The 219,871-nt window shown below is 39.7% G+C and overlaps 24 protein-coding genes across 45 annotated transcripts; 14 read left to right on the plus strand and 10 right to left on the minus strand.

Moving 5' to 3' along the window:
* The first annotated feature begins 13,123 nt into the window (after positions 1 to 13,123).
* On the plus strand, positions 13,124 to 15,497 carry gpr25 (G protein-coupled receptor 25). Its single transcript, XM_029502557.1, has one exon. The coding sequence runs from the start codon at positions 13,188 to 13,190 to the stop codon at positions 14,301 to 14,303; it is 1,116 nt and encodes a 371-aa protein (XP_029358417.1). The 5' UTR covers positions 13,124 to 13,187; the 3' UTR covers positions 14,304 to 15,497.
* Positions 15,498 to 19,276: 3,779 nt separating this feature from the next.
* Positions 19,277 to 34,911, plus strand: inavab (innate immunity activator b). Of its 4 annotated transcripts, none has more exons than XM_029501818.1 (11): positions 19,277 to 19,471; positions 25,160 to 25,329; positions 25,764 to 25,878; positions 28,462 to 28,595; positions 29,980 to 30,102; positions 30,213 to 30,444; positions 30,632 to 30,685; positions 30,919 to 31,216; positions 31,820 to 31,972; positions 32,178 to 32,880; positions 33,380 to 34,911. In XM_029501818.1, exons 3-11 carry the CDS (start codon positions 25,824 to 25,826, stop codon positions 33,470 to 33,472), a joined length of 1,845 nt encoding a protein of 614 aa, XP_029357678.1. In that variant the 5' UTR covers positions 19,277 to 19,471; positions 25,160 to 25,329; positions 25,764 to 25,823; the 3' UTR covers positions 33,473 to 34,911. The 4 variants fall into 4 exon arrangements, with proteins under 4 accessions (XP_029357678.1, XP_029357680.1, XP_029357677.1 ...); XM_029501817.1 differs by lacking the exon at positions 19,277 to 19,471 and adding an exon at positions 23,470 to 23,594; XM_029501820.1 differs by lacking the exon at positions 25,160 to 25,329.
* A 500-nt stretch (positions 34,912 to 35,411) lies between these two features.
* adipor1a (adiponectin receptor 1a) lies at positions 35,412 to 44,455 on the plus strand. 2 transcript variants are annotated; one of them, XM_029501841.1, is made up of 8 exons: positions 35,412 to 35,496; positions 36,846 to 37,059; positions 37,143 to 37,256; positions 38,179 to 38,350; positions 38,526 to 38,712; positions 39,870 to 40,057; positions 40,313 to 40,506; positions 41,088 to 44,455. In XM_029501841.1, exons 2-8 carry the CDS (start codon positions 36,913 to 36,915, stop codon positions 41,214 to 41,216), a joined length of 1,131 nt encoding a protein of 376 aa, XP_029357701.1. In that variant the 5' UTR covers positions 35,412 to 35,496; positions 36,846 to 36,912; the 3' UTR covers positions 41,217 to 44,455. The 2 variants fall into 2 exon arrangements, with proteins under 2 accessions (XP_029357701.1, XP_029357702.1); XM_029501842.1 differs by lacking the exon at positions 35,412 to 35,496 and adding an exon at positions 35,521 to 35,642.
* Positions 44,456 to 45,031: 576 nt separating this feature from the next.
* Positions 45,032 to 47,806, plus strand: rabif (RAB interacting factor). Of its 2 annotated transcripts, none has more exons than XM_029501857.1 (3): positions 45,032 to 45,153; positions 45,401 to 45,631; positions 46,553 to 47,806. In XM_029501857.1, the coding sequence occupies exons 2-3, from the start codon at positions 45,488 to 45,490 to the stop codon at positions 46,799 to 46,801; spliced, it is 393 nt and encodes a 130-aa protein (XP_029357717.1). In that variant the 5' UTR covers positions 45,032 to 45,153; positions 45,401 to 45,487; the 3' UTR covers positions 46,802 to 47,806. The 2 variants fall into 2 exon arrangements, with proteins under 2 accessions (XP_029357717.1, XP_029357718.1); XM_029501858.1 differs by having other exon boundaries at positions 45,138 to 45,153; positions 45,342 to 45,631.
* Positions 47,807 to 48,548: 742 nt separating this feature from the next.
* Positions 48,549 to 66,015, plus strand: kdm5ba (lysine demethylase 5Ba). 2 transcript variants are annotated; one of them, XM_029501803.1, is made up of 27 exons: positions 48,549 to 48,842; positions 52,983 to 53,060; positions 53,198 to 53,320; positions 53,476 to 53,646; positions 54,185 to 54,310; positions 54,532 to 54,625; positions 54,727 to 54,833; positions 55,016 to 55,174; positions 55,328 to 55,447; positions 56,981 to 57,139; positions 57,529 to 57,710; positions 57,942 to 58,104; positions 58,487 to 58,606; positions 58,847 to 59,041; positions 59,399 to 59,580; positions 60,099 to 60,223; positions 60,497 to 60,647; positions 61,141 to 61,261; positions 61,446 to 61,801; positions 62,385 to 62,523; positions 62,631 to 62,810; positions 62,903 to 63,061; positions 63,421 to 63,840; positions 63,988 to 64,078; positions 64,174 to 64,361; positions 64,443 to 64,706; positions 64,876 to 66,015. In XM_029501803.1, exons 1-27 carry the CDS (start codon positions 48,690 to 48,692, stop codon positions 65,011 to 65,013), a joined length of 4,464 nt encoding a protein of 1,487 aa, XP_029357663.1. In that variant the 5' UTR covers positions 48,549 to 48,689; the 3' UTR covers positions 65,014 to 66,015. The 2 variants fall into 2 exon arrangements, with proteins under 2 accessions (XP_029357663.1, XP_029357664.1); XM_029501804.1 differs by having other exon boundaries at positions 54,188 to 54,310.
* Positions 66,016 to 74,807: 8,792 nt separating this feature from the next.
* nelfcd (negative elongation factor complex member C/D) lies at positions 74,808 to 80,782 on the plus strand. Of its 3 annotated transcripts, none has more exons than XM_029501824.1 (15): positions 74,808 to 75,010; positions 75,540 to 75,652; positions 75,802 to 75,911; positions 76,035 to 76,144; positions 76,271 to 76,378; positions 77,129 to 77,281; positions 77,542 to 77,672; positions 77,928 to 78,093; positions 78,179 to 78,313; positions 79,131 to 79,270; positions 79,405 to 79,519; positions 79,601 to 79,696; positions 79,795 to 79,935; positions 80,093 to 80,222; positions 80,466 to 80,782. In XM_029501824.1, the coding sequence occupies exons 1-15, from the start codon at positions 74,954 to 74,956 to the stop codon at positions 80,498 to 80,500; spliced, it is 1,740 nt and encodes a 579-aa protein (XP_029357684.1). In that variant the 5' UTR covers positions 74,808 to 74,953; the 3' UTR covers positions 80,501 to 80,782. The 3 variants fall into 3 exon arrangements, with proteins under 3 accessions (XP_029357684.1, XP_029357685.1, XP_029357686.1); XM_029501825.1 differs by having other exon boundaries at positions 75,543 to 75,652; XM_029501826.1 differs by having other exon boundaries at positions 74,911 to 75,394.
* Positions 80,783 to 80,951: 169 nt separating this feature from the next.
* On the minus strand, positions 80,952 to 85,209 carry ctsz (cathepsin Z). Its single transcript, XM_029501847.1, has 6 exons — positions 84,948 to 85,209; positions 84,133 to 84,296; positions 83,662 to 83,841; positions 83,425 to 83,575; positions 82,673 to 82,835; positions 80,952 to 81,715 (listed from the first exon to the last, which is right to left on the minus strand). The coding sequence occupies exons 1-6, from the start codon at positions 85,073 to 85,075 to the stop codon at positions 81,590 to 81,592; spliced, it is 912 nt and encodes a 303-aa protein (XP_029357707.1). The 5' UTR covers positions 85,076 to 85,209; the 3' UTR covers positions 80,952 to 81,589.
* An 838-nt stretch (positions 85,210 to 86,047) lies between these two features.
* On the minus strand, positions 86,048 to 93,354 carry npepl1 (aminopeptidase like 1). The gene is made up of 12 exons (XM_029501832.1): positions 93,149 to 93,354; positions 91,427 to 91,612; positions 91,038 to 91,208; positions 90,840 to 90,929; positions 90,673 to 90,754; positions 90,201 to 90,343; positions 89,450 to 89,527; positions 89,236 to 89,336; positions 88,981 to 89,104; positions 88,616 to 88,792; positions 88,323 to 88,433; positions 86,048 to 86,963 (listed from the first exon to the last, which is right to left on the minus strand). The coding sequence occupies exons 1-12, from the start codon at positions 93,296 to 93,298 to the stop codon at positions 86,805 to 86,807; spliced, it is 1,572 nt and encodes a 523-aa protein (XP_029357692.1). The 5' UTR covers positions 93,299 to 93,354; the 3' UTR covers positions 86,048 to 86,804.
* Positions 93,355 to 93,708: 354 nt separating this feature from the next.
* ankrd52b (ankyrin repeat domain 52b) lies at positions 93,709 to 106,024 on the minus strand. 2 transcript variants are annotated; one of them, XM_029501807.1, is made up of 28 exons: positions 105,889 to 106,024; positions 105,028 to 105,111; positions 104,687 to 104,765; positions 104,477 to 104,547; positions 104,160 to 104,360; positions 103,827 to 103,914; positions 103,024 to 103,166; positions 102,721 to 102,933; positions 102,480 to 102,558; positions 102,232 to 102,346; positions 101,823 to 101,905; positions 101,603 to 101,708; positions 101,061 to 101,129; positions 100,834 to 100,974; positions 100,670 to 100,726; positions 100,217 to 100,328; positions 100,027 to 100,098; positions 99,693 to 99,894; positions 99,386 to 99,473; positions 98,724 to 98,841; positions 98,377 to 98,596; positions 98,003 to 98,090; positions 97,823 to 97,906; positions 97,240 to 97,385; positions 96,825 to 96,907; positions 96,464 to 96,546; positions 96,071 to 96,162; positions 93,709 to 95,976 (listed from the first exon to the last, which is right to left on the minus strand). In XM_029501807.1, exons 1-28 carry the CDS (start codon positions 105,913 to 105,915, stop codon positions 95,786 to 95,788), a joined length of 3,135 nt encoding a protein of 1,044 aa, XP_029357667.1. In that variant the 5' UTR covers positions 105,916 to 106,024; the 3' UTR covers positions 93,709 to 95,785. The 2 variants fall into 2 exon arrangements, with proteins under 2 accessions (XP_029357667.1, XP_029357665.1); XM_029501805.1 differs by having other exon boundaries at positions 100,670 to 100,729.
* Positions 106,025 to 106,584: 560 nt separating this feature from the next.
* Positions 106,585 to 121,512, plus strand: LOC115043401 (natural resistance-associated macrophage protein 2-like). 4 transcript variants are annotated; one of them, XM_029501827.1, is made up of 17 exons: positions 106,585 to 106,699; positions 109,586 to 109,671; positions 111,213 to 111,349; positions 111,445 to 111,564; positions 111,721 to 111,840; positions 112,032 to 112,138; positions 112,220 to 112,290; positions 112,373 to 112,440; positions 112,534 to 112,689; positions 112,793 to 112,951; positions 113,100 to 113,186; positions 113,599 to 113,718; positions 113,855 to 114,004; positions 114,171 to 114,244; positions 114,943 to 115,096; positions 115,527 to 115,580; positions 118,914 to 121,512. In XM_029501827.1, exons 2-17 carry the CDS (start codon positions 109,638 to 109,640, stop codon positions 119,019 to 119,021), a joined length of 1,719 nt encoding a protein of 572 aa, XP_029357687.1. In that variant the 5' UTR covers positions 106,585 to 106,699; positions 109,586 to 109,637; the 3' UTR covers positions 119,022 to 121,512. The 4 variants fall into 4 exon arrangements, with proteins under 4 accessions (XP_029357687.1, XP_029357688.1, XP_029357690.1 ...); XM_029501828.1 differs by lacking the exons at positions 106,585 to 106,699; positions 109,586 to 109,671 and adding an exon at positions 110,273 to 110,317; XM_029501830.1 differs by lacking the exons at positions 106,585 to 106,699; positions 109,586 to 109,671 and adding an exon at positions 110,273 to 110,317 and having other exon boundaries at positions 118,920 to 121,512.
* A 1,070-nt stretch (positions 121,513 to 122,582) lies between these two features.
* cnpy2 (canopy FGF signaling regulator 2) lies at positions 122,583 to 125,516 on the plus strand. The gene is made up of 6 exons (XM_029501854.1): positions 122,583 to 122,685; positions 122,764 to 122,867; positions 122,958 to 123,073; positions 123,631 to 123,828; positions 123,973 to 124,069; positions 124,223 to 125,516. The coding sequence occupies exons 2-6, from the start codon at positions 122,771 to 122,773 to the stop codon at positions 124,264 to 124,266; spliced, it is 552 nt and encodes a 183-aa protein (XP_029357714.1). The 5' UTR covers positions 122,583 to 122,685; positions 122,764 to 122,770; the 3' UTR covers positions 124,267 to 125,516.
* A 6,207-nt stretch (positions 125,517 to 131,723) lies between these two features.
* LOC115043412 (EEF1A lysine methyltransferase 3) lies at positions 131,724 to 134,449 on the minus strand. 2 transcript variants are annotated; one of them, XM_029501851.1, is made up of 3 exons: positions 133,989 to 134,449; positions 133,808 to 133,919; positions 131,724 to 133,657 (listed from the first exon to the last, which is right to left on the minus strand). In XM_029501851.1, exons 1-3 carry the CDS (start codon positions 134,148 to 134,150, stop codon positions 133,227 to 133,229), a joined length of 705 nt encoding a protein of 234 aa, XP_029357711.1. In that variant the 5' UTR covers positions 134,151 to 134,449; the 3' UTR covers positions 131,724 to 133,226. The 2 variants fall into 2 exon arrangements, with proteins under 2 accessions (XP_029357711.1, XP_029357710.1); XM_029501850.1 differs by having other exon boundaries at positions 133,808 to 134,449.
* A 640-nt stretch (positions 134,450 to 135,089) lies between these two features.
* stx16 (syntaxin 16) lies at positions 135,090 to 140,964 on the minus strand. Of its 4 annotated transcripts, none has more exons than XM_029501845.1 (9): positions 140,557 to 140,964; positions 138,563 to 138,574; positions 138,349 to 138,456; positions 138,104 to 138,244; positions 137,741 to 137,903; positions 137,504 to 137,592; positions 137,227 to 137,370; positions 136,886 to 136,966; positions 135,090 to 136,612 (listed from the first exon to the last, which is right to left on the minus strand). In XM_029501845.1, the coding sequence occupies exons 1-9, from the start codon at positions 140,635 to 140,637 to the stop codon at positions 136,511 to 136,513; spliced, it is 921 nt and encodes a 306-aa protein (XP_029357705.1). In that variant the 5' UTR covers positions 140,638 to 140,964; the 3' UTR covers positions 135,090 to 136,510. The 4 variants fall into 4 exon arrangements, with proteins under 4 accessions (XP_029357705.1, XP_029357703.1, XP_029357706.1 ...); XM_029501843.1 differs by having other exon boundaries at positions 140,512 to 140,964; XM_029501846.1 differs by lacking the exon at positions 138,563 to 138,574.
* An 831-nt stretch (positions 140,965 to 141,795) lies between these two features.
* On the plus strand, positions 141,796 to 151,556 carry dgkab (diacylglycerol kinase, alpha b). 3 transcript variants are annotated; one of them, XM_029501809.1, is made up of 24 exons: positions 141,796 to 141,895; positions 142,576 to 142,657; positions 143,725 to 143,801; positions 144,179 to 144,323; positions 144,693 to 144,767; positions 144,925 to 144,974; positions 145,463 to 145,537; positions 145,712 to 145,828; positions 145,936 to 146,053; positions 146,260 to 146,348; positions 146,995 to 147,105; positions 147,183 to 147,278; positions 147,446 to 147,496; positions 148,073 to 148,146; positions 148,353 to 148,427; positions 148,522 to 148,607; positions 148,701 to 148,790; positions 148,897 to 149,057; positions 149,196 to 149,260; positions 149,377 to 149,467; positions 149,596 to 149,776; positions 149,928 to 150,048; positions 150,176 to 150,236; positions 150,513 to 151,556. In XM_029501809.1, the coding sequence occupies exons 2-24, from the start codon at positions 142,585 to 142,587 to the stop codon at positions 150,591 to 150,593; spliced, it is 2,163 nt and encodes a 720-aa protein (XP_029357669.1). In that variant the 5' UTR covers positions 141,796 to 141,895; positions 142,576 to 142,584; the 3' UTR covers positions 150,594 to 151,556. The 3 variants fall into 3 exon arrangements, with proteins under 3 accessions (XP_029357669.1, XP_029357670.1, XP_029357672.1); XM_029501810.1 differs by having other exon boundaries at positions 141,810 to 141,895; positions 142,518 to 142,657; XM_029501812.1 differs by having other exon boundaries at positions 141,840 to 141,895; positions 142,522 to 142,657.
* Positions 151,557 to 153,259: 1,703 nt separating this feature from the next.
* Positions 153,260 to 159,084, plus strand: LOC115043397 (probable nuclear hormone receptor HR38). Its single transcript, XM_029501821.1, has 7 exons — positions 153,260 to 153,393; positions 154,814 to 155,646; positions 156,024 to 156,153; positions 156,409 to 156,572; positions 156,694 to 156,896; positions 156,995 to 157,173; positions 157,277 to 159,084. The coding sequence occupies exons 2-7, from the start codon at positions 154,816 to 154,818 to the stop codon at positions 157,537 to 157,539; spliced, it is 1,770 nt and encodes a 589-aa protein (XP_029357681.1). The 5' UTR covers positions 153,260 to 153,393; positions 154,814 to 154,815; the 3' UTR covers positions 157,540 to 159,084.
* A 6,143-nt stretch (positions 159,085 to 165,227) lies between these two features.
* LOC115043413 (uncharacterized) lies at positions 165,228 to 170,483 on the plus strand. The gene is made up of 4 exons (XM_029501852.1): positions 165,228 to 166,940; positions 167,378 to 167,515; positions 167,595 to 167,944; positions 168,036 to 170,483. The coding sequence occupies exons 2-4, from the start codon at positions 167,404 to 167,406 to the stop codon at positions 168,195 to 168,197; spliced, it is 624 nt and encodes a 207-aa protein (XP_029357712.1). The 5' UTR covers positions 165,228 to 166,940; positions 167,378 to 167,403; the 3' UTR covers positions 168,198 to 170,483.
* nab2 (NGFI-A binding protein 2 (EGR1 binding protein 2)) lies at positions 170,200 to 177,926 on the minus strand. 2 transcript variants are annotated; one of them, XM_029501822.1, is made up of 8 exons: positions 177,646 to 177,926; positions 177,361 to 177,430; positions 176,238 to 177,154; positions 175,915 to 176,048; positions 175,143 to 175,194; positions 174,846 to 174,960; positions 174,502 to 174,687; positions 170,200 to 172,065 (listed from the first exon to the last, which is right to left on the minus strand). In XM_029501822.1, exons 1-8 carry the CDS (start codon positions 177,826 to 177,828, stop codon positions 171,968 to 171,970), a joined length of 1,755 nt encoding a protein of 584 aa, XP_029357682.1. In that variant the 5' UTR covers positions 177,829 to 177,926; the 3' UTR covers positions 170,200 to 171,967. The 2 variants fall into 2 exon arrangements, with proteins under 2 accessions (XP_029357682.1, XP_029357683.1); XM_029501823.1 differs by lacking the exon at positions 177,646 to 177,926 and adding an exon at positions 177,523 to 177,611.
* Positions 177,927 to 179,076: 1,150 nt separating this feature from the next.
* Positions 179,077 to 186,948, plus strand: dnajc14 (DnaJ (Hsp40) homolog, subfamily C, member 14). The gene is made up of 7 exons (XM_029501814.1): positions 179,077 to 179,209; positions 180,512 to 181,947; positions 182,093 to 182,199; positions 182,416 to 182,535; positions 182,687 to 182,847; positions 183,021 to 183,123; positions 183,627 to 186,948. Exons 2-7 carry the CDS (start codon positions 180,733 to 180,735, stop codon positions 183,919 to 183,921), a joined length of 2,001 nt encoding a protein of 666 aa, XP_029357674.1. The 5' UTR covers positions 179,077 to 179,209; positions 180,512 to 180,732; the 3' UTR covers positions 183,922 to 186,948.
* A 15-nt stretch (positions 186,949 to 186,963) lies between these two features.
* On the minus strand, positions 186,964 to 191,996 carry inpp1 (inositol polyphosphate-1-phosphatase). Of its 3 annotated transcripts, XR_003840730.1 has the most exons (7): positions 191,760 to 191,996; positions 190,978 to 191,239; positions 190,819 to 190,879; positions 189,526 to 189,726; positions 189,227 to 189,401; positions 188,156 to 188,751; positions 186,964 to 188,119 (listed from the first exon to the last, which is right to left on the minus strand). XR_003840730.1 is itself a non-coding variant. In XM_029501839.1 (6 exons), exons 2-6 carry the CDS (start codon positions 191,179 to 191,181, stop codon positions 188,253 to 188,255), a joined length of 1,140 nt encoding a protein of 379 aa, XP_029357699.1. In that variant the 5' UTR covers positions 191,182 to 191,193; positions 191,760 to 191,996; the 3' UTR covers positions 186,964 to 188,252. The 3 variants fall into 3 exon arrangements, 2 of the variants coding, with proteins under 2 accessions (XP_029357699.1, XP_029357698.1); XM_029501839.1 differs by having other exon boundaries at positions 186,964 to 188,751; positions 190,978 to 191,193; XM_029501838.1 differs by having other exon boundaries at positions 186,964 to 188,751.
* A 1,180-nt stretch (positions 191,997 to 193,176) lies between these two features.
* On the minus strand, positions 193,177 to 196,249 carry LOC115044185 (uncharacterized). The gene is made up of 7 exons (XM_029503093.1): positions 196,168 to 196,249; positions 195,488 to 195,701; positions 195,281 to 195,411; positions 195,034 to 195,095; positions 194,858 to 194,974; positions 194,682 to 194,742; positions 193,177 to 194,583 (listed from the first exon to the last, which is right to left on the minus strand). The coding sequence occupies exons 1-7, from the start codon at positions 196,247 to 196,249 to the stop codon at positions 194,486 to 194,488; spliced, it is 765 nt and encodes a 254-aa protein (XP_029358953.1). The 3' UTR covers positions 193,177 to 194,485.
* LOC115044178 (protein S100-B-like) lies at positions 193,247 to 194,092 on the plus strand. Its single transcript, XM_029503057.1, has 2 exons — positions 193,247 to 193,390; positions 193,940 to 194,092. Exons 1-2 carry the CDS (start codon positions 193,262 to 193,264, stop codon positions 194,090 to 194,092), a joined length of 282 nt encoding a protein of 93 aa, XP_029358917.1. The 5' UTR covers positions 193,247 to 193,261.
* An 818-nt stretch (positions 196,250 to 197,067) lies between the features above and the next one.
* sys1 (SYS1 golgi trafficking protein) lies at positions 197,068 to 201,616 on the plus strand. The gene is made up of 4 exons (XM_029501855.1): positions 197,068 to 197,188; positions 197,927 to 198,191; positions 198,284 to 198,351; positions 198,664 to 201,616. Exons 2-4 carry the CDS (start codon positions 198,030 to 198,032, stop codon positions 198,902 to 198,904), a joined length of 471 nt encoding a protein of 156 aa, XP_029357715.1. The 5' UTR covers positions 197,068 to 197,188; positions 197,927 to 198,029; the 3' UTR covers positions 198,905 to 201,616.
* A 3,010-nt stretch (positions 201,617 to 204,626) lies between these two features.
* On the minus strand, positions 204,627 to 206,754 carry LOC115043416 (neuritin-like). Its single transcript, XM_029501856.1, has 3 exons — positions 206,517 to 206,754; positions 205,544 to 205,697; positions 204,627 to 204,855 (listed from the first exon to the last, which is right to left on the minus strand). The coding sequence occupies exons 1-3, from the start codon at positions 206,566 to 206,568 to the stop codon at positions 204,627 to 204,629; spliced, it is 435 nt and encodes a 144-aa protein (XP_029357716.1). The 5' UTR covers positions 206,569 to 206,754.
* Positions 206,755 to 207,391: 637 nt separating this feature from the next.
* On the minus strand, positions 207,392 to 212,149 carry LOC115043411 (translocon-associated protein subunit alpha-like). The gene is made up of 9 exons (XM_029501848.1): positions 212,014 to 212,149; positions 210,805 to 210,926; positions 210,626 to 210,719; positions 210,315 to 210,442; positions 209,729 to 209,863; positions 209,420 to 209,496; positions 208,636 to 208,714; positions 208,283 to 208,376; positions 207,392 to 208,172 (listed from the first exon to the last, which is right to left on the minus strand). Exons 1-9 carry the CDS (start codon positions 212,120 to 212,122, stop codon positions 208,108 to 208,110), a joined length of 903 nt encoding a protein of 300 aa, XP_029357708.1. The 5' UTR covers positions 212,123 to 212,149; the 3' UTR covers positions 207,392 to 208,107.
* Positions 212,150 to 219,871: the final 7,722 nt, after the last annotated feature.

A 219,871-nucleotide genomic window follows, 5' to 3' on the forward strand; every position in this document is an offset into this window, starting at 1 on the left:
TAAAGCAATCAAAATGCAAAGCGACAATGCAAGTGTTCATCGGAGTGAATTATTCTATTCTAGTTATTATTTTCAAATCAAATAACTGTAGTTGCACGGCATTATATTTGCGTTTAGTCATTTAAAAGATACTTTTAACCAGAGTGAGACGTCACCGAACCTTCAGTGCTATCAAACCATAATGTATGGTGAGGCATCGTTTGGCACGTCTTTGTGTTAAGGTTGTTCTGAGAAGAAATGATTCTTCAGGACAGGAGCGTTGAATTGTGTTGTACAGATGGCATTCAATAGCGTTTCCTTCTTAACACCAGTATCATGGTGAATGCATCAATAAAAAACAAGCTCAACATCAACTCGGGATTGTATGATCGGTTCTTTTAGTCTTGTTTGTGACATGATTTTGTTCATTGTTTTGGGGTGGCTGCAACTGCAAATTTGCTTGTAAACATTTTGTGACTGATTTATTTTCTTAAAACCACTGAAACTATTTTGTCCAGAACTAAAAACCAACATAAAACCAACAAAACCAAGCATGTTCTAAAAATCCAAGTGAATTTACAATTTTTAATCATCAATTGCTCGACTCTTTTGTATTTTGTGAATCACAGTCCATCAACATGAAAGCTTCTCCACATTGGGAGCATTACATTTCGGGGGATGATTACTTTTATCTAGCCACTGTTTGCTGAAAAATAGTCTAATCTAAGAAGATTCTTGGAAAACTGTAACCAGCAGCAGAGGTGGCAGGAAGCAGCTACACCGCGAGGCTAATTGGTGAAAGAGAGTGTTCAGAGGACAAAGGTTTAGTGTTAAGGTTCGGGTCGCCATTATTTGAATTTCATGTGAGATCCAGCCTGACCCAATTAATATGCCACCTGATAGGAGGGCCTCTCATCAACCTAATTTAGAGAATCAATAGGGGACAAATGAGAGTGAGAACGAAGCTCTTTACGGATCCAAACAGACAAAGACCACCCAGTACAAGCTTGAGCAGATTGATGCCAGCAATGACATAAACCTTTTGACAAATCCTCACTCGACATAAACAAACATTCACACAGTCCCCTGCCCCTCAAGTGCATCAATGTGCCATACACATCATCAGTCATACCCGCCCTATATTGACAAGCAGGGACATTGATTGATGTTTTTATTGTTTTAGCACACAAGGAGTAGTTGTACAAGTTGGACATGAAGTGTTAAAGGCTGAATGCTGCACCCAAAGCCTTAAGACTACTAACATGGTGAACTCTGACCCGGCATCATTAAATAAAGACTTAACTATGCCATGGAGGTGCTTGTGGAAAGCAAAAAAAAAGTACAGTACAATGGGAATATTGAACACATTACAAAGCCCTCAAGAAAGGCCAGTGGGGGCTGGGAGGTTTGGGGAGGAGCTTTATGGCAATTAAAGCCATAAAGTTAAGAAAGAAGGTGAATTGGGGGCAGCTCTTAATAGCTTAAATTGCTGGACACAGTCATCATTGACACCTTTTTGTCTGGCTCCGTGACTGGCCTGTGTTGAGAGATGGGAACTGTTCAACAAAGATCACACACACTCTTATGGGAAGAAAGAATCTCACGTGACAATAAAATAAACTGCAAACATGTGTTTTGAGTCAAAATGAGTCAAGGCAAACACACAGTGCTGATTACATGTTCAAATCATCGACCCCACCATAAAGTTATCTTTTTATTGCTCAAGTATTTTTTTTTTTTTACACTGTGTTGTGCCACAAAATTAAAAGAAATAATGTGTTTAATTATTAATTTATTTTATAAATTGCAAATCTTCTCCATGCAAAGTGCCTACATGGATTTACATGTAGGCACACTGCACACAAATGTTTTCACACAAGTGATGAACTCTCAACAAGCATGTTTAGATGTTGTGCAATAGCACTTCTTTATATAAACGGCATAAGATGGGTTTTTTTATAGAATTGGACAACAAAAAATTCAAATTTCAACAACAATTTGAGGAAATCTGTGTATCCACCATATCCTGTCACCTCTTGTCCAACTAACAGTCATTAAAATCATAGTTCACTGCGGTGCTTGCACCCCTCAGCTCCCATGTCTTGTGAATGACAGCTGTCACTCTATTGTGCTGCCAGAGCACCATCTGGTTCAAAGACGACGATTGCTGGCTGTGTTAGAGTCGTTGCTGAGGTGAACTCCTGCCTGGCCTGCCGGGGCTTGTTGCTGTGCTGTCCCACGGAGCTGGACGTATCCGTGGGGACAAGATGACTGCCCATACCCTGGAGGATTTCCTTCATAACAGCTAGGCTCCAACAGGAAGTAGCCAAGGTTTTAATTATACTAATCATCATATGTTTTATTTTTACGATGTGGAGATGAAAATTATTAAAAATAATCCATACTGAATTTGAGATTCATCTTGAAGTGAAGTTTTTTGAACCTCTGAAAATAATTAGAAGGCTGCATTACAACTAGCAATTACAGAGAATTTTTAATTATTCAAACCAAGGCATCAAAGTTATTTTGCTTATATGTAAAGGTGATGTAGAGATATTCTTACTGTAGAAGGACATTTAATGAAGAAAATATGAAATATAAAACTTAATATAGGTATCGGTACATATTCCAAATGATCATTGAAAACATTTCTCCTCTGCCCACACACAGCAGTCTGCACATTCCTTCCACTTACATAGCAGTGTGTGATTCCTTGAAAGTCAGTCGGATATCTCTATTTTGGCAACAACAGGACTCAGCCCAACAGCGAAAAACAAAACCTTTTGTTATCCAGCAGTCCTGGTAATAAACCTCAACTGTGCCTTGAACAAAATCTTCAATCAACGACTATGATTGTATAGTAAAACACAGGAATGTAAATATACAATTATTAATACTTATGACGTTTAAGGTAAAAACCTTGAGGGGAGAAAATGTATGAAAACACAACTAAAACATCATTATCATACTATTCTGCTTTTATATTGCAATTAATTATTAGTAGCAGTTTGTGCTGCTCTTCTTCTCTTCTCATGTCTCGCATAAAAATTTGTTGTAATGATATAATAAAAAAACAGGAAGGTTATACGAGGACGCAGCTGCACTCCCTCTCCAATGTGGTAGGGTTGAAGACACTCAAATATTCCAGGTCACTGATCAAACCTCCAAAAACACAACCCTTTAACTCAGCCCTGACCCTTCTTCAAACATGTCTGTGTTTGATATTCAAGAAAATCACAATAAAAAAGGGGGAAAAAATCTTGCTTTTGGGATTATATAGCATGTAAAATTAAATGTATTGAATACACACCCACACACACACACATACATATATATGTGTGATACCCTGACATTCCACTACAAAGTTTATGTTACTATAAATTGCTCTCTATTTGCCTTCTATATAATACATCAGTGAATAACTTGCATGTTGTGGCGCTTGTAATATTTACATTTTCTCATTTGGTTGATATATACTGTGAGATGAATTGCATAGCCAACACAAAAGCTTTGGTGTGTTAAATCCATGAATTGTGCTATATAGCTTGAAGAGCCTTTGACTCACAATGTCAGGAGTTCACACACATTGTATGGGTGAAATGAGTAACTAAGTAATAATATTAGTCACAAATAAAGTGTAAATATTTAGTTGTATTTCAGAGGAGGTGCAGATTAAGGATTTAATGAGACGCGGCGGCAATAAATAGTCAGCGATATATAGAACTGTGGGCAGAGATGTCGTTGGGTACAGTGCAGACCAATAAAAAGGGGTTGTGGGTTTCTTTGAGGCCTGAGCAGTCAGTGAAAGGCACTGTGGGGTCTCCATAGTTCACATGGCAAACTCTCAAACACCCATGGGGGGAGTGCCCTCCCTCCCTCCCTTGTCATGCCTTAACTGAGTCTAGTGTTGACACAGTGCTGGCCAATCTAATTTTGATTGTCAGGAGCAAGGAATGGTGATCCTCCTCCTCCTCCCTCCCACCCTCCTGAGATCATCAAGTTCATTTCTCTGGCTGCATAGGGATTTTTTTTTCTCGACCAAACCCCCCCACACACACCCCCACCGCCCCCACCCCACCCCACCCCTCCCCGCAGCCCCCCCCCCCTCCATCTCCCCACCACTAGAACAATATTCAGCCGTTCCTGGGCCTCTCAGAGTGAGCTCACTGGAGTTAATCTCTCAGGCCTCTCTCCTCTCTATTGCTGCCTCTCTCTCACTCGCACTCTCTCCCTCTCTTTCTATTCAAAAAGCCATTCGAGAACAGCTTGAATTAGTGACAGTTATTATTCAGACTAATGAGTAAAATCTCAAAGGCAACAAAAGTGGACTGTGACATCGACTATAACAGCATTCATAAATCATTCATCCTTGGCAAGAGGGATTTATTAATAAGTTGCTGACAAATATCATTTTCTACAACTTGAATTAACACACACAACAAAACAGCAGCTTTCTGTTGTGGTTGTGTGTTTGGAAGAGAATCTGAGAAATGACACGACGCCGTCATTGTTTCCCCAGATCTGTACCATCAGAAAAGACAGATGGTCCTCTACACTTTTGTTAGAGGCTGTGTGTGTGTGTGTGTGTGTGTGTGTGTGTGTGTGTGTGTGTGTGTGTGTGTGTGTGTGTGTGTGTGTGTGTGTGTGTGTGCGTGTGTGTGTGTGCGTGCGTGTGCGTGCGTGTATACACATGTGCCTGCTCTTCTCAGAATCAAAGTGAAGAAGGTCAGGTTTATTGATTTATTTCACTCAAATGCTTATTATACATTAAGCAATACTTAACAGAAACACACAAAAAAAAAATGCCAACGCAAGTATTTGCCAAAATGAAATGACCACTTTGACTTATTGAATGATAAATGACCATATCTGTGAAAGAAGATTCATTCATTATTCATGCATTCTCTCATACACACATTTAGTTCCATGCTTTCCATCATTTTAGATTTAGGTATGCATGATGAGTTAATGCAAAAAAAAGGGGTTACTTGTCTTTTGTGTGTCGTAGAAAGAGGGGGAAATGGCACTGTGACAATGCAGTGACATTTGGTGGACGCCCCCGAAGAGCCAATGTAATCAAATTTAAGCAGTTGCAGACATTAAGACAGACGCTAATTTTCTTCAATGAATCCCCAGCCAATGAGATGCAACGACAGTCCAGCATCCTGTGGCTTTGTGGTGTAATTAAAGCTTGGACGTAATAACAAAGAAGAAATTAAGTCAAGCTGTCTGAATAAGAACGTATAATGAAGATGATTGATCATGCCACTTTGTCAACATTTGCTGTCATTAATTAAATGCTGCATTTTAAAATGTGTCCAAATTGATGATCAATGAAACCCTTTGACATTTGGAGTAAACAGTATTAAATGATATTCCTATAATTCAACATAATGTCCAGTGATGTTGTATGAGTGGCTGAAAAAACTCTTGCAACATGCAGGAATTGCCTTGGCACAACTTTGAATGCAGTGTAAAAAATGGGCCAGGTGGGGGCACTACAACTAAAGGTCAGAATTAAGATTAGTCTCAATTTCTCCCCAGTCTTCACATTTGCTTAATCCTGTCATTGCTCGGCCACCGTTATTAACAAAAGAGTAGCAGATGTGATTTAGTGACAGAGGCTATAAAACTCTGTCATCAAACATCCCAAAAGAATGCATTGGTCTAACAATGAAACTTATATGGATGATTGATGGTAGATTTACACTTGTTGTATGGCTCACTGGTCAACTCATTACTGCTTTGTGAAGCAACTAGAATCAAATTTTGTTCAGATCCAGAATTTGAGAAAAAAAAAAGTTGCTCTTTGTGCTTTTCAGCATTAACAGTTTATAGATTTTGATGTAGTGTGGATAAAATTCCTATTATTAAACAATTTGGTACTGTGATCCCTGAAACCCCTTGAATCATTACACAGACATCTCACATTGGAGTTTTTGTCAATTTTCTACTTTTAAAACTTTATTGAGAAGAGTAAATGTGTAATTACAGTACTGCCTGAGGTTTTGACAACCACATCCTGTTTGAGTAACTAACCAATTTTTAAGAAACAACAAAAATGCACAATAATTGGGTGCTTGGTTTGTTCAATGTAATAGATTAGTTGTCTTTTAAAACGCTAATACCTAAAAAAAAAAAAAAAGCCCAAAGAAAATTTAAATGAGACATCTGCAAGAACACGTTGCTTTTAGATGAAAATCTTTGGTTCGTTCGTTGCACTTGAGCTGAGACACAATTGCTGAATGTCAGAAGTAATCTTGACATTACAGAAAACAATTTTGAATCGAAAGATCAAAGGGGAAAGGTCAGCGTTATTCTGTCAGGGGTGTCGGGTTCACTGAGGGGGGAAACTGACCAGACAAGCTCTGCCACCTTTCAAAAACAATGCATTTAGAAACTCAAAAACAATCACCCAAGGCCTCTTTGTGTTTAAAGAAATGCATGTTTAAAAACTAGCGACATGGTGAAAATGAAAAAAAAAAAAAGGAGGGGGGGGGCATGGGGGTGTTTAGTGTAGGTGCATAATTTGCACACTGACGGCCGTGTGGATGAAGAGCAGTAGGCCCCCACTCTCTGTCCAGTGTTTGGTGCTCCCCACCCCCTCACTGAAACGCCTCTCCATACCCCAAGGGAGGAGGTCTGTTGCGCTGTGGCCACACTAAATCAACATCGTCCTAATGAGGTGTCACACTTGACCCCCAGCAGCCTCAGCCCCTCACATGGGTGTCAGAGCCACAATGAGCAGCCCTCCATCTCCAGCGCCTGGCTGACACATTTTGATTCATGAGAGAGCCTGGGCCCTGTCAGGTCAAAATTACCCCTATCAAAATGCCACCATCAACACATTTATCAACCCACCTCTGAATCCACCAGTTTTCTTTCTATTCAAAGAAATAATCCCTCTCCAAAATCAACAACACTTCCTTGCTTGTTCTGTGCATGCGTCCGCCCACTGGGCTGCCCCCGACTCACTCTCAGGCGCGTGCGTGCACACACACACACACACACACGTTTGCACATGATCATAGCACTAAATACCTTACACACAAATGCATGTTCTCACTGATCACCTCCCTTTTGGTGTGAGAAGTGGTCTGCCTGTCTGTCATTGGTCAGGGGCCAGCCTTCTGCTCCTAATGGCTCTCTGAGTGATGAACTCTGTGTCCCCCAGGTGTTGGAGAGCCTGTCCTTTGACCTACTGACCTAAAACACTCCCTATGTGAACAGGTCTGCACAGCTAATAACAAGAGCGTACTTACTCACACATAGGAGTTGAGACTCATTATGCTCAAGTGCAGGCAGTTTAATCAGCTCATTGTGGCCAAGACACAGACTGACAGGTAACACTGTGGTCACACTGATATTAATCATGTCATGACAAACACAGCAAACTACAGAGATGTGGATTAACTTCAGTGTGAACATGCCTGCTCTCCTTTCCCCCAGAGATCAGTCCCTTCATTGTGAACACAGCTGAGACTCTCACCTTCCCGGGAAAAGATCGTCTCCTGCCTATAATCAGCTGAGCCCAGCAGCAGGAGCAGCAGCAGATGCTCGAGACCTGTCAAACAAAAAGGATCAACATCACCAGCCGATCATCGACCACTTTGTAGCTCAATAAACATCCTCTGTTACTGTATGGTGACCTACAACATTGCTCTTAGCCTTGCAAGGACGAGCTACAACATGTTGGCCGTTCGCTGAGATGAATATTCACCGTCATCTTGAACTCAACTCTGCTCTGAGGAGAAACCATCTGCTCCAAAAACCTCCCTCAGGAGACGAAAGCAGTACACCCAACCTTCACCCACATTATAATCCCATCACAGTTATCATCCAAAATGTTGTGTCACAATTTGTTGTTTAAAGCTTATCAGGCATACAGGTATACTCATCCATAATCCATAACTTTGTGGTCGTTGATATTCTTGTTGTTGGATGAATAATCTAATCATAGATGTTTTCATTGGTAAAACATAAGAGAAGGAGAAAATTAACTGTCACATCGTAAAAGCGCAGTCAAAGACAAAGTAACAATAATACATTTTATCTGAGTGATAATCTGCCTCCAGTGAAGCCTAAGCAGTATGAGTGGGTCATCAATTGGAGTGATGAAAGGGCTAATGCTAAGTAATAAAACTGTAAGACGTTACGACCCAACATCAACATTAATGCAGCAAAGCAAAGGTCTCTAGTGCCTCCTTTGTGTCGAGATTTAAGTGGGTAATTGCAACGACATGATCATTAAGCCAATATAGCCTTTATTACATCATTACATGTGTTGTTTGACAAATAGATACGTTAGATTCAGTATTACATGTCATGCATGTCATGTGTGTTGCATGTGTCTAATAGTACCTGTTGCTAGCTAAGTGATCAACAAACAACATGCATCAAGAACAGTTTTGGCCTTTTGAGAGGTCTGTAATATGTTTCCATTCAATAGATGATGGATTTAATGAATAATTGTAATAGTTATGACTTCAGAGAAGGATAACTCTGAGAGTTAATATATGCTGAACAAAATCAAATGTATTCATTAGAATTGACTACTATCTTGTATTTTCTTTCAAAGCTGTGTGTGTGTGTCCAATTGCAACCATGTATTATATTTGCAAGAGCAGAGATCAAAGAAAAGTGCATCATCAACTATGAAACAAAAATTTAGGGCATGCTTGTTGTTGTTTCCATTCCAAAACGAATGAAAGACTGCTGCTAATGACAAAAAAGCTCACGTGTCACAGTGTTTATAGACAAACTCTAAAACTTGTCCCTTATAGAAGCTTCTGTATGCCGATCTTCGACACTCCTGCCACCAGCTGCCAGCAGAGCATGAACAATAATGATTTTCCTGCTTAACCATTTAACCATCATGGTTTCCTGAACACAAACCAGTTCTGGCCACAGGGTAACTGGCCAACAGGCCTCCTCTGACCTCCCTCAAAGCTGCTCATTAAGGTCTCATGCAGAGTGAGACCAGATGAAACATGACTCTGCTCTGAGTGGTTAAGCTGCGTGTTTACTAAATTCTGTGAGAGGAGAAGATGGCCTGCACTCAGAGAGAAACATTTTGACAGAAATAATTCTGTCATGTTCTGTCATGTCACTTATTCATCTGCAAATCATGAATCAGAAATTTTACTATTTAAAAAATACGCCAAGTGCAATTTATGGTCAGTGTATGCTGCATCAACACATTAAATAAAGGAGCACTGGATCCTGTTATTCTGCCATTCAGTCTGTTTATACATCTTTTTAGTTTAAGTTTAATTTGGTTTACAGAGATGATGCTGTTGTTCAATGTTTAGGACTATATACCTTTTTTAGATTCAATAGAGACAGCAAATATGAAATACCCTTGATGTATTTAAGTTCTGAAAATGTTGTACAGCAATAATGTAATTTTTTAATGTCTCGGTATTTACAGCTAAAGTGTGTCCCAATTATTCATTCTAAAGAAACAATCAGGAGTATTTTTTGTCAGATCATTGAGATATAAAGGCTGTTGTTGCTGTTGTTTTTGGAACAACAAAAATGTAAATGTAGCGTTCTCTTCCACAGTTTCATCAAAGTCAATACGTACACACACATTCCCTTTATAATGTCCTCTTGGGCAGCTGTGGCTCAAGAGGTTTTACTGAGCGTATCTGTGAAAGAAACAATATATGAGTACTAGTGTTAGAAGAAAGCACTGTATGAATGAACTCAAATTTTCAAAATCTTGCCAATTATAAATTCTACCTTTTGAGTCATGAGCATTTTTATAAAATAAAAATAAGACTTCTGGTTCTTGCTCATTGTTATTATCACAGTTACTAAAAGACTACTGCTGTGAAAACATACTACACCCTAACGATCACAGCAAAACCATCTTTGCCACAAACCTCAACGATCACGCAGCAACACCCTCGCTGCTACCATCAAAACAACTGACAATAACAACAAACTTTGTGGCTTTTGTCACCTGTTATTTAGTGTACTGACATTCCCTGTTATATATGCCACATGCTGAATAATAGCGATCCATGCAAAGCAATGCACCACATTTTATGCATAAGTAGCCATGATTTGACAAAGTGCCTGTAATATCAAACTGAGTAAACTGTGTTATTTAGGTAGTGGTGACAGTGAATGAATATTTTTGTCACCTGTCATGGTTTCACCAGAACCCTGGCAACCGCGCCTAAGCAGCAATGTAACATATCTACTCGAGCCTCAGCCACACAACAACTAATTCTCATTTTGTTTCTGTATAGGCTGAGTTAACTATAATAAAGCAGGACCAAAGAAGCTTAACTTTGGAGTTAAGAAACATAACTGAGGATTTATTCATCAGATCAAATAATAAACAGCTATGATGAGATTTGTTGTCATAAATGAATATTGATTGAATTGAAATGATTATTTCTAATTACGTAGTTTTTATGTTAATCAATGTGACATAAGGCCATAATCAGGCATGGAGCAAGAAGAAAGTGGGTTACAATGGTGAAGTTTAGTTTTTGGTTTTTTTTTTTTTAACAAAAAGGAACAGCCATAAGCCCCTAACCACTTAAAATGACAGAATGGAGGACTGAGGCTGTGCAATCCTTTGTGTTAGAGGAACTTTTGATTTAGTTAAACAGCTAAAACAAGAACCTTTCACACCCAAACAATAGACTCCTTTTCTGAAATTTAGCACTTGACAAGATGGGAGCAAATTGTACATGTGTGTGTGTGTGCACACACCCGCATGTGCATACGAGTGCGCACGTGTGTGCATGTGACCTGCCCCATGTCTAACAATCAGCTTGACGCATACCACCCTTTCTCTCCTCATATAAAAACAGTGTAAAGGGAAAAGAGAAATCATCCACTGCTCAAGTACTTTACGAGATCCTCTTCTAAACAGAAAAAGGACTAAGTATCCATGGGAATCTTAGCACGTTAGGGAGGCCTTTCTCCCTTCCTCTCATCCGCTCTCCCCCGCTGCACCCATGGACCAATGCAATTGTTTATTTTCTTCTATTGAAACTGCTCCATTCACTGGCTCTAACATTTACTCTGCTCAATTGGAGTGAGACAGCACTTATTCGAAGAGAGGAATGTAGCGCTCCACTGACAGAGCAGCAAGAATGTAGAAGAAATCATTTAAATTTTTTTAAAGGAAAAGGTACGGCTGAGTGTGTGGGAGAACACTGTCAAACGGCTCCATGTGGACTGACAGGATTTTCTCCTGTGATGAGTATATTCTCACCTTGAAACTACAAAGTAAGAGCGTTTGAATAAGGCTCAATGCTCAAAAGTGGAGCAGGGATCCTATAAGGAGGTCATTCATTCACTATGCTTTCTTAACTGAAACTCCCTGCAGAACAATGAAGCGTTCTCCAGCCTCTTGTAAGACGTGGCCTGTCCTCCAACCTCACTGTTCCCGGCCCCAGCACAATAGCTGCGAGTTGGACCACGGAGTTCATGTCTCCTGAGGTCTATTATGTCTTGGGGTAGTCATGATGACAGTTTCCTTCTCTGTAACAATGGCCATGGCTTCCAAAGCCTTCTCTGTCCTGTCAGTCTCTATTATCCTTCTCTAAAGCTCAATGAGAACTCCTAGCTGTTAAGGGAAAGAGAAAAATCATATGATGCAAGCAGTATTTGTAATGCTGACATGAGATATAAGATATGCTGATAGACAGAATAACAGCCATGCCATGGTGTTGTGGTTGTGTGTTTTTACAGTGCAAACCAGGTGTCTGATGAAGAAAAACAGTTTTATCTCTGCATCACTCTGTCAGGACAGAAGGCAGACAAGTTGCCCCACCGCTGCAGAAATGTGTTCGCTCGGCACTCTAATCGGAGGTTTTCAAATGTGGCAGCGAGGTGGCAGATATTAATTTCTTTCATTTTCACTCTGTGGACAGGGTCTGTTTCAATTCACCAAAAAAACTCTTTCTGGAAGGAAAGAGAAAGAACAACTGAGGGGATAAATATCTCTTACAAGACAGACAAGCATGCAGTAGACATCGTGTGTACTCATCAGAAATAACAATAATAAAGGACAGAAAGCAATGTGCTATTTTATTGTTGGCTGAGTTACTTTACTGAGACAATGCTGAGCTTGGCCTCTACGAATAGTCAGCAATAAACTGAACTTGTAACACAAATCCTGAATCTTATGAGCGAAAGTGAGTTAACCTCCTGACGAATGTGTTTATATCCAGTCAGTGTCCAAAAGGAAAGAAGCCTGCGGTGGTCTGGGTCCATCTTTTGCCCTCATCACATTAGTGAGACATAAAAGACGTAGACGCATGTCCATTTTATATGGGATCAAATGCTTTCAGATACTTTCATCAATGGTCTCTTTGTCAATGTATTTTAGGTCAGCTATGATTTACTTGAATTGTTGCATAGAAATATTTTTCAATCACTATTTTCACTGTGAATCTGACGAATGGTGGCATTTATTATGGCGAGATGAACATCGTTGTTTGTATTAAATTGTAGTCTGAAAGTCCTACAGCAAGAACGAATCATTGAGGGCATAACCTATTTACACCTCACTGTGCAATGTACACAATCTCGTGTTTTTGCAAGATGAAAGGGGACTTGTCAGTGGCACAAACTCTTCTGCAGAAGCAAAGTGCCATTTTCAAGCAAGGAACCAGTCAGCTTAAATTTAGGCAGGAGGTCACCACATGTAAAAACAGAAGTAAATCATACCTGCCCCCTCCTGGTAAGATCCATCTAATGCACAACACAAACGCTGGAAGGACAGCCGCAAATTATGCAAAAGAATCTTTGGTAGCAAAGTGTCTCAATACAGCTGCAAGCAAAAGAGGTCTTTGAAGTGTTTCCAAGCATGGGTTTCGGTTGTATGAAAGATTTTAACACCCGATGCACTCTGATGTGTAACCTTCAAAGTTAATAAGTTACATATTGCAGGATTGTACTTCCCATCAGGCATTTGCAACCTGTTGCTCATTAAAGTGTGATTGGTTTTTTTTTCTAATCATTCAAGAAATATTCAATTTCTCTCCCGTTAAATTGTAAGGCTATAAAGCGCTTTGGTAGTGAGATGGTGTTTTAAGAGGTGAGAGGAAGAGGCCTGACAGATGTTGTGTAGATTGGTTGTACTCTGTGGTTTGTACTTACCTAAAAACAAGTAGAAGCATGAAGACACAGGCAGATGAACTGCTGGGCCACATTAAAACATTGCTCTGCAGACCAGAATGGATACCTACTCTGATGACCCAAGTTATGAGTACTACAACGACAGCGAGAGTTTTGAAGATGACTTTTTTAATATGAGCATCTCTCTGAATTGCCCCAGCTCAAACTTTACCGGCTCCAGCACCCTCCTGCCCATAGCCTATTACCTCATATTTTTGACGGGATTTTTGGGAAACCTCTTTGTCATCTCGGTCATGGCAAGCAAAGGTGGGAGAGGCGGCCGACTGGTGGACACGTTTATCGTCAACCTTGCCCTGGCCGACTTCATCTTCGTCCTCACCCTGCCGCTGTGGGCCATCTCTGCGAGCAGGAACGGCAGCTGGGACTTTGGGCCGGCCGGGAACCTGCTGTGCAAGCTGAGCAGCTACATCATTGCCGTGAACCGCTTCTCCAACATCTTCTTTCTCACCTGCATGAGCGTCGATCGCTATTTGGCTGTGGTGAAGCTGATGGATTCAAAGTACATGAGGAGTAGCAGGTGCATACGGGCCACCTGTGCTGCAGTCTGGCTGAGCTCCCTGGTGCTGGGCATCCCATCTTTGGTCTACCGAGGAGTGGATGATGGGCAAGAATGTATGGAAAAGGAAGACTCGGTTGTTTTTCTGGGCCTGAGTCTGACCATGGTGTTACTCACTTTTGTCTTTCCAGTGGTAATCATTGGGTTCTGCTACGGCATCATCGTCATGCATCTCAGCAACAACTGCGTTGCTGCAGTAAATCCCCGAGCTCAAGCCCGGCGCAGACACTCCTTCAAAATGGTCCTCTCCATTATAGTGGCCTTTGTGGTGTCCTGGCTGCCCTTCAACATTTTCAAAACCATCATCATCGGTTCACAGCTCTCGAGCGTGGATCTGAGCTGTGAAACTCTGTCGTGGCAGAGAAATGGGCTCCTTATCTCATGCTGCCTCGCCTTCCTCAACAGTTGCGTGAATCCAGCCATATACTTATTCCTAGACCATCACTTCAGACGACGCGCCCTGCTCCTGCTCAAGATGTGCGTAGGAAAGCCAAAGTCAGCTTATGGCCACCACTCTTCAGCTTCCCTCAGCAACCTGGGCACCTCAGAGAGCCTTGGAACAAGTGGAGGGAGAATTCAGCTTCAGGGGATTGACTAGGAGAAGAAGACAGACTCTGATCTCAAGTGTTAAGGTACTAAAGATATTGTTGTTTTGTGGCGCTGGGATCTGAGTGGCAGTGTTGACACTCTTGTGTTTCATCATTAGATGAAACAGGAGGAGACTTATGAAATGCAGAGATTTGTAAATGCACTGCTTTCCAGTTATTTTGTGTGTGTTTTTCTTTAGAATAGATTGAGATTACAGTTGTGTGTGTATGAAACAATATATAAATATTGCTTTCTATCATTTTCTACATTTTTCTTATCTTTCGTTGAGTTTAATTTCACATGAACATACATCGAACATGCTCTCCAGTAACTACTCTCCAGATTCTCAATTTTTTGTGTTCAAAACTAATATTGCACACAATAAATTTGGTATACTGTTGATGCAAGTATTCAGCAATGTATTTTGGATATAGATATGTTTGCATGGAAAAATCATCTTCATTTGTTCAGCATTTGTAGTTTACTTATGTTAGTTGGTGTGTGTAAAAAATGTATATATACCTGTGGTAAATTAGAACAAACATGATAAAAAAAAAAGTTGCTTCGCTAAAATGAAAACGTGATAAACATGAGTTTAATTGCAGAAACTGCTGTGTTTTCTTGGTGCTTTGCCTGTGTTAACAATGCTTAGCTGAATCAAAAACAAGATAATTATTTGATTGTATCATATAAAAGAAAATATAAATGTTGTAAAAAAATAAATAAAAAAAAAGCCATCAAATTACTCAAACAAGAGACTATATAGATAAGTACTTAGCTTTCACATTCAGAAGCTGAATTTTACCTGAACCTTTGGGCTAAAATGAAACTTCCAGTTCAACATAAAGGGAATACATTCATGTCATACAAGAATTGAAGCAAATGCAATTATTCTCTTACGTGAAGGCTCATATAATCTGAACAGATCAGAGGATTTTAATACAGTTTAATGTCTGAGAAGAATTATAGTAATAAATCAAACTTTATGTAAAATGTTGAATATGAGAGTGACACGGTCCAGTGTGGGCACAGTGATATGATAATGTGTTGAAATAAATATTAATACTGGCTATTCATAAAGTCTTTGAAATGTGATCAAGAACAGGATAGATCATTTGACGTTGATTTTGTGCTGATGAGGCAGAATTAGTTTGGACATGTTTGTTATTTATGTTGTTTCTTACCCTACTGTAGCACGCTCAAACATAGCACAGCATAAGAAAGGTCTGTGTGGTCTTTTTTTTTTTTTTTTGTCATTGAGCCATTTTTTCCTGTTGATTTTTTTACCAACTATGGGCAATGTTGATATTCTCAACATCATCACAGACAGAGAATAATTAGAAAAACGTGCAGTCATGTAGTCTTCCGGCAAACTGGAGGTGTTAAGTATACAAAGCAGGAGACGATGAGACATTAATCTGGCAACTTAAAAGCAACACAGACAGAAATCTATAACAGGAAACAGGGGCAAGACAAGTGCTAGACAGTAGAGATTGTCATGTGAATACCCGTAAGTACCAAAACAAAAAGGGCCCCATTGACAGTATATTTCAATAAAAATCCATCAAAAGTTCCTGAGCTACAAGTTGCCACATAGAACAAGGCAAAAACCCTAAATACTGGCAGTTCAGAACCAACATCAGTCTTCTGTGAGGGAGATGGCATGTAAAAAAGTTTTAATGCGCATTAGTATTCATTTGAGCACTAAAGGCAAGTCTGGTATTTGAAAGTTCAGATGTTCATGTATGCCCATTTGTTTTTCACTTCTGTATGTGATATGAATATTTTGGTTTCATAACTTCGATAACTTAGATTTAGTTCCCATGTGAGTACAGGAAATCCCCTATCTAGCAAGTCACAATTTTCTTCCAACTGTTTAGACTAAGAAGAAATAATGTCATGGTCCTAAAAAGTAAAAGGTTTTAGGAGAAGGGCACATGTCCATTTTGATGCAAAAACTAGTACTGGCTCAAAGCAAAAAAAAAACAAAAAAAAAAAAACAACAACAAACAAACAAAGCTATCACAACTCTGATGTACTTATTTAAATTGGTGGAGATCAGAGTTTGACAAAAGAGCCCTTGTTGTGGTCAAAGAAAAGTTTATTTTACTGATAAAAAAATCTATAAGAAATTATGCATGTCTTTCCCCAACTTCATTTTATAATAATTACAGAAGTCTTCTTCTATTTTTGGGTTAAATGCAGAGTTTCTCATTCAAATGGGCTCACAAGCTTAACACAGGTGCTGTTTGCTTTTAGCCTTGTCGAATTGTTCAAGGGCACTAACTTTGAGAACAAGAGCAGCCAACCAACCGTTCACTGTTTGTAACACACAAAATGAAAGGTGAGACCTTGGCACTTGGCATCATCACACCTACGGGTGAGTCAGTTTGTTCATGTTGAGACTACAAACTTATAATGTTCCCACAGCGCTGTCTTCAGTTCTTCTGTAGATGTAAGGCTCTCCTAACATAACCCAGATTTTCAGCGCTAAAACATTTAATCTTCAAAGTGGGTATTCCCAACTCTTTGATGGCACAACCTGCTGTAGGTGTAGATACTTTGATGGCATTCTCTGACATAGAGATGTTTTTCTTTTTGTGCACTGATTTGTTACAACCACCACTGATTTGTTACTACCATTAAATTACAAAATTCAAATACAGACATAACCAATTCAGCAGATGAATTGTGCTTCTAAAAACATAACACCTGGTTTAGTCCAAAGACATAAGTTGGTCAAAATAACTTTACTGTCCTGGAACTTTTGTTCCATTGCATTTCATTTTATTTATGTTCTTATAATTATCCTGTAATTGTAATTTCATTCAAAATGGTGGCACTACAGGTGGCACTAAAACAAAGCAAAACATATTTTTACTGAATCTAGTAAGTGTTAAAGTAAAAAGCAACAAGTGATTTGGGAAAGCTTTTCTTTTCCCTATTTGTATTATTTTAATTTTTACCAGCACTCCTCAGTCCTAGAAATTCCTTAAATATAACCATGAATTACACTGTGATTTGGTTGGCAATAATGTTAACTCCTTGCAAATTCACTAAAACTACTGACATGCTGCTTGTTCACAAACCAAATGCCAACACTGCAATGTCTAGATCAAATGATTGGCTGTGGCTTCTTTGTGGCTTAGGCTTTCTGTCGAAGGCAACATGTTCTAAACTCAATCTACACTTAGTCATCTTATATTAAAAAAAAAAAAAAAAAGCCATGCGACGTGCCTGTTTTCAAACTCATAATCTGCTGCCCTTGATGATTTTTTCGCCCAAAGTTCAGTATCAGTGTCCAACAAAGACTTCTCCCTCGAAAAGTCCTTTTGTCTTCTTGGTAAACCACTGTATTATTTTCTCTGCAACTAAAAGTGCTGTTAAATGTAACAGATTTTTTTGTTCTGCTATATCTATTGCTTTTTCTTTTATAAACAGAACATAAAATGTTTCCACATTCAACAGTCTCAACCAAAAGAAAGCTTCGATGTACATTATGATGAATAAGACTAAGTAAGTTATTCTAAGTCAGTTACTTAGTCAGTATGCATATTCATAGATACATATCAGCAAGCATATATATGCTAATATACACCCACCTCAGTAAAAATATCGGGGCTTTCACATTAGAATTCAATCCAATTCAATTCATTTCAAATCACAAATTCTCTTTGAATCCCTGGAGGGAGATTCTACTTTGTGGTATCATATCTAATGAATGATCTTTTGTATATTTCAGTCCTGCATTGTAGATGAATTATTATTAGTGTCAGGGTTGGCTGTTGTGACAAAAAAAGTTCAGTTATTTATAACTTCTCCCTCTGTGAATCTAAAATTTAAAAGAGATGTTAAATAAAGAACTATAATAAAGAACAGTCTCTCAGTTGAGAACACAATGTGCCTCTCATGAAATTATTTCATATATGTTCTGTATGTTGTTGCTCACTTTTTAAAATTACAACTCATTTGTTATATTAACAAACATTTTATTCACGTTCAGGTAGTAGGGACTATTTATTGGATGTGTTTCTAGCTGTGCATATATATTTTGGACTTAAATGATTTGAAATGTGCAAAAGAAAAACAAATTTAATAGGGCAATAGGGCAAATGCTGGAAATATTGTGTGCATTACAGCTGTTCGGAGAAGTTTTAATATCAGATTTGTTTTGACCCTGACCTGATGGATAGAAGGTGTGATGTTTTATTTCCTGATGTGTGTGATCAGGGGACATGTTACGTGGTTTACCGACTATTGGAGGCTATGTAACACACTGCTGATCTCTAGTGGCTGAAAATATACATGGCATAGTCATAAAGGTTTACTGCAAAAAATCGTGTGCTCTCAAATTATTTGAAGTATTTCTTAATTGATTTAAATGGCCAGTAACAGTCAAGCATTTGACGTCAGATTTCCTGAAGTAAGCAGAAGCGGATAGTCCAGATGTACCCGCATCACCTCTGCTCGTGAACCGCTCACACAGCAGCGAAGTGGATGGTCTCTGCGGCCTTCAGGAGCCCACACCAAGCCCGTAACTCCTGCAACTTCAATGGTTAACATCTTTTGAGAGGCTTTCGAGTGTCACTCAAAAGCAAAGTCAGAAAAACAACCCTGCTGCGGCCTGTTGTACAACCTGACTGTTGTGCTGCTTTGTACGTTACGTAATATGTGTCTCCAATTTTCCAACAACACGAGGGCAGATTGGAGAAATACAACTAATGCATAAATCTAAAACAACGCATTGGCGGATTCCTGAATTTGCCAAATGAAATTGTGTTTACTACTTTTGATGTTGTTGACTTTGATCACTCGACTTTACAAACCTGCCCATTTATACTGGGCGTGTGTGTGAAACGCTGTTACCATGGTGAACTCTTGATGTTGTCGGGAAGTGGACGTTTTCGACGGCACGTCAACGCAGCACAGCATTGCTTTACTTCAGTGCGCTGCAGATACAGCTTGTCCAGAAAAAGTTCATTCTGCGCTTTAAAGTAGACTGTTCGTCTTTGCGCTTCCTCTGAATCACTCTTTCAGACCACAGAGTGGCAGATCAGGGCATCGTTTTTTTTTAATGTAAGTAGAAATAAACCTCCAGCCTAAACCTGGGAGAGCCCATGGAGCCCAGAGTGTGGATGCAGATGAGACACGATGCTAACTGGCTAACTAGCTGCTGAGGTAAGAGCAAAAAGACATGGATCTATTAGTTTGGCTTCACTAACTTTGTGTGCATGTACAGAGTGGAGTTGGTTTGGTGCTGCTGGACTTATTGTTATCTGAAAATGAGGAGCTACAGCCCGAGGGTGGAGGTTTTGGTGAAGACTTGGCAGTAAAACGAGTTTTAAAAGTCAGCTAAACTCCTGTAAGCTGAGGCCCAGCAGCTCTGGAGCTGACCGAGCGGGTGGAGCAAAGGGATCAATAAGCGCAATTTTATTTATTTATTTACTTTCCTAGTTTTGCCCCCGGGACGTGCTGGCTGCCATTTGGGTCAGCCCTCAAGATTTTGGCGATCTGGCGATTATAGCTACAGTATCAAGTCTCCCGTACAGGTATATCTGCGTTTTACGTCATTATTATTACATGTCGTCCGATAAATACCTCCCAATCATTTTCAACTTGAAAAAGTTTTGTTTTGTTTTGTTTTTTTTTTTACCTTGGAGACTGAAATCAGGACAACCTGTGTCTGTGGGGTTGTTGTTTGTTTGTTTTTGTTTAGTTTAAATGTGTGTGTGTGTGTGTGTGTCAAACACAAGTGTAAAGGTGTACAATAAACTATATAAAGATACTTGCTGTCACTGACCATCAGAGAAGTAAAATGCTTGAAACATCCTCTTTCAAAAGACGAGCACAGCAATAAAAATAAAAAAGTATCTGAGAGGAAGTATGATGAAGCTGTGGGGGTTTTTGATGCTGTCTTACGTGCATTCAATCTCCAGCATTGTGATATGATCTTTGATGAACAATGTGGCAGTGTGGTCTTATACACTTCAATCTTAATTTACAAAATGGCTGTAAGGAGACGTATGGTAAACCTTGTGATTAGGTTTATTTTATGTGATATATCCTATCACTTCCCTCTCTTGACCTGTTGTTCGTTATCATTTTGTTTAAACCTGATCCAAAGGTTTTGTAAGATAACTAGTATTAATTTATGAGTACGTTTTATTAACTGATTCGCAACCTTTGTAGCTCAATTTTTTTCGAATTGGTGAGGGTCTGGATTTGAAAAAGTTTTTCAAGTTGCTCACCCTAACCCTAACAGCTTATAGCTCTCCTCTTTAAATGAGGAGCCTAAACAACTAAAATAGACTGTAGATGTATATAGTCAGGAACAATTAGATTTTAAATATACTGAAGAGGAACTCTATCTATACAGCAATTGTGTGTCTATGAAAAGTTTTTGATGTGTTTAAGCCTGTTCACTTTCAGCCACAGTCTAGGGCTTGGTCACAGTTTAGAGTAGGCCATCATTTCCATGGTAGTGCACAAACATATAATTCAGTAGTCCACATCAGACTCACCACCGCTGCATGCTCGCTCATTTGAGATACACACAGTATTCATTTCACATCTTTATTATTCTCAATTAAAGCCCTGAGGCAGCACAAAGATTAAAGTTGGCTGCAGGCAGAGAGAGGTGGGAGGCAGTCCAACAGCTCTATGAGGTGCTTTGTTTTCCTTTTTAAGCCTCAGGATCTCTACAGCATTAATGTGACTTTACAGCACTTCTTAACGACACCACTTTAATTTAAGCATCATTCATGACAAGATTATCCATTAACACCTGGTTGAAGGGGCAACTTTTGAAATATTGAGAAGAAAATGTGGCATCCCCTAGCAGCTGATGGTTCCTTATGCTGGCAGTCATACTTTTGTCGTGCGCTTATAAAAGGACTCAAGAATATTTGAAGAATTTGTTATGCCAGCTGCTGGGTCGCCAGACAAAGTCCTCTCTCTGTCTCTGAGGGACTTCTGGTTTATATAAACTACCCATGACATCCACCAACTGGCTTCTTTTACAATGGACGGGTGTTTGTGTTGGACAGGAGTGAGGTCGGAAGTTGCTTAACTAGTCCTCATATCAAGCATGACAAAACTCACTCACAGTATTGATGGATTAAAGTGGTGATGTGTCTGACGTCAACCTTCTGTGTCTTAATAGACTGTAAAATGTGTCTGAGAGCATTTGTAATTTTACAGTTCTCTTTTAATGTTGACTTTACTGCCAGTGTAACCTCAACCTCAAGTACTCTCCCATAATTTGAAGAGATTGCTAATCAGTATTATTACTGTTCTCTTAAATCTGATTCCAGGTTATCAAGCTGTTTGGTATACAGCCTGTTTACACAAGGCACTACTGGTACTGCTCTTTTATTAACTATACAGGCGCCAGTTGGTGGAATGTATTATCCCTCCCTTCAGAGTTTTGTTAAACCTCCACTCAGTTGGCAGTTTTGCTTTTTTTTTTTCTCATAACTGAAATATATTCGCTCTAACCTATGAGATCTGCAATAAATTCTTGCATGCAATGCCTCATGGTTAGTAGTTCCCAAAGCAGTGTGCAGAAATCTGCCATGAAACCTTCCGGTCGAACATATATATGGCTGCACCGTGACTGGTATTTTGCTGTAGGCTTTTACGATCTGATAATGCAAGGTGATGCTTGAGGGTGAAATCAACTTGGCATTGTGTCCTATTTGTTATCTGTCATTACTTAATAGGTTGAAGAATTATAAAGCATATATATCATAAATTATGATATTTTTGGGGTATTTTTGATTAATCAGTTTATTCGAAAATGTAAGAAAATAGTGACGTGTCCTTCACAAGAGCTCATAGAGTTGATATCTTCCTAATATCTTCTTTAATTTAAGGATTTGAAACCAAGTGTATTCATATTTAAGAAACTAAAGATACCTAAAGGTGGACCTAAAGTATTCATTCATCATCAAAGTGGTAACAGATTAGTTTAATATAGCTCAAAAAATCTTAACATTTCACTGATCTTTGCTGGTCTGCTGTGAGAATGTTTCTTCTTGTACTTGCTTTTTTCTCAGCGGCATGCCATCTGAGATCTGATTCTTGAGTGTCTGGGAATTGTGGGTTTTTTTCCAGAGTGTCTGCACACCAGCATTCCTGAAAAGCCAAAATGAATATTGAAATAGAGAATGAATGTGAGCCACGCAATCACAGAGCAGGTGCTGCCTTTGGGTGTCAGTAAATCATGAGGACTATCCCATTACCATGTGTTTCTTCCTTCCCAGTGGAAACAAAAAGGGGGTCACAGCAGTCTCATTCTGGACATAGGTGAAGAAATGTTGAAATTTCTGATGCAATATGAAAATCTGTGGAAGTTCATTTGTGGCTTCTTAATTGGTGATCCTTTTTTTCAGACCTTTTAAACAGCCAGGAGATGGCAGTATTCATGCACCATTTCTTTGATCTTTGAACATGCAGATCTGATTTATCATGGTTATTGAGAAGAAGTAGTGCTTCGGGACCGTGACAGTCATCCAGTAAGTTATAAAGTCATAGAGTTGTCTGTGATCAGTGAAGAAATCTTAGCTGATCACAGTCAGAAGTCAGAATTTTGACTTAAACCTTCATTTTGCAAAATTTCCCATAAACTTGGCCCCAGTCCTTTTATAATTTAAAAATAAACTAGACTGTTTGGGCAGAGGTTTGTGGGTTACTGGCATCATGTAGGTAAAATAATTAGGGCAGTTTTCGTTTTTAATTTATCAGTAATATACTCGACAAATTCATTTATTGTTTGGGTCTAAAAAAATCTTCTAAAATATAGATAGAAAACAGCAGAGAATAATAATTCAAAATATCCAATTTGGTCCAAAACAAACTTCAGCTTAACAGCCAACAAAGAAAAAGAGGCATTTTTCAAAAGTTTAAACAAATGTTTGGCATTTTTGTTTGAAAATGGATCATTGACCATAATTGTTGTCATATAAGGGTACAGTGGTTTAAGTCAGCTTGCTATCAGGCTTTTAATAGTTTCGTGATAATGATTTAAAAGGAAGCAATATTTCCCAGTGTGCTGGCCATTGTTGTTGACACAGTTTCAAGCTGGACGGGAGGGCTGGGTTATATGATACTGACTCAAGTGTTCAACCTCTGTGCGAGGCCACTCCTCTGTGGCAGGCAGTACTGTTTTAGTGGGCGAGTCTCTCATTCCTGCCTGGACTCCACACATCTTGGACTTAGTGCATTTACATTCAAGTTGGAAATTCAAAGGGACAATTTAGAATCTTCAGATATTGACAATTATTCCTGAGCCTCTCATAAAGTAAGTAGATTTTTCATATGTTGCCCATCTGACAATGTTTTGTGTTTCTGTAAAACTTTTTTTTAATTCAGTTTCTAACTGGATTACTGTGGATTAATGCAGATTGACTCTATTCTGTTAATTGTATGTTTTTTAATTTATAATTTGCGTTGGGATATTCTTGTTTTTACACAAAGCCAGTGTGGTGAAGCTGTTTATCTGTGGTACTTCAACACTTGACTTAAAATTGGGGGTGGCAGTGGAGGGATGCTTTCAGGTTTGGTTGTCCAGAACTGTTTTTACTTAGTATTTTTAAAATATTTTTAAAATAGAGGCAACTAGAGTCTTAGCAAATGTCTGCACTTAGGGATTTCCTCCACTGGATGTGATTGACTAATTGATGAGTTGGTTAAACTAGTTAGTTGGTATGACTATGAAAGGAAAAAAGAAATGAAATCTTCAATCAATGAAAGAGTGCATATTGCCACCTATCGTAGTGGAGGCGACATGATTTCAACAAATAAATCTATTTCACTCCCATGCCTGTATACTGTGACAAGGACAGAAGTCCAGTTAGATTGCTTTGTCAAGCTATAACCATAGCTCGACTTAACTGTGCATGTAAACATACTGACTGTCCAACTGACCACCATTGTGATCCTCACAACAAAAACTATATAGCTCTAGTTTTTAGAGTGCTGATATACAATAAAATATCCTGATTGTTGGCTCACTGGCCAGCATGCTTGACTTAAGTATATTTTTAACTCATAATTGTTTGGTTCCTGAGGATGTCAGAGAGAAGATCATACAACTAACATTTCTGCAAAATGTAGATCGTTGTCTTCATTTTCATTCATTCGATTTGAGTTGCCAGTTTTGTACAGTCTTTTTGATTATGTTTGCCATAGACTGACTGCTCGCTCTTAATTTTGTGAAGTCAGTTGTCTGTGGGAGGTGGGAAACTCCCAGTCACCGTCATCTGAGATGTGTTCTGGATGTTTCAAGCACATGTGATTAACAACTGCCAAAGATCCTGGATGTCACCCTGTAGCTCCAACATTATTGTAGAATCACTTCTTGTATGTTGCTGCATATGACTTGTTGATATTCAATACAATGACTAGTGACAAGCTTCCAACCTCCAGCTCAGGCAGATTACCCTCTGTGTTGGAATGCAACCACCACCACATTCCTGTATATTCATAGTTAATAATCCAACAATCCTCACAGTTTTTATTTGACACAAGCTGTATATATGGCTCACACGTCCTGAGCCACTTATCAGACGGAGATAACAGGAATCGTATCACGTCAGAGATTAATAAACATGGCTACACAGGAAACACCCTAGACTTGGTAACATGTATTTCTACACATCATGTGGGAGACTATGACTACACCTGACTGTGGTGTCGAGAGGGAATGTCACACTTGACTCACTGAATCAACGGATCACAAGACGTCGTCATTGGCAGCTATTTGCTTGGATTTAGACTTGGTCTTGTAGTGTAATGACTAGTTGTTGTAATCATACTTAATCACTGAGCCCTTTTTTTTTGTTTGTTTGTTTGTTTGTTTTTTAGGCTACCGACTTTAACACTGTGTTGCTCACTGTGAACCAAGACGACTCGGAGCTTCGCTGACCAGGAAGACATTGGTTTCTGTGTCAGAACTATATAAATCCTGGAATGTACCTTCATGGTTTAGAGTGTTAGTTTCTGTGTGCAGACTAACAATAAACAGCCAAAGCTTGGTGAGCGGTATAACCTCCCTATATTGCTGTGTCAATCTGATAAAAAAAATAGATGATTTACCCCTTTGAGCAAAGCAGAGTTCCTGAACGTTGAGTAAATACATTTAGCTGATATTAGCTTACCTACATAGCCTTTTAAAATGTTGGTTGATGAGTAGTGGGTGGTTGGCAATTGTGTGTAACTGGGACAAGAAAAGTGCAAATTAAAGTCCACGTTTTACTTCTTAATGCCTTTTAGAGAAGTGTTTCATAGACATAAATGAATGGTACAGATATGGTGCTAGTATTAAAGTGACCGGTTATCATTATCACTGTTATAGTAGGATTTTTTTTTTCTTCATTGAATTAGTTGACATGAGTAAGACTCTTGTTACCGTAACACTTGAAAAAGCATGAAAGCCATGATGGCTGAAAACAAAAATCATACTTTACAGGACATGGTGAGCATCAACATTATCCACTAAAGAACAGCTCCAAGAAGTTGACCTACAGTTATGGAAGGCAACGGTGAGATCAGCGACACAGACAGTGGCATCATTCTGCATTCAGGTAAGGGTTTAATGAAACAAGGTCATCACTGCTATCCAAATCATACACATTTTTTTGTTTCGGAGATAAATGTACACTCATTCCTTCTTTTTTTTTTTTTTTTTTTTTTGCTGCTTGCGTCTTCTTCTTTGCCATGGATTAAAATGACACTAATGACACTGCAACATAACAGACGTGACCATATCAACTTGCATTTCAAGTTATTCCTCCACTCGTTACAGAATAACTTAATGCAGCAATGATGTACTACAAAAGAGGCATAGTAATGTAAAAATCTGAGGTTTTCATCCCTGCAGAAAGGTTTGCTGTTTGGCTGCTTTAAATCGTGACATTAACATCACAATAGCAAGCATCAAGGAACCTAGTCAGATTTAAAAAAAAAAAAAAAAAAAACAGCTGTGGATTTTCTTTGGTTGGTTGCCCAAATGTGCCTGAGGAACATTGGGTGATTTTGGTGTCTTGCTGTAATCCATGTGAGACTCGATACAGGAGTCTAAACAGTTGCTTATCAAAATGTTCTTTGACTCTTTAAAAGAGTTCCAATTTGTGTAAGACCAACACCTCTGATTTAAGTACATATTTGTTTAAAAACAGAATGCTGAGCTGGTAGATTTTTGCTGGAAGGCTAAATCAGTGTTAAAGCTTGTGTTAATCTTATTACAACACCTGCTTTTCAAATGACCTCAAACAGGAGACAAATAAGAAACCCTGTGTTTATTCAAAACAGAGATGTAATTATAAATGTAGCATATAATTAAGATTATTGACTATTTTAGGTTTAGTCACTGGTCACATGAAAGAGCTTTGATTTTCCTCTAACCAACACTTACTGTTTCAAATATATCTCTTACATCTGAAGTAAATATGTTGAAGTCTTCCTGCCAGCAGCAGCCTTTTTTATTTACTTGAGAAAGAAAGCAGGTAACTCTAAGCCTTGTCCTAAACAAAAACCTTCCACTAATCCATTTCACCTCTTTTTCTGGCTGCAGTGAGATCACACTTGTGACAATATTTGGGAAAGTAAGATCCTTTCAACCAAAGGATTAACCGGGGGAAGAGCTGAGATCGTAATCATGTCAATAAAATCATAAGCTTTGTCAAGTCCCCTTCAGCACAAAGCAAATTTAACTTCTTTTAGGTTGTAATTCCAGCCAGCTGAGAGCAAGCAAGTCCTCTACTTTGTTCTAGAAAACAAGTTGCCCATGTGAAAACTCAGGGTGTAATGCATGTGGTCCACTGTGACATCATGGCAGATTAATCACTGCATCCTGCAACCACATGAGGATGATTGGACTAAACATTTACACTTTTACCTGTTAAATGTTTAGCAGTAACCTTTACACGATTTATTGATTGTTTGATTTACAGAGAATAAATCTGTTTAAATCAATTAATCAACAGTCTTGAGAACCAGTCAAGCTTTTTAAGGCAAAGCATGAAGATATGATGCATACAATCTAAGTGTTTAATGGCTTACGCGTTCTGCACTGTTAATAAGCTAAAATGTTTGGTCTGTGAAAGATGGTTTGACCAAAGCAAATATCACCTTGGCTTCTGGAAAATATTGAGTGGCACTTTTTCTGACATTTTAAACTAAGGGGTGAGTCAGTTAAATAAGAAAATAACTTTTTTTGTTTGTTTTTTTAAAAAGGGAATTGCAACCTTACTGAATATGTTGCTCTTTGTATTTTGGTCAGCATTAACAGCTGTAGTCCCACAGAGGAAATACTCAGTGTATAAACTCCTTGGCAGTGGTAATAATGCAATATAATCAACAGAAAATCTTCTCTCGTCATGCTACAGCTAGTCATGTTTCCTTATTAGTTAGGGCCTTTGTAACATTCCTTGCATCCTAATTGAGCCACGTGACATCTTCCCTATACAATGAGAAAGTGTCCATCTACTAAGAATAGGGGATTGTCTTGTAGGAAGAGGAATTCTTTACTCCATTGTTGTGGCGTTACACTTCTTTCCTGTCGCACCTCAGATGTTTGTCAGTACCTGCAGGGATTCTGTTAATAATCTCTGAAGGTATGTGGCATTCAGTGCATTTCTCCTGAAGCCACTCCCACTGCTCTGAGACTAATCTAATGCCATCAGTATCCAAGGCTACAGAGACTACCAATCAAAAACTCACATACTGATTAGAATTGCAAAGATTCTGATTTTCACTCCAGAGTGTCAGTGTCAGTGATGGAGAAACAATGAAAGCCAAATTTGACCATTGTGTGGCCTTAAGAATTGATCTGAATATAATGAAGGTATTCTCAAAACTGGGGATTCATGATGTATGCATATGTAATTGGAAAAAGTATGGCTAATATAAAGTAACAAAACAGTAATTTTGTACTCCAAACCCTTAACTGCACAGTGTTCAGGAGTTGTATTTGTTTTTAACTTTTCTCATCTGAACAATATGTTGGTCAAGCAGGGATGGGACAACTAACTAAACGCTTGGACATTTCTAACTTTAACTTCCACTGACTTATAGCTTTGCATGTTTTTTGGTGAATCATAACAGCCACACCTCAGTCACTTTGACTCAAACGAGTGTATTTTCTTCTTCCCTGTTGCATGACACAGGCTCTGACAGCCCAACTACACATACGAAGGATGTGACCACACACACGCGGGCCATGAAACTCAAACACCAGGATCTCCAAAAGCGACTGGACCGCTGTTTGTCTGACCTGAAGAAACTCTGCATCCGTGAAGCTGTAAGTAATAGTAATCTACAGAACAAGAGTTCCATAGACTGAACCTAATGCGTGAGTGATAAAGCTGTGTCAGAGAAAAAATTAGTCACATAATCACAAAAGTCTACGATCATTAAAGCTTTATAAAGATTTCCATTTGACCAGGTCAAAGTGAAACTTAAGATAAACAAGGCAACCTACAAGGAACATTTCAAATTTTTTTTTTTTTTTTTTTAAGTTTTTTGTCATTCATCTTTATTTTCAGATCATTTTCAGTTTCTTTTTAAGCGTGCACAGGTCCTAGCAAATGAACTGGATAGGACAACAATAGGTTGCAGTTTCTCATCATCCCATTTTTTTTAACCAATATAAGAAAATTTCCACTGAAAGCTGCCAAAAGTGGTCCATCTTTGCATGAAGGACCTGAAAAAGACCAGAAATTGATGCATTTATGAAGTTCTACAGTAACATTAAAATGTGTCCAATATCACATTGGTTATATCCAGTCAGCTGGTTTCAGCTATAGTCTTTAGTGAAAGAGAGCTATTTTTATGCATCATGCTTGTAAAGCAATTTTAATGTTCCCAGAAAACAGTCTTTTGGACTGAGTTTTGAATTCAGTATGAAACCTTTGTCACATGTCATGTCTTTCATTTTCAGTCCTTTATGCCAATCTATTTCTCTCTCTCTTTCTATACTGTGAACTATCGAAAGAAAAGCTCAGCAAGTTATTTCGAAACTGGACATGCACTCATGTTTTTAGTCTTGCTGCCATGGGTAGTTGCTCCAGGGTGAAATCTCAGGACTGCTGGTTCTTTCCTGTTGACACTTGGGCTGGGCACTCCTGTTGGGACATGCTTAGGTGAACTAATGGGAAGGATGATGCCTCTCCCTTTAGTGACAAAAGAACAAGTAAGCTCACGGGCTGTTATTACATTTTTGGCTGTCTGTAAAGGTGGCTGATCAGGAGTGACTCAAAATGACAGTGGTTTTATGTCTGTTCTGTTCTTAAATTAAATCAGTAACAGTGCGTTGTCATGCCCTGGGTTTGAATTGGACATGGATATGTCTTGGGAGTAAGAAAATGTGACTGAAAGAATGCGCTGTGAAAGGAAATCTCACAGAATTGTGCAACAGATTCCCTTAACCTGTTTGCCTCAACATGTAAGGAGAGCAAAGATACTTTTACATTATTTCAAAAGAGCCACAGATATGGTTGAATTGAAATGTGCTTGTCTTTATTTTAACAACTAAACTAAAAGGAGTTATCAGTGTTGCTTTATAAGATGTTTGTTTTGATTAACTGTGTCATCAAGATTTTGTCTGCAATTAGAAAAATAAGCCGGTCATTATATGCAAATGTTGCTTTGTGTGTGACTTGTCGATTGTTGTGTGCGTTGTCTAGGAGTTGACAGGACAGCTGTCAGATGATTACCCTCTACTACCTGGAGAGAGGCCTCCACAGATTCGCAGGCGTATTGGAGCTGCCTTTCAACTGGATCCGCAAAGCATCCCTGAGGCAGCAGAGGTACAAACAGCATTTAAATGTACTATATCTAGAGCTAGAGGATATACATTTTTCTCCAGTGTCACATTGTTGTATCTCTTCTGTCTGGCTGTCACAACTTTTCTTTCCAGAATTCTGAACTGAGTATAGCAGATGCTGAGTTGGCTCTTCAGATGAAAATATACGAGGCAGCACGCAAGCTCTGCGAGGAAAGTGACCTAAGCAAGGCTGTTAAAAAGAGCCGTTTACAGCAGTTTAAGAGAGAGGAGAAGAAACTGAAACAGCTACAAGAGACGGCCTTTCAGATGCGACTAGAGCACGGCCTGTCATCGCCACTCCCTGCTTTCAATATTACACAACACGGTGAGAGATGCCCAGTCACAGTAAAAGATTGGTAGAAACTTTGATGTTAAATCAATTTTGCAATCATCTGTGCAGGGTACAAATTCCTTTTCACATCCTATATAAATATATCTTAATAGAGCAGGCCTTTTGTGTCATTTCATACTTATTTAAACATAAAACATTTTGTTTATATTTCACTTTTCAGATCTAGGTACATCTGATGACAGCTCACTGTCTGATTCTGTGGTGCAAGATGAAGGTAAGACTCCTGTCTAGCCTAAATTGCTCTTCGACTTAGCTTTTCATTGAAAATTCATGAAGTTTGAAAAATGTTTGTCATGTGACCAGTTAACCATAAAACATGTGGCAATGTGAACAAAGTCCAGGAAGCATTTATCTTGAAAATCTAATTGCTGACAGTTTCCCCCGATACCTGCATGATGCAGACAGTGTTTTTGCACCACAGTGTGTCATTTCTTTTTTCTTTTCCAGAAGTAACAAGTCAGGCATCGCAGCCATCCTCAGGGCTCCCCTATCCAGTAGAGACAGATTCTTCCCAGCCTCCTTCTGTGTCCTTCTCAAACGGCTGCTACATGTCTCCATCTGTGGTTGGAATTTCCTCACGGCTCACCTCATGTCAGTCTCCACAACCGAGCCTTGACTCTTCACTGAGTGTAACCTCAAGCCCCATACATGATGCTCCCCCTATACAACACTCCCCATGGACAGAGTCTAGTCTGGACCAGCCTTACCAGAAGAGCAAAAAGTCACGCTCTTCCATCAAGATGAGGTAACGCAGGTCATCCATCACAATGCCTTTCCTGTTCATCAACATTTTTAGTATTGGAGATGTAAAGTGTGACCAGTAGTACCTAGTGGAATGGAATTGACAGGTTTTAGTGACAAGATACTGTTTTATATAAAGAGATAGTAGATGGGAAAAAGTAAGTAGTTGCTGTTGTTTTTCCTGCCCTGTTTCGTGATTTAGATGTGTTCATGAATGTGCAACATCGCCATCTGGTTTTGTGATCATGCTATAACAGTCATTGTATAGAGAGCACAAAATCAATCCTAGTTATTTATAATGTAAACTTCAAACATAAGTGTAATTCAAGCTTTAACATCCAGTGGCAAAACTTTTCTTTGATAGTGTAATAGATCAGTAACAAGTAGATTTACACACTCTTTCAGAGGCAATACAACAATAACCAAAGTTAATTTTCTTGGGCTTGCTTAATTGTTTCATCATTAAAATTTCTGTAATTTATGTTTGTCATCAGAAGAAATTACAACAATTAGTTGATTTTGTATTTCAGGGTTTTGAGCACAGGTAAACTCATACTGAGGAAGAAACTATAACATTCTTTGTTCTGCCATTCTGTGTGTTCAACAGTCCAGCAAAAACTGAGCTGTTGCCGCCGTTGGAAGCTTGCTTAAAACAATCTGGTCTGCCACTGCAACTTTCCCATCTGAAGCTCAGCCGCACCCAGTCTAACAGCACACCCTCCACACCAGAGATGCGTGTGCACAGACAACTCTCCCTCAGGTAGCCGCACCTACTGTCCACAGTGTTGTGTATAGAGACAGCACACCTTTGTTGTACATGTTATTGAGTTCAAATCTCAGGGATAGCATTTAGTTTCACACATGCAATTATTTTAAGAAATCACAGGTCGCAAGATGGATATTTAGAGTTTGTTCAGTTTCTTTGATAATGTAGTTAACACATAAAATTGCTATGATTTTCACAGGTTGTCCAACCCTGAATCTTCATTTGAAAAGGAACGCGGACGCCCCAGAGGCCCACGGCGGCGACTGACAGAATACGCAGTAACATTACCAGATACCTCTATTCCCACTTTGAACTATGGAAGCCATGCTAGCTCTGAGGATGGCAACTCTGAACATTCATTTAGATCTTACAATAGCTCCCCATGTCAGGAGTCACCCCATGATTTGCCCAGACATTATCATTCTGCATTCCCACACCCCAGCCCAGTTGGCAGCTACGGACCTCAAGCATACACACGCACTGGCTTTTCACACAATCCCAGGCACCAGTCCAGCCCCAGCACTCAGAAAGGCTATTACAATGAAATGTATTGCCCACCTGATATGGAAATGGCACAGAGCTATTATGCTCCGCAGCCACCCTGTTCTTCCAGCAGGTATGACTATTGGTATAGGGATCCTACTGTGTCCCATCAGAGAGCACAGAGGCCTTTACCACCAGATATCAGACTATCCCCCATCCCTTCTATGTGGGACCATCCCCACTACGGCTCCACCGTTGTCCCACGACAAGTGGTGAATGAACAGCTCAAGTCCTGGCATCGACGCAGTCAGATGAAATCCCCCAGGTCTCGGTCTCTTGACCGTCAGGGAGCAGTCAGAGTGAAAAACATTCCAGCTCGGGAGTCACCCTGCTTCCACAATCAAAAGTACCATGAACAGGTAGGTACACAAAACTATTTTTATCCCTTATGACAGTCCTGCAGCAGACACAAAAAAAAGAAAAGTTAATTCATCTATTGTCCTGTTGGTGATCAACTTTTCACAACACAAGTTTAAAACTGATTATACCTGGAGAACTATTTATTGAAGGAATGAAGATAGAACATGAAAATTATAAGTTGTTCAGTGCAAAGGCTGCTGGATGTTTTGTGTGCAATTAAGTAGTCCATGTTATTTTAATTTTCTTGAGAGACCATGATAGATGTATGTTTCCTTCACCTGTGAAAAGGAGACTGATATTAAATAGATAATTAAATAGATAATAGATAAGATTGCATTCTGCATTATTTGTAGTTTAGATTTAGGACAAAGATAGCCGATTTTGCATGTCATTACTGTCTGGATATAAATGATCTAGGCACACATAATATTTCTTTTCGCTGATGATTGAGCCATGTTTCTGAAAGTTTTGTTGCTTTTTTCTATTGCTGACAATTAGATTATCGGACGAAGGGCTCACCAAAGAACTGCAGAGGACACTCAAGGACACTGGGTTGTAGATGATGGCTCTCACTTTGTAAGTCAAGTCTGAAGAGATAAAACTCAGACACTAAACTGAACATGCTATCTCAACGGTTGCAGGCAGATAAAATTCCAACAAACCAAAAGCAAAGTGGTGAGAAAATCAAGTTGGATCAATGTGTTTACACACTCAACACTTTTTTCCTGAGAGTTCACATCATCCTTTTTACCTGCTGACTTGTGTCTGGACATATAGCAATTAAGGGAGGATCAACTTCCGTCCAGTACAAAAACAAGGCAAAGTTACTATAAAGTGAAATCAACAACTCTTTGTCACACTGTGAATACAGATGATATTTGAGCAGCTGTGTTGGATTTGGATTAGGACATCTGGCTGTTTTTTGTTTGTTTGTTTGTTTGTTTTGTGTTTTGTTTCAAACTGTTAAAAGATATCTGCAGGTCTTAAATAATAACATTAGCCTATTCTAGATAGATTAAGAGAAATGTGAATGTTTTAATTGCTGAAGCTAATCTCAGATGGATTCTGATTCTTTTCAAACAAATGTCTTCTCACGTGCAGCATTATAGATGTTATCAGTGTCCTTAATGGTGAAGGTGGGAACATCAGTGCAGTTTGTTAGTTTGAGAACAAAATGCAGATAACAAAGAAATTGTAAAATAATGTAAATGACCACCATATTCCCATTTTTAAATGACTTTTTGTTTGTTATGTTACTTTGGTTGAGTCACCATGTTAATGAACTTGAACCGCTTAAATGTAAATTCCAGGTTTGCTCGCCTTTTCACCAAATGTGTACATTTTTGTACTTACATGTATCTGTGGCTATGCCAATTAACTTGAATTTCTAAATGATTTTAATCAACTAGTTCAAACTACATATTAATTTACTCACATAAGATATAAAGTAGCTAATTAAGAGGAGAGCAGATTCTTGATGGTTGGCAGCTATCACTGTATCAAATATACATTTTAATTAGCTTTAACTGAATCTTCTAGGTGTTTGGGACAGGTTAGTACACACCAACCTTTTTGTTATCACCAAATGTATTTCCCTGCGAAGTGTAACTCTAAGGTTCAAAACACTATTAATGAATGAAACACAAATGGGACCTTCTGTCTCTCAACAAACAGACTATAATGTTGACAGTTAATTAATCACTATGAATTTAGCTACATGTCCACACTGACTGGCCTCTCACAGTGATCTATTTATGTGTTAATTTATTGTTATTTGTACCATTGGACCCATGGAAAGTCAAACTTGAAATGAAAGAACACATGGACCATTCAGCAGCAGTAAAGACTGTCACGTTACCACAAACATGTTACCTTGTGTGCTGTGTGTCGCTTTTTTTTTTCTTTTTTACTGTCATCTATTTATCAGTTACAATATTTTAAGTGGATCTAATAATTTGTTACATTGTTTAAAAAAAACCCTGTGAAAATGTTTTCCTGTGGAAGTAAATAAAGAGTAATGTTGCATATTGTTGTATGTCCCTCAAAGTTTCTGACTTTCACTGAATTATTTGAGCGTATGAGGCCTTACTTGTTACTCACTGTAATAATGTGCAGTCAGGGCTCAGAGGCATTTAATCTAGTTCTATACATAAGATCATCTGATAACGAGTAGATAGCATATTTATATGGTCCTAAGCAGATGTAAGCAGAAAAAGCTGCATTAAATGTATGACATGTATTTGAAATGAGCTGGCTATATATTTGCAATTTGCTGTTTCCTAAAATATTTAGTTTTATTGGGATTTGCACCTCAGGTCCTTTGTAATTTTCATAAAAGTAAGTAATGTATCTATACTTTTTTTTTTTTTTTTTAAGATGAACTAATCCCTTTTTGACATGTGTAAAATACTTCAAAACACATCAATTAAACTAAACTAATTTGGGGAAAAAATCGTTGGGCAGTTTTGAGACGTCTGCTTGTCTGACGAAGGGAGGCTTTTATTTTGAAAAGATTATGGATTAGTGTTGCGGAAAAGGTCTCGTCTTCCGGAAAGAACTGTGTTTCCTACGTTGGTAAATAATTCACCTTCCTGGTTTGAAGGCTACCTTGTCAGGTAAGCCATGTTCATTTAATGAAGTCAGAATCTGTCAGTACAGTTGGGTGCTGAAAAGCATTACGGGCTGGTGATCCGGCACCGACTTTAGTTTTTACTCGATTCAAACAGCGTCGCCTGTCTGGCTGCTCAGCGCTAGCTAAAAGGTAACGTTAGCCAGATGAAATATCAGCGATGATAGGACCAGCCGAGAAATATCTATCGGTGCTGGGCAATTGTTAACTCAGCCATTTGATGTAAAGTGTGACAACCGCGCAGAGACGATTGATTTGCTATAAATCTGCTGTATCTGGTGTTGTTTACGTAGTAATGTCCATGTTCCGTCTGACGCTGCTAATCAACATCCGTCTGGAAGGTGCAGGAGATCAGTCCGGTTTGGTTTGTGTTGTCAGCAGCAGCTCTGGAGCATTTATCCACATCTCGTCTTCATTTCTGAGATTATAGTCCGATTAGAAGTGACTGCCGATCACCCTAAACACAGACCTCAATAAACTGAGACACGTCTTTGTTCCTTTGTAGTGAGTGTGGTTTCTAATGAGACCCAGATTCATTCATCAGCCATTTTAAACCAGGACTCTCACTCTAAAGGCGATTTAAGCTGTGATCCCAGGCTGTGTGGTGAGATCAAAGTTTTTACTGATGCTTTTGGGATCAGTTATCTACAAGAGCAACTTTTGGGTTGCCCAGGGATTGGAAACCCACCTCCAGCATGACTGCATGTGGTTTAATCGATGAGACCACAGGTTCAGGGCATCTGGAGCACATTTTTGATGGCTTATTGCTTAACCCTCCTGTAGACAAACATTTAAAGGTGACTGGCAATTTTTTTCTGATGGCTTATAAGACCCAGTATTCTGTTAATGACTTAATATTTGCTACTGTTTTGCAGACAGTAAGAAACATTGCCTTCAGTTTATTGTTGTATTATCTGTTTGTCGTGCCCAGTAACAATGCAGTAACAAACGATATTACTCTGCAAGACATCACTAAAGTCGCACGTTTATTTTTCTCAGAAGAAGCAACCCTTTCAGTTTTCAGTATTTATTAAGTCCATCTTTTACGCATGTTAGTTGAAAATCGGTCATATAGATATAAGTACCAATATAACTTTAGGAGGACTTGCCTTGGAAATACTTGAATTATTTAATATTTTTATCTTATGATAATAAGAATCATAACAGTATTTGAATTTTTTGAATATGTTCTTGGCATTTATACAACTTTTTTTCAGCTTTTTAGTTATTTGTACAGAACACAGGCTCACATGAATATCAATTGTGTTTGATATGATGATTACAATGATTAATAAAGTCAATGAATCAATTAAAATTGTGATTCTGATTGTTAAGGAGGAAATTGAAGTATACAGTCTGAAGCAAAATACAGACTGTGAGAGGATCATCAGGCAGTCTCCCTATGTCAGGCCGAAACGGGTCTGCAAGTGATGCAGACTGCCGGATCTCTGAGGACTGCCATGTCCCAGATGTGGAGCTGATGGAGCTGGGGCCGCTGTTGGAGGAGGGAGGGGGGCGACAGGCAGCATCTAAAGGTGCCCATAAAGAGGTAGGATGGTTTCAGAATATCCACAGAGAAAAGTTGTTTCTGCCCTGTCGTGTACTTTTGAATGTGTTTTGTTGTTGTTGAAGGGAGCTGCCATGCTTGCTGATGAGGAGGAGGATGATGATGAGGTGGGAGAGGTTCTGACCTTACCACTTCAGGCTCACCATGCCATGGAGAAGATGGAGGAATTTGTACACAAAGTACGTTGAAATAGAGGAACCACTTTGGATCACAGCTCAAGTCCAGATTTAATGAACGTCAAGAAACCTTTACCCATGTTTGATGTCAATGTTAACAGGTCAACACATATTATCCAAACTACCTCCTTAGTCCAAACCTGGGCATTAAAACAATTCAAAACTGCTATTCGTTCATTGCCTTTGACAGCATTGTTTGAAACCTCTAGTCAATATTGACTGATGAGGAGAGAAAAGGGATCCAATGACATTGCTCAATTTGGCTTGCGTCCTGAAATTCAACCAGCATTAATATTGCAGTGACCATGTAGAAAGAGCAGACATGCAACACCACAGTGATCTCATAGGTATGCAGGTTTTGCAGGAGGGTAAATAGACATACAGTTACAGATGTGGATAAACAGCAACAACTTGAAATTAACCTGTGATCGCTATGCAGTTTGAGCGAGTCAATCAATCAATCAATCAATCCATGCCTACCTGGCAGAGTACAAACAAATACACAGGTTATATACACAGCATACAAACAAACAGATACTATGCACATAGCACAAAAATTAACATGATACACCACTTAATAAATAATGGGTAAACTACCTTTTTCCCCTGGCGTTTAAACGAGAGATAGCAGTCATGTGAGTTTTGTTTTTAAAATCCAGGTCACAGGTTTTGTGCGATATGTAAGACTCTCAACATTCAAAGTTGGAGACAAATGTCATCTTATGTCCAACAAATAGCTGGAAATGTGAGAAATTAAGAAAAAAAGTAACATTAAGTTTTATTGTGTTTGAACAATGTCTGTTTTTAATCTCTACACTAATCTAACAATACTAATTGGTCCATAACGAAATCCTGTATAGCTTTTTAGATATACATTAATTGTGAATTTGGATACCTGTGCGTAACAGCTATTCATATTTTTCAGGTTTGGGAGGGACGCTGGAGGGTCATCCCTTTTCATGTACTGCCAGAGTGGCTAAAGGACAACGATTACCTTCTGCATGGTCATCGACCCCCAATGCCCTCTTTCAGGGCCTGTTTTGGAAGCATCTTCAGAATTCACACTGAAACGGGAAACATCTGGACTCACCTGTTAGGTGAGAAATAGTCAACATTCATAAAATATTGAGCATAGGCTTTTAGCTCCATATTCTAATTTGGTTGACAACCAACCATGTTCAGCTGATAACATACTTTTATCAAGAAAACTATGAATGGTTTGGCCTCATGTCATGTCAGCTTCTCATGAAACTGGTCTGTTTTCGTTCTCAGGGCTAATCTTATTCCTTTGTCTGGGCACGTTAACCATGTTGCGGCCCAACATGTATTTTATGGCCCCTCTGCAAGAGAAAGTGGTGTTTGGGATGTTCTTCCTGGGAGCTGTGCTCTGCCTCAGCTTTTCCTGGCTTTTCCATACAGTCTACTGCCACTCTGAAAAAGTATCTCGCACCTTCTCCAAGTAAGACCTTAAATTTAAGCTGTCTTGAAGGGATTTATAATTGTCAGTCTTTCCCTATTTTAGACTCACCTGTAGTTGCTGGGTTTTTCATTTTAAGTTATGTAAAGTAAACTAAATTATCCCCTAGGGGCAATTTGTTGTGCAGCCAGCACAAAATCAAATAGTCATCCACATGTGTCATCATTCTTACCATGCAGCTCAAGCTTGCCACCTAGAGTACAGTGTAATAAATGAGGAATAAACCTTACAAACATTTTTTGTTCTCCTATTTCGGCGTTTCCCTATTTGGGGTTGCCACAGCAAGTCAGCTCTGTGATTACATGATTGATTTGGCTACATTTTTACGTCAGATGCCGCTTCTGCTGTAACCCTCTATGTCTATCTGGGACCAGCACAAGCCTGCCATTAGTTTGCCTTGTGGCTGGGGTTTGAACCCACAGCGTCTGCATGCAAAGCATGCATTTTACCACTGAGCTCTGTCCCTGGGCAAACCCAACTAACATTAATGACAGTAAATCTCACCCACACAACATTAATGTTTCATCCGGTGATTTTTACATTGTCATTTCAGTTCCCCAACAACAGTTTGGTTTCCAGTGTCTTGAAAAGGGGGTTAGGGTTAGGGTTAGCACCAACATGAAATGGGTGCAGTTTTGAAAATACACAAAAGACTACATGAATCAAGGTTCCATCAAGCTTTTTCTATTAGCCAGGATTAGTGATTTGACCCTTCATCTTTCCTCTTTATATGTCTAATGAGCAATAACGTGACAACCCTGAACTTCTCCTGCTGAGTCAGCACTTTGTGCTGGCCAAGTTTATCATTGTTGTTTGAATGATGTGGCTAAGTAAGGGTGAATTTGAGCCATTGTGAAGCACACCATACTTTTCAAAAGTTAAACCTTCAAAATAAGAGTTTACCAGGTATCATCCAGGTTTCTTTTTGGCTGAGTCGACATTTTTCATTGGACAAACTTTGGTTTCTTATAGTAGACAAATGAAAAATAATTGTATGTTTTTGTGTGCAGTTTGTCTTACATGATCAGTGAGTATAACAGTAAGATAGACTTAGATATTGAATGGATTTGCTTTTTCTGCCTCCAGCTGATCTTCCAGCTGAAGCAGCTGTTGATTCTTTGCTCTCTCCCTTTCCTCAGACTTGACTACTCGGGCATTGCCCTCCTGATCATGGGCTCTTTCGTGCCCTGGTTGTACTACTCGTTCTATTGCTCCCCTCAGCCACGACTGATCTACCTCACCATTGTATGTGTCCTGGGCATTGCTGCCATCATAGTGGCCCAATGGGACCGCTTCTCTACACCTCGTCATAGACCTACAAGAGCAGGTGGGTTAGGGTTAGGGTTGTTTTTGTGTAGCTTTTGCTTAAGGGTATAGCTGTGTTTTTGTGCATATCTGTTTTGCTTTACTGAGTAATGGCTACACATTTCTTATTGTTTCAACACTGATAGCAGATGGGTATAAATGACAAAAGACGAAATGATGGTGATTGATGAGTTTATAATAGTTATGTGTCTAGTCTTTTAATGTAGATTTCTTTTTTGCAATGACACCAAATAACTTATGTTGATGTTTTTTGTAGGTGTGTTCATGGGTCTGGGACTCAGTGGCATAGTCCCCACCATGCACTTCACTATTGAGGAGGGTTTTGTTAAGGCCACTACTGTTGGCCAGATGGGTTGGTTCTACCTGATGGGGGCCATGTACATCACTGGGGCTGGTTTGTATGCAGCAAGGATCCCTGAACGCTATTTCCCTGGCAAGTGTGACATTTGGGTAAGTATTTGATGTGTTTATGTATCAAAACATAATAGAGTCAGGTGGTTGATTACAGAGAAAGAACATTTGGTCTTTTTTTTTCTCAAAAATCTAATTAATCAATTAAAGTTACAGCACAAATAATAGGCAAGTTCCATTGGTAGGAAAAACTAACTACCTTTGACTGGAAAATGTCAGTAGAAAAACTTTTTTCCCAGATCATTTGTTGCCACCAAAACAAACATAATTGCTGAACTAACCAAGTGAGTAGAAAATAATAGTTCAGTGCAGGAAGCGATGTTCAATGCTGACTGTGCGAAGGTGAAACTTTGGATGCTGCACACACAACACCCATTATTACAGGGTCTTACTGAATTTAGATCCACAATGACAACATAAAGCAAATAATTCAAATCAACTAAGTTTTAATTTAAGAAGTCTACACAAAATGCAGAAAGTATCATTCCAACTGAAATCTTGATTCAATCACAATATTTGCTAAAACAATCAAAATCTACATATTATTATTGTTTTACTTTTGCACAGTAATGAAACTTACTAATGCACATATATGACATCTATTTATTTCCCGTCTCTAGTTCCATTCTCATCAGATTTTTCATGTTCTGGTCGTGGCGGCAGCATTCATCCATTTCTATGGCGTTTCCAACCTGCAAGAGTTTCGCTACGGCCTCGAGGGAGGATGCACAGATGACTCTCTACTCTGAGAGCCCTGACTGTGACTCATTCATACTTTTCTTTACAGCCCCAAACACAGCACACACACACACACACACACACACACACACACACACACACACATACTTAAAATGCTGCTGGAATTCAATAATCACTTATCGCTCCTTCTGTGCTTCTGATTTGCTCACATCCATTCTGTTTGGGTTTTGATGATCTTTCTGCCCTGGGTCCCTTTTGCTTAAATAAAGTAGCCAATGAACTATGGAGGGAGTCTTCAACAGGCACTACTTCAATAAATATGATTCTTAAATTATAATATGGATTTCAACCAAAATCTTATAATCTCTGATGTTCACTTCTGAGCTCACTAGTAGCCCAACATAGTCTGTTACCACTGCACAGGGGATGCACATAGAGTATTATTTGTACTGTAGCAGAGAGCACATACTTTAAACCATTCCCTCCCAGTCTCCATGCAGGTTAGAGGATGAATGTACAGCCGGAAGCTTATTTTAGACAAGTCCTGGGCTATTTAGGTGCTTGAGAGCCTGCACACATCTCCTTGAGGGGGATAAAAGTTGAAAGTATAGACATAGAGTGTATAGAACCTCCATGAGTCCACCCATACTATCTTGGCAATAAAACATGAACTGTACTCTGAAAGCATTTACATAAAGATTGAATCCTATTGACACAAAAAGAAATATTTTGAAAGGAGCATAAGGCTCAAATCCTATTACTATGATTTACAGAGTAACAGTAGGGGTGATGGTAATCAAACCCCTGACCAAAATAATCAGAGAGGTGGATCTTTATAACTTTTTTTTTTTTTTTTTTTTTTTTCATTTTTTATTTTAAATTAAAATTGGCAGAACTTCATTTGTATTTCATTTTAATCGTCTCAAACAACGATTTTTCAAATTGTATATTGATATAGAGAAGAATATGCGGAAATATTTGGACAGTGACACAGTTTCCATGATTTAGGCTCTGCATGCCACCACATTGAATTTGAAATTAAACAACTGAGATGCAATTGAAGTGCAGGCTTTCAGGTTTAATTCAAGGGGTTGAACAAAAATATCCTATGATACGTTTAGGAATCGCAACCACTTTTATACAAAATCTCCTTATTTCAGGGGTTCCAAAGTAAGTGGACAAATTAACATTACCATAAATTAAATGTTCATTTTTAATTCTTTCTTGAGAATTCTTTGAAGGCCATGACTGCCTGAAGTCTGGAACCTATGGACATCACTAAACGCTGGGTTTCCTCCTTTGTGATGCTTTGCCAGGCCTTTACTGCAGCTGTCTTGAGTTGTTGCCTGTTTGTGGGAATTTCTGCATCGAGTTTTGTCTTAAGCAAGTGAAATGCATGCTTGATCTAGTGACTGGCTCGGCCAATTTTAGAATATTCCAATTCTTTGTCTTAAAAAACTCCTGGGTCACTTTCACAGAATGTTTTGGGTCATTGTCCACTTGTACTGTGAAGTGCCGTCCAATCAGCTTTGCTGCATTTGGCTGAATGAGCAGAAAGTGTATCCCTATACACTTCAGAATTCATTCGACTGCTTCTGTCTTCCGTCACATCATCAATAAACACTAATGACCCAGTGCCATTGGAAGCCATGCATGCCGATTGCATAACACTGCCTCCACCATGTTTTACAGAAGATGCTTTGGATGTGTGTGCTTCGGATCATGAGCTGTTCCAAGCCTTCTCCATACTTTCTTCTTTCCATCATTCTGGCGCAGGCTGATCTTAGTTTCATCTGTCCAAAGAATGCAGTTCCAGAACTGGGCTGGCTTCTTGAAATGTTTTGTGGCAGTCTAATCAGGCCTTTCTATTTTTGAGGCTGATTAATGATTTGCACCTTGTGGTGAACCCTCTGTCTTTGCTCTCATGAAGTCTTCTCTTTGTGGTAGACTTAGATATTGATACATCTACTTCCTGGAGAGTGTTCTTCACTTGGGTGGATGTTGTGAAGGGGTTTTTCTTCACCATTTAGGACCCTGTAACCATCCACCACTGTTGTCTTCCGTGAACGTCCAGGCCTTTTTGAGTTCCCAAGCTCACCAGTGCGCTTTTTTTTTTCTCAGAATGTACCAAACTGTTTATTTGGTCACTCATAACATTTCCGCTATCCCTCCAATGGATTTCTTCTTTTTTTTTTTTTTTTTGGCTTAGAGATGGTCTGTTTCACTTCCATTGAGAGCTCCTGTGACCGCATGTAGTGGGTTCACAGCAACAGCTTCCAAATGCAAATACTACACCTGGACTCAACTCCAGGTTGTACCTGCTTAATTGATGATGGCACAACAAAGTAACTTATAACTGTCCATGAAACAGCTTTTGAGTCAATTGTCCAATTACTTCTGGTTCCTTGAAAAAGAGGCGACTACATATTAAAGAGCTGTATTTCCTAAATCCTTCTTCCAATTTGGATGTGAATACCCTCAAATAAAGGGATTCTGCACTTTAAGCCCATATTGAACTATATCTTGAATATGTTATGGTAAACAGCTAAAATAACAAAACTTGTGTCACTGTCCAAATATTTATTGGCCTAACTGTAAATTGGCTCAGTTCAGGCTAAGCTAAGATGCTTCAAATGCTGAAGTTAAAGGAGCTGGACCTGGCATCCTTTTTCACTCAGACAACACATGATTTCTACAGTACTAGTTTGTGGGCTACGCACAATGTACAGATGTAGGTCAGTTTAATTGTGTTTCTGTCAGCTAGATATATTTCTTTTGTGCTAGAGTTTAAATGCAATGAGAGGTGTAAATATCAAATGCACCTTAGTGTATGCTATAAAATTCTAAACTTTAAATCACCATGTGGGGTTTAAAATGTGTTATGTATGATTGATATAAACTTTTAGTATTTTGTGCCTTAGGCCACCAGAAATGTTTTTAAATAAAACGGCCTATCTTAACAGTCAAGGGAGCGTCAAGAATTTCCAGATGTTGATTTTTCTTGTTTTTCTTGCCATAGATTTACACAATCAAATCATTAGTGAATTTACAACTCCATTGATAGGTTGTATCAACTGCTGTTTCAGACTCCTTTTTCTAGATCAACTTATTCAAGCTTTATTACAAAGACTAAAATGATGTGTATTCTTGACTTTGTGTAATGTCCTGTGTAGAAAGTGATAAATCATACATTTCACTGAAATGTAAACATAAATATTTATTAATGGTTATCTTGGAAAATTATTGTAATACATTTTTTTCCACATGTATAAACATGGTGTCCAGTTGTCTCCAGTGCATTTTTGAAGATTCAAGCCATACCAGCTGGTATATGAGTAGATTTCTGACTAATGTAAGGCAATGATGTTTGCCTGTTCAAAACCCAGCTAAATCAACAGCTGCTCATCATTTCCAGGTCATTTAATACAATTCTTGCTGGTTTGAACACAGAAGATGTAGAAAATAATGCACTATTGTATCATGAGATTATCATGACATTATGAGATTATCATGAATATAAGGTCTATAAGGGAGATGAAGGCCCAGGTTGAGATTCTTCACAATCATCTACGTATTTCCACTTTACAAAGGTTAATTCAATCTTATCTTAATACAGATCTCAAGATTAAATGCATGCAGTAAGAGGCAATCATTGATTTTTTTTCCCGTTTTGCTACATTTTAAATGATTTGCCACCACTGCTTAATAATTACGAAATTACTTTAAAAAAAACGTTGAAACTCTCGTAGAAAACGTATCTAGGAAAGACTAAAAGAAGATTATGTTCCATAATTTATCTTGTAAACCTCTTAATCCACTGACAAACTGTATGCTTTTTAACCAGGAAACTATTTTAGAAACGTGTTTCTGACCGGGACCATTTAGGAGCCGGAAACGCATCCAGCCCATGCTAGCCTAGCGACTGAAAACCTGTGTGTTTTACTGTTTTGTTGGCGTGTTCGGCGTTTGTTTTCCTTCAACCTTTCGGTACGTCCTGTTTGAGTTTCTCAAATATACATCTATATCTGCTGTCTATTAGTAAAATAATAATTTGTCGTATTATTGTGGCATTAAGTGTTAGCATAAACGCAAGGGGCGGGGCTTACATTTGCAGAGACCGTATCTAGCTAATAGGGGGAAAAAAACAAAGTCAAACTTCAGATTCACATTTCTAGATCATTTTCTTCACCGTCTGCGATGTCTCTGAGATAACAGACAGTTACTGTCCCTCCAGACAGTCGGTTTGGGCTGGTGAGGGACACCCTGTCTCCAGCCTGTTGTGCACCAACTTCAGGACATTTGCTGTTTGTGGGAGCCCGTGATGGACGACAGCTGGCAGTCCAAAGACGGCCCGGACCGGACCGACCTGGTCTCTAAGGACGGCAAGAACAACAAGTCTGTCCTGTGTCAGCGCTGCGGGTCCAAGGTGCTCGGCCCGGGAATGGCTCTGTTTGCAGAGAAAGAGGTACGCTTGGCCCTGACGCTCTGAATGCTTAATAACTGTGCAGCAACACTTCACGTACTGCCAAGTATTTTCTACCCAAGTTCTTACTAAAGGTGTTTTTTCTTTACCTGGACTGTTTCCATTGTAATTTAGTTTAATACTAGTTATATAATTCTTAGATTGTAGTTTTGTTAGACTTACTGAAGTAAAAGCTCTGAAACACCTCCTATGCGGCTGAGTAAAGCATGAACCAGGAAGGCATGACATTATGGCCAGCAGAAGGGGAAGTGAGTAACAACGACAGACTCAATACAATGACATCCGTGTAACGTGAGCATTTAAATTGGGCCATTAGAGGAAAGGGGCCTGATCTGATGAATCAGGTTTTCTTTTACGTCATGTGGCTGGTCGGGAATGTGCATGTTATATGGGGAGGGCCGACAGCCCTTAGGAAGAAAGGAAAACCCTAACCCTGGAGTCCTCCCATTCATAGGGAATTTACTTTGACACTTATCACTAACCCTTCATGGAAACCGATATTCCCCAAAGGCAAGGACTTCATTGATGAATGAATGATATCTCACTGAGACGTGAAGAAGATGAGAAAAAGAACGTAAAAGTGGCATGCTCTCCTCATTCCTGTGTGGTTTCTCTCTGGGTACTCTGGCTTATTTCCACAGACCAAAGACAGGCAGGTTACGATAACTGGTGACTCTAAATTGCATGACGAACAGTTAGCCAGTTGGGGTCTGACCAAACCGGGGATGTAGTCTCATATTTCTAATCCCAAACCCTAACCCCTTTATCCTTGTCAAGTCTGATCACATCCAAAGAAAGAGAGTCAAATTAAACTTATCTCGAAACATAATTACTAAAACTATTTCAGGACTGATTTTGAGTTATGTCAAATGTTTTTATATTGTTATTGTTTCCTCCCACCAGCTCTTCCTACCCTCCATGCGGAAAAAGACCAGTCTCAAAACCACAGAGGGCTCAGTGGACGGGGACACACTGAATGCCCACTGGTTAGTGGACGACATGTTCTCTTTTGAGAATGTGGGCTTCACTAAAGACGTCGGCAACATTAAGTATCTCATCTGCGCAGATTGTGAGATTGGACCAATCGGCTGGCACTGTTTGGATGACAAGAGAAGTTTCTACGTTGCTTTGGAGAGGGTGAATCATGCATAGTGTCAATTCAAATAAGGGCCAACAAAAACTTTAAAAAAATGTGTTGGCAGTCCGTGCATCTTTTCGTGGATTTACTGCCAGAGTTAGCCCCAAGCCTATCAAATACAAATGCATACACATATACTGTACACAAAGATCTGTTTGTTATATGCCTACAGATATATTCATAATAACGGCATTATGTCTCTACCAAACACCTTGATCACATTGACCATTCTGTTTGAATAAATGTGTTTTTTGGGGAAGTTGTCAAATGACATCCTGTAGCTACTTCCTGAATAATATGTAAACACAATTTAAATATCAGTGTCTTTTAATCCATGAAAAAAAATTGCTCCCATTCAAAGTTAGTTCTTCATAATGAATGATATTGTTTAGCGCTGAAACACAATCAGCAGTGAATGAGACAGAATATTGACTAGCTAGTTCCAGCATTTTAACAAACTGGAGAAAAAGTGTATTACAGTGATCTTGAGTATTGTTTTACATACATGCTGTTGATCTCTCCCGAGCGTGGACAACACCTGCTGTGTGTTCGTCATAGTCTGCTGTCCAATATCCACCAACAGGAACTTGAAACGAAACAGAGAAGGGAGACATTCAAATCGGGCTCAGAGGGAAACTGGCCAAGGTGTACACCATACTTCTCGTAGCTGCTGCTTCTGTTTTGCATGTAACTCATGAAATCTCTGAGAAAAATGAACTCTGTCTCACCAAGCAAACTTGCATATATGGTATGGCAATGCTGTGTTGTACCTTTATGCTTTTCCCTAATACTTTGACTGATATAGATATGGAAGTAGTATTAAATTCATTGTGGTTCCTAAGATTTGAAACTTTTAAATTAATCCAAAAGAATGCTGCAGAAACCACGTGTAGCTGTATTTGACTAAATTCTTTCTGGTGTTCTCTTAATAAAGGGATCTTCCCTATCAAATGGGAAACAAAACAAACATGAAGTTAAGTATTTTGAAACATTGACTAAATTAAAAATATTGACTTTCATCTAGTGATGTACGTGTTTCCCTTTATCTTCTCTGATGTCTGATTCGTCCATGGGTTGGTAAAGCATAGATGAATGAATTAAAATGTTTATAATGAAAACATAAACAGTCCAAGTACCCCCATATGACTGTCGTTTCCACCAATCAGCGAGCTCCACTAGACCATTTAAAAACGAAGTCCCGGTCGGCGCGTAGCGATCTCGTGGATGTGTTCGATTAGAAAACTTAACAAGCGCGTCTATTCTTTGGTCACAGCCAGGCGGGGTTTAGAAAAACGGACCTTGCTGAACACCAGGGGGAGCTCAGCGTGCCGGCGGGTCAAAGGCTGACACATCAAACTCACCCCACAGGGAAGCGATCATCTGTAAGGAAACCTAATACAAATATAATCCCTGACGAAAGAGTATTGTAGTCACAAGTGTGTGCAATGTCAGCGCTAATATCATCTTTAATGACAATCAATGTGACTGCAGATGAGGCCGAAGGCCTTTTTGTTTTGCTCCGTCTCTGTTTGTCGGGCACTTGATTCCTTCAAACATTATAATGCGCAGCACGGGAGCTGTGGGTTTGGTCAAATATGAATTACTTGCACAATCACTATTGGAGTAAAGATTAAAAGTGTGTGTGTCACACATGGCGCAGCCAACACTGAGACTGTGTGTATAACAAACTGCAAATCTAAATAATTAGCGGGGCTCTACTTTCTGAGGCGGATGGGCACCTTCCCTGACTGTCACCCTCTCGTCTCCAACTAGATAATTCGTCTTTGAGTTCAATGAGTGGGGAAATGGACGTGAACTGAGAGGCACAAACCTGCATTTTCGGCGCGAGGAAACCCGTCAAAAAGAAATATATTCGGCCGGAGTCGTGGGGAAGATGCAACGATGAGTCAACCTCAGCTAAATGAGTTCATTCCTCCCCCGGAGTGCCCTGTTTTTGAGCCCAGCTGGGAGGAATTTGCCGACCCTTTTGCGTACATCAACAAAATACGACCCATTGCAGAGAAAACTGGCATCTGCAAAGTCCGCCCGCCGCCGGTGAGTGTTTCCTCGTCCCGGCAGTGTTTCTACTTGTTGTTTTGTACGGTGTGTCGGCCTGCGAGGCTGTTGTTAATTTAGCAGGCAAAGTTGTGTTTGTAGACAGGTTTCAACATGGCGGATTGCGGCTCCGAGTTGAATTGTCAGCGAGCTGTGATCCCGGAGTGTGTTGTGTTTTCAGCAGAGAAACCTCCCCAACCCAGCCCGAAAACCCCCAAGAACCGGACAAGTTTTTTCACCTCCGTGTGCCGTCTCCATCTAACAGCCGGCTTCACGGGGAGACGGTTTCTAAAAATAATTCAAACGTTAAAGTTTTGCCTGAATGCAAATCTCAACAGAAATTGTTTACGTTAGCACAGAGCGAAACGCTTCCTGTACACAGCGCACGGAAATAAACCAAGAAATCTGAAGTAGTCTTCAGGTTTCTGCCTTTTTTGCTCAGCTGGTTAGATGAGGGCCAACTTTCCCAGCTGGGTTTGACGGGTTTAGCTGCCGTGTCTGTTATCTGGGCCCGTTTAAAGCTGCAGTTGTCTGACATTAACGCTGGCTAACGTTACCTACGTGCTCGGTGACCAAGTGTTTATGGAGAGATGGGGTCGCTTGAACACGGACACTGTTTCTGCCACACTTTCATCTTTTATATATATATATATATGTAAATGCAAGAAAAGCCTCAATCGACGCTATTATACCTGGTGGTTAACAGTGTCCTTTTACTTTAAGTTTGCTGTGTAGTAATATAAGATTATTATGATAATAACTGGGGCGATTGGCTGTCTTTTATAACATTTGCTCTGTCCAACTGGAGGATTACAAAGCACTAATCCGCACACCTCAAACGTCAGAGGAGTTTAATAGAAAATGTTTTTGACACATTAAGAGGATGAAATAATAATAATAATAATAATAATAATAATAATAATAATAATAAAGCCAGTCCTCCTCAAATAGACAGAATTTGAAAGTACCTCACATTGACCTTATTTCTGATACACTGTGGGAGAGGAGGGCAGTCAAGGGTGTGTCCAAGCTTCCAGGCAAATTAGATAAAAGGCAAATTCATCTTAAATTAATTATTTTGCCATGATTAGTGACCAACATGAGTTGTCACATATGCATGTTTCATTCAAAAACACCAAGTTCCTGGATGGGAATAGTTTTTCTGTGATCTGTGTGTTTCATATAAAGTGAGACTCATCTGTAGTAGAAATTAAGAAGCTGTAAAAAGGTTAGGTTTTGTTTTTTTTTTGTTTTTTTGTTTTTTTTTTTTGGGTACAGTTTAACAGAAAGGATATGGGGTGAGGGGGACTGGGTGGTTATTTAAAAAAAAAAAAAAAAAAAGGGGATGGGAGAGAGACTGCTTTTAGTGTCTGCTGATGTTCTGGCTGAAAATGCACTGCTCTTGTAAACAAAAGAAGGCAATGGCAAAAGCTCTGAGCAAAGATAGTGGATGCTGCTTGTGTTGGTTTTTCATGACATGAATTAGTCAGAGAGGGCAGCATATTGTACTGCCCTTTCTTGACCAGGCTTAAACTTCACTTTACTCTACAGTGCCTATGATTTGTTGTGTTTTTTCCTCCCTAAAGGAGACTTGTTGTTTCATGTGATTATTTAGAAATATATTGTGAAACTTGTGGTCTATGTCACTTTTTTGCCTGAACAAATTCAGGGTTTCATCAGAGGTCGTTGTAAATTAGATATCTTTATGACTACAATGGCAGGTTGTAAAATAATTCCTTTAATTACATACCATATAGAGAAGATACAGTGATATTAGGACAAAAAAGAGGGGAAAGTTGCATGTTTAAATTGATTATTTACCCTAAGTTGTGTGAGGGTTTATCGTTGTTACTCACTTCCCCTGCTGCTGGACAAATTGTGCCAAAATTTGGCCCATGTGTGTCAAATAAACCAATAAACAACCTTAAATCCTTCAGCAATGTGACTGAGCTCTTGAGTGAAAATACAAGGCAGCCGTGGATATCCTGGAGGCTTGTATGGTTAAGGCACACATTGTGTGCATGTAGCATCCTGTGTTTCTTTGTTTCCATTTCTCTACTTTTCGCTCATTTTAAGGATTCATAAAGAGAGCATTTTAGAAAGGAAGAAGACATTGCACCACAACTTGTTTCTGATCACTGATTTCTGGGTGCTCAGTTTGTGGTCAGTATTTCTTCCGCCTTTGCACCGGTTAGATTTGACTGAAGATGTTATTAGCACATATGCAAATGATTGTCGTTGATTATGTTATGTTTTGTTGGTGGTTAACTTCTCACCACTAGTATTTGTCATTGTGTGCGAGAGGGAAAGCTGGTTAGGTTTGAACCAAAAATGCTTGTAACTGAATTGGCGTCATCAGACCTAGTATTGAAGAACCCAGTGCTGTCTGTGTTTTCAAAGCATTTCTTTCACCTTTTGTGACCACTTATTTGTGTGTCTAATCCAGCTTTGTCTACAGATGATAAGATGATGTTATGGCACCTATTGTTGTCCCTCTTGACTAGCTTTTTTTCAGACCAGGAAGAAAAACAGCCTGCCCAGACCCAGTAAAAAGTGTAGGCAACATTTAAAATTTTTTTTTGCTGCTAACAGCACAGTCATAAGAGGCGATTTATAAAGTGAATGCTAGCCATTTTATTTAGGAAATGTTCATTTAATTGTTGTCTGATTTAGATCCTGAGCAGTAGCCTAATCTCTAGGTTTGGCTTACTCATCACATGACCAGTTTTCACATTTTTATTTCTTGCATGCAAATATTTCATGTAACATTTTTGTTACATGTTTTTAGTTTTACAGTTTCAGGAGGAGTTTAGTTCCAGGATGTGGACAGTGTTTTTAGGGCAGAACTAATAATTTGTTTTGGTGTTGATAGGTTAACTTTGTTATGATACAAATGCAATGACAAGTCACTCCACTGAGCTAATCAGATTTTTATTTTTTTTTTAATTGTTTATAATGTGATTTGTGGTTTTTTGTTTTTTGTTTTTTTTTTGTCTGAAAGCCTAAAGAGTCGAGGACACGTGGTTAAATGCATAGTTGGTAGAAATTCTGACTTGAGCTCACCAAAAACAGTGTAGTGAAGATTTAATATGTATAGTCTTTTATGAAAATACTTTTTTCAAGCCTAATGAAGGGCAGATATGAAAACTAAAACTCATTCAGAAATAGCACTTTTCTCTGCTCCTCATGACATAACAATTTTGTGCTTCTGATGAAATTTAAGTATTTATTTCAGCTATATACATTTGAACTGTTTTCATACTAACATTCAATATTTCCTTAGCCAAAATAACAATGCGTCTCAAGTTGGTCAAACGAGCAGTCTCAGTCTAGTTGCGCAGGAGGTTGTGTGTACTAGCATCACCACGTTCTCTTTTAATCTAGTCTGCAAGTGCCTTTCAAAAGTATATTAAATGTAGAGCATTAATTACTTTTTTTGTTGTTTGTTTGGTTTTTTTGGTGCAGGCTGCTTAAATTGATTTATTTTTCATAAGAACATTTGATTTTAACTTTGTCATTTTATTGAATGCAGTAATAAGGCAATTCATTCACATCCAAAACAAACATAATTTTTCAGTGTGCATTAATGTGTGTATGTCGATTTTCACCAAAAAATTGATTGATTGACTGACTTTTACTGTCCCCCTCAGTGGAAATTTGAACAGATTTCCAACACTGACCAATCATATTGCCCAACCCAAAACATTGCTCTCAGCATATTCGCATGTTTACAAACAGTACATTCCTCTTGGTTTGCATCCAATAACAACCTTTTGTTTATGTGGAGAACTGCATCCAATTTGATTTCTTGGACTGTATTTGTAAATGAGAACAGTTCTAACACTTATCTCTGTTGGCTCAAACTTTGCCAGGTATAGGAATTAAAACCAGCCTTATTGATGAGAAACAACAACAAGGAACTTTATTTCCTTAAATTTTCCTGAAATATTTGGGTAATTTGTGTATCACGCCCTGCTGCCACACAGTCATTATTACACCAAACCTGCAGCTGAAAATAATCCTTTTATAAATCAGCTTCTTACAGATTGACAAATCTGTAATCAAATTTTATTTTGTGAGCTTTCTCTGTCAGCATAACCATCATTTTGTTTAATTAATTCTGTTTCATAATCCCCTCAGGAATGGCAACCACCCTTTGCCTGTGATGTGGACAGACTGAAGTTCACACCACGAATACAAAGGCTTAATGAATTGGAGGTACAGTCATATGTTATGTTATATATTTGATGTCTTAAATGTTACTGGGGAAATGTAACTTGTCCTATTTCTGGATAATGCCACTTTAAACAATGAAATGATTATTCTAACTAACCATTTGTTCATTATGTTTTTAGGCTCAGACCAGAGTCAAGCTTAACTTCCTGGATCAAATAGCAAAATTCTGGGAGCTTCAAGGATGCACTCTGAAAATTCCTCATGTGGAAAGAAAGATTTTGGATCTTTACCAGCTGAATAAAGTATGTACAAATTCTAATTTTATAACCAAGAGCATAGGAAAAGACTGGTGGACATTTTGTGTGGTGAATTACATATGACCACTTTCTTCACATAAATGGAAAATAAGAGTACACCCTCTAAAATAAAGAACATATGATTTTGTCTCTCTCCTAAGCTGGTGAATGAAGAGGGAGGTTTTGATGCAGTCTGCAGAGAGAGACGTTGGACTAAGATATCTGTTAAGATGGGCTTTGCTCCAGGCAAAGCAATTGGCTCTCATCTGCGGACACACTATGAGAGGATCCTCTATCCATATAACCTGTTTCAGACTGGAGCCAATCTGCCAGTACGTCACATCACTTGTTTTCTTTGCTTGGTAAAGCAACAGTAGCTACACTCGCTTCAATGAATGTTTAATGGTTGAATTAACAGTCCATTACAGTGTTTTTCAACATATTCAGTTTTGTAGTACCAAATGACTGAGTCAAACAACAATGAAAATATACCAGTTACTGAACAGTGCTGAGGCTTCACAAATGCATTTGTTTGCTGTGGTGGTGAAGTGCAAGTTTTCAGTTTTCAAAGATAGTGAATTTCCCCTTTTGGGGCTGGTAAGGCCAGTTGTACTAGTATTTAAAATAAGCCCCAAGCTGTTGTCTATTTGAAGAGCAAGAGCTCATAAAACATTTAAATCCTCAATTTAGAAATTTCAGTATTTATTTTAAACATTTGCTAATGCCAAGATTTTTAGTTCTGTATCATCTTTATTGTCTGAGACAATTTTGTCAATTTGGTCAAAATTCTAATAATTTTTACTTCACTTGGTTTTTAACTAGATTAGTCTAATATTAAATATTTGAAGATTTCATGTCTTCATTCTGCAGAAGGCCACCTTGACCAATGACACAAAAGACAAGGAGTACACCCCTCATGACCTCCCACAGCGCCAGTCTGTCCAGCCCCAGGAGACCTGTAGCATCGCTCGCAGAGCCAAACGAATGAGATCTGAAGTAAGTCAAATCTTTGGTGTTCACTGTTGTCTTATGTTACCACTTGGGACATCAAACAAATGTATATCCTTAAACATTTGAGACGCATTCAACAAAAATTCTCTATGGAGCCGTTGAACAGAGGCAGAAATGTCTTAATGCCATAAATGCCAATAGTCCCCTGAATTAAGTTTCTACACCTGATGTCTTGCTGTCTTTCTATTTTTCCCTGATTTTGACAGAGAGGCTGTGTCAAAATCGAACCTGGGGAAGTTTGTGAGAATCGTCCTAATCTCAGGAGGAGGATGGGAACATATGTTGCCAAACAAGAGCCTGGTAAGACAAGTGCTGATTGGTTTATATGGGCAATGAGATCAGTTGAACAAAATTAGCAAGAATATTAAAGCAATCATTGAGCCATTCTCCATGACTTTCAGTAAGAATGGCTGTGACTGAGGTGAAAAACGAGCCAATTAAACATGAGGATCCTACAGAATATGAAGAAATGCTATTAAATAGCATAAACAAACCCCCCCAGAGTAAAGTAAGTGTATTCTGTTGTTTTCAGTTGATGTTTTAGATCGTTACAATTCCAATATTGTACAAATAAAAAATATTTATCCATTTTGGAGGATGCTTACATGCTGCTGTCAGATACACATACGGAAGAGGAAAATTGCACATCCAAGAACAAAGGCAGCTTTCACAATTGTTCTGTGTACTCAGGTGGACCAGTACATGTGTCTGGTATGCGGTAGTGGGAGTGCTGAAGACCGCCTGCTGTTATGCGATGGCTGTGATGACAGCTATCACATCTTCTGTCTAATCCCTCCCCTCCATGATGTCCCTAAAGGCGACTGGAGATGTCCCAAGTGCCTGGCTCAGGTGAGCTGCCAGCCCCCACCCCCCCAGGGACCTGGATCCTGACAGACATTTATAATTGGGAACAAGAGAATAATTTCCTGCCTAAGATCAACAGACATCGTAAAGATGCAAGGGATTGGCTTTTAACTTCATCTTCAATCTTTATTCTCACAGGAATGTGGCAAACCTGCTGTCGCTTTTGGTTTTGAGCAGGCCAGCAGGAGCTACACCCTTCAAGCTTTTGGAGACATGGCTGACTCCTTCAAGTCTGATTATTTCAACATGCCAGTTCATGTGAGTTGACATCACTTCTTACTTGATATAGTTTCCATTCTACGAATTCAGTTTTTGTTGGCAATTACACTTAATTTCAGTTCCTGGTTAAAGTGTAATGAGTTCTAATATGCTAAGTTACAGGAACTTTGTGAACAACCAACAGTATCAGCTTTCATTTATTTTTATGCATTTCCTACAAACGCATTAGCAACCTCATGTGTTCATGAGGTGCTGAGTGAGAATGAATAATGATTTTTAATAACTGTATGATTGAGCGGTCGGATAACAATATGTGAACAAAATAGATTATTTTAAGGGAAAGTGTTTATTGGTATCAGGCTGACAACATGAGCATTGCTGGTGGTTTAGGAATGCTCCAATTTATAAAGGGATGAAGATTAGATTATAATCAACAGGACATTGGAAAACTGTGAATAAGTTGCTCATAGAGTATATGTATGTCAGTGTGCTTGGGTAATGGCTAATGTCCAGGGATTTCTCCCTCAGACCTATGTTCACTTGGCAGTCCTCTGAAGCTCTCAGTCTGCCGCAAAACCCTTCAATACAAGTTTAAACAAAGCCAAAGTTGTGGCAGCATTGGCAGGTTCAGCAAAAAAACAGTACGGCTAATGTGCAGAATGAAAAAGGCAGAGATAGGAGTTCAGGGTGAGGCTACTAAAGATGTCTGTACCAGTAACAGTTTTTGGGTGTGGCATTCAATGAAGGTGGACCATCTCAACAACCATGTCCCATGTCTATTACAGGAGGTATGCCTTTGGACAAACCTTGTACACCTTTCCAGATGTCATATTAAAAGCTGTTTTCCCAACACCAGTATTATTTATGCTCTTACATAATCTGAAATATGCAGTGTGTCAGAGGAAATGCAAGTTTTACTGACAAGCTATTACTGACATTTATGCCAAATCCTAATAATGTGAGCTCTATTTTTATTTTGAAGAAAGGTCTTCTGAGACTAGAGGCAGATTTTGGCAAATTTTATAGGGAAACTCTTTGGATGCTGTTATTTCGTTTTATGACTTTGGTGTGGGACAAAGGAATGCTTTGATAATACACCAGAGAAAGTCTTGTTTGTCTTATCTAAAGCCTAGGGGAGGGGCACGGGGGGGGGGGGGGGGTCGGCGTCAGTGCCTATCCTATCATGCCTGCGTTTCCTTTTACACAGGCGTCGATCCAGCTCTGACTGCCAGTGCTGCCAGGTTATTGCCACAACAACAATATGCCATCAGTCCATGTTTGTATTCATTATTCAGAACTGCGGGGCAGAATAAAAGTGCAGCATTCCCGTCTTGAACAGGCTGCACAAAGAGCCTGTAAATAGAGCATCTGATTAAACTTACTCTGGGGGGAGGGGGAAAAAAAATACTCATATGAACTTATACTGTCCAAACAATTCAAGCGCCAAGTCAGACATATGCACCAGGGCTTGGAGAAAAGTATCATTGTTTATCTAGTATTATTGTTCGAGATGTGCAATTTTTGGTTATTTAATGGAGTGTTTTTTGTTTTGTTTTGTTTTTTTTTTATTAGATGGTTCCTACAGAATTGGTAGAGAAGGAGTTCTGGCGTCTAGTCAGCACCATTGAAGAGGATGTCACTGTGGAGTACGGAGCAGACATTGCCTCCAAGGAGTTTGGGAGTGGTTTTCCTGTGAGGAACAGCCATTTTGAAGTCTCTTCTGAGGATGAGGTACAAATAGTCTTTCATGGAAATGATTCAATACTGTCAAAATTCATTCTTCATCATTATTTAGTGTTGTTTTTTTTTATTTAAATTAAGCATTACTGAAAAATATTATGATATAACAATTTAAAGTTAACTGTCATTTCTCTAGAATATAATGAAAATATATTGATTACTAGCATACAAACAATAATGACTAAAGTTTGGCAATTGTGAATACTTGATAAACATTTATCATTTATGCAAAAGTGAAATCTTTGTCAAACCTTCTGATATTATAAATCTGTGGAGGCCACAAACTAAGAGACATGAAAATTGCTAAAATGGATTTGTTCTGTTTATAAGGTTATATTTGAGTGAAAAGTTAAGTGTTGTGACCTGTCTCTGACCGGCAGCATTACCTGAGCAGCGGGTGGAATCTGAACAACATGCCAGTGCTGGATGCCTCGGTGCTGACTCACGTTACGGCCGACATCTGTGGGATGAAGGTACCCTGGCTCTATGTGGGCATGTGCTTCTCATCCTTTTGCTGGCATATTGAGGACCACTGGAGCTACTCAATAAACTATCTACACTGGTAAAGTGCATTCACCAAACTCTGTTGTGTTTCTGTAATAGTGATTCTTGATGATTGCTTTCTTAGGCTTAGAACACTTTAAATAAATAAGTTGCCATTTGCTGTCATGGTTTCAGTCAATCTATACCTCGAATATTACAGTATATCCAATATTAGTCTTCCAAAACCTTAATAGAAAAGTAAGGTATAATTTGCCTGGTAAAAGAAGTGCCTCTTTGACCATATGTATAGGGGGGAGCCAAAGACTTGGTATGGGGCTCCAGGTTATGCTGCAGAGCACCTTGAGTCTGTCATGAAGAAACTGGCCCCTGAGCTGTTTGAGTCCCAGCCAGACCTTCTTCACCAGCTGGTTACCATCATGAATCCCAATACACTGATGAACAACGGTGTGCCGGTAACAAGCTCACTTTGATGTTCAATGATGAATAATTGTGTTTAAATGTCTGAAACAAAACCAGATCTTTATTCAGTAAGTTTGATGACAAATCACGCGACACCAAATCATATGACGCTAAGTTTTTGATGCATGATTTAAACAAGGAAACATCAACAAATTCATGCTTTCCCTGTCCTGTGATTTATTTTTTTATTTTTTACTTTTTACTCTAGCTAATAGATAATAAATAAATAATAGATATTGAAAATTATGTTAATTAAAAAAAGATCTAGTACAGGCGAAATCTAGAATAGACCAGTTAAGTGTTCTTGTCATTGATTTGAAGTAACTGCAGCTTGTAATTCTTTCTTTCTTACTTTCTTTACCTGCTCTTAATTAGATCTACCGCACTAATCAGTGTGCAGGTGAGTTTGTCATCACATTTCCCAGAGCGTACCACAGTGGATTCAACCAGGGGTTCAACTTTGCTGAAGCTGTTAACTTCTGCACAATGGACTGGGTAAGAAATTGGTTGATCCCTCTGTTTGCATAGCATGAGCCAAGTGCTTTCTAAAAGAAATTCATCTTTCCTCAAATGTAGTAGCTTTGCAAGATCATTCAGTAAATGTTTTGCTGTATGCAGAGATCAGAGAAAAAAAATTCCTTTAACATCAAAATAATTGAATAATCTCAACAATATTTACCACTAATGTCGATGCTTTCTGCCACATAAGTGACTTATCTTCATGTTTTCTGGTAGATGTCCATTGGCCGGAACTGCGTGGCGCACTATCGCCAGCTGAGCAGGTACTGTGTCTTCTCTCATGACGAGATGATTTGTAATATGGCCACAAAAGCAGACGTGATGGATGTTGAACTGGCATCAGCAGTGCAAAAGGAGATGACCATTATGATCCAAGAAGAAGAGGAATTGCGAGCAAAGATTAATAAAATGGTGAGCAGTTCTTATATTTATTGTGTATCAAATGAAATTATTAAAATGAAGGCAACGTGTACTTTCTGTCTTTGAGTGCAAACCACAGTCTGAAAATTAGAGTAAATGGTTGGAATTTAAGGTCTTATCATTCATTCTTCACTTATGTTTACTGGTGTGTGGTGGTTACAGCAAAAGTGGTATATCTTTTCATGATGTGGAATCTGGGATACGTTATAGAAAATTAATTATCGTTAATTTTAAAAAGATTAAGATTAGAATTTTTTTTTTTTTCTGGATTAGATTTTTTTTTTTTTTTTTTCTGCACAGCTGTCTCTTCTCTTTATAATTTTTTTTTTATATATATATAATCCCTAGGGGGTGGTGCAATCACGGCAAGTTGATTATGAAGTGCTCCCAGATGAGGAGCGACAGTGCTCCAAGTGTCGGACCACCTGCTACCTGTCTGGTATCACCTGTGCCTGCAGTCCTGGCAAGATGGTTTGTCTGTACCACACCCAGGACCTCTGCTCATGTCCTCACAGCAACCTCACACTCCAGTGAGTCAATCACATCAAGTGAACACACTGGCTTGTGAATTCCACTTGTTGTTTTTGTTTTTTGTTTGTTTGTTTGTTTTGTCTTTTATTACCACTACAATAAAGTATAGTATCATCACATAAAAAAATCTGTAAGTCACTTCATCATTTACATACAGGAAACTATCAAATATTTTAAACAAACAATCCCTTAAAGAGAATTATTTTAGCTCTTCACCAAAAAAATGTCCTACTTTAAGTTTTTGTAAACATAACACCTTTCTGTCACAGGGCAAAGAGACCAAATTAGACTAGCAAAAATAAATTAACTTTTCATTAAGCTTGAATCAATTCACAACATTCTACTGATGATAGTTGTGACAGGTTTTTGTGTACCACAAATGATGAGTTTTTTGTTTGTTTGGTTGGTTTTTTTTCCCCATATAAAGTTTGAGATTATAACTAATTATTTTGGTATTGTACTAATAGTTTTGATTCAGATTTAACAGTCAGCTGTCTTGCTTTGTCTTTTCCATCAGTTACAAGTTTACACTGGATGCATTGTACCCCATGATGTCATCAGTGAAGCTGCGTGCAGAATCGTATAAAGACTGGCTCCGTAGTGTTCAGGAGATCCTAGAGAACAAAGGAAACAAGAAAAGAGGTTTGAAGAAAATACAATAAATATCCATGTCACTAAATCCTGTTCCCCAAAAAGTATACCCCACCCCTAGTTAGAAGGAGACCCTCATAAATCCTGTTGGAACACTGTCTTGTATTCTTGTACATTTTAAGACAGTTGCTGTTGGCACATATACCATGTCTGTCTTTTTTTTTTTTTTTTTTTCCTCCTCTCTTTTATTTTAGAGACGTGAACTTGGACTGTGAGTCTGTGAATGTGTTTCTTGAGAATTTAAGAGTTCCATTTTCTGATTAGGTTTGGAGGAGCTTCACAGCCTGTTGGAGCAGGCAGAAACAAAGGCATTCCCACAAACTGCACTCCTGGATCAGCTGCGCAAAGTCACCTCAGAGGCAGATAAAGTTGCTGTGATGGCACAACAGCTTCTCAATGGAAAGAGGCAGACGAGGTAGGACAAAAACAGATGTGCATGCTTGGTTGCTTGGCTATGATTATTTCAAAAAACTACAGAACAGACACAATTTAACTGATTGAGACTAAGGTCCACCCATCGGTGATAAGATATTATCAGATACAACAACTGATGGTTGTAAAAATAAAAAATTAATAAAGTGAAGTTACCAAGTTAAACTGAAAGATAAGATGGGGCATAAAAAACATTTTAAATTTGGTTTTCAGAGCCTGAATAAAGTCAGACAGGGAGGTTGTAAAATATTCAAAATTATTATTATTATTATTATTATTATTATTATTATTATTGGAGGTTGTGGATGACGCAGGTAATGTTTTCCAGTCAACTTGCTGGAAAATGTGGCAAAATGCAATTTTTATTTTTAGTTTGGACACAAAAATGACAAAGCATAATAATTAAGAATAATAAATTCAAATTTTTTTCTCTATCTATTATCGGTGTGTGATGGAGTTTTAAATCTGTGTTGCAGGTATCGCTCTGGAGGAGGAAAGTCTCAAAACCAGAATGAATTGACTGTGGAGGAGCTGAGGTCTTTTGTCCGACAGTTAGACAACCTGCCATGTACTATCCGACAGGCTCCTTTACTGAAGGTCATTGAGCTTAGATTATACTGATTATCATGTTTGAGCATTTTGTATGTTCCATTTTATCATTTTAATTAGTACATTTGAACTAGTTTCGGCCTTATAGTATTGGATTTCTGAACTCTGCCTTGTCTATAGTGTCTAAGTATTCAAATATTGGTACTGAATGTCTGTTCAATGTGACCTCCAGGACCTTTTGACCAGAGTGGATGACTTCCAGCAGTGCAGTGAACGTCTCCTTGCTGATGAGTCCCCCAGCCCACTGGAGTTGCAGGACCTGCTGGATGTGAGTCTGGGCTTGGACGTGGAGCTGCCACAGCTGCCTCTGCTCAGGGAAAGACTGGAGCAGGCTCGCTGGCTGGAGGCTGTTCACCAGGCCAGCAGCTGGCCAGACAGCCTCTGCCTGGACACCATGAGGAGGCTGATAGACCAGGGCGTCGGCCTCGCCCCTCACAACTCTGTGGAGAGAGCCATGGCTCGTCTGCAGGAACTGCTGACAGTGTCAGAGCAGTGGGAGGAGAGGGTGCTCAGCCTCATAGAGGCAAGGTGAGGCCACACAGCTGCACCTGCTGTGTATGCATTTTCTATCCCTCTGTCTCTGTAGCTTTTTTTTTTTTTTTTTTTTTTTTTTAAATCATATTGAACAGACAATCAGTACCAAGACTGAACAAGGTCAAGTCAGATGCTGCAGCATTTTTCTTTTATGGAAATTGTTCATATCTGTTGTTTTGATAAAATCATCAATGCACCCTGTAAATAAAAAGTATGCTGAACTAAAAAAAAAAAAAAATTCTAAATTGTTGGTTACATATTCTTCATCCTGCCTGCTCCATCTCTGTCTTGACTTTCTCATCCCCTCAGCACTGTGTCTTTCATTAATATTGTGTATATCCACAATGTATTGAATGAATTGAAAACACGAAACAAGCTAAAAATTTAGATGGTATAGAATGAATAAGATATAAATGTCTGCTGAAGGATGGTATTTTGACCATGGGTTCCACATAGACCAGAGCATCAATCTTTGCCTTAGCAAGTGAATAGTTGTATCATTTACATTAATACTGGCATTTCATTTCAGTCATGCATTTTATCTTCTTGAACTATTCAACTTTATGTCCTTAAACAGGCCATGTCACAGCTTAGAAACACTAGACGCTGCTCTACAGGAAGTTGAAAACATCCCTGCTTACCTGCCCAACTGTCTACAGCTAAAGGACGTTGTCACCAAGGCCAAAAAATGGCTGCATGAAGCTGAAACACTCCAGGTAAAAAGAAAAAAAAAAGTGCTATATGTAAAATGTTGCTGATATTTGACAAGGCTACATGTGGTGGTGCCAGATGGACTGTAAATACTTTGGGACTATGCTTGTAGCTCGGTGGACGTATTCCAGTGCTAGACAGCCTCTCTGAGCTGGTTCTCAGAGCAGAGGGCATTCCAGCAAGGCTTGAGCCGCTGAGCCGATTGGAGGCCCTCATCTGTGATATTCAGGCCTGGAAGGAGAGTGCAGCAAAGACATTCCTACTGAAAAACTCCCCCTTCTCTCTCCTCGAGGTAAACTGTGATAATATATCGTTTGAGTCCTTTCAAAGCTGCTGTATGTGTCAGCATCAATAGCTGATGTGAGCTTGCTCTGATGTTTTCAGGTACTTTGTCCAAGATGTGATTTAGGGACTGGCCATCAGAAGTCACGGTCTAAAAAAACAAGAGAAACTCCACAGATCAGTAAAAAAGCTTTAACAAAACTGGAGTCTCTGAGTGATGTTGAGAGAGCGCTCTCTGAGAGCAAAGATTCTGCTTCTGCTGTGAGTTTGGCTGCATTTATTTATTTTTCTTTATTGTTTTTTGATCATCTCCCCAACAAGTATAACTGTGTAACATAATGTAAAAGTATAACAGAACAGCATTAGCATTGTATAAAGCTTGTATCATAACAGTTTGTTTTAATCTAGAAAGCTGCATGTTTATTTTTTTCTATAATAGAGCAGATATCGTGTGTGTGTGTGTGTGTGTGTGTGTGTGTGTGTGTGTGTGTACTAATGAGGCAACAGAGGATAGAATGGATGACTCACAGTGAGCAGTAAAACATTATTACTGATTACTACTGAGATGAGTTAGAATTTGCTAAAAATTAATCAATAAATTGAATCTTCTCTCGTCACAGATGAGCACTCTAGCGGAAGTCCACCAGAGGGAGATGGAAATCTTGTTGGCTCTAAGGGCTTCAAATGAATCGAAGCTTATTCCTGCTGAAAACTGTTGCACAGTTAATTCTTGCCTTTGCCAAAAGGCTCCTTCAGGTCCCATGGTTCAGTGTGAGCTCTGTCGAGAAGTTTTCCACTGTGGCTGTGTGGACACCACCTCAGACCTCAAGTACGGTCAGCCCTGGCTTTGCCCTCTTTGTCAGCGGTCAAGAAAGCCCCCTCTGGACAAAGTCTTGCCCCTGCTAGCTTCGTTGCAGAGGATTCGGGTTCGACTTCCAGAGGGTGACGCCCTGCGCTTCCTCATTGAAAGGACTGTGCGATGGCAGCACAAGGTACAACAGGCCTGCACAGAGGGAATACTGGAGAAACTGTCAAAGATGGTAAGTGGAAACGAGGGTATAATATTGTTGAAAGGCGAAGACTTTTGACTACTACTTTGTTTATATCCTCTATCAGAGGGTGCCTTTGTTATTAGTGGCATTAGCTGGATGGCATTATACACTGTTGATTGAGGTGTATATTTTTAGGGGAAAACTGGACCCAGAATATCGTCACATCTGACTCAGGAAAAAAATGATTCATCTTTTCATACAGAGCATCAATGTGTTCCACTCCAGGGTAAGTGTTAAATTATTTTTGCTCCCTCCATCTATGCATACTTTGTATTTCTTCTTTTTAACTTTAGCCTCTGCCCTCCATCATATTTGTCATAGGACTTAGTCCTGAGTTGGATGAGTTGATGGTGGAGGGATTCCTGCTGCAGGTCACTCTGCCTGAGACTGAACAGCTGTACAGATACCTGCTGTACAAACTAGCCCCCCTGCCGTCACCTAGCACCCCCTGTGGGAACGATGCAGAACAGGACCAACAGTCTCAGAAAGGAAGCCCCCACCACAACAAGGTAACGATTACAGCAAAGAGAATTGTTTAGGGATTGCTATCCTTCAGTATATTAATTATAACATGAATGTCTGTAATGCAGAATGGAGTGTCCAGTCTTAAAAAGGAGGCAGTAAATGGTCAGAGCAAAAGGACCAAGCGGCGGAAGGAAAGCTCAGACTCTCAGCACAGTGACAGCGCCAAGAAGTGCCGAAAGAAGAAGTCCAAGAAAAACAAAGAGAGGAGTGAGGAGTCCAAGAGGATTAGTTCTCCAACACACACCCTCTCTGATCCTGCTCCGTCAGACTCGGAGGAGGACTACTCATTGTGTGCAGCTCCATGGTGTAGAGAGCCAGAGGGGGATGAGGTGAGCCATATATCATTTCATTATATAGACTGTATGCAGCATGTACATGACGGACTCTTGAATGTTTACTGACTTCTGTCATTGTTGTCATCAACATTTATGCTACACAAAAGGATTGTGCTATAAGATAGAAGAAAAAAACATACATAAATGTTTTCCTGCTTTTCAGGTAAACTGGGTCCAGTGTGACGGCAGCTGTAACCAGTGGTTCCACCAGGTCTGTGTGGGACTGTCTGCCGAGCGAGCGGAGAGGGAGGACTATATTTGCATAAGCTGCACACAGCCAGACTACAAAAAAGGAGAGTGAAGACCAAATTGTGACTTTGAAGGATCAGCAGTTTTGTTGCAAGCCGCAGCACTGAAGTGCACACCTGAACTCTGCGTGCCCTTGTGCCCCCCAGCCCCATTCCCCTTCGGCTTGCCCTTAGTGAACATGGTGCTATTTACTTTTTTCCCCAGAGTTACAAAAGACTTCTGTCACTGTTTTCATCACATGGCTCATTTTTCAGCCAATCAACTAATCCTTTTCCGAAACTTTCCAAGACTTGATGCAGATGTAAAAAAAATAGCAAAACATTTCAAAAACCAACAGCGCAGGGATTTTTCAACCAAAAAAAGTCAATTTGACATTACATTTTAGAACAGTTCTTTTTTTTTCTTTCTTTTTTTTTTTACAGGCGTCTGAACAATGTGAAACTTATCTTTCTCTCGTAGAATTATTATTTATCCAAGCAATAACTGAACTGATTAACTGAAGTTCACTTTTCACCTGAACTATATTTGTGCTTACACATTCTTTGATAGGATGCCTGAAACAGGCAAGAAACTAAGAATTCACTTTATGAATCCTATGATATTTCAAGGTTCAGTTAAAATTGATGAACTCAAATCAGAAACAAGAGAGGCAATGACTGTCTGAGCTTGTTGATCCAAAATATTCAGAAGGTTGCTCCTGAATATTTGTCCACATCCCTCAATAAATCAGTGACTTGTACGAAGTCAAGTTTCCCTTTTTGCGCTGTCTACAGAAGGAAAACATGAGCCCTGGCTCTGTAGTCCTCAGTTCTTGGTGAGACTTGATGTTCACAAAGTTAGAATGAACTGTCCGACATCAAAGGAATGTACATTTTGTTTTAGGATGGCTTTTCCCTTTATTGTTTAGGATGAAAATATTGTGTTGGACTTAGATTTAACACAGACTGTGTGATTTATTTGCCACGGGTATATGACCTTTTTCTGCTCCTTTGGGTAAATAATATAATTCATATGTTGCAGTTTGCATTATAAAATAAAAATGTTTGTTCCCATGTGTCTGGATGGGTTATTTGAAAATGAAGGCCATACATGGAAGATGTATTCAGATTATTCTTTGGTAGTGTGAGAAAAGTCTGAAATGTAATGTTATACAGCAGGTATAGCAAAAACAAATGAAAAGGAAGAAGAAAAATCTAACGAAGCTGCAGAGTTGGTTCTTACGTGTATTGCAGCCCTTTGCAGATGTCATCTGTCTCAAGAAAAGCTGTGAAGACACTTATGGTCTCATACTCACCCTTTCCACCGTGGCAGTTCATGTAACCAAAGTCAGAAAGGTAGGATGAGCTGAGGGAATATCAATGCATACATACAAATAATCACAGACTATCCCTTAAGTTTTAAACATCAAAATTTCAGGACTTGCATTTTTCCCTGAAACTCACAATTTTTTTTTTTAAGCTAATTTATTATAACACAAAGAACACCACTTGGCATTACGGTTAGCGCTGTTGCCCCACAACAACAGGGTCATGTGTTCGATTCCTGGGCCTGGGTCATTTCTGTGTGGAGTTAACATGTCCCAGTGTGGGTTTCCTCCCAACGCCCAAAGACATCATGTTTGGGTCAACTGGTGACTCTAAATTGTCTGTAGGTCTGAGTGGGAGTGTGAGTGGTTGTCGGTCTCTGTCGGTCTCTGTGTGGACTCTGTGATGGACTGGTGATCAGGGTGATCAGCTCCAGCACCCCCTGCGACATGGATGAGTGGTCGAAGGTGAATGAATGAATGAGCCAGTTGAACAGATCTACACAATCTGGTTCCACAGGCTAAACAGAATTCAAAGACACAGATTTTTTTTTTATTATTATTATGATTATTTTTTATTAGTGATTATATTTAAAGATTATTATTATGATTACTTAAGAGTGAAAAAGGAAAAGTTAAAGAGTGCTATCTGTTATGAAAGAAAAAAGGATTAGAGATTCTTAAGATTATTTAGATTATTTAGATTAGAGAGTATATAATCTGGTCCAAGTCAGTCAGTGATCTGTCCCCTGCCATGTTATTTGTTTGCATTAGTTGATCTTCCTCCATTTCTTCATGCTCTCTCCTTTGTGGATGGGGATTTTACTGGGGCAGAATCTTATGTTATTTTATGTTATGTTGTCCACAATATTTTTTCATTCAGGACTGTTGACGTTTAGTTTTGAAAATCGCCGAAAAGAAATTGCAAACTCGCTTTTTAAACTTCCGCAGTCCTTTCATTTTACCGCATATTCCTCTAGAGGAGCCAGCAACCTTTGCTTTGGTATTAACAGTTTTAAAGGTAGGTAAAGTTTCCTCACCCACTCCAGGCAACATCTCATGGCCATCAGTGTTAGCAGAGAGATCTGAGTCAGCTGTCTCTGAAGATCCTTCCGTCTCTAAAGATCCATCCGTCTCTGAAGATCCATCCGTCTCTGAAGATCCATCCGTCTCTGAAGATTCATCCGTCTCTGAAGATCCTTCCGTCTCTGAATATTCATCCGTCTCTGAATATTCATCCGTCTCTGAAGATCCAGTCTTCTTTGAAGATCCAGTCTTCTCTGAAGATTCAGTCTTCTCTGAAGATCCAGTCTTCTCTGAAGATCCAGTCTTCTTTGAAGATCCAGTCTTCTCTGAAGATTCAGTCTTCTCTGAAGATCCAGTCTTCTCTGAAGATCCAGTCTTCTTTGAAGATCCAGTCTTCTCTGAAGATCCAGTCTTCTTTGAAGATCCAGTCTTCTCTGAAGATCCAGTCTTCTCTGAAGATCCAGCCTTCTTTGAAGATCCAGCCGTCTCTGAAGATCCAGTCTTGTTATCTCCCCTTGTGCCAGCTGTTCCACCATCTAAATTAGTGATTTCATCCAACTCAGGTGTTGGCTTTGACTTATGGCTGGAGCAAGAAGTAATTTCTTTTTTGGCTGAAACTAAGTCATCTGAGCTCGACAGTGATTGTCTTAAATTACCAGGTCGTTCACTAGGTGTTACAAAGGGCTTGACTTTAACTCTCTTCGGCAGGTTTTCTTTTACTTTTGAAAGGGCTGCTGCCTCATAAAGGGAGAGTTGAGGGTGACTAAAATGCCTCATGGTAATAAACCGATGCCCCAGAGCTTGCTCAGGGGTAATTCTTTTCTCAGGATCTATGCACAGCATTCTTTTGAGAAGGCTTAAAAAAGCCTTTGCATCTTCACACTCAGAATAAGTCCTTATCCCTTGATAACATTTCACTAAATCATCCAGGGAGTCGTAATAATCAAAAATGCCTGAATAATGTTGGGCCACAGAGTTTGTGAAATTATTGTATTCTTCCTCTGTAGTCAGCCTCCAGGGAGAAAACATGGGTTCTATAGGTCTTGTGAAATACCGGTGAGAATGAAATCCATTCTTCAGCATGTCCAAAGTGGGCACACCCACCAGCTTCACAATGATTTTCATGTACTGATATGGACAACTGATTGGAAACAGGTTCTGGCCAAGGTACATGAAGGCCAGAAGGCAGCCCAGCGACCACATATCTACAGCCACAGTCAGCGGAATGCCCATAATGACTTCAGGGGCCCTGTATCCAATGGCCTGAATCTTTTGGCCGAGGCGCATTGTGGAGACGTGAGCCGCCAAACCAAAATCTATCAATTTCACCCTGAGGTGCTCTTGCCTGTAATCAGTGAACATTATGTTGTCTGGCTTGATATCTGTGTGCGACAGGTCTATGCTGTTGAGAGCCCTTAAAGCCACCAACATTTGCTGTGTGATTACTCGAATCTCAGGCAGTTTTAGTGGCCTAAAATTTCTGACAAAATAATCCACCGTTACATCCAGCTTTTCAAATACCAGACATACATGCTGTTTGTGCTGAAAATGCTCAATAAACCTGACCAGGTTGTTTTTATCTTGGTCAAGTTCCCTCAGTTTTTCAAGCATCCTGATCTCTCTTTTACCAGCCCAGGACATCTCCAAAATCTTCACAGCGACCTCCTCTCCGGTGTCTAACTTAGTGCACTTGGCCACCTGCCCATAAACTCCTTTGCCCAAGGATTTGTGTATTTCATACACACCTGTTTCACCCTTTAGAAGTGTGTTACTTTCTATCTCAAACTTGTCTGGTTGTTTATTTGCCAATGTCAACCTTGCTCCCATCTTCAAAAGTTCAATGCTTTCCAATCACTTCCGCGGTACTGTAACCAATCTCAGCCAATGTTCAGCGCAACTCAAACTGCTTCCAAATGTACGAATCCTGTTCAGCAATCTGTCCAAGTCTTGGAAAGAGTGGAGGTGTTAGGAAACTCTGTCTTATTTCCTGACATAAACTGCTAAGCTCCGTTCATTGAGATCAAAGGCATCAAAGGCGTGACATGATGTCATCACGTTCTGTGTGACATCATCACCTATGTTCTTCTCTATTGGCGTTGAAACGACGTTGATTACTCGCGAAAGTGACGTCACGTCAGGCAGCCAGGCTCCAGGAGCGGGAGCAGCGACTCACCGGAACAAATGGCTGACTTATTATCTTAAGATAACTCATCACAGATTTTACAAGTTAAATAGACATCGCAGCTAACGTCACGTCACCGAGCCAACTCAGTGAGGCTAACGTGGGTAAACTAACAGATAGCATTAAGCTAATGTCTACACGCCATGATGTATTAGCTGCTGACCGCGTTGTCAGATGAGCTTGTTCAAATATTTCTGTAAGAAGAGAAAGACAGCTGATGAAGATGATGGTCCGGTATCAGTAGCCTTTTACTGACTAGGTAAGTTCACATTATGGATGGATGGCTGGATGTTCACACTTAGAGTCAGATGTGATCTAATGTTACTCAGATTTGTTTATGTAATCGTATCAGACAATTAACACTGGGCTGTTTATATCTTATTTCAATTAATTTCATTTTATTGTTTGATTTATTTACTTTTTCCATTCAGCCCTTATCTGACACTGCATATGGCATATATGGCCTATATGTATAGGTTGTAGTGGTTGTAAGGGAAAGGCCTTTTTCAACTGGCCAGCCAAAAAGTAGGTTGTAAAAGTTAAATCTGCAGTCAAGGGTCATTTGTTTACGCCGCCACGGCCCGCCGTAGAGCCTGCCCCTGTTGCTGACAAACCCTGTAGAGGCTACAAACTCGATCAGGTCTTCAGCAGATTTAACACATTTGACACATTTATTCACGATTTAATATTCTCAAACACTTTCAAATAAAGTCATTCCCCTAAAGTTTCTGCTGAGAAAAATTTTATTTTACAGATTTTACTCAATAAGAAAATAAAGTGTTGGTCTGTAAACATATCAAAACGTGTTCAGTGTTGGAAAGGAAACCTTTTGTTTCGGAAAAAAAAAAAAAACTGCTGAAAAGTCATCTCAAACAAGCTCAAGTGGAATGCTAAATCAAGAAAATATTTAGGGGTAAATGTCACAAAAGGATTAGACAGGCTTTATGATGCGAATTACACAAATCTAAATCAAGAAATTAGGAAGGTCTCAGAGAGATGGTCAGTAACTTAGCTCAAGAATAGAAATAATTACGATAAATATCCTACCAAGGCTCTTACATTTGTTCCAATCATTGCCAGTGATGATACTACAAAAACAATTCATTGAATGGGATAAGTGGATATCGAGGTTTATATGGAGAGGATAGAAACCCAGGATCAGATTCAAAACTCTGCAGCTCCCAAAAGACAAAGGAGGTCTGGCTTTACCTTAGGGAATACCTTTACGCTGCACAAATAAGACCTCTGATATATGAGTATGTTGCAAGATAAAAGTATAGAAATAGGGCAGGAAGACATTGAAATATGAAATTTAATTGCACTCAAAGGAGTATTCCACAAGTTAGGTAACCAATTGAACTCAATAACCAAAACTACAGTAGAAATATGGAACAATGTGATTGAAAGACAGAAATTGGAGAAAGAAACAAAGATTTTGAGATGGTTTGCATTTGATTCAAGGTTTGTACCTGGTACGAATGATAAGAGGTTTAAGCATTGGATGAAAAAAGGCATTGCAGCGATATGTAACATGGTCAAACGGGGGAAGCTGCAGAGTTTTGAAAAGTTAAGGGAAACATTTGGATTAGATGAACATAATATCGATACAGACAAATAAAGTATTATTATGAGGAGGAGATACAAACTGACACTGATAACAAAGTTATTGATGTGTTTTTGAAAGCTTATGAGGGGAAAAAATGTAAAGCAATCTCAGCCCTTTGTTGTCATGTAGGAAGACTTCCTCTCTTTATATAAAATAAAAATGGAAAAAAGAGTTGAAGGAGCAGATAACTGATGAGGAATGGTTTAATATCTGTAAAATGCAGTGCACTGTCACTAGCTCCAGGATCTGGAGAGAATTTCATTGTAAAAATGTAGTCAGATTTTTTATAAAACGCAGATGAATATCTTGTTAAAGTTCTGCTATCAGCAAGTAAAAAAGCAATAACAAGGTTATGGTATAGAGCAGAACCACCGGCAGTGGAGCAGTGGGTGTGCACTGTGGAAAAATTACACATAAACTGCGATTACAAGAGACACAATTTCAGGAGAAATGGGAGAAATGAACAGACTATAGAACACAGCAAGAGGACACCACTATCACTACTGGACAATAAGGACACTGATGTGAGAATAATTGTGTTGTGAGAAAATTTAAATACAAACAAAATACACACCACTATTGGTGTATCCCCTTTATTTAATTTTTTCAGATGTAAAACTACAAGATCAACAAATTAATCAAAAACTGTTTTTCAGAGCCTTCCAGGATTATTTGAAAACTAAAACAGGCAAACTCCATTGGTTCATCTTGCCTTTGGGTTACTATAATGAGTACGTCATGATGTCAACTTTTAAAGGGGGGTGTTGTCGAGCTGAAAGGGTTGTGCTCAGTTTTTTTCACCTGCATTTCAAATTCTTTTGTATCTTGTTTTACACAATATTCTCCATATGGGTATGTTAATGTATGGAGACAAACTTTATGCTCTTCTTAATATCAGAATCCCAATTATGAAGTGTATTAAATAAGTAAAATAAAAAAATACCTTTAGGTTATGTATTGTTCTTTTTCCATTTAGTTCTGTACTTCCTGTTTTATTTTGGTAGTTAACTCTCCTCTCGTTGCAGATCCACTTCCTGCCCTTGTGTGTTTCCCGCTCCTCTCTTTGTCATCATCCCCTAATGTCATCCGCCTGTGTCTCCTTATCCTCACTCCCCTTGTGTATTTAGTCTGTGTGATCCCTGCGTCAGTTTGTCTTCGCCTTTTTTGTAAGCGTTCCAGCAGTATTTTCCTAGTTGTGTCTTCTAGTAGGCCCTTTTGTCCTTTTATCTTCTCTGACTGCTTGCCTGTGTATAGAACCTGCCTAAATAAAGACCTTGTTTTTCTGGAAACTGACTGTGAGTTGTGCCTTTGGGTCTTACTCTGGTGTATCAGACAACCTCGTCAAATCAACCTAGATATTGTTGGTAATGAGCTGTATCCTTTACACCTGGAGTAAAAAATATATAAAATGAGACACCATGAGTCACTGTAAAATCCATAAAAACTATGCTTTAAATGTTTTCTTACCATTATTTTAATAAGCTTAAATAAATTTTATTCAAATTATCTGTATCAACAAAGAATGTCCTGATCTTCTAAGGCTGCGTTCTAATCTTCCCTCTGATTAAATATCAAACATCTGAAGGTCATTTACACAACACTGTGCAACATTACTGTCTAGAAATTTGCCCTTAAAGTTATTGAGAATTTTTTGCCAATGGCAAAAATTACAGTACAAGTGTTTTTTAAATCAACGTGTGCACTTAATGGAAAAAAGACAACTGCATCAGGCAGAAAACCAGCAAAGACACTTGAATTGTGTTTTACGCCTGGTGAAAGATAATGCTCGTGCTCTCCATAGTCAGCAGTTTGCAAATGTACTACTTGATGACAGAAACCATTCAGATGAACAGGGAGTAAACAGCAACAGAGGCCCTCCTTGGCTACTTGTTGTTTTGAGAATACAATTTAAACAGTAGTCTTTGTCCAAAAGGCGCCTTCTGGTCTGGCTCACAGTACATCTCAGACATGCTGTAACTTTACAATCCCGGCAGATCACAAGTTGCAAATCTCCACGTGCCCAGAGCATTGTCAAAATTTAGTGAGATGGCTTTGAGCAACTGTGCATCTTAAAAAAGTTTACCTGCTGATGTTAGAAGACAAGACAGGACAGTTATTCAGCCACTTCACTCATTTTCTGTGTTGTGCTGTGCCACATTATGCTCTGTAAAAATTAAACGAACCCTCGAGGCAGAGGAAATCCTCTGGATTCGTTTCAGTCCTACACAAGATGCAGTGAACCGAATATTTCTCCTTTTTCTACATCTAGTTTGTTGAAAAAGGTTCCCTGAGCTGATGGAATTATGAATTGGTTATCAAATTCATTGCTGTTGAGGGTGTTCAGAACCACCATCATCTGTTGTGGGGCTATTTGAATCTCACACAGATTCAGTGGATTAGTCGCTGAGACACTGATATGCACTGATGGCTCAGTAATTGGACCAAGTTCTATTTCTTTTCATAAAGCATTTTAAGTTTTGCTGTTGTTTTGTTGACCCGTCCTTTTCCAGCCCAGTACACGTCTTATATTATTTACACCTCCTTTCTCCTCGGTTTCTGCCCTTGAGCATTTAATTTTCCCATAAACAGTTTTGCTCAAGTACTTCTCTAAAATGTTTTCATTGGATTTACTAAGCACTTCATTGTGTCTTTCGAACTGATAGGCCCTGGTGTCCACACTTGGACATCAGATTTTACGTTGACTAGACCACAATATAAAATTTTTCTCTACAAGGGTCTGCTGTCCACACGAGGCCATGATATTTGCACTTAGTGGAGGCAGAAGTCTTGAGACAAACAGGCTCCACTGCTTGAGAGACTGAGATGTGAAAGACGCTGATTAACATCCCGAGCACAGTCTTTCAAAACCTGTTCTGGGATGCTGACCAGGCCTGCTGCTTTTCAGGGGTTGATCCTCCAAAGTGTCCCCCTTCACATCCACTGAGAGCAGCTCACCTGAGGGAAGTTCTAGTCTACTGCTGGGGGAGAACTTGGATGACTCGAAACAGGCATAGAATGTGTTGAGAGAGTTGGGAAGAAATGGGTCTTCGGCCTTCAGCACCTCTCCTTTAATCGTCAGTAATGCTTCTCATGCCCTTCCACATGCTGTTTGATGCCAGCCTCCAGGTCCCACCTCAGGTGACGCAGTGGAAACTAGATCACGGAATATTGATTTTCCAGAGAACTGCTCACCTGAAAAATGTGGACTAACTCAGGAATTGGCACCAGAAAAGCTTAAAACCATGAGTGGCTGTGATGGATCACGTAAGAAGGAATTTTAGGTGTTAACTGTTAAATATGATTAATGATGTGTCAAATGTGATGTGCAATTATATGGTACTGCTTTAGTTTGAAAGCTTATTATTGTTATAATTATAGAAATATAATATGAACCAATCGGAACATTACATCCCCACTTCCAAAATAGCTGAGATGCTGTGTAAAATATAAATTCAAGCAGAAATGATTTTGCAAAACTCATAAACTCATTATTTCCACAATAGAAAATAGACAACAATTATTTAAAATAAGAAAACGTATCATTTTAAGGGGAAAAGGGCTAATCTAAGAATTTGTTCACTGGATAAATTCTGAATGGTTTTCCTCTGTCTGTGTCCGTCCCCACATGTCCCCTCTGTCCTGGGTGTGCTCCTGACAGTCTGAACTCAGGGGAAACAGCGGCCCACTCAGGGGGCGTCAAACGACGTCTCGCCATTTTCGGATGATGATTCCTCGTCTGTTGTTATTAGCTCGTTAGCTAAACCGGTTGGCCGCCTCCGGTTGTTACCCACTGCGAGAAAAAACTAAACACACACACACACACACGAAAAGGTTTGGAAACCCACAGCTTTGTTTTTGCAGCTCTGCCCGTCGGCATGGACGAAGAGTACTACAGCGGCGGAGGAGACTGGGAGGGGACGGAGGGAAACACGGTGAGAGGGCGACTTGTTGCTGTTAGCCAGCGTTAGCCAGCGTTAGCTTACCCGCCGTCACACCAGCTGCTCATTTGTCCCGACGCTTGTACATTACTGTCCAGATGAGGCTGGACAAATGTGCGGGGACAGACAGACCGGCTACCAAAATGTGTGCGTTTGCGTTTCCCTGTGGATGTTGGACATCAAATGGAGACGCTGCTGTGAAAAAGACTTCCTCAAAGGGATGATAAAGTGTGAGTCTGAGTGGACGTGCTAACTGCTAGTGAGCTCACTTTACGGCAGCTGCCGCTTCACTTCGCTTTGATTTCTGCGTTTCTATCTCCGAAGAAGACTGAAGGCTTTCAGTCACAGCCCTGACAGGACATGAAGCAGTGAACATCTGTGAATATTTTTGAGTTTTCAAGCAAATAACAGGAAATTATAATAGCACGGATTCCATTTGAAGCCAGTTATCACAGTGTGATTGACTGTTTAGTTTTGTTGTTTTAAGACATAATTACAGTAGAATAAATAAACAATCTTTCAGGAGGATGGTTATGGTGAAGGAGAAAATGATGGGAAAATCCAGGAAGATTGTCTGCAGAAGTTCTCTAGCAGGGACTACATCATGGAGCCCGCAATCTTCAACACCCTCAAAACGTAGGTACCCCTCTCCTGGTACAAACCCCCAATCATGACAGGATGAAAACAAACAAATTAGAAAGCTTTAACCAAAAAGAGATGATGCTTGAATCTTAATCCTCTGGGTGACTAAATGCTCATCAAAATGTTCTCTGTATTTTTCTAAGGTATTTCCAAGCAGGTGGCTCTCCAGAACATGTCATCCAGCTGCTCTCTGAAAACTACTCTGCTGTGGCTCAGACTGTTAACCTTCTGGCAGAATGGCTCATCCAGATGGGTAGGTGATAGACTTCAAGATTTGTGATCATGTTTTTCTGGCTTTAAGTCTCTGGCAATAAAATTTCCCTCATCATCACTTGGTTGTGGCTTTACTGACGACTTCTCTGTCTTTTGATTGCAGGTGTTGAGCCTGCTCAGGTCCAAGAACGAGTTGAAAATCACCTCAAGAGTCTCTTAATAAAGCACTTTGACCCTCAGAAAGCAGATTCAATTTTCACCGTAGAGGGAGAGGTGAGATTTATGAACAACTAGCAGTGAAACAATTTCTACAAACCCAGATAATCTTTTATATGTATATATATATATGTAAAGGCCAGATATGCACATTAAACAAATTCAGCCTGCTGTGTTTTTTAGACTCCTGCCTGGCTCGAGCAGATGATAGCACACACTACGTGGAGAGATCTCTTCTACAAGCTGGCGGAGGCTCACCCAGACTGCCTGATGCTTAACTTCACTGTAAAGGTAAACTTACACAAACAAAAATATAATTTTCACTAGTTCTACCTTTTTGAATGTGAGGATCTGGTTGTTTTCTACTTGGTTTAATTTTAAACTGAATATTTATGGCTCTTGAATGATGTTGAATTTGTAATTTGAGACAATTAGACAACAATTTGAGATCCACATTGGTACTTTGCATGGGCATTCATACTGAACACATTGATGAATTGATAAGTGTTTCCCCTAGGATTGCAGCCTTGGGGCGGGGGTGACTGGTGTTGCCATCATCGCCCTGTGAGCGTTTGAAAAATGCTGATATTTTGCTTTGCTTTTCTTGTGACATTTCCTGTGTGTATGCGTGCATCGACATGACATTCTGTTGCGTAAATAAGATAAATAACATATTACTATGTTGTTTAATAAAAGCACAAGGTAGCTATAGACATGTTCTATATGAACATTAACCTTAAATGACGTCTGTTGTGATCTGGCGCTATATAGAAAATTTGATTATATTAAATTAAATTGACCTTCTGGGGGGATGGGGCGCCCCCCCTAATATAATAGTAGGGGAAACACTGGATAATAGAAAAAAAATCTGTAGTCAGCAGTTGCAGCTCATAGACAGCTTAATGTTTTGTATCATCGCTTTATACCGGAAAAGGGGATAATTAAACTTTGGAATTTAATGTCCAAAGTATATTCTAAATTCAAACACTTCAAACACACGCTTTGCAGCTGTTCATTTAGACACATGTCCACTGTGTTAAGCTCATTTCAGATGCTGGATATCAGGGTGAGATCACCAGTGTGTCTACAGCGTGTCAGCAGCTCGAGGTTTTCTCTCGAGTACTAAGGACATCTTTGGCCACACTGCTGGATGGAGGAGAGGAAAACCTGGAGAAGAACCTGCCGGAATTTGCTGTGGGTCATTTTAAGCTTACTCTCTGTACACTGTGATTCTCTGAAAAATATGCTGACCAGTTACCATCAGACCCCCCTGATGAGGAATTTAGTTCTTTTTTTTGTTAAATCTGTATTGATGTTTTCAAATATCAGATCCTTATACTGGACCTTGGTGTCTTTGAGTTCTTTTTTTTTTTTTTTGTTTTTTAAATATGACATTCACATCTTTAAACTACGATTGTAGTGCTGTGCTTGATTTGCTCTCCTCTATCCTGTAGAAAATGGTGTGTCATGGCGAGCATACATACCTCTTCGCCCAGGCAATGATGTCCATCCTGGCTCAGGAGGAACAAGGTGGTTCGGCTGTTCGTAGAATTGGCCAGGAGGTGCAGAAGTCTGCACACGAGAGGTACTGTTGTCTCTCTCTCAGCAGAAATCTACTGGCTTGAAAAGGTCCTTTCAGAGATTAACTGATCAAGAGGATGCAATTAACTGATGCTGTATAAAAGCAAGGTTCCATCAAATCTGGTGCATGATTTGTACGCCCTGCAGTACACTGCTGTTCACAACCAAACAGACAGAAACTGATGGGGTTGAGTGAGTGTGAGTGACATGCCAAATTTTCCTGTTGACATGAATGATGTGGCTTTGTTTTTTATCTCAGAGGTCATGATGCCAGTCAGATAACCCTTGCACTTGCTACAGCAGCAGCGTACCCTCGAGCCTGCCAAGCACTAGGTGCAATGTTGTCTAAAGGAGCCCTGAATCCTGCAGATATCACAGTCCTGTTTAAGATGTTCAGCAGCATGGACCCTCCTCCCGTGGAGCTGGTGAGAACAGATCATCTTTTTTTCATGTTGGAAACTTAACTTATTCAATGCTGATTACTGAAGTATTTACTGCTCCCTGCTTTAGATCAGGGTGCCAGCCTTTCTGGACCTATTCATGCAGTCGCTGTTTAAACCTGGATCGAAGATCAACCAAGACCATAAACACAAATACATCCATATTCTGGCCTACGCTGCCAGTGTGGTTGAGACATGGAAAAAGGTACAAAGAACTGATACTGCATTCAAAATCAGCTGAATGATGCAAAGTGTGGTGCTCTTAGCAAAAAGACATGGATGTATGTGCAGACCTGTTAACAATAGTTTCATGGTAGTTACACTAAGATTTAAGAAAGTGGGTTTAGTGAAGACTCTTGAGTTTCAACCCTGAGATGAGACATATTTGTAAAGACAGCTGACTGTACGAAAATGACCTCCTTTGTGATCAATGAGACAGATCATTCTGATATTATACATACATCTACATGGAAGCTTCATCCTCAACTGCACTTAAATCTGCATTGTCCATTTTTGTCTTTTGACAGTAAAACAACTGTTGCAGTGTGTATCATAGATACATGTATTAAAACATTTAATTGAATCCGGGACGAGATCCACCACAGAAGTAAAAAAGATAAATAATAAATAAAATGTAGAAGCTTTAGTTCAGACTTCTTGGCTGCTGCTGTTGTTTAAATAGAATTGCTTCAATGTCACATCAATCTTTGTCTCCATAAGATTGAAATGGAGGCTCTGATGTTTATTTACCTGTTTCCATGGTAAATTGTTAAATTGGAGCCCAGTTGATTGGCTTTTTATATTTTTATATTAAAAAAAACTCATTTTTTTGCATCTCATCTGCTGGGAATGGGGAAGTAGGATTATATGCCATGAACTGTGCAAGAGTGAATTTATTTGGCCAAGGCAAATGTAAACATCTAAATTAAGCTGCACACACTCATTTCTCTCTTTCCAACTTCCTCATTCAATACCTGCTTCTTAAACGCTCATTTTAAAATGTATCATGTATTCAATCCTAGAACAAACGAGTAAACATAAATAAAGACGAGCTGAAGTCGACATCTAAGGCCATAGAAACTGTACACAACCTGTGCTGCAATGAAAACAAAGGAGCAACAGAGCTGGTGGCTGAACTTGGCACTCTGTACCAGTGCATCCGGTGAGTAGTTACCACAATAGATGAATGAACATACTTCTTTGAGATGGTACTGTCTGTTAAAGTGAACAAACAATTCTTATTTACATTACTCTGTCAGCTGACCTGACTTCATGTCTGGATTTGTTCATGTTCAGGTTTCCAGTAGTGGCTATGGGGGTTTTAAAGTGGGTGGACTGGACCGTGTCTGAGCCGCGGTACTTTCAGCTCCAGACAGATCACACCCCAGTGCATTTAGCTCTCCTGGATGAGGTATGAGATTTCCAAAAGATGAAAGGTTAGTTTTCAGTCTTGCAGAAAGTTGAGTTGAAACCATTTTTTTCCTCTGCACAGATCTGTACGTGTCACCAGCTGCTGCACCCGCAGGTCCTCCAGCTTCTCATCAAACTGTTTGAGACAGAGCACTCTCAGCTGGACGTCATGGAGCAGGTGTGTGTTCAATGTATGCCTCTCATTTCACTTACCAGCAGAGGTATGTATGTTGTGACCTGACAACTGACAAAATATTGGTTTTACTTCTCCTTTAGCTGGAGTTGAAGAAGACTCTGTTGGACCGAATGGTTCATCTACTCAGTCGTGGCTACGTCCTGCCTGTAGTTGGTTATATACGAAAGTGTCTGGAGAAACTCAACACGGATATTTCTCTTATAAGATATTTTGTCACTGAGGTAACAGCAGCTTATGATCTCATTACTATTATTATTCCAAATTAAGCTATATATATATATATATATATATACATATATATATATATATATATATATAATTTGTGTGTTAAAAACACTTTTTGAATAAAGTATATAACACTGTTAATCTCTTCAAAAGGTGCTAGATGTGATTGCACCCCCATACACATCAGACTTTGTCCAACTCTTCCTGCCCATCCTGGAGAACGAAAGCATCGCAGGGACGATCCGCACAGAGGGAGAACATGATCCTGTTGCTGAGTTCATTGGTTAGTGTTGTGTTAGCAGCCAAGCTACTTGTTCAGAGAGAATAAGGCCCGTTGTACGATGATTAAATCCATGTACAGCAATATGAGAGCTTTATAAGTTCTCATTTAGTAGGGAAGGATTTTTCAAACATGGACACGGTAATCTGAAATTAGAACATAAAATGTTTGTTTTCAGACCTGCTGTGTAACTTTGAAAACACCCTCTTGAAGCACTAACATTGATTATTTCCTTGTTTTTTTCAGCTCATTGCAAGTCAAACTTCATCATGATTAACTGATATGTCAAAGAAGACTGAAAACATTCTTGCTGGTTGAGACTACACTGAGAGGACCTAACAGACAAAGGATTTGTGATCTTGATAACACATAGCTTGGACACACAATGGACGAGGATGATGCTTCTCTTAAGAGAATGAAAAGGCAACTAAGAAGCTGATAGTGATGGAAATATGACAGGAAGGAAGCTTGATGAAGATAAAACTAAATATTTTTCTTTTTCACTTGCATATTTTATTTTTATGTTGGTTCAAGATGTTTTAAAATAAAAACTTGAATTAATAGTTTTGTGCATTGTCAAAATTTATGCTGCCATAACAATAAAAATATCTCTTAGGTCTCACATAAAGAAAGCCACTAAAGTCTATTCAGTCAGTCTATGTGGCACCTGTGCTCCTGTCTGATAGGGTCGACTAACCCACTTCAGATGAAATGACTGATTTTGTGAGAAACTGTTTTTAGGGGCAGTGTTTATTGGTATAGTTTTAAGGAAAAATTGACAGTTTTGATCGGTTTCTCGTGTAGATTGTTCAGCGTGAAAACAAACGAATACAAAAATCTTTACTTGACACCAAGTACACATAAGGCACACTTAGAATGGATTTTTTGGGTAGAAATCCTGCTTCAGGTTGTAGTGCAATCCTGTCAATACATTAACACCAGATGCTGAAAACATTCAGCGTCAGCATTGCAGGAAAAATAAACACTGGTTTCTTTGGCTGAGCCACTTTACAGCTGAGTGGTAAAAATGAAAATCTGATAAAAGCATTTATATTTGACTATGTAAAACCAATCTATTTAAAATTTATGGACTACATGCAGTGCCAAAATTGTTCTACAATAAAAGCCTGCAAACCTTCCTGTGATCTAAAACAGGAAAAAAAAAATGCACTGATTAAAGTGCTAATCTAAAATCCATCTGAATTATATCAGTGGTAAAATTTGAGCCATGATCGCAACTTAAAAAAAATAACTGCAAATAAAATCTGCAGTAAAATCTGAATTTCCCTTGTCAAGCTTTTACATCTAAAATCTTTCCCTCTTCCTCAGATCATGCAGTAATGACCTCTGACCCTGAATCCTGGTCTCCTCTAAAGATAGGCTTTGGGGACAGTTGGGTCTCCATACATGCAGTCTTCCTCCAACGCCAGGTTGTATGTGCTACCACTTCCCCCCTTGTAGGCACTGGTCACAATCCTGAGCCAGCCCTTCTCACCCTGACAAGAGAGGAGAAATAAATATACTTAAAAAAATTTTAATAAATAAATAAGCGTTTTCACCATTTTCCAACCAATATTCATTCCTTGCACATAAATCTGATGGGCATTTTTCCACACATTAATGAGCAAACTAATTCTAGAATAAACAATTCATTGCTTGAATGAGGAAACAATTGGCAATGAAAATGATGAAAATAGTCAATAATTACAGGCCTATTCTGGACGTTTATACATTAAACTAAATTCAATGGCTGCTCACAAGTTATTTACAAGTAAGTCAAGCTTCACACTTTAAGATCACCAAAGTGCAATAAATAATGAAATCAATGAATAAAAAAGTAAAACAAGTAAATATACTGTGTGATGAAATGAACAGATATACAATACAGAGGAAGGAACTAAATGCCTAGCAAGATGAAATGGACAGTGAATAAAGATGTGTCCATTTAATGTTTAATGTTTTAGTCTTAAAAATGGCTGTGCACCATGTAGGAGGGATGAGCTTTTGGATATGAGAGCTCTTTAGGTTCCGTGCAGGTTGATTATATATTTTAATTGAAGGGCTGGTCACTGAAAGCTTGTAAGAGGATTAGCTTTGATTTCTGAGGTGATCAATATTCTCAGACATTTCCTAACAAATGCATGGTGACCTTTTTGACGTTAGCAGTGGATTCACAGGATTCTCAACAAAAAAATTTAACCGGTTTTCCCTTTCATTAATTAACTGGTAAATTTATTCATTTGCTTATGTTGATAGCACTTTCTATTCAATCTTGTTTGTAAAAGTATGAATTAATTCATTCATCTTCAACCACTTATCTGTTGTCATGGTTGTAAAAGTGTAATATTTCATAAATAAGAAAATCAGGATATTTTAAATTAACAACTTGTAAAAAAAATCTCCCTGAAACAATCTGCATGCAGGTCATCTTATATTTTCAGCCCTTTACTTACCCAGGGCTCTCCCCATGAGTTGCGCACAATCCAGTATTCAATGCCGTCCTCCACTCCCCATCCTGCCACTGACACAATGTGGTTGATGAAAGGCTCCGTCTGATACTCAGAGTAGAGGCCTCCGGTGTAAGCATCCAGTTTATCGGTGGCCATTATCCCACAGCTGGAGAAAGCAAACATCACACATCACATCCTCACTCTGGTTAGTGCAAAACAACAACTGACATGTGATAAATGAAGACAATTAAGAAGTGCATATTTAATTATGCAGCAATACAAGTAGGAGCGTGCCCATTGAATATTTTCAGGTGATTCCTGCTACATAGAAAAGCTCCTAAAGAAATAAATGCAGCCAATAATTGTCCTCTTTTTCATACACACTTTGCCAAAGGTTATTGTGATCAGGTTACAGTGTGCTCTTCATGCTGAGATGGGGCATGTTTATGAGCACATTGATCAACTCAAACCATCAAATCATGTTTTTCGACAGTCAAAATGAGAGATAGGACTGCAATCACCTTTTACCCTTTCCCCTTTGTCCTGGCACCAGCACCTTAATAGCCTGAGACTGTTTCAACTTTCAAAAGCAAAGTCACATATAATTGTTTATTTGTTTCTCTCTGTCTGAGAAAGGTGTGTGGGTTCTTTGCAGCATTATAAAATAAAACAATCTGATATACGCATACAAAAGGCTTTCATTGTGTGATAAATGAAGCAGTAAATGGACCGTTGGACAAAAGTAGGAACAGAACCTGATGGGTCCTTTTGCGTAGATCTCTGCCATCATCTTCTCTCTCCCACTGACTTCTCCGTGATCTCCCACCTTCCACAGGGTGTAGTTCTTAACAATGTTGCAAACTCCAAAGGTGGTGCAGGTGCCACATTCGTTGAAGGGCTTGCACTCTTGGAGAGGCACAAACAACATTTCCGGCTCAGCCTCATACTTTGTAAGTCATTCTAACCACTACTTTGGAAGGAAGGAAACTCACTCTGGTCTTTAGCCTGGTAGTTATTACAGGTCTCATCTGGAATCCCATGTTGGTTAGCGTATTCCCAAACCCCACTGTGATCTCCTCCATGGCAACTGCCGGCATCGGCGCAGTCGATCACATGCTGGACTGAGAGATATGCTGATGGCCACGCTCCTTTACGAATAATGTTGATGCGATCTAATAAGAGAGAACACAACACTTTTAATGCAGATGAGCTAAAGGAAGTATCACAACCTGTTTTTCTAAAGTTACTTGAGAGCGTAAAGAGGAAGTGGCTCTATCATATGTATAAAAATACACCTGAAACTTTTTTGGATCTGCTGTCTTCCAATGAAAGAGAGAAGAAAGAGAAGAAAAGAGAGAAAATAAAAAAGATAGATATGGATGGATCGTCAGTTATTCAGTTAGTTAGTCAAGCATTTTTAACATTTTTTGAGAGCCCAGTGGAAAAAGTATTATGGGTCATACCTGCCATGGCACTGGTGCTGCCATGGGCCCAACAGGAGCCACAGTACTGGGGAATGTGTTGGTTGCGGGTTGTGCTAACATAGTTCGTGCCGTTGATGTTCCTCCAGTCCCAGGACTTGGGAAGATCAGAAATGTTTAAATATTCATGAGGACGAGGAGCAGTCCTGTGAGTGGACATGTCATTACATACATTAGTTATACAGTGATGTGATCATTTGTTGCTTTCTTCTGTTTTTAGAACACCGTCAACCAAATGCATTTGAGTTTTGGCCTGAGTTCCAATGGTTGATCAGTCGTGATGCTGAAGAAATAATGGTCTGATTAATCCACAGTGTAACATATCAGCAGTAGGAGCCCTAAACATGAAATGAATTTTTCTACTCCAAGCATGCGACTATTAATATTCAAGCTACAGTAAATTAGGACAGTGTAAATATATTTTCTCACTTTTCTGTTTCATGTCCTTTCCTGAAATAGATACAGTGGATTTATGGCAGCAGTAAACCTACTTACCATCCTAAAGATACGGACAGACAGGCATGACATTTTTAATTTACTCAGTTTTCAAGCTTTTCCTGTCATCACTTCAGAGCTAACAACATCGACACCAACGACGAAAGGACGTTTCCAGCTTCCGCGTGGCGGACCGAACCTCGTGATTTGTACAAACAGCCAGTGGAAACTAATCCAGACATGTAAACAAGATTTTACTGCAGACCTGAAACCAAAGAGGACCCCCTTCCTCCCCACAGACCAAAGCAGACGCAGTGAGCTCAGGTGGGCCGGCTGTCTGAGGGGACAGGAGCGTCACTCACTTGAGCCCCGGGTGCTTCCGGTTGGCTGAGCGGACATAACAGGGCTGTTTCTGGTTGAAGTACAGTCCGGCCGAGACGGCGGAAATCGCAACCGACAGCAGGACGATGAACCCGGCTAATCCAGACATCACTACCGGCGAGCAGGAGGCTGGTGGAGAGCTGGAGGCGGGCTGGAGGAGAGCTGGGGCCGGGCTGGTCCGTCCGGCTCTGTCCGTAAACTTTTGGAAGTGGTACCGGCTCGGTCATATGACCGCGATAACGGCGCACGCGCAGACAGGAGGTCACGAGGCTTTACGTGCCGGTTAAATGTAGTGACGTTTAAATCCAACTATGAGCGGAGATATTTATGAAAAGAACAATTAAAAACAACGATTAACTGTGTTGAAGGCTCCTAGAAGGTCCATATTTAGCACTGTATGAATGTGTGTGAGATCATTTTTATCAGTTCCTGACGGTGGCGCTGACACCAGCCCCCTCTAAGAGAATCTGGATCTTATTATTTTATTGTGATGTCCACATGTCTTCGTGTTTCTCACAGTCCTCATTAAAGCTCATGATATTAGGCAAACCTCGGGCCCCATACAGGGCCCTTTGGAGCCACAAAAAATGCCCTCTCTTTATTTAGATAGATGCAGGGGCCCGCAAATGTCTAAGTCCGCCTCTGACTGGAGGGAGCTGTCGCTTTGACTGTTGATGGTTGCTGAAGTTTTAGCACCTGATGGACCAGGGAAAATGTGGGGTATTATGTGCTGGATGACAGCCCAATCAAGACAAAACACATCTGTGGAACAGCTTACCTGGAGACTTGAGGGCAGTAGAAAGTGTTGATAGTTTGATTTATTTGAAATCACCCTATTTTTCGCCCCTTTTCTTTTTGCTTTCTAGTTTTTGGTTTTTCTACCGTCCAAATTGAAATTCATACGAGTTACGATGGAGTTTCCTCAGCTCCTGTTGTCAGTGTCTATGTTGGAAGCACATTATGGTATGCCAACAAATAAATAAAATCTAGTACAGCAGAAGCTTCCATTGCTATTTTTTCCATGAGGTTTTTTAAACTAGATTGCAACAACTAGAGAATTCTGAGTCATGGAACTAAAATATACACAGAGGTCAGGTGACGCTACCTTTATTGAGGAACAACACAACTGTCACAAGGGCAGAAATACTGTCATATACTTCCAGTCAACAGCTTGTATGGGTTTTTGTGCTGACAAAGCACATGATAATGCTTGTTATGGCTAATTAGATACTATTTTGAAACTGCAGTAAGGATTTCCTCATTTGATCAAGAAATCACATGAACCATCTTTTCACAGGAGAAATAGAAAACAAAGTGGTTACTAGAAATAAATGTTTAACTTCACTGATCCAGAGCCAGTACTGTATGACATAATCCTCGATTTGCAATATGTATCAACACATAAAAAGCACCTGTTAATGAGGCGGACATCTTAAAAGAAGCCTAATGTTTTCAGGAGGTAAAAATCTGTAAACTGTACATCAACAACAAAGAAACACTGCAGGGAAAAATTGTCAACTATGAAAAACTGAATGAAGTGGTCATGAATCTTAACTGTCTGCTTTTTCAGATTTTATAATAGTTATTATAGTGAACAGCTGGGAACCTAGAGAGGAGATCAGTGCATTACGTGCCAATCAGGGGATCAAAGGTCAGGGGGCAGTGTTTTACTGATGATTAACTGTTTTATTCAGAAAATGGAAATTTCATCAAACAGAAAATTCAATCACAGCTTAAAATGTTTTATCTCTAACTGGATGAGCACTTGCTTTAACAAATTGGGTGAGTGTGTGGTGACAGTGGAGCAGTCACGGTGAGGGAGCAACCTGCTCTACCTTCTACACCAGTCTTCGTCTTTTGCAGTCACGCTCCATGTGGTCTTCAGACATGTTGGTGGCTGCACCCAGAGGGGACACTAAGTTCAGCATGGAGTCATCTGATGCCTGACCAAACAGGGCCATAAGCATGGCAACACCAAACCCTGTGGCACGCTCCCCCTGAACAGGCAAAACAACACACAAAAAAAGGATCAGGTCACAATATCCAGTGTCATTACTGTAAAGCTAACCTGTAATTAACTCTTGTATGCGAAACCTAATGCCTTATTTATTCTAAATTCCAATGATCTTGATAAAGGTAAGGTAACTACTGTGAAGTTGACCTTATCAAAGACAGCAGATGATAAAAGAAAATATTCATTACAGGGCTGTAAAAGGTTCTAATAATAATAAAATAATAAAGATCACAAGACCAAGACAGAAGAGCCATTGTTTATTATATCCTGAAATGACAAGCTGGTCCAGGTCTGGAATTTAAAATAATCCATGACACAGTTAGTTTAATAAGGAATGAAATGCCAACAGAAACCAGCTTCTCAAAGAGGAAGTCAGAAATACTGACATTGGATGAGGGCGTGGTACAGCCTAGACAGGTTGCCAGTCTTTCATCGGTTAAGCACCCAGTCACACCAAAAGGATGTTTTGGCATTGGCAGTTAACTTGCTAATACACAGGGGCATGTGAATGTCTATGGGCTGTAGGAGGAAGTAGAATTCTTAGCTGCAAAGAAAATACCTTTTTAGATGTTTCCAAAGGTAGTTAATTCTAAATAGGGTACCAGCATTTATTCCACTTTGGTGCATAAAATCTGTTTAATGTCGTAGCCCTTAAGAAACATGCCTACACTATTTGTACCGATTCCTTGTCACATGTTATAGAGTGTTGAGTTATTACCATAACTCTCAGTGACCTAATCTTTCAACCTTATGTGTCTCAGAATACGGTTAAAGAAAAAGAGGGTCAAGAAAAAAAAATTATTAATTCAATTCAAAGTAATATTTAATCAAACCAGGAGAAAATTGGGCTTCATAACAGTGTTGCTGCCAGCTTCCTTAAACATTCTGCTGACTTTTTCAAGCTACTGAGTCTCTAATAATGATCAATACCGACATGACATTGTTTTTATATAAAACACATATAAAACATTTTTCACATCTGCAGATGTAGATTGAAAAGGTGAAATCCACATGCATATATAAATAAATCTAGACAACTAAGTTTTCAAGAGCACAAAAAGCCAGCAGCTGTTGTAATACATGGCCTGAACAAGTTTAAATCCTGATGGCAAAGTTACATTGTTACATTTTTAATGACACAGCAGCTCTGCTCATTTTAGCTTCAAACATATTTTGACAAGCCAGCTGGCTCCAGGAAACAGCATGTGCATAAACCAAATAAACTGCCATTTAAAGAAGTTATGATTATTACCAGATTGGCTCTTGGGCAAAAAAGTGAACACACTGAGCACACAGCAATTTAGCAAGTGTTTGTATGAAAATCAAAGTCTTAATCACTCACTGCATGAACAGGAGAGGCGATATCCACATGGACCCAGACACCAGGCCAATCAAAGCCCAAGTGGGAACCAATAAAGAGGCCTGCACAGGAGCTCTGGGCATTCTCCCGATCCTGCCCAAATAAAAGAGAAGGATGAAAAACCACAGAAAAAACGTAAACCATCAATCTCTGAGCATTGCCTTATATTTGTAAGTTTGAAAGCCTTTCAAACTCTCTCCTGTCTGATTTTTGTGCCTTTTTCTCACATCTTGTTTAACCATCTAGTTTTGATGGTTGTGTAATTCGTCACTTACAGCCACAGAGTTCTTCATGTCAGCCATGGCAGAGGTGAACTCGCTGAAGTGCAGCTCAGGGCAGTAAACCAGGGGGTGAGCGAGATCTCCACTGCTGCGGCCTGCACGCACACAGGCAACCTCCCACTGCTCACTGTTAGTCATCACAGCGGCATGGTACTTCCCCGTGGAGATCCCCTGGATGGCAACAACAAGAGTTTGTGATACAAAGACAATACCTCTTAGAAGGCGAGGCTCGTTGTTGGTTCTAGTCATTTTCATTACATTAAAAAATTCAACCATTAAGTTTGTTATCTAAGATTTTCTAACCCTATGTCTAATATTGCTGAGGACATTCCTTTGAAAAGGAAAAAGTTGTCACCCACCTGTGCTCCTGTCAAAGTGGCCATATCCAAAATAATATCTGCTGACAGGTCTTTGCTGGCATACACCACACCATCAGCCAGCACCAGCCTACCCTCTGCATCAGTGTTGTTGATCTCCACTGTCCTTTAAAGAGAAAGAGACAAATAACAGATTCAAGTTTTTATACAATATCCATGTGCATTCCTGTTATTTGGCTTATAAATTGGTATCGTGTGCAGTTATACAACAGTACAATATATTAGGTTTAGCCTCACTTTCCGGAGTAGAGAGTGTGGATATCATCAGGTCTTGTGGCTGTTGGCCCAACTGCATTTTCTGCGAGGCAAAACACTGCATGGAGGTTATCCTTAAAGCCCTGAAGCAAACCAGTGAGAGAGTTTGATTCTACAACAATTGTGATGCACAGTAGAATAAAGAGAAATACCACCTATGGTAACTTCTGTGGCATAATCCAAAAGGTCAACCTACCTGTTTAATAGTAGCTCTGAAAGCACCCAAAATAGCTGCAGCTCCACCACAGTCTCTCTTCATCCCTGGCATTGTGGTCTACAAAGAAGGTTTTGGTTTAATGCTGTACTTTTTCATGAATTTGTGCTGGCCATTGCCAAATGGTCTGTAGATTTAAAATCAGAAACCCTTTAATGGCTGGTTTTTAAAAATGTTACTTGCAGAATAATTTACCACTTTTGTATACAACCCGTTTCTGCCTCTTAAAGGAAATGTTTCTTTGCAACTGTGACCAAGTGCTTGCTCATGTTGGTTTGGTCTCTTCAAGAGTTTGGGTTGGACTAGCTGTATATGTAAAGATCCTCGATGTAACTCTCCTATCATTAGGTGCTATATAAATGAATTTGATTTGATTTGTATAGAAACTTGTGCATGCAGCGGCAACTGCATATGAGTATTAACTAAAAGACATGTGGAGATGCATGATGTCTGCGGTCTGAATAGATGTGGTTAGGGGTTAGAAATTCTGCTGGAGAGAAGGGACCTTGGCTGCTTTCTTAACCACTGTAGCCCAACTTCAAATAAGCGACAGAAAATAGATGGATCGGATTTGATATTCTTAGACTCTTATCCTGCGGGAGTTAAAACAGCTCCTGGGACAATAACATTCATATTCAAACGTTTTATGTAGATCACTTCTTCCCAAATATTCTGAGGGAATATTCATTATGAATATGAACAGTTGGCCTACTATTAAAAAAAATAAGAATACCTTTCCCTTGATGCTGAGTCCACCAGTGTCATATACAATGCCCTTTCCAACCCATGCAATGGTTTGGGTTGCACCCTCTGGTGTGTGGCTCAAGACTGCTAATGCAGGAGGATGCTCTGCTGCCTTCCCAACTCCATAGATACCTTGACAGTCAAAGAAAAAGAAAACACACAAAATACTAACTACCAAGAATCAAGATGAGAATTTGACATCCCTCTGACATAAAGGTATCATGACAAAATTAAACAAAATTACAGCAAATTAAGATTACTGGCTGCACAAATGCAAAGAAAATACCATTATATTTGTCAATTACTTGCTGAAAAATAATTTCCCTGTATGTCCATTAAGTAAATAGATAGCTATAAAATATGATCTGCATGTTGAGTCCCTTAGGAGCAAGATGAAAAATGCTGATGCTGAAAAATCCACAAACAGACAGGGCAGAAAGTTGCTTTAATGCACATTGTACCTCCAAATCCTTTTTGTTTCAATTCTTCTCCACGGATGATGACAGGAGTGATTCCAAGTTCAGTTCCAACAGCTTTGATCTCCTACAACAGAAATGAATGTAATTCACAGCAAAAATTTGTCAGGAAATGTCAACAAAAGTTGCTCAAGTTCAATTGTTTCACTTACATCTAAGAAGTGATCTGTATTCATCTCGTTGCATGGTGTGTCCACAATACGAGCTGCCAGCCGCACTCCATCAGCTGCGTTAGAAAGACACTGCACACAAGAAAAGCCTTGAGGCATGGCAGACTGTATGGCTTAAAGGATTTGAACTGTTGTCCAGAATTAAAAGATAATTATTAAAAAAAAATATCTGTGCAATACCTCCAGTTCTGCAACTTCAAGAGGGCTGTTTTCTGGCCCAACGACCACAAACTCCACAGCAACGTGCTTCTTCTCGGCCCTTCGTAAGGATGTAGAGCGGCGAGAAAAGATGGGAAAGGCCCGGGCAATGGCACAGGAGGAAGCAAACACATCTGAACGCTCACACACCATCTGGAGAGGAAAGAAGATGTTTTAAACATTTATTTACACCGAATGACTAAGATCCATGTATGTCAGGGTTTGCAGAGATGCGATCACAGGAGAAAAACACACACAGATATATCAATTAATAAACAAACAGCACACCCCCCAAAAGACCCCAAAACAAAAAAAAAAAACAAACAAACAAACAAACAAACAACAAAACAGATCAAATGAAGTCAAAATACCACAATGCAGCGGTTGTTCCCTCCAGGCAGACAGGAACGGACCAGACGGGACAAAAAGTGGGCAGAAGATGGGCTGTTGTGCCTGCTGACCCGTGAGGGAAGCGCAGCCACCACAGCATGGTTGAGGTACAGCGGGCAGCTGTCTGTGGGGTTTGGATTCAAAGCACTTAGAGCCGCCTGCCAGATCTGACAAAACATGCAACAAAATAGATATTTTAGATTTACTGTAAGGCAATATGTTAAATACGCACTGACTTAAGAGTCCTGCAATGTCAAGATCTATGCTCATTTTATTTTGTTTCCATCGTCAGAGAAAAGTCTGAGGCTTCATTTGCTCCTGGCATTAGTCTCAGATGAAATGATCACCAGTCAATAACTCTACAACAGTGAAATCCAATATGCATTGAGATCAATCATTCAGGCAACCCCAGTAGCTCTCTCTACTTTTTGCTTTTCCGACATACTGGAACAAAAATCCTGTCTGTGAAAAGTGGTCTGAACAAAACAGAACTAGTACGAGTTTACTTGCATATACAGCAAGAACTTCAATCTTAACCAACTGATCACTCAGGGTGAGGATTCATTTCAATGCCAGGTGTGCACTTGTGTATGTACACAAGCTATCCAACTGTGATCTGATCACAAAAGACATACGTTAACCCATCTAAATCACTTTGTGCAGTGCAAGTCTTTGAAGTAATCAACATTCAAGAGAAGAGAACAAACCTCCATCTACTTCACTCCTTATGATAGACAGTTTATCAAACAAAGATACTATCCCTTATAAGATTTTATGTTTCTGACATTGTAAAGCCAACAATGGACTTTACAGCAGCTTGTGTGTGTGGACAGACCACAAATAGATCAACCATCAAAATGCAGCTGGAAATGTAAAAGTGAAGTCCTTTTACCACACAGCAGAACTTAACACACTGATCAGTGGTGTCATAATCATATTGACTAATCATTGTCAGAGAGTCCTGAACAGCTCCTACTGACTGTATGGAAACCTATCCTTCCCCCCACAGACTTATTGTCTTAAGTCTCTCCTTATAGACTGCTGACTGTCGTGCAAAGTCCTCAGGCCTTGTTGTGCAACAGGAGCAGCTCATGAGGAGAGTCTGTCTAGGTCTGATCCAGGACCTCTGACTGGTCTGATCCAGGACCTCTGACTGGTCTGACCACTGAACCTGTCACTGGTCTGATCCAGGACCTCTGACTGGTCTGACCACTGAACCTGTCACTGGTCTGATCCAGGACCTCTGACTGGTCTGACCTCTGAACCTGTCACTGGTCTGATCCAGGACCTCTGACCGGTCTTACCCACTGACCTTGGTCTCAAGCTTCAAACTTTCCTCTAATTACTTTCACTTGTGCCATAACTCTCAAAACAAAGACAGTTTAATCTCTGCTGTCACACAGCAGACTGAGGAATGAATCTACTCCTGTTGATGAAGAAACAGCCTCTAAAAACGTGTATTATTTAAAAGTCATGTATCACTGTAGGACACGTGGTTTCAGGAAGCCTTATCTATAATAGCTGTTGGTGTTGGAGCTCCTTGGCTAACTACCTGCTTATCCCGGAGCTAGTTAACCTCAGCTAACCGGGCTCCGTTCAGGTTACACACATTTAGCCGACCTAGCTTCCGATAGCTTGCGTAAACTTGTTAGCGTTAGCTCCCCGCAGCGGACACCGACTCTCCCCTCCGTCCCCGCTGTTACCTCTTTGCTGACGACCGGCTGCAGTTTCCCCTTCACCTGGCTCCAGCTGACCTGCTGCAGGTTGGCCTGCTGCCCGACGATCAGCACCGGCCGGCTCTGCGGCTCGGAGTCGCCGGCGGTAGCCTTGAACTCCAGCACCACGTTCGCCATTTTCGTCAGCTGCTGCGGAGACGGCTGCAGCTCACTGGAAACTGCCAGCGCCGGCGACGGAGGCCGGGCGGGACCAAAGCGATTTTATTTTATTTTGTCAAACAAAGTCAACCTCTGCCGGCGGCCAGGGGACCTACAGGTGGACATTTAAGGACTGCAGACTGCACCTCCAAGGGAAGTGTACATCTGTAGTTGACATATAGTCTAGGGAATGGAAGAATTACCAATTCATGAGACAAATGTGGAGGTGGATATGATTTGGTAGGGAAACAAACAAAACAATTACCGTCTGTTGTCTGTTTGGCATCATCTTATTGTCATACAGACACATAACTGACCATAGGACACAGATGACTAGTCAAAGGAACCTCCAGCAGAAGGAAGAGGGGAAAAATATCAAAAACTCTTCAGACTGTAGCAGTTTATTTATTTTCATGAATGCCACCCACAACTAAACCCCAAATTGTGAGTATTCAAGTTGTTGCACTCTGAAATCTTAATAGGATGTTGAGGAAGACTATTTCTCACATGAAAAGCCTAAAAAACCCCCAAACATTATTCAGGACATTTAATGACAACTAAAAGTAGCAAAACCAATATTTTCAATTCAAACAACAACAGGACGGACACACTAGGATAGGAAAGTGTTTTGCTGTTACATTAATGTTTAATTTGTAAAACACTCTTGTACATTTTATAGAATATTTGGAGAGTTCATGACTGTAAAATGTAAATTTGTAATTCAGAGTGCAAATAGTTTAAAGCCATTTTATGATAATACAGTTGGTAATACAAGACAAAGAGAAAATGTATAAAAAGGGGAATAAAACCAAAGGCTGTGTTCTTACTTTGAAATTATAAAAAGGTTCACATTAATTGCACAACTCCATTTATAAATCCTTGATCTTTAAAGAGAGAGGCAGTGATGTTTCTGTACCGATACCTTTTGTACTGTGCCACTTTATCAAACAAAAGAGGAAAAAAAAACACCCCAGAACCAAAAACAAACCTGCCTATTTTTCTTATTTCAATTCCAAAATATCAGTAATATTTTTTATGCATCAATGTATTCAATATCAATAAAAGCTGAACATTTAACTGTACAGCTTTGGGTCATTTTGGATGAATTGTGGCTACAGGAGGTTTTGGCACCAAGAGTAGTGACTACGACAGGAAATCACATGTCAAAAACCATGATTTCAGTTTTTAGAAAAGAATAGTAGTATTACATGTAAGCAGTTTATTCAGTTTGCTTTCATTATAGTGAAAACAAATTTTGAAATGCGGTGCTCAAACATCTGATTGATAACACAATCAAATGAAAATGAAATTTTGATTATTATTGATGACTGACTAATTCATCAAGAAAAATGAAAAACATTTGCTAATCACAGTCTTCAAATGTGACAGGTTTACTGTTTCTTCTTTGTCATAATAGTATAAATTAAATATCAATTGGTTCTTAAGGTTTGTTCAGAAAACAAAACCAATGACAAGACATTCCTGCTCAAAGTCTGAGGCTATTATTTCCTTTGTTTGATTTATTTGCTGGCTTATTTTACTGAAACACACCTTGATATTTCTGTCACATTTTCCCCTTCTTATGTAACATCCAGCTTAAGTTGTGCTTTTTATTGCACCTGCTATACAGTACACGCTGACCTGAGGTTCATTCTTAATAATTTGGGATTTTCAAGATAGTACAAGTAAAAGGTTACTTTCATTTAAAGAACTATATATACACATGACTCAGTAAAGTGTATCATTAAAACTACTTTTGTTACTGTTAACTTTACTAAAATGAAATCTAAATTATGATACTATTCAAATAATATAGTGATTTATATCATTGTAGTGTGTGGTACACTCTGGACAGAATAGGAAAATAGAGCCTTATAAATTGCATAAAAGGTTTACAGCACCAATTCAATATAAAAACACAAACAAAAAGACTATATTAATAGGCAACATCTTATGTAAAATAGCATTTGCAGACACAGACGCACACACACGCAAACAGAGAAATCAAACAATCATCCAAGTGTTCTTCCACATCTACCAGCTGGGGACGAACATGGAGATTTCAGGCTTTGGTGGTTAATGTGCTTAGAAGCTAAGCCAGTACTGAGGGTGGATGGGGTTCAATGGGAGAAGCTTGTGTAGTGACTTCATGTTAAAACTTCAACTTGTTTCTAATGGTTAGTGCTTCATTAAAATAACATACTCATTCGAAATTTCTAAACTAAACACAGAAAAAAAGATCATTTAAGAGCTCTGCTAATAGTTATGTGCAGGACTCCATTTTAGAGAAGCAGTTGACTGGTTCATGGGCACGAGTACAAATGTCATGACATGCAAGAGATGCTATGCATAACCAGCCAGGCGTGTTCAGGGAGGCTTGTCTGTGCGTGTGGAGACTTCAGGCTAAATGTGAATGAAATTAGACTCTGTCACACACATGTGTAGGCCAGCAGTGCCAGTGTGGATTTAGGCATGACACAGGTTCCCACTGGAGCCACAAGAGGCTGCAATGCCACAGTTTTTAAGGATGGAGTTAAAGTGGGAGGCTGTACCTCCACTGAGCTCTCTGGGAGGGAAAGGCTTCATTGTGGAGAGGATCAAGGCCAGACAGTCTGCCACGTTCTTGTTTGGGGCACAGGCCAGAGCTGGTGTGTGGCCTGCAGCAGGTCAACAGCAAAATATTTATCACTAAATCACATAAAAAGGGGGCTGCTGTTAAAATGAAATTTAAACATAAATATTCTTACTCACCTTCCTCATCTACAGCCATGACTGCTGCTCCTCTGCTCAGTAACACCTGCACTACAGTCGCCAGGCCTTTCCTCGCTGCAATATGAAGAGGCCTGCAGTAGAGACAGGTGGACAAATGCTTAGGAGGAACACAAATATCTTAAAGGTCCTTCAACACTGTTAGGCCCAAAGGCATAAAAAGTCAAATAGTAAATGTACACCCCTTACTGCCAACACTCCAACTAAAGTGAACTAAAATTGCTGCCTTGTGAAATATGGACATTATTTCCCCTTCTGTTCCTGAGTTATAGTGACATCAATGGCCAGAAAAGTAATTTTGCAAAACATTACGATAAAGACAAAATCTTGAGTTTTTGCCACAACCACAGCAGACAAAGATTCAAGCCAACTCACATTTGAAGTGCGTTGTTTGCTGCATTTATGAGTGATGAGTCGCTGATCTCTCCAAGGATCAGGAGAGCACACATCTCATGACCCTGCAGTGTAAAACACAGTCAGATAAGTGAAAACCTGCTTTAGTAATATTGCAACAATGACGTGTAATCTAATCAAATATTTTTGAATTACACATTGTGAAATTTTACCACACTACATTAAAACATTCCTGTTCTTAGGAGGCATTTCAGGGTTTAATCAGGGTTAGAAATAAATATTTTGTACAATATTACTAGCATAACACTTGTTACTATACACATGCAAAAGTTATGGTGCACAGAATGCATATAGTACATGCAGGTGTCTGTGTATGGGTGACCTTGCTGCAGGCTAAGTGAAGGGCTGTGTTATTATTGACATCCACCAGGGTCAGGTCTGGCTTCGCATTGTGCAGCAAGAACTCTGAAATTGAGAAAATAGGACATCTTTTGCTTCTATTTATTTGGTGTTTCCACATGGAGTGACTCACTTTCAGTGCAACAGAGAAAAATGTGATGTATTACAGAAAAAGAAATGGCAAAGTTCAGAACTGCATATGCTAAAAGAAGTCTTTAAGTTCTCCTGTTTCATTTAAACCACTGTGGATGATAGAGCACTTCAAGAAAGACTCTGATAATGTATTGTGGAAATATTATCTTCTGGACCTGTAAGTTGTCTTGTGTTTAAGGTTTCCAGGTGTAGAAAAGAACAACATGCCCACTTAAACTCAGCCATCAGCCCTTTCGGTCACATACCAACAGCCATGGTCTGTCCACAGTCAGCAGCAACCATCAGAGCAGAGCAGTCACAGTGATCAACAGCATCGACCTCTGCTCCCTGGGCCAGGACCAGCTGGAGCCCAGAAACATTTCCTGAATAAGCAGCTGCATGCAGCGGGGTCCTACATTTATATGACATACACATTAAATACACATTAGATGATGAAGACACAGGTACTGGCTGACAGAGGGAGTTATTGGTTTATCCAGCACTTAAAAATTAATGAAACATGTTGTGCTGTTAGGGGTTCTATACTTTTAACGATACAAAAAAATTGCGACATCTCACAGTGATCCATTGGACAAAATAGTTTTAATGACTTTATGATACCAAACAAACAATTTTTGAAATAAAATCTGTGGACATCCTTGACAAAATGCTTGTAAATGGGCAATGATGATGTTGACAGCCATTTATTTAGCAATAATACTATCATATTTTTTAATTATGTCTTAAAATCTTACACTCACTCACATATAAGACCTACATAAAAAAATTTACATCTGTGGACTGATCCATACTGGCAGTATGGCTCAGCATATGGACAGCATAACCCACCTTCCTTTGGCATCACGAGCATTAATAATATGAGGTCCAACAGTCTTCACCAGACGTTCGGCAACAACTTCATGTCCATTAACCCTGCAGAGTGAAAACAGTCAGTGCAGTTCAAAGAGACATACAAGTCTATTTCTTTGTTCTTAAGAAAGAAAAATATTAAGACCATTTGATACTCACAGGGCACAGTGCAAGGGAGTGAACAAATTTCCTTCCTGATTGCTAAAAAATTTATTTTCAAGTAAAATGTGCAAACATCCTTCATGCCCTGTGGAAAGCACAATACATATTTATGCACCAAAATGTAGAATAGGATTGTAAAGTAATTAACTCAAATTGATTAAGTTAAAATTTTTAACACACTCAGATAATGATGCCAATAAAAACCAGACATGAAAGATGATCCAGGTGCTACTCTGAAAAATCCATTCATATTTGATTGTTTATTTTTTTTGTTTTAGCTGCATCCATCTTCATATTTAGTGTGCTAAACACAGAATATATCTCCTTTTGTTGAAGTGCATTGGATGGGCATTTGTGTTGTGATGTCTCACCATGATAAGCTGCCCAGTGGGTAGGTGTGTAGCCTCTGTGGTCCAGCATGGAGTCCAGAGGATCACCTTTCATAGCAGCCTTCAGTAAACTGTGGAGTAGGTCCATGTGACCGCAGGAGGCTGCAAGGTGCAGTGGGGTCCTTCCCTGAGAGTCCCTACACAGAGCAGAAGCCCCATGTTCCAGCAGAGCAGATACACAGTCCTCACTTCCCAACATGGCCTAAAGACGGAAGAAAAATATCAGTGACACATCACAGATAGATAAATGGACATATTTCCTCATTCATATACATACAATGTGGAGCTAAAATGTGATAAAACATGCACAAACACATTAATAGACATACAGCTCTGTGTAATGCAGTGAAGCCCTTTTTGTCTGCAGCATCAGCATTTGCTCCTTTCTCCAACAGGATGTGGACACAGTCGGTGTGACTTCCCAGAGCTGCCAGCATGAGAGGTGTCCTGCACACAAAACCAGAGTTTACTGCGCTGCGTTCGTAGGTTTAACTCTCTGATTATATCTAAAACAAATAACTTTGTCTTAGGCTGTTTGTTCAAATATGAATAAATAATTGTAAAAAAAAATTAATAATTTCCTTGTACACTGTTTTACAGTAAGTAAACAGTCATCTTGTTTTGTGTTAGAATATTAGTTGCAATGATTTATATTTTGAGCACTTTGTATAAACCCTTGTTGACACATGCTTTAATGTCTTTGCCATTTTTGTTTTACCTTGTTAGCATCTAATTAGTATCCATTTTATATCCACTGCATAATAAATTATTTTAATATATATTCCACACATTCAAGAAAAGCAATTTTTAACCAAAATACACCACTTTCTTGCACAAAGCCAAGACTGGAAAATATATTCAATTTTATCACACATTATGTTGTCATATCAGGATGTGAGAAAAATATAATCCTTACTCAAACTAACAGTAGTTTTTAAAGCCTGTTGCTCAATAAATAATAACAAATCATAGTATTAAACAAGTGACTTACTGTCCCTGTGTATCTGGACTGTCAATGACATCTGCACTTTGTTCCTTGTTGACTAGTAAAAGCAGACAGTCCATTTGGCCCTCAGCAGCTACACATGGGAGAAAAGCAAAGAAGAGATAAACCAAAAAAGCATACTGTTTGGATCTTCAATTTTTTTTATTTTTAATTTTAACTTTACTGGTATATGCTTTCTAGTTAATGACATCTAAAGTTATTGTCTGCACACTAAACTGAACATATACTATGAAATTGTTATGGCCTGTTCTCTGCAGGTTCAGTCTCGACCCTGGATCCAATAAACACATACCTGCAGCATGGAGAGCCATCCACTTGTGCTTATGCTCTCTCAGTGTGTATGAGGCCTGATGTTTCAGTAGAACCTCCACACATGGGGCAAAACCTCTCCGTGCAGCCAAGTGGAGGGCTGTTCGGCCCTCAATGTCCCGGACATCAAGACTCACTAATGTCTCACACAACAACTGCAGGGCCTCGCAGTGACCATAGTAAGCCTGCAGTGGAAGCAGAACGCATACTAATAGTTGAGTCAAATATACGCACGTCTTTCATTCAAAACTGGCATTTGTCCTGGAAGATTTTGTACATAGTGATGCAAAGAGGTTTAAAATATTTTTCATACTCACAGCTAAGTGCAAAGGACTGACTGGAATATTACTTTCAACCTCTTCTAGACAGTTAAAAGAAATCTCCAGGAGCTGCAATTAAGTTGTGGGAAAGATTAAAAAAAGGTTCATATATAAATAAAATAGGTTTAATTAGCAATTGATAAGCAGTAAACTTAATGAAATTATCTATATAAAATATACCACTGACCAGCTCTAGGTGCTGTTTGTTTCCATAGGCTGCTGCATAGTGGACTGCACTGTAGCCCTTATTGTTCTTCAGAGTTGGGTTTGCCCCGTTGTCAAGCAAGTAGTCTAGACACCTGAACACAGTCAAAGCAGTGGTAAGGATCCTGCCTGAATTTTATTCTTTCCCCACAGTAAGTAAATCATTTACAACATGTCCCAGGAAAACACACCAATTTTCCAAAATATCACATCATTCTGTTAAATTTTGATATCATATAACATGGCATGTCTTGATTTAAACTTTTAAAGGTCTGATAGTAGCATAAGGGATTCTGTTCTTATCAACCAATCAATCTTTACTTCATGATCAACATTCAAAGTGACCATAAACTAAAAAAAGGCAAATATGATACGTGTCTAACAGCACATCTGATGCATAAAGTTAAAATGTATCCACTTTGATAATGAGACTCACATAGAGGCCTCTTGTTCTTTTTCTACACCATAGTCAGGATTTGAGTTTGTGTTCTCACTGCTGAAAGAAACAAGAACAATTATACAACTGATTTCAGGAAGGTTTTGTTTTGTTATGTCTCAGAGTAAAATTACTCTAATGCTGAACTGCATGTGCTCTCTCACCCACAAAAGGTGTGTGAAGCAGCAGCGTAGTGCAGAGGACTGCAGCCCATCAAATCCAATCCATTTACGTTGGCGCCGGCTCTCACCAATGAGATCGTGCAATGGCTGTTCCCGTTGGCTGCAGCATAGTGCAAAGGAGATCTGCGAGGTACAACAGGGCTCAGCTGACTTCAGGGAACACTTAAAAATAGTTAAATTCTTAGCTCTAGCTATTTGGCACTGCTTACCTCCCCAAAATATCCTTAATGTCAACGTCAGCACCATTATTTAAGAGCAAGTTGAGACAGTCGACATTTCTGTGACAAAGAGAGATAAAAAAGTTAGAAGTCAATTTAAATCTTTTACACTTTTACATCTAATGAACAGGTTGGATGCTGTGTGGACAATTCAGCCACACTATTTTTTGTCTTTTCCTGCTGCCCTAACCCTGACAAACAATACATTATAGATAGCTATAGATTTTTATAATTAAAAGTAATGCTTCACTAAGTGGAATCATACTGTTGTCAGGTCACACTATCTGACCTTTCCAATGGACCAAAAAATAAAGGTAAGAAAGGAAATTTTCCCAACACATAAAAGATATACATAAAATATTTATATTACAATATATTCATATATATAATATTTAAATATGGAAAATAACAAAAAACTGCCTATATAATAGGCATGACTTTGTATATGTATGTTTATTAAGTAAAGGTTTCTAATTGTATGCAAATTCTTGCTAACTTTATATTTATGCATGTGTGTGTGCTCATTCGGTTACCCTCCAGAGGCAGCTGCATGCAGACAGGTCCTCCCGTTGTCATCTAGGATATTTATATCAAACCCAGCTGGTGAGATTTGAGACTGCATGATGTTGTAAAACTGACCTGAATGACACAAAATAACATTTCAGTGGAAACACTTTCAGCTTTTGCAGCCATTAAAATGTGGGAGAGAATTAATCAGAGAGCAGAACTCAGTGAAACAACACAGATTCTCACCGTTGGACAGTAACTTTCGACAGCAGTCTGGAAAACCATAAAGCGCTGCCAAATGTAGTGGAAGCATCCCATGAATCCCCTGTCTTTAGAGATCATAACAAAGATGATTGCGCTTGGATGTGCTGAATTGGGCGATGAGTTATTTTCTGAACGCTTTCTCTTCATTAACAAGAATAAATTGTGATGACTAAATCAGTTTGTTTGTGTGCATGATGGAGCAGTTTACCAAATATAGCCATTCATTTATTTAGTTAGTTGATGTTAGATCGCATTTTATTCAGTGTTTGTTTATGGTAGCTCACATCTTGGGAGTGTGCAAACAGGAGGAGGAAACGTGTCCCTGGTCAGCTCACTTTCAGTGACAACGTGCACTGAAAGACAAGTGACTCATCGAAGAGGAGAAACTCACCTGGCTTTGTCAGCACCGTTTGTCAACAGAGTGCTGATTAACAACTCCTGCCCATATCTGGCAGCAACATGAAGAGGAGTGTTTCCATACATATCAGCACAGTCAATCTCCGCACCTGCGTGCAGAGGCAGAAGGAAACTTCTTTCAGATGACATAGATTTGTATTTTAAATCAGAGATGCCATTTCACTGTTTCGGAATTAGTTACAAAAATATCCACAAATATATGCTTTTTAAAACTTCTGTTACCATTTTGGATCAGAATCTGGGAGCCTGTGAAGCGTCCATGCATAGCAGCTATATGCAATGGGCTCTTTCCTTGTTTGCTCTGAGAAAGTGAGAATAACATGTTTCGTTAAAAGAATATAAATAATAAACTGTAACTTGGGCATTTCATCCTTTAACCATGATATGCCTAAGAAACAAAGAGACATAATCTTTGTTCTCTCTTTTACTTTTCATATTCACTTATTGAAAACAAGCTTTATACCTGTAGGTTGACATCAGCCCCATTATTGATTAGCAGCTCAACACATAATACCCCACTGGAGGAGGCAGCAGCCAGATGGAGTGGCGTGGTTCCGTGGTGGTTGGGCTGATTGATGTTGGCGCCACCATTCACCAGTTCTGTGGCTACAGTGTCCTGCCCTGTGTGACAGACCATGTGGAGTGCTGTGTTCCCAAATATGTTGGGTTCATCCGCCTGAAAGGAAAGAAGAGGAAAATGATAAAACGTGATTTGCAGAGTCTAGAGCTTTGTGCGCCAGTTCTGGTTTAAAAGATTTTACTTCACCTCCACCCCCAGCCTCAACAGATACTGGACAGCATCTAAATGCCCACTGGCAGCTGCAGCATGGAGCGGAGTGTAACCCCGTTTGTCTTTGCATGTCACATCAGCACTGTGAGACACCAACAGCTTCATGACATCCACATGTCCTGAAAGAAAGCTTTATATTTACTATGAGTATCTGCTTGCATTTTATTCATTACATACATATATACATTTTATTCAGTGTCAGTTTATGGTAGCTCACATCTTGGGAGTGTGCATTTAATTCCAAACAGTAGGAGGCAACACGTGACAATACTTGCTAGCCTGTAGCCTGGAGACTGAAGCACAGTTCACTTACAAGCTGATTTAATATACTGCAACAAATCAAATGGACTCAGGTAGGTTAGTTGTTCTCATAATAAGGCTCTATAGTGAGGGCATAATTTGAAGAAAGACATTTAAAAGCTCAACTAATCAAATAGTCAACCATGAACTGATGACACTACTATACTGTCACAGACGTATGAAAAAGATATATGGCTTTCATGCTGTTAGTTTCTTGAAGTCACAGATCTGGGTTTAACTTATAGACAGTTGTTTATCAGTCTTTGCTCTGACAAAAGTCGGATTTTTCATCTTTTACAGTAGATAGAACAAAAGTCTACTACCTTGAGACAGTTTTCATTTGGTTATTTCGTTTTGGGTTTTTTTTGTGAAATGACTTCCCTTATATTGTATACTAATGATAAACATTCGTTGTTGCTGAAATTCACATATGACATTGGTTTTGGAAAAGCATCACATTCATTTGAGACAGCACTTACCGAGGTGTGCAGCCCAGTGGATTGCCTGCCTTTCCTTCTTATCTTTGGCACTCACATTGGCACCTTTTCTCAGGAGCAAGCTCACCATCTGCAAGTTCACAGTGAATCTACCAACTCATCTCAGTTTACAATGATAGTCAAGTGCACAGAGGCATTTTATCTTGGCAACAGTTTGGCAAATACACAAAAATGCATTTTGTCAAAATGGTGCAACAAATAGGAAAAACCAGGAATTACTGTACAGACATCATTGACTACTTTCAAGCCTTCCTGTTTTGCAATGATAAAGGGAGAAATGGTTAAAGATAAAGTACAATCAACTTTATAGTTTACCTCTCCATGGCCACTGTGAGCTGCATGATGCAATGGGGTCCTGCCTGACTTGTCAGTAACATCCAAACTGCAAACATGAGGTATCAGAGCTTCAGCACAGCCTGTAGACCAGTTTGCAGCTGCCATGTGTAAAGGCATATGCCAGAATTTATCCCGTGAGTTGACCTCTGCTTTGTGCTTCAGTAGAAGCTCTACAGCTCTCTGAGAGAAAAACATAAAATTCATTGAAGAGGCAAATTAAATATGAAACATTATCTTCTGGCCCAGTTCCAGAAAATAAACTCTTTGAAATTCATGTTTTTAAAATAGGAACATACTTGATTTCGTGATGCAGCTGCTCGGTGTAAGGGAGTCAGCAAACCCTGGTCCTTAGCGTTGACATTTGCATCTGTATCACAGAACCAAAGTTGGTCCAGTTTTCTTTATGTGATTAATTCAAGAAGATATTTTTTTACATTTGATTTTCTATATAAACTTCTAATTTGCAGACACATATTTCACAAGAACAGGTTTTTTTTTCTTCCTACTTGAACTAATGAGGAGGTCCATAATGTGGACATCGCCCAAATAAGCAGCAGCATGAAGTGGTGTGCTCTGTCCTTGGTCCTGAGGGGAAAGAGAGTAAATAAATAACCAAGCGGGAAAGCATCCAGTCCACATACTTTAATTTTACCAGATCTTCCTGTATCCTTCCTGTCATATTGTGATTCCAATTGTTTGAGCCATCTTTAATGCTCTTCTCCCCATATGAAATATTTTAGTCAAGTTTAGATCAAATGTGCAGAAAAATAAAAAATCTGCTTTGATAATATGATACAATGACTTCCAATAATATCATGACTATTGAGTTAATGTGCGATACTCTTACCAGTGAATTGACATCTTCGTCATGGTTTAACAAAAATGTCACTTCTTCTGTGTTTTGGTTGAATATTGCCTGGACCAAGGGAGACTGAAAGAAAGGTTTGACATGAAAAACTGATGAACAACAAAACTACAGATATAATAAAATTACATTAAATCTGTGTCACCATATTTTGTCAGAAAACAGATGTAGTCATAAAAGTTATGCAGCTGCGCAACTTCATAATTCACAGGATTTTAAATAGTCAACATTACGCTAAGATGCCAATATATTTTGAGACTGAGTAACCATCTCCTCTGTAGGCATTTCCAGTAAAAATGTTTATCTAAATTGACTATTTATTTGAACTGGAAAAAATATGTTATATGCATCATTGACGTTAAGGACAAAAGCTTGTTGAAACATTGGAAATTCCCTGAAATAGTTATTGGGAATGTGAAGGATTATTTTAGTAAGAGGAAGTAACAATAATGACCAATCTAGATTTGTTTTCCACAGAATAGGGAGAAAAAAGCGTGTAGGTATGCAATATATACATTTGGCTACATTTCACTGCCGGTGTTTAAAATGGAATTTTTTATTTTATTTTTTTGCACCTAACCCAAATGACAAGATTCTGGTTCCTAAACCAAACATTGCTAATTCCTAATCCTGCAGCTAACAATCGTGCAAAGCTTTCATGCAAACTGAAACGCGAGGTCCGATGTAATATGGCAGGAATTATTGTGTGACATTAAGAAGCCTTGAAGCAAACTTTGCTCGACATGTCGTTGCAACTACTAGCCAGCTGTTTGCATAGCTCGTGGGGAGTCCTGTTAGTTATCTAACGTCAAGCTAGACAACAGCAAAACCTTTATTTACTACCTGGTCCTTGATATTTCTTAACTCCATGTCCCAGTCACTTTGGAAGATCCTACATTGAGACAGACTGAGCGTTTGACTGACTACATGTCCCTTAGCAGCAGCTAGTTAGCCTAGCGTCAGCTTAATTCGCTATCTGGGATATGTGACGTGTACGCCAGAGCTGCTAAAGTATCGCGAGAGAAGTAAAACGAACGTGACTTGGAGAGGTGGGGGGTATAAAGTTTGGGCAGCTATGTGCTTCTATTAAATCATTCTTCTTTTTGATCATAACATTGAGTTTAGATTAAAAAAAAAAACACGAAGATTTTTTTGTAAACCTGACAAAATATCACTTATGATTATCATTAATGTAACTTTTAATATATAAAGAGCAATAAGTCGTGTATGAAATCGTACAAAAACATCTTTGAAAACAGAACCTGAGGGTCAGTTCTGTAGAAATTTGAGGTACGTAGCTAGGTCGTATTTTCTGTTATTTTACACAACAACGCGGGATATACTTTATGTTACAACAATAAAAGCTCAGAATATTGATTTCTTTAAAGCTGTTTCATACAAAGTTGATAAGGCTGATAAAAGAGCCGGAGTTCCTCTGACTGACAGCCTGACAGTCTCATCCCAGGGCACAGGGTCCAGGCAAGCGACCAATCAGAACAGTCCAGACTTGAAGCACATGCGCAGTGCGTGATTAACGCACAGGTAGTACTTTCCCAGAATTTAGCTGGCTAACATGCTACTGAACTAGCTCATTGATACTTATGGTTTAAATTTTAAGTCACCTTTAATCGTAGAAATCTTGACCTGTACCAAGGTAGGGGTGTTTTCATATTCGTTGACAGAAATAACCAGATAGCTAACGTGTCATGGAAAGTCATTAGCTTGCTAGTAACTGAGCAGAGATTCTCGGTGTTGATGCAAAGGTACAAAGGTTTTTACTGTCGAAGGGATTTTAAGATGACGACCACAGCGTCTCTGGTTCAGACACATCGAACTACGATCGTCAGTGAGTCCATAGGACTCTCTATTGTTTTTAGTTGGTTGGTTGAGCTGTCCTCACTGTCCGAGTCACCGGGACGGGAGGTCAAGGGTTGTTTGTGCTGGAAATTGTGATTAGAGTGTACTAAAAATAGTCATTACTCACTCTTGGAGTTTGTAAGATTAATTAACATTATTTCAGCAGAGTAAGGTACGTTGTATCCAGTTTGATAGACTGTTTGATCACAGTGCATTCGTAAGTTATATCAGAAACATGCCAAATTGTATATGTAATACACTTTGCACTACAATCTATATCTTGTGTATCTTGTGTTCACCTGTTTGTTTTCAGCATTTATGCGAGTTGTATTATTTGCGGTTTAACTACAAGAACATAGGTCTGCACTACGATTAGCCGGTTTTATAAAGTTGTCAAATAGTCTTTTTCTTGAACAGATAGATGGCCTCAGAAGTAACTGATTCAAATTGTAAACTCACATGGAAGCTCAATGTATGTTGTGTTGAACAGACGCATGTCACTGCTGGACGTGAAGCTTTGATATTCTGTTGCTGCTCCCTGACTGAAAAGTTTTGCCAAATGTGATTTTTGAAATTAACATTAGGATCAGAAATAACTGGGCTTTGGATTTAGTTAGGAAGTAGCTACTTTTGTCTGCCATCACCATGTTTTTTTTTTTTTTTCACAGTTTCTAAATGGGGGCGTACCTTTAGAGATATTTTGTCAGTTTGGGAGTTACCATAGATGGACAGTTATGATTGTAAAGTCCTTTTTGTGCAGATGAGGCTCCATAAGCATTTACTGGGGGAAGTGAAAGAGTTGACTAATGTTCTTAATAGGTTAGAGTTAGGTTTCAGTTTATATCCACACACTTGACCAGTCCAACTTTACAGATAAACAAACAAACAAAAAAAAGATTCTAATAGTTTAACACATGAGTTTTTAATGCTCATCATCTTTGTACTGTTACTTGAATATTTTGATTCAACTGACCTAATCTATTGCTACTGTAAAACGTTATTGCGCTCTTTTTATCACCACATACCTGTGGATGCTTCAGGAATTTGACAAAATTATTGCTGACACTTCAGAAGACTGTTACACAATCTAGTACTGGAGTCCAGGTCACATTGGGGTGAATACACAATGTTCAGCATTTTAGATATAGTGCAGATAAAAGCCAACTATAAATAAGGCCAATGCATTTTTCTTGTGTTGATGCATTTGCTTTGTTGTATAAAAGTTCAACTACAATAATTTGATCAAAAACAGAAAAGGCTTAATTCACTGCAGCATAAGTGAGGTGCTGGGACAAAAGCAGTCAACTTGTAAACTAAATAAAATGTCTTCTGGAGTCTCTGTCAACAAACACATTTTCATCAGAACATGATTAGACTTGTACATGACCTGACTTATGATCATCAACATCAAAGTGAGATAGCGTCCACTTTTCACCAAGACAAATTTATTTGTTCTGGTTTGTAAGATAAGACTTGGAGGGTGTGTAGGAGAGCGTGCTGGGTGGTCTTTGGGAGATTAACAAGAGATGCATACACTTGTTGGAGTTTAAAAAGTGAGAGAAAAGTGACAGGATCAAATGTGATCCATCTAAATTACTCCCCATCAAAAAGTATCAATGGAAACTAATGCAAATTAAACTAGTGCAAATTAGATGGTTTGTTACTGATCAGGTCTTTTATGTGTTATATGTGTTTTATTTGTACACACTGGGTAATATTGAACCTCATTTTCTACGTTTTCTTTGCTCAATAACTGAGTGTGACTGCTCACAGTGGCAACACATGTCTCAGTGTCTCACAGGACTCAAATAATGTAGGTGTCCTGCAGCCAAGTTATGACTAACTGCCAGTGGCCAGATCCTGCAGTTTCATAAAGTCCACCTTACACTGAAACTTTTTCAAAGAGAAGAAAGAGTCTTTGTCTCTATAGAAAAGACCACTCATTCTTCAGTAAACCTCATGTCTTCATTCATTTGAATGTAAGTTTTTGTATTTATACTAAACACAACTCCCTTTTGTGTTGGTAAATAATTTATTACTCAAATTCTCACTTTTTGAATCAGGATAGAGCTAAAGGAGCTGTTTCTTTGATTACCCCGAACATGTCGTCTACTAGAGGAAATAGTGCTCTGATGGAAAAGCTGTTCAGTCTGCTGTCTCAGCTGGTATTTTGCCTCATATGACCACAGGGTCATGCGGTTTTAGCGCTACCTACACCCTCTGTTAAAAGCTGTATTGTTATAAGGTCCCATTGGTTTTCTTGATCAAAGTTTTTCAAGTAAAGAATAACCAGTTTTATATAGTTATGAGTCAAGTGTTAGACGAAAGATGGAAGTGGTGGAAGTGAACCTGCGAGCATTGTTGTAACAAATGGTACAAAAGTTTCTCAACCATGTAGTGACCCTTAACATACTGTTAATGTTGCTGAGTCATATTTCATGACTTGTGATTTTTAATGTTTTTGGTTTTTTTCTAAAGGAGGAAACAAGAACAAAATGTGCACACTCATGTCTTATGTGGTTGTCCCTTATTTTTGTGTGGAAAGAAAAAAGCTGGAGTTCATTAGTTTGGCAGCTTAGATGTTTTTGAGACCACACCATCACTGTTGTAGCTTCATAATTACTGTTTTACCCTCAACAGTCATGTTCATTCAGGTTATGTAATTGCTATTGTCTTTTTGCAGGGAGGCTTATATCCATCCCTCAAATATCCCAGGGATCCTGCAGCTTGCTTCGATGAAGGCTGTGGAAGACGAGGACATCCTTGAAGGTAACTGCGTGAGATAACAGCTACATGACCACTGCCTTATAAACACACCCTGCTGTGTTCTCCAACATCAAACCCTTGGACCTTTGGTTAAAAGGCTGCAGTATGCATTCAAAGTCAGTGTGCATATTGGCAGAAGTGGTTAAAACAATATTTAAATTCGGAACATTTTACAGCACAACACCTTTTTAGGATTTGAAAATTCATTTTCCATACAAAAAATACAAAAGAGAAAATATTGTTTTCATAAATGTGTTTCCTCAATGGATTTATTTGGTTCAATGTTTTTTACTGTAGTTATTTTAAGAGTCGTAATGCTGTTTATTCTCATTGTTACTTTTCTGAACTTTACTGCTGCTTCGATATTCTGTGATTTCTTGAAAGGTAAGGTGCAGATCAGGCTGCATGTTATGTGGCCCTGGGGTTTTGTTGACCATCTCGCCTGAGAACTTTGGCCTGTGCCTTTACTTCTCTTTTTTGCTGGGTTACTTTTAGAATCACATCATCAGGATGTCGTTGTGACATCAAAAAAAAAAAACAAACAAACACAGAGTCATATAAAAGTAGAGACATTGTGAGGGAACAGTGGACTTTGTGACCAGCAGTGAGTTGGAGATGAAGGAAGGAGAGAATGAAAAGTCCGGACTCAGTGAGTAGTATCAGATTTATGCAGGTATAATGAAAGGAATCATATTATGTATTTGCCATGAATGTTAAATAGTTATTATAGCTCATAGAAACTCTTTTAGGTCAGGTTGTAATTGTTTATAGTCAATGTTGTTTTTAATGCAATCCCTCCATTGAGTTGTCTGACATTGGACTCAAGTTTTAGTAGTAGTAATGTCCCCTGTCTTACTATTGACACACTGCAGACATATCATTTAAATTTTCTCTAAATTAATTCTTTCTCGAAATCACTCATGCATCAGTATTCAATTGATTTTTAGCTCATTAATGCTGAGATTTTTACAAGATTAATCTCTAAATGTGTGCACTTCCTTTAATGAACCCTTTGAATCGCAGAACAGCCTTCAGTTTTATCACACTTTTCAAAGGAAGAAGTGAAAGCCGGACATGTTTGGATTTGGTTTATCCGGCTTTATAGAGCAGTTAGTATATTTCTGCCTAAACTTAAATTTAAATAGGCTCTAACTGGAGGCTCTTGTTTTAAAAAATAAAAACAGAAAAAAGAAGATTGACTGTAAATACTTGAGTGTAGCTAGTGAGTACAACTGGATTCTGTTTCATTTTGAATGCCAGTGTTGTTGTAAATGTTCAGTCTCTGTCCACATTTCATCTCTACATATTATTCTTTATTACTGAGATGAAATCTGTGTTTTATAAATAGAACAAGGTTGCAACTAGTTTGCAACTAGTTTCCTCTCCTCATCAAATATTCAGGTGTCGTATTTCAAATAACTACACAAATAATGTTCTGTGGGCAATTGCAAGTCCTGGATTTTCTGTTGTGGTTCCTACAAAAATAAATGCAGTTCTATTTTAGAACCTACTAACCTGTTTTTCTTTTTCTGTGTTTTTGTTAGAGGACTCCCCACAGGAGAATGGAGTCCAGACAAACCAGTACCACACCATCTCTCCTCCTCTCTCACCTGATATCCAGGAAGAACCCTTCTCCACGTATTTTGAAGACAAGGTGCAAGTTCCCAAAGCTGTCAACCAGGTACCGATGAACTGTTCACTATACTATAATTGGACATGGTAGTATTATTGAAATTATAACAGTGGACAAAAAATGTTGTTGTCTTTCTTTTCTAGACTTTCAGCTTCCGCAAACTCTGGGCCTTCACTGGACCAGGGTTTTTGATGAGCATTGCTTACCTGGATCCAGGGAACATCGAGTCTGACCTGCAGTCTGGAGCTAAAGCTGGCTTTAAGGTGACAAGTAAAAATGTGACTGCTACCAGTCTCTGAAAAGGCTAATCCTAAATGTTGAGTTCATCATGTCATAGATTTTTTTTTTTAATATATATATATTCTGGCAGCTGGTATTTAATCTGCCTAAATACGACTCATCCTGTCTTTCTTCTTCAGCTCCTATGGGTGCTCCTCTTTTCCACCATCATTGGGCTGCTGTTGCAGAGATTAGCTGCACGTCTTGGGGTCGTCACAGGGATGCACCTTGCTGAAGTCTGCAACCGCCAGTATCCCACAGTGAGCATTCCTGACTCCTATTACACATTTAACTTCTTCTCTTTTGTTGGGCATTATTTATTTTATTTTAGATTTTTTGTGGGGGTGGGTCAGGAGGGCATTATATTCATAAATGATTTTCATTTCACATTCCTTATAGATACTGCCATCTAAATCCAGTTCATAAAATCTCTAATAATCATTTTGTTCAGGTTCCTCGGATCATCCTTTGGCTGATGGTTGAGTTGGCTATCATTGGTTCAGACATGCAGGAAGTCATCGGCTGTGCCATAGCTCTCAATCTCCTTTCTGTGGGGAGGTAATATTTTTAATACATGTACAAGGAAATTGCAAAAGAAAAATTGTCTAATGTCTTTGGTACTGACTGTTTCTCCTCTAGGATCCCACTGTGGGGTGGAGTCCTCATCACCATCACTGACACATTTGTCTTTCTCTTTCTAGACAAATATGGTATAGGATTTTCTTTTATAGCAATATAATCACAAGCTACTAGTTGCTCAGCTGTGTTGATACTATTTCTATCTCTTGGTAGGCCTGAGGAAACTTGAAGCTTTTTTTGGCTTTCTCATCACTGTAATGGCTATTAGCTTTGGTTACGAGGTAAAAATCCCTTGTGTTTGAAATATATTTTTTGGTTTTGCAGAAATATTCACAACACCCTTACATGTCTGATTTGCTGTCTATTGTCTTTAGTATGTGCTGGTAAAGCCAAACCAAGGGGAGCTTCTGAAGGGGATGTTTGTACCCTACTGTGCTGACTGTGGACCTGTGCAACTGGAGCAGGCCGTGGGAATCGTAGGCGCTGTGATCATGCCCCACAACATCTATCTGCACTCTGCACTGGTTAAGGTTAGAAACCTACTTGCTGTCACCTACAAATTAACTTAGCACTGAAGAAACTAGAGAAGATTAATGTATTGAGTGTTTTTTCCCTTACTTCTTCTTCATCCAGTCTCGAGAAGTTGATCGAAGAAATAAGAGGGAAGTAAAAGAAGCCAACAAGTACTTCTTCATCGAGTCAACTATTGCTCTCTTCGTCTCTTTTCTCATCAATGTCTTTGTGGTGGCAGTTTTTGCTCAGGCTTTCTACAATAAGACCAATCTGGATGTGGTGGGTACACTGAAATCTGTTAGTCTCTACTAAGTATGGTTGAAGCCTTGGTCATTTTAAAATAGAGTTAAATTATTGTTTTGTGTACAGATAATGCACAGTACATGTTAGCTTGTTGCTTATTATATGTCTTTTGTCCTGGTTCTAGAATCTAATGTGCAATACAACTGGCAGTCCTCACCAAGATCTCTTCCCTCCAGACAATAGCACACTGGAGGTGGACATCTACAAAGGGGTACGTCAGGGTATCATCACGTCAGCAAAAGATCCTCAGTGGGATTTAAAGATGAGAAATACAGTGTGCATTATCTGCTTCAGGGGCAGGACACAAACTGTTTGTATAGCTCACATAAATAATACTCAGAAGAAATAAAATCACAAGAAGAAGCAGCATCAGAAATTCTCTCACTCTTAGACAAGAACATGGTTATTCATTGGTAGTTGTAGAGCAACAAAGTTGAGCAAGTTAAAGCAGTTTGATCAGCTGTAAGTGATCGATTGGTAAATCCAGCGTAGGCGACTCAGTGTGTAAGGGCAGCAACTTAATTGAATTCATCCAACCATCCTGAATGTCTTATTCCTTCCACTTCTTTGTTAATTATCTTCTCATCTGTTGATTATCATTTTTGGTTCATGTATCTGGTCAGGGAGTGGTGCTGGGCTGTTTCTTTGGGCCTGCTGCTCTCTACATCTGGGCCATAGGGATCCTGGCAGCAGGACAGAGCTCCACTATGACGGGCACTTACTCTGGGCAATTTGTCATGGAGGTAAAGATACCTGTTGGAGCTGTAGCTTTATTGCCTTTCATCTTTTAATCAAGGCAAGCTGCATCAGATGAAAATGGGTAATAAAGCAAAGATGTTTCTTATTGTGTATGCTTATCCTGTGTGGTTCTCTGCCAAGGGTTTCCTGAACCTACGGTGGTCTCGTTTCGCACGTGTGCTGCTGACCCGCTCCATTGCCATCACACCTACTCTGCTGGTAGCCATTTTTCAGGATGTTGAGCATCTGACTGGCATGAATGATTTCCTGAATGTGCTTCAAAGCATGCAGGTGATGTCCAGTTATCTGTAAAGCTCTTAGAATTACTTTTGTATAAGAATTGTTAGACATTAGCCTTCTCTTCTACAACAAAGAGCCCAATTTTTGACACTTTCTCTCTTGTTTCTCTGCATAATCCTGAAATATATGAAGTGCAACTTTTCTTTCTATCCAACAGCTTCCATTTGCTTTGATCCCAATTCTGACCTTCACCAGTCTGACATCCATTATGAACGACTTTGCAAATGGATTGTGAGTAAAATATATTTTTATCTCAATTCATTTTCTCTCTTCATACTGCATTTCTCATTTGAATGCCTGGAGCTATATGTGCCACATTATGTTGTCCTCTGACAGACAAAAGTTTCACGGCTTTCTGTAAATTATTCTGCCAGCAGTATATCTGAAGAAACAAAATATTTAACACAAGAAAAACAGTTGTTTTTTTGTGTCAAACTGAAAGATGATTGGCAGTGTTGAGACTCAAGTCCACCATCAGACATTCTGTTGTTCTTTTTCACAAAATGAAGCTAATGGAGACTGACTCCTTTTAGGACCAGGTGCTCTCACAACAAATCCAGATGAATTTGTTGTGGTTGAGATCTGGCTTTAGTTATTCATTGTCGAATCAAATGAACCTGTCTGCTCAGGGTCACCTGACACACTGTTCCAGAGAGGTCTGTTATTTAACCAAGAACTTTACAGATAGTGCCAGATCATTTATTTGAACACTTTTTATGGAAAACAATCCAAGGCAGCTGCTTTGGTTACAGGCAGTTATATCAAACAAACCGGGTATATAGTCACATGTTCAACAGGATCGGCTGTTATGCAAGCCATAACATAACATTTTATTTTCAGGATTTTGTTCATTTGAGAAAAAACATTATTTCTCAATGGTCAAACAAACTGACTGGCTGACTGATTTTCTTGTTTGTTTTTTTTTTAAGGGTGTGGAAAATTTCCGGAGGCCTAGTCATCCTGTTGGTTTGTGCAATCAACATGTACTTTGTGGTGGTTTATGTGACGTCACTGAACAGTGTGCTGCTCTACGTCCTCGCTTCTCTCCTCTCCATAGCCTATCTGTGCTTTGTAGGATACTTGGTTAGTGACATCCACTTCTCATACTTACCATTTACTCATGTCACCTTTTGGCTTTTGAATTTTACGTTATCATATTTAATGCAGACATTGTTTCCATGACAAAGTATAAACTTATCTACATATCTATACCACTATGTCTAAACCTTCACGGTTACATTTCTAATAGTGGAAGGGCATGGTACACACTGAGTGTGTGAGCACAAGCAAAAAGCACAACATCACAATCAAACTGAGTACCTATGCCTATCGCTCATCAACATACTCTATTTAAACTATGAACAAGGATCAAACATGACAGGTGTGCAAATGTACTGTGCTTCAGAGTTAGTGTTTCACTATTAATTAAGTGAAACGATAACCCCCATTTATAAAAGTGGGCTCAAATCCTGTTGTGTCTTGAACTCTCACTCTCTTTTCTGGTCGTCTGCAGGCATGGCACTGTCTGATTGCCTTGGGAGTTTCCTGCTTGGACTGTGGCAGCAGGGTAAGAAAGCAACCTGCTGTGTTGATAGAAGAACAGTCAGAGTACAACTCCTAGAGCCAAACAAGACAGTAACCACCAGCATTCCTTTCCTTTTGAAGACAACCAGGACTTGTCAAGATCAAATAGGATCTTGAAAGCGCATTTTCTGCTGATGTCATGTGTTTATTTTGTGCAGGGGTTAGGTAACAGAACTGGGTGCTTTTTAGGTAAACAATCAAACATAATAATACTACACCAGCACAGCATATTAAATGCCGGTTGTTGATTGTTAAGTTGACCTCTAAGGATTTAGATATACATCATTTGACAGTTATAATCCTCAAATGCAAAATTATTTAACTTGGTTTAAAAATTGACATTTATCTGTATTATCTGATTTTTTTTTTTCTTTATAAAATGTAATGTAGACTTAAAGAATAGGTGCTCAGCTCATGTTTCAAGTAATTTTTGTTTGTAATGGGAGGACAGGGTTGTCACAAAAGTTCAATTGACTTGAGCAAAGAAAGACGTAGAGCTTTCTGCTATTACAATAACAGCCACAGTGTTTGGTGGACACACTTATTTGACTGTGGGAGGATCAGATCAGAAAGATATGATAAACACAAAAACATCTAAAAATAGATTCTGTGTTGGCTGTTAACATTATAGTGTTATGAGTGGTAAAGCCCAATACCATATCATGGATGGTAAGGCCATTTTGTTTCTACACTTATTGAACTTCTTGAACTTAACTTTCTTCCACCACAGGTTTTAATATTTCTCAATTAATACTTATGTTCTCTTTGGTATTCATAAGCGCACATGCTAGTAACTGTTTCTGTGTCATTCCGTCTCACCTTGTGAACCAGACAGTGTCCTGGTGGTAGTGGATGAGAAGCAATTTCCACTGAGTCTACCTCAATAGCCTCTACTCATCATCTCTCAGCATCTTTACAGCAATTTCTTAAATTAGAAAACATAAATGGAGTATGATATGTGGGAGGTTTTCTTCACAGTGTTCTGTCTACTGAAAATCTCCAAATGATATCCAGCCCTGAATATTTGAAGGAACCTTTTGGTTGCAAGGTTTGTTAATTAGGTGCTCCCTGTCTAATATGAAGTGTGTTTGTGTGTGTGTGTGTGTGTGTGCGCGCGCAGTTCACGAAATTCTGTAAGGCCAGAAACGTGCCTCTGTGTTCAATAGCATTATTTATCACCATCTGATGTGTTTACTACGAGGGTTCCTTTTTTTGTTTTGGGGTTGTTCTTTTTTTGTTTGTTTTTGTTTTTTCCTTCTCCATTGGCTCTGACTATTATCCATTCACTGTAGTCACATGTTGTCAAGAAAAAAATTGGGACTTTGTATCTTGCGTGTTCTCCAGCATCAACAGTGTTACTTTACATTTATAGTTATGACTGATTAATCTGTCTCTCTCTCTCAGTCTGCTGCCAACCAGACTTGTGGGTCATATAATAGTGGTTAAAACTGCACGTAATTTTGATATTTGCTAGACTGTTTTCAGTAGCTTATTAATGAGACTAAAGTCATACCTGTTCTGTCTTCACACAGTCTGCTGTCAGTCCAACGTGGTTAAACAGGTTTGCAGCCGCACTGGAAATAATGTTTCCTGTTTCCATAACTAATGTATCCAAATATAGAGGAAAGCCAGGGATGTAGTTATCAGAAATAACTTTCACTTAAAAACATTGAATGACGTGTTTGGACAGTTTAACATGGACCTAATACTTTGAGTATCCACATGCTGTCGACTTTTTATATTATTATTATTATTATTATTTTATTTTTATTATTTTTTTTTTTTAGGGGAAAAAAAAACAACTGAAAACTAATTTCATTACTTTAAAATAATATGGTATATGTTGTACTTAAACACCTAAAAGAGCAATATCAAAGTAAGAGCAATGAACTATGGAGCATACAGTTTATTAAGTAACAAGATAAATATAAATAAATGAATAATAATTCCAATCTAATGCAATTACAGTTAATGAAGCCCAGCTGGCTGAGTGTTATAGTAGTTGTCTTGGTAAAATTTCACTTTAGTGTGGCGGACCAGGTACAATCGAAGGTCTCTTGTCTGAGGCTTTCATAAAGTTTCTCAAAGGTACTTATAGGGGTGCTTAAACTTAGTATCTTCAGGCTGTTGTAGTTTGATAAATCTATACAGTGTCATATGAATAGCTTTCAGATAAAAAATAAAATTAGTGGAATATGGTCACATTGTTACAGAGAAAACATTAGTATTTTACTGAACACTGAAATTACACATGACTAGACTGTATCCTCACTTATTTCTGCTCCTTGGCAGTGAATGAAGAAGCATTTGCCTTTTTATTACCAAACTGAAAACTCCATGTGTCCAAAATAAATGGGAAATATGGATACATGGATATTTGTTGGCGTCTTCTGTCTGATTTTGAGTGTTTGATGAAGGTATCATCAATGTGCTTTTAGTTCTATCAGTAATGAGGAAAAAATTGCATTTGATTGTGGTTTTCTCATTAGAATTTTAAGAAATACTAGCAAATGACTCTTGATTTATATTATTTTCTTGAGAAGAGGTTAATGTGCTGAATAACGTACTAAACCTGTTACTTGCTGTACAACCTGCTAGGTTAAGTGCAATAGACACCCTGGACAGGTTGGCAGTCCATCAGCAACCCTGAATTGACCCGACAATAAAAGATTATTTCAATCAATTGTAACAGGTTTACAAAGTACTGCTTAAAAGATCAAATTTTATACCCCACCCCCAGTGTTATATTCCTGCCTTCATTTAATCAGGAGAGTTGGTAGACCACAGCTTTGTATGTAGTGCAAATGCTCTTTTTCAGGATTAAATGAGGGAAGTTGAATTTGGAAAGTGGCTTTTTTATCCAAGGTGAGCACTCTTCATTGATCTACAGTGATGAAAAATCAAATTCAAATCTGAAGTGATTGGACCTTATTTACCTCTGATCAGAACTACAGTGATGATTATGTTTTTCCCTTTATTAATATGTGTCAAACAGTAAACCACTAACACCCTTATTCTCTGAAATGAATACATAAAAAAAATGCTAAATGTGGAGTTGGTTTAAAATGAGCTTCAGGAGTGCAGATTACTTCACATATTATGGGCAGCACAATGTTTGTCCAGGTAGTTGTGTTTGTGTTGGGTGGGGGGTGGGGGTGGTGTTGTTTGTTTGTTTTTTTTGTTGTTGTTGTTGTAATTGTATAATTCAAGTTGTCCTCTTGAATGATAAGACAATGCCATGGTGATTTGTGTAATTAACAGCTTCATACCACAGTCTCCACATTGGCAATGAACCCATCTCTTCTCTCTCTTTTAGATGCAGATGGGATTGGGATTTTCACATCACACAGACATTTACTTACTCAATGACATGGAAACAGACACTGTGGTCGAGAGACAGGACAACGCGTTGAGTGGATATTGAACTGTGGTGAGGAAGGACACTGACATTGGAGACCTCTGAAATTCGGTCAGTGCCAGTTTGTCTTGACCTCTTGGTGCCTAACACACTTTTAAGTGTCCTTGTCCCACATCCACAGATGTCTCATTTGTTCACTTTAGCAATTAATGTGTTTGCATCGCAAACATTTCAGCAACTTCAGCTGTGGGCCTGTTGATAAATAATGGTTAAATATCTGGCCTACAAAATAAGATATATCTAAACAAACAAACAAACAAAAAAAATCTAATTCACTACAGTGATATTGATATGTTTGTGAGCCCACAACTTTAGACAGCCAGACAAATGTTCAGACACCATTGGCTGTCTTAAGCCAACGTTGTGCTGGAATGCTGCAGATATCAACCATACTGCGCATTAGATGTATCTGTGTTTTGCTTTTTACTTCTTTCTGGTTCACCTGACATGACATGATTTTCCTAATGGGACTAACCTTCCCAGAGAGCAACTGAAAGACTCCAGAAATACCAAAGCTACAGCATATTGAACAGTTTTGTCTTTAGTGGGAAGGAAACCAAGCAGCAGCCCTTTATTCTAATTTCTATTCATGCAAGATCTTAAATTAATGTAGATGTTAATATTAGACGAATAATGGTTATCTTAGGTTTGAATAATATATTGAAATTGAAGATAACATTTTCAGAATATACATGGTATTTATATGTGATTAGTCACATAGCGTGCTGTGCTTTTATTGTAATCTAAGAGAATGACAGTTTTATGTCACTCTCTGTGTTACAGTTATGCAAAATATTTTTCTTGCAGAGATGTATACCTTTGTATTCTTTTGCCTTTGAAACTGATCATAGAAATCTAGGTTTAGTGTCATTGAAAAATCAAATAATTTTAAATTAAAGTTACTATAGGGAGGATAAAACAATTTATTTCTTTGTTGTCAGTGTCTAAAAAGAAATGCCACATGATGATACATTCCTGTTCAATGAGTTGGTTTGTTGAGGGGTATACAGTATTATAACTTTTGTTTTTGGGGTGTTTTTTTTTTCTATTTCGCTAAGTTTAGGCCAGTTTGTTTTAAAATTTGTTAGTTGAATTGGTTTAATTTGTTTCAGCATTCTGTGGCATTAAAGCAGCACTTGGCCTTCTTCTTTTTTTTTTATTTTTTTTTATTTTGACAAAGCCAAATTTGTGCAGAGGTATGGTGAGTGCAAAAGTGCATTCTGTCACATCAAGGTACAGAATTAAATTTCTGAAGAGAATATGGAAGAAAAAGTTGGTACTGTAGTACACACAGGCGAGGAAAAAATATGAAGTGATCCAAAGTGTTGGACCATAAGTAGAAACGAATGACATGCACATTGAATCTCAGGGCTCCTGGATTCACAGGAGTTTATCATCCAAAACATGAGTAAGTTGGGTTGAAATCTGTGAGACAAATGTGAGCCAGGTGCCGATACGCCAAATGCCTGTTGTTACACTTTGATACATGCATATCATCCTGTGCACTTAGCATGATTAGTGAAGCTGTTTGGAATAACAGTGTTACAGAAATTAAAAAGAGTAAAAACAGGACAGAGTGGTCACTAGACCGTCAGAGAAAAAAATGGCTGGACCCACCGTGAAACAGCTCAGATAATGTTGGACTGAGCTGTTTAATACATCTCTAAAAACCTTCTACCTTTTCATTATAATGGACTGAACACGTCTCCTGATTACTGTACAGATGACCACAGTGCCTCCTGCCTAACTACTGTGCCTCATTTAGCTAACCTATTCAGTCAAAAAAAAGTACAAAATACGACAAAAAATTCTAATCCTTCAATATGGAAAAGCACAATCGTAGTTTGTTCAAGATAATCTATTGAGAACAATTTTAAGGATATTAGTATTTAAGGCATGTTGTGTACTGACACATTGGCAGTAGTATTAGCAGTAATGCAAACTCCTCAAAGGTGAATAAATATACGAAGTTGTGTAGATTTGTCTACTATGGGATTTTATTTTATTTTTTAAGACTAAATTTTATTTAAATTATTTTTCTCTTAGCCAATGAGTTCTTTGCCACCATGCTTTATGCAAAATCTACATTCATTCCAGTAGAAATATCCTATTGAATTACAACTTTCCCACAAATGTATTTCTCACACTGTTGCTACTGAAATGACCTGTTGCCAAGCAAAAAATTTGTATTTGTCCAGAAGAACTTTTATTTGTAATTTCACTCCTGCAAAAAAAACATGTTTTTGTTAAAAGAGAAGAAAAAAAGAAAAAAAAGTACCAGCACTTATTGACCAAAAAAATGGGCCTCAGTCATGTATTTAATTATTTACTGTGTCATCTATCCCATCTTAAAGTATTATGAAGAATATTATCTGAATTTAAGAATAGGTTTGGATTGTTAGAGAAAGCATTTTATGTTTTTGTCGCAAAAGGTTCCATGGTTCCATGTTGTGAGTCTAATTTGAATAAAATGTACTGTGTTATTATTAAAGCGTGATTTAGATTTTTTTTTTTTTTAATTTTGATTGTTTTCCCTTGTTTTTATTTTTCCTTGTTCAATATACAAGTAAAAACCTTTCCTTCAAATATAAATGCCATTCAGTTTGATTTAACTGCTTCAATTTCAGGGTCCTGGTTTTAAAAACAGTGTTTTACTCTGACACATCCTAAACAGCCTAAACACCAAACAGACATAATGTATCTGTTGGGGTTGGATAAATCTACTGATTACTACCAGAAATAACTTACACGGAGAGTCTGGTTTTCAAAGCTCAGTTTTACTGATTATGATCATAGTTCCTAGTGGTCGTGGCTGGAATCTAAGTGCATTATGTTCCAGGGTCTCTACACTTAGTCAGTGCTTGATACACAAAGAACATCAGACATGGTTATATTTTTTGAGCGTAGAATAAAAGATCCATTTCACCATATATCAATCTATACCTTAGCTGACATATAGAGACATATAACCATTCACATTCATACCAACCATTTACAGTCATCAAATAACTAATGTACATTAGTCTGAGCTACGGGAGGAACACGTGAACTCCACACAGAAAGGCCTGAGGCCCTGGAGTTTGAAACCCACAACTTTATTGATGTGTGGTGAGCCCTTATCAATACATCTGACATTCATTTTGCATTGTTTGCTTAAAGGGAAGTACTTTCAGAGGAGTGGTTTAATGGTGAAAGTAAATACTATCCAACCACAACGTCCACAGTTTGATCCCAACTGAGGCTCTTTACTGTGGGCCATACACTTTGGTCTCCCCTTGCCAACAGCGAAAAACACACAATATATAAATATTTGATTTTAAATAATAATTCTAAAAAAAATCGATCTTATTTATTTTTAGCACAGAATGGTTTCTGTGCTTCTGGGGAAATAACACTGATACAAGATGGGCCTCATGAGGCTGGGAAGAAGTCTGAACAATAATTATAGTTGTTTCCTCCTTCGCATGGTCGTCTTCAGTTTTCATTTTTACCCACAATCCCTCTCGCGCTGCCCTGCAGGCGGCCCGCCCTCCCGGTCACGTGGGGGCGCCGTCTGCCGGCGGACTCCTTCCGGTCCGGTGGCTCCGGTGGCTACGTCACCACATTTCGCCGAGTGTGATGGATGGTGGAAAACCGTGAAGCTGGTCTCCACGAACGCCGGCAGAGACAGGTAAGACTGGGCCTTGGTTCGGACCGAGCACCGGGGAGTTTGGCCTGGTTTGGGTGTGATGCTGAAATCTCTTTTCAGATGAAAAATGAGGGAAGCGGCTCTCCTGCTCGCTTCGTGCGCCGTCCTGAGCGTCCTGGTCCTCGGCCAGGCGGCCAGACAGGGACAGGACATCAGGTGTGGAGGTATGTCCGAGTCCAGATCCGGCTCATGGTCCGGTCAGTAAACACAGCAAACTCCTCTTCTCAGCCTCTTCTCCTCCTCCCCTCCCGCAGCCTGCAGGGCTCTGGTGGATGAGATGGACTGGGCCATCTCCCAGATAGATCCCAAGAAGATGATCCAGACTGGATCATTCCGGATCAACCCTGACGGCAGCCAGTCCATCAGAGAGGTGAGGCAGCAGCACAGCCACGTCTCAGCCCGGCTCCGGTCCGAGTCCGGTCCGAGTCCGGCCCGTAGACAGCGTCCCTTCACCAGCTGGTGTTCATGCTCATGTTCACACAAGTTTGAGGGCTCTGTGATCATTAGTGGTTCTCATTTAGTTTTTTTGTCCTGAATCTCTGTCATCATTCCCTGCTTTTAAATTGGATCAGTATTTTATTGTATCAATGTATTGTAATCTAGGTTTTTGTAGGGGTGTTGATATTGAAAAGCTGGGGGGGGGGGGGTGTTGTTGTCACCAACAGGTTGGATGAGTTAAAGTATTTTAAGTTTATTTAGCTAAATTTTTGGAAGTAACATGCAGACAAAACAAATGAGTTTGTGGTGCCCATGCTGGAAAAGCCAGGGATCTATATTATATCGATATTCTGATTAATGGACAAAGTGCTAAATCTTTGTAAAGTTTTGTTAGCCAAGAGAGTTCAGCACACAGCAACTCAAGTTAAAGTACATGCAGATAGAAAACAAACACCTATCAGCTGTAAAATATGTGTCCACTCCCACCAGGTTCCTCTGGCTCGCTCAGAGGGAAACCTCCTGGAGCTGATGGAAAGCGTGTGTGAGAGGATGGAAGACTATGGCGAACGTACGGATCCTTCAACAAACAGGAAGTCCTATGTTAGGATAAAATCTCGAGGTAATGAGGCCATGGACCTGTCGGAGGCAACACTGGATTCAAGGGTTACATCCAGTTTAAAATTTGCGGTGAGTAGAGTTTTCTGTTCAAGAAAGCGTTATATATTTTACTGATGTAACTCTGGGTGGTTGGGTTGTGAATGCTTGTGCTTTTTTGGTAGATTTTCTCATTTTGTGTAGTTTCTAACAATTAATTTTGACAAATTTCTCCAGTGTGAAACAATTGTTGAGCAGCATGAAGATGAAATCATTGAATTCTTCGCTCATGAGAATGATAATGTTAAAGACAAGCTCTGCAGCAAGAGGACCGGTACGTTTTCAGCTCATCTTATTTATCATCTTATTAACACCTGACTGAGGTTGATATTCTTGGTGAGCGATCACCCTGTTGCACACTTCTATTCTGTAGATCTGCTGCTTCATCTGATTGACTGAAGTATTTTATGACCTGTGTGCTCTGCAGACCTCTGTGACCACGCTCTGAAAATGCCCCACGACGAACTTTGATATCATCTCGCCATGGCTGCCGTCTCTCTTGAAAAGGGGACACTGGGTGCTGTAGTGTTGGCACTTGTCACTTATCACCAGTTCATGCCATGGCACTGAGTCTAATGTATACAAATCCGGAAAATCTATAGAACAGAAACTCTGCAAACTAAAAAAAAAGTGTTATTTCTATTAGCATAGAGAAATTAAGGACGTTTGCCATTTCTTTTAGCCACATCACTTTTTAAGTTATTAGACTTTTCAAGTTTCTGTTTCTCATATAAAGGGTCTTGTCTTGTCTTCACCAGATAAAACTAAAACTGTGAAACAAACACAAACAAACTCAGACTTCTAAGGAGATGCAGGATTTCTTCCAGGATAAATTATATATGTCTAGTAGGAATTGCGTTCAAAGGCAAGTACATAGAGTTGAGATATTTTTTGAAATGCAGTCCTTAAGTCCACATTCATGCATACTGAAAAAGCCACAGAGAGGCGCTCTGATGCCTCTAGTTACTGATAAAACTATGCTTTCAGTTTTAGCTTCAGTAGTAATTTTCCCGAGTAATTATGTAACAGTCCATGATCACAAGAATAGCCACTGTCAGTTCTATGGTATTTGTTTGTTTGTTTTTTTTCTGTAATATAAAATTAAACAGCACAAATTGTGAGATACTTTAGGAAAGGTCAGTAATGAAGTTGATTTCAAAGTTGAGTGGAATTTGTTCCACTGTGGTGCAATTGAGAAACTTTCTTTATTGCAAACAAATGTGTGCCAGGTAACATTACACCACTCAAGGGGTCAATGTGTTTTATCCATCCCTCCAACAACCACAGTTAATTAGTTAAACTAATCACACATAATCCACTACAATCAAAAACAGAAAAATGAATGAATAAAATAAATTGTTAGAACAGAAAAACTTCATCTGCACTTTCGCCTCAAATTCTGATTTTTATTTAACCCAACAGCCTCTCCTCTGTATCATGGTATTTACAGAGTGTTTCTTTTCGAGCATCAAATGTAAAGTCCGTATTCAGTTTAGTAAAACCAAACTCCCAATTTAATTCCACTAGAATGTGTTGTTGTCCACTGTCTGATTGCTAAGTCCCAAGTAAAGCATCATACTCAGCTGGAATATCCTCAGGAGGTAGATGTGGTGTCATTTATTGTATACTGTGTGAAAATGAACTTTCTGTCTCATGTGAACATCCTCTTGAAATTTCCATTTTATATATATAAATTTTGTAAGTTTTCAGCATTTGTTGTGTCTTCAATCAGTCAAAATGTATTTGTACAGCTTTAACAGCTTCGAGTTTAACCAGAAACTTGTCACTAAAATATAATATACAAGTATATAATATACTTTGAAATTTGTCTTACGTGCAAACGAAAGAGAAGCAGAATATTAAACTAGGCTTCACCATTTCACAGCAAGATGTGTCACATTAAAATACTCTGATCTCTGGTGCTTCAGAGATTTAAAAAAAAAAAAAAAGATTGAAATCTAGACTTAACGATTGTATGATTAATATAAAACTGTTCCCAACAGGTCTTATCTAATGCAATTTAATGCTCTGCGATTCCTTCGTTAATGGCACATAAACTTTCAACAGCTTCAGTTAATGCACACCATTTTAATTTACTTAAAGTACATAACATTGGATTAATCTTTGCCAGAAATACCACCACAGCATGAAATAACGTCAAATAATGATATACCTCCAAAATTTCAAGAGATAGCACATAAATATTAATGGTGATTTTGAGAAACGGCGTGGCTAAAGGGCATTGATAAAGTTGGTTGTTAATATTTTAGACTTATCTGCTGTCTTCTGCCTACATTTCTATCACCGCTATTGCAACACTAATCAATCAACAAACAAGAATTGAAAAGTCACATTGAAAAAATAATCCAGGCTTCAGGAATGACAAAGTACAGAGTTCTTAAATGTCCCGTTAAAGTCAACCTGTGCCTTCTTCTGACACTACTCCAGCTTCTGAGGGTGTTGAACCCTCCTCCTCCTTTTCCTTTGGCTTCATTTCTGTTGTTTCCTTTGCCTCAGCTGTCACATTTCCCACATCAGCTGTGTTTACTTTATCTGGTTCATCTTCTCCACCTTCTTTGGCTGCAGTCTCTTCTTTCACGTCACCAGAGCAGCATGGTTCTTTCCAAGTCATGGGAAACTGCCTGTCAGTCTCTGCCTTGTTATCCGTCATGGGAAGTGACCTTTCCTCACCTTCATTGTCATCTGCCACAATAACAGTGTCTCCAGAGCTGCCGATACTGCTGCAGGACAGTGTGTCGTCTTCGGCATGTCTGCTTGAATCGTCATGACGTAAATCTTGTGCTTTATTTTCAACATTTTCTTTTGAAACATCATCAGAGACCTCTGGGCTTTCATGTAATGCCACCTCTTTGCAGACAGAGTCCTCCCCAGTGCTCTCCGGATCCCACTGCTCACTCACTTCCTCCTCTTCATTTTCAGAGTCAGGTGCTGTGTGTTTCCTAATGCGGTTTACTGCGTCCCACAAGGACTTCGGACATTGTGCTTCATCTTCGTCAAGGGAAACACCTTCAACTGCCTCATCAGAAGGAATAGAAGTGCTCAAGTTTGGTGCAGATTTGGCGGTTGGGGGAGATGAAAACTGAAGGATTTCCTCACATGTGTTTAATTGAACAGGGAGTGGGACAGTTTCTGGGGTGCAGGCATCAGCAGTGAGGGGATTTAGAGCTGAGAAACAGGCTGAGTCTGTCTCATGAGACGACTCAGGCTCTGTGCCTGCCTTTGGTGATGCATGAGGTGGAGAAAGAACATTGGAGGGTGACAGAGACAGCTGGTGGTCTGAATACGAAGGAGAGTCAGAGGGTTCAGTTTTTGTTTCCATGTCCTGAAGAATTTCAAATAAAAACTGAGTCTGAGAGTCAGAGGCATTTGCTTGGTTGACTTCAACTTGACTGCCAGTTTCATTTTCTTTGGATGTTTCTGATATCTGTACTGATGGGTCTGCATCTTCACTGGCCTCTCTCTGGGATTGCCTTTCAGTCCCATTATCCTCTCTTACAGTGGAGACATCATGCTCTGGGCGTTCATTAAACTGCTGATTTAAATTTGTGTCCTCAGTCACGCTTTTTTGGGATGTTAAGGTTTCCAAATATTCTGCGGGATCCTCACTTGCTTCTTTCTGTGGTTGCTCTTCTGTCACGCAAGTTTGTTCTTCTTCTTCTGCGTGGACACATTCAGGTTGTTTCTGCTCTGGGCATTCATTAAACTGATGATGTAAATTTGTGTCCTCTACTTGTGTTTTACCATCAGTCACGCTTTTTTGGGGTATTAAGGTTTCCAAATATTGTGCAGGATCCTCACTTGCTTCTTTCTGTGGTTTCTCTTCTGTCACGTAAGTTTGTTCTTCTTCTGCGTGGACACATTCAGGTTGTTTCTGTAAAATGTGGACATCCATAGTCTTTTCTTTGGATGTTTCAGGTGTCTGCTCCAAAGTGTCTGAAGTGTCCCTTTCACCTTCTTTTGTTCCTTGCTCTTCATTGATGTTGCTTTCTTTTACGCAAGAAGTATTGTCTGTTTGTTCATATTCAAATTGTTCCAGTGACACAACCTCTTGGTCCCCATGGACCTCAAAGGCATCACTGACCTCATTGTTTATTAGCTGTGGTGTTTCAACATCCTCCTCCTGACGTTCAATACCAGACAATGCATCTGCCGTTTGAGCCAATAAAAGAAGAGGAGGGCTCAGAGAATGATACATGTGGGGAGTGTCACTTGGGGAAGATTGGGTGGATCCAGGGGGGAGAGGAGATGGTAGCTGCCGCGGCGGCGGTATGTAAGGAAGGGGTGAGGTTTCAGAGTGAGGGCCGAGGTTTTCAGTCGTATCAAGTGCAGCCAACTGGGGATCAAGAGCTTCTGTTGTGTTTGACTGTGAGATAAATGACGGGGCTGTAAGGCTGAAGAGTGTAAGCGACGTAGCGTCAGATGTCTCTTTGCTTGGACTGAAACACTGAGTTAGATGTTGAGAAGACCTATCACTTTCACCATGCAGACTTTCCACCTCACTCTGCTCAGCTGTACTCTCATCACTAGTAGTTTCAAGCAGAATTTCCTCATTTGTTTTTGTTTCTTGCAATGACTTCATGTCTGTTTCAAGTTTGAAGTCAATGTCCTCTTCTCCACATGCAGGAGACACCTGATCATGATGTCCTGGAAAATGTGCATCCGCCTGATTTTTCACCTCATCTTCAACATCATCACTCTCTTTTGAAGGCACAGTAACCCCAGTTTGGCCAAACTTCAAGTGAAGCTGTAAGCCCACCTCCTCTTTTGTGTCCTCTGAGGGTTGTTTACCTGCCTCATAAAGGCTGTTTGGTATTGGAGAAGGTAAAGTCTCTACATCCTGCTTGTCAACACCCGAGTCCAGCAGTGATGCAGCGTCTTTAAGCTGGTGCTCGGTCATGCAGTCATGCAGAGGGATACCGAGGATTCTTTCAGCTCGCTCCTCCACGGTTTCCCTTTCACAAATGGAAGATGAAGACGTGCAGGGAAAATACATGTCACCTCTTCCTTCAGGTGGTTGTTTCTCTCCACAATCAACATCTAGTTCAGTTTCACATCTTTCATTTATCTGCAAAGTGTTTGTTTCTGTGTTCAGAGTCTCATCCTGAGTCAGCTGACTGTCTGACTCCGGACAGGTGTCTGATTGAATTTCATCTAGGCTGTCTTCGGCGTGTGGTGAGGAGCTGAAATAGTGAACATGCTCTTTCTTTGGTGATGGAATCAGCTCCATTTTGACGACAACACATGTTGTGTCAATGACCAGTAGGTCCTTACTGTCCTCACTTTGTGTATCTGCCTTGATGTCCAGTCTCCTTACTTCGACATCGATAGGATGAACTGGTTCACATTCTTCTTGATTTTGAGGGCCATGTGGCTCACCTTCTTCGCTGTTTGCTTTCACAGATGTCGATGAGCTATCTGTTTCTGCCCTGCTTGTAAAACTTGGCTGCCTCCACAAAGGATATTTGACTGACCCAGGCTGGACTGACTGTGCGACTTGCTTCCCTAACATAACATTTGCATTGTTTGATTTACTCCTTCCAGGGGAAACAACACCTGGCTCTGCTTCGTTTGACAGATTAGCTTCAACCATCTTACTTTCCACACTGGTCGGTGTATCCATCTGTTCAGCTTTGACATTTCCTGTGTCACAGGTTTTTGACTGCTTTGTTAGTGCTACAGCTCTGAAGTCTACTTCATCTGTGAGCTTTTGTGTTTGATACTCATCAGCACTGGCCCTCAGAGCTTTAGAAACCTCTTCTGGTTCTGTGCTTTGAGTGATGGCTTGTGGGGTTTCTGCCGTGTTGGCTATTCGGGACACCAGGCAGAATATGGTCATCCCACCTGTCTTTTTATTTAACCTGAACTTTCTTCCTTCAATAATCTTGGAAGATGTTTGCTCATTTGTCTTTGTATCTTGAATTCCTGGTATCATCTGTGGTTGTTGTAGAGATGACGCACACACAAGCTGTGCGTGTGTGCTCGGCACACTGACAGGACTTCCTGCCTGTAAGGCGTTAAATCCTGATTCTGTGAGTTTGAGTCCATTCAGCTCTGCACAAGTTTTATTCCCATCTAGTTTTGTGGAGTCCTCTTTCTCTGCATTCCAGTTATCCTGCAGATCAGTGGACACATTTTGCTTTCTGGGCGTGGGCTGTGACCAATGTGCATGTCTTTTCCCCGTCTGCTCCCAGCTGCTGTTACACTGGTGAATTACAGGTGAGCTTTTATGTGGACCGTTATAGGGAGGAGGAGCAATATAGCCTGGAGGTTGGCTTAACAGCCTCTTTTGGTAGCCGCTCTTTTCTTTCACGTCCAGCATGTGGCTTGTGTCAGGGACATGAGCTTGTGTTGGATAACAGGCCAGAGTTTGCAGTCTGCTACCTCTATCCCACACTCCTGATTCTCTGATGTTTGCAGATTGTCTGACTTGTGGCAGTGCTGCGGCCCGAGGATCTGTCACACTCCTGCTGTCCCTTTCAGGAGCTCTGTTGCTGTCAAATAGGCCCTGAGAGTCGCCCCTTAACTCTGCCTCTATACGTCTCCTCCTCGGAAGTGAATGGCTATACCGAGCTGCCCAAGCTTCCAGCTCTCGATAGCTGCTGTCACTCCTTTTAACAGACACGTCTCGGTTGTAGGGAACAGGACTACAGGGGCCCCACCTCCTCTGCCACCCCTCCCTCAGAGGCCCTTTCTCATATTCCCTCGCTGCTCGTTGAGCTGCTGTCCAGTCTCGGTCTCTTGGTTCATGTGGCTGATACTCGCCCAGGTCCTGATGCTGCTTAGCGTGGCGGTCGAGGATAAAGGGGAAGTGGGCAGAAGATGTGGCACATATCTCTTGATCTGCCCAGTTGGCGTAGTCCTGCGGAGCCCCTCCTGCTCTTGATCCTGGTACAGTCCAGTAACTGGACTCCCTGCTTTGATCCTGTTGCTCACCGTAGTACAATGGATTGTGGATTGCTTGATGTCTGTCATGATAGCTGTTGATACAACGTACATCAAAACAAGTAAATTAAATACTGCATTTTAGCAGTCTTAATATGCTGCTTTTGAAAATCTCTCCAAGTGTTTAGAAAGTTAATATATTTTGTGTATACAAAATCTGTACTTCTGACAAAGTACAGGTATTCCAAATAATTTTAAATTAATCAGGGATTACATCGGGCATGCAAAGTACAGTACAGTATAGACAACTTCTCTCTACCGCAAGTTGAGTATCAATACTAGAAGCTACAATGAAGCATTCAGTTTGTCAAACTTTCTTTAAAAAGGAACTTTTTTATATAAAAAAAAAACAACCCAAACTGTTAGCACAGCTGTAAACTCACTTATGTCTATAATTTCTCCCAGGAAGAGTACCAAACCTGGCATAGAGTGGTGATTGTCCCTGATGTTCTGGCCAGAACTCCATCATTGGTCAGATACAAAAGATCTGAAACGAGAATGGAAAAATATAGATATATATATTTATATTACACCTTAAATGTGATTCAATATTATATATTAATGTTTGTTTAGATAACCACATCGAAGTGTTCATGACAATGCGAAAGAAATTGATGAGAAAGTACAGAAGTAATGAATACCTACCTGGATAGAGTTAGATACAAACGTGTACATACCTTTAGCTGCTGTTTTCAGATTACCGTCCTGAGTCTTCATTAAGTGACATGAGGTCTAATGAAATGAAACAGGACAACTTGTTTTAAAAGGATTGTGGTTTTCATTTCCACTCCCACTTTACACCCCCCACTCACATACACACACTCCCTGTCCATGTAGGCCCATCCTCCTTTTATCCAGCCAACATGCCCAGTTCAAATACCACTGCGGTAATTATAATAAGGATTTCAGAAATTATTCACCCCTGAAATGAAGGAAACATGGGAATTTGAATCCTGTTTATTTTTAGAAAAGAGACAGTGTTAAATCTTACAAACTGATCAAAATGGCTCAGAGAAAAGAATAAACAGATGAAAAAAAAAAAAACTAGTTGCAAACTTGTCTCTATAGATTTACAATTTCACCAATTTTAGAGAGTGGATAACCTTTTGATTTAATTTGGATCCAGTGTTTTGTTGTCAGATTACGTTAAATGAATATTTCACACCTAGTCGCTTCTCACAGAGATGCACAGACTTTTATATAAAAAAAGTAATAGAAAATGTATCCACATTTAAAATTGCAGTCCTTATCATGTTTTCCTGTTCCAGCATCACTACCACCCCCCCGTAACTTTCCAAAAGTTGGCCCTTATTATAACAAATATCAACAAAACAGTTGAGCTGCTCTTGACAGTCGCATGGGAGGTGACGGCTGTGATGGTGAGCAGACTCTGCGTGGAGATAGGGATCTGTTGTATTGTCGACTGAATTGTAGCAAAGGGAGAGATGGGCAGCGGACGGGTTGTCTCCCTTTCTTTAAAACTCTCCAGCGTAACAAACAGGCTTTTCTTTTCTGAACAGAAAGTCTGTACATCAGCAGAGAGCAGGAGAGAGGGGATGAAGTATGTACAGACAGCAGACAGCAGGCTGCGGGGAGGACAATCTGTTGATGTTGACAGAATAGCTGGAAGGGGCAGGATGAACTTTTTTAGCGTTAATGTGGCTCAAATAAATATTGTGCTAAATATTAATGACACGTGACATATACACCAAAAGCTTGATGTTTGCTTTATACTCAAATAATCCCAACTATTCAGAATTCATGTTTTATGTATTTTAGGACTCTGAACTGTGAAATGGTGAAATGGTGCATGTTGGAGACAACATGGAGTGAATGGTAGAGTGATAAAAGCGTGGACTGTCAGTCAGATGATTGTGAGCAGACTGCAGCCTGCACTTGCTGGACAAACAGTAATTGTTCACCAAAAAATAACTTCACAACTCATGCAGACAAAATCCAGCACAGAACTTTGGTCTCAGTAATTTTCTAGAGAACAGACTAATGCTGCTGAAGATTTAGTTACTGAAAAATTTCTGATAGTTTTTGAGGACAAAGTACATCATTACGTATCCATCAATAGCTGAGTACTTACTAATAATGGTAAAAAACATGTTTCATTCAAAACATTTATTGTAAATGTTAGCTATCCCTGCAATAGCCATATTACATATAGCTTATGTAACTGACAGTACAAATATATAAATAAACAAAAAAATGATGAACTAAGAAAAATGCTCTCATAGTAAGGTCAGCTAGTGGACTAAACAATCCTATTTAAGATCAACTATCCTGATTAAAACTTTAGTATGAAGAATTCAATGGGAAATCCTCTTTTTGATATACAAATTAAGTGGCGCCACATTGAGCTGACAGTTCTCACAGTTTAGTTTTGCAGGATTCAATCACAGTATTTAATTATTATTTTTTTTTAGCTCTATTAAAAATTGGACCAGAGCCAAAAGGTGGTCTCAGTAGAGTAACTGATCCTGGTCCCAGGCCTGCTTCTGCTGGTCTGTTCTTAGAGATGCCCCATAGATATTGATGTTTTGTTGGTCATCACGGTGCAAAAGCTCCACATTAAATCTTCTTGGCAGACGCTCCTCATAGAAACCCGGGGTCCCGTGCTCCTTCCGCATCTTGGACGAGAGATACACCACAGCACCATTCTTGGCCAGATGAGCCAGCGTCTCCATCAGCAGTGGATACGTCTCTGGCAGATAAACTATATCTGCACAAAGCACCAGATCCCAGTTGGACGGGAAGTTCAAGTGGTCCTCACCCCAGGACAGAGGGAGCACGGTGGGGGGAGAAGGCCAACCAGTGGAGGGCACGTTGGCCGAGATGTTGGCCTGGATCTGTGGGAGTGCCAGTGGGAGGTCAGTGAGGGTCACAGCTGCTCCTGTGAAGGAGAACATTCAGCTGAAGACATGTGACAGGGAAACACACAGAGCAGCTCTGTCCAGGTGTGATGGAGGCAGCAGTGAGCTGAGGACAGATGTTTCCTGCTGTGTTTTCAGAGGTCCGGCCGGGCAGCATGCCACCAACATACCGAGGCGGGCTGCCAGGATGCCGACCACTCCGGTCCCCGCTCCCAGCTCGATGATCCGCTTCCCCCCCAGCTGGGCAGCCTGGGCCCCCAGGTACCGACACAACTGCAGACCCTGTGGACAAAAACAACAACAATGGACACACAACTCGGACCGACTCGTTTGAAAAACAGGCTCTCTTACAGCTTCCCAGACCGGAGCGGCCACGCCGAGCTTGGCCCCGAACAGCTGCCTGATCTTCAGCTCCTCGCCGCACACATTGTACCGATCTTCCAGGGAAAAGGTGTCGGCGAACAGACCGTCGTCCGCCGGGAACGGGTCGTCTTCTTCCCCGGTACGACTCATGGCCGGCGGCGGCTGAAGTCCTCCTAAAGCTGTGAGACCGGTGGTCTTCCAGGTCAGGGACCAGGCGGTGAGACGGATGGGACATTTATTTATCCTTGTTTGTATCTCAGATGCAGCTTTGGTTTTCCCCTCCGTCGTCAAACTGTTAGCTCTTTAGCTAAACCGGCTTACTTTTGTTTCGCCTTTTCAGTCTCAGCATATACAAACAAACAGAACCACTGACTTCATCTTTATCCACCAACAACAAGAGCAGTATCATTTATTTGTGTTTGAGGCGCGAAAAGGGATTTCTCCCAGGCTTTTAATTTGAAAAGTCGTGTAACTACACTTAGTTTCCGGGTCACAGATGCTGTCAAAAGTTGAAACATGAGAAGTGTCCAACATCAAAATGAGTTAACTGTAGTCTTAAATATGTCGATGTGAAGGAAAGTAATATGATACTCGGACTACTTTCTTTCACATGTTGTGGTATGTAATTTTGTGAAAAGACTGTTTCCAGTCCTTTTTTTATTAACCAAACTACCACTAGGTATCCTTAAATTCCTTCCAGTCACTGAAGAGTTACTGCAAGTGTTCATAACACCACAAATGTGATCATACCGGTTGGTCTCCACATCAGTTCCCCGTTTCCATTTAACCTACGTTCTCATGTTCAAATAAGGATTTTCTTAATCGCGTAGTAAGATATCAGATGAAGAGTAAGTACTGAGTTCCTTAAGGCCAAAGCCCTTCAAAAATACTTTGTTCAAGAAACTAACTTAGTTACTTAAACAGAAAAACTCAGCAGCAATGAGAACACAACTGAAGGTCTCAAACACAATGGGAAGGCAAGAAATTTCACTCATTAACTTTGGCGACCACATCTGTTAGTGAAGGACATTCAGTTTGTGTCCAAGCCTGCTTAATTCTGTGATTAAAAAAAAAACAAAACACAAACCATTATCATCTTCTAGGTTTATTTACAAAAAATAAAACAAAAAAGTTGCTGTCTTCTCACCCGCTTTGTTTGGAAAGAACAAAACATCGTGGATTACCACTTTGACATGTTTTTCACATCAATGACAAAGATGATTTAACATGTATAAAGTGTTGTGTACAGATATGCTGAATAACGCTCTTCATCTCAGTTTTGTCAGTCTTTATGGGACCAAGAACAGAAAATTGTCGATACAGCCAACTAAAGTGTAATTTGTCCAATGCGAAAAGAACAAAACAAAAACAACCTTATAATGCTGTCTTTATGTTTGCTTGTGTTGGACAACATCACAGCTTCCCCAGTGGGACATACATTAACTGTTCATATTTCAAAGACACTTTACTCAATATACAGTAACTCTGCCTGAAGCAGAACATATTCAAACCTCTGGATTATTGGAAGTTATTCAAAAATAAATAATTCTTATCACACAAATGACAGTAGTATTACATCCATAACACCCCGCCCCTGCACCGTCGCCTTAGGCCTCAATATGTGCAAACTGCAAGTTTTAAAAAGGTAGCACTTAATGCAAGGACCATGGAAAACAAAACAATCAAGTGTTTTACAATGAACAGGACTCAGAAGCACAGCAGGTATGATCTTAAAATTACTGGATGAATTGGAGGATACTCACATCTATACCCTCCTTAAGTCAACAGCGGATTAAAGAGGACCTTGATGCCATTATTTTCAAATCAGGGGAACAAGAAGGGGAAAAAGGGAAACAAAAAAATGGTCCTTAATCCAAAGGAAAATTTTTGGTACTGATTGATTTAAACATATGTTGGCCTAACCTAAGGGTAAAATACTGACCCAGTACATACATTTAATGTTGAGATGAAAACGATTTAGCAGTAAAGTAAGACCAACCACATATTTCTTTTCACAAACACTCATTCTTGTCACATCTCACTCACAGAAACAAAATGTGACATTGAACAGAAATGATACATCTTCACACAACAAATGTCACAATACAGGTTTTCATTCCCAACTGAAAACACTCCTTAGAGATTTAACTTTTGCAGTCCATTTTAATACACCAAAGATTTTTTTTAAGACACAGATATGTCAACATGGCTGGGTTTGACTTCAGACAAACTTCAGTTAAAAAGAGTCTTGGAGTGATTTGGATGCAGGTCACTTAAAATAGCCACGGCTCAAACAGACTGTAGATTGTTTCTTTCATTAAAATGGACCATAAAATATCTTCACTTAGCCCAAAGTGCCCCCGGAGAGAGACGTGGAATTCTTCTTGTCATTTCCTGGTGGGTATGAAAGGCATTCAGCTTTGTTTTGAACAGAACCAAGACCAATTCTAAGTCCACACCGATGCACAACCAATGCCCACACAGAAAGCCCAAGCCAGAGGAATGCAGGACTAAAACTTTGTTCCAAAAAGAATAATAATTAGAACGATGACTATGACAAAGAGAATCAAAATGACCAGCATCTTTCTGTTTTTCTTCTGATACTGTTCTGCCTGCAAAGAAAATGAGAAAAAGTCAAAAACCTTCAGTAGCTTTCAGAGATAGTAAATTATACACTGAAAGGATAACAAGTGAAATGTCTTCAGCCAGCTGAAGGATATCTTTTTGCCTTTGTATTTCTTCAGATTCACTACTGCATCTCATTTACATACAGTAAACCAGTTTTAAATACCAATATATAAAAATATTAAACTTGCCTCACCAAATCAAGTCAAGTCAAAGCGTCAACACTGCAACTGAAGCCAGCATGAGCATTTTGTGTTTACCTTTTGTAACTGTTTCAGTCCATCTTCTGTTTTAACACAAGCCTGCTCCACATTGAAGTCAATTCGATCAAGCACAGTGCCCTTTAAGAGAGATAGGGGATGTTATTAGTCATATTTCATTTTAGTATAAATTATTAGTTTTAGACACTATTGTTTATATGCTGATTAGCATAATACAAATGCAAACCACCGCCCTAACTTGGATCAGGTCTTACTTGGTGGGTAGTTCATCCTCAAGTGTTTAGGCCTTAATAGTTACTTCCAATGAAACTAAATGCTTAACATTTTAACTTTCAGTGAATGGACTATTCACTGTCAGTGTCAATGTTGCTCCAACATACCTGTTCAACCACCATTCCAGCTAAGTCCCGGAAGATCTCATTCAGATCTGAGATGGATTGCACTATTTGTCGGATCTCCCGCTCTCGTTCTTCAACCATAACTGTGTTTTGTTCCACCAGCATTAACTGGTCATCTGTGAAGCCCTGAAACAAGAACCGAATGAAGGAATCTGCACAGTGTGTTTTTACGCTCATGATTACAATGAAATGTAATAATTTTGCTTCTATTGCAGTCTGCACCCGGGAACAAATAAAAAAAAACATAAAAGCCACACACCTTGTCATATAGAGCTAAATCTTCATCCTCCTCCATTAAAGGTCCTGAACCAAAAAAGTGCTTTGATCTCTCCTCACGATTCTTCATACCTGGTAGACAAAACAATCCGCAAAGATTGAGCAGAAGTGAAGCAACATGAAGATGAAAGTGATGTGGCATGTGATAGGCAATCCTGATAATAATCGAAATATGTACGGAATGGAGGAAGAAAAAGAGCAGCTTCTGTGCCATTCCTACGTTTTAAGTAGCTTGACTGTGTGTGCCTGAAATTGGTGGACAGCTCCTGAAGACTCTGTGCCAGAGATGACACCACATTTCTCAAAAGTCTCTCCTCCTGCTCAGTGCAGTGGCCACAACGAGACTGCAAACCTGTCACAGCACGCTGGCATCGGTGGAACATCTGCAACGAACATGAAACGTTCCATTTCAACTGTGTTACTTAAAACAGATCACGACACATAACAAACAATAGGACAACTCTATAGCTCTCAATTAGGAGATTGTGCTTGGAAAGAACAGCAACCAATTTAAAGAGACTGAAATATGATAAATTAAATACTCATCTCCCTATTACTCAATAAGTAAAAGAAATGGATTTACTTGTGTGATCTCCTGGGTAGTGATTTCTATGGCATGTTCCTCTTCACTACTGTCATCCAGTGTGGGACGATTCATGTGCTTGTCGTGAAGTAAGGCCAGCTCTTTCATCTTCTGCCGAACTCGTGTGATTTCATATTGGATCTGAAAGGCAACAATTCTCAAACTAAAGACTTTGACTGGCATTATATATGTATTTACTCTTTTTTAATAAGTAATTAAATAGTTAAGGCTAAAGTCAATTGTACCTCATCAACTCCTTCTACCCATTTGGGGGGCAGTTTCTTGGTGACTCCAATGGCAGCTTCAGGGTCCAGACTAATTCCTGACACCAGGGCCATTCGATCATCAGCCAACTAAAAGGACAGAGGAATAATCCTATTGAAACATGCAATATAGAACAATGATGAAGGTGTACCATTTCATGAGTCTAAATTCTACTGTGAAGGGAAACAGGAGTACCTCATCAAGCTCCTAATGTGATTGGCAGAGAGCAGAGTGGTCCCATCCAATACAGAACAAGGAAAAGGAGAGAAAGACAGAAGTAACAGGAGGTGAGCCCTGGAAAATCAGCAGTGAGTACTAGAAAGGTGTTTGCATCCTGTCTGACTGACAATTTAACTAATCTGAGATAAGAATATTAATATCAGAGGTGAATAAAGTCTTAAGTGATAAAAGAAAAGCACATTCTGAAGAAAACCTTAAAATCAGCAAGAATTTGACAATTTTGCATGATTGGTAACTAAAACCTCACAGATGTGACTCAATTGCATCATTCTGTCCCCATCTGCATCTTATTTCATGCAGTGCCCTGCTCGCCTCTGGAACAATTAGTTGTCATGTCTGATTGTCTTAGTGCGCAGCAGCTGCAGTAAACTCAATCTAGAGCTTCTGATTTCAATAGTAGGAGTTTTTTTTAACCTGCAAATGAAATGAAAGTGGTACACTGATGGACAACAACATGACTACTACTGAACAACATGATGGGTGGCAGGACTGGGAAAAAAAAACAAAACAAAACACTGTATAGTATGGTTATATAAACTATAAATGATTTTAACATAAAACTAAAGTTATTTTCAAGGGGGCATGATGATGTAAGCAGCTCAAGTTTAAAACTAACATCAATAACATCCCATGAACCAGGGTGATCAAATTACCCTAAACTGAATCTCTGCCCTGTAAAGTTGTCTTTACAGCCAACTTTAATAGAGGAGAAAAGGATCAGCAGGTTGGTAACTGGTTACATTCTTCACAGCTGAGTATGAACCGTCAGTCACAGGCCCCTGCTGAACTTGCAAACATTGCTGTTGCAGATCCTTAAAAGCCATCAAAACTAACCCAACAAAAAAAGATTACATCAAGTCTAAAATAAGATGTTTTCCCAAAAGTTGACCAGGAGCCCTCTTAGCTTTCTGAATGATGATTTGAGATGAGCTCAACATAAACATTGATTTTCTCCTTTGATTTTAGCAATTTATTCCAGCATTTTCACATTGCTTTTTTCTCTCAACACACATCATGTATTTACTTACTTACACTTACTTCCAATGTGCGGTTGGGCAGTTTAACAAAATACTCCATGAGACAAACTGCCAGGCAGTGATTTTGCCATTATATTCAAAGTAATTTCTCTAAATGTTTGCTAATACTATTTTATCAAATACAGTACATATCAAATATCTTAATGTAACTGGTCTAACTATTGTTTAGGTCTTCAACTTCCAAAGCCCTGCGTCACTGTACCACCTCAGGTTAGGAATATTGAAGGAAAGCAGCACTTCAGCCACTTAGTTAATATGAAAGGGTGGAAATGGAAACACTGGCTTTTAGCATTATATGTTTTCATGCTTCAACGTGGTGAAGTGCTGTCGTTTTTCAGGCATGTAACTGTGCAAAAAAACTGTCTATTCATGAATGGCACCTTCCATATGACTACAAATCACAATATAAAGAAGCATATATTGTGATCGAATATCTCATCACTACCCATTTCTATTCTTGATGACCTGATGAAAACATGATGGATATTTTAGTAATGAGTAACATAACATGCTTAAACATTCACAAAACCCCAGATAACATACACCGGCCCCCTTTACGATTACTTACTATTATTTGACAAATTAGAGAAGCTAAGACTGATGTTTTTTTTTTTTTTGTTTTTTTTACTACCACCGTTTCCATCAAATATAGACTTTGAAAATGTTAAATGTAGGCTGCACGCTGCTCCTCCATCACCTCCGCCAGCCCTGAGGGGGGACGTGACGGGGCAGACAAACACTAGCCGAGGCTAAACCTTCCTGGTCAGTAACTAGCAGCTACTGGCACACAGCTGCACTAGCTAACAGCTCTCACACTGGCTACATGCAGACACACAGTAAAATGTCAAAACGATGCAGACCACTCACCGCAGCATTGCTACGTGTACTCAGACGGGGGTCGTATGTACTCACTTGCTCAGCCATTATCTGCCGGTTTTGGATTGCATTGTTCCGCATTAACAAGAAGGCATCGGTCAGACGCCTAGTGGCCATGACTGCCTTGTTTGATATGTAAGTTAACTCAGGACAAAGTGCGGACAGCGAGGTGATTTATTAAATAGTGTCCACAGCCGCTGTTGGGGCACCGCTAGCTTTTCGCTTTAGCTTTGCCTGCGATCAATGGTCAGGAAAACCTCGCGGTACGGCGCCTACAGTGGACGGCAAACCACCTCAAACATACTCATCTGCTCAGCACCTCTAACTCTTAACTTAAAAATAAGAAACATGACCGAGAATTCCTCTTTAAAGTCTGGATTTAGCGTCGGGTCAGTCCGCTCCAGGCAGCTGCGGAAGGGAAACGTAAACAGCTGCGTCAACGCTGCTTCTTCTTCTGCTGTCTAATGCGGCCGTTACACGTCAGCCGTCAGAGCGGCGCATTAGCGCCCCCTGCTGCAGGCCGGGGGGGGGGCAGAAGGCCACTTCTGCTGGTGGGCGCTGCTGTCGTTTTATAACATTGCTTTTCAGGTTCAGTCTTTGAACTTAAGGTTTTTGAGAAAAAAATGAGTTTCAGAATTTATCCTTATTTAATTCCAGTGCAGAGGATCATATAAAATCATATACAAATCCAACAAAAGAGAAAATCATGTACAGATGTCTTTTTTTGTTTCGTTTTGTTTTGTTGCTGTTCATCTCACGGTTATGTTTTTGCTCTCTGTTTTCTGCAGCTGTAATTACACAGCAGAGTCAAACTTTGGATCTGCCCGTCTTTGTGTTTATTGGCCTTTCCTCTGACAATGCTGGACGTTATTAATCAGGAGCTCACAATTTGAGTTTATGCCCCATTTCTGTCTCATTTGCATCTTGTTTGACAAACGTTTTCTCATCTCATCTATTAATTACAAAACTGTGATGTGTAACAGTTGATCTTGAACTTGCAGGCCTAGTCTGCACAGCTCTTCAGAGTGTATTCATGGAGTCATATTTATCTTTCCATCCCTTCTCATCTGTTCATTCACTCTGCTGTGGCTGCAGATAGATGACCTCAGTCACCAAATGCTTTTGAGGCTTTAAGACTCAGAATCTAGAAAATGCCTAGACTGGCTGGACGGGGACAGTGTCTCAGGGCAGGGTGCGTGTGTGCTGAAGCTCCTCCTCCCAATCTAAATCCCTTCTATCCGCTAATACTGCGGCTCACCATTTCTCACAAGTACCAGCGCCTGTCAAACAGCGCATCGGACTTCCGTGAGGTGGGTCCGGGTTTGGAATAGTTCCTGTTTACTTCTGCTGAAGTCCGAGGACGAAGAGAAACCAGGTAAGGAGTCCTGGGAGGGACAGTTTCGGCCTCCTTCCTGCCCGCTGACTGAACACCTGTACAGCCTGAGACAGCAGAGAAAAGTCAAGCCTCAAACTGTTATCTGCCCGATGGATGCCCCTTTGAACCTGAGCTGGTGATTCTGAGTGATCCAGCATGGTGCTGATTAAGATGATCCAAAATGACTATAGTACTAGTATTATTGCTTTTAGGGGCTAGGAGACCTTTGTAGAGAATAAAGCTGGTCATGTGAAGGATCTGTATGGGGAGGTGTTGTGTCACTTTTCTGTTCTGTGCAGCAGGTTGTAGTTCTGCAATAGGATGTTACTGAGATCACTGACATCGTAATATGTGTGTGGTATTCCTCCACTCCTCCAGAGGGGGGAATAGTATGCACAGTAGGTCATTAAGACAGCTGCTGATTCCTGAAAATCCTAATTTAATAGAGACATCTGTAACTATCGGGACACACAAATTGTTGACCAGTATTTATTAAGAAGGGAGTGTTTAGTTAATAAAGGTTTGTGTTGTCAAAAGAATGGAGGCAAACCAGTTCATGTGAGTCACTGTCAGTGCTGTGCCTCCACCTGATGAGAGACTGTTTCTTCCCTTCTGTCTGTAGGTAGGTGCTTCAATGTGAGGCTGCCGCCTTTCTGATTTTCCTGTCTTTTCTCATTCAGCCGATCAGTATGGCCTCCTCTCATGACAACGAAGGCTCTCTGACACCTGTGGATTTCATCCAGCTGCAGCATTACATGGAATGTAAGTTTCATCTTAATTAGTTCATGTTATATTCTACATTTATTATAGATGACAGGAGGAGTAAAAATTTATAAGAGGCAACTGCCTTCAAATAGTCAAAAAGTCAAGACCTAATAGCTCTATTCCAAAAGATATTGTAGATCTTGCACAAAACGTATTTTGTGATAGATGTAGTACTGGTTACTGTGCTGCCTAAGGTTTTACTTCAGCAAGATTTTAAATGCATGACCTTTTGTCGTAATTGAATAATTTTATATTGTGCTTTTGTAAAGAGAATTTTTGAATGTACATTTATTTAAAAAAAGAAAAAAATTAATGGTTTGTAAGTTATTTGAAAGGAAAAAAATACAAGGAGAGATGAGGTAACTGTAACTTGATTCAATGTCCAGTAATTAGAAGAAAAAATCGAATGACTAAATGAGTCAGAATATTTTAAATGTGTTCTTCCAATTTAGGTGAAGGGAAGTAAAATAATAAAACCTCAGGCCAAATCTGTCCTTCAGGATATGACACGTGAAAAGTAAAAGCAGGATTAAGCAACTAAGTGCTGACATCAACACTATTAAAGAGATGGCTGAGGAAGTTCCTCTTATTCCCGTAATGTCAACACGAAGACCCTCCATAGTGTCCTCCAGAGGATCAGTCAGCATTGACTCAACAACACAGACAACTCCAAAATTGAAATGCATGTTCTTGCACTTAGGATTTTAGCTAATGCATAATTTGATTGAGCTGTTGACAGGAAACAGAAGGTGGTATAGGACTAAAAATATGCTGCCTTTCACTCTGCGGCTTTTGAAAGAAATGAAATGGGTTGGTAGGCTTTTAGTATTAGGGTGGGGATAATGGATGAATAGATAATTGCACCTGATAAAAGCACTGCTGTGTGTTACCTCTATCAATGGGTCCAAAATCCAAATTTAATGTGGGATACAATACAGCCATGTCCCCAATAAGCAATGAATGGTTTTTTTTTTTCCTTCTCAATCATGATCATAGAGGACAAATGGCACAGATTTATATATGAAATGTTTCATGTAGTTTCACACCACCTCATCTTTTTGCAGACAGCACTTTGAGAGTGAAAGATGTGATCAAAGACTTTCACCCCGGAGGTCGGCTGGCTCAGCACAGTTCTGGAGAGGTCAGTCCTTTTCACAGTACTTATGGAAACATCTTCTCTGGAAAATTGTACATATACATACAATTAATTTCAATTGATAACTTTCACTGTATTATCATGGTATTTCTCTGAATAATATTATTCATATATTCATGAATTTTCCAAACAAAAAAAGCTAATCTGAGCATTTATTCTATATAAATCATGGCAGGCTTAAACTTCACAATTATGCCATTATTTGGAATTTATTGGTTTGAAATGTACTAATAGGTTCTTTATTCTTGTTTTTCTGAAATTTCTAGTAAACCTCCATGGAAATGATCCAAAAATTACAGTAAAAGCTTCCACAAATGTAAATGAAATGTCCATGTGTCTCTTCTTATGGTGTCTCTCCTCAGTGTATGGATGCAGCCGGTTTTGGTCTTTTTCTCAAGACATACCTAGAGGTGGATGACTTTCCTGCAGATTTCTGCCAACGCCTTTTTCGTTATTTTCAAAACACAGAGCAGGATGGAAACACAAAGAGTTCACTGCCCATCAGAGGTAAATCATTCTGCATGTCTGAGCAGCTGTGTGAGGAAAAGCTTTGAGCTCTACAGTCAAGCTCAGCTGTCTTTGAAAGGGACAAGGAAAAGGTAACAATAAGTGTTTTTTGTCAGACAGAGTCCAACACCCACCGGTTCGTTTGTCTATTTTGTATCTTACAGCGCTGTGATGCAGGAATGCTTCTGTCACTCTGGAGATTAGCGCAACTGCTCCAATAACCAATCTATGTTAAAATGTTTTCAATCCTCTCATCTCATACTGCTGTTTTCAGTGGAACGCAAAAAAAACCCCAAAAAAATCAGTTTTTCACTTTAGTAATGTAATGAGAGTTTCTAGTTTAGGTTCTGTGCATTTCTTTTCTTTCAGGAGGTGTTTTTCTTCGTGATGTGTCCTGTTACTTCTCAGTGCTGGAGGAAGGACAACCACGAGAGAAGCTTGAATGTTGGTTTCATTTACCTCCTCAACATTTTCTGACTTGTTTATTCCCGTTCTCCTGCCATGTTCATACTAATTATTCACAGCAAAATATTTAAGATCAATTTGAAGGTTAAAGAGAGTAAAAATATCTTACTACTGAGCTTGTGTTTTGTGTTTCTAGTTACTTTCAAACTCTACGACAAAGACTGCAACGGACTTCTGGACAGCTCTGTAAGTCACTCAAAGTGTCTTCTTATTACACCCAAATTCATAAAACTCATAAAAATCAAATTGTCGGGGTTTAAAAAAGTCATTATCTGCACTCTGCAGGTTTAAGAGTGACACACATAGTGACTTATTTACAATATACACAGGGGCACAATCACAACATCACAACTACTGATTTTTCCAAACTGTGAACCAAGGCCAGATAATAGCTTTGACCTCACCCTCTGTTTGACTGTCACACTTTTGAGCCTGATTTCAGCCTTTACAGTCCAATAAACAAAAGACGTTCACTATGCAAAATACGTCCTTATTTATCTAAAAGAACTAAAGTGATATTCATGCCACTTTACAAAAAAGTAAGACTGCGCTGCACCTGAGCTACAGATTATTGAGTCTGATGGAGGCTTTGCATGCACATGCTGATGGTCATGGGCCACAGTATGTAGCACTTGATTAAAGATCAAATGTGACATATGTCGTCTGTCTTTCAGGAAGTGGATCGTATAATCACCCAGATGATGCGAGCTGCTGATTACCTGGGCTGGGATGTGACTGAGCTCAGACCAGTACGAGTCTGCTTTATTCCTTCTTCTTTTTTTTTTTCAATTTACATGTTTTTTTTTTTTCTTTTACTACCAAAAGAATTGTGTTCATGAAGACGATGAAAATACTAAAGAATCAATAACCTGATCACAGATGATCATCCATAAATCCGAATCCATACATGTTTGTGACTGTAGGTGCTGAAAGACATGATGACAGCCATCGATGTGGACGACAGTGGGACTGTCACTCTGGAAGAATGGGTGAAGGGGGGGATGAACAATGCACCTTTACTTGTTCTGCTGGGACTGAAGGTGAGAAAGAGGTTGCAGCGTCTATTATATCCTGATTGCCAGCGCTGTGCACAGTCTTATTCTGTGGAGCCCTTTCTCACATCTTCCTCTGTTCCCCCCACCTACAGATGACAGAGCGAGATGGGCAGCATATTTGGAGGATGAAGCACTTCAACAAGCCGACCTACTGTAGTGTGTGTCAGGGCATGCTGCTCGGCCTCGGAAAACAAGGGCTCTGCTGTAACTGTGAGAGCTCACTGCTGCCACCAGGGGGCAGACACACACCTCATGCACACAGCAGACTAACCTTTTCCAATTTAGTTGTGTTGTCTGTCATTTGTCAGGGTCACAGTCACAGTTGCACCCTTCTACAGTTAATACATGTAATTAGAATAAAATGCATTTCAGGATATAATTACTTCTGTAATATGAGTCTGTTTATCTTCCCACAGGCTGCAAGTACATTGTTCACAATCAGTGTGCCAACAAGAATCCTGAACCTTGTGCTCGTACATTTGTCAAATCTAAAAAGGAGATTGGTGTAAGACAGCACAACAACCCCTTTTCACTCACACTGCCTTCCCCTGGTCCCCTGATGTTTTAAGCTTCATTATCTTTAACACATTTTTAGGAGAATACATTGATGTCCTTAATTTTTTTTTTCCAGATGGCAGAAACTATAAACATGACATCATTTGGCTGCTTTACTCAGTAATAAGTGCAACACATAATCACAATAATTTTTTTAAAGTGCGGATTACAGCCGACACAGTCTGCCCCATACATCTGTCAAATGCCCTAATTTTAGACAATCATAGGGTGTAATCTCTTCACTGATTTTTTTTTCCAATGCCACAACCATAATCTCATCTCTAATGCATCACAACACTGTGGTGCCCAACATGTTTCAGCTGTTGTGAAGATATTAGATCTGGTGATGGATGACTGCCAAGTCAAACTTGAAGTCACCCGTAACCTAAAAAAAAAAATCCTGATCATTTTTGTTCCTCCAGTCATTCAGCGCTGGATTATTTTGCTGGCACAACAGCAGTGAACACAAATATTTTTACTGCATTTGAACTTGGCCAGTTCTTTAAGGCCCGCCTAAACATCAGAAGCAACGCTGAATTAAATCATGTTACAGTGTTAGCTACTGCAACATCTCTTTCTTCTACTCTGTGTCTCAGGTAGCAGCTCATGACTGGATCAGAGCCGACTGTAACTCTACCAAGTGTCAGGTCTGCCACAAGAAGATCAAAACTTTAGCAGGCAGACACTGCGTATGGTGCCAGGAGATGGTGAGGATGATATGCGTTTGTATACATTAATAGACAGATGACTTTTGTCAGCATTCACTGACTAGTTTCTTTTCAAGCGTCATGATGAGTGTCTCTCTGGTCTACCATCCTGTGATTGTGGACCACTGAGAGATCACATACTGCCTCCATGGGCCATATACTCTGTCTCAAAGGTATAATGAGTCGATTATATACACACACACACCACCAGTCAAACGTTTGGACTTGTTTGGACACTTATCAAACCCTAACCTTTGACTGGTAGTGTGTGTATATAAATATATAGATCATTGATTTGTGATTAGTTGTATGGTGGTTTATTGTCTTTTCTTTCCTTCAGGAGGAGGACACTAGCCTGTTAAATGTTACCCCTGATGGGCACATCCTGCAGGTCTGCCTTTATCAGATCAATCTTCCTACATGCGTCACTTCTTATCCAACCTTTCACCCCTGTGTTTTCTCTGCTAGGTCTATTTCAAGTTGTGTTTTTCAAACTACCATCTGCATACCATTGCTTTTGGGAGAATCTCCAGTTTCAGTTATTTGTCATTTAATTATTCATTTTGGGTTTTTTTTTTAGGGGGGGCTCTATTGATGTCTCTATCCCTTCTCTTTCTGTAGCTTACATGTAGCATAAAAAATGATTTGGTAAAATACCAAATCCAAACAAAAGAGGCCTAATCCACTTTGATGTTTGTTCTTTTGCTGGTAGTTAGCTCTATGCTGTCTTATGTTGCATTTTTTGCTGCCAATATTTTTCAACTGAATAAAAAAAAACAAAAACAAAACAACTGTGGGCACCATAGTGCATCACTTTCCTATTCTTTTGAATGAGAAGGTGTGTCCAAACATTTGGCCTGTACTGTATATCTAAACCTTTAGCAGTACTTCAGCGACACATCCAGACACTGAAGCAGACAGTGGAACTGACAGATGAGTTAAACAGTCATGGATGTTTTTTTCGCAGATTGTTCCAGTTGCTGATACCCATCCTCTGTTGGTGTTTGTAAATCCAAAAAGTGGAGGGAAGCAGGGTGAAAGGTAAAAGTTTTTGTATGAATAAACTATCTTGTCTGTCAGCATTACATTTTTATGTTAAATATTCATAATACACAGGCTTTTTGTGGAATCAATTGTATTAGCATATTGTCATGTTGTGATTTCTTCCCCTGGTGTAAAGTTAATCTAATAATTGCCAGATTAATAGCTTCTCTCCTACTTTTTCCTTGTTTGGACATTTTCCACAGAGTGCTCAGGAAGTTTCAGTACCTGCTGAATCCACGTCAAGTGTACAATCTGTCCAACGGAGGTCCCGCACCAGGGTACAAAATACTTCAATGAGAGTGGGATCTTCAGTTTGTCTGTACACTCTTCTTCACTTTCATTTTCACTTACACTTAAAACTCTCCCTTTTAGACTTCAATTCTTCCACAATATGCGTGAATACAGGATCTTGGTGTGTGGGGGGGATGGCACAGTTGGGTGGCTCTTGGATGCGATAGGTACTGACTTTGATCAAACTGAGCTGACTGAGATAACTATTTCTAAGGTTAAATAATGTAATGTAATGTTAAATTATGTAACTGTGATTGTAGACAAAGCAGATCTCCAGGTGAATCCTCCAGTGGCTGTCCTGCCTCTGGGTACTGGGAACGATCTTGCTCGCTGTCTGCGCTGGGGAGGAGGTAAAACCATGAAGACCTCTAAAACACACACGCATCACTAAGCTATTGGCACTGACATTAGTGTCATAATTTTTGTCCTCATCCTGCTTTTGTTGTTCCTTTGAAGGCTATGAGGGCTCGGACTTGAGAGAGATCCTAAAGGAGATCGAAGGCAGTGAGACTGTTCCCCTGGACCGCTGGAGCATACAGGTGATACCTGAAGACCCTCAAGAGGCAGGAGACCCCGTTCCCTATGAGATCATTAATAACTACTTCTCTATTGGAGTGGTAAGTCATGACCTCAGCACACATTATTATGTATCGGTTTCTTCGATCCTGTAAGTAATTTGGATTTGATAAAGTCAGCAAGTAAAATACATTGTTCAGTTCCTTTACTTAGTACTTTATTTGTATCCATGTGAGCAGGATGCCTCTATTGCTCATCGTTTCCACTCCATGAGAGAGAAGCACCCTCAGAGGTTCAACAGTAGGTGAGAATTCACATTTTTTAACTGTGTTTTAAGTTAAAACTATAACAGATATAATTTATTTTAATCAGAGAAGTATATTCTAACTAAATTCTTGTTTTGTCTCTCTTGCTTTGGAGAATGAAGAACAAACTTTGGTATTTTGAGTTTGCCACTTCTGAGACCATCTCTGCCTCCTGTAAGAGGCTGACGGAGTGTCTCATGATTGAGGTGAAATATTCTCCTACAGTCACGCGTTTGGCCAATTAGTTATTTGGAATTCATATGGCTGTTCACGCTCAAGTCTTGCTTTTTCTATTGTGCACAAACCAAACAACCTGTTGCTGTGCTTCCACCAGTGTGGTGGGAAACACCTGGACCTGAGCAGCATGTCTCTGGAGGGTATAGCTGTCCTCAACATACCCAGCATGCACGGAGGGTCTAACCTCTGGGGCGAGTCCAAAAAGGCTGATGGCATGCCAGACATGGAGCGTAGTGGGGTTATCACTGACCCCGAGTTTCTTAAAGCAATCTCACAAGGTGAGCTGTGGCTGCTTGGACCATCTGTACTCTCTTAAATTATCACATTTATGGTGTGGTGGGCCAACCTGCATGACGATTCCATCAGTTTCATCATCAACCATGTTGACCTCATTATGGATTTACTCTTTTATCTTTAATTGCTCTACAGACATAAGTGATAAGCGTCTGGAGATAGTGGGGCTGGAGGGAGCTATAGAGATGGGACAAATCTACACTGGACTGAAGAGTGCTGGGAAAAGGCTGGGGCAGACCTCTCAAATTACCATCAGGTAGTTATTTCAGGAAAATCCTTTCCATGCAATGTGATCCTGTGTAATCAGACACACATTGTAACATGATGTTGACATATAAGTAAAAAGGTGATTAAACCTCACTATCAGTAATTCCTGTGTGCAGGACAACCAAAGCCCTGCCCATGCAGATTGATGGGGAACCATGGATGCAACCTCCTTGTACTGTAAGTGTTATCAACCATTCAAGTTGGCACAGTGTTTTATATTCTGTACTAACAGCACTGGAGTTTGCTCAGTAGTGAACCTAAATCATATATTTATTTTGATCATTGTGGACACAGACACATTACTGGATTATTTCAGATAACAGCAACATCATTTCATAGATAAGCATACCAATGGCTTACAAATTGCACTCAAGAAATTACACTGTGGGCATTCATTTAAAGGAATATCAACACAAAGTCAATTAGTTCACCAAAATTCTGTTTTTGTCATAGATCCACATAAATCACAAGAACCAGGCTAACATGCTCATGGCTGCACCGACCAAACTATCCGGCTTCTTTCACCTCAAATAGAACAGCACTTCCACTGCATCCTCCATCCTGAACAGTGTCATAGCAGACTATCTTTATTACTGTGAAAATGATTGTGTAACTGCTTTTATTAAGTGTTGATGTGTCTCTCTTCTGCACTTAATCCCCATGAGATTCTGATTTCAAAGGATAGTCATCCTGCACTTATGCACTGCCCACACTGATAGACCAACTCAAATGTGCAAATCTCACCATTTAGTCTGATCACCGCTTATTGTGTGCCAACTTAAGTGTAATGCATCAAGTTTTTGGTTTTGTAAATAAAAGAGGTAAGTGTAGCTACAGTGTAAGAGTAGTAAATATAACAGATTATATATTTTGTGTTGCAATCGCTTTTTCTATGTTTAATCAAATTACAGATAAGTGTGTCGCCAAATGTCACCTGGAGTGATGACCTAGCTTTGTTTGTACTGTTATACGCTCACAGCAGTTTAACTTGTTCAACAACACCTATTACCTGTTTGCTCAGATATCTTTCACTGTCATGGGTTCATCAAACTGAAGAGAAGGATTCTGCATATGTATTTATTCTTTTGTTTTTGATGTTTCTTAAGTGAGCAAGGATATAGTAAAGTGAGAAACACTTGATGAATGTGGATTTAGAAAGTGTACGTTTGGTATAGTCCAATTTGATTTATGAAGTCAGGTCTTCAGAATTAGACTCTCTTTTTTAAGTCACAAAACATACTGAAACATTTGAAAATGCAATTAAACATTGCTGATTTCAAGTAATTAAAGTGTGTATGTTAAATACGTTGGAATGTGTTGGCCAAAATAATATATTTTGGAAGTCCACCATCTGTTGCATTTTCAGTGTGCTTGTAACTTGTATCACACTTGAATGTTTATCTCTTGATGTAAAATTATGCTGTCTCAGCATTGCTTGTATTTGTACTGATTTCTGCTATGTTATGTGTATGCATTTTAAATAAATGAATTCAGCCCTCACAATGACATTGTAAGTAATCCTTATTTCTTTCCATAAGAAAAACTTGACATTGAGGCAGGCGTCGGAGTGTGTGTATGTCTCTGAATCAAATCTTAATGACTTCATCTTTATTTCAGTTATTTATAGGTTTACACATCAGGTGTCTGTCTCTAAAATGAAGTATGTATGAAAGTACATCAGCTCTAACATATGTTAAGAAATTTAAACAGACATGTTGAAACAGTAATGAAACCCTGCATTGTTGGGATTAAGTGGAGTAATATTAACGCACATCAACATCATTTTAATGTTGCAGCTGGTAAAGTCAGGGCTGATTGTAATTACCATTTTTACTGCTGGTTTTGAGAATTCAGAAGGCTGAGCTCTGCCGTTTGGGGCTTCTCGAAGCTGCTGCTTGTTTCTTAGGAGAAGAAGCTGACTGTTGTCTGTGGTTATCTACCAACAAGAGTTACACAACGAATGGAGTCCTGAAAGAGGTACCATGTGGAGATTAAAAAGTTCTTCTGGGGGATCTGAGTGCACATCTGGGAAATGTAGTAAAGACCCCTGCAGGTTTTTATTACATTACAAGAGTAGGGGCTGGTGGAGGTAACTGACATGATGTTTTGTTTTTGGATAAATGTAGAACACGGTGGACTTCCTGGTCATATATATCAGTGGATCTGTGGCTGCATGTATTGAGGGCTCAAGTGAAGAGAAGTTTGACAGACCTGTTGGGATTTTAAAGTCCTACCTCCAGATCAGCTTAAGATGCATCCAGGAGGAAGGTTGGGCACGCGGAATCCTCCTGGACCAGTTTCAGAGCCTCCATTGTGGTCCTGGGAGTCATAGCCAAAGATGCCAAGTTGTTTTGGCAACCCAACAACAGAATGGTGGACGGTGGGGATGAGGGATGCCATCAAGCCTAACTAGGGAAAAAATTCTAAATAAACATATTTTGTGTGGACTATTCCTGTTTAAGATGAAGTACACAGTGCAGCACATTTCTAAAGTCCAGTGTAAATTTAAAAACAAATCAATAATCAGATGCTCTGAGACCGGAAGCATTTTGGACTGGACTGAAAGCCACTTGTGGCTACATCCCCATTCACCTAACAAAATGGGCTAACTTATATCAAACAAATAAAAAAACATGACGAAATAATAATATAATTAGGAACAAACCAAACATTTCCAGGATTAAACTGAATACGTATTTCTTCCTGATTTCATTCCTACATCCACCAGGGAGAGTGTAGGAATTAGGTTCTTCTCACAGTACCTTCTCCATTAGACGGAAGGGGTTTCGCTGCGTTTGTAATCCATCTATGAAAACAAAAGTCCCGTTTTCTGTAGAGACAGGTCCAGGTGTTTCCTGGTCTGCCCCGCGGCGAAGACCTCTTCGGCGTAAACGTGTCAAATCTTTGTGTTTCCAGTCAGAAAACGTACGCACCTCCAAACTTCCGCTATTTTTAGCCCCTTTTTCATCCCCTTATAGCCCCACGTGAGCGCGGCTGTCGTTTGTGGGTTTATATTTAGAACGCACGCTCCCTATTCTCTTGCGTCAATGGAATCCCGTGCGTGCGTCACACGTCGGACGTCTGTCCAGAACGGTACGCTGATTGGCTATCGTCCCACGCCTGCTCACCAAATATGGTCATAGACCCGCCTCTTTGTCGACAGCGTTCAAATAAAACAAGAGGCCATGGAGCCTTTAGTGCCGGTCCGCCCCGCCGAGTGTGTGTCTCAATGAGTGTGTGTGCTCTGACAGAAGCTGCTGGAGGCGACTTTCTTCTGTTTCACTGATTTGGAGTAAATGACAAGCGTCAAATTCCGGATATTTACATGAATCAGGTGAGTTAGACTTTGTTTTTCTCTTTAGTTTAGCCCATTTATCCTCATGGCCAGCTGTCGATGCATGACGTTATGATTGTTAATAACTACTGTGATGTCTGAGGAAGATACCGACCGGATTGTTATTTGAATCCGTTATACATGAATAATAGTCGTATACGTAGAATTATTTAGTAGTTTGGCGTCAGACATTTACAGTTGTAGAGTTGGTTGCAAGTTTCTTGGCAGTGCCAGTTAAAACTAAGGTAACTGTGCCATTAATGCAGTTGTGGTGTGGGCAACATATTACACATTACACTAATTCATCAGAACAAGCCACAGCCTCCAAAATGACAATAAAGTTGAATGAACACATCTGTATTAGCGTTAGTTTTTAGCTAGGTTCATCTAATGAAACTGGCAACTGAGCTTGATTTCATTATGATGTAGATTTGCATTTGTACCATAATAAGTAGTGGTTAAAATGTATTTAGTGTAATTTGTGAGGAAGTGTCCCAGAATGCAGTTAATAAAATGTACTAGAACAGCTGTTTGGTCGGCATTTTCAAGTGAAACGCTCACAGCGAATGTCTCTGTGTTTATCTCAGTGACTTCCACAGTATCACGTGTTACGTGTTTTGTGTGGGCTATTACTGTTGCGTTATGAGATGAATTACATAGTACAGCAAATTTCTAGTTATTAAAATCAAGTGTAAATGTTTAAAGGTAAAAAAAAAAAGGAAAAAAAAAAAGAAACGGTTTCACTTTTCAAGACAATCAGCTGCTCTTCGTAGATCTGAATCACATTTTGGACTGGTGGCTACATGCCCATTCACCCAACAACATGCACACACAGACACACATACACGCATAAATAGGCTTTGCCACCTTTCCAATTTCAGCTGGCATATTACCCCAAAATCTGAAATCTAATCTGCAACACTCTCTTGTAGAGTGTCTGTAAAAGAGCTTTGCCCTCCACTGAAGGATGTTTTCAGAGCATTAACAGCCAGTAACAAAATATCAGAGAATATCTGATTACTCCACCAGACCACCCTGTATGTTTAAGGCACTAATGAAGGCTACTGTTTGGATTGGTCTGGAGGGCACGTTAAAAATACTGACTTCAATGATTCGGCCAAAATCTAATTTGCATTTGACATATTTAAAGAAATGAAATGATCAACTTATCAACAAGTTGTCCGCTCTTGTTTATCTCCCTTGCGTCCATTTTGAAAGAACAAACCTAAAATATGTTGCAAATTATTGTTTATTCCACATCTACATACAGAGACTTTGCTTGAATTATTATGCATTTGGTTAGAGTAACAATACATAATTAGTGTAAAATGTTAACAATCTATTTTAATCATCTATTTTACATAGACGGACGCCAGCGGCTGTCTTTATTTGTTGTAATTGTTGTTGCCCTCTGTTCTAGCGATGCCCTGTGTACAAACCCAGTATCCATCCCTGCCCCATGACACCTACTCTGAGTTTTTGAATCCTGACCTCAGCGGCAAACTGGTGATGGACATCAGTGGCCAAAAGGATCAGCTGTCTACGTCTTCTTTGCCCAGCATCAACACCTTGGTAGAAAATGGCTATGTGGGGGAGTTTGATGCTTATTCCTGCAAGATTACCGCTTCTCCTTCCACCTCTACAGTTTCATTCAATCATGCCCCAGTAGCTGAAAGCTCTAGCTCTCAGTTGCAGAACCAGGCTTTCAAGCTGGACGATCTCCAGGTGTATGGCTGTTACCCAGGCTCCTTTGCGCTCAGCTGCCTTGATGAGACACTGTCGTCATGTGGCTCAGACTACTATGGCAGCCCAGTTTACAATGCTGCTTCTCCTCTAACACCTGGTTTTCAGACCCAGTCTGCACCTGTCTGGGATTCCCCTTTCAGCCCCTACACCTCAGCCCCCCCTTCCTCTGTGGCAGACAAGGCTGCCATGGCTCAGCAGCTCTCATTTTTTACCTTCAGCCCCACGCCAGAGCAGCACTCCCCCCCGGGCCATCATCAGGATGCTCAGACAGGCCAGGAAGATCCCTTCTTCTTGTTTCACCAGCAGCATGTTTCTCCACTTCATTGCACCCCCATGAACATGGAGCATGGACCTCTGGACAGCCCCAGGATAGTTGAGGGGGCAATGACGCCCCCTAAAAGCCACAATCCAGGATCCAACGAAGGCCGCTGTGCAGTTTGTGGTGACAATGCATCCTGCCAGCACTATGGAGTCCGCACCTGTGAGGGCTGCAAAGGTTTTTTCAAGGTAAACAAAGTGCATGTTAAGTGACTACATAAGGAAGTTTAAAAACGGTGACACACTGACAGCTGGAATCAGAGAACGTTGATGCTTATTGTTGTCACTGGGAAATATCTTGCAAAATCTAAGTCTCTACGTCTGAGCTCTCAAAGTAGAAGTAGTAAGAAGATTTTCACAATAAATTAGATATTCATATAGAATATTTACTTTTAATTCAACAATGTTTACTGATGGACATCATTTGTTGACATTGCTAATAACAAGGAAATCGACAAAGAGGATCTGAATTCAGCTGCCTATTACTAACATAAGAGAGTGTATGGACTTATCAGTGCATTTCTGTAATGTATAATAATGCAATGTTTTTTTTCCATGTTTGACAGCGAACTGTTCAGAAAAATGCAAAGTATGTGTGCCTTGCCAATAAAGACTGTCCAGTAGACAAGAGGAGGAGAAACCGCTGCCAGTTCTGCCGTTTCCAAAAATGTCTTGCAGTGGGAATGGTCAAAGAAGGTAATACAATGTCAGACTCTCTAGTAGCTTATAGTGACAAATGAATGATGACAAGAAAACTGGGTTTGTAATGACAGTCTGGTGAAACCAAAGCTAGGAATGACAGATATGTAACCAGAGCTTTAAAGTGCCAGCTGCAGGAAAAGGGAAACTGAAACTGATAGAACAGTTGTTTCCTACAGTGTAGGGTGCAGGCCATGTGAGTGTCACAGACGTGTTCTTTAAGTGTTCCTCTGCTCCTTTATGTCCTTTTAGTTGTTCGCACGGACAGCCTCAAAGGTCGTCGGGGTCGCCTGCCCTCAAAACCAAAGACTGTCGCTGAGGCTTCATCCACAACCCCCAACGTAAACATCATATCCTCCCTCGTCAGGGCACATTTAGACTCAAATCCAAGCTTTGGGAAGCTTGACTACTCCAAGGTAAATCTCACCTAACCCTGTACAGAGATTAGATTGGTTTCATCGCCATGAATGAAAAAATAAAGATACAAAGAGTGCACTGGTGATTCACTTCTGACTGTTGCTTCCTCATCCTCTCCAGTACCAGGAGACAGTGGACAATCTGAAAGAAAAGGAGGATGCCAGTGACATCCAGCAGTTTTATGACCTGCTGACTGGGGCCTTAGATGTGATCAGACACTGGGCTGAAACTATCCCAGGATTCACAGACTTCTGCACAGAAGACCAGGAGCTGCTCCTCGAGTCTGCCTTTGTTGAGCTATTCATCCTCCGACTTGCATACAGGTTAACTTGCTTTACGGTTTAAAATAAGCAAAGTTCGGAATTATTCATTTAGACAGATTCTCACTTTTCACTAATACTCATGGTTTGAAATTGTACAGGTCTAGTCCAGAGAAGAACAAGTTAATCTTCTGCAACGGTCTGGTCCTCCACCGACTGCAGTGCGTTCACAGCTTTGGTGACTGGATTGACTCCATCATGGATTTCTCCCAAAGCCTTCACCGCATGAACTTAGACATCTCACTGTTCGCCTGCCTTGCTGCACTTGTCATCATCACTGGTGAGGGCCTTTATTTACGCTTTTTGTTTCAAAATCTTACTGCAGTTGAATTTTAGATTTATAAATATTGCTACTTATCTCATGAAAACATCTTTGCACTTAGATCGCCATGGCCTTAAAGAGCCCAAACGGGTCGAGGACTTTCAGAATCACCTCATCACTTGTTTAAGAGAACATGTGAGTGGAAACGGATCCGAACCTAACAGGACCCAGCCCAACTATCTTTCTCGTCTGCTAGGAAAACTCCCTGAACTGAGGACTCTGTGCACACAAGGCCTGCAGCGCATCTTCTACCTGAAACTGGAGGACCTAGTCCCCCCTCCACCAATTGTAGAGAAAATCTTTATGGATACACTGCCCTTTTGAAAAACATGAACACAAATGTTTTATTTGTGAAAAGGAAAGACAAACAAGAGTTGGAAAGCACCCAAAATGAGTTTCTATCCCTGAACTCCACTGGTTAGCCTCTTTCTATCACAATGACCTTTGTGTTGACAGACGTCTGATGTTTTTTAAGAGACCACTATTTTTCTAAAATGAACTTTTAAAATTGAATATGGTATCCATGTGAAAACTACATTATGATTAATTTCGGTTCCATAAAGAGAACTGATATGGTATGAACAGTTCAGGACACAGTTCATATATATTTTTTGTGTGCCTATGTAAAATGATTTTGTTGCTGTGCTAGAAGTTTGAATTTTGCTATGCAGAAATGGTATGGCAGTGATATTTGGGTAGATGCAATGCAGTGATATATACTCAGAAACACACTAATTTTCTAAAGAATGTTTTTTAAAATAGCTTTCTGAACCCACTAAGTGGCGGAGATAGTAGATTATTGAGTAGAAAAGGGACAGGCGGAAGCACAAGTCTCGTTTGATGCAAAGAACTGTGTTTTTAGTTTTTATCATGCTCCTGTGGAAGGTCTTGGACCAAAGTTTACGCTTATTTTGATACTACAGTTACAAACCTTATTGCCTTATGCTAAACAAAATGCTCCGCCATAACTGTTATGCAACATCTTGTAAAATACTTTGCTGGCAGAGCTCTTGTTGAACCACATGTCCCTGTAATAACATTCTTCTTGGGCTTCTGAGAGCAAAAATTGACTTGTTGAATGAAAATGCACTGTGCCTTTTACAAAGCCTATCCCACTGAACCACATTAAGTGAGACTATGTGAATATTTTAACTCCAAATACAACGTACAGCAAGCCCAATTAAGTACCTGGGGAAAAAAAATTATTTTGAACTAATCGCTGATGAAAATTTCAGATCTGTGCCAGCTTCTCATATGAACGCCAAAAGTTTGGACACACTCTCTATTCAAATGAATAGGAAAGTGTGTCCAAACTTTTGGCCTGGACTGTATGTAAATGTCACCATAGTTTACAGCATGCAGTACTTGCTCACTTCATACTGCTGATCTGGAAGGGAATCAAGTAATAACAGGTGGTTTAGGGCTAACAACAGTCGATCGTGTTAACATGTTCCCGACTGCAGTACAACTGTCCATCTTAAGATTATGTGAGAGACAATTTCTGAGTATCTTTGTATCCACAGTTAGAGAACACCAAATCAATTCTTTTAGTAGATGAAAAGAATCCACATCGGAAAATTCATGAGCAGAGACAAATATTTTGTTTTACATCAGCTGTTTTTTGGTTTTGGCTATAACATGTCGATACTTCAACCCCCCTGTCTTCCACATTGGTCTGAAAAAAGCCAATGCTTTACCTTAGGAAATACAGTACCGTAAGAAATCACAGTGAAATGTGATAAGAAGATGAGCAGCTACGAGCATTAGAAAAATTGTGCTCAGACAGTATGAAGATTAATTCTTTCTCCTACTGTTTTGATTGGGGCATATGTGTTGACTTTGAAAATATTGGATGTGTTTTTTGTAAAATTGAGCAAAAGTATTCAGAGATGACATTTGATAATAAATGTTTTGTTTTGTTGTTTTTTTTTTTTAAATACACTGCTGTGTCATTATGCGTTCTTTGTCAGAGAACAGTTTTTATTTTGTCTCTTCACGCATAGCTTTAGTTTTTATTGGTTTTAGCTGTTAAAGAAGAATAATCAGTTTCTCCCTTATATTTTGATTCTTCCTTTGCCACTGCAGATAAAATATGTAATAGAAGCATGATTTAACATCAGCATTGTTTTCCACTGCTCTTGGTGAGTGGAGGAATGAATCTTAAGGCTCTAGCCTGGTAAATAAACAGCTGCTAATGCAGATATTGTCACTGTAGCAAAGGCCAAACCTGCAGTGATAGCATCTTTAAAACCTTCATGTCCACAGGTTTGTGACAAATAATGTGATTTAAAATTTTAATTGCAGTCAAAATTCTTCACTGTTGGTTGAATACATTGTGTTTTAGTGTCTATCTCAATTCAAACATCTGTACAACATTGGAGGTTGCCATTATAAGCCAATGTTGTGTTTTGATTTATATCCAACTAGAATGTTCCACCTACGGTCCATCAATTACGTCCCAGCGTGCTTCTGATCTGATATTACCATGAGCTTCCATCTAGCCTGCACTGTAGGACACAAAGTTTAACTATATTTAACATAAAACCATCTGCGCTACAGTTTGTCACACATTAATGGTTTGATGAAAAGTGACAAAATTTCATCATTCATCTCCTTTTCACTCGCGCCATGTTGTTTTGTCACACATGGCACTAATGTTGGCAACATCCCTGTCCGGAGGAAGACGACACCGTCCCGCTCTCAGCCAAAGCAGGCGGCAGCACCAACTGCATTCAGCCACTTGCCACCCGATACTACTGTACACCACGTACCGGTCATCTGGATATTAGTGTTGGCAGACGGAGTGGAAAAAGGACAAGGGGAGAAGAGAGGAGGAGGCAATATGAAAGCTAGCTTGCATTGAGGTGTTCATTATCTTACAAAATGGCAAGCATGGTGCCCAAGTCAGATGTAATGTCTGAACATCAGACAAATAGGCTACATTGTGACAAGGAGTGTTTAGATGAATTTGCAGTTCAGTGAGCTCGTCCAGTTGTAAATGAAACGTATTATTTATATGATCATTTTCAGATGTATCATGTTAATCCTCTTTGACTTCGGCCGTCGGACTTATCATTCTTTATGGTCACTTATCCATGTGGGTCTGACATGCCACACATTCAAGTTGCCCAAACCCAAACTCAAAATACATCCTGTCAATATAATAAATCTCAAGTTTGAACTTCTGTTCCTTGACACCATCTTTTTCCAAAAGTGTAAAGTAACCATCTGGAGCTGCCATTGGCCCCTTACCTTTTGACCGGCGCCCTGACATGCAGCAGTCAGCATTCTGGAACAAAGTGTAGCCTTACACCCTTTACCCACACAACACTATGTTCTCACCAGTAATACGTGGCTCACTTTTCACTGGGATTTGCTCCACAAACATGCCAAACTCCATCTTTTATATTTTGCTTCTGCAGCACATCTGACTATACAGAAAATACTTGAGGCCATATGTAATGTTTGTTGCAGTGCAAGATATTTCCTTGTAAGTCAAGACATTTGATTTAAGTGCGTCACTGAAGCAAAATTTTGAGGTTGTGGTACTGTCCTTGAAAAGTTTATTTACCTTCACCAGTTATTGATCTTATTGTTGATCTTATGGCTATAAACAAACAAAACTCTAACAATGATAGCAGCTCTTTGACGCTGTGCTCTGTAACATGCAACTGTACTTTAAGCTAAAGGCTAATGTCAGAATGCAACATGCTCAAATTTAACAACCAGTGTTACCATGATCATCACTTTAGCATAGTCTGTTAGCACGCTGCTTTATATTAAATCCACACTCCTTTGAGCATTTCATTCAAAACCACAAATGTGAAGCTCAGGGGTGTAAGAGAAAAGTACAAAAGTCAGTTGCTCACCAAAGTTAACTGGCTTTAATCAGGCACTGAAATGGGAGTGCGAACCAAATTAATTTGCAATTCATCTTGAGGTTGTTGGTATTTGCTTGGACAAACTGACCACTTGACATTAACCATCTGCAGAGCTGCTAGCGCTGCTAAAAATAATCCTGTAAAACATACTGAATGATACTCTAACACTGACAGGAGACAGTTTGAGGAGGAAGAATAGTGTACTTGTGATATACTTCTAAAGTGTATAATGCTATTAGTCTAAACATGCTTTCCCCCAAGAACAACTTATTCAGAGAAATTTGATAATATCTCAATGTGTTGCCACAGAACTGAAGTAATGAAGCCCATAAAACATTTAAACATATTTTCTATTGAATCATTATTATTAAGCACCTAAGTCATATGTAACATCAAAACTGTATGTATGGATCAGATTGACAGATGTATGAATCGCTCTCACTCTCTCTATCTTTGTGTGTGTGAGTGTGCGTAGAGGATATTGTTCCAGCAGGAGGAAAGCAAATAGGTTTGTTTGTGAGGATGCTGCACCTGTCGTTTATTGATGGACTGAGCTCTAAATAACTGTTTAATGTTCGCTTGTGGCTTCTGTGTTTCTTCTTCTCCGTTCTCCACTTTCTCCACTCTTCCAATCTCCAATCCTTTCTATACATTGTTGTACACACAATTAAAGCTGCCGGGTGTAGTGATTTTATCTATTAACCACAGTGGCTCAGCACAAGACAGAATCCTGCAGCGTGTTTCAGATAAAAACAAGAATGATTTCTCTAAGAGCAGTTGCCATAGGATAAAGGTGGAAATGATGGTACGCAGACACTCATGTTCATCCAAACGCATTCATTTGTAGACATACTGTATATTTGTGCAACACTACCAGTGTGTGTGGGTGTGTTGTTGAATGTGGAAAACCCTCTATGAGTGTATTTATAGCAGGCCATTGTCGAGCCCATAGAAACCTCTGTAATTGGATCTGCTCTTGCTCACTAAGAGAGAGTCTGGTGATAAATGAGTTGGCAGACGTCATTGCTCATGCCATCCCTGTGATAACTGTGCACCCCACATCACATCACGTTGTCTTGAGCCTTTAGTCCCTGCAGGATTAAATACATAAGTGAATGGTGAGCCTGCTGAATTATCATTCTGAAATGTGAGAGAAAGAGAAGCCATTTTGCTCTGTGGATGTTTAATGTCTGCAATGTTTCCATGGGTATAACGTATATGCTGCCTTGAGTCTTACTAAACAGTAATTAGACCAGGTTTTATGAATTCACTGTGTTCAATGCAATACTAAGTGTCCCCTGGCAAAACTATTCAACAAAAAAAGATGTACACGGATAAAAGAGAAAGACAACAGTTAAATGCAATAAACTACAGGTCTTCCACGGAAACCGATTGCTGTAATAAGATTGGAAGTTGTTGCATGAAAAGCGCAGCCAACAATAAAAAAAATGATATCCTCCGTTCGTGTGTGCATGTGTTTGTTGCTGTTGGAAACTTCTCTCTGCTCAGTTGGAGAATATGAGAATGTTAAAATTATAAAACAAGATTGACAGGATGGATAGTGTTGCACTCGCAGATGACAGTTCCTGGCGGCATTCCCGGAAGTTATTCACAGCAAATCCCACACACACACACTTCAGAGAGCACCAACACAGTGATCAAGAGTAAGGAGTTGGCAGTAGAGGAGGGGGTTGGTGGACAGGGTGTGGTGTGTGTGTGTGTGTGTGGAGGGAGGGAGGGGTTCAAGGTCAAGGCGAACATGTAAACCAGCACAATGTCGCACATGCATGGTGTAAGGTATAACATATGTACAAATACCTACCTTGATCAGCTGACAGCTAAATGTGGATGTAGAAGGAGACTCATTGATGACTGTGTATTGTCTTTGTACCAAATTTGCAAAGAGGAAACTCAAGAACAGAACTTCATTTGAATCTCATTCAGAGCTTGATGTGCTCTTAATCTGATGCATTAAGAATCACATATGTCTTTGGATAGCCAAAAAAGCTGCAAAAAAAAAAAAAAAAAAATTAACATTGTTGTTTGATTTTGTGTGTCTTTGTGTGTTGGCCCCCTGACGGACTGGCGACCTGTCCAGGGTGTACCCTGCCCTCACCCGGAACGTTGGCTGGGATTGGCTCCAGCACCCCGTGACCTGGAAGCGGAAAAGCGGTAGTAGATGGATGGATTATAAAGGTTTATATCTTTCTATATCTGGTCTTATATTTTTGACGAGATTGAGAGCCCTCTAAATTCAGTGCCTCAAGCTAGAGCTATTTAAATGTTATCTTAGCATAAAGGCTGGGAACAGGGAGAAGTATTTAGTCTGGGTCTGTCCACAGTCGTGACTGGAGTCTCAAAATGGCAAACCATTGCTTAATTATCTTCCAATTAGGCCATGTAAACAGACTTTGGATGATGTAAAAACAACACAAATTGAGATGTTTCAGCACAAAAAAAATGATTTGAATTAGTTGAAAGTCATACAAAGTAACAGCTGTTTTATGAGCCAAAGAAGGTGACAACAAGAATGGCTCCTCTTGGAAAAGAACGGACATGACAAAGACACAATTCTTCCAGTAACAGACAGATGAAGGCTGCCCATCCCACACACAGAGAGTTACATAACGAGTCTGAAGCAGAGCTAGTTGGCATCCATCGAGGATCACAAGGTGGTTCCTGTGAACTCAGCTGTCAGGGATTGACACTGGGGAGCAAAAACTGCTGCTCTTTCTAAATGGATGGATGGATGGAATGGGAGATAGTCCGCCACCCACAGGACTCTGCTGCCTTAATGGTGGTCTAATTTTAAATCAGTATCAGCCACTTTCAACACCGAATGCCAACACACTAACTGCCCAAAGTGGCTCATACACATACACACACACACAGACTCGAGCACACACGCACATTCAAGCACGCACACATTGGATACTCCCCAAGGAAACGGGGCTAAACACATGACCTAACATTAATACAAAGAGTTCCTTTTACACTGGCACCAGCTCAAAACACCTGTCCACCACAGGTTAAACAATATGATGCCTACAGTCAAATGATAATGACCTTCCAGATTTTACTATCGGCGCACAATTTATTTGAACCTTACATGGTTATAACATTTTTTTTTTATGTAAATGTGAAAATGTTGGCTAATCAATCTATGATTGTGGCCCATAATTTTATAATTAAACACTTTTCAGAGGTTCACACCTTCTAGAAATTTTCCTATCAACTGCATTTTTGCTATTGCTTTTCAAACTGTCAAATTTATTACTTTGGCTGATATATATATATATATATATATATATATATATATATATATATATATATATATAGAGAGAGAGAGAGAGAGAGAGAGAGAGAGTCTGGTATTAGATGCTTTGGATGCAACAGGTAGCTGCAGCCCTCAGGTTTCTAGTGCTGGACTGGCAGGTGAATTGTCTGCTGGAATAATTTACAAACAACGTTCAATTCCACAACTTTATCATTGACTTGTGAGAGTCCAAATTTTTTCAAAACTGGATGTTTTAGATAGGATGAAGTGCAGCTCACTTTCTCAGCTGGGTTGGGCTGTGACCTTCGTTCCATTATTGTCAGACATGACTGTAACACAAAGAGATTATGTATGTGAACATTATGCTAATTGTTACGGATTCTAAGAACAGAGGTTTTAGGGGTTTTACAGACCTGTGGGAGTTTACACTACACAACTAACACTTTACACATGAACTATAATTTTAACACTGAGAGGCATTTTAAATGAGACAGAACAAAGCATAAACACCTTTGAAACATCACTTAGACATACATAAGGGGAAATGGAGTAAGGATGAATCACTTGTCTCACAAAAGCAGCCTTAAAACCAAAACCTGAAGTGATACAATGTCTGAATGGTTTCCTTTGATCATTTTTATCCTACTCCCCCTTGGAGTTTCCCCACTCTTACACTTTATCAGACTTTTTATCAACCAAAGCTGAATTTTTATTAATGAGCATATTTTCTTATCTCAGATGTGGTGACTTTTATTTTGAAGGCAGCCCTGTGAATCAGGAAGTGATATTTTGGCAGGGTTCACCTGGTGTGACGCAGGTGTGTGCGTCTGGTCACAAACGTCATGAAATGGAAATGCGGAAGCTGCTCTGTCGGTCAGGAGGTTCAACTATCTGCCAGAGTGTATGTCTGTGAGTGCTGCTGGAAATCATCCCTCACTTCTACTGTGAGTAAACTTCAAGTTTTGCATTGATGATTCACAGGACTCCACTCTGATCAGGTGATCTAAGTTTCACAGCTGTAAAAAGAAACAGGACACAAAGTAAATCTTGCTTGAAACTGAAATGGTAAGTGAGAGAACAAAGGTTAGTATGACCTTTCATTCCCATTTCTTTTCGAAAAGCAGACAAACAGCTGTGATCCATGTTAAGAGTGGGTAAAATTGAAAAGTAAAAGGAGCTTTGAGGCTGATTCTCTGTCACTGTTAAAAAATGTTAACAAACAAGTGAAGTGAGTCACACTGCTGAGAGGGTAAGGGGAAAAAAGAAGGAAACCAAGGATCCATTCAGCTAAAGAGATGACAACACAGGCCACTTCATCAGGGGTTAATGGAAAACAAGCTGTTAAGATTAAGATTTCTAGGGCCGGACTGTATCCAGGTTTTGGATAATTTCATGAATGATTCATCATGGACACTTGGAAGGAAAATATACAGACATATAGAAATAGACACAAACACTTTAGTAATATTTTGCAATTTCTCCATCTTTGTTACCTTGGGACAGAGCAAACATATTTAATGTTGTATCAGCATTGGCACTTGGCACGAACACTGAGCCATCGTTCTGGGACACATCACACCCATGAGCTTTGTTGGAAAGCATAAAATTTTAGTGGAGCTGCTGCTACTGCTGCTACTTGTGTTGGAATATTACTATGTTTACCTCACACTTAAAGCTGTTTTCCAGGTACTTTACAGATTGAGATGGAAACACAGTCTGTCATAATCATTTGAAGTAGGATGCAACAGTTATAGATCAAACTACCCAAGAATACAAACTTCATCTACCAGCTATTACAGTAAACGTCGCCTATATATTAATATATCATCATTAATAAATGCAATTAAGGGAATTTAACACGGTGCAGTCACACCCACTTATCTTTTTTGAAGTATCTTTAACATTGTTGCTGTTCAGAGTGCAGTAATTTTGTTGGCCAAAAGTAAATAAATCCCTGCCGGCTGCTTTTAAATTAGAAATTATGTCACCTGTCACCTGTGTTCATAATAAAGCTCTACGGGACAGTGCGTTCACCTTCACGTTACTCGCACGATGCCTGAGATGTTTTGTGAAAACCTTTCGATCCCTCCCTGCTGTTCCCTTCCATGCCAAATATGTGGCTAAGTAAAAATATTGTCTCATCTTTTGCAAATTTCAGTCACCAAAATGCTGTACCCTTTCAGCGTCACCTCTTCCCTCTTTTGAGTTAATGCTAAAAAATACTTGTCACACAGACGGTCATGCAACAGCCCTGTACTTTCACTTCCCTTTTTTTAAGATTTACTTCCTTATGTTTAACAGCTATGTATGTTACATTGGTGAAGCATTATTTCCATTAACTCAGCAGGGATGAAATGCATTCGTTGGTAAAACCTCATCTGAAGAAACCGATTTCACGGTCATAAATTTGTTGTGTAGGCTGTTCTCAGTAAATGGGCTTTTTGAGTCGGGATTTAAATGGTTGGTCTGATTCCCTGTCTGAGATGGAGGAGGTGCAACAAGGGAAGTCTCTGAAGAAAAACCAGTACTGCATTCTTCCAGCAGAGCTGCAGACAATCCTGTGAGTGGTGAGTCCCACTGTCTCTTTAGCTTACACCTGGGAACAGTAGCTCTCTGGAGCTTCAAACTAAAAATGAAAATGTAAATCACACTGATAAAACTGTAGAAACTTGAATTTTCATACATGAGATTTTTTTTGTACATACTGTAATTTACCATTTATGTAGAAACATAATTTAGCACAGAAAAAATGTGAATCACATATTTTAGCCTTTGCAGTGCTGACCTTTACAGTTGAACACCTTTTTTTGTGTGAGGTTGATGTGAAATATCTGCGGTTGCTGTGACAGTTTTAGCATTTCGTTTTGAAGTATTGCTTGTTGAAGTACAGTCTCAAAAAAGTGCCAGGCTGTAGATAAGTAGTTTTGTTCCTGTTGTCGTTCTTAATTCGTCATTTCAAAACTGTACTGTGCAGCTCAGTGTAATCTCCTCCTATACTATTTAGTAGCTGCAAATCCCCGAGCTGGTGAGATGGAGGAAGCATACAGTGAACTGTACCAGGAGTTTCTCCGCTTGAGGTCACTCTGCCTGAGACAGGCAGCTCTGTTACATCAACTCACATCAGCTCTGCAGAAACAAGAAGGTCCATGAAACCTAATTCTAATGCTCATTAAAAATGGCCTGGCACGAACAACAAAACCCTAAAAATCCTCTTTTTGCAGGCGTTGCTGTACCTAATAGAGAGCCCAGTGATATGATGTCCATCCCTGTGCAGTGTACACAAGAACTCCCTGTGTTTTCCCATGACAACCCTCAGCCGCTAAAAGCCAAAGCGCAGCATGGTGTGGACTGTGCTTTGGCTAGAAGCTCTGGGACTTTGTCCGATCTCATTGCTGAAGAAATTTCCAAGCTCCATGTGGATTTGCCTCTTCAGCCAAAGGAGGCCAGGGAGTTGGATGAGAAGTTTTCCCCCATGTTATTCCTGGATTCCCCGAGGTGGAATGGTGCCCCTTCCAGTAAGTCAGGGCAAACAGATCATCCTGGTAGACACAAGGTTGTGCACACAGCGATGGTAGGTGAATCCTTCTCTGATCTGTCATTGCTCTTTTCCTCTCATATTCTTCCTCACAAACTGTCTGTCTTATGTTCTGCGTTTGTGTCAGGCGCCTTTGTCAGAGGATCCCTCCCTGAATCTGTCTGGCGGGATGCTCATGTCAGATGTGGTGCTGCAGTCTCACGTTTGCGATTTCTGTCAGGCGATTTTCCCCAGAAACACAACCACCCGAGGAGCGTTCCTACAGCACCTCCACACACACATCACTTAGGCAGAGCTGATCCAGCGTCTTCTACTAACATATTACATATTCATACACCGGGGTGGAGCAGGTACAGCTCAGTTAACGTGATCTCTGCAAACAACTTGAAATGGAGTGAGGTTAGCTGTGGATGAACTGTGCAGACACTCATGCTGGTGTTGTTCTTGAAATCTACAATGAATGATGGAAATAGACTGTGATGAGATGAGATGAGATGAGACTGTGGTTTCACTGCATGTACAAGTGTGGAAATATTGCATCTTACTTTGTAGTTTTTGGTATCTGATTTTGAAATGTTTGAAATTGCTCCAGTTGTGACTAATCAATGACTATAGTAACTGTATTGGACAATCATTTCTTAAAGTATGATCGTGTAGGTCTAGGCCGATTCCTTTTCATTGAACAATTTCTTATCCTGTCTGCTTCTTTCATGTCCAAGAAGTTATGTTAAGTTATGTTTAGTTTTTGTCCTGTGGCTTCCTGTTTTATTTTGACATCCTACTCTCCTCTTGTTTCAGGTAACTTGCCCTTCCTCCTGTGTTTCCCACTGGTCTGATTGTCTACCCTGCCCTGATTGTTTCCACCTGTTTCCCATTACCTTGTGTGTGAATGTATAGTCTTTGTTTGCATTTGTCCTGTGCAAGTTCATCTTGTGAAGATTGTGAACCAGCGCCAGTTCATGCTAGGTTTTGTGTTCTTTGATACTTTGCTTAGGTTTTGCCTTATGTTATTTTGATACTTTGCCTTACCTGTTTTCCTCGTCAGTTTTTTTTTTTGGTTTGTTTTGTTTTGTTGCAATTTTACCTCCTAGTGAGTGATTCTTTATTTTGGATAGTTTTTCCTCTGTTTCAGTTAATACTTCGTCATTACTTTGTCAATTGTAGCAGTTTTGCATGGTGTATTGAAATCTTGGCCACCTGCACATTTTAACAACTGAATTGTTATAGTGATGTGTGTGCTATGATCTCTTATCTGAGTTGTTGAAAAGTGGCTTATTGAACAGTTTATATTATCCTTTTCTACTCTTGACAGCACCGTCCCTTCTTGAATGAGCTGAACCCTTTGCGCAATTATATTATGTTAAACACTTTGAAACACTATTTTGAAAAGTGCCATATAAATATAATAATAACCATCAATATGCAGGTTCATGAAATGTTTGCACTCAAGCATGAAATCATTTAGTTCTCTGCAGCACTTCCCTGTGGCACTGCGGAAAGAGCCTGAGCTAAGAATAGATGCACATTTAACTCCCTAAATTACTGCAGCTGACAGCTGATTGATGATGACACGGCCCTCCATCTGTTTCTAAATTGATTACTGCTCACAGTGAAGGAAAAGCCAACACGGATGTAATTGCTCTTGTATAGTTTTTTTTTTTTTTTCTTTTCCTTCCCTCCTAAAACATATTGCCACTCAAATTTTTTTGGTGTATTTGATTCAGCCATTGAGGATGTGTATATTTCATAAAATGCTTTGAGCTCAGTGTGACATTAGCAGGTTGATGTTTAGAGTTTTATCACTTGGAATGTCATTATCTCTGCAAGTACTGGTCTGCAGATTATGAATTTGTGTAGCTAATTCCACCTAATAGTTTTTAGCTTTTCATTGGATTCAGAGCGTTACTGAGGTCAGTCATCCTCTGGGAACCATGAGCAGGTGAAATAAAATTCATAGCAATTTATTAAATTGTTTTGGTCTATTTTGGCCAAGATCAACTTAGACCAAAGAATAATGATAACACTTTCCTATAATGTACAACTGTATGCAACAAAGTTGTGATCTAGGGTTTGGCCTCTCCTAATGTTCATGATGTGTGTCTGTAAATGTGAGTGAATGAGGCCTGATGACATCACCGGTGACTCATACCAGCGTTGAGGTTTGATGCAGAGCATCAGAGAAACAAACAGGCTGACAGCAGAGGTGTTACAGGCTGTATGACGCACCTCCTGCAGCCTCTTCCAACACCCAAGAAAAAAATATTTTAGAATCCAATGCAATGCGCAGTGACTTTAAGCAATAAAATAACATTTATTGAGATGTAATAAAATAAATAATCTGTTTTGCAACATAATAAACTGAGGAGGTTACTAATGCTCAAGAGACAGGTGTAACTGATGCACAGCAAGCTACCTCACTGACATACTCCGTGAATAAAAGTACAAAAATCTTCTCCTTTTCATTATCAACACAAGTCTTGGTGTTAAATAAGGTTTGAACACATTTCTACAATTCCTTTTGAGAGCCAACTGATTGAAATAAACAGGAGCTTCTGTAAAAGTCAAGCACCATAAGGTTTCTTTCTGGAAACCTCTGCGTGTTTTTCTTCTTTTCTTTTTCCACAAATTATAAAATAAAGTGAGATTAGTCACCAAGAGAACTGCTCCAAAAGGGGAAACTAACATGAAGCTCGCCTTGTTAATATCTAAAATGACAGAAATCATCCCAAAAACACATCGCTACAGCCCACAATGTTCTGCTACACCTAAAAAAAACAAACAAAACAAAAACCCAACAAAAAAAGGTCCATTAATTAATCTACAGTAATCACCAGTCCTTTTGAAACTATGATGGTTACATTGCTTTTAACCTTTCTGTCCCCTAAATCTTGCAATGTACTTCATCAAGAGGCTGTACAATGGCACCTACTGGACACAACTTCAGGACGGCGGTGAGAGGGAGGAGCTAATGTCATTGCTCCAAAGAAAGAAAAACCCCTCCATGCTGAAATGTGTTTTCAACTAGAAATCAACAAAGTATTCTGAATTCTTAATTTATTATTTCAATGACTTTAGAAAATGTTCTGATTTTCATATGCCTAATATAATGCCTCAAACAAAGGCCTGAAGCATTAACGCTTGCAAACAACAAACCAGCCGTTTGTGTAAAAATATTATTCCAGAAAGATGTGAGGAAATGCAGGACGAAGACTGTCAGGTGTCAGAGGCCTGTGCATGCCTATTCAGATCTAATGGTTAAATGCATGATGCTGTGAAGGACAAAAGGCCTCTCAACCTGACAGCAGCGTTTGTATTTATAGAAATATATCAAGTCATTCCACAAATGCTCATTAGCCTCCTATTTCATCTATACAGACTGTCAGTGAATATCAAGAAAAATCCTTCATGTCTCATTCAACTCCAGACTACCATACTGACTTCTGTCATCTTTTTGCTTTCTAAGGGTGATGAACTCCAAATAATGTTATCATCCTTCTATCATAATGTTAGTTACTGAAAGTGTTATGTGATACAAATGTGTAACCAAGTGCTTTCATCTAACTAATTAGTTACTCAGACTGGACAAAGTTAGGACTAAGTATTTCTAAAGTTGCAGTGCCCCCTGCTGTGTCAAACCCATTTCAGCTGAAACAGTTACCTTTTTTTTCTTCTAACACTGCTGACACAAGATTTCTTTAGTTTAATGTAAAGAGAGGGTTGAGAATGAGAATGAGAGTTTTTGGTGATAAAATCCCTTACTGTCTTTACTATCAGTTAAAATCAGCATTTTTGAACTGTAAAAAAGTGTCTTGCCTACATATTTACTAAAAAGTGCCACAAGTGAACATTTCTGAACTCCCACAGATTCAGCATCTAGAAGTCACCGGTAAATCCTACTGGAATTCTGACAGAATTGAATTTGTGGTCACAATCCGATGTTGTTGACGTCAGTGAAGCATGAGTAAAAAGCTGCTCGGTAACGGCCGGCGCAGCAGGCTCTGTTTGGAGTTCAGTGGCAGGTCGGAGCGCAACAAGTTCCCTGATAACCTCAGTGGACTTTCATTTCCCACGGTGGTTGGAGTCTTCTTTGGTGATGCAGGGGCTATTGCTCCTGCACACTGTGATCAAGCTGCGCCTCTCCACGTTACTGTCATGGTCTGTGGAGAGACAGAAACTTTAAGATGAGCTTAGCAGCTGTTTATAGAACAAAAATTAATAGAGAACCACCGGTATTTAGTTTAAAACTATTGAATACTGTTTTAGGTCATGGATTTGCTGGATCAGATGCAAAATATCTACTATGAAATATACCAAAAATTATTAGAATAAATAATAACTAGAACTTTGTGCGGTTGTTAAAGACAGATAACCGCAAGAATATCAGCACAAATAAATATCAGTTATGAGTCAAGATGCAACCCCTGTCTTAAGATCTCTGAACAATAGTTAGGGGAATACTCTCCCACATGAAGTGAAGTCATCGTGGCTTATATGATCAACAAAAGCTGCTGAATAACAAAGTCTCTAGTGTAGAGTTTTTAATATTTCCTGGCTGGTGATAAGGTTGTGATGAAATCAACAAATTAAGTGAACAAGATGCGGAGATAAACCAAATATGTTATTCTTTATTCTTATTGGGAAATTTACTTGGAGAGGAGTTGTTGGTTTGGAAAAGAAAGCTATGAACACACACACATTTTGTAGTTGACCTTTATGACTCTTGGGCCCTGCATATGACACTGTACCACACCAGCTAAGAACGTCTTTTCCTTTTGTTTACGAATCAAACAATAATCATTTGTTGACTATTAATTCTTAAATTGCTGCTATAGAAGCACTGAGTGCCATGTGTTGTAACATGTTGGAATTTAATAATATAAACAATTACAGTTATCTGTAGTCCCACAAAAATTTAATACAACAGATTCAGTAACATACAAAAAACAACAAGAGGGCAGATTTAGATTGAGGATTGTGCATTCATGATTAAAATGTTGGCTCGATGTATGAGAGAAGATATACTGATAAACCTGAGGACAAAAAACTGTAGTGTTGAAAGGAAGTCAGAGAATGCTCAGATTAATGAGAGACAGAAGTAGGAAAGTTGGATGAATGAGAGACAGAAAAAAAGCACAGCATGAGGGAGATGAGACGTCAGAAATTAAACATATGTCATTTTTTTTTTCTTATTTCCGCAGTCCTTTTGGTAGAAGTGAGAAGATGTATAAAAAAGACTGTGCCATTTCCCTGCCCACAGGTTTTATTTTTGTACACTGTCGCTTGGTGAGTCAATGCAACACCCCTCCAATTACCTCCCACTCCTTCACCCCCACGCCCCATCCATCCCGCCCTTCAGCCCACGCACCTAACACTCTGACGTCTGTAGATGCTGAGGAAGGGGGAGGGGGATCCGATTCTGCCGCCCACAGAGTACTTCCTATCTCCCCCCTCCCTCCCCTCCAGCCAACCCCCTCACGTCTTTGCTGGCTTCCATTTCTTTGCTTCACGTCTTTGACTGGCTATCACAGCAAAACAACTAACTTGCCTAGATCACTTGTTTTTCTCCTTCTTAGGAGAAGCTGTGACGCAACAGGAAACCTCCACAACTCTGCTGTAATAGTGTAACCCCCCCCCACCACCCCTCAACTCTAGCCGCCTTTTCTCACTCTTTTCCTCTCTGTATATCTCTCTCCTTCTATTTACCCCCCCCAACTTCTGTCCTCTCTAATTTACAGGCTGGTGAAGTTCAGCTGCGTGTGGTGGGAGGCGTCACTTCAGAGAGATTGTGACTCACTAGAGTTCAAGCTGAAGAGCTATAAAATATTCATTGTTAGGAGAGGTTAGGGAGTCTCAGTCTGTCATTCTCAATTCAACCCCAACATCAGCTCCATATTTTTTAGCACTTCCTCCTTATGCAACTTGGCAAAATAGCTTTTTACATTTTCGGAAAATGTACTTTAGGTTTCTTGCTCAGTGTTGAGTTAAGCGATCATCACCGTGTTCCGGTTTATACATTAATCATGATCATTAATCATTTTATCTTTGCCTAAAAACTGATAACAGGAGGAAACTGTTGGCTCTGTTTGAATGATATAAAATCTGCCTACTGGTGCTTGTAGAATTTACTCTTTAACTACTTTTCTTTTGTCATTTTTAGTGGCACTAAGACAAAAGTATAAATCTGCTCTTAGACAAGACATAGTCCAAAACACAATATCATTTAAAACTGCAAATTGTCATCCCTATCCTGTTTTGTAAGAACTAAACAAACTAAATGTCTCATGAGTGAAGTGAACCTTCAAGGCATGGGATAATGTTATTTTTGGACAGAGCCAGAGGTGCTGTTTTTGCTTGCCTCCAGTCATCATGATAAACTAAGCTAGCTGCCTGTCACTGATAGCTTCAAATATAATCTACAGTCATGAAAGTGGTATCTATTTTGTGGTCTAACTGCTACAGAACAAAGTGCCTCAAACTACTGTGAAGCTATTCCTCTAACTTGCACAAAGATGAGCAAAGATTGCAAAACAAACTTTTATTATGTGTCCATTAATAAGCACATAATATTGTGAAGTCATTATTTAAAAAGTCACCTGTGGAGTGAGTTCCCTCTGACCCCAGGCTGAGCTTGCCAGCCTGATCATGTGACACCATCCGAGCCAATCGTAGCCCTTCGTCCATAAGCGTCTGCTGTATAAGATGGCGACTCCAGTTGGGAGGGTTGGAGGTGTCAGAGTGGGGCCGGGGAGAAGGAGACTGGTTGCACTGTGAGCCAGTGTCTAACAAGCAGAGACAGATTTGGGTGTGAACGTTGTCTTCAAATATTAAGTTCTTATAAAACAGGAGGAACGTCAGGAGCAGAGGATGATCAACTCAGGAAGATGCTTTCACAGCTCCGGGGAAACATTTTTTTTAATGACATATGTGTGTTTTTTACCATGTGATACACTGTCGAGGCTTTCTGCAGATAGACTGTCATCGTCTGCCCTCTGGGTCGAGCTGTCTGAGGCCTCCATGCCGAAAAGTGATGACACACTCTCAGGCAGAATAATCTAAAACATCATCAATCTAAATTCAGTGATGAAAACCACTTCAAATGGCTGACAAGTGACTTGGACTTTGGAAACAGTACCATAAAGAGCCACAGGTTAGAATCCCACAAAATCTATCATTTGATAGATTAACTAAACTCTGAATATTGTTAACTAGTGACAATGCTGCTCTGAAGACCCACCTCATGTCTCGGCCTCTTCTGAGACACCCCGCTGTTCTCATCTGCATTCGTTCTGTGTGAGGAAGACAACAAAGACTTTTCAATGAGAAAGCCCATTACTGACACCTTTCTCCATTTAATAAAGACCAAAACACACAAATTGCATCTCCAAGGAAACCTAGTATATGCACCATTTTTTTCTTCTTTAATAGTGTGATAGTGAAGAAAAAAAGCTGATTCGTTTTTATGACACTTTATGTTGTATAATATATGATATATACTGAAACAAATGATGAAAATATGAATCAAAATTTTCTTCTTAAGTTGTGATTTGCACTCCACTGTTTTCACTTGATCCACTTAAGTCAGTCTGGGGAGCATTTAAGCTTGTTTGTTCCGGCATTTTCTTTCAAAGGTTTTGTGAAAATGTTCGCAAGGGTTGTGTATTCCTGTGATCTGCTACAGTCAGCATATTAAACTAACACCACAAAGGTCCCACTGTGATCTGAACTTGGTTCATTTGGAAAAAGAAAACACTGGTAGGCAGATGACTCATGAAACCCACCTGCTACACGTACAATATGCTGGATACAGCATGAAATGAGTTCATTAACATTCATTCATGTGCAGTTGAAATGATGGTCCTCTGCTTTGCATACATGATGAAGGTTCAGATCATTCACCTACACTGAAAGGCGTATTCCTGATTATTGAGATCACCAATTAACAGTGAGTGTGAGGTGAGATGATCATTATTCCCTTATGAACAGATCATCGTTCTCTACAGGCTTACCTTGCGTGCTTTAGTGTGGAAGTGTAGGCACATTTTCTCGCCACCTGCCGAGCCAAAGAAAAGAGCTCCACCCGTCTCAGTAACAGGGCATTGTCGCGCATACAGAACTGGGCTGCAGCTTCGTTGATGATCAACTGAGGACAAAAAAAGAGTGAAGGTGGGATTGACACTGTGAACAACAACAACAGCCAGACAAGAAATGTTTCTCTCATTAAACTCCCTCCAGCTTTAAATTGTGAACTTTTTGACACCAGGTTACTCTACGTATGAAACATGGTGAGATGTAGTCAAACACTTCAGCTCTTGGCACTTGTGCTTATTACCTCATGATGTGTGAGCTGCTTGCCTTCCCTCCTCTTGGAGTCAAAGCGTCCATAAATGAGACTGTACTTTCGGATCTCCTCTTCCTTGTTGACATCCTGGGACCCCATTTTGAAGATATGTCCCACAGTCTTTGCCATCTTCTTGTTCATCCTCAGCAGAGTCTTCACCTCTGCAGGATCTGACCTTGGCAGGGTCCTGAGGAGCCTCTCCACACTCTCCACCACTGCCTTTGCAGTTTCTCCGTCCAGCTGTCCTCCAGGCCACGCAGACAGGGCTACTGGGGCAAAAGAAGCAGAGGGGCTTGGCGATGCTGAGGGGCCTGGGGGACATGTGGACAGGAGAGGTGGACTGGGTGGCTCCTCCTCTATTCCAGAGGCAGAAGCCAAAGTGCAGTTCCCATCTGGCTCGGGGCTGAGCCAGTGTGGGTCCATGGGGGACAGCTTTTCCCTGTAGTGTGTGTCTGGTGGCTGAGGGGAGGCCTGGGAGCAGGGACTTCTTGGACTGCCACTGTGCAATGGGGTGAGACACGCCCGGTCCTCCCTTTCACAGGGTGACCCCGGGTGCCCATTGCTCACAGACTTCCTGGACCCGCCTGCCGATCCGCCCGTGCCGTCGACTTTGAATAGCGGGATGCCCCCGAGAGGGACGCTGGAGACGGGCTGGCTGAAGAGGGCAGGGTTCGCCGCCCAGTCTCGGAGAGCTTTCTGCAGCCTACGCACATGCAGCGGCTTAGTGGCCATGCCAACTAGTGCCATGATCTCCAGAAACTCCTCCTCTGCCGCCTCACAGAGCTGCTGCACGTCGTCACCTCCCTGCTGGATGAAGGTTTCGTAATAGGCCAGCAGGTTCGCCCTCTGCAGCACCCGATACAGCTGCAACTCCCCAAGTGTGCGTGGCAGCGACATGGTGCACAGCGCTGGGAAGTTTGGACAGAGGAGACAAAAGACAGGAGATATCCTGCAATTATGAAACTTACTGACTCCAATAAGATTGCAATAAATTTTCCTCCAGGTTGATGAAGCTTTAGAAAAAAACCCACAATGCTTTAAAGCTCAAATCTGCACGTTCGTCTTAAAAGCGTTTTTCATTCCCATGACTGACGGCCGGGTTTGGCCCTCTTACCTGGGTCAGGTCGGGCCAGATGTGCAGCCGGTCGGAATAATGCAAAGGTGTCACCGATGTCACAGCTCAACTGAGAAACACAAAGAAATGGAAATTACAAACTGTCGCTCGATCGACTGGACAAAGGCACGTCAGAATAGAATAAAGTAGAAACTTGAATACCGCTGCCAGATCAGAGAAAACAGAACAAAACAAACAAACAAAAAAGAAAATCGGAGGCAAGTGCCCCTGAGCCAGATGTTCGCAGAGAGACAGTCGGCAGTTATGATCCGGTGCGTTTCTTACCCTGTTAACTCTCGCCGAAAGCTTCCCAGGCTCAGATCGGCGTAGTAAATCCCCTTTGCGTATCGTGGCTCTTCTGAAATCACTGGCAGAAATCCTCCTCCGGCGCACCGTATTGGACGCTGGCTGCCTTTTTTGCTGTCTGTGTGGGCTGGAGAATGACGGGGGCGGACTGCAGCACGCCATCTGACCGAAAAAGAGCTTTCCTCTCCCGGTAGAGAGGCGGCTTTCAAATTGGTGATGTGGGTGGAGGTGGTGGGGGCTTAAAAATGAACCCTTACGTCTTTAAGATTTGCCCATTATGCACAGGCTTCGAGGGGCTTCCCGGAATTTTGCCGTGTCAACGACCCCTGAAAAAAAAAAAGTCAGCTCACCAAACACAAGAACATAATAGATATCAGCTCATTCAGACAACAACAACAAAATGGACGGATGATGATGATTTTGGAGGATAAGGCATCTGTTTTTGTTTTTGTTTTTTTGGTCTATTGTTAAAAAAAAGTCAATCTGAGAAAACAGCTGAATTCTCTACTTTTAAGTAGTGTTTTTACAGTTCTCACAAAATAACCAAACGAAATTTGATCTGTCACCGCTACATCCAGTTGAATTCAAAAGAAAAGTTTAAGCATGCCGTGCTCCATCAGAAAGAAAGCAAGATATCGCCTTGATGACATCAACAGGAAATATTTAGAAAGTCAAATCAATTAGCACTGAAACACAAAGACACGGGAGCAGAGAGAGCCCCCTGTTCCTGCTCAACACCTGCAGCTAAAACAGGAATTAATACTGACCCCAGCATCATTTTACTGCATATACACATGCTGTGGTATTACAGTAACCATTAACGTTACTGTTGTCAGACCATAATCAGCTCTTTTTCAATCCAACCGGTCGGGGCAAAGTGTTGCCTTTTGTGAACGTTTCTTCCTCTTATCCGGATGTTTTTCCTGGCCACTGTTCCCAAACGCTTGCTCGTGGTGGGTATTATTGGGTCCGTAAATAATTTCATTGAGCGAGTTTAGACCTGCTCTATTTGCGTCGGTTGTTTCTCCTGAAATAACTGACACTTCTGGAGATGAATTGGCTCGACTGAACTCGAGAAAGGGAGAGAAACAAAAAAGACCACCAAGACGAAGACATAAAAACCAACTATAATGAGACACAAACCAACTATAGTCTGGCTGTCTTGCTCCTGTTTTGAGTCTTTTACGTGTCCATACTGCTGTCTGTCCATGTGAAAGGTTAACGGACAACATAAACACATGAAATCACCGAAGTGGGGTTAAAAATCTTTTACCAAAATAAGAAATAAACGTGCACTGTTTATGACCAGACATACCTCTGAGACCAGAGGCGGCAGTAGTGTCCTCGTCCTGCGTGCTGATTGTGAGAAATAACCAAAGAAGAAGACAATTTGGAAGGTGGACGACGAGGAGGAAGGAACAGGAAGAAGTAGAAAAGGAGCAGGAGAAGAAGAAGTAGCTAAAAAAAAAAAAGACAAAAAACAACAACAACATAACAACACGGACATTGTCTATTAACAAACAAGGTTGCACAGTTCTGAGAGGTATACGTGACATCCAGGTTGTTTGAATGCAAAATGAAAACTAACGTGCCTACTAACTGGACTCGCCTGGTCTTCCTCGTTAGACCCCTCAGGAGCTGCTAGTCCGGCTAGTTATGCTGCTGCTAGCTAACAGTTAGCTGCCCCATTGGCTTCTTGCTAGGCTAAAGGCGTTAGCATTTGGCTACTGTGCTGTCGTTTTGTCCTTTGAGACCTTATTTAGTCGATAAAGTAGGTGAGTGCGGCCGACCGGGGCTAATTTTAGCCCCTGATGAGCCTCTCTGTCGCTCAGCTTGGCGGCTTGCTAACAGCCGGCTGCTTGCTAGTGTAACCGCCTGTAAAAACAAATGCTGCTGTGGTCACTGTTACATTGACATGAGGTTTGTCTGACATCGTTTTCACCGTTTTGTTGGGGTTGTGCTTTCTTTCAGCCTCTTGAAAGGTCAAATGTTTGTTGCTGCACCTCTTGTACGATACAGCCTGTCCCTCTTTGGCTAATCGAGTTAGCGACTAACTAAGCAGTGAAATTTAAAGTAATTTGCCGTATCTGACCATTTTAACCAACATGTTCACTCCTAAAATGCCTGGACAGAAAAGGTTGTGTAGCTTCATGCCAGTAAAGTTATTCGTTAATGGACGATATTTCTTATTTGAGTCTCACATGAAGAAAGGCTTCTCCAAACCTTGAAGCATGTGTCATTGGCAAAGAGGAGCCATCGTGTCCATACAATTGTGCTGAGTTTATGAACTGGAATTGCAATAGTGGCAATATTACAGTAAGATTTTACCTTTACAGAAATATTGTCTTTATCTATAATTATCAGGCCCAGTTTGTCCTTTTCCTCTTGGTGACATACTTTTGAACTGGCTGTTTTGCATTCAAGACTGTAAAAAAAAACCCAATCCTTTTTGTAAGTTATTAATATATCTTTGAAATATATAATTGCCAATCTTTCACAGGCCCCAGTGTGCATATCCAATAAACAGTTTCAAAACCTAAAAATAATTGACACTCATGTGAAACTGAGAAAGTTGTTGGTGATCAACTTTCCATCCATCAGTCAACTGAAGAGCTGACTTTTGGCATTAAATGGTAGTGTTTGTACAAACACTTTATCAAAAGTGTATCAAAATAACAATGCTGTGTTACATAGCTACAGAAAGAACCGTTATAGTTATCTTATGTAAGCAGTATGGCGTCTGTGACTGTTACTTTCCATGAAACGTTGCTTTTTAGAAACATGTATAACTGTACTGTGATTTTAAATGATTGTTGATTTTATATATCATTTTCTTTCTTTTTAGGAAACACCCTAGAGCATGATGTGAGCTGTTAGCCATATAAAAGCCTTCGACACCTACAACTTGCTGCTGATATGGTGCACTTGAGAAAGAGCTTCAGGAGCCCCCAGTCTCACTTTTTTATGTGAGTCTGGGGAAAATGTTGTCACAGATTGTGGATCAAGGATGTCCAGTTCCATGAGTTTCCATTTTCACAGCCCCTCAATCAAACAGCTATAAGGAACATGGAAAGGGAAACAGCCGAGAAGGAGATGGATGGTGTGACAGAAACTGACGAGGAGATCCCTGATGGTGACTCCACGTCAGCAACCAAATCTAGTCAGTGTGAGGCCAGAGAGACTGATGACTTCGAGGAGGAGGACAAAACAGCCTGTTTCAAATCTCAGGACACCCAAAACCCAGCCACTCCACAAGACTCTGGAATTGCTGAAACTGAGTATTGTGGATCTACAGAGGCCAAAGAGGAAGATGAGGAGGCATCGGATGGGTTTGAGCATGACAGTGTGACAGAGCATGACAACTCGCAGGTTGTAAATCAAGAAGAAGATGAAACTGCTAAAGAGCAGCACATGAATGGAGAGTCTGGTTGGAGGAATGTGGGAGGTGGCCGTCGGTGTAAATTGAAGAGCAGTGGTTCATTTTCAGAGCAGAGCAGTCAAAGTCCTTTTGGATCCTTTCAAAAAAGCAATGTTATGTCCAGTGGTGGCCGTCACAAGCAGACCCGCCGACGTAACCACCACCATCAACAGAATCGAGGCCGCCGGCGGACAGGCAATCAGCTCATTTTAGCTTTCAAGGAGATGCTGTCAGAGTCTGTAAGCTTCTGGTGTATCTCCTGTGTGCACATGATGATTGAGATTATTGTCACATTAACTCACAATTGTGGAGTCGGTGTGGAGACTGGAGGGGTGAAACTGTACAACTTTGGGCAGCAGCTCCTGGTAAAGATCACAGATATACCTGGGATGAAGGCAGATGCTAGTCGAATTCTGAAATGGACTAAATGCGCAGGAGCAGACCTGGTTGATAAAACAGTTTGGTTAGTGAAGTGGGTAAAGACAGCTGCCTTATCATGTTTCAGACTTTTCTGTGCTTTGGCTATTCTTGGGTCCCGATGGTCAAAGGGTGTGTTGGTCTGTCTCGGTGGAGAACGGGGAAAACGCTACTGGACGGCTTTTCAAGAGTCAAAGTTATGGAAGAGAATGGTATCATTGTTGGAAAGCATTCGAAGCAGATTGAGGAGGGATAGTATTTTGCCTCCCTCCACGCCTGAGTCGCCTGGCAGAACAGGGAGGGGCCAGTCAGGCCAGGAACTGGAGAGACTGTTGGCCTTGGCAGAGGTACCAGAAGATGAGCTTGACCCTTTTACCGTGCTCGGTGTGGAAGTACATGCCACTGAGGCTGAGCTGAAGAAGGCCTACAGACAGCTGGCTGTTCAGGTATGTGTGCAGTGCCAGTGGCTGGGTGATACGCACATTGCGCTTAAATTATTGGATACCTGGAATAACGAATAGTAAACAATATCTTAGCCAGAATTTTTGTCCTTTATTCATGCAACTTTTTCTTCTGTCCTTTCTCTTTCAGGTTCACCCAGATAAGAATAAACACCCACGAGCTGGAGAGGCATTCAAAGTTTTGAGGGCTGCCTGGGATATTGTCAGTAACCCAGAGACACGACGAGAGTATGAGTTGTGAGTACACAGAAAAGGCTTATCAGAGGACAAAGGCAAAAAAAATTTCTGCAGCTGTTTGATCTATTTTGGTGCAATTAATTATCATTCTCTTTTGTTAAGCACTGTAGAGTGAATGAGGGTCTCTCTGGAAAATTCTTAACTTTAGGTTTTCTAAAATAATGATAACAAGTAGAAATTCTGTTGTATCAGCAACGAGTGTGTTTCTTTTCATAGGAAACGTATGGCAGCAACTGAGCTCTCAAAGTCCATGAATGAGTTTCTCACCAAACTGCAGGATGACCTGAAGGAAGCTATGAACACCATGATGTGTACCAAGTGTGAAGGCAAACACAAGTATGTCACCACACAAGTAGACAATGTCATCTCAAATTCACTTAGATGTTTTCACAGTGTTTGAAACATCATTTAGTATAAAAAGCTAAGTTGTGTTTTAAGCAGTAGACTTTTCACTGTAGTCTTGCTTGATGTGTGTATGTGAGCGCAGGAGGTTTGAAATGGATCGTGAACCTGCTGAAGCCCGGTTCTGTGCTGAATGCAACCGTTGCCATAGTGCTGAGGAGGGGGACTTGTGGGCGGAGTCCAGTATGTTGGGTCTACGCATCACATACTTTGCCTGTATGGATGGTAAAGTTTATGATATTACAGGTGAACATTAAAATAATATTTTTTTTATTCCTTTTCATCGATAACAGAAATACATTCTGTAGTTTGCATGAGCTTATTATATTATAAGTTCCTTTGTTATTATTCCTCACATGACAAAAAAAACAGTATTTCTTGGTTGAAATGTTTCTGTTTGTGACTATGTAATTTTTCAGAGTGGGCAGGTTGCCAAAGAATAGTCATTTCTCCTGACACGCACCGTGTGCCCTATCACATCTCTTTTGGTTCAAAGAACAACAGTAATGCCACCCGACACAGGTATGTCCTCCATATTTAGAACTGGCAGCATCTGGGACACCAGATGCGTTTGTCTTCTTTATATTGAGGATGTTGTTGTCCCTCTGTGGGAAAATAAATGATACAAGTCCCCCTGCTCCTCTCTGCCTACATCTGGCTGCAGACATGCATTTTGTTGAATATTTTTGAAAATGTGGTTGTTACATGATATGACTGATAATAAATTATTTTGTGGAAAAAAAAAAAAAAAGTCTAAAACATCCTGGAAGTTGGCAAAACTATCATTACCTGATACTGATACATATATATTAGATATAGATTAGATTGGGTTGTTCACCTTTGTGACAATAATGTTTATAAATTGATACTGATTTTATGTTTAAGTACAATTAATTTTCAAATAGACTTTAAGCCCACACTTTTAAAGTTGACCATTACTGAAATGCTGAAATGCAGTTACCGCAGATCATCTACAGAATGAAAAAGCGGAAAAGTTGTCTGAACTATGGAACGTTTCTTTCCAGGATGCCCTCAGAGCACGCCACTGGTCCAACCAACCCTGCTGATTTGCAGGACTTCTTCAACCGCATCTTCAAAGGAGGACCTCCTAATGACATGGCTGCCAATGGGGGGTTCTTCCCCTCAGGTCCACCTCACCATCACCCTCCTGGTGCTGGAGTGCCCCCATTCTCCCCTCCCCCAGGCCAGACAGGTTTCCACATGCCAGGGAGTCACCGGCCAGAGTCCAGTGAAACGTGGGCTGAAAGTGGCAAACCCCCCAGGAGGAGGAAGAAAGTCCGAAAACCCTTTCAGAGGTGAAGTCTGTTGGCTTTTCAGAGTATCAACAAGACAACACAGGGACACAATAAATACTGGCCATGTTTGTCTCTTGCCTACTTGTTGGCATGTGAAGATCTGAAATGGAGAAGATTCATATGGGTAAGGCTGTACTCAGATCAGAGGAGGGAGACTGGGTCAGAGGAGCCTGTGGACTGAATGCAAGTATCAAAAGAGGGCTGAGAAGGTGGCAGCGATGGTGCTTTACCTCTCATTTCACCATACCTTTTGTTGGTTTTTAAGACAACGGTAGCCTTGGCATTGAAATCCCTATCAGGATGCTGTAATGAATCATTTTTCTCTCATAATTTCCTGTCAAATCCTGCAATGCATGATTTATTCACCTGCGTTTTAACACTTTAGTTCTCTCATTTATGTTCATGTTTTGTATAAGGTCAGTTTACGACTTGGTGAAAAGGACTGCAGTCAGTTGGACTGTGAATTATGAATCATGACTTACGACACGAAGAAGATAAAGATCTGAGCAACATCACTGTGTCAGTGTTGATCACATTAATGGCATGCAGATGTACCTCTAGATCTGCACCTTGCCCACATCATTTCAAGAATGAGCCCAAACTAGCCGAATCCAACAAATCTAATGTAACAATACACAGAAGCTACACATTTTGAAAGATCATATAATGAAAAAACTTCTTTGTTGTAGCCACATTTTTTTTAGGACAGCTGATCTGACAGTGGTCAGTTTTTACTGTTAAATAAGGGCATGGTGTGGTTCCCTGCACACAGATGGCAAGAGAAGGCAAAAACACTTTTAGTATGCATGGCTTAATGTAGGTCACATGCTATCATCTTGCATTAGAAATCTACCACAACAACTACCATTCACCCATGTTTGTCCCAGGTTCTTTGTTCATTATTATTACTACACACAATGCAAATTAATACCCACCAGAGTCAGAATTTCAACTGTTCCGTTTTACAAAACAACCTCTTTTATTTCCATACTGAGATTTGGCCACAGCCATACGACATATCTATGCTAGTTGGAGCTGATATTTGTATGGCAGTTACCAGAGAATCGCATCCCACATTAGAAGCCACTTTCTAAAAAAACAAACACACAAAAAAAACAAACACGTCAATTAGTTTCATGTCAGTCCAGTTAGACAAGAACCTATAATGGAGTCAGGATGTAAATGTCTGATGTCAGATGTCTTAAGTGCGAAAGTTTGAGACATGCTGATCCAAACATGCTAAGCCTGTTGTTAACCATTTCAGACCCAGTTCAGCAGTAATCACCTCACAGGTGCAGATCTAATAGTGGGACTGAATTCAAAGGTGTTTCAAACGTCATAAGTGACACCTTGACATTTTGAAATGTTATGTCATGAATCTTCAAAGCATACAGTAGGTTTTTACTGCCCCCGGCTGGAGATCCTCTTTGTAACCACACTGGAAAACAGCTGACTGTTGACGCTTCAGAAAAAACTAGCTAATGTCTACCTGAGTCATAATGACGCAAACCTGAGCTTTTTGTAAATTTTGTATTTGAATTATCCTTTTTCTCATGCTAATCATTACTGGGGTCACAGTAAAAATGCAGTACTTTGAAATCATATTGCATCAGCAGATAATTATAGTGATGTTTGCACATTTTTCTTTAAGTGCCATTTTATCCCTGCAGTCATGTTATGGGGGCATGTTAAGCCTTGATGAAATATGAACTTCACTGGGAAAAAAATATTCAAAATAATTATCCAATTTAAAATGATCAATGTAAACAGAATCATATGTATAATTATTGTGTCAGCTAGTGTGGAGTCTTGAACATGTTTAAACCTCTATGTGGATGTGCTCCAGCTTTCAAAATGTCAAGGTCACACGTTCCCAGAAAGTCTAATATTAACAGCTAATCTACTTGTAATCCCCCCCAGTGTTACTGCATGTAACAACAACAGTCTTTAAAATAAGTGGTTGCGTTGTGGATTTGGTTCTTGAAACGGTTTTTAACATGAAAGTTAAGTTAATCCATGTCATAGATTCATTGAAGAAACCCAAATGGTTATTGTTTACTCCTCATATGTGAAGCTTGTGAGTGTAGTGATATTTGATAAAGGCTATTTTTCATACCGACATTTGATAAATACCATGTTATTTTTTCTTTTGTGTTACTTTGCACACCTATCCCTGTAGTAACATCAAAGGCTTTTGAAGAGCCATCGGTGGTTTAGTCCAAAAAGACTCCTCCAGCTGCAGTGGTGCAGCTTGCTGAGCTAGATTCTTTTGGGGGTTGAAATGAATGTGAAATGATAGGATTTCAGTTGCACAACATTACACTTCACTTAGCAATTTGGAGGAACCCAAATATCTGAGCTACGTTATGGCATTCTAATGGATAATGTGCATTTGTGTGGTTGCCTTAAAAGTTGAATCTTTGTTGCAGATAAAGTTCATTGAACTAAAGGATGTTAAGTTTACCACACTTCTCATGTGACACATTGTTTTCTTGTATATTTAGCCAGTTTCCCAGACATGGATTGAAATATTGTAAACATAAGTGTCTCCTCTTTCCAAATGAAATCAAAGAATCTCTCACAAGAGAGAAAAACTTGTCCTGGCCTAAATTTATTTAGACCAAAACAGTTTGGTAGCCTGAGGAGAGATTAGGCTGCTCTCAAAACAATGAGGGCCATAGAAAAAAAAAAACAAAAAAACATCAGGGTTAAATTCAGATTATGTGATGAGACAGAAACAAACATTACTTTATTCCAGATTTTCTTTTCCAACAATGTGCAATATTTCTTTTTACTTTTCTTTGTCATACTGGTTGAGGGGTTGACCATCTAATCTCATCCAGTCTTCAACTGTTTAGATGATATACAGCTGAACAGCTACTTTAGTCCCTGTCTAGGAAACTGGACCCACATTCAACAGAATGTGCTGTTTTCCACATGTCCACCTTGATTTAAGAATGTACAAGGCTGTATGTTTAAGGTAGCAGTTCAAGAATGAAAATGAAGTCAAAAAAAAAAAAAAAAAAAAAAAGAGCCAACACTTAAGTTTTTTTCCCCAAGTTTTTAACAGAATATGCAGAAGTATTGCAAAAAATATCTGACAATCATCAGGGTTTTTTGTAGGAAAACATGTGAGTTCCGTGGCTGGCAAACAGTTTTAAAATATCGCTGTTGGGTTTTGTTTCCCCGCTTACTCTGATTTTCAAAATAAAGATGATTTCTTATATGCACAATGTTTGTTCTGTGCTCAGGCTGCATAACAAGTGAGTTATCCGTGCATATCAGCTACAAAGCATTTTAAAACATACACAGTGACAAAGTAGGATTACATGCGTCTACATTAAAAATCCTGCCCAGAGCTTCTTGCTGCCTGAAAGGTCTCATCCTTTCATTTGGCTGAATGTTTCATTTTTACTGTAAACCCACACAGAAAAGGGTTCTGTCACTGTTTTACCTCATACGGCTTTTCCACTCTCTGACCTTATTAACTAATGGTGCTCTGGCCATGGAAAGAGCATGTGCATCCCCCTGCTCCTTACAAGGAGTAGTTTCTGAGAGGTACAGAGCCTCACTCCCTCTCCTGACTTAATATAGCCATTAACAGGTTAGATGGATGGAAAAATTGCAATATCATTTTTCAGAACTACAGTTTAGACTCCAACAGGAGTTCTTCAGCTCTGTCAGAATCGGTCTCATAATGTCTGGCAGTGAAGCGTTCCTCAGCTGTCCAGCAGTGAGCACTACAGTTCATCCTGACTGACCACTTCTCTTTAATACACATGAATGGTTACAAAGCTTGAACAAAGGAATATAATAAATGCTCCATTTGTATAAGTTCTGTGCTAAAATAGAATTTACAAATATTAGGTTTGTTGTCAAAGTTTTGATTTATAACTTCAATCATAAGAACTAAACTGACTGAAAATCATTCTGTCTGTCCATTGCACTGTTTTGTGAGGGATGTTACATCAGTCCCATCAGTCAGTGGTACCCAAACTTCTTTCTGTCTTTCTTGGCTTTAGACAACCTCCTCCTAATCCTGATCAGCACTGAGTATTTTTCAAGTTGTGTAAAGCTTCTGTCTCTGGTCAAATGAGGGTTGACTTCTATTTGGGGAGCCTCTGATGAAGAACAAAGCCAACAATATTTCAAAGTATTATTTGGCCCAGGCTTTAGATGTACCCTGTCAAATATCCAGTTTTTTGTGTGTGTGTGTGTGTGTGTGTGTGTGTGTGTGTGTGTGTGTGTGTGTGTGTATATATATATATATGAGAACAATATGATCATAAACAAAAACTGTGTGTGTGTGTATATTGGTTACATCTGTGTTTCCGCCTACAACTTGCCTCTCAGAGCCCCAATGATGCTGCGGAGCTGAGAACAGTCTCGATAAGCCACCAGGCCTCCATGATTGGCCCAGCGGTCAGCTCCTTTACACTCAGCCGAAGGCTGGTGATACGTCAGTTCAACGTGGTGATCCTGTGATCCAGAGCTGGACTGTAGACTCTTAGTCAGGTCCACCACTCCTCCTCCGAGGGCTCTGAGCAGAGCGTGGGGGGCGCAGGAGTCCCACTTAAAGGTGCTGCCCTCTGAGAGGACGTAGACGTCAGTGAGGCCCTGAATGACGCACAGGATCTTGTAGCCGGCTCCGGAGGCGTACATCAGTTTTTTTGGGCTGCAGACTGAACCCAGGGTTTCCTTTACGACCTGCTTCTCACTAGAGCTTAGCACCACAGCAAGACCACGTTCACTGTCAGGGTCACCTTTAGGACAGGACAACGAGCAGACATTGATGTCCCCACAGGACACACCCCAGAAGTGCTTCCCCCTCCAGCTGTGAATATAAACAAGCAGAGGAAAGGTGAGAATATTTTAATTCAGCTGAGACATGGGAGAAGACAAAAGAGACCAACTCATATGCCAACAATCCAGAAAATTCAAGATAAAATGTAAAATGACTGCTGAAGTTGAGAGGGTTCAGCAGTTAGTCATCAAGCTGTGAATCACATCATCTAAACACTCCTCACAGTTTGATGATTTCTCTGAGTTGGGTATCTGGTCAGACTCATCACTGACTGTTTTCAGACTTGGATCTTAAATCCAAAACTGATCATGTAAGATTAGTTCCAACTGTGTGAGATGAAGACAAAGTGATCCCAAGAAAAACACTGATGAGGTGAGTAGATCAAATGAATAGATAATCATCTGATTATTAAATTCAGATAACCCTGATGCTGCTTAGAAGAATTCAGGTTTTGATGTTTGTGATGGGGTTCTCCAGATGTAACCCCAGTGTGTGTTATACTTACACTCCGCTTGAAGGATCTTTGTAGTTGAACGGCTGGTTTATGACGCCCATGACAGGCTCGCCAGTGCTCCGAAGGTAAACCCCGATCAGAACCAAAGCACAGTGCAGACCTGAGGGAGACAGGTGACCCTCCTGTAGCACTTCCTCTTTGCCCTCTATGTACTGGCTGGTCGCATCTTGATTAAAAAAAAATAAATAAAATAAAAAAACAGAGACAGTAAGTTGTCACTGATGTCTGACATGACATACACAAGCTGAGACAAATTCTCTATGTCAAAGAGGAAAATGTTGATCCTTCACCTATGGGGTCGATCCAGATGCCGAGCTCAGCCGGGCTGAGGGGCACCGTCAGGCCATCTGTGCTGCTGTCGATGGTTGCTGGGTTTTGGTGGATGGCTCGAGCCAGCAGAGAAGCTGCTGTGTGGTTACCATCCAACACTGTGGCCAGCAGCGCTGCGGTTTCCTCCTCTGTGCTGCACACTGTGACTGTCACACTCTCTCCTGTTGACACACACAGCCAGTGAGGCTTCGGCTGAATACTTTCTACAAATAACTTAATATTTACTCAGTGAAAGATGCAGCAGTGTTGGCTGCACAAAGCCATTATTGTTGTTCACCTCCTCCCACGAGCACAGGATGTCTAAAAACCAGCCAATACTCTGTCCCGGCCTCACAATATCTGTCCCCTAATTTAACTTATTTTGAAGATCATACTGTGTGACAACAATATCAACAAGAACTGAAATTATTAGTCTCTTGACTGCTTCCAACTTCTCAATTATAAGGAGAGCAAACTGAACGTGCTTAATTTTTTTGGACTGTAGGCTGAACTCATGACAACACAAAGATTTTTACTGTTTTTATGACATTTAAATTGTAAACAGATTAAACTACTAATCTATACTAATCTGAGAATTTACTCTATGGTGGACTATTTGTGATGTTTTAAATCTCACTTAAGAGTCAAACTGGTTAATCGTACTACCCAGCTTGGCCTTCAAACTGCAATGTCAGGTTTTACAGGAAAAATAAAACAAAACACAACCATAGGGATTACCATCACATAAAAATTCTACCCCCTCTTCATGATCTGCTGCAGCAGGCCTTCAGCCTTTCTACTCACCATCTTTTGCTGAATTTCACTCAAGTGCAGGACCAAGCACAGCAGGAAGTCTTTCCTGCCAGCCGCCACAGCACGTTGAGGCTATCTAATGTGTTGTGATACTTTTTGTACATCTGCACATCATCTTTAATTCATAATAGTGAAATCTTGGGTTTGTTTTTAGGTGGAGAATTGTGTTGTTATTCTTATTTTTTGTTAATGTAGCTGTTTCAACAAAATAATTTCCTGTGGAAGGCTCAATAAAATATCCATCCAGTTTTCTATGATCAATACAGTGCTAGATTGACCATATCATACTCTGACTGAAACCAAACACATGATGGTTTCAGCCCAACAGGACCTAGTGCATGATTTCAAAATAAAAACTAGGCACTATTTGTGCAAATGGCTATAACTATAGTGTTATTAAATTTAAAAGTAAACATAATGCAAGAGCATGTAGTGTGTCAAATGTAACATTAAATACTTACCAAGCCCATTTTCAAATTTGTTGGACTCCTCTCCATGAATGAAACCAGCCATTTCTGGAAACTGCACAGAAGACAAGTCATGATTAAAAGGCAACACACAGACTACTTTCAGTGCAATTATATTGTATTGTAGGCATACTCTCCAAATGTCTCTCCCACCTGAGCACCAACATCATGTCGGATCATCTCCTGGATCACCACGTCAGCGAGGGTCTTGAAGTCCTGGACGAACTTTTTGTTCTTGTCATCACCGGTCTTCTCTTGTACCAGCAGCTGAAAGAGAGGAGCCTCCTGCCTGCAGACCCGGGCCACATTAGCCGCTTTCTCAGCCACCTTCAGCAGCAGCCTCAGCAGATCGGCCATGCCTGAACCGACCTGAGGAAGGAAGGGAGGGAGGCTGTAGTCAACACGGTGATGGAAACTGAGAGAGAGAGAGAGAGAGAGAGAGAGAGAGAGAGAGAGAGAGAGAGAGAGACAAGGGAGGGGAAAGGGAAAAAAAGATGAGGCAGGTCACATCAAACATACCGAGTTATTTATAGCCTCAAAATGAAAACAGGACATTTCTGAAAAAAGACATGAGCAAGAGAGGGGGCTGTGGTTTCAGCTCTTTGCATGTGAGCCACATGGTGTCTGAGCTCAGGTCAGCAAGAAAGTGCTTTAAAACGTTACAAAGCTGTGACTCACACGAGAGAGAGAGAGAAAACCGTGACGTGTTCTCACACTGCATTACGTCAGCAGTGTTACAATACACACCTTCACCTGGGGACAGAAATATCTGAAAATCTTATTAATGTAGGCATTCTGACTGGCAGGTAGAGCAGATATCAGCTGTAACACTGGGCGGAACCTGACGGAGCACACACATGTAAATGTTTAGCTGAGCTTTTACGAGGACAGATAAAGAAGAAAGGGATTTTAAACCTCGGAGGAAAAGCACAGACCTGACCAAAGACCGCTCCCTGCGCTCCAGCTGCTGCTTCCTGTCGCCGCCAAACGCCTGAAGTTCAGTCCGACAGGGATGACAGAGACGGCACACACCCCGCAGACCTTTTGGTTGGGTTTCTCGTTTGATAATGACCGTTTCCTACCGAGGGGAAGGGCGGACGGCCCCTCACATCTAGGCCGACAGGGACGAGGAGCGGACGGCAGCGCGCACGGTGTTTCTTCCAAGGTGTCGACAACCCGGAAACAGAGGCGCGCTGCGTTCAAGGAGCTCAGGATTTCATGGTCGAAAAAAATAAAAAAATAAAAAAATAAACATTACAGTCATTGTTAAAAGTCATTTTTATTTTGCTTTCCGACAATAACAAACAAACAAATACAAACAAATACAAAATTAACAAGTCGTAGAATAACAATTTTTTTTTATTAAATATCGGTCCATTCAGGCTCTATTCACTTGTACATCTCTATCTCATGCATTAACAATTTATAGGGCCTCTTTTATAGAGTAGGTCAAAATGGCTGCATTGTCAAAGACATACAATCCAAAGTACATGGGTTGGTTCGAATTTGCCAAGTAAAGGAGTCAATCAAAATCTCTAAGCATGTATTTAGTTGTTGTTGCTTCCAATCTAAAGTCATCCACCTCTCTGGTTCGTGGGAACCATCAGTGTGGGTGGTTTAGTTATTATCACGAATACATTTCCAGCTCATAATGTAATACGTAGCAACAGAACTCAATTAGAGAGCACCTAACTCTGGGTTTATGATAATTACATTTTTACAGTGCTGCTCTAATTGCATTAGAGTGAAGCCACAGCTCAGTAAGAGCTCAGTAAAATATGTTGTTGAGTTCTTGTAAGACTTTTAGGGGAAATTTACTGTCAGTTCAGTTGATCACAAGCTAAAGAAGACAGCCCACTTACAAATAATTAGCCTCTTATACTTACAAAAATTCTCAGGGTGATTATACATCCAAGCTTCGACAGTATTCTTAAACAATTTTTCACGATCTCAGATAATATTGAGCCTTAACTGAGCCAATATCAGTTTATGTGAGAGGGAGAAACTTGATCAGACTCATTTCACAGCAAATGGTTTTTGGTCACATCTCTGACCGCTGATATCCATTAGACATACATTACATGACAGATGTAAATGGAAGTGGTCAATCAAATGATCAATACAGCCCAATAGCAAACTGGGTGAGGCAGTGCTGGATAAGCCATCAGTCGCACTTTGGATTTTTGCAGGACATAGATACGTCTTCTGATGAAGGTAAGAAAGACTAAATATTTTACATGCACAGTATGTTTACAGACAAAACTTGCCTGTTAATAATATAATAGGCTATGAAGGCATAAGTTAAATGTGTATATTTTTTGTCTAAATTTGCTGTAAAATATCTATCTTTCTTCTTAAAATTCTCACATGAGAGAAGCAAAATATGATTGTGTTTTGAGAACATTTAAACTGCTTGTTGCAGCCCTCAAAGAAGAGTATGTCTGAGCTGGAGAAAAGCATGGTGACTATCATCCAAGTTTTCCACAAATACACGGATCACAAGTGCAAGCTGAGGAAAGCTGATCTTAAATCCCTTATTGACAATGAGATGAGTCATTTCATCATGGTAAGTTATGGAAATATAAACATTTGCATGTTTTCCAAATGACAGTATAAAGCTTGCACTCGCTCATGAGAGCAACTTAAATACACTGGACTCTTTATTAGCATAGGTGGAGCATACTTCAAATGTGTGTAATGTGACACTTGCAAATGTTAATGAAAACTGTACTGCTACTCTTGTCTTTCTGATGTTGGTCAGTGCTTTAGTACGATGTCCTGTAGAGTCTTTAGTGCTGTGACTACAAAATCTGGCATAGACGTTCAATGTACCCAAGCGATGACTCCAAATGTCCACTCACTGAACATGACAAAAACATAACATACAAACTTAACATTAGATTTTCAAATACATCACATCATGGAGTGAATATGAGACATGACAAATAAACATAGGATAAACTACCAACAGTTCTCTCACCTTTCACCTTTACCCCCAAACAATCCAGCATTCCGCATTTTTGCTTTCTGCTTTATATCTAATTAAAATGTGATTGTCTTAAAGGCAATTGAATTGCTGACTTTTTTACTTTCATCCATTTTTTCTGCTGAACAGAAAATCCATGATAGCGATACTCTGGATGAGCTTTTTGCAGACCTTGATCAGAACAGAGATCTGGAGATTGACTTCAAAGAGTTCATCACCCTCATCGCGATGGTCACCTCAGCATGCCATGAATTCTTCACCCCGAAAACCAGTGATAGTTAATTGACGTGTATACCAACTACTTATTAAAAAAAGCAAACAAACATGTGGAACCTAAAAACTGTGTCTGGATTTTAAATGTGAGACTTCAATATTTATGGGAGTGAATGATGATCAGAACACATTTTCATCAACTCGGATGGTGGATCAACGTCTTTTGTTCACTTCTATGAAAGATTTGATCGCGTGAGTTGTTCTGTGGCAAACGGCCAAACAGCTCTCCCTTGTGGAGAATCTCTAGTCTGCTAAAACTGGAAGAGTTGGAGAAGCGCACTTAGATCTCCTTATCATTGAGGAACAGTTTTGCTTTTCCCCCTCAGCTCTCTGCTCGGTAAACTCTCTCAGCTACTACCCTCATGAGGTGTATTCAAACAAAAAGTCCACTTCACATCAGGTTCAACGTCTCAGGTTGTTTTCCATATAATCCAAAATCTTTTTCCAGGCATCTTCCCAGGCAGCTGCATGGGTTGCATAGCTCAGGTCATCTTCTCCCACTATGTACATTAAAAGGGCAGCTGATGTTCTCGATCTGCAACATCACAACAACGCTGGCATACATTTTGCCGAATTGATAGATGCAGTCAGCGATCGCTTGCATCTGAATACTTCATCGAAATTCCAACTGACCCGCTGATACAAATCAAACATGATGGCTGGAGACGAGAACGTGTTTGGTTATTCATTTTACATGTATTGATGAAACTTTTTATGTCATGCACATGGTTTTGTGTGTTGATCGAGCCAAAGATTTTGAAATAAATTACATACCTTGGCATCTGTCTGAGTGGCAATTCGAAGAGTCAAATAGACTCCATATGACAGGCCGACGATACCAGTTCTTTCAGCACAGACCTGACAAGGATCCCGAAGTAAGCTGTATGCTGACTGTCCAAAAGAATAAATGGGACACATTAAGGAAATGTCAAATAGAGCTCAGCAGTTACAGTAGCCAGTTCGGTGTTCTGTCCATCACTGGATGACACATGCCCCTCCAGTAAGGACATGTCTCCACATTTTTTTTCTCAATCTGCACAAGTAAGGTAAGTTTCATCAATATACAGAGGCAATAACAAACTGCTTCTGTGATTTTCAAAGCAACAATCAAATGAAACTGAATATTGACTGGGGAATACAGTACATTCAAATGAATCAAAATGAAATTTGGGTTCTACTGCAAGTGCATAGGAACACAGTGTCTGTGACTCTGTGAACTTGTTTTTATCACTTGCCTCAAACCTTGTCTTCCTCCTGGAGCCGGTTGCAGCCCCCAGAAGAGTCCCATTGGCTCACAGACTAGATATGAACCCCCAATTGCCTGATCCCTGGTCACGAATGCTGGGAGAAAAATACAAAGAAGGTGAAAATTACAAAATATAAAAAATTTAAATTCACTGTGACTTGCAGTTAATAGTCCCTTCTACATTTGTATTATAATGCGTAAATGCTTCCCACAAATCACCATCCTCACTATGGATTTGTGCACACACTGTAACTGGACAATGTGGGGGCAGGAAAGATCCTTCAATGTGGATCTGTTCATCTATGAGGGCACAAACAGGAGCAGCTGTCAACAGAGGGACTGGCCTGTAGCTGCTTCCCGATCGAACTGCACCTGCAGGGCGTAAGTAAATATACATGCAAAGTAGTTTTACATAAGAAACACTGAGTTATATCATAGACGAGAACCTACATTTACTGTAAGTGTCGCATTCAGTTAAGGTGCTTTTAAGAATATTTTTGGTAGTAGTGCTATCAAAAGAACTACAAATCATAGTTTACCTGTTGTCCCTTGCAGGATACACATGTTGATGTAGATTTAGAAATCTTAAATTTTCATATTATAGCTTTGTTTATATTATAGCAAGTTTAGTAACTTTAACAATTCTGTTAAAAATAGTACATTTCACATAAAGATATGAAAGTACAAATATCACAACCAGAGCTTAATGTAGCAGCAGTAAACCTGCAGCATTTGGAAGTAAATCTCATCAGGGTCAAAGTATAATTTAGTTTCTTGACTGAGAGGCAATCTCTACAAACACCTGAAAAACACAACAAACAGCAGACAACGCTCTCACCTACTGCACGCTGCAAACGGGCTGGCTTCCTGTGTAAACTGAAGCATGCTGTTATCATCATTTCTGTAAAGTTGTCAAACATGCATTTCAGATTCAAAGTGTCTCTGTCTTCTCAAAAGGAAAGGAATCAAGGTCAAACATGAAAACAAGGAAGACGTTCATGAGTATTCAGTGAAACACAACAGACCCAGTTAAATATTAAGCCTTTCAACTGGCCTGTGCTTCTCTGCTGGAAATTTATTTTTGACCTTTGTCCCACATTGTGTTACGATATGGGACAAACAAACAAACAAACAAACAAACAAACAAACAAACAAACAAACAAATAAATTAATTAATTAATAAAAAAAAAAAAAAGCTACATAGACTACTCACTACATACTGAGTCAGAGTGTATTAAGATGGGGATGTTCCTGTGGTAGTCTATGGCCTGGAAGAATACAAACTTTGAATGACACAGACAAAACAAAGTTATTTTATTAACTTTATATATAGGAGTCCTACATTAAGAGGTAGGATCTGCTGAAGAGATGGATCGCCCACAACATTTAAGACACCAAATCTGTTGCGCTGTAATTTTATGATTTTCACTTCCGGTGTCCTTCGTGGACGTGGCCACGAGTTCCAGCAGAAACCAGCAGGGTGAACTTCAGCCCCTGAGCATCACCTTCATACCTTAAGGTTCCTTATTAGAGTCACTAGATCGATCAATAGAAATCGAAGTCCAGTAAATTTTCGACTTTTTCATTAGTTTTATTAAGATATTTTTAAAAATCACACGTATTTAATTCCACACCAAAAACATGACTAATTCATTTGTCCGATGTATTTTATTTTGAAAATATGGCACCGCTCGTAAAGTTTTCCTTCCGAGTGCCGGGCTGTCACTTCCGTGTTGTGATGGCGTGTTAGCCAGTCGAGCACAGCACGGCTCGGTGTGATTTTGTTGTAACTGAGAAAATAAAAAAGAAACTGTCCGGATTGACGGAGCGACCTGAGGCGTTTGAGGTCCAGGAGTCAGGTCTGTACCAGCTGTGTGCGTGATGTGTTCACGGACCAAGCTAACATGCCGTCACCCGTGATGTTTTAGCGCTAACTTAGTTGGATGCCCGGGTCCACCGGGACTTTCTGTTTATGTGGAGCGGTTGTTTGTGATCTTCAGTCAGGGCTGGTCGGTGTTAGCTTTAGCTTTAGCGGCTGTGTGTTGGTGCTCCTGAAGCACAATGAATGAGCTGACTTCTGTCATAACGACGTTGTGTCGTGAAACCACCGGAGAGGTTTGTCTGTTCTCAGATTCATTTAGACAAACAATATCTGGATCGGTGAGTTTTGAACAGGACCTTCAGCTCTACTACGCGATGGTCATCCATGATGTTTTAAAAATCAAAACATCCAAAGGGCCTGAAGTATTTGTAGGGTGCTGTACTTTGATCAGTAACAACAAATGTAGTACGGAGGTGCTAAATCAGCCTGAGTAGAAACCACCTTAATCACACAATTTGTTCACTGACAAACGCATGCAATATACCATTATAAGTTTGTATTGATTATTTTCTTCTGACCTGTTGTGAGTGATTAATACTTGATGATTATGAGCTTTCTTTGTATTGTGTAAACAGTTTTTTCCCCCAAATGAGACAACTGTGTATACTTAATAGCCCAACAGTTTTCAGACTGAATGCTACGGTTGTACAGAAATAGTGTATTTTAACATAGAAAAGCTGTTGGGTAATGCATTTCAATGAATGCTGTGTTTCAGATTTATACATCGCACACAGGTCACACTGGATGGCCTAGCTGGTAACCTTTAGGGCCAGCTGTTAACATCCTCATTGGGCCTGTACGTGAAACACAAGTCTGCAATGGCCAGTCACTTCCGCAGCTACATCTGGGACCCCGTCCTCATTGTGTGTCAGATTGTGTTGATGCAGTGCATCTACTACAGTTTCTTGGGCCTCTGGTTGGCTGGAGTGGACAGTCTGGTGCAAACGAGTCGGTCACTGGATCAGATCTTTAGCTATGAAGTAAGTTATAAGGTATTTTTTGTGTAGAGCGTATTTTTAAATGGCGTGTGCGGTTGTGAGACAGCATTTAAATCTTTGCTCTACTGTTGCAGGCCCTTGGCTTTGCGACAATGCAAGGAAGGCTCTCGATGATGGCGTTCATCCTGAACTCCCTCACCTGGTAAATGATCTCTTCAGTCACTGCACATCCAAAAGGATTAGAGCTGTCAAAGGTCATGTTGAATTGGTTTTATTCAAACATCTCATGATACATTTGAAGGGACACAAAGAATTGAATTTCCTCTGCTCAATTGAACCAATAGAAGTAAACACTGTTGAAAAATGCATTTATTCACAGAGGACAAAAATAAAAGGTTAAGTCCTATCAATATCACGTATGGAAAGATTTGAACACTTTCATCTAAATCACCTTTGTATCCACATCAGAAAGATAAACAAACATAGCTGATAACATGCCTCAATGTCCCCGTAGTGCTATAGGACTGTGGTTCTTCATCCGCCGGGGGAAACAGTGCCTGGACTTCACTGTCACTGTACATTTCTTCCACATGATCGGCTGCTGGATCTATAACGCTCATCTCCCAGCTGCACTGTCTTGGTGGCTTGTCAATGTAGCCTGCATGGCCTTGATGGCCGTCATTGGAGAGTACTTGTGCATGCGGACTGAGCTCAGGGCCATTCCCGTCAACAGCGGACCTAAGTCTAACCTGTGAATTTTTGCTGTCATCTGTGGACTGTTTATGTCAGAGGAACTCAATCAGAGGAGGGTTTTCCACTGTTGGTGAAAGAAATCGAACATAAACCTCCATCAGTGAATATGTTGGCTTGTCGCACATTTCCTCTGAAAGTGATCATCAGACGAACTGATCTATTTATTCATAGCTGTCTTTGTTGGACAGCATTAAATCTAACATATTACAATGCATATTATAAAGCTTTTGAAAGCTTATGTTGGTTTACACGCCTTTCTGAAAGTAACAACTATAGATAGATAGTTTGCTTTGTAATTAATTCTCCTGGTTAAAATTCACTACATTAACATCAGCATAACAGAATTCCAGATGTGCGGCAAATATCGAAATCAGACATTTTTCTCTTTGTGTTAAGTCACTAGGCTTTGAAGCAAAACATCAAGGCCACTGTGGTACATGTTTTGGCTTTACAATCTAAAATGTTCCAGTAGCAGCAATTTAACAATTCAAGTGTGAAAATTTATCACAGTTTTTTTTTTTTTTTTTTTTTTTTGGATTTGCTGGATCTGAAAGTCAAATGTTGAATATCCTATTCAGTGTTAAAAAAGGTGTTCTGTAGTTTTCTGATACTGTCAGTCATTGTGTATACCCAAATGTAGGAGGAGGTTTTCTGCTTTAATCTGTCATCACATTATTTGTCAGAAGCATGGAATCTGGCATATTTTACCTCCTGGGAAAATTTTTGTACATTCAGCCCCATCATGATTGTTCTAGGTTTTCCTTGTCAAGCTTGTGCAGTATTTTGCACAGCTAGTGTTTATTTCCTCCTCTTTATGCCACGATGTACTATGCAGACAAGGTGGCCACTTTGGGCACAGTCTGTCAGCCACCAGCTGTGTCCTGACAGCAGGTTGTGTCTTTGTTTTCAAAAACACTGTCATTATTTGTGAGGAATTGAAGTCCTGAAAACGTGCAGCACTGACAGTTTCTGGAACAAACTCAGCTTTATCATTTTTTGACATCTTTTTTTTTTTTTGAAACTGTCAAAATTAGTGACATCTTGTTGCGACACTTATAACACATCCATCCTCATATATCCTTTGATTGTGTGCAGTGATGGTGTGAACTATGTGTTGTTATGTTTGAAATAAGGTTTATAAAGTGTGGTATAAATTACATTGTTACGGTGCATGAGCTGAAATCAAAAGGATTAGTTGACATTTTGAAAATGCCCACCCTTATGTCTGTACAAAAAAGTGAAGGTGGCTAGTTTACCCAGCTCAAACAGTGGAAAAGGCTTACAAAGGTAAACAAAATCCCCAAACCAGCACCTCTGAAGCATTTATGTCAGCCTCCCTGTTAACTGTTTCTGTGTTTACAATAGCGATTATAATGCAAACAATGAGAGGGGGTAATTCTCCTGGATGCTGGAAAGGGACAAGGTTGGCCAACTAAGCGGAGCCTATCTGGAAATAAACATGCTTAACATGTGTCTTCTAGACTGGTAACTACAGAGATGTTAATGCCAACATTGGCTGTGTAGCATATACCAAACTCACACATAGCTCCTTTAATCACATGACTGCAGGCTTCTGCTGATGATACAGTTTATTTCTTTCACTCACTGATATTTGTGTGACTTAAACAGACAAGATGCATTAGTTGATAATCTTTGTGAGGAGCCAGATGGGCAGTTTCCCTGTTTTTAGTTGTACGATGTTAGATGAATCTCCTGCTGGGGGCATCTTTGCATTTTCCATACACACATGACGGTGGTATCAACATTTGTTTTCAACTTTGTGCAGAAATTGGGTGTAAATATCAAAATGTCAAAATATTACTTCATTCAGACTACTATTTCTAAGACATGACTATGATTATCTAGAAACACAGCTGCACTCACAGGGTTTATTTGCGATGCCACCTTTTTAGTCTTAAAAGGACTTTCATTTTTATTATGTATTTAAATTCTGTACAAAGACCCTGAGAGATGGACCTATTCATGTAATTATTTTCTCGGACTTGTTTTTAGGGTGGAAATATCACAGCCAAAGTGTACACATATATATATGTATATATATGTATATACGTATATATGTATATGTATATATATATATGTGTATATATATATGTATGTATATATGTTTTGTTTTTTTTTTTTGTTCTCCTTTGGAGATGTAAGTGTAGTGTGTTTGCGGCTGCATTGGGAACGTTTGGCACAATGTAAGTGTGAAGCTATCCTGTTTAATAAAATCCTACCAGTTCCAACTGGCAGTAAAAAAAGTTAAGAGCTTGGTCAGGAAAGAATAGTTGAAAAAGAAAATAAAAATAAATAAATAGGTTGTTATGCTTCATATGTCAAAGGTGGATCTTCTAATGAGGCGACACATGCTGACTGTCTGGTGCTCCTCAGGATTTCCACCCTGGGCCCTGCTCCCTTATTTTCTCCTGCTATTTCCTGAGCTGGAAACGTGTCCAGGTGGAGAGAAGCAGATGGACGAGCACTAACAAGCTGAAAAATGCTGCTTGCGATCCTCATTACTGACACTTTGCTTCAGGGACGACTGAAAGCACACATCGGTTGTAAACGGCTTGTACAGCAGAGGGTTTACTGCATCAACTAAATGCCCCACTGTGTGACCACTTTGTGTGTTAAGACCAGTGCTCTCCAATATTTTGCGATGGGTGATGCACACACACACACACACATTTTAAACATGGTGCTTTATTATTACAAACACATTACCATATATTGCTTTGTACAGGATTGTAAATGGTGTGCTTTTCTATGAGTAAACTGAAAAAGCAAGCCACGTGAACAATTCATTTTTACATTCAGAAATTCTTTTCATGTTTGAACTGACGTCAGGGTTCGTTTCTATGGTATAATGCTCATGGTAACGCAGTCATTGTCATGCTTTCTTCAACAGCATATGAGGATATAAAATTCCTCCTATACAGAAGTGACCGTACATATTGCTCATGCTTGAGGACACCACGACTGATTTTGTATTCCCACCACCAGACACACACTGGATGACATAATGCTACCACTTGTGAAATGTGAAATAAATTGAAACAATTGCGAGCAAACATGCTAATGTGGCGGGGGCGGGTGGTGGGTGAATCTGCAGCAAGAGTGGATGCTGATACACCGAGGTGTTTGTGTAACTTCATGCAGAGGTCAATACTACTGTACTATTTATCCAAATTAAAATCGAAAGACTCCCACAAAAAATAGCATGCATTTATGATAAAAAAATAAGGAGGAAAAAATATTCAGGAACACTGAAATCATCCATGTGCTGATGATGCTTGTTAGGGCCATCACGATTAAAGGAAATGAGCAATGACACGGTTTTCTGTGAATCTCAGTGTCCATGAAGGTAGAGATGTCACACTTCTGACTACACAGCAGTGCCAGCCCTAAAATCTCAAACTGAATTGCATTTCCACCATTTATTGGACAAATTTCCTGTGAGTCTGTTTCTCTTTCAAAGTAAATTGGCACAAACACTTTCTATCTAGGGGGTGTTAACAGTCTGCCATATTGCTAATTTTGCACATTTGCTACTAGATTTAGAGATAAAAAAAAAAAAAAACAAGACTGGACACAAACGTATTGCTGGATCTTGGATGGGCACCGGCTGTGGTCTTAGGAAGATGCCTCCTGTTCAGGGTAAAAGTTAAAAATTGTTCAACCACAATTTTCATTTGACCACACAAGCTCCAACTAGGTACAAAGGGTTTGCCCTTGAAGACATTATCTTATGGTTTTTATTTGCTAAATTAACTAAATGAGTGAAAATGATGGCAATTATACTGTGACAAATTGTAGCAACTATCAGCTGTTTCTGGCAGTGAAATTCATCACAGATTTCTTTCTGGTAACTATGTTTGCAGGTGTGCTGTAAATTCAAACCAAAAAGTTTTCAAAATAGACAAATGCATGAAACAGATAAATGGTGTATCAGAGTTTAGAATCTGTATTTAGTTTGATAGTGCTAATTATGAAATACATTTATTGGTAGATCGGTAGCTGAAACACCGGTAATACAAAACCATCTGGTAATTCTTTTGAAAAATAAATAAGCTATTCTTTTCTACGATTGAAAATTCTTAGTTTGCTATCATTTTGCATATAATTTGAGTTTGTTTGACTTTAATTACAGGTAGTTAAAGTTAAATAAATATGAGTATTCAAGTATTACAATTTGGGAAGTTTCCATTATACTTTTGATTGAGTCACCTTTTTTGAAAGTTGGAGTCCGCCCACCCGCGCATTTTATCTGTGTACTCATGAAGTGCTGTGTCTTTGGAGTACTGAGTAATTCAGTCTGTGAAGCTATAGTTATATTGCGTTATTACAGGACAGCACTTTAGCACAAAACACATAATTGAAATTTATGAGACAACACTGAACATACATATTCCATTTTCTTTTTTTTTTCTTTTCTTCACAAATATCATTGGGTCAGAAGGGTGATGTTGGGGTGGGGCTCTGAGAGAGCAGGAGAGGAGCTGGAGGAGTGAACATGTGATGCCAGGTGTCAGATGTGTGTTTTTGGTGTCTTCATAGCAGCCACTCAACATCAGCCACAGTGGGCTGAAATGTTGTGAGGGGGTGGTGGTGGTGGGGGGCAAAGGTTTCATACAAGTGGCTTGATTGTCACTTACACATAAATTGACTACAATCTGAAACAGGTCAAAGGTGCGTTTCACCTGAAGTGTATGTGAACTGTTCTGGCTTTGGTGTCATTAGTTCAAATAGATTTGTAATGATAGAAAAAAAATACGATTTACTAACGTATTGCTCTTATTTTTAGTGAGGTATTCCTCTAAAACTTCATCATGATTAATTAAATTAATTGAAAACTAAAGCATTTGTGTTGGTGCTAAGTAATTTTGCAAAGAATCAGATATGACAATTGATAATGCTCTTCTGTCTGTTCACCTGAAATATCCTTTGCACAAGCAAAGACAACAGCTAGCCTGACTAAGAACTAAATCCACCTACCAGCTCATCTGAAGCTCACCCATCAGGTGCTGAATTATTTCTTGGTGGGGAGCAGCAATGTGCGAAACTAAGCTCACTGGGTGCTGGCAATAGCATCATGTTTAGCTTACCGTCCTAACAGTCGTATTGAGATTCTCAGTGAACTCCCAAAAGTACTAAACCGTTCCTTTAGTTTTCATTTTAAAATACATGGTGCAGGAAGTGGACACAATAACAGGAACAAGTTACTGCAATGAAAACTGGTGCTCCACAAATACTGCTTTAGAAATTATCTCAGAGTTCCAAATGGGACTTAACAACGGTCAAAACACTTGGATCTATATAAAATACCATTTTTAAAAAGTACTACTTTCCAGACTGATTTGCATGAAGTATCCTCAGTATTGTGTCCACCCCTGAACAGATGGTACCTGGAGTTTTTGCTTTAATCTGCCTGGACTGATAAATTGACAGAGATTTAGTTCACAACATTATCAGTTTCTACACCTAAGTGAGGTTCAAGCAGAAATGTTTGAGAGGATTTTTAAACATTATTCATCACAGTAAATATTGATTGGCTTGCCAGAGGCATTCGAGGTTCTGTGTCGAAATGATCCTTATTGAAACATTTGTCTCTCTTTAATCCTTGGCTTTGAGTTTGGACTCAGGAGGACTGAGCCATGGGGAATGTGAGGCCCTCCTTCCCTCTCCCGTCTCCTCACCTTCACCCTCCCACCCTTAACCGATCTATACAGAGCTCCAGTCGGGCCCAGTCATGATCAGCATCAGAGGCAGGGTAAGGGCAGCGAAACATGAACTCATGCCGGGAGCAGAACTGGGGCTGCACAGGTCGAACAGACTCCCATGGAAACGTATCTTCCTGGAGTCCTGTCTCAGTGTCTCCCAGATGGAGCTGACTTCCTCCTGACAGTCAGACAGCGCCGTGAGGGCACATGTGTGGAAAGCCTCCCAGTGACTGGTGGCAAACAAAGGATCATCAGATCAGCAACGTGTCCTGCCATTTCACTCTGAATTCAGCATGCAGACACGCAAGGGTGTTGCGGATTAATGTGTTTGCCAATAATCCATCGCTCAGATGGCTATGGGTGCTTCAAGTAAGTCAAACTGAGCTTTAATTACCATGGCAACTGCATCAGAGAGAGAAACAATATCACAGATGATATCGCAAACAGGCAATTTTCAAGAGAAAGATTTTGTGTAAATCTTCGCTTCAATACACTGTACTGGGGTTGTAGAGAGGGTGCTGAACAATGACAAAAACTGTCCCTGGAATTTCATTACTGCTGCAGCAAAGTCATACATTATTTAGTACGATGGCTCAGTGTTTCAGTACCATTCATTTCTCTACTCTCCTTCGAATATTATTGCATTTTCTCTTTTTCTCACCAATATCCTTTATTTTTTGACTCAACCATCGACTGTTTCCCATGAATTTAAACTGAGAGACAGTTTCATGCTCAGTGCTACAGATCAGTGCTTTGGACTGATTATATTTTGGCCTTTTGTGGCAGCTTTCACCTTCCTTGAAAGTCTACAGCGTTTGGTTCAAATCAAGTCCTAATAACTCGGCAAGGTGCTTGAAATAGTGATGTCGGATGCTGCACGTCGGCCATTCACTCCCTCTGTCTCTGAGTAATTCTCACCTGCACACAGCCGCCACTCCCCTCTCGCTGGTCACGTTCTCCTGATAGTTGTCCATACTCTCCCCCAGCTCCAGGACACAATCAGAGAAGTCCTTATAGATGTTTTCACACCTCACATCTGCTGGGTCTCCTGAGACTGGGAGGGACAGGAATACTGCAAGACAAACGCAGGTACAGCTCATTTCAACAGACTGTCTTCGCAGCTTTCTTTTAAGTTGGGAAGATGAATCAGTAGAATCAGTATGGCCCCTGACAAAAGTTATCAGTAGCTTTCACTTATACTTTTACTTACTCAAGTCCTGCCTGAGATTTAGGTTGTATGATATTTTTCCTCCAAGGGAAATTGTTTCAATTTGATTTCTCTTTCTCTGCCATTTCCAGATTTCTTCAAATACTGCACAGGATCCTGCATCTTTTGCACAAATTGTATTTTCCATTTGATTTTCTTATCTATTTCCCCTCTAATGTTTCATGAATACTTGTTAATATGTAAATGTAGGATTTTTTCACAGATGTCAGTGGGCAGCTGGCTGTGAACCAGATGTTGCCACAACGAACAGTCCTGACCACTGCAGCTCATTCATTTCTTCCACATGGAGTGAGCAGATCTATTTGCAAATAAAATACTAGCAGAATATTTTAGAAAAAAAACAAGGCAAGATTTGCTTAAAATAATCACATCATAGCAATCTTTTTTTAATTGCCCTTTCAAAAGGCTTGGCATTAATACGGAGCTTTCATTTTTAGTAATGTCCATGTTTGAAAGCTTGCAGACTATCACCTAAGTATAGATATCCAGCATCTAAGGCCACCGTACCGCTCCAAAAACCAACATCCTCATCTGATGGACAGAAATTCAGATTACAGTGATGGCAGCAGTGATATTTCTAATGCAGGCAGATTACAACAATGTAGGCTGTGTCAGCAGCTCCCAGCCTGAGAGGAACCACAGGGGGAACTTCAGATGTCTTACCAAAGGCGAGCGGAAGAATCCACCCGATCTTCATCGACGTGAAAGATCCCATATCATCCCATGTCAGGCCGGGGGATCCGGGGATCGGAGCGGGATACGCGGCGCTGAGTCACCCGGAGCCGATCAGCTGTCCATGTTCAAAGTGTCGGTGATAAACACTTGGTGGGTGTGTAAGCTCAGTGTTTCACCGCTCCGGCCGACTGGTGACGTTACCTGCCCCCCCCCACCCCTCCGAGCATCAGCCACACAATCAGGACTCACAAACTGCACAGCTTTCCTTCAGTCCCGTTTTTGCATTAGTATCTGCCATGCTGTGCAGGTTTCCCTGTTTCATACTGAGCAGGTTATTTTTACACACGGATCACCGAGCTGCAGCTTTTCATTTAAAGGGCCCCTTTCTCACGTTTTCACACGAAGGCGAATTTTTTACTTTAATTCATAAAACAACCGTCCCTATCATAACAATAAAAATTATATTCACATGGATCTGACAAATGTGAACAGTGGCACTTTTATTGGAGCACAATTGGTTTCAAATCTGTATCTTGTTCTGCACAATCATGGCGATATAACGTCAGATCCAAAACTTGCCATTAGTTGAGCGTTTACTTGGAATCACTTGTTTTATTGTGCCAAATGAAAATATATTACACAGTTATCATTTTCAGAATATTTTCTGAACATTCTGAATTCACGATCCAATAGTCTTACCAAATGTTCTGCAATATCTCAAGTGGTTCAAGCTACTTTCTTCTTATTTCTCTCTCAGCATTCAGTTGTCATTTCATTGAACCAGCTTAATGGCATAAAGCACAAGCTGTGACATAATACACATAAGATGACAATCACGAAGAAACAGTTTCCAAGAAAGCAAATATGGAAACCAAAACCCTTTTATTGCTGTTCAACTGATGACATGTGGATTGAATAACAGCAGCTCTACCACCCCGTAAGAGTTTGAAACACTTCACTGAGCCTCTTACAACAGTCAAGTAATCAAACAGATAAATTAACCTGTAGAAGCTCTGAAGAATACTGTTTAAATGTTTGTTGCACTTGCAGCTGCCATTGCCCGACTATAAAACAACTATCACACCAAACTCAAAATTTTACAAACCTCAGACCCATACTTTATGGAAGTGGATGTTAAAAGCAGAGGGGTCATTTAAGAGCATTGCACTCACAGTACAGGAAATGTACAATGACGTTTACATGATAGAGACGAGGAATGGATGAATGTTTTGAAGTCATCTCTATTTTCTCCTTCTTTCCTGAAAGATGCAATAATTATGGCTTCAGAGCATTCATCAATGGGGCAGCCTTTACAACATCCCTTTTGTTTTTTTCCTCTTCTCAACTTTCACTCACGCATGCACGCACACATGCACACAGATTAAAAAAAAAAAAAGTTGTCCTATAATGAACTGTAGTTCAGTTCTGTTAGTGTCCGACACGCTGAGATCTGTACAAACATCTTAACACACTGGTCTTGCTGGAAATAGTACACCGGAAATGCTGAGTCATTGTGAATGGGAATCAATAATATGATATGGATAGAAACAGTATGGTGATGGATGGAAAACAGTCAGTTTTATTGATCAGCTCCAGCTGCCCTCTTGGTTCGTTTCCGTGGAGATGTTTTAGGAGAAGCCTTGTCTGTAAAACAGGATGTAAACATCAGCTATTTGAGTTGCTTCACTTTCATGAAGAGTAACAGTAATTGAGCCACTAATAGGTTGTTACAGATGGAAATAACATGGACATACTCATGACATTGAGAGTCTCCTGAGGAATCCAGCTGATGTCCACATCATTTATGCCACCAGTGCCCTTCTCTATTTTCACTGGGATTCTCTTTTTCTGCAGAACACAGTTTCAAAGACAACACATCTTATTTTTTTTACCCATTTTATCCTGTTTAGGAACAATATTTACAAAGAGGATGGATAACTTCCCTTGTTAATGCACACTCAATTTAATATTTTCTGCTACTGGCTTCACACATGAGAATATGTTTATTAAATTTGCAGTGGTAAAACAGATTGAAGTTCATATGTAGACAAACATCTTAACCTAAAAAAAAAAAAAAAATAGAATTTATTGATGGCTGAACACATACCGTCCTTGACTCCAGGACCTGGTACATCCCAAACAGCATCAGAGCTACCAGGCCAACCAGGAACACATACATGAACATACTGCAAACAAATCAAAATCATTTTTAAACAAATAAAAACAACAACAACAACAACAACAACAACAACCACAACACAGAAGAACAAGGATGTTTTTATTCAACTAGCTAACTAATAATTTGTTGCATTAATTTGAAGCCACTTAAATAAAACAAGGACTTGTTTGTATATATAATTTAAAACAAAAACACACTTATCACTACATGAGAGAGGTAGTAAAAAAAAAAAAAAAACACTAATGACCTTCTGTAGTTAACCCACTGAACTATGGATAAAATTTAATCTGAGCTTTATTCAAGCAAATGCATTAAAAAATGACTTTAATGATTTTAATTCTTGGGCACTACAGACAGTTCCTGCATCTTGTACCAGCAACTGAGCTCTGACAACTAATTTCTTTGTGTCAATTTCACACCTCATTTTACACGTTTTTGCATGTGCTGCAGTTTTCTACAAGAGCAAATAGTAGTTAGTAAGTAAGTAGAGAAAAGGATTAAAACTGTATTCATGCCTTAATGAGATAGAAATTGCTCATATAGGTCCATCTACAGATTTTATCAGATTTTTCATTGTGTTACTGTAACTCAGGCTTTACTTCCATTCTGGAATAATAAATAAATAAAAAAAGAAAAGCAAACCATCTACATGTAAAAGCATGCACCTGTCATTCAGCATTCAGCATAAACCTGAGTAAAATAAGTGTCTTACGTTTCTCCGTCCAGTCCCTCCTCTTTCTCAGTGATGGTGACAGTCTGGTTGTAAATGGCAGTCTGGAACACGCTGCCCTGAGAAAAAAATACAAATAACTAGTTAGCATTTAGCCTAAGTTGAAGTAATAACTTCAATTTTCAGGAAGATTTTTGAAACTTTTCATTAAAATGATACTGAAACATTCATCATACTGTCAGAGTTCAACAGGGAGAAAACAATAAAATATTCAGCTCAAATTGTGTTTTCAAGTTTTATTTTCACAAATCATCCACATTTGTGACGGGCTGTGAACCTTTTTTTCTTTACCTCATTGTCAAGATAGTTGAGAAGAATAACAAGACCAAATGGACGACCAGCCATGGGCTGAGCTGGGATGAAAGAGTACTCAAAGGAGGCCTGAGCCTGTGGCTTCACCACAGTGTTCAGAGGCAGAGCTGTAAACTGCAAAACCAAACATCATTATGAAGCACAGCTATTAAACTGTTACATGCTCATTTGTTGCATTCAGAATCACCAAAGACAGAAATGTTACTCCTATTTAGTTTCCATTTCAGAATAAATACACACTTGTACAATGCTTTTATTAAAAGGTGAATATTGGTTATACTTGCCTGAAATATACTGTCGCATAAAAAAGGAACAATACTGCTTTCATGTAACCGTAATGCTTCAAAATTTACCAGAAATGTATCTTATCAGCCTTTCATATAGTTCAGGGGAATATTTTACAATATTCACGCACATTTTCTTCCCTTTTTAAACTATAAGAGTGTCAGATAACTAACACATTATTCCAGTTTTGAATTACTTGTTCAAATTACGGTGTTCAAAAGATGGATAAATGTTTGCTGGTGGATTTTTTTTTTTTTTTTAAATCCTAGATCAAACTTACATTCTGAATGTAGAACTGGAAGTCCTGAGGATACCGGAAGGAGGCCTCCATTGACTGTACAGTGAAATCCTGAGTGCCCTTGTTGGTGAAACCCACCAGGAACCTCACAATTTCATTGGCAGGAAACTCTATATCCAAAATAGATCCAAATAAATATTAGGCATTATAAAGTCTCAGGCTTATTGATGCAAAGAGTTGCCTGATATGACTCTTAGAAGAAAAGCAGGTAAGGGTGCTGTAGTATCTTGTGCTTCTGTTTTCTTCATGAACATTAATACTGTTAAAGGTCAGTTAATGAGATCTGGACCTACCTTCTCCTGTTGTGAAGATGATGGTCGTGTCAGCATCAGGGTGAGAGGTTAACAGCTTGTCTGAAGCTTCATCGGAATCCTCTTCTTCTCCCTCCTGAGCATGAAGATGACGTATTGATGTCACCACCTACTTGTAAACTACATGTTTTGCCACATTGCTGTATGTTAAGGGTACTTACTGAGGGTTGTATCTGATCTTCTTCAACAAGGACCTCTTCGTCGTCCTCCTCCTCCTCATCTACTGCAGCATCAGCATCGTCAGCGAGGTCCTCTGCAGAGTCTGGCTCTGCAGAGACATGGCCTGCGTGGGGCAGAGGACACCACAGTATTTATGAGTGAAAGTTGCACGTGTCACCATGAGCGGTTGGTTTGCTGTTGTGACGCAGCTGCCATTTTAGTTGCCGTCATAATTGAATGAGTTAAGTGACCTGCTGAAATCATGTATTCCATAATGACATTACTATGCATTTGGCTTTTTCTCAGGGAGCTTTTTGGACTAAAGATTAGTGAAAATGAACATGATCGCCATATGCACATTGCGGACGTTTTTTTCACTGTGAATATATTTTGTATGAGATTCCATAGCCAGCCTTTGAATATCATTGTTAGTATCAATCAGTACTTTCTGCTTATTTGTGGGAAACGCTAGGACCCAATTTATGCTCATTCCATTGGTTTTCATAGTAACACATGAGTCAGCTATGTACATTCAGCAATTTGGTTATCATTATAAAGTGACCTCAACCAGTAAGGAAATCAAATGTTTGAAAAAATAACCCTTAAATGGGTTGATGAGGTTAAATCAAAGGAAAATACAGTTCGAAAAGTTTTCACACACGGGATTGGTTACTCGTGTTTCTCTGCCTGCAATGCACTAAATGTTGCCACTTTACAGAAGTCGAATAAAAGATGATAACATTAAAAACCATAGTAATGCAGCCTCAGTCATCACACACTCTGAGAAACGAACCGTGACCATCTTATCTATGGTGACGTGTCCCAGCAAGAGGGAGCCGTGAAGAGTTTCTGCATCCCCTGACACCTTTATATCCTAAAAATACATCATTTTTACGGCTCACAAGACGAAACCCAACTTTACATTCAAGAGCTGAGGTGATTATTTTCTATTTGAGCAGCACCAGCAGGCAAGTGACTGTCATTTTCATTCATTTCAGACCCTAAAGTAATCACTTCGGGTCTTTTCACTGGATGAAATGATGAATAAAACGTCCATATGAATGCAGCAGTGTTGGATACACAGAGGGACCTGAATGCAGCACCGACACTGTGCCACGTCAATACATCAAACTATGAACTTTATAAACTCTGAGACTAACTGAGTGGACGAGGACTGTCCGCCTCGGGAAAATGAAAATAACGCGACTCACCGATGGAAAGTAGTCCACAGGGGAAGGCCAGGAGAAAAAGCAGCACGGCTTTTGTTCCGAAGTTGAACATTTTGTCGGACTTGTCGGAGGGCAGAAAGGAGTTACACATCAGCTTTACGGAGCGGAGAGGACAGGGGCGTGGCCAAACGGGGAGGGGGCGGGGCGGAGGGCTGACCCACTTAAAGCCGCAGTGACTCTCAGGCAGAAAAACAAAATGCCACAAAGTGCGGCCCCCTAACCCTATTCTGGTTCATTTGGCTTGCTTACCGCGTCTTTTACATATTTACCGCAATTTTCAAGCCAGAAATATTCACTTTGCAGCCCACCAGTGTATCCTCTGCTGCAACAGCAACAACAACACAGCCAATAGTGCCTCAGCAGCATCGCCCTAACCCTAAGCCTGGTGACACAATGTACATATCAGTTAACTTATAAATGAACTCAATGCATTAAAGCACTGAATCCAAATTACACAGAAAATCAAAGGGTCTTCAAATGAATAAGAATAAAATAAACTCGTGAAATATCAACTGACTCCTCAGAAGTAGTGAGTCTCCGGTAACTTTTTTGGTCTACATTTGTTAGTGTTTGCAGTGGAGTCACCTACTAGTTAGCTATTAGATTACACAGAAATCTATAGGGTCCACACCACTTTCTTCTGAAATCTGAAAATCTTATTTTTACTATAAGCACATCCTATCATATGTATCAAAAGCTTATGTACACTAACACTAATATACAATGAGTTTGCATGGAGTAGTTAACCTCATTCTGAGTCTTTTGTTGTCAATGGGCTGACAGAAATGAAAAAAATATGACCAGAAAAACATCAAGTTATTTAAAGCAAACCTAATTCCGCTTTCATTCTCATTATTTGAGCAGAGATGAGCAAAGGCTCACATGCTCATAACCTGCCTTGGATATTATTGTTCATCTAAAAAAAAGTTTGTGGTCTTCTGCAAAAGCACACATCCTGTCAAAGTCCTTTGAAAAACTAGAGTGTGTTGAGTAACATCATACTGTGCAATGAACAAACGTACATCTGACTTAACGCCTCACCATGGCGAATTGTAACAATCAGACACAACAGTGTGGTAAGTTTGAACTCTCTTAAGTTATTATTATTGTAAAGTTGCAATCTTTGATGTGATTGAGATGTAAAGGGTAGTTAAAACAGATGCTGAGTAGCCTACCCCTGCTCATTCTGCAGGTGGTAGTAAAACATTATCACCCATAAAGCAGAGAAGCTTGCTCTCTATATCGTAAGCTTGAGTCAGCCAAGATGCTAAGCAGTGCTGACTAAAGTGTGCAAAGGAGATCTTTGAGCTGGTTGTTTCTACAAGGATGAGTTAGGTAATATAGTATATTTGGATAAAGCAATCTCTGTAAATCTCTGTTTCTCTGTAAGCAATGTCTGTAAAACCAGATCCATCACAGAAAATCACCCCAACACAAGAAGACCGATATATAAAAACTAATTTATTTTAATATAGTTCAATTCAAACAATTACATTTTGGGGCTGCATGTTGGACTGGTGGTCTGCCTTCCTCCCACAGTCTGAAGACATGGTAAACATATGTTCTTTGTTCAAAGAACATTTTGAGCCAAAAGCAGCCATGGGAGGTGTTTGGTGCTTTATGACCAGCTCTTGGTCATCTATCTTATAAACAATTATTTTTTCAAATGTCAACTCATTGTTGTGTTACTAAACCCAGTGACTCCACTACTTGAATAACCAACTCACATGAGAACCTGCAGAATCAAAATTTGCAGAGTATGATGCAAAGCTGATAAAAACGAATTCAAAGAGACAACCAAATCAATATTTTTTTTGTCTTATGTTTTCAAGGCAGTGATTTTGTTTCGTCGTCGAAAACACAAAATCATCTAAAGCAAAAGGAATCTCTCGTTATTGCTAAGACATATACACATGTGCCTTCATATGCCACACATGTCATATGCCAGACATATGCCTTCTTCCTAATTACCAAACACCATGACTATTAATGGGATGTTACCATGGAAACAATCTGAAATAATTCTTGTCTGATGAAAGTACAACTAAATGGGACAGTCAATGTAACATTTTTATATGCATGTCAAAGTATTACTAATGAGGTAGCTGCTGCTGCTTTGCCCAAAGGCACCATGTAGCATCATGCAGGGGATGCGTTTCACATTGAGATGAAGAAATACATTACCAAAATAAGAACATTAAGATGTTAGAGATTGAAGAGAAGCATCATATGATCAGCCTATCATGTCTGTTTCTATTATGTGTTTTTACCGCAGAAGATACTGACTCATAGGGTTTGAGCTAACCATAATCCTCACCCTATGACATTATTTATCGGCATGCACCATGTTCTCATTAAGACAAAAACCAGGTGTCTTTACGACTTAAAACACCAATAAAAAGTCACGGATTTTCAAAGATGCCAAATACATATACGTAAATATCTCATATCATATCATATCATGTCTCAAGAGGATAAATCTCAATGGGTCCTGTTGAGACCTCTTGAGACCTTCTTCTTTTTCCAACCCCACACTTACTTTATCCCCAAAAATTCAAAATGAAGACACTTTTTTCCCTGGGTGTCAGGAGGGCATGTTATATGAATATGTTGTGTTACGGTTCGTGAAGTATGTTTTTTCAGGCCACATTACATTGAACTGAAACAAGATTTGCTCAGTACGCACTTTTGCAACAAATGTGCACTATGCAATTTGCACATTCACACTTCTCAGTAAAACCACATGTTCTGTTGTTGATACAACCTTGTTCATGGGAAACTGGCAGTGTAAAGCACTTTCTTAGGAGCAGCACTGCTGGGCTTCTTTCCATTATTTACTTTTATGCTTTGTTTTTCCCAAAAGTAACTTTAATCACGCCACCGATAATAATCTTATACCTCTAACTGATGGGTATAATTTATCTTTTCCATAAAAAGGTCATTTAAGGCTCACTTGTCCGGTAATAAAACAGCTGCTGTATCTGTTGTTGTGCCGATACTTCAAATCCAAATTTTAAAATGGCATGTTTTAGCAATGCATTTATTTGTACGTTTAGCTTTTATCGTCATGTCCTGGAAAAAAAATGCTGCAACGACTAGTATTGTCATGTCTGGCTTTCTCTGACTCTCCAACTTATACATGGTTAGCTTAAAATTTTACTTATCTGTCAATGCAAGTGTTAACAGCTATATTAAGTTTATGTACATCCTTTATCTGTGTAGGTTAGCATTGGGTACATTACCTCAGTGTAATTTAAGTTATCTCTGCCTTTTCAACATTACACAGGAGTTGTTTTTCAATTGATATATTTCCTATTTGTTTTTAGCTGTACTTGTATTTACCCAAAGAAAAGACTGAGGGGGATTCATTTGGAATCCAATCCTGGCTAATACAAGTGTCATGACGGGATGTTTAACAATTTTCAGTAATCCATATTAATCATAATTCTTTCTGTCTTTTTTTCCCCCAGATTTTTTAAATCTGCAACAACATTTATATGTTCTGTTTGGATTGTCCAACATATTACTGGTTATCTCAGTATCTTGCAATATTTTCTTCTTTGTGTCAAAATGTTGCTCAGGTAATTACATAATTTTTCTTTTTAAAAATCCACCAAAATTTATTTAAATACTCTGTTTCATTGTGAGTGTTTATTCCCCAGGTGAAGGGAAATGCCGAAACAAACGGTATGCAGTCTGTATACATAACATTTAAAGAAGAAGATACTTTTATTATCCTTGTAATACTCTGGATAAACCTGAAAATAGAAAAAATATGTCTCCTCTCTGTATGTCACTCTAAAGTCAGAGCCCAAGACACATGGAAGACAATCCCATTTATGGAAACATAAGCTTCACACAAACAAGTAAGTAAGAGTCTTTTGTCTATGCCTTTACACGATTAAGTCTGTTTACAGAGTGAAGTTGTTTTTCACAGATGTCACAGAGGTTGACCGTCCACACTCATCACTCAGCTCTTCATCTTTGAGGGACCAACATAGAGTGAATCCTAAATCACAGGTAGCATGTTCAAACCTTTTCATAGCGAAATCTTTGTTGTAGATACTCATCATTCTCTCTATCTGCTGTCAGTTCACATGCATCAGTTTGGTAAAGATGATATAGATAAAATTTGTTTTTGGCTTTTCTTTCTCATTACAGTCAAACAATCAGGACTGCTACGCCAATCTGACCCTGAAACCTCCCAGGCCGCAGTCCGGCCGTAGCTCTCCACAGATACAATACTCAGATGTTGTCCTTGTGGAGGTGCCGTTAGAGCCAGAGAAAGAAGGTGAAGGCAACACTGATGCCATCTCCACCATGTCTGATCTGTATGCATCCGTGCAAACGCAGCGTATCAAAGTGAATACTGCAGACAATGGGGAGGACTATGCCAACCACTTCTGAGAGAAGTCACCGATTCCAACGTGCCAGAAATGGTATATGCAGCTTGACCTCCTGCCACATGAAGGCACTGTTTTACAACAAAGAGCTCTTGTTCCAGTGAGAGTGAGAGAATTTGGTCTGATTAATTAATGGGCTAATATTCAGTTTCTAAACTTTGTTAGCTTTACAGTTACATTGGTGCATATGAATTGTTTCAAATATGTATGACTTTGTAAAGAGAATAACTGTAGCATGTACTGCACATCTATATTAATCTGACATTTAACAAATAGTAAAACAAATTTTTGAGTGGAGATGGGCTTTGAAATATTATCAGTGATGGATACCTGACCAGTCAACAGCTCAGTGATTCCTCCTTTATCAACTGTCCTCTGACATCGTAACATCATCATTTACCGATGATATGTAACATTTACTTATGAGTTGCAAACATTTAAACCTGTAAATTAATAATCATAAGAAGAGGAACGTTCTGTGTTCAAAGCCCAGGCCTTGAACGTTTCTGTGTGGAGTTTGCAGACTGACAACCTATCCTGGGTGCACCCTGCCCTCACCCAATGTCAACTGGTATTTCCTGCAGCCCCCTCACACTGTGACCCTGCACAGATAAGTGATATAGATAATGGATGGAATTACATTTTCTTTTCATTTGTCATCAGAATATAATCAGTTGTGTCAGAGGTCTTTAATTGAAAAAAAAAAAAACAACCTTATCTATGAAGACAGTGATAACAGTTTGGATTACAATGATCAATAAGGTAATAATCTTTTGTAATAATTAATGTTTTGGGAGAACTGTAACACGGTCCCTCAAAAGAATGGAGTCACACACAGGGGAAGACATACAGCACTCATTAGTCCTTTCAGGTATTTGAAATCAGGCACAGTGAAGTCAAATCACAGAAAGATATTTATTCAAGACATTGTTCATAGAGAATAAAGACTATGGACATCCATTTTGGAAAGTTTGAGTTTTGGTGAGACTCCTCTGAGTTTGTGCACCAAGCCAAGAGCACACAAAGATTTAAAACTGAAGTCACTCTTACCTACATTTTCAATGCTTGAGCAGAAAACACTGTGTAGGTTGGCTGTTCAGTTGTTTCACCAGTTTAGTTTGATGGAATTATTTAAATAAGCATCAAGCAGCATGTCAAGTGTGTCACATGCTATCCAACTGACCTTTCATCTGGCACTATGAGGTTGGCATTTGTGGGTTTAAAGGAAATATCACAACTTCCACTAGACTAACAAGACCCTTGGTTGTTGTTCGAATAATTTTGGTGATCCTTTATTCTTGAATGGTAAATGGACTGCACTTCTATGGGGCTTTTTTGGTCTAGTCAGTGGTGGACATAGCACACAGCTCAAACTCCTTGAGTGTAGATCCTCCTGGTAAAACTTTACTCCAGTAAAAGTTAAAGAAACAAAGTTAGACTATGACTTGGGTAGAAGTAAAGGAGTACTTGCTTTTGCGAATACTTAGTATTAGTATTAGCATTCATAGTACTTTTCATCGCAATGCAATGTGTCCTGAAGCAGTACATTCAAAGAATTTTTTTACCCCTCTTTCGGCTTTTCCCTTTTCGGGGTCACCACAGCAAGTCAGCTCATTGTAACTTTAGGAGTGATTTGACCCCAGTTTTCCACTACTGGGCACCCTGTGGCTGGGGTTCGTCGTAGGGGAATCGAACCAGGAATCGAACCAGACTTAGGCATGCCAGGCAGGTACACTCACGACTATACTGTCAAAGCAGAAAATCATTAAATAAGAAGCAAATCATAGAGACAAACTTCAACAGACAAAAGGACCAACACGGTAATTGTCTTGCTCTAAATGCTAAATGAAATAAGTTACAATAAAAGTCTTGCCTCGGTGACCCACTGAACTGGAGACCAAGGGCTCGGTCTGCCCACATCTTACCCTGTGACGGCCCAGAGGCTCTGTATTGCAGCAACAGCCATCCCCACAGAGAGAATCAATCCCAGTTTTCACCAAGAATGGGCTAAAACCGTGACCTGGGTGCTGCGTTTTCCTTTTTATTGACTCCGGTTTTTCAAACTTGGACAAGGGAAAGACAGAAAGAAAAGAATGAAAAATAAAAAGGAAATATATGTATAAATAAATATACATATGAAATTATAAGTATTTGCAGTGGAATATTGTAGGTTGATAGTTGACCCTAAATTGTCTGTAGGTCTGAGTGAGAGTGTGAATGGTTGTTGGTCTCTGTCTGTCTCTGTGTGTTGCCCCTGTAATGGACTGGTGACCTGTCCAGGGTGACCCTGCCCTCACCCAGAGTGAGCTGGAAATGGATAAGCAGCAGAAGATGAACGAGGGTATGATTCTCTATACTTGTCGTTGTTCATTCATTGATTCATTAATCTTCAACAACTTTATCCATTTATCACAGGCAGGCCAGCTGACATTGCCTGGGCACGGGACAAAATAATCTTAGATGCCCCCCCCCCCCCGGGACTTGTGCTGACTGGACATTTTCCGACCGAACTTCAGACAACAGAAAACAGCCTGGCATAGCAACAGTCACCAAGAGGGGCGGGGCTTAGTGGTGGATTGGTGGCCAAACCATTTATTGGGAAGGTGGGAGGGGTTGGCAATTAGGAAGAAAGAAAATAAAAAGCTTATGTAACTCAAATATTACATATTATTTTCCACAAATAGTCTTATTTTGAGAAATCTTGAAAAATTATTCCATAATTTAACGAGAGCCCCTCTACCAGGGCCAACACACAGAAACAGACAGAGACAAACAACCACTCGCACTCTGACCTACAGACAATTTAGAGTCACCAGTTAACCCAAACATGATGTCTTTGGACGGTGGGTGGAAACCCACGCAGGCAGAGAGAACATGCAAACAGAAAGGCCCCAGGCCGGGAACTGAATACCAACCTTCTTATTGCTGGGCAACAGCACTAACCACTATGCTGCTGTGCTGCCTCTATGTTGTTTCGATTAAAATATTTAAGTTTATAAGTTTAACTTATAACTCAAACTTATAAGTTTTATAAGTTTATAAATGATATCCATTCAATCAGAGACTGGACTTTTTCTCAAATTGGGTTGGATCCCTAATGTATGCTATTTACATTGTTAATTCATTTTAAACATACTTTTACATTGTTTTTGTAACAGATAAATTGAAGAAACAAACAAAAAAAAAAATTCTCCCACTTGGGAGCTGAAATTTGGTTCTATAAAAGACTACCTTTTTTTCTGTTTATTAATTCTTTATTTAAATATTAAAATAAGCCAAAAAAAATGTACGTCAGGGCATATAAAATAATAGTATAAAGTATTAATACAATACAAAATTGAAAATAAACCATTCAAGTGCCCACCAATTGTAGTGCAATATTGCTTCAGCTCTTGCAAAAAGTGAGCAAATTGGGGTTTGTCTAAAAAGACTATCTG

The sequence above is a fragment of the Echeneis naucrates genome, chromosome 5, assembly GCF_900963305.1.
Source record: "Echeneis naucrates chromosome 5, fEcheNa1.1, whole genome shotgun sequence".
NCBI classification, from domain to species: domain Eukaryota; kingdom Metazoa; phylum Chordata; class Actinopteri; order Carangiformes; family Echeneidae; genus Echeneis; species Echeneis naucrates.

Coding starts and splice junctions, on each gene's coding strand:
- LOC115043412 (XM_029501850.1), bottom strand. CDS start 134,150: ATGAGTCGTACCGGGGAAGAAGACGACCCGTTCCCGGCGGACGACGGT. Junction 133,658..133,807: donor CATCCTGGCAGCCCGCCTCG/GTATGTTGGTGG, acceptor TCTCCTTCACAG/GAGCAGCTGTGACCCTCACT.
- adipor1a (XM_029501841.1), top strand. CDS start 36,913: ATGTCAGGCCGAAACGGGTCTGCAAGTGATGCAGACTGCCGGATCTCT. Junction 37,060..37,142: donor CTAAAGGTGCCCATAAAGAG/GTAGGATGGTTT, acceptor TTGTTGTTGAAG/GGAGCTGCCATGCTTGCTGA. Junction 40,058..40,312: donor TCATAGACCTACAAGAGCAG/GTGGGTTAGGGT, acceptor TGTTTTTTGTAG/GTGTGTTCATGGGTCTGGGA.
- ankrd52b (XM_029501805.1), bottom strand. CDS start 105,915: ATGGAGTTAAGAAATATCAAGGACCAG. Junction 104,361..104,476: donor CAGCTGCATCACGAAATCAA/GTATGTTCCTAT, acceptor TTTTTCTCTCAG/AGAGCTGTAGAGCTTCTACT. Junction 96,547..96,824: donor TTCACTTAGCCTGCAGCAAG/GTCACCCATACA, acceptor TTTACACTGCAG/GGTCATGAGATGTGTGCTCT.
- LOC115044178 (XM_029503057.1), top strand. CDS start 193,262: ATGTCTGAGCTGGAGAAAAGCATGGTGACTATCATCCAAGTTTTCCAC. Junction 193,391..193,939: donor AGATGAGTCATTTCATCATG/GTAAGTTATGGA, acceptor TCTGCTGAACAG/AAAATCCATGATAGCGATAC.
- LOC115043397 (XM_029501821.1), top strand. CDS start 154,816: ATGCCCTGTGTACAAACCCAGTATCCATCCCTGCCCCATGACACCTAC. Junction 156,573..156,693: donor GGAAGCTTGACTACTCCAAG/GTAAATCTCACC, acceptor CATCCTCTCCAG/TACCAGGAGACAGTGGACAA. Junction 156,897..156,994: donor ATCCTCCGACTTGCATACAG/GTTAACTTGCTT, acceptor GAAATTGTACAG/GTCTAGTCCAGAGAAGAACA.
- nelfcd (XM_029501824.1), top strand. CDS start 74,954: ATGGACGAAGAGTACTACAGCGGCGGAGGAGACTGGGAGGGGACGGAG. Junction 79,697..79,794: donor AGCTGGACGTCATGGAGCAG/GTGTGTGTTCAA, acceptor CTTCTCCTTTAG/CTGGAGTTGAAGAAGACTCT. Junction 79,936..80,092: donor TAAGATATTTTGTCACTGAG/GTAACAGCAGCT, acceptor TCTCTTCAAAAG/GTGCTAGATGTGATTGCACC.
- rabif (XM_029501857.1), top strand. CDS start 45,488: ATGGACGACAGCTGGCAGTCCAAAGACGGCCCGGACCGGACCGACCTG. Junction 45,632..46,552: donor CTCTGTTTGCAGAGAAAGAG/GTACGCTTGGCC, acceptor TCCTCCCACCAG/CTCTTCCTACCCTCCATGCG.
- LOC115043416 (XM_029501856.1), bottom strand. CDS start 206,568: ATGGGATCTTTCACGTCGATGAAGATCGGGTGGATTCTTCCGCTCGCC. Junction 205,698..206,516: donor GATTCTTCCGCTCGCCTTTG/GTAAGACATCTG, acceptor TTTGTCTTGCAG/TATTCCTGTCCCTCCCAGTC. Junction 204,856..205,543: donor GGAGTGGCGGCTGTGTGCAG/GTGAGAATTACT, acceptor GTTTGCCACCAG/TCACTGGGAGGCTTTCCACA.
- ctsz (XM_029501847.1), bottom strand. CDS start 85,075: ATGTCTGGATTAGCCGGGTTCATCGTCCTGCTGTCGGTTGCGATTTCC. Junction 83,842..84,132: donor CAGCACCAGTGCCATGGCAG/GTATGACCCATA, acceptor CTCTCTTATTAG/ATCGCATCAACATTATTCGT. Junction 82,836..83,424: donor TACGCAAAAGGACCCATCAG/GTTCTGTTCCTA, acceptor TGCTTTCTCCAG/CTGTGGGATAATGGCCACCG.
- gpr25 (XM_029502557.1), top strand. CDS start 13,188: ATGGATACCTACTCTGATGACCCAAGTTATGAGTACTACAACGACAGC.
- stx16 (XM_029501843.1), bottom strand. CDS start 140,637: ATGGCCACTAGGCGTCTGACCGATGCCTTCTTGTTAATGCGGAACAAT. Junction 138,245..138,348: donor GGGTAGAAGGAGTTGATGAG/GTACAATTGACT, acceptor GTTGCCTTTCAG/ATCCAATATGAAATCACACG. Junction 137,371..137,503: donor ATTTAGCTCTATATGACAAG/GTGTGTGGCTTT, acceptor TTCTTGTTTCAG/GGCTTCACAGATGACCAGTT.
- LOC115043413 (XM_029501852.1), top strand. CDS start 167,404: ATGGAGGAAGCATACAGTGAACTGTACCAGGAGTTTCTCCGCTTGAGG. Junction 167,516..167,594: donor AGCTCTGCAGAAACAAGAAG/GTCCATGAAACC, acceptor CTCTTTTTGCAG/GCGTTGCTGTACCTAATAGA. Junction 167,945..168,035: donor AGGTTGTGCACACAGCGATG/GTAGGTGAATCC, acceptor CGTTTGTGTCAG/GCGCCTTTGTCAGAGGATCC.
- LOC115043401 (XM_029501827.1), top strand. CDS start 109,638: ATGAAGGCTGTGGAAGACGAGGACATCCTTGAAG. Junction 111,841..112,031: donor GCAACCGCCAGTATCCCACA/GTGAGCATTCCT, acceptor CATTTTGTTCAG/GTTCCTCGGATCATCCTTTG. Junction 112,441..112,533: donor CTATTAGCTTTGGTTACGAG/GTAAAAATCCCT, acceptor TATTGTCTTTAG/TATGTGCTGGTAAAGCCAAA.
- sys1 (XM_029501855.1), top strand. CDS start 198,030: ATGGCCAGTCACTTCCGCAGCTACATCTGGGACCCCGTCCTCATTGTG. Junction 198,192..198,283: donor ATCAGATCTTTAGCTATGAA/GTAAGTTATAAG, acceptor CTACTGTTGCAG/GCCCTTGGCTTTGCGACAAT. Junction 198,352..198,663: donor ATCCTGAACTCCCTCACCTG/GTAAATGATCTC, acceptor ATGTCCCCGTAG/TGCTATAGGACTGTGGTTCT.
- inavab (XM_029501818.1), top strand. CDS start 25,824: ATGGAAGGCAACGGTGAGATCAGCGACACAGACAGTGGCATCATTCTG. Junction 31,973..32,177: donor CACAGACAACTCTCCCTCAG/GTAGCCGCACCT, acceptor TGATTTTCACAG/GTTGTCCAACCCTGAATCTT. Junction 32,881..33,379: donor ATCAAAAGTACCATGAACAG/GTAGGTACACAA, acceptor GCTGACAATTAG/ATTATCGGACGAAGGGCTCA.
- LOC115044185 (XM_029503093.1), bottom strand. CDS start 196,249: ATGTTTGACAACTTTACAGAAATGATGATAACAGCATGCTTCAGTTTA. Junction 195,702..196,167: donor CCGTTTGCAGCGTGCAGTAG/GTGAGAGCGTTG, acceptor TACGCCCTGCAG/GTGCAGTTCGATCGGGAAGC. Junction 195,096..195,280: donor TTCACAGAGTCACAGACACT/GTGTTCCTATGC, acceptor AAAAATGTGGAG/ACATGTCCTTACTGGAGGGG.
- LOC115043411 (XM_029501848.1), bottom strand. CDS start 212,122: ATGTGTAACTCCTTTCTGCCCTCCGACAAGTCCGACAAAATGTTCAAC. Junction 210,720..210,804: donor AAGATCAGATACAACCCTCA/GTAAGTACCCTT, acceptor CTTCATGCTCAG/GAGGGAGAAGAAGAGGATTC. Junction 209,864..210,314: donor TCCAGTTCTACATTCAGAAT/GTAAGTTTGATC, acceptor TTGGTTTTGCAG/TTTACAGCTCTGCCTCTGAA.
- dnajc14 (XM_029501814.1), top strand. CDS start 180,733: ATGGAAAGGGAAACAGCCGAGAAGGAGATGGATGGTGTGACAGAAACT. Junction 181,948..182,092: donor ACAGACAGCTGGCTGTTCAG/GTATGTGTGCAG, acceptor TTTCTCTTTCAG/GTTCACCCAGATAAGAATAA. Junction 182,536..182,686: donor AAGTGTGAAGGCAAACACAA/GTATGTCACCAC, acceptor ATGTGAGCGCAG/GAGGTTTGAAATGGATCGTG.
- dgkab (XM_029501809.1), top strand. CDS start 142,585: ATGGCCTCCTCTCATGACAACGAAGGCTCTCTGACACCTGTGGATTTC. Junction 148,147..148,352: donor GGAGGGAAGCAGGGTGAAAG/GTAAAAGTTTTT, acceptor CATTTTCCACAG/AGTGCTCAGGAAGTTTCAGT. Junction 150,049..150,175: donor ACCTCTCAAATTACCATCAG/GTAGTTATTTCA, acceptor TCCTGTGTGCAG/GACAACCAAAGCCCTGCCCA.
- kdm5ba (XM_029501803.1), top strand. CDS start 48,690: ATGAGTCAACCTCAGCTAAATGAGTTCATTCCTCCCCCGGAGTGCCCT. Junction 61,262..61,445: donor GACAGGCTCCTTTACTGAAG/GTCATTGAGCTT, acceptor TGTGACCTCCAG/GACCTTTTGACCAGAGTGGA. Junction 62,811..62,902: donor CCCCCTTCTCTCTCCTCGAG/GTAAACTGTGAT, acceptor TGATGTTTTCAG/GTACTTTGTCCAAGATGTGA.
- nab2 (XM_029501822.1), bottom strand. CDS start 177,828: ATGGCGTGCTGCAGTCCGCCCCCGTCATTCTCCAGCCCACACAGACAG. Junction 177,431..177,645: donor TTTCGGCGAGAGTTAACAGG/GTAAGAAACGCA, acceptor TGTGTTTCTCAG/TTGAGCTGTGACATCGGTGA. Junction 175,195..175,914: donor TCCACACTAAAGCACGCAAG/GTAAGCCTGTAG, acceptor TTCCTCACACAG/AACGAATGCAGATGAGAACA.
- npepl1 (XM_029501832.1), bottom strand. CDS start 93,298: ATGGCGAACGTGGTGCTGGAGTTCAAGGCTACCGCCGGCGACTCCGAG. Junction 90,344..90,672: donor GAAACAAAAAGGATTTGGAG/GTACAATGTGCA, acceptor TTGACTGTCAAG/GTATCTATGGAGTTGGGAAG. Junction 89,105..89,235: donor CACACTCTCTACTCCGGAAA/GTGAGGCTAAAC, acceptor TTCTCTTTAAAG/GACAGTGGAGATCAACAACA.
- inpp1 (XM_029501839.1), bottom strand. CDS start 191,181: ATGGCCGATCTGCTGAGGCTGCTGCTGAAGGTGGCTGAGAAAGCGGCT. Junction 189,727..190,818: donor CAAATTTGAAAATGGGCTTG/GTAAGTATTTAA, acceptor GTGTGTCAACAG/GAGAGAGTGTGACAGTCACA. Junction 189,402..189,525: donor CATCTGGATCGACCCCATAG/GTGAAGGATCAA, acceptor TTTTTAATCAAG/ATGCGACCAGCCAGTACATA.
- cnpy2 (XM_029501854.1), top strand. CDS start 122,771: ATGAGGGAAGCGGCTCTCCTGCTCGCTTCGTGCGCCGTCCTGAGCGTC. Junction 122,868..122,957: donor ACAGGACATCAGGTGTGGAG/GTATGTCCGAGT, acceptor CCCCTCCCGCAG/CCTGCAGGGCTCTGGTGGAT. Junction 123,074..123,630: donor GCAGCCAGTCCATCAGAGAG/GTGAGGCAGCAG, acceptor CACTCCCACCAG/GTTCCTCTGGCTCGCTCAGA.